At 45.8% G+C, this 230,569-nt stretch overlaps 1 protein-coding gene across 1 annotated transcript; it reads right to left on the bottom strand.

The window, feature by feature from the left end:
* Positions 1 to 2,017: 2,017 nt before the first annotated feature.
* On the bottom strand, positions 2,018 to 117,616 carry ARL6IP4 (ARF like GTPase 6 interacting protein 4). Its single transcript, XM_069214968.1, has 6 exons — positions 117,476 to 117,616; positions 93,770 to 93,975; positions 27,207 to 27,548; positions 14,720 to 14,837; positions 3,444 to 3,513; positions 2,018 to 3,292 (listed from the first exon to the last, which is right to left on the bottom strand). Exons 2-6 carry the CDS (start codon positions 93,960 to 93,962, stop codon positions 3,236 to 3,238), a joined length of 780 nt encoding a protein of 259 aa, XP_069071069.1. The 5' UTR covers positions 93,963 to 93,975; positions 117,476 to 117,616; the 3' UTR covers positions 2,018 to 3,235.
* Positions 117,617 to 230,569: the final 112,953 nt, after the last annotated feature.

Genomic DNA, 230,569 nt, shown 5'->3' with positions numbered 1-230,569 from the left:
GGAACACGTCCGAACCCGATGGCGGAAAAAAAACAATCGAAGATGGAGTCGACGCCCATGCGCAATGGAAGCAAAAGAGGAGGAGTCCCTCGGTCTCGTGACTCGAAAGACTTCTTCGAAGAAAAACAACTTGTAACACTCCGACCCAACACCAGATGGCGGGCTATGCACAACATGTGTATCTGCAGCTACACATGCCATCGAACATATAATTATGTGCCAAACAGAGTATGTGGTATATATGCTGCAAAGCCCACGTGCAAAACGATATGTTGGCAATACAAAGCTAAAAGTAAAGAGCGTACACTACAGCACAAAATGAACATACCCGGTGTCCAAACACTTTGCCCAGGAACATAACAGTGAAGCACATCAGCTAACCTTTGTAGGGACTGACACTGTACAAAGAAAACCTCAGGGGCGATAGAGCGAAAAATCTATGGAAATTGGAATATATAATTTTGCTTGAAGCAAAACAGCCATGGAGTCTTATCCAGGACAAAGGACTCTGGGTACACCTAAATGACTAAGTTGCCCAAGTGGGATCATATGGCATGAAAAACCATGGTTAATATAATTTTGCAGACACAACATACACCAGTCATTTTCAGTAATTATAATTTATTTTGCCCGTTAAGCTGGCGGAGGACAGCCATATAGCCAATAAATAAATCGGGCCAAAGTTTCTTTAAATGTTTTGAGGGGAATTTCAATGCATTCTTTTTTATAACCAAAAAGTTTTCGTCTAAGTAAAACAACTTTCCCTTTAACTTTTTGCACTGGTAGAGAAGTGTTGGAGTGCTAAAAGTGCCAGAGCCGTTTCTCGTGTTGGCAGGACAGATGAAAGTGATTTATTACTCTGGGGTTACAGATCTTACAGGTTTAGGCTTCACAGGAGACTTCCTCCTTCAGCCAACACATAATGCCAAGAATGGACAAACATGTGAACCTTATAATGAAGTGCCATTAACAATATGGGCAATTTCGATTGCTTAGTATTTGAACATCCACTGTGTTCCTTCTCTCCATACACAGCCTCTCAAGCTCGAATGCCATATCAGTGTCCACATAACAGTTTGAAATAAGTGCCCAAAGTCAGCATGAATTATTGATCAAATATCACTTTACATTTATTACAAAACACAATCAATTTGCAATAATTTTGTACCAATTCCTAAATACCATCTTTTTGTTTTAGATAAATAAACTCAATCCTCTGACGCGAAAGCTTGTATGCTTTTTAAACCATGTTCTGTCATCCAAATGACAGCTTCTTCTTGTTAGAAAATCCACAGATGCAGACCCCAACAGACCAGTCTCCAATTTTAAGCAAATGCCCACATGTGCTACTGCCCAAACTTACAAATTCTGGCTTACTCCTGCACGCACTGAAAACACCTAAGATGTAAATCATAAACTAGTGATAACCCCTAAATGTAAGGCAGCCACACCTTACCCTATAATTTTACTGGAAGCCATGGATACCCACCAAAGTATCTGGGTTGGTCTAGATAATGGCAAGGATGCTGAAGATATGTCTTGGATAGCCACCTTAGTTGAGAGACACCATTTAACTACCGTAGAACACTTCTTATTGTCTTCAATAGCTTACTGTTCATTTTCTATAACATTAGTTCTTCTTTCTGGAGTGTCTTTCTTTTGGCTTCTCCTTCTTTCTTCACACTCTGTTTCTTGGCCTTTCTTCCTTTCTATTGTTCTTGCTTCCTCCGTTTTTCTAGTTTTCTCCTTTGTTTCTTTATAGTCATTTTCGTTTCTCTTTATACAGCTCCTTTTCATAAGTCTCTCTACTTCTTTCGTTCTCGCCACAGCCTCCCTATTGTTTTCCTTTTTTCTCGCATTTTTCTTTCCCTTTTTTCATTCTCCCTTTCTTTTATTTCATCCTTCCTTACTCTTTACTTTCATCCATCCAATGGTGTTTCTCTTTTCTTCCTCTTTTTTCTTCCTTCCCTCTTTCTCCCTACATTCCTGTTTTCATGTTATCTTCTATTAATTTTTTGCATTTCCTTTCCCTTCTTCCTTTCTAGTTTGTCTTTTCTTTATACTCCCCTTCACAGTCTTTCTTCTCCTTTTCAATCTTCCTTTATCCTTTTAATTCCCTAGTTACTTTCCTTTCTTTATTTCATTCTCTAAGTCTTTCCTTCCTCGTGTCCTTGCTTCAATCCTTTCATTTTTCATCCTTCCTTGCTCCTATCCTTTTTTCACCCATCACAATTTCTTCTGTTCCTTATCTATTTTTTACCCACTTATGTTTTCGTTATTTTCTTTCTTACACCCTCTCTCTTGATGCGCCATCCAACTTTCCCTCCCATTTTCATAATTTCTCTATTGTTCTGTCACTCAACTTGCCTCCTTTGACTCTGCATTCCTCCACTCCTCTATGCTATCATACTGTTTTTGAGCTACTCAAAAAAAAGTGTGGGACACCCATGAAGAATACTCTGATGGTTTAGCATAGTACAGGCCCATGATCAAGAACAGTGTCACACCCACTAACCCAGATCTTCTGCCTCCCCAGAGAAGATGATGGAATAGGCACCAGAGAAGAGAGCGCAAACAGAAGTCCCAAACCTCCTGCTTCCACCAATTCATGGGCTGAGTGACCTAAAAGACACTCACAATGAAGTGGTAATAGAAAGTTGCATACACATTCTAAGAAGTTTTAAACCTGCAGTACCAATGTCAATACCTTAATGTTCCACACAGTAAATAGAGATAGGAGACTGCTGCGCCTCAGTGCCTGCATATCGTTTCAGACATTAAATGCACTTGCAAGTGTACTGTACCATGCCAAACAGCTATATGGCTGACTCTATGAAGACATCATTGTTTTTAGATTCAAGACATGGTATGGTTTTTTAAAGTCAACCGAGTGGACCACAGATTTACGTACTGGTTCGTCAAACTATGTTTCCAGCAGTGTTTCCGGCTCATGAATCCTGCTAAGAATATTTGTTATGATGGCAAATTCCCTACCTTTGATTTTGCCCTGGTTCCACTATGGGAGAAGTGGCTTCCCCCATAAGACCACAGAAAATGTTTTCCACAGTGAGTAGGTTCCCAATTGCGTAAACAATGACTCAACGGTGAATTGTGCTCCCAGGTATTGGAATAGGTTTAACGGTCAGTGGAGACTGGATGAAAACATTACGAACAGAACAATATCTTGATGTGAAATACTTGTGATCAGCGGATGGATGGGGTGCTTGTCAGGAGGTTACTGGAGCATCCCGGTCCTCATTTGGAAGGTCAGCCCATCTCCCTTGGTGGCTTGCTTCAAAGAGGAAAAAACGCAAGTCAGAGCCAAGAATACAAAGCTGTGTGGGTGCATTTTTATACATACACTTATTCAAGCACAAACACACACACTTAATAGTTGCCACACTTAAATGTTGGATCTTTGAAGATAAATGGTGCACAGGTACCTTGTTTATCTCTTTGTGCCTTTCTTGGCTCACAATTTCTTCTAGAACTTCACCATCTCCTTTGATAAGTCTACAGCAGAAACAAGCAATGAAAAATTACAGAAGGTCAATCTACTTTGGTGTGTTTGAGGTCATCTTGAAGTATAACTCAACCGACGGAGCTAACAAATAAGGCTCAGGTTATTAACCTGCTCAAAAGGATCATATCAAATGGAGCACCAGGTCCAAACGTCCTCCCCAACGCTATTTTGAAAGCCAACCTAAGTTGTGGTCAGAGATCTTAACTCCCCTGTTCAATGAGATCTCAATAATGAGATGTATCCCCAATCCTTGGCAGGGGAGTATAATTCAACCTATTTACAAGAATGGACCTGCTGATAATCCAGAAAATTACCGCCTCATTGCTTTAACAGACATTGAAGCAAAATTATTTGCATTCCGCCTACTTGAGGAGATTGAAGAGTGGGTCGCTACGCAAAACATAATTCCCATCTATCAAACAGACTTTAGGAAAGGCCAGTCAACAACTACTAACCTGCTCATGCTTATGTCCAAAAGTGCTGTACAAAATAAACCAGAAATTGTATATTTGTTTTATGGGTTTGAAGGCCGACTTTGACTCTGTTGCAAGAGACCAGTTACGGGCAAAACGTGCACCCTGGGGTGTGCCCCGTACTCTTCTCGGTCTAGTAATCCTGTTCTATACCAACACATTTGTTCAGGGTAAGTTGGGGGATGGCACTAGCTTGTCACAGAAATGTAACACCTTTCAAGGTCTGTAGGAGGGCTGTGATCTTGCTCCAAGCTTATTAAATCTTTTCATGGCTGATCTTCCGAAACACCTGGAAAATGTAAATGCCCATGCTCCTGCTTTCACAGGCTATAACTTTAAGTATTTAGAATATGCTGATGACACGGTATTACTTAGCAATACACCAATAGGTTTACAGCAGATAATTGGGTCCTTTAAGTAGTATATGCCAGTCAATAGTTTGGAGCTGAATACTAGAAAAACTAAAATCATCACAGTAGGTCATCCGAAGGTGAAACCTGGAGTTTGGGTTGTTAGGGGGAGACTACAGAGTATGTGAGGTCATATAAATATCTTGGAATGATTTCTGATGATAGAGTGTCATTCAAAGGTAATTTTAATTATCTGAGTGCCAAAAACACAACTTCTATCTATGCTTTTAAGACCTTGAGAAATAAGTTAATGTGCCCAAACTATGTGCATCTAATCAAAGTCATGGTGGCAAAAATTGTCCCAGCACTGGCCTATGGATTAGTCATCTTTCGTGGTTGAGATGCTCCACTCCTGAATAAGCTGCAAATAAAAGCCTATAAATCATTTTCGTAAGTTCCAAAGGATAAAAGCCATGCTGAAATATGACTTTGGTTTGGATCACAAAATCAAACACTAGTGAGACAGGCTGCCTTTTTAAAATGTCTCTACCTGTTATTTTAATCTGAACCGGACACATTAGCTAAACTGTGTTGGCAGGAAATTACTAATTCCCAGTACACATCTACTTGGAGATCTTACTTTGATAATCAAGTATCTGGATTTGGAACAATCAATAGAACAACTTTTAAGAATTTTCTTGAATCGAGCAACAAAGTAATTATCTTTCGAAATGGATACAGAGGCCCTGATAAGGAAAAAGAATGTCTGGTCTATTGTTAACAGTTACGAAAAGCTGGAGCTTAAGCCTTATCTGAAAGCTCACTTCTCAGCTCACATAAAGACCAAGCTTCTACGGTTGCAATTTGGCATGTACGTTATCAAGGATAGTATACCAAGGTGGATTCAGCAATGGGCAACAACATGCTGTAGACTGTGTGGTTATAAAAAAGAATTTTACTAAATATAACTTGTACTTGTCTAAAATTATTTCAGGCATGACAGACTCTGCTAAAATCACTATTGTTAGCTGCATAAGTGAGAACATGCCAAGAAGCAGTTAAATGCTGTCTATCAGGCAGGTCAATCTTGGCAACGTGCCGCTTGGTGAAGGTCTTGTCATTGGCTGAGAACCTGCTAAATTCTGTTTAAAAATATGGCCACACATGGATTTAATACCTACCCAAAATTATATTCAGTTTGGTAGTGCATTTTGATTATTTCGAATAACAATGATTAGTCTGTATTAGATTTTTCAAACATTGTCAAACATCAATTTGACATGACATTTAAAACAACTGTAATATTAAGCTATCATATTTCAGATCTGCTTTTAATATTTTGATCTTGAAGTATTGTGATCTGTATGGTAACTGTTACATTTTTTAATGATTTTTTCAATGGGTTTTAGAGCACATTGTAATGACTTTGAGTAATCAATCAATACATTTTTTTACAATAAATATTTTTACGAAGCAATGAAAAATGGCCAGACAGCACAATCAACCTTTGAGCGCTACATTTCAGAAAACACATGAAAAATCATGACTTTTTCCAAACGAAATGTTTTTACAGCTATTGTTCCACCAAGTGCGTATTTGAGGGATACTCTGATTTTTAATTCTCATATTTGAGAGATGCACTGATTTTCTATTTCTCACAGTGATACGGTATTTGGAGAAGCAGCTTCCTGGACCTCTTCTTCCTGATAAATCTAACACTCACGTATACTCTTGTGAAGGCTGTAATGGGAGCCCTTTACAGTGGTAGTGCTAGCCCTGCCTTAACTTTCCATGCAATTAAACACAGTGGACACCAAAAACGTTTTGGTGGTCTGCAGGAGATAAATGGTCCCATGTTCATGCAAATGGCGGAAAAATATGATTGTGAGATAATGGACACGGAGGTATGTTAATATTTGTACAGGATGCCCCTGAACACTAGGTGCAGCAGCACGTTCGCCATCTGAGACTGAAGGTATGGCAAAAAACCAAGGAAAAGTGGCTAATTGGATACACTGCTGGACACTCAGTGATTGATGGACAGATGCAAATACATAGCTGTTATTGCTGAGACACACATGGGCCCCCTCTTGGGAGCAGAGGTGTAAATAACAAGCTATCCTGGGAGATAGTGTGTTTGGAGCAAGAGAGCAATGCATGAGTTCACCAACCATTCCAAAAGCACACCATTTTATTGGTAACTCAATATTTTAGAGAAACAATTGATTCCCCCACCATTTTGAACTTGAAAGCTGCCATTCCAATGTTTCTTCATATGAGTACATTTATGTTACTGGACAACGTATCTCTTTTCATCTGAAATCGAACACCTACAATGCAAAAGATGAAACTTGCTCAAACACAATCATTTTTTTCTGCTCATCTGTCACACTTATGACAAGACTTTTTTTTCGCTTGCTGAAGCTGTAACTGTGGTTTTTAAATCACAATCTTTCCCTCTCTGGTCATGATGGTAAACTTTCCTCAACCTGTTTCCTCCTAGTGAACCTGCAAAGGAAGATACTCCCATTTCTTCCAGTCTCTACCTATCGGACAATCATCCAGGCCATTGTATTAAGTTGCTTACTGCAATTGGCTCTTCCTCAGCTCCCCTGCTTTTCTTTTTCACTGACTCAAGGTGATCCAGAGTTATGTAGCATGACTAGCTTTGCAACTTCCCTATCGATAATGTTCTGCGTTAACAAGGCTACACTGGTTACCTCTCACAAACTGCATGGCTCCTGACTGTCCCCATTTTTTGCTGCTCCTGAGTGGCCGGTGGAGACTTTTCGTCGAAGGCAGCAAAGATCTGGAACTCTCTGCATCTACGCCCACTTGACATGCTTTTTCCTTTTTTGTAAGGCCTTAAAAACTTTGCTCTACCCTAACACTGGCCTGCCTTTCACTATTTCTCCTACCTGGTAATCCTCTTTCAATCCTTCATTGTCAAGACACCATTTTGATAACCGTTGCTTTTTTCAAACATCACTTACATTACATTGCCTGCATTTTAAGAAACAAGGCCTGAGGCCAGACGGCTTGTCTGTATAATTTTATAAAGCCTACCAAGAAATCTTAATAGAACCATTATCCAGTTTAGAACTATATTTTATAATCAAACTCTGTTGCTAATTCTATGGTAGAATCCATAATCACATTGAAATTAAACCCTGATTACGCTCCCACCAAATATAGTTCATGCATACTGATAATCCTGCTAAATTTTGCGATAACATATTTACTTCTATTCTGGTCACTCAACCCCAAAAAATCTGGTCTTTCCTTATCTCTCTCTACCAAACAGTCTTTATAATCAATCAATCAAGCAGGATTTGTAAAGCGCAACTCAAATCAATCCTAAAATGATGGAGGGCTGGTTCGATGAAGAGTGTTTAAAGCTAAAAAAGACCTTATCACAAGCACTGAAGAACCGGCACTTGAATGATTCCAACGAGCAACATTTTCATGGATGTAGGCAAAAGTACAAAAAATTATTAAGATACAAAAGGAAGATATTTCCACATAAACTTTGGAAAACTTTACTGCAAGCAATAACGGCAGGGAACCCCAAAAAGTTTTGGGAGATAGTCAGGTGGGGATGCGAAGGCCCCCCGAAAAACCTAGAACTGAATATTAACCCTCAACTTTGGGTAAAGCACTTTACTGCCTTGTATCAGGAAGTGGCCAAGACAGAACCAGGGATGACCATTAACCCAAACATCCTCACTCAAGGGCTGGGAGGCAGAAATCAAAGATCAAGCAAAGTATTTCCTCTTCAAAAGACCCATGCAGCATCTTCAAATTGTCTTTTTAGATCGGTAAACGGAACCCAGAATGCACTAGTCTCTAACGAATTTTCCAGCACTAATTCCACGCAAGTAGCCCACGTCATTCCACGTGCAATGAAGTTAATACCGGAATTCAGTGAAAGAGAGATTAAACAAGTTATCCTCCTTCAAAAGCCGCATAAGGCTGCAGGCCCAGATGGCATCGCTTCAGATGCTTACCGTAACCAGCTAACGTTATGGTTACCTGCTCTAGCCCGTCTATTCAACAGTGTTTGGCATTACGAGGTAATCCCTCCTTCTTGGAAGGAATCAATAATCGTTCCAATTCACAAAAAAGGGCCTCGGGACATGGTGAGCAATTATAGACCTATCTCAATGCTTGATAGTGTTGGAAAGATTTTTGCCAAATTGATTCAGTCGCGTCTAGACCAATGGCTGCAGGACGGAGATTTAATATCAACACACCAAGCTGGTTTTAGGAGAGGCCAAAGTACAACAGACCAACTTTTTAAGCTAAACATGATCTGTGCTAAATACGCCACCCTTAAAAACTGTCCATTATACCTGGTCTTTGTGGATCTCCAAACAGCCTTCGACAGCGTAAATCGCCAAACATTATGGCAGCTATTGTCGGACATGGGCATACAGGGAAAAATCTTAAGGCTGCTAATTCTATTGCATACAGGAAACACTGCCAGGGTCAGATATTCTACGAGAAATGATTATACGGCCAAAATTCCAATTGAGCGAGGTGTAAAACAAGGCTGCGTTTTGGCCCCAACCTTATTCAATTGTTATATAAACAAAGTAAGTCAAGTTTTGAAGGAATTAAATCTGGACGTGCCAAAACTAGCCAATGAAAGTATACCTATCTTGCTCTTTGCTGATGACGCCGTATTACTGGCAAGAACAGAGATAGCAATGCATGGTCTACTTAGGGGCTTCAAATCTTTCTGTACCTCAAGGAGCATGGTAATCAATGAGGGGAAAACAAAGTTTATGATTCTCAACCAAAAACAGACGTTGCAATCGACTTTTAGGGTAAATAATAAGCCTTTGGCCCGAGTGGCCACCTATGATTACCTGGGCTGCAGATTAGATGAAAAACAGACATGGAAACCACAAATCTACAAAAGCAGAATTTCCTTGGCCCAACAAGCCGGAGCAGTACTCAGATTTGCAAAGGCTACAGGCAATCACTCCGTGAGCTCCGCACTGCTTGCATACAAAACAAAAGCAAGAGCCGCAGCACTTTACAGCGCAGAGATCTGGGGATTCAGAAAGATTCCATCAATACAAGTAACCGAGAACAAATTTTTACGCCAATTACTTTGTCTAGGTAATGCTACACCAATGAACGCAATAAGAATTGATCTACAGATGAGAAAGGTTGAGGACTACATCGCTCTGGCTCCAGTAAGATACTGGATCCGTATTTGGACAAAAGAGGCTCTTAAACCATTCAGAGACGTACTTAAGGATATCATGAAGCTGCAAAACCATCGGAAACTGCCCTGGTTCAAACATATCTCAACTATCCTGGCTGCTATCGGCCAGGATGACTTTTGGCTCCATCCAGAAAAAATCGGAAGGCCTAGTCTAGCTGTCATAAAAAAGGCATATTGGGAGCGAAAGACAGAGATTATGTGCGAGTCATTTAGCCCTTTATTCAAGCGGTATATTTTGTTTAACCAAGAGCTTAAACCAGCATTATTCATAGACAGTATTTATCCGGAGGAAAAAAGGGCTCTCTACTTTAAATTCCGTATGGGCACACTACCAGTGACAGCGGTGGTCAACAGATGGCAATCCGCTCCTCCGAGTAGTTTAGAATGTTGTCCATGCCTTCATGGTGGTCCGGAAACACTTTCCCACTTCCTTTTACTATGCCACTTTACGCTCAGACTCCGTAAATTGTACCTTCGTCCACTTTTCAGAACTTCCGGAGTTAGGAAGTGCAAGGAGGCGGAAGCGCTATGTATGCGTTCAGATGAGAAATACATTGTGACAAAGGTCTCAACCTATATCTTGGAAGCATGGAAATTACGTCTATCAATGCACCTACAGTTGGCACAGGCACAATAGCCTATGTTATCCCGTACCTATTTAGCTTGGGAAATCGGTGCAGGGTAGTGTAAACTGGGTTAGGCCTCGGGCTTTTATTAAATGGCTGGAAGGCAATGCAAGGCCCCAAATGACTCGTCCCATAATAAGACATTTTAAATATTAGACTCATAATGTTTTTCTAGAATAAGTTAAGTTTTTATGTAAATTATGGTCAAATCAGGTTTTACGATAATGCATGGTAAATTGGATACATTTTGGCACATGTTAAATCAAAAATTCAAGCATAGTTCCTTTTATTGAGATGTTTTATTTAATGTGATTTTTATTGAGTTCGAGGGATTGATATCTATTGTGTGATTATTGTTAAGGCCGGATAGGCTAATAACAATTAAATAAAATAAAAAATGGTAAAGCGCAACTAATCACCCTCAAGAGTATCCAGGCGTTTGCAGGTCTCAGCGGCTCATTGGAATAGCCAGGTCTTGAGGGAATTACAGATGAGAGGTGATGGCCCGGAGCTGTGTGGGGAGGGTGTTCCAAGTTTTTGCTGCTATGTGGGAGAAGGCACGTCCTCCACTTCTGTGGATGCGTGGAGTGTGGGAATGCGATAGAGCGTTGGAGCATTGTCTTCTTGACAGTTGGTGGAAATTCAGGCAGTGATTAATGTAAGTGGGTACTCGGTTGTGTAGAGCTTTGTGTGTGTGGGTCAGCACCTTGAATATGCACCTCTTTTGTACGGGCAACCAGTGGAGATGCCTGAGGTGTGGTGTTATTGTTGGGGAAGGTCCAGGATGAGTCTGGCTTCGGCATTCTGTATGGTCTGAAATCTTTGTAGGAGTTTTAAGGCGATTTCTATGTAGAAGGCATTGCCCTAATCTAGTAGACTGGTGATGAGGGCTTGTGTCATGGTGCGTCTAGTGTGCAGAGTGAAGAAGCAGGCAGAAAAGACAGTGTTAATCTGTGATTACATGGTGAAGCTGTTGTCAATGATGATTCGAAGGTTTCTGGCATGTTCAGAGGAGAGTGAGTGGGTGTGGGTCCTAATTCTGAAGGCCACCAGGAGTTGTTCCATGTGTTGCTGTTTGTGCCGAAGATCAGATCCTGTCATGTCTGGTGAGCAAGAGGGTGAATTGGGTGTCATCTGCATAGGAGATTATGTTGAGGCCATGGGATTTGACAATGTTAGCTAGTAAGGTGATACATGCATTAAAAAAGCGTGAGTCTGAGAGATGATCCTTTGGGACCCCGCAGGTGATGTCTTTTGAATCGGAGGTGAAAGGAGGTAGGTGAATCCTCTGGTTTCTTCCAGTGAGAAAGGAGGTGATCTATCTGAATGCGTCCCCTTGGAAGCCGATGTGGTGGAGTCCTCTGATTAGCGTGTGGTGAGATATGGTATTGAAGGCTGCAGAGAGGTCGAGAAGGATCAGGGCTGCTGTTTCTCCTCAGCCGAGGAGGGCACGAATGTCATCTGTGGCTAAGATAAGGGCAGTCTCGGTGCTACCACAGACGCAAATCACCAAATGAGAGATACTACACATTTGGATGTAGAGCTTATCGAACTTGCAGAATGTAAAAACATTTGAATAATCTTTCCCAAGCAGGATGCGGAGAAGGCGTTTGACAGAGCTGATGAGCCATATAACTCCAACGTCTAGAACAAAACTGGGTTTGGTCCAAACATGCTGTCCTATATTCTGTCCTATACTGAAGCAAATTTCAAATCGTCTTTGCCCACAATAAAAGTTGATGGGGATCTTTCGGGACAGAACCCTCTAACCGGAAGAATGAGGCAAGGGTGCCCTCTTTCTCGCCTTGCAATGAAGCCATGGATACAAAATATCATCTCCAACTCTGAAATTTCTGGTATAAAGTAAAAAAGCAGCCACTATAAATTACAACTATTTGCAGACAACAGGTTATTCTTTTTGACTGACCAAGAGCACTCAAGCCCTGACCTAATCGACGAGTTACATGCTTCTGTGGCAATGTGAGGCTTCAAAGTAAACTATTCAAAGTGACAAAGCCTGGTGGTAGTGGACCCCACTGTCAGCTGTAAGACACTATTAGTGAAAATGGGTTGAAATGCTGTGCAAAACCTATTAAGTAGTTACGGATCACTCTTACCTCAACCATAAAAAATTTAACTTGATGCAACATCTTACTTCTATTAAATATCGTATTTAAAAATCTATATAGATGGGGTAGGCTTGTGTTTTCATGGCTTAGCAAATTAGCTACCATAAAGATGAACTTCCTTCTGCACCTCCTCTGTGTGGTACAAACCTCTCAGATTTTCCAAAGCTGCAGTACAACTGATACAAAATAGGACGGTGAACTTTAAGTAGCCAGGTAGCTGGACTCTGAGAATCTCTGCGTACTCATATAAATACCTGTTTGAGGGGGACTGGGTGTCCCGAACATAGGATCTTCTATATATACCACTCAATTGCGACAGGTGTTAGACTAGACTAGAACTACACCCAAAAAACACATGATATTGATGGAGCAGAATTTGTTGACAATTCTACTAAACCTGCTATGTGCCGTCCAAAAGATACTGGTTCACCTATAGCGTGCCCTGGCTATGTCAATAATACTGGGACACGTTGGTTAGGAAGAGGGGGGGCCATAACTTACCCTTCTCCCATGGCACCAATAATTCACAATTTGTACTTCCTAACCTCCACCCCATCCCCCAGAATCATAGAACAGAGATTTCTGAATTGTCGATCTGGTGATCCACCCTGGATAAAAGAATTATTTCTTGAGGGAGAACCTTTTGACGGGCACGCACTGAAGGACTCCGTCCTTGCTGAACAAAAGGGTATCACCTTACCCAACTAATTCACTGGCTTGTTAAGCAAATTATTTTAGCGAGTGAGAAAGAGTTGTGAAAGACAATACGCGTCAGAAACAATTTCCAGCTAAGAGTGTGACAAAGAAGGAAATTCACACACTAATCAATAATTTATGTCACCAAAAAGACTCCTACAAAACTGCTTGAAAAAAGACTTGATGGCAGAGAAATCAGATATCAGAAAAAGAAAAACAGATTAGTAGATGGTCTTGGGCAGCAAAATCGTCCATGTGCTCCCAACGTAAGGAGAATTCATAGAGTCACCACTGAAGGTGAAGTCGAAAAGCTCCGACCCAAGCTGGGGCAGCTGTAGGGAAGAGGGATCCCATGCACATGTGGTGGTAATCTACTCATGTACAGAACTACTGCGCGGAAGAGCTGCTCCAGATCTAGTCGATCACTGGGTGGGATTGACCTCTCCCACAGAGGACAGCGCCAATTATAACACCCAGCAGCCAATTTCTGCGTCAAACGGAGGTGGTGAATACTTAAATACAGCAGTCCGAAAAGCTTCAGTGAGCTGCTGGTCTTCTGGACAACCTGTGTGACCTACAGTAAATGTATCGCTGTACTAAAAACCTAGAAAGTTGCTAAAAAAGTGATGAAAAAGTGAACTGCTCTCTAGCTGTGCCGTCATGTTCGCTGAGATGCAAACGTGGAACAAACAATATAAAGGTGAGAAATTACAAATGAATGGCATCAGATCGCTTTAAGTTAGAAATTATATATATTTTTTAAAGAGCACCGACAAAGGAGATCGGAATCTTGGAACTGGAGCACGTGCGTGACCTCTTCAGCACAACGAGTGCCCGGGGGTTACAATCGCCTGAAAGACTGACCCTGTGGGAACTGGACTGGTCGAGCCCTGGAAGGAAGGGAGGCTAAGACAGCAGTTTAATGATGTCTCCTTCACCTGCCTTGGGGGTTGGGGGCTTCTATTTTAAGAGCGGCCTGTCACACTTCGTTTCCCTCAGATGGACGTTTCCTACAGCCCGAGACGCGGAGAGTGAAACTGGGTCACTTTTGTTCTTTCGAACTGTAAACCGCGGTAACGTGGCTTCTCTGGGGAGCAGATGCGATCGTAAACTATGTAAGTGAGCTCCTGGTCCCCCAACTCTTGTCGGGTCTGCAGGTGCATCTATCAATTAGGGTTGGGGGAGAGGACGGGTTGTGCAGCTCCACCGTGCGCTCCTTGGCTTCCGACCCCCTCCCTCTTACGTCTTCCTCACCCTGCACCACCGCCCTCCCCTCGCACTCTGTGCTAGTAACCTCCGGCGCTTTCCGGTGCTCACCTCCGTCCCACCCCTGTAGGTTCTTGGACTGAAGTGCTGAGATGGCAAAAAAAAAAACAGCATAAAAGTACCAAATGCGCTTTATCGTCCTGGGTTATAGGGTACAGGGACTTCTCACGGGCCCTTACCAGCAACCTTCACACAGAATTATTACAAATATCATATCTGGGCCTGAAAAAAAATACAATTACCCTTATCCCTGTCGATCTACCCAACCTAGGTGTTTACGGACATAGCAGTATACCAGGGTGCCTGCTGTGGAATCATATTGTACGATTATCTGTGAAAGCTCAACATGCCCTCTTCAAAATGGTGACATTCAGTAAGCACAAACATGATAGCGTAGCATGCTATATAATGACACTGTACCTTGTTCGTCCGGTTTCGGGGTCGATCACCCGCCTTATGACGCTCTGCTTGGCCTCATATTCCTCCTTCGTCATTGGCTTCATCGCTTGTACGCGAGACTTCTGCTCATCTGTTAAAACTGAAAACAGCCAACGGGCACTTTAAGGACAAGCATTTGCAACGTAATAGGTATCGCATTTACTGGAGTTGGAGCTATTGGCACTGTAAATGCATAACTGGACTTTTTTGCCACATTAATTGGTCAACCCTGCCACATATTTTGGTCCTTTCTGCCACATAATTCCACTGCCCCTTCACATAACTTAAGGGCTAGTAGGCCTACTTGAATTTTTTTTTTTAAACAAGGCCCTTAAAACACAAACTACTCCCAGGTTTAAAACATATTTACTTGGTAGTTGGTATAGGCGGCATTGCCCGCGGGGCAATGAAAATAATTGTACCCCAAGAATGAGCGCTTACTGGATCACTGTCCCTTTACTGCAGTCTGGGGAGTCAAACACAATGCCCATGATTTTTCACATGCTTGAAGAGAGCCATCTCACATGATATTAATGATGCTCAGTCTTAAACTGAAATATTAGTTATAAAATATTGACCATTGTACAGCATAATCAACTGTAAGCTTATCTCGAGTTTAGTTTTATAAATACGTGTGCACACAGGTCAAGTTTCACAGACTCGAACGTGCAGTTCATGTAGTCAGATTTCTGCTTTGTAATCGCAGCTTGTATCACGTTCTAAAAATAAAACTACAAGTCCCAGAATGCAAAGCAGAAACAAACTAAATGAGCGGATTACGTTTTGAGCTTGAGAGCTAGACAACTCTACGGATAATACTCTAAGGGCTAGTTTCCAGCTTGTATCATGTTATAAAAATAAAACTACAAGTCCCAGAATCCAAAGCAGAAACAAACTAAATTTGCAAATCACATTTTGAGCGTGGGAGCTGGACAACACTACAAATACTATTCCAAGGGCTGGCATCTAACTACGATATTACAGGTGGAAGCCCCCCTGAATAGTAGTGTATCACTGTAAAAACACAGCAACGCTAGGATTTCTGCATCTTAACTGACTGTTTTCATCACAGACTGCAGCTACAGCTCATGAGCTGGGGTTGGCTGCCTGCACAGGGTTTGGAAGGGGGCGCAGTGCACAAATTTCAAAGGTATTTATTAACGAGTTCAGCAAAGTTGTAGTATTGCGCTCAAACAAATAACTCATTATTCCTGGAGGCCCAAAAAAACAAACATCTTCAAAGCAGAAAGTAGCTTTAAAGTGCTATGCAGTAACACAGCAGCTGCATATAAAAGTTAAAGCACTAAATACTGAGGCAACGTAATTTTAAAGCCATATCAAGCCTATATATTCCATGTCCAGTCATTCCAGGCCCTTTCAGCTCACTGTTATAGTTGTTTTGTTTTTCATTTGTGACGTTTTTATGCTTAGAGTACATCCAATGTAAAAATGTCAAAATAACTCTGGTGATTAATGTCTTTTCTGGAGAGAGAACATACTTTTATCTAGTGGAAGCTTGGACTCATTATAAGGCAGTGCAGAGGGTTAATGTGCCTGCTGCAAAGAACATGTACTAGGCAGGTCACAGAGTGCATCTAATGTAAACATATCAAAATAACTCTGATGATTTATGTTCTTTCTGGGGAGAGAACATTCTTTTCTCTAGTGGAAGCTTGGACTCATAATAAGGTAGCGCAGAGGGTTAATAGGCCTGCTGCAAAGAACGTGTGCTAGGCAAATCATATAGTGCATATAATGTAAAAATGTAAAAATAACTCTGGCGATTTATGTTTTTTCTGGAGAGAGAACATACTTTTTTCTAGTGGAAGCTTGGACTCCTCATAAGGTAGCACATAGGGTTAATATGCCTACTGTGAAGAACAAGTACTAGGATAATCACAAAGTGCATGTAATGTAAAAATGTCAAAATAACACTGGTGATTTATGTTCTTTCTGGAGAGAGAACATACTTTTGTCTAGTGAAGCTTGGAGTAATCATAAGGTAGTGCAGAGTGTTAATGTGTCTGCTGCATAGAATGTGCACTAGCCAGATCACAGAGTGCATATAAATTAAAAATGTCAAAATAGCCCTCATGATTAATGTTCTTTCTGGAGAGAGAACATAGTTTTATCTAGTGGAAGCTTGGACTCATTATAAGGTAGCGCAGAGGGTTAATGTGCCTGCTGCAAAGAACGTGTACTAGTCAGATCACAGAGTGCATATCGTGTAAAAATGTCAAAATAACTCTGGTGATTTATGTTCTTTCTGGAGAGAGAACATACTTTTGTCTAGAGGAAGCTAGGACTCATAATAAGGTAGTGCAGAGGGTTATGTGCCTGCTGCAAAGACCGTGTACTAGGTAAATCACAAGGTGCTTGTAATGTAAAAATGTCACAATAACTCTGGCGATTTATGTTCTTTCTGGAGAGAGAATGCACTTTTGTCTAGTGGAAGCTTAGATTCATCATAAAATAACGCACAGGGTTAATATGCCTGCTGCAAAGAATGTGTTTAAGCAAAGTATGGTGCATATAATGTAAAAATGTAAAAATTATTCTGGTGATTAAAGTTCTATCTGGAGAGAGAACTTACGTTTATAGTAGAAGTTTGAACTCATTATAATGTAGCGCAGAGGATTAATGCTCTTTCTGAAGAGATAACATACTTTCGTCTAGTGGAAGCTTGGAGTCATAAGGCAGCACACAGGGTTAATATGCCTGCTTCAAAGAATGTGTACTAGGCAAATCACAAAATGCATGTAATGTAAAAATGTCAAAATAACTCTAGCGATTTATGTTCTTTCTGGAGAGAGAACATACTTTGGCCTCTGTTGTGGGGTGAGATATGATAGCAAGTTGCTAACATTCCTGGCAAATTAGCATTGAGCAGTAGAAGCGAACACAAATGCAACACAGGAGCCTTCTACGGTCTGGTTTTTCAGGACACCAGGAAGATAAGCTAAATCGGGCAATTTCATTAACTGTTTTTGCAAAAAAAAAAAGCCATGCAGCATACTGGAACTGAGGCCCAGCCATGGCAGCTCCTCCAAAGGCGACTGAGAGGAACGTGGCGAGCACTCACTGACGCAGACCTGGTGCCGCGAGCCAACAACTGCCCCAACACACAGTAGAGAGGACCAGTGAAGCCAGTGTTACACACGCCTTGCTCGCATTCTCTCACAAACGCCGGACAATGGAAACGCTGCAGCTTTGGAGCACCATGGAGCGAAAAGTGAAAAGACAAAACAGTAGCTCGACCTAAAAATAAAAAACAAGTAGTCCAGAAACCATGCGTAAAACATAGACGCCGCATATGTTTACAGTAGTTGGCCGGTGCATTTGACTTTTGAAAGGCAAGCCCACGAACAAATGAAAGTGACGGGCATGAGACGGGCATGGTTAAAGCCCACAGAATACATGACAACAGGTCGGAAGCGCTTGCCCGCTGGACCTAAAAAACAGGACATGTTCTGCTGCACAGTTACTTTAGAGTAGATAGTTCACACTGGAAAATAAGTACGCCAGGTCCACAGTTACGCCAACACTCTTGCACCTTTTCAGTTTACAATATTCTAATATGTACATTTTTATCTAGAAAATACATGTGGGTGCACAATCACACATAATGCTTGTAACAAAGAACGCAATTTGACTCATGTCACAAACGAAATGCTTAACAGTGCTGTATGTTGCTTTGCATTATGGTACTTGAAATTACAGTTTTTATTTGGGAAGGGAGAATTTGAAGTATAAATGTACAATCTGAATCACAGCTGAAAAGGGATCTATCTCATAAGCTCTGGTCACAGTATTAACCTGGCAAATTCCTACTTTATGACGTATTATGTGCTCATCTGCGGGCACTTGCCTCCACAACACTTCTAATGGAACACAGAAATCATAAAAGACCGTTTGGAGTAGATTTATACACTAAATTACACTTTTAAGAACGGGCAAATTTCCTTTATTAATAAAGGAAATCAGATGTGTAACATGTCTTGGCTGTATCGACCATGAGTAGATTTTACCACGTCATCTCACTTGTCGGGTCTGCAGGTGCATCTATCAATTAGGGTTGAGGGAGAGGACGGGTTGTGCAGCTCCGCCGTGCGCTCCTTGGCTTCCGACCCCCTCCCTCTTACGTCTTCCTCACCCCGCACCACCGCCCTCCCCTCGCACTCTGTGCTAGTAACCTCCAGCGCTCTTCCGTGCTCGCCTCCGTCCCACCCCCTGTAGGTTCTTGGACTGAAGTGCTGATAGTGATATGGCCAAAAAAAACAGCATAAAAGTACCAAATGCGCTTTTCTGTCCTGGGTTATAGGGTACAGGGACTTCTCACGGGCCCTGACCAGCAACCTGCACACAGAATTATTAAAATTATCATATCTGGGCCTGAAAAAAAAATACAATTAGCCTTATCCCTGTCGATCTACCCAACCTAGGTGTTTACGGACATAGCAGTATACCAGGGTGCCTGCTGTGGAATCATATTGTACGATTATCTGTGAAAGCTCAACATGCCCTCTTCAAAATGGTGACATTCAGTAAGCACAAACATGATAGCGTAGCCTGCTATATAATGACACTGTACCTTGTTCGTCCGGTTTCGGGGTCGATCACCCGCCTTACGACGCTCTGCTTGGCCTCATATTCCTCCTTCTAACCAAGGTGCTCCAACTGCTGAAAGAGTCCTCGCAGCACCTGCAGCTGGAGACACCATTTGGGATCCAGTGGGCGTCTTTGGCTGAGTTTGTCCACCCTTGAATTCAGAGTGCCAGCCATGTGTTGAACTTCCAGAGATATGCCCTGGTATTCCAGCCATGATCAGAGACACAGAGCCTCTTGACAAAGGGTCCATCACCCCACCCTGCCCTGTTTGCTGCAGTGCCACATTGCAATGGTGTTGTCTGTGAACACCTGCACCAACCTTCGCTTCATCAAAGGAAGAACGGCTTTCAATGGCAAGAGAATTGGCAAAAGTTGCAACAGGTTGCTGTGTAGCCCGCACTCTGCCAGATATCAGAGTCCTTCGATTTCCACCTCTCCCAGATGGCCACCCCATCCCAAAAGTGATGCATGTCACCAGAGTCAGCTCTGGTTGGCAATGGGAGAGGGTTTTGACATGACCCAATTGTGTTCAATCACCCACCACTGCAGATCTTTTGCAGTTTCTGCCAAGATCTGGACCATGTCAGAGAGATTCCACCGGTTATTGTGCGCACTGGAAGTTTAGGTCCCACTGCAAAGCCTGCATATGCCAATGGGCATGAGTTTGAAGCAGAATGCAGCGGAGGAATCAACTTCGGGGAAAGCACGTCTGGCTCTATGCCACCTACTGGCGTGCAGGAGTACTGCTCAAAAACATCCAGATCCAGTCTGATGCTCTGGGATTATTCTAAGGTAAGGAATCTAAGGCATCTCTGTTTGAAAGTCTCCTACAAGATAAACAGTTTCAGACAGGTATCTGATCGATTTTTTTTTGTTTTGTTTTAAGAAGTGTGTTCCAAATGGGACACTCTGGGCTTGGCGACCAGACAGCAGACATGTTGTCAAAAACTGAATACAAGATTTACTACACAAACAAACCATTGTTCCTGTACTTGCCTATAAGGAGAGCTCAGGATTTTACTTGATTATTTTTCAGAGGTGATAAGTGTCTAAAGATGTTGGGTTGTTACTGAGGCTGCAACAAGAAAGAGATGGGCATAAACTCTTTCTATCAAAATGGAGACCATCGAGAGTCTTTACTCTGGTACAGTCAAGAAGCTATGTTACATCCCACCACACCAGAAGGATGCCTACCCTCAAGTGCCTATCTGCCAGAGTCTCTGGTATATAAGTAGGATCAACAATACTATTATGCTGGTTTTCCAATTGGCAGCAATATGGTACCAATGGTATTAAATGCGATTGCTTAGTGGATGAGGCTTCTTCTAAAGGATGTTTTTACTCTGCATATTTACCGAGATAATAAGTAGATTCATGTCACCATGGACAGCCAGTTGCCTTCTAGTTCACTGCAGATTGTGGTGCAGGTGAATTCTTTCTTGAATCACTCAGGATCAATAATGTGAGAAACAATCTACAAGGTCTTCTGCACTAAGAGAAGGCACAAATCAGAAGCTGTTTGAGAGCAAAGCAGGATCCTCAATTACGGTTTCCTACTCGTGATCCCACCCCAAAGGGTCTAGTAAGAAAATTCCTATCCCATTGGAATCAGGAAACCTCACTACTAGAAGAGGTTATCTATGGCTACCGCCAATACCTGACATTTTCACCAGGTGGTTGCGATAGCTGGAGACTTTGTAGAAGGGAGCATCATTTATTGGATCCTGACATTTCACAAGTTGGTGATGCCTGCAGTAATCATTTGGAGCTGGCATGCAGTTTTTGGTATCCTTGTGAGGGCCATTTGTAAGAAGTGGGAGGCGATTTGGCAAAGTCTGCAGGTATTTGCAGACTAGATAAGAGGCAAGACCGCATTGGTTAGGGCAGACAAAGTGAAACGGCTGTCATCAGAAAGTTAAAGAGGAGCTTATGTTTGAGCACTAGCAGATAGCTCACATTTTGTCATGACACAGCAATTTGTGTTCTCCTACAGTGGTGCATGTATGAGGAAAGAAAAATGAGGCAGTAGGCCATCTCAGCTAGGTTAGTTTATTCTTCCAGGATTTCTTCTGTTGAGAGAGATATTCAGGGGAGATTTTCAGGAGGTTTGGATCCTTCAGACTAGATGTGTTTGTGAGTAAGCACTGTTCCTGATGCCTGGTAGAGGCAGCGAAAAGTAAAGGGAGCAGATAGTCTGGACTGTTTTAGGAGATAGGGGATTTTTAATATTTTTCCTCTGTTTCTGCTGATTTCTCAAATGTTCACAAAATTGAAGGTAGAGGGGTCAGAGAAGATAATAGTTGTGACAGTTTATGTCAGGAAATACTGGGCCCACTGGGCGATTCCCTAGAAGACTCATAGGAGTGCTCAGCAGTCCCCCCCTCACTGTGCATGTATGTTTGGCCAGTCATCTCGGGCCAGCCAAACATACATGCGCAGTAGGCACTCTCCAGCCCAACAACAAAGTTAACGAGCTTGCGAGAGCCTGCACAGGCTCCGAGTCTAGCTGGGAGCCCGCTGGATAGGTGCTCTCAGCCAATCCTCACGCTGCTCACTGGCCGCAGGCTGGGAGCCTGTGCCTGCAGCGAGACGGAAGAGAGGAGCGAGGTAAGTGTTTTTTTTTTAAATTTAATTTATTTGAATGTTTATCTCCCCCCGCGCCTGCCCTGACTCAAATGGTTTCTTTTGGTATATCACAAAATGTAAGGACTGCACCAGGAACGAGCAGATGTGCTGGTATATAGACCACAGAACAATGTGCATTTTGAAGGCTCTTTTCTTCCCTTTCAAGTCAACACTTCTTTACAGTTAGCTGGGATATCATAAAGGAGGAGAAGGTGAAAAGTCATGCCCAGGGAGGTGGTGCTAAGACTGGAAGCAGGTTTGTAAAATGTCTGGAGTGTGAGTGGTAACAAACGTCCTGTCTGTAGATCAGGTAGACAGACGTATGTAGGTAAGGACTGTAAATGGGAAAAGAAGGCTACGCATTAATGAAAACTACTGAAAATAATGATGACATTGTAGGCCACTATCTCTCGGGGGAAGAAGAGAGGCAGTCCTCTTTTTTAACACTTCCTTTGGGTCGAACAGAATTATGGATTGCTAACTGTCCAGACTGGTCTTGTTTTAATTTTATTCCCTGTTCCTCACCTGTACTTCTGGATTTCTATTGTGGACAAACTGTCATACATATTTATAAGTACGTCACTGCCACCTCTGTGGTTATAATGATAAGGGCAATGGAAAAACTGCAAAACATGTTTTCGCAGTACTTGTCTCACCCACCTTGATGGAGGTGAGGTTCTGAGCAACAGCCACTCAGACCAGGAAGTGCACCTGTATAAAGCAGCATGTCCTATCAAAGGTTTAAAGACGTTTCTACACATTGTCACTATGCTAAAGGAATTACACTAGCTCCCTCGCCTGGCCCTAATTATGCTCAACACCAGCCGCATCATCTATGAAACCAAACAATACTCCAACTTCCCTGGTCAAGAAATGAACCACCTTTGGCAGAGAGTGCTATACCACGAGCAGGACATCAGAAGAATAAAGATGGAGACGAAAAAGGAAGAGACCAGAATTCAGGCCTTCTCCATCTATGCACCATAGTGTTAGAAAACTACAGTGACGCTAACATTAGAAAAATATTTCATTAACTTAATTTTGGAGAAATGTCAAAATAACTTTTCCCCCAAAAAAATATAGTGCTTGGAAAACGGCAAATGTTTATTTAAAAAAAAGAGGTGTGGTGGTCTTTCTTTTAGGTCTACCGCAGTAGTTTAAAAAGAAGGAAAGACAGCAAGAGGAAGGTAAGAAGGAGGTGGGTATAGTCGATGGGGAAGAGTCGAATGGATGAGGTAGGGAAGGCCGTTGGGATTAGAAAAAAAAGCTCAGCCCTCTTTTAAAATAAAAACAAAAGGACTGCAGGATTAAAAGGGCACAAAAGGATAACCTGAAAAATGTAATATTTTCATTTCATCCGGTTGATCTTGTCAACCTGCTGAAACCCTGCTTTGAGAGAAAAAATCACCAAGACAGGTTATATGAAAAAATTCGACAGGAGCATCTTCTTGAGGTTAATATTTCATCAAAAGCACATGCAACCCATTAGAAAAGCCCTGGCTCACCTGTGGTTCAGGAAGAAACTGAAAACATGCCTGTCCAATAAATAATATCAACCAAAGCACACTTGCCCTTGCATGCCTCTTGTAATCAGGTATCATCATACCTCAGACCTCCCATCCTTGCTTAGCCACAGTTGCTCCTAAGCTCAGTTCATGCTGCTACATACGTACTCGCTAAGCAACTGCTTAAATCTGAAGGTCACCAAGAGGATAGAGTGGTGCGCGGAAGTAATAAAAGCGTCCCATTATGATTCCACCATTTTAAATTTCAAAGTTTAATGTCGGCAGTTTGAGCGTGAGGTTTGATCCAGACTGGCTACATGGTGACAGCTAAAGACAGTAGCCCACAGTTTCTAAGCATCTTGATTTTTTAACAGTGACAATAAATTTGCGGTTTTTGGCTGCCTAACATGCAATCCTAGAACTGATTTAATTTTGATGCTCCAAAAACAGAAACAGTAGAAATGGAAATGAACAAGAGAAGACATCGGCCTTATCGTTTATGTGGTTAATATTCAGGAGGTCTGCTTGCAATATTTCTCTAATCTGTAGCCAGTGTGAACAGTCACACATAAAATGTTAAAGAAGAGTTTCTCTTCAGGCATTCTGGAAGTAAAAATATAAGGCAGAAGGACTACCGTCGACAGGGCGGTTGTTGTGATGAACTTGACTGAAGGCCTCATCCTCGGCTTCACCCCCTCCGTCTGGGACGACTCCTGGTGGCCTGCCACACTGGGAACGGCACCGACACCTACCAACCACGCACGCAACCTGGGATTTATCCTGGACTCATCGTTATCAATGACACAGCAAGTCAACGCCATCTCTTGCTCTTGCTTCAACACCCTCCGCATGCTTCGGAAGATCTACAAATGGAACCACACTGGAACCAGAAGGAATGTCACCCAAGCAGCAGACTGGACTACGGCAACGCCCCTTACATAGGAACCACGGCCAAGCTCCAGAAAAGACTGAAACGCATACAGAACGCCTCCGCACCCCTCATCCTGGTCATTCCCCTCCACAGCCACATCACAGCCCACCTAAGAAACCTGCACTGGCTCCCCATCAACAAGAGAACCACGTTCAAACTCCTCACCCACTCTCACAAGGCACTGCATAACACCGCACCAGAATACCTCAACAGACGGCTCTCCTTTTAAACCCCGACCCGACAGCTTCGCTGACTATGCCCTCGCCACCATCCCACCCATCCACAGAACAACTGTTGGTGGAGGATCGTTCTCCCACCTAGCCGCCAAGACATGGAACACTCTTCCCACCCACCTGCAACAGATACAGGACCTACTTACCTTCAGGAGACACCTCAAAACTTGGCTGTTTGAGCAGTAGCGCCCCCTCCCCCCCCTTCAGCGCCTTGAGACCCTTACGGGTGAGTAGTGTGCTTTACAAATGCCTTGATTGATTGATTGAAGGCCCTCTAGCAAATGGGTCATCAGTCAAAGACTTCTAATTGCACAGCCAATCGAATCTCTGCAGCCAGAAACCTGATGCTCTGCCCACATATAAAAAATGGCGGATGTCCCGCATACACTAAACTCTAAATGACTCCTTGAAATGTAAATTGAATGAAAGAATGAGCTGGCAAAGCATGCTTTATGCCCTTAAGGTAGTTGTAACTTCTGAGCAAGTATGTTTTCAACCTATTTGCATAATATTTCACATAAACAGTCTCAAAGCAATGCACATGTCAAAAATCACAGAAAAAACACTGACTTGAATGTATGAAATTAATACTGATTGGAATATTTCAAATTCATGTTCTCTTCAAGGAACATCTCATACATAACTGATAAGGAAGGAAGCTGTTATTCATCAGGCCACCTTTGCCTGATAACATGAGCATAAAATATTGCCCTGTCTACCGCTCCGTTGGTTTCCTGCAAGACATGTGCTTTATATTTGCATCTTTTCAAATGGTCATTGCACCACTGAATTACTAAACCACTGCAAAATGTATTTTTGTATAATTTTACACATACGCAGAACTTTGTTATTCTGCAGAGAAAATTTAGAACCCATAGTGTTCACAGAAAAAAAGCACAAAATACCTGAAAACGCCTCAATGATTTACATTGCCTTTTTCGACCTACAAAGTAATTGAACATGCTCTTGAGACTTGGTTGCAAAGGGAACTGCCTCTTAAGCTAGGTAACTCTTGCTTCACACTAATGCTGGAGCTTGGCAGGGATAGGTGGGCTCAACAATCAGCATCAACATTTCCCACTCCTCAGAAGACTCTGAATCTACCGGTTTGCTTTCTTCTGCTGCAAAGGAATTGTGGAGTAAAGGACAGTGTGGGACACGTTTCCCTTCTTTCGTCCCTAACATGGAAACACAGACATCCATCGCCTACTGCTGTCAATTCAGCAGTTGAAATTCTGGCTAACTTAAAAAACATTTTTAACAAAAAGGTGAATTCCTGAACCCTTTTTAGTGGTCATCTTTATTCAAACTGTTTTATTTGCAAGCAGACTGCTCCACACTCCAACTATGTGAGCACCAAAACATAAGCCTAAGGTTCCCACAGTACTGGTTACTGCAGGGAAAGGTTGCATGTCAGCATTGCATCTTTGCCTCTTTAGGGAGTGCGCTATAACTGCTTGAGGGCCATTTGGGAATGTCTTGCTAACAGGGCTGTAGAAAGCAGACACATAAATGTGATGTGACTCGCCTCATGTCAATCAGAAGTGTTAGCCGGTGATGGCCTCTCTCATTAGCCATGAAAGTGGTGGAACGGTCGCATAGTAGAGTGATTTGTGCTAGATAGGTATCTGAGGTCATATACCTGTCATGGAAACCTAGAAAATCTAACACCAGTGATTACACTCTAGAGGGATGGATACTAGATTCAAGGATCTGACAACACCCAAACACTGAATAAGATCTGTCATCGCTACTTCTTACCCGTGCTACAATGTGTGTTTCTTTATGACTTTTACACTCACGGAGCTGGATGCACACAATTAAATAAAAACTTGAAACACAAAAACTGTGAAACCTACCTGAACACGAGAGACAATTGATTGAATCAGGACCTACAGACATTTATGGAGAGAGGTGGCCTTTCAAACGGCAGACAGTCCGTCAGATCTGAAGTAAAAATGTGTGGAAAAATGTGCTCGTGGAAAGGAGGCTACGAGAATGGCGGGAAAGTTGCTAATGGAAATATTGAGGAACGCCCAAAATGGAAGACCGGAGAGGTTTTCTAAAACATTCACCTTTACATTTTGCACCCTACATTCACCCCCTAGATTTACTCCTAAAAAGCCTGAGTAAGTGTGTCTTTAGAGTGATTAAGTGCCCCATATGCCCACCTATTTTCAGGAGACATCGGGAAGGAGTGGTTCTGCAAGGAAAAAACATTGTAAAGTTGGGGGAAAATTGTGCAATGTGATATTTTCCTGTAACCCTAATACCCCATAGGTGAAGGGGAAAACAGTTGTATGTTCTTCATAGGTTTTGGTTTTTTAAAAAAAATTCCCCTAAATGAGCAAATTCAAGTAAATTGGAGGCATAAGGGAACAAATTGTAAACTTATTTATCTGTTTGAGAATTGGCCATGAAACAAATGAATTCAAGGGCTGTGCTGGCCTTCTAGTAAGCTCAAAGGACTCAACTGTGGTTTTATTGCTTTAATAAGCTGCACAATAATACTTTATCTGATGTGTAATATACAGTTTGTGTTATAGAAATCCCATATTGGGACTCACCTGGGCCAGAGTCCACCTGGACCTCTTTCTGCCATTGGCTGATTGAAGGTCCCGGAACATCTTCAGCAAGTTTACACTTGACTTTGCCAGTCTTTTCCTTCAACTGTGTTTTCTTTTTTACCTTCTGCTTCTTTTTCTTTTTGTTCTTCTTCTCATCATGTTTCTTTGTCTTCTTCTTTGGGTGATGCATCCTCTGTGGTGAACCAGAGTCATCGTCACTAGAATCACTTGAAGAGGAACTGGATGATGAAGAGGAAGATGATGAAGATGATGCCTCAGAAGAGGACTGTGAAGACGATGAAGAATATCTTTGTTTCTTTCTTTTCACCTTACTCTTTTTGCCTAAAAATACATAACAATCTAAATGTAAGTGAAAAGAAGCGCATCACCAGGCACTTTCACAACTGTGGTAAATTACTGCAAAAAAGCACTTACAACCAATATTAATGCTAAACCGAGAGCAACTGCCAAGATTCAAATCTACTTTCAAAACATCTTCTCCCACCCCCCTACCCCTGGAGAATCCACACATAACTTTAGAACACACACATCAAAAGTGAGACCATTACAGGTTATTCCCTTCGATCCTCAATTCCTCTACCAAGGTTATATCATAACATCCTTCATATGTGATCATTTGTTTATATGTTACACAGGATATCCACGTTCTTTTAAAGACCCACCATCCTCACTCTTGGTCATGAAACTCGTTTTCACCCTTCCTCATCCTCCTCGTGAGTAAGGACCGGGGGTGAAGGCAACTAATGTTATGTTTATTGATTTTTCAAGTTCACAGATTACTGGCAAAAATCCAGTTTCTAGGTGTCGATCAACAAATTGACATAATATACAACAAACAAAAAGCCAATACAAGTAAAAGTGACAAATTAAAGTTAAGGTTGAAAGAGAGCAACCAAGTTCCAATTAGCCAGTGTAGTCGAAGATAACAAGTTTAGTCCTCTGTCTAATGTATCTTAGTAGTTAATTCCACTTGCAACGGTTTTGCTCATGCCTGGATAGGCACCAGTTTGGAAGGTGCAGCTTCTGTTCTTACTTGGAAAATAAGAGACTAGTGGGCTAGTAACACAGGAACAGGTTGGCCAGATATACCAGTGCTTTGCCATAAAAAGCTTTCCATAGTAGTGTTAGACATTGGTATTGAATTTGATTTTCTACTGTGAGCTACCCTTGCTCAAATCTTCCTTGTTTGACATGATTATGCTTTGTGCATACACAAATGATAAGTTCTGCTGTGTTTTGGACTTTTTGCAATTTAAATGAGTACATGGTGAGTAGAGCCAAGTAAACTACCATAGAATAATACATTCTAGAAAAACGACTGGAATAAATACTTTACAGCGGTCTGCGGATAGTAGTGAACAAGCTTTAGCTACAGCATAAAGGTGATAACTGCATAAATTCACTGAGGCCTGTACTCGTGGAATGAAGGTCAAATCAACATCAAACACAACTCCAGGTTATGTGGATCAGAGAGGGAGAAGTGCCAAAGACAGGTGGCCAGCCAACTTCGAGGCAGGGTGGGGTCTTTTACTCTATTTAGGAACAATAGTTTTATTGCATTGTAAGTAAAGGCCAATAGTGTGCATCCAATATGTTAACAATAAAAGATGATTAGCTAGTCGTTGATGGCTCTAAACTCTTTGGAACACCCCTTACAAAGAGACTAGGAGTAGAAATTTCCTAGATTAAGGGATCATGCCCTCTTGTGCCCATCCCTTTCCAGATACGTTGAACCAATCTTGAAGTCTTGAGATGAGAATAGTGTGATTCACAGTACTGAAGGCCGCTGATGAGTCGTACACAATAACACTAAAGCAGTATACTGGCCTCGATACCTGGTTTGTAATGCCTTTTTCACCAATGCCTATGATTACGGTTTCTATGGCCCAAAGAGGGCAGAAGCCTAACTGGAAGTTAGCAAAAAATTTGCCTCGTTATGTACAATCTTGTAGTTCTAGGCACACTTCTGCGTAGATTATTTTGTTTAGAAATATTAACATGCAAACAGGCATATAGTTGGCTGGGCTTGATGAGTTGAAAACAATACAAGAGGCAGTACTACTGCTTGTTTTTTTTAAATCTTAATAAATGCCTCTTTGTAATGAATCATTAATTACTCAAGTGACATTGCTAGCCATTTCAGCACTGAAAGCTCATCAATTTAGGGGAGCAAGCAGCCTTTACTTAAACTAAGGCATTTTGTAAAAGAGATTTTGCATCAGGTTTAAAGGCACAGCATTGATAACCATCTGTTCTCGAGTGATATCCAAATTTCTCCCCTGCCCCTACTGGCCCAGTCGAGGGATCTCAGTGGGATATTCCCGGGTCGGCCGCTACATCCAAAGGGGAGTTATCGCATGGGCTTCCCCTGAAGGCATTCCAACTCCCCCAGATTTGTACTAATTTCTGTGGACATCCGCAACTCTCATAAGTCACCTACTCCGCTAGCATGCACCAGTCCATGTCTTTCATCCAATCCCACAACAAGGGTGTCTGGGGCACGCCCCACAGTCTTGTGATGTTTCTTTTGGCGACCATCATTCTGAGAGTCATCCACAGTATCTCAGTTCTCCGGAGAGCTGTAGTGTCCCATACATTTAATAAGCACCATTTAATCGAAGCCTATATCTCACTACTATACAACTCATTCATGCATTCGATTACAGAGTACCAGTACCCCCCCCGTATCTCTGGGCAGTCCTTATTATGTGCAGAAAGGATTCCTCTTGCCCATACACTTTAAAACAGTGAGTGGCAGATGATCTGCCCAGTTTGGCCCTGATGGACCATGTCACATACGACCTATGGAGGATTTGCAATCGCACCAAGCAGAACCTGGCTCTAAATCCCACTTCCTGGAGGGAGGCCAGGGCTGCGCACCATTCATCATAGTCAAAGCTTGCCACATCATTCTCCCATTGTGTCTCTAGGTGTACTAACGGGTCTGGGGGGTCGTTAATCAGTTTGACATGTGAGGGAAATGACTTTTTCGTGTGTAGATGTTCTTCTAATAACCTACACTTCCTTGGGGAAAATTCAGGTAGGTCTGTCCCCTTGGGAAGTGCGGACTGGAGAGCATGGCAAACGTGAAGGTAGAGGAAATACTCCGAGGGTGCCAATGCAAATTCTTCTTATAGGTCCGGGACATTGCATCCAGAGGTACCCTTTGAGATACTGATGATGTCCCATCTGTCAAACCCGGGGAGAGACCCCTAGGTTCCTAACACTGCGAAGTCCCAGAGGAGGTAGCCTGCGTTTCTTCTCTCAGCCAAACGTTCGTAGCGCAGAGTGCCAGTAACTGAGAGTCACCACCGTGGGTCCGCAAAAGAGCTGCGGCCTGGGGGATGCGTAAATTACTCTCAGGTGATCTCCTGGATGAATCTGGCCCATGTCCATACAGTAAGCTGGTTCGTGGTGAGGTGTGTGCACCCAGTAGTTGATGGTAATGAATTGTGCTACACAGTGGTATTCGGGAATGGCGATTTCCCTGTCATACCATCCGCTGGTCAGTTTGGCTAATACTATATTTGCCGGGCTACCATCCCATAGCAGAGTTCTAAACTTGTAATCTACGGCTTTGTAGTAAGCTAAGGAGAGAGGGTAGCCAATAAACATAAGGGGCCAGCCCATATAACCCTACTATATCCAGACTGGTACAAACAACGTGAACGTGCTCCAATGATATAGTAGGAACAAATATATATCTACTATGCCCAAAGTGAACAACTTAATTGATCACCGGGAATACTGCCAGTATTATTTTAACACCAATTCTTTTATTTACTTCATCTCTTTCTATCACTCATAATGTAGCCCCTTGCTGTGTCATATTGATACACCGAATTTTGCTACACGCACTCTTAAAAACACTATACATAACAATAAATCACATCTATACATAACATAAACAAAATGAACATAAAAAACACAAAAATCAACTAATTTTTCAAATTATTTACTGTGTGCCACAAATTGCACACATCGTGCTTCCTAATTGTTCCAAAACGGGCTACCAGTCCATATTAAAAAAAGCTGTCCACTTTTGAGGAAGTATAACGAATATCACAATTGATTAGTAATTCTATCACTGCGATTTAATTGTTTTATTCAGAAATTTCCTCCGCTTGAGTTCATGAATTTCTTTCTGATACTCCTCAGATCCTTGGTCCACACGTTTCGGCCCCAAATCCATATAGGCCTCATCAGGACATAGGAAGACATACAATATCTAAACATAAAAACCACACTCATATATGTATCTCTCCATTTATCAGTCCATTTCTGACAATCGTAACACAAACGGAGAGTATAGGGAGATTGGAACAAAGTATTTAGTAGGAATCAACCCATACTAGCTCCCTATATACAAAGCCAATAAACACAAAAGGGTATGGGGTTCACTAATGATAAGGAGCTGCAACCACCGGAGATTATCCAGGGGCTCCTAGACCTCAATGGGTGTCAACAATGAAGTGTGAGTGCTGTGGGATGGTGATGGATAGGGGGAGGGGGTATTTCCTTTAAGGACTAGGTGGTCTCACACACTATATAGTGTCATGCTTCATCATTTGACCACCTAGTCCCACCCAGGTAGGACATACCCTTTTGCATTTCTGACAATCCGCACCCTATTTACACCATCTCTCCTTATTCACCCTGTGTGATCATGACCACATTTGTTATATCACTATTCAAATTACCCTTTAACTTAAACTAAACCAATCCATAAGCGGTGAGGTGAGCATTCCTATGTTTGCCTAGTGTGAATCACCTACTCCCACAAACCCTATGTCGTAGAGTTATTGGAAAACCTTAACCAAAGGCTACTGGCTCCTACTAACCTTGAAAATACGTTATATGCATCACATGTATGCTGATACAAGGGGCATACGTAAAGGCCTTCCGATGTAACCATTCACAAGTGGACGTGTTCCCTGGCAAGCATAGCATGTGGTATTTATTCCATCAACGCATGAGTTCCCATACTATGAGGGGGTAAATCTGCATATTAACCCAAAGTTAAACAAAACTGCTATGTTCTGTATACACTTGTTTAGCAATAAAACACATTCACAATACCGTTACTCGAAACTAGTATGTTCCGTATAAACTTGCTTAACAAATAGCACAAATTAACAGTCATATAAAGAATTACATTTATTGGATCCAGAGTTTTTGGTCATTTTCTTTCCTTAGTGTTTCAAGGTGGTTATCTGTGTACTGCACCAGCTTTGTGGGGCTTTCTTCCTCCTAGGAGTTCTAATGTTTTTGCATGGTGCTAATGGAGCATTTGGCATGTCAGAACTAAGGATCAAGGAGCACCACCTGGAGAGAACACTGATGTTCCAGCAGGCTGATGGGGACACCTTCTGCAGTTCTTCCACATCGAGGTTCATATCGTATAGTCAAGCTTGAATCTATGATTTTCGGTCTTTGTTGGTTTGTGCTTTTGGGACATTCTCAATATCCAAGCCAGGAATAGCTCAAGGCAGGCAGATATGCGTTAGTTGTCATCAGTGCACTGATGAATCTTGATATAGTTGGTGAGTATAGAATCTAGTGGCTACATTTACAGGTTGACGATCATGGGGCAGACAAAGAACTCTAGAGCGATTCAAAGGAGGAATGTGCCTGGTATCTCACAATTTATAACTGCACATTTTTGTATTTTTAAATTTTATTTATTCATTTTTTTCACTGTTAATCATAGAGATAATCAAGATAACCTATTACCATTGCAAGCAACATGAGTCAAATTCAGCACCAGTTTAAGGCTCAATTGGCACGCACAGCCTGCAGGCCCAACCATTAGTACTACCCAGTTCATCTGGTGTGATTACGACTACCGGAGTTAGTCTCCTCATCTTCCGTGAGCAGGACCTCTCAAAAAGATGCCAATATATCTCTTTGGCAGGAAGTTGCGGGCAGCAGTTCCGATATATTTCTAGATGATCACTGCAATAGGTCAGTTTGGCTATCCATTGTTTTTTAGCTGTGGTTTGCTCTTCACCGCAGTGCCTCGCCACAAGGCAATTGGATTGCAGTAGTGCCAGCTCTGTGAACGTCCTATGTGGCACTAGGTGTAACATTTTCCCATATGTTTGGGCACAGCAGTACTGCCATGCTGAATCCAGTATAGGGGCCTGGAGGCCTTCCTCCCACTCTGCTCTAGCAAGTGCAGACTATGCCGGCCTCACCTCCTGAATCTCCCTCTAAGGTTTGGTAGTGAGTTGCTTGGAGTGTGGACGTCCATGATTTTTTAAAAACAGATTTTATAAGTATAACAAAACACTGGTCTATCTAGATGCACACCCTTGAATCATTTATCGTGTTGATAAAGGTCAATTAGCACAGCGAGAAATCAAGTCTGGACATATCGCTATAGAAAGAAGACGTGTCCGATAAAGAAACACCTTCAGTCCGGCATAGTGAAAAGTGTGGTATGGAGCCAGTCAGAGGAGAAAGGTCCTGCCCTCTTTGTAAAACAACCAAGGGGGAATAACAGAATGTACTGGCAAGGTCGATGATGAGGGCAGTAAGGAGTTCACTGTGACTCATAGCATAAATAGTGTGGATGAGGAGGGCCCGAGGAAGAACTAGTTGTTCTGGTCAGGCCTCTGATCTAAGTCCACAACAGTGGCTGAGATATTCTCTGGTGGGAAGGCAAGTGAGATAATGCTCCTTAAGAGCAGGCCAGAACCACTATCGTCAAGGGACTGCCCATAGCCATGAGTCAACTGATCAGGAGTGTAGGGTCACAGGGATTAACCTACTGATCACAAGGGCATGCTATTGTCCCTGGGCGGTTCACCCAGTCGGGGACAGAAATTATCCCAGTCATCAGAGATTCAGTATTTATGGAGGCCTTGGTTTCCTTCTCTATGTAAGAGCTTGCTCTCTGCTTTAGACCAGTAACCGATTGTCTCACCATGCCTGGGCCAGAGAGGTCACAATTGCATTCTAGCTGATTGCTTTGCAGGACTTGGGGCATCTATATAAGCCCAGAACACGCAGCTCCCAAGTAGGCTGAGTAGGTCGACAGGTCCTGAATGACCTAGGATTGAAAATCTGTCCTGACAGCCCCAGAGCATATGATGAAAGGCGGCTGGGGATCTATGGCAACGTAGGAAAGAGGCAGAGGCACCAAGGAAGATTCAGTGCAGTTGGGCCCGGTAGAGATAGGCTTGGTGGAGGATGAAAAAAGGGATCCATTGAGAACTGGCGTTTCGGAAATCAGACACAACACGGATATTCCAGTGGCATAGCGCACTCTTTTTCATGTAGTACACAATAGAATTCTGTCCGCCACGTCTCCTGGAGGGTACTCAAAGCATCACAGGTGTAGGAATTGTGTGAGCGATAGAGCCAAGTCATGAAAAGATGTGTGACTCCAAACTACAACATATGTGTAGATTGGTGTATTAGAGAGGACTCCTCCTCGAACGCCCAAACAGCTTAAAGGGTGTGTACGAGCCCACCATGCATCAAGCATTGCCCACTGTGCAACCAGTGGTTGTCTACAAGGTCCCGCAATTGGAGATGGAAATTTTCAGTTGTCTACCATCTAGGAGGGAGTTGTGGAGTTCCAACAATTACATGTTCGGGGTATATGGGTGCCTCTAACCCATTATCATGCGGTGGCACAACAGGGAACATAAAGCAAACTTAACCAGTCAGGGGGATCCATGTTGTAGTGTCTAGGGACAGTGAACATTAAGACCACGCAGCTAAGGGGCGGACTCAAGAAAAGGGATTATGCAATAAGTAATAAAGAGGATCTCACAAACTGAAACAATGTCATGCAGTCAAATTGAAGCTTTAGGAGCCACATTTTATCCGATGCCGAAAGTCGACTATGAAATGTACATTTTCAATCAAGCGGGCAACAAGTTAGTGAGACGATGGATGAGTTTGATGACCGGCTTGGTGTGCTTGTCAAACACTGTAAATTTAGTGAATTTAATGATGAGGAAGCCATGTGCCTCAAAGTCATTGATGGTTGTTTGTCAGACTCATTCTGAAGACACACATTGCGAGAGACACTTAGCTTAGAATCAGTAATAATGGCTGCCAGAGCCGAGGAACGAGCAGACCAACAAGTCACTGACATGGTAGCAGAAACAACAAGTGGCGAATCAGCGCTGGTCATGAAGAGCAGACTCAAGCGCCAAGCAGACATTCATAAGCTGACATCACAAAATAAAGGAAGACTGTTTACAATGTGGATTTTAATTTCCACATAAGGATAAATGTCCAGCCATCAAACAAATATGCAAGGGGTGTGGAAAGGAGGATAATTTCATAACAGTTTGCAAAGCAAAGGACAAACCAAGTGTGTTACAGCGAGACGAGAAAATGGACACCAGAAAATTCCAGAAGCATTCTCGCCACACCCACACAGACAAAAATCAACCTCAACTGCAACAGGTGGAAACCAAACAAAGTCGATAATCTTCAAAGTCACCCAGCACAAGTTCCTCAACGTCACCAGCGAAAAAAGACAGTAAAGAGGGTGAATGAGCAATGATCATAAGTAAAAAGGAGTGACGTGCATATGTGGGCCTTGCCACTTGCAAAGAAGACAAACATGTACAAAACACAGGCGAGTTAACAAAACAAAAGAATTCAGATGGACCTTGCCCCAAGACCAAACTCAAGGCCAGTGGCTGTCCCATAACCTTTATAACTGATATCTGTCATCGATCAACATCATGCCAGTCTAACAATTTCACAGTTTGACACCTGTACCGCGTCAAGCTGTCAAATACAAAAGTGTATACATCGGCTGCTTCCAAACTGTTATGAAGTCAAGGATCATTCACAGCGACCTTGCAGCACAAGAAGACGTCTGTGCAGGTCCCATTCCACATTCTTCAAGGTGCTCTATCTAGCGCATGCTTACTGAGTTTTACAACTGCTGCTGACATGGGACTGATATCTATCAATTACAACCAAAATACGCAAGCTAGCATTTTGCATTAGTTACCATCCCTGTTCCATGGCCTACGAAGGCTCAAGGCAATGGAGGTGCAATTCCACATTGATGAAGACATCCGTCATGTAGCACCGCAACACCACAGGATAGCATTTCATCTACAAGGAGCAGTCGGGAAGGAACTAGAAGCCCCGCTGAAACACAACATTAACGAGCACTCTACTAGTTCCACACCATGGGTAACGCTAATAGTGGTAGTGCCAAAAAAGGGCAGTGGAGGTGCAGTGTGGATGTGTGGCAGATCAACAAGTGAATTGAGAGAGAAAGGGACTCTGGTCCGCACACTGCAGATATGATCATGCAGCTCAGTGAAGCCAAAGTCTTTTCCCGTCTTGACTTGATTAAAGGGTACCATTAACTCGAACTGGAAGAAAACTCCAGGTACTTTACCACTTTTTCGACTCATGTTGGTTTGTTCAGATACAGAAAACTTAGCTTTGGTGTATCATCTATTGCAGAATTATTTCGAGATGTAATACAAAGGATTATTCAGCCTATTGCACATGTGAATTTCATAAAACGAAATTCAAATTCTTTGGCCACGTGTTTTCTGATGGAGGGATGACTCCTGATAAAGTGAGAGTATTATCTGCCGCTAGTCCTCCACAAGATGTCTTCATGGTACAGTCCTTCTTGGGCATGGCAAGCTATTTTTCACAGTACATTTGTGATTTTGCCACAGTGAGTGCCCCAAGTGAAATGTTCAGCTCCGATGTCCACTGAATGTGACTACAGTTTAAAGAATATAAAACATGCAATTGATAGTGCGACTGAGATGGCTTAGTTTGATCCTAAACTGCACAGAGGTCATTGTTAACGCGAGCCTAGTGGGGCTGGGAGCGATCCTTGCTCATCATAGTGGACATCCGAATACTTGGAGACGCATCATGGCATACACCAGTCGAAGCATATCCAACACAGAACATGCTTCTTCCCAGTCAGAAAAAGAAAGCCTAGCTGTGGTATAGGCTTGTGAACATTTTCATGTGTTTCTGTGTGGAAAGCATTTCACAGTAATTTCAGACCACTAGGCACTGCTCACAATTTTATTTTTGGAAATCTAAAGGTCAAGATACTCCTTGTATTGAAAGGTGGGGGTTGTGCCTACAAAAGTACGACTACACAATTGTGCACAAGACAGGCACGAATCAAAACCCTGCATATTATTTCCTATGAATGCCCCTGCAGCGGCATAGCTCAACGTCGAAAACTGCAGAGGACTACATCAACTTCATTGTAAGGTCTGGCATGCCTGCATCTCTGTCTATTAAGCAAATTTCTGCCACCACAAATGCTGACAAGGACATGTTGGACCTTAAAAACAATATTTCAGTACAATCATGAAGACACAGTGTTCAACCTCAAGGTGACTATGTTGAATTTGAAAAATACCGAAATGTCCAAGATGAACTGTCTGTCACCAAAGAAGGCATTGTATTAAGAGGATCCTTGATTGTCATACCTACGAGTCTGAGACAGCAAGTCATCGAACTTGCCCACAAAGGACAACGTTACATTGTAGCCACCAAGAGGGCATTGAGAGATCGAGTGTGGTTCCCTCGACTGGATGAGGAAATCAGACAGGAGTTAAAGTAGTGTCACTTTTGCAACTCCCTCTTATCCCACCGTGACCCAGCATCCACTTACCATGACCGATCTTCTTGCGCATGCTTGGGAGATAATAGCTGTCGACTTCTTTGGGCCCCTGGCAAATGGACACCATCTCAGGGTGGTCATCAATTAATATTCCCAGTTGCCTCTGGCGGAGGATATGTCATTGACAACTCACAACAAAGTTATTGAGAGGCTAGACAGCATATCTACACTGTGGAAAACATAACAAGATAATGGATCATGACTCCCTCCCAATGCAAGCAATCGGAACCCATAGAACAATTGAGCGAGGGTGGCGTCACAGTTCAGCAGGAAGAGACAGGATTTACCCATGTTAATCATCAGGCACGAGGTCCACTCAAAGTCCTCAAGGGTCCATGCAATAGGGTCCAAGCCCAGTCGATCATCTGGGACATAAAGAAGGACGTCATCTGCATATACAGAGATGGCATGAATGCCGTCATGGGGGTGAATGCCCCACAACCAGATCTCGCTTTGTATTCTCGCCGTCTAAGGCTCCATGGCTAGAATTAATAGCATAGGGGAGAGTGGGCAACCCTGTAGGCTGCCTCTACCAACTGTGATTCAGCCTGAGATATGTCTGTCCGTTTAAATCCGTACCACCGGAGCTGTGTAGAGGAGATGCCCATATGAAAGAATTTGGGGCCAACACCCTCTGAGCTCCTCAAACAGGAAGGATCTTCTAGCATATCAATCGTCTTCTCTAGGTCGAGAATTATTGCTGCCGAAAAAGGCCATTGCCCCAGGGCAACCTTCATTATCTGGAATAGGTGCCTAATATTAAGGAACATCAATCTGACTGGTGTAAACCCATTTTGGTCTAGGTGGACTAGGTAGAGGACGACTCCCTAAAGGTGGTCTGCTGAGTCCGTAATCAGAATCTTATGGTCTCTATACAATAAGGTTGGATCCAAGGGGTCCTTATGTGGCTTCAGAATGGTAACCAGGGCTGTCTCTCAGAAAGATGGGAAAGAGTGCCCCATTCTGTAACCTCATAATTCAGAGCTTTGGGGTCAATGTTGCCATGCATGTTTAGTAGAATTCAGTGGATAGACCTTCTAGGCCAAGGGTCTTCCCCAAAGCCCGATCCGTGATTGCTGCTTTTATTTTTTGGGGGTTGATAGGGCCCTCGAACATCGGGCAAATCCAAGGGAGAGTAGTCTACATCATAAAAAGCTCTAATTCTTCAATATTCGGATGGGAGAATCTCTATGCAGGCAGTCATAGAGGCACACATTTCTTGCTGGAGGCACACAGGGACCCCCTTGTTTATCCCTGATCTCTGGGATGGGGAACCCCTGACAATCCTCCGAGAGAATTCACGCTAACAATGGAACAGATTCACGGGACTCGGAGTCCTGGCCATGTACGCTCCCTGATCAATACAGCAGTTTGTCAGTCCAGTCAGAAACACCCCTTTCCTCCCTGAGCGGGATCAATAAGGTCTGCGCATGCCATAGGGCATTCTACGGCTCTAAACTCTACCCCAGCGTATGTCCTTACCACACAAAGAGGTTGCCATTCCAGAGAAGTGCATTCCACCACTTGGGCCTGGATACAGTGGCACTGGACCACCACCATCATCACCTGGAGTTCTAATTATAATCAAAGTATTCCACCAATCTAGCGGCAAGGGTTGTCATCTAGCATTGGGACATATAAATTCCAAGAGGGGAGGCCGCGTGGGGGCCTCCCATTCCAGTATGTGGGTGCTCATGATAGATTGAAATAGCTTGAACTGTGTTGGCTCGTCGGGGAAGTCTAGCGTGATCTGTTTTGCTAATGGACTTCAAACTTTCATAAAGAAATATATCTAACAGAGGGGTTGCAGCATGTGCCCTGAACATGTCTAGTGTGGTTTATTGGCCTTCCTCCTACAGGTCTCCCCACTCTGTGATGCCCAGAATGCACAGCTGGGATGTCACCTTGGCTTTCTACAGCATAGGGAATTGCAAGTGAAGTGTAAGGGGGTTGTCTGGGGTGTATACTGGGGCAGCCGGTCTAGCTTCCAAAGCCTATCTCAGGCTACACCAGTACAGCAGAGTGTACTGATCTCAGAGGATTGTCGTGCCAGATTCACCGTTGCCAGTGGGGCGAGATGTGCTGCTTCCTGTCCAACTGCTAGGTGGGCAACATACTTCTGTGGATGGATCCAACTGTGTGCAACGTGTGCCCCCACCATAACCCTCATCTTATCATTTTCGCTATATTTGTCTTAAACTACACATCTCAAATCAGTCAGACCTTTCAACTTTTCTATATTTACATCCTTCCAGCCTACCCACTCTATTTAGCAAGGGACTTGCTATCCTTTCTCTTAAAAGTACAAATGGTGACAAATTAGTGCTGGCATGTGATGTAATGCGCATTGCTCAGCTACAGATTTCTTTTTTGAATAGTTTATTGACTTTTAACATGGTACATGTTGCACAAGAGACACAAACAGATCACTGAGATATCATCTTATTTCACATATATAGCCTACTGTCAAATGCACACAATACTATCAGCTAGCATACACCAATCCATACTTTCACTCCATGTTCAAGGTAGGAGTCCAATAAATTCTCCAGTATTTAGCAATATTTCTCCTGGCTACCACTAATGCTAGCCTGCAAAACAATCCTTTATATCTTGACAATCCCCGGTCTTTCCAAATGCCAAGAACTGCTAAACATGCCTTTAATTCAAAGTTTTCCCAGTAGTACCCTATCTGATTACTAATGTTGAAGATTATGGAAGATGGTGCCTGTCTGATTACAACCCCAGGGGCATGTATCATCACTCATCCTTATAAATGTCTTCAAATGCTCTCTTGTACAGCAGGAGGTGCACTGTGGCATCTTTAATTGGACTAGCCTAGACCTGACCATGATTGTCACTTTGTGTAGGTGACTACATGCTGCTCTCCAGACTTCATCATCTAGTGTACCGCTCTCTGGTTCACATTTATTCTTGGGTCTGTGAGTGTCCCTTGGGTGATGTTTATCAGGGTCCTATATGTTTGTGATAGCACATGTTTATGAAGTGAGGCTGTCAATACTCTATATTCCAGGGGTGTTCATCCTGGGTGTCTTGTAGCAGGTCAGTATATTTTTCAAATGCATTTGAACCATATGTATTTATAGTATCTGGTGTCCGTTACTTCAATTTCTTATTGCACGTCCTCAAATATTTTAAAACCCTCAGGCCATTAAATCCACCAGGTTCCTGCTGCATAAATATTTCCCTATCCCTTAAAATATGAATTTCTACATAGCTGAAACTTGTTGTATCCAATTTCATAGGGAAGATCATTCCAATCTGTCAACAAGAACATAACTAATTTAGACCAATTAATACTGGAGCTGGAGTATTCTCCATATCTGTTCACTAAAGTCTGTACTCTGTGGATGGAGTGTTCAGACTTTGCTAAAAACAGCAAGAGGTCTTCTGCACAGAGTGAAATTATGTCCTCTCAATCAGAAGTCCATCTCATTCCTCTAATCTAGCCATCCTTCTTATAAGGTGACCCGATTTTGGCACCAAAAACTGTTATATTCCACCAATATAAAAGAAGGAGTACAATTTTGCATTGGCAATAGGGCACATAACAACTTTCGTGACTGAGCACACCAACACAGAAAATACAGACCAGGACAAACTAAGGGAATTAATGCAACTTTTACACACAGCAAGATCAGAGCAGGCTTGCTAACAAATCGTGCACTTTAACACATAAAAATGTGCCCCCCTCTGTGTTCGGTCGATCCTCACTGAAAACTGTGCTAAATATGCTGATATTTACTGGGACAGATGGTGAAAGACTCAGATTGTCTTGGCGATTCCAAGATACTCGGTCACTGTACTCCTCCTTATTCATTTTTTCAATGGATGTAGGGCAAGGGTGAACAGGAATGGTGAAAGGGGGCAATCTTGGCTTGCGCTTCACCCAAGACAAACACTTCTAACCATGTGCCATTCTCCCTAACTCTAGCTAGTGTTTGTTTTTTTAATATAGGAGGGAGTTCCATGATAGCAAAGGAGGGCCAAAGCCGTTTCACTCTAGTATTGCAAATACGAGGGAAACACACTAATAAGTTGAACGCCTTTTTGGCATCGAGCTACTGAATTGTTTCTTTGTATTCCTTTTGTTTTCAGCAGGCATCCACATATGTGCCACAGGTGGAGAAGTGTGGCACAATGGTTAGAGCGGCAGACCCTGATGCAAAGATCTGGCCAGGGACCAGGGTTCAATTCCCGCCTCAGCGGGTCTTTGGCTCAATTCCCTTGGCTCAGATAATTCTCGCCTCAGTGCCTAATCTAATTAATGGGTCTAACTCTGGGCAATAGCTTGCTTAATCTCACAACGGCCCTGACAGCGCTTGGATGCCTGGCTTCACCCTGGGGGTTGCCTAACGGGTGAGTAGTGCGCTATACAAGTGCGAAGTTTACAGTTTACAGATTATGCCTAATGGATCTCTTGGTCTAAGTGAACAAGTGATCTTTGGTAATGAATTATCTGGTAGAGACTCTATCTAGCTCCAGATTCCTTACCTTTGATTTTCCCAGACTGGATCCTGAAACTTTTGCTAGTAATACCCCTGGCGACAATGGCACCGGATGTGATGTCGCTGTCACCTATATAGGCACCCCTCAGGCATCAGTTACTTTTATCATAACTTTCCATGCCAGAAGCCTAGAGCCATGACAAGAACAGATGCAATGTGCGTCAAAACTAGGGCCCTGAGAAAGGGATCACCTTAACCCTAGTAACAAGTCAGCAGAGTGGGAAGGCATGGGTGGGTGTAAGGAATCTGCAGCTAGATAGAGTCTCTACCAGAAAAAGCATTACCGATGGTCCCTTACCTCTGATTAGATATTCAAGCCATATCCTCCTGGCAGTGGGCTGCGGACAATGTTTTAGACTAAAAAGTCCTGCAAGACTGACCAGGGTCGAAAGGCCCATCCTTTCGGACCTGACTGTCCAGACAGTAGTGTTTGGCAAACATGTGCAGTGATGCCCACTTTGCTGCCTGGCAGATATCTAGGACTGGGACTCCACTTACCCTGGTGGAATGGGCCCTTAAACCCTCGGGAGGCTGCTTCTTAGCCAGGGCATATCAGATCTTAATACAGAGAATGTTCCAGTGTGAAATGGTCTGCTTCTGTACTGCCCGTCCCTTCTTTGTTCTCATATACCCCATGAAGAGTTGGTTGTCCACCCAGAACTCTTTTGTGCAGTCAAAGTAAAACGACAACACTCTTTTTGGGTCCAGCCAGTGGAGTCGCATCTCTTCCTTAGAGGGATGTGGCGGAGCAAGCAAGGTGGGCAAGATGACAGTTTGACCCAGATGGAATGGGGTGGGATCACCAGAGGCACAAGTGTGTAGCACAACCTTTTCTGGGAACACTGTGAGATATCGTGGCTTAGATGATAATGCCTGTATCTCACTCACCTTCGGGCAGATGTATTGCTACTAAGACTGTCTTTATGGTGAGCAGCCAGGGGGGACAATTGTGCAAAGGCTCGAAAGGAGTGCACATGAGGTATGTGAGAACTAGATTGAGATCCCACTGAGGCATGACAAAGGGTGTAAGGGGAAACATATTTACAAGTCCTTTAAGAAACCTATTTACAATATGTGACTTGAAAAGAGAGGGTTGATCAGGCAGCCGCAGAAAGGCTGACAGAGCAGAGAGATAGTCCTTCAGTGTCCCCAGAGAGGAACCCTGTTGGGCAAGTGAGAATCTATAGACTTCTCTGTATGATATCTTACAAATATTTGCCAATGGAAGGCATATACCATTTTTGTGGCTGAACGCCTGGCTGCCAAGATAATGTTACAGACTTCGGGAGGAAGGTCGAAGGATGTCAACTGCCGCCGCTCAATCTCCACACATGAAGGCGCAAAGTTGACAGGTTCAGGTGGAGGACCCTCCCTGGCTTCTGCAACAGAAGATCCTCCTGAAGGGGCAGCCTGATTGGAGGATCAATGTTCATTTCCAGAAGCTCAGGATACCAGACTCTCTGTGGCCAGTCCGGAGCAACAAGGATTACTTGGGCCCTGTCGATCTTGACCTTCTTGAGAACTCTGGGCATGAGTGGTGTGGGTGGAAAGGCGCACAGGAGGCCTGAGGTCCACTCGTAACTAAAAGCATTGCTGTGCGAGTGCCGCCTTGGAAACTCCAACGCACAATACTGCTGACACAGTGCGTTCTCTTTGGAGACAAATAGATCAAACCAAGGATTTCCCCTCTGCTGAAAGGGACCTTGTACCACCTCCGAATTAAGACACCACTCGTGATCGGCTAGGCATTGATGGCTGAGTTTATCCAGCCTGGCATTCAGAGAATCTGCCAGGTGTTGAACCACCAGGACTCTGCCCTGTTGTCCTAGCCATGTCCAGAGACGCAAGGCCTCTTGACAAAGGGACTATGACCCCACCCCACCCTGCTTGTTGCAGTACCACACGGTGGTGGTGTTGTCCATGAACATCTGCACTAACCTCCCCTTGACAGAGGGAAGAAATGCATTCAACGCTAGTCATATCACCCTGAGCTCCAACATGTTTATGCGGAGTCTGGATTCTGCCATATACCAGAGTCCTCAGATCTCCACCTCTCCCAGATGGCTGCCCCATCCCAGGAGTGACGCGTCTGTCACTACTGTGAGGTCTGGTTGGGGAAAGGAGAGGAGTCTGCCTTTGACCCAATCGTGATTTTTTAACCACCACTGCAGGTCCTTCACAGTTCCCTCCGAGATCTGGACCAGGTCGGAGAGATTTCCCTGATGCTGCATCCAATGGAACTTCAGGTCCCACTGCAGAGCCCACAGATGCCATCTGGCATGTTTTCCCATGGCCCTGAGGCCCAGCAGCTTCAGAGTTAGTATCACTGAAACCCAGGAAAGAGGCTGAAACATCGGTATCATAGCCTGAATATCCCAGACTCGCTGCTTAGGAGCATAAGGCTAAAACTGCACTGTGTCCAGAACAGCTCCTATGAAAGACGGCGTCTGAGAGGGAGTCAGACGTGCCTCAGCACATTTATAGTGAGCCCCAGAGAATGCAGCAGGTTTGCGGTAGTCTGGAGTGGGGAAACAACAGCATGGGACTAGGCCACCTTCAACAGCCAGTCGTTGAGGCAGGGGAAGACTGAAACCGCTGACCTGTGCAGATAAGCTGGGACCACCGCCATCACCCTGGTGAACACCCGAGGGGCACTGGTAAGGTCAAATGGTAGTACAGTGGCCTGAAAGTGTTCGTGGGCCCACCTTCAACCACAGGTAATGCCTGTGGGCCAGCAGGATAGGAATATGAAAATATGCATCCTGCAAGTCCAGCGCTACCAACCAGTCTTCTAGGTCTAGGGCAGACAAGACCTGAGCCAACATGAGCATCTTGAACTTCTTTTTGAGGAAGAGATTTACGGTTGGTAGGTCTAGAACAGGGTGAATACCCTTTTTCTTTTTGGGTATCAGAAAGTAGCTGGAATAACAACCACTGCCTACTTCTGATATCGGGACTCTTTATATGGCTCTCTTGGCCAAGAAAGCTGTAATTTCCTATCGGTGCAGTGGAACATGATCCTCCGCCAGCCCTTTGAATGTTGCTGACATAGGAGGAAGAAAGGATTGAAAAGGCAGGGCATAGCCCTTCTTGGTGATCTGCAGTACCCATGCGTCTGAAGTTATAGACGTCCAGTGGAGCGATGATGGCGTATTCTCTATCTGTGCAAGCATGGTCCTGCAGGTCCAAACTAGGAGGGTTGTGAGGCTGCAGCTGCCAGGGGCTGAAGACACTGAACCGACATCCTCGCAAACCCTGGATTGGTTACACAGGAAGGTGGCTGGCATAGGGCTGGCATGGTGCCACGTCTCTTTTGTAGTCATGAAAGGGGCGAAAGGCAGATGGTGGACGAGGGGTCGCTGAGAGGCCCAAGGACTAGGCCGTAGCCTGAGAGCCCTTAAAGTGCTCCAGCACAGAGTCTGCTTTCTTGCCAAACAAGCAACTGCCATCAAGGGGCATGTCCATCAGATTTGCTTGGACATCCCCCCAAACACCAGATGTCCTCAGCCAGGCCTGGCACCGCAGGGCAACATTGACGCAACCACTCTGCCCAGCGAGCCAGTCATATCTAAATGTTCTAAACCACACCAATGGCGAACTTAGCTGCGTCTCTCCCATCTTTCACTGCTTGGAAGAGTATGGTTCTGGCCTCCTCTGGGACCTGAGGCAGCACTTGTAAAAGCATGTCCTAAATAGTATGGAGAAATCACCTAATAAGCACAGGGTTTCACCAACCTCAGTGCCAGGCTAGTGGAAGAAAATAATTGTTTCCCAACAAGGTCCAGCCTCCTGGATTCCCTATTCGGAGGAGCGGAAGGGAATGGGCTATGAGACATGGAGGCTTGGACTACCAAGCTCTTAGGGGTGGAGTGTTGGCTGAGAAAGCTAGGGTTGCCAGAAGCAGGGAGATGGTGGTGGGCAATCGTCCTATTTGCAGGAGCCCCTGTGCTGGGCTTGGACCAAGTGCCCAGCAGGACATCTGTAAGTGCTTCATTGAAGGGCAAAAGGGGTTCAGATGTAGAAGTCGCAGGCTGAAGCACTTCCATCAAGATATTTGTCTTGACAGTCTCTGAGGACAGTTCGAGGTCAAGGACCTTCGCTGCTATATGCACCACCATTGCACAGGATGCTCCCTCCTCCATAGTCACAGAGGGGGGAAGAGAGGACAAGCCAGTATCTGGTGAGACATCCAGACCACTGTCCTCTCCAAGCTCCTCCTACAAGTTCAAAGATCTTTCCAACTAGTTTTCTAAAGGGTCTAGTTACCCCTCCCACTCTTCACCCACACCTAACTGTGAAAAATAAGACCCAGGCAATGATCTGGCACCTGTGGGCACCGTCAGCACTGGAATCGTCGTCGTACAATGCTGTTCCCTCTTCAGATCATTGGTTATAGGAATGGGGCTGGCACTGGTCATCAGCAGTGCCGAGAGCATCTGCAGTGGAAAAGGTTGCCTGGGTATGACAGGCACCGGTCCATATCCAGATCTGGATCCACAAGACGCTGCCACAGTCGAGGCAGAAGCCGCTGATGTGGATCTGGCTCTAGTCTCATCCGAGCCCACGGGGCCTGAAGGCACGCTAGAGGGGTCGACCCACTCGAATATGCGGCCCATGGCCCCGTACAACTCTTATTTCAGCGGGTGTCGATCTGACTCCTGGAAAGGGTGGGAGGCGCGGAGTCGAACTGGCTAACAGCTCTGCAGAATCGTACTGGGAACGCCGATGTTCTCTGCTCGTCTTGTCAGCCGACAGATGAGGTGAGGACGAAGTCCACTTGGAGTTCTTCTTATGCCTCTTTCCCAAATGTCCCAAGGACCTTGAATGGGAAGAAAAGGACTTGGGGATCCGAGATCGGTCCGGCGACGACCTCCTTGACCGGGACGGAGACATTCTCAAAGTCATGCGGGCTGGTGTTGCAGACTGCCAGGCCGCAAGCAGCTTTAGGAACTGCTACCTCAAAGCCTTCGGCGCCATGGCACTGCAGCCCGAGCATGACGAGGAGTCATGGTCGCACTCAAGGCACCAGAGGCAAATGAGATGGCGTGCTGACAGGCGCAAAATGGTTTAAACTCTGCCTTCCTCAAAGACATCTCAATACACAAACAAAAAACTTGACAAAAAGTAAAAAAAAAAAGGCTTGTCAAAAGGCGACAGAGGGGTAGCTCTCTCCAGATCTGTGCTAACTAATGCAGAAAGAAAAGAATTGATGCCTGTGCGTGTGGGGGGGGGGAGCATATATAGGTGACAGCAACATCACATCTGGTGCCAACAATGCCACACGAAGCAGAATGGAGCCACCCAAGGGCGTGAGCAAGGAGTATTGCTCAGCAAAAGTTTCCGGATCCAGCCTGATGTCTTGAATAATCTTCAGCTAGAGGTCTCTATCAGATACTTTATCTATGATAGTACATAAGATCCTGTCAAGGACCTTAGTTAAGATCAGAATTTCTACCTTTATTAAGGAAATTAACCCACTGGATGCACATTCATCTGGAGGTTTACCTTATTTATGGACAAGTATTACTGTTGCCATAGGCAGATCTAGGGACATTTACCACTGTTATTGGCATTGTATAGCATACGTTTAATGGGTTCAACCAGCTTATTCCCGAGCCGTCTGAAGATTTCTATTGGAAAGCCTCTTAAGCCTGAGCATTTCAAACTCTTTAGCTGCTTTACTGCGTCTAAAATTTCATCCATTCTCAATTCTTCCTCCAGCTTTTAACGTTTTCATGAATCATGATTTTACCACAAAATCCACAGTGGTGCCTGATGCCCAAGATGTCCATTAAAAGAGGCACTAAAAATAAAATTTCCAAACAGTGTTTGCTTTTTTCTTCTTTTGCTGTGCCTTTTTTTTAATCATGCAGGGCTATTGGCACACAGCACATCATAATGTGCTTCGATGGAGCCTGCCGAAGAGCAGTTTCGTTTTTATCGCTCCTTGCAAGAGCTGGTCAACGCGCCACGGAGTCATGGCTGTAGGAATGTCAACGTTTATATGTGGCTGTCCGACTGCCTGCATAGAACAGGCTGCAGGTATGTGTGCAAACCTGACAGGTGAAACCTGGACTCACCTGTGCATGCCTGACAGGTGCATACCTGACAGGTGAGACCTGGACTCCCTCCTTCCTTCTTCTTGCTACATTTTGAGTGGGCTGAGCACGACTACTCAGGTGAAGTATATCTCAGTGATTCGTAGAGATTTGCTGCACACATGCACTGTTGCACCATACTGGTGGTGGGCCTTTTTCTCTCATCTTACGACAGATAGCTGACTCTCATCTGCCAGCAGTGAACTTTCTCTCAGCTGACAAAAGACCACGTTCAATAACTTACAGCATAGTGCGCTCACAACGTGCAAGTCGCTGCCTCCCCCCACTGAAACAGTTCCAAGGAGAGAGACAACTGCAATTATGGTGGTTCAACCATGACATAGCCTTTCATTCATGCACTCACATAGTGTCAGTGGAAAATGATAACCATAGTTAAGCAGACATTGTTATGCAAATACAGAACATAAGATCAGTGAAACGGCTCAAGGATTGCATGACTGTGTTCAACCATGGCGTAGCCATTTATTCATGTAGTCACATAGTATCAGTGGAAAATGATAACCATAGATAAGCAGACATTGTTATGCAAATACAGAACATAAGATCAGTGAAACTGCTCAAGGACTGCAGGATTGTACAAACAGCACAAACAGTTGTCTCTACTTTCCATTACAGCACAACTCTCCAGGATGCATAGTGCTAGAAGGGAAAAAACCCTTTTCACTTATCCGTCACCCATGCCCTCAACCAAGGGTATCCAAGAGATTACTAACAAACATACTTAAGTGCAACTTCCCCTCCTTCTCACAGAGGGATGGGCAATACCCACAGTTCCATACCAACACAAAACCATGGCACTGCATAGCACAACGTCCCTGCCGGGGTACCTGTATCGAGGAAAATTCCCCAAAATGTTTAGTTCCAGGAATACCGGGGTACGGCCGAAATGTCCAGGACCACCAGCAGGTGAATCCCCCCCCACTCCAGCCTGCCCAGTGCCCACACAAATCAGCATCCGTCCAAGAGGTCAGTTCAATAACTCAGTCCAGATTTTTGTGGGCAGCTCCCGGTTTCTGCTGCTCGGAATTTGCCAGGTCTGCCCTTCCTTCAGTAGTGGGTGGGTGGGTGTGTGATTTGGTATGTCGGATGATGGTTGTGTGGGTGGGGAGGAAAAGAGGCCAATCCCTTGCCTCTCGATGCCTTAAGTGCTCCAGACCCTGGTGCCTCCAGATGACATCACAGCTACCATTGCAAAACCAATGAAGGACTCTCCATCACGGCTCCTGCCCGTGGAGCGACTAATGGCGCACCTCTGCTATTTGCAGGGGGCGCCTGGCCCTAGTGCGCTCACAATGTGGAAGACGCTGCCCCTCCCCCCACTGAAACAACTCCAAGGAGAAAGACAACTGCAATTATGGTGGTTCAACCACAGCATAGTCTTTTCTTCACATAGTCACAAAGTATTAATGGAAAAAGATAACCATAGTTAATAGACATTGTTATGCAAATAGAGAACATAAGATCAGTGAAACGGCTCAAGGATTGCATGATTGTACAAACAGCACAAACAGCTGTCTCCACTTTACATTCCATCACAACTCTCCAGGATGCAAGGTGCCAGAAGGTCCCTTTTCCCTTATCCGTCGCCCATGTCCTCAACCAAGGGCACACAGGAGATTACTGACAAGCATACCTTAGTAGCACCTTCCACTCCTTCTCACAGAGGGACGGCAATACCCACAGTTCCATACCAACACAATCCAAGGGCACCGCATAGCACACCGTCCCTGCCAGGCTACCTGTCTCCAGGCACTAGCAGGTCAGTCCCCCCTCCGGCCTGCCCACACACATCAACAACCCTCCAAGAGGTCAGTTCAGTAAATCAGTCAAAAAATTTTGGGTAGCCCCATATTTCTGCTGCTCGGAATCCCACACAGGGCGAACAGGTTACTGGCGATCTCGCCCTCCCCCGCCGCTGTTAGAGGGCTTCAGATAAAATAAGAACAATAAGACCGCCAAATGAAGAGCCCACTGCTGCCGTGTGATGAAAGCACCCCCTCACTACGGGACAGCCCTCCATCCCCAAGACAATACTCTATGGGTGCTTATATATATCCCTCTGATCCAAGACTGGCTACAAAAGCTTCTTTAAAACTGTGGGTCATACTACAAACCCTAATGTATACCAACTGTTGGAAATGGCCTTTCTGCAGGGTCACCCCCAAACTTTTTACCTTCCTCCTTCTCTTTTTCTGACCTCATTTTTGCTGGCTTTAGGACGCTGCAAAATTTCCCACTGCTAATCAGTGCTAAAGTGCATATGCTCCCTCCTTAAAACATGGTGACATTGGCTCATACCCAACTGGCTTATTTCATTTACTTGTAAGTCCCTAGTCAAGTGCACTACATGTGCCCAGGGCCTGTAAATTAAATGCTACTAGTGGGCTGCAGCACTGATTGTGCCACCCACATAAGTAGCCCCTAACCATGTCTCAGGCCTGCCATTGCAGGGACTGTGTGTGCAGTTTCACTGCCACTTCGACTTGGCTTTTAAAAGTAAGTGCCAAGCCTTAAACTCCCCTTTTTCTACATATAAGTCACCCCTAAGGTAGGCCCTAGGTAGCCCATAGGGCAGGGTGCTATGTAGGTAAAAGGCAGGACATGAACATGTGTGTTCTCTATGTCCTAGTAGTGTAAAACTCCTAAATTCGTTTTACACTGCTGTGAGGCCTGCTCCTTTTATAGGATAACATTAGGGCTACCCTCATATACTGTTTGAGTGGAAGATTCTGATCTGAAAGGAGTAACAAGGTCATATTTTGTATGGCCAGAATGGTAATACAAAAGCTTGCTGACTGGTGAAGTTGGATGTAATATTACTATTTTAGAAATGCCACTTTTAGAAAGTGAGCATTTCTCTGCACTTAAATCCTTCTGTGCCTTACAATCCACGTCTGGCTGGGTTAGTTGACAGCTCCTTTGTGCATTCTACTCAGACAAACCCCAAACACAGGATGCTCAGTCACACTTGCACACATATGCATATTGAATGGGTTTTCCTGGGCTGGGAGGGTGGAGGGCCTGACACTTACATGTCAAAGGACAGTAGCCAGCCATCACACAAAGGACTGCCACACCCCCTACTGGGACCCTGGCATACAGGATGGAACTGAACGAGCCACTCTTTGAAGTCTCCCCACTTCAAAGGCACATTTGGGTATTTAAGCAGGGTCTCTGACCCTACCAACACAGACACTTCTGGACAAGATACCACTGGAGAAGAAACCCTGAAACAGAACCTGCAACCTGCCAAGAGGAACTGCCTGGCGGCCCAAAGGACTCACCTGTCTGCTTTTCTGCAAAGGACTGCTGCCCTGCTGTTGCCCTGCTGCCTTGCTGTCCTCTGGCTCTGCTGAGAAGTGCTCTCCAAGGCTTGGATAGAGCTCGCCTCCTGTTCCCTGAAGTCTCAGGACCAAAAAGACTTAATCTCTGTAAAAAGAACTCCTTGTGCAGTGAAAATCGATGCACAGCCTGCAAGAAACGACGCACAGCCTGCCTCGCGATGAGAAAATCAACGCACCCCAAACTGGAACGACACAGCCCGACTTTCCACAGAGGAGATCGACGCAGCACCAGCATTGCGACCGGAAATTAGACGCACGGCCCACTGGATCGACGCAAAGCCGAGCCAGAACGATGCAGCCCGTCTTCCTGGGAGGAATCAACGCCGCGCCTGCCGTGCGGCAGAAATTTCCACGCATCGCCCACCAGATCAACGCAGCCCCTGTGACTTCGTCCTGCACACCCAGGATTTCAACGCATAGTCGCCGGGGCGTCTGAAAACCCCGCAACCCGAAGAGGATCCAAGTCTACGCGCTGGAAATCGACGCAAAGCGTGCCCTGTGTGAAAACTCAGCGATGTGCCGTCTGTGTGCACCAGAAAAATCAACCCACACCGTCCCGTTTTCCACACAACTCCTCTTCTGCAGTCCCTTGTGGAGAATTTGACCGCAAACCAGGTACTTTGTGCTTGCAAGAGACATTTGTTGCTTTCTAAGAACTAAAGACTCTTTATATTGTTTTCTAAGTGATATTTCAACGTGTGCTTATTGAATCTTGATTGTTGTTGACCTGCATTTAACCAGATAAATATTATATATTTTCTAAACACTGTGTGGTGTATTTTTGGGGTGTTGTACTGTGTTATTGCATGATTTATTGCACAAATACTTTACACATTGCCTTCTAAGTTAAGCCTGACTGCTCAGTGTCAAGCTACCAGAGGGTGGGCACAGGATAATTTGGATTGTGTGTGACTTACCCTGACCAGAGTGAGGGTCCTTGCTTGGACAGGGGGTAACCTGACTGCCAACCAAAGACCCCATTTCTAACACCAACCAACTGCCCCTAGATGCAAGGAGATTCAACCTGGCACTGTAGGTATTCTACCACACCTCAATTTCCACCCAACTAGGAGGGTAACGTACCTTCACCTGACCATCTGCATCCATGGATGGATGTCTAGTTCCATACCCCTCTGGTAATCTCATAGCCTACTTAGGACTCAATTTCCAGAGCCCATACATAAACAGGCCATCGTAGCTCTTGCGCCTTGCCAGCTAATGGCTCCCAGTACTACACTGGGCGCTTCAAAAGCACTAGGCCCCATGCTGACAGTTTGCTGATGTACCTACTATGGCCTTCATACAATAGGCTCCCTACAGATTCTCCATAAGGTCATTCAATGGGTGTCTGGACCCCAAAACAACTGATCCTAAAAGGGAGCCTTGATTCCACTGATGATCCCAACTACATTCTGCTGGGAATCCCCTGCCTTCCAGGTGCTGCTGCATCCCCACTTCCTTCCTTATAGCTAGGTCCACTGTGTTCCAGTGGACAATTGTGAGCTAGTATGCTTGAAAGATGATGAAAACCTCTGTCACCTCATTTCTAGACCAAAGGCGGCCCTGGCTTAATATTACTGCAATGTCATCAAGTGGAGCAAACACGGAATATCCTGGGGGCCTCTAGAAGGGTCACGAAAAAGCCTTCCTACCACCATGCTTTTTAATGTGCTCTACAGGAATAACTGCACACCTGCATGAGGCGAGTAGGCTGGGGCCTTGATACACCCTTCCAGCTCTCTGGTATCGCTTGGCAGCCCCTGCTCCGCCCTTTCAGTATAGGAAGCCCCGACCTCAGCTGGAGAGAGATGAACCCGTATTGCATTCCTACACTAGATCCACTATTTGCACTGAGTGACTTGCCCTGTTTGGGGGCCACTCACTATAAGGATGTGGGAAGTATGAAACTCTCCAATGTATAAAGGGTCAATTTGATGCCAAACCATATAAAATGGAACACCTGCTGTCGTACCCACGGGTGGTCTCAAGTCAGGGTTAGCCTAATTATGTGTCAATGAGAAAGGCCTCCTTGCTCCTTTGCCTGAACAGTTTCTTCGCCGAAGGGGCCATCCTATAAAGGCGGCCCAATATGGAGCACGGATCTGTCAACTTAGAGGCTAACTCTGGGATAACATCCAACAATCTTGGAAATGGGTTGTGAACCAGGGGCAAGGAGGTGAACAAGTAGACCCCGAACAAGACCGACCCACCCGACCAACTTGCCTTGCACTTGGCCCTCAGTAATTAACTGGTATGGGGATTGGTGTTATGTACCTCCTGTGTTGGTAATACCTGCCCACAGTGACTGTGCCGCTCCCCCGTCAGACCTACCTAACATACTGATCAATCCCACTGATGAAAGCCCATGGGGGATTTGTTCAGGCCAACCTCAACTTTAGATTGCAGGACAGACCAGCACAAACACCAGTGCGGAGCCACAGCTGATGTACTGCGCAACTTCCCTAGGAGTGGCCAGGTAAAATTGCATATGCATGCTGATAAGTCTGTGGTACTATATACCAGGCCATGGAACAGCCCCCGCCACCTACTGTCCAATAAAGGATACATGGATCAGGTTGCTCCTTGAGGCTGCGTGGGGAAATAGAAAACGTCCCCTGATCATCGCCAATAGCCAGTGACAAACTTTCACCGCTGCCGAAGTGGGGGAACCATAAACTGGAGAGCCACAGACACATGGCACTATGCAATGGAATTAGAATACCGTACTGCGGTAACGAGCTGCGAGAAACCCTTAACCTGTAATGAGAACAGCTGGCGGAAGTTCTGAATAAAGGAAATGTGAAATTCCAGAACAAAGCGTTTAGCCATCACAATAATGCTATCTGGTAACGTATAAAACACGATCTTATAGCCTGTATAAATATAAAAGCAGCCGACTGACATGTCCTGACCACCATAACCAAGTTCAATTGGATGACAGAGTATGCAAGTTGTGACAAACACAACAATAAATGAATGAAAACCAACTACTGTTGCAGACCCTGAAACCATAGGGCTTCTTATGACATTGCTACCTCACCTTAAGTTTATACCAGTGCGCATTCTGTCCGAATACTCATTGTAAGGAAGGTGCACCAATGTAAACATTGAATAAATAAATTAAGAATGCCTTGTTCAGATATCGGATTAAATGCCCCGATGCTCATTTGCTGCCACCAACACCCTACTTGCATAATCAAAACGCTAACATTATTGGGATATGAATAGGTACTGCAACACTGACCCAGAGTATCTCCCTGCGCTTATTTGAGGCATTCTGCCAAGTGTTCTTATTGACTGCCAAGCCTAGATTGCAGTACTGGAGATGGTCTTGGGCACTGTTGACCTGAGACCAGAACACTGCAGATAATCCACATTGGCCCAAAAATGTTCATCATGCGTCTTTCACTATGACTGAGATTGTGAAGGACACTTACAACTGGACAAGAGGAAGTATCATTTATTGATGACTCTTCCACAGCCATGCACTTTAATATAATAATTTCAGGCAGACACTGATGAGTGCAAATTGTACTGTTGAGATTGTCTGATCTGGTGTGCCGGATGGTGGTGAGCGGGTGGGGAGAAAAAGAGGCCTCTGAATGCCTTAAATACTCCCAACCCTGGCGCCTCCAGATGACGTCACAGCCCTCCATGGCAAAACAGACGAAGGACTCTCCACCAAGGCTCCTGCCTGTGGAAAGACTAATGGCACCCCTTTGCTACTTGCATGGGGCTCCTGGCCTGTACGTGCATTTTGCCTGCGTAGATGTACACAATTGTAGAGGCATGGTATTCTCGCATAATAATGACATTATTAGAGGGAGAGCAAATTTCATAATAAAATGTGAAGTTATTATCAGTATTTGCTATTGATTTTGTCATCACTTCTGCCAGACTGTAAGATATGACTATTCTTATTTAATGTTCGAGTAGTTTACTCAGTTGAGAGCAGTGATCAAAGTGTTCAAGAAAAAAGTTCAAGAAAAAAGTTCAAGAACTGTGGTGCTGAGAACAGTGAGATAGAATCCATACACGTACCTAAAAACAAACAAAATATTCAGGAACTATTTTGTTGGCCTTTCACCAACAAGTAACTGCATATAATATGCAACGCACCCACAATTAAATGACTAAAATCGCAAGTTGCACTTATCTGTGGGAAATACATACAGACCTGGCAACCTGCTTAAAAATTTCAGTGTGAGGAGGGGGTGGTGCTTTGGAGGGGATGGGGCATCCCACCTACACCTGAGAAGCACTGTGCCCTCCACAAATCCCCTCATTCCACCTCCCCACCCAAAAAAACAAAGGGTCACTGAGGCTGTCACCAGTGCCCTAGGGCTGTGGTCCACAAAGTCTCCTAAGGGGGTCCGCGACTGCTTAGAAAAGTAAATAATATTAACAAATTAATAAAGTGCATATAAATAAAATGGCAAAATGTACAATTGCAAATTTTAAAACGTACTGTAAATGTCAAGGAATATGGAAGATGTGTGACATCAACTGGCTTTAGAAAAGCTCCAACCATCCCATTAAAATTACATTTTTAATTGTTTTATTTATATTTGTTTACATTTAAAATAACGTGTTATTGTTTGTGTATGTGCTTAATGAATGCTTGTTTCTGTATTTTTTGTGTGCTGTTTTGCGGTTCAAATCATCAACAATGTTTAGGATGGGGTCTCCAGCTTCCAGTTATGACTCAGTAGATGGGTCTTCTCCAGGTGGCCGTGTGAAGGGAGCCAAAATCGGATGACACGGTGGCACAATGTGAGTTGGCAGGTCTGTACATAGTTTTGCAAGGAATACTTAGTTAATGTAATGACCTCAGACTTGCAAGTGTAGGCAGAAGGTAACTGATTTGAATTTTGGTTGGTGCGGTAGGGAATAGTAACGTGTACATCTAATTATAGGAGGCCTCAGCATGTGACAGAAAGCACTGGGAATATGTCCTGTCAGGAGTTCAAACAGCGTACTACACGCAGGATAAGATAGGCTGCACGGTTGAAACATACATACTGCACACATTACTAGACGGAATGTATGACGCATAAGGCTAATAGGCTGCCACAAAATGTGCAAGAGTCAGTGTTTAAGAGCTTACAGTGCCAAATGAATACAACAGAGATAAAAAAGGATGGAAATGGTAAAAGATTAAGACAACCGGGAAATGAAAGTATGTGGTTGATGGCAGACGGAGGTGAGGGTATTGGGAGAGGAAAGAGAAGAGAGTGTGATGGGATCTGAGGGGTGTAGTGAAGTAACACTGTTGGAAAAGGAGGGTGGTAGAAAAGGAAGAGAATATCAGAGAAGGGTGTTAGCAGAGGATGTGCTTGGTGAGGACGATGATGGCGGGGCAAGATAATGGTAACAGACTGTGAAGCTTTGGGGGCTTTAAACAAAGATAAACCAAGGAATATCAGTAAACTAAAAATAAAAAATGCTGCAAAAAATGCAACCTTGTGCTGCAAAACTTTCATTTCGGTGGCACAAAATCCTAGGTGGGGTTCTTATTTTAACGTAATTTTGAGACAGTGTTGGGATGGAAGGTCCCCCACAAATCTTTCCAGGTTATCCTTGCGGTGGTTATTTCAAGATTCACATACTGTCTTAAGATATTGTACAAATGTATGTGCCATTTCCTCCAGGTTCCCCACCACATTCCTTACTGCTTTTAACCTGCCTGATCCACTTTTGACTCTTTTCCCTCTTAGATTTCCTGCTTTGTTGCAAACTTCCTAAAGTAGAAGTTGTTTGCTTTGAAAGTGTAATCCAGCTTCCCTTTCATCAAAAAGTGATGGGAGGATTGCTTGCAATTTGTCTAACCACTCGCAAGCACTTGGGGTAGCAGTCCAACACATTATTCTTTAGCTTACCATGCCACCTCAGATTAGACCCAGGCATGTGCAAATCAGTCCTGATCTTGCTCCGAAAGAAACAGTTCAGCCCGAAATGCCAAGGTAGGTCCCCTCTGCACCAGATGGCAAGCAAGCCAAGACCAGTTTCGGCCTGATTGGGCCTCTTCAGTCAGGTTCAGCTTGGTTCCAGTGGCACAGTGAGCAAGGGACCAAGGTCTGGGAATACAATAGGCAACTTAAGGTGTAACATCAAGCACACAAAAGGTGATGGAGGAATGCTTGCAATATATCTAACCACTGGCAATCATTTGCAGTAGCAATCCATCCTACTGTTCCTTTGCCCAACATTCCATCTCAAATTAAACTCGGCCATATACAAATAAGGTGTATTCCTGCACCATTGGTAACAGTCTAGCTTGAACTGCCGAGCTAGGTCCTCTCTGAACCAGAACACAAACAATCGAAGACCGATTTCGACCTGATTGGGCATCTTCAGATGGGTGCAACTTGGTTCCAATGGAAAAGTGAGCAGATGACCCGCACCTGTGCATATGCTTGGCCACTTAGAGCATTACATCAAACATACAAAAGGTGATGGACAATGCTTGCAATTTGTCTAACTACTGGTAAACGATGGGTTGTCTTGCTCCAATAGGAACAGGTCAGCCCCAACTGCCAGGCCAGGTCCTCTCTGAATGGAACACAAGCAACCTAAGACCGGTTTTGGCCTGGATGGGTCTCTTGAGTAGAGTGCAGATTGGTTCCAATGGCACAGTGAGTAAGGGACCCATAGTGGGACATAACCTTGGCCACTTATAGCATTACATCAAACACACAAAAAGTGATGGAAGGAATGTTTGCAATTTGGCTAACCACTCGCAAACAAACATTCGGGGTAGCATTCCAACCCATTGTTCTTTTGCCCACCATGCCACCTCAGATTAGACCCAGGCACATGCAAATGAATCTTGGTCTTACTCCAATGGAGGTCCTGACAGTATTGTCAAGCGAGGTCTTCTGTGAAACACAGCACAAGCACCTCAAGACCAGTTTCAGCTTGACTGGGCCTCTTCAGTTGTGTGCATCTTGGTACTAATGGCACAGTGAGCAAGGGACCCACATCTGGGCATAATAGCCTTGGCCACTTAGAGTGTTACATCAAAAGCACAAAAGGTGATGGCGGAATGCTTGCAATTTGTCTAACCACTTGCAATCGCTTGGGGTAGCATTCCAATCCATACTTCTTTTGCGCACCATGCCATCTCAGAATAGACCTAATTTCCCTTTCCACAAATAACCCAACTTTTCCCCTCAGACATTTGGCTTGGAACAGAATATTGTATTTAATATTTCTTTCGCGCAATTCTGTTTAGCTGCATTAAAGGCTCTACATCCAACCCTCACAATCTGGGGATGGCAGAATCTGTGTGTTCCTGTTCTCCCCCAGGTTCAAGTGTTGCTCAGGGAATAGTGTGTCCTTCCAATTGCACAAATTGTAAACAAACCGTCAGGTTTGATATGGTCACAGGCCAGAGTCAGGCTGTTCATATTTTTCTGGTACTCCTACTTATGGTATACTCTCCCTCTGCATCTTGAAATTCAGACTGCCGTCAGGATTTGTTTATGTGAAGGGTCAGGGTGTTCCAGTGCAGTATTCTCTTTTGCTTCTCTTCTGCTATTTTTTGTTCTTGGAGCTGCACCACCAAAAGAGTATGTGTGGTTTTCATTTCCTTTTCACTGCCCATCATGCCTGCTTCTGGCGGTTTCTAGATTGGATTTATGATTTCTCTTGTTGTCCGCCTACTTCCAACCTCTCTTCTGGGTGACTGCACCTCAGATTTTAGGCCCTCATTATGATCTGGGTGGGGTAACCCGCCGAGATCTGCGCTGACGGTCAACAGTCTCCCAGCGCGACAGACCCCCGCCGGCCACATAATGATCTTCCCGCCGGCCCAGCGGGAAACAGGGCATGAACATTGACGCCAGATGCAAATGGAGCCGGCGCCAATGTGGCAGTGCGGCTGCTGCAGCAGCAGCACCCGTCACGCATTTTACTGCCCATAATTCAGGCAGTGAAATGCGCGATGGGGCTGTGCATGGGGGCCCCTGCACTTCCCCTGCCCAGTGCATGGGCAGTGCAGGGGCCCCCAGGGGAGCCCGGAGTCACTCATTCCGCCAGCCTTTCCCTGACGGTGTAAACCACCAAGAACAGGCTGGAGGAATGCGACTCATTATCCGTAGAGCGCTGCCCTGGCGGATACGAAACGCCGCCACCGCCATGCTGCCCGGTGGCAGGAGCCTGGTGGTGGCGGCGTTTTCACCGTGGCGTTCCCGCCACGTTCAGAATATGGCGGTCTGGACCGCCATGCCATTGGCGGTAATGACCGTTACCGCCGGCATGGCGGTCCAGACCACAATGTTCAAAATGGGGCCTTAGTGTGTCACTTTTACGCGCACATGTGCTATGCACTTCTTATACTGCTGTGTCCAGGTTTGTTCACACTAGCATTTCTCAGAGTTTCATAAGGTTTTTCCATTTCTTTGTTTAGCCACTTTATAGTTCCCTGTTCTTTGCATATAAATATCCTTTGCCACACACCACTATTTTGGTTATAATGTTGTTCTCCCTTTACTTCCTGAATTTAACTTTCACCCCCTATTCATTCTTCTCCTTTAACCACTGTTTACTAAGTTCTTCCTGCCGCTCACCCTTGTGCAGAGGGGTGTCTTTCTTCTAGAATGGGTGTCAGTGCAGATGTTACCTGCCCTCTGTGGGCTTGGATTTGCTTCCACCGGCCACTCACCTGGTGGTCCCTCTCTCTCATCTTCAATCCGAGGCCAGGGCTGGAAGGATCTCCTGCTTCACCAGTCACTCTATGCCCATGGTGCATTTTCTCTTTTTTTGCCCCCAGGCAGGGGCCTGTGGCACACCAATGCTTCCGCTAGGCACCAGGCACAACCCCTTTTTGGTAGACAACCATCCGCCGCAGTTTTCTCTGTGCTCCCCTCCTGCACTCTGTGTTGTTCTGTCTGCAGTTTCTCCTTCCTGACCTCTCCGCTTCGGCAAGCTAGACCCCTGGCCATTACAATACCACTTTCTTCACTCACTTCTCCTCTTGACACATGGGGTAGGAGGTTCTCAGTCACCGATATCAGCTTCTAAAAGCCTCCCCTGACATTAAAAAAAAAGTGGGTTCTTAGTTGTCTGAATGTCCCACACAACCATCTCTCTCTGGGTTGCATGAGTGGTGCTTTTTTCACCAGGATTTCTTCTGGATTTCGCTGAGGTGGCTGACAGCTCTGCTTCATGTTGCCACGTTGCCCCAGCACTTGGCAATTCCCTTAAGTAACACATTTATAAACATCATTTTACAAGTCAAAAAATCATCATTACTAGCTGGAGTTGGTCTTGATTATCCTATTAAAGTGTTCAACAAGTCCTTTGCCTCTACGATGAGACAAAGAAATTCTAGTGTACTCCACTCCAACAAATTGTCAAATAATTCTCCATTTTATCTGCTATCACTTGGGTACCATAATCAGAAACTAATTCTTTTAGGAATCCCTCACAATTAATTACCTCCTTTAGGAATTGAACCACAATGTTACCATGTGTGCTGTTCAAAAATTGCACTTCACTTTGAATAATAATATAACCTAACCAGGACTAATTTAGGAGAACCACCAAAACACCTCAAAGAAGTCATACACAACTAAGGCTAATTTACTCCAAGGATGCTCAGGAACCAAAACAGGTTTAGCAGGACAGGGTACTATAACATGAGATTTGTCATTTAGTATGCACACACTGGGGTCTCTCATAAAATGTCCAATGGATATGTCAGGAGCTACTGGAACCTACTTTAATATCACCCTAGATAAGAACAAAGACCTTTCGGGCCTCTATGTCTCATCAGTCAGCGCAACATTCAATATCATACCAACTTGGCTAACAATACTGTTGTATGAATCAACATGTAGCAGCCTTCACATAGGAGTTGATAAGAAATATCTTTAACCAACCTGCCACAGTGTGACTTTCTCCTGCTAGCCTTTCTGCAACTGACCACAGGAGTTCAAATAATAATATTCCAAAAGAACCTTGGAACACTGGTTCCAATTACATCATAAATATGACACATCCTCCTCCTTACATTATAAAAAATAAAACAATACTAACAAAAATATTTACGAATAAAAAACCTAAGCATAAGAAAGAGCTACACTATAAACAATCTAAGTACAAACACATATGAAAAGCGAAGGATTCATGCAGTGAAGATTATATTTACCACACACTGAAAAACATGTCCTGCATAATAACATAGCATAGAAACAAGACATGTACATAAGGTTTTCCAAGGGATAACACTTAAAATTACTGAAAAGGATGGAAAATTTGTACCTGACACTTAAAACATAATGAACACGATTCATACAAATTCCCTCACGTAGTCCTGCAGGTAAACAGGAGGGTTTCTTTCTCTGCGCATGCAATCCTCTCTTTTCCCACTTTCCACAATGCTTACATCAACAACTTCCCTTTCACGCTCCACACCTTCAGAACTGCCACCTTCCAGACCTCATCACCTATCTCCATCCCTTATTAACATAAATCCACTACATCCCTCATCATCTGCATCTGACTCTCCACACCGTCCTCCTTTCTAATATGGTGCTACTATCAATTTATTCCACCATTTTCCAATAGCACATACCAATCAAAACCTTGTTTAACTTTAAATGGACTCCTAAACATAGACAATCCCCTTCCAACATGCACATCCTTCACCTTTACCCAATCACCAACCTAAATGTTTGACACTACTTCTTTGCAGAACCAAACACTCATGTCTATCAGCACTTCTCAACCAACTTGGCACCCAGTTTGGTTCTGGGTTTGCATCCCCTCATCAATTCAAAGGACGATTTGCCATTCACCCTATTTTCTGTGATGCAAAATACCCACACTAACTCCTTGACTTCCTCACACACTCCAGACCTACGCTGCACAGCTATATGAATAGACCCCTTCACCATGAGATTCATGGGTTCCAAAATGCCACTCATCTGAGGATTGTAAAGGGGAGTGCAATGATGTTTGATACTGTGTGCCGCCAAAAAAACCCTCATCTCACTGGACGTGAGCTAGGTGCCATTACCTGTAATCAAAGTGCGAGGAAATCCTTCCCTCCTAAATATTTCTCGCAAATTGTTGATTGTACTCCTTGTGGACACTTGTCTCATAAATTTGACCTTTAACCACTTCGAATATACATCAACCAAAACTTTTAACTCTTGTTTGACTCCTGTTAATGGACCAATAAAATCTGTACACACATTGTGCTGTGGTTACTTTGGATCCTGAATGTGACCTGTCTCCGACTGTACCTCTACCTTCAACCTTTTCTCCCTTTCCTTGCAATCCATACACCTTTCTACCCTCAAACGTTTGTACATCAATATCTGGCCACCAAAAATTCTATTTTTCATTTATTTTCGTCATTGACTACCCTAAATGGCCTCATGTGCCAACTAGGTCATTTTCTTCTCAGATTCTCTGGTGGCACAAATCAATCCCCCCGATCAAAACACTCTCCTCACTTACAGACAACTCATCTAAGATTTAGATGGACGGTCTTACAGAAGAAACAACCATACTTTCTCTCCTTCCACCTTTGACCACCATTTTACAAATTTAGTTCAATCCACAATCATTAGCCATTCCTTGCACCCCTTCTTCTTTAGTAAAAACATATACCCCACAATGCACTACCTCGTCTGCCCAAGCCACAGAACCTTCCTTCTCTTCATCCATCACTCATTCTTTGTCCACAGTCTCCTAAGTCACAGGCAAATGAGAAAGAGCATCCGCCTGAGCATTACGCCATCCAGGAATGTGTTCTATGACATACTGAAATTCCTGTAAATGTGTTGCTAATCCTGCTAAACTAGCCGACCTCTAGCCAGCACCTCCTGGAGTAAGAACTTTTATTAATGGTTTATGATCCATTCTCAATTTGAAACTCACACCCCATAAATACGTCCTGAAATACTCTGCGGCCCAAGCTGCTGCAAATCCCTCATGCGCAATAATGGAATAATGTTTTTCCGACTCCGTCAAAGAGTGCAAAGCAAACGCTACTCGCTGTTTTCTCCACCCCCTTATGAATTTGGGACAGAACCGTACCTACACCTGATGCACTCGCATCCTCAGTGAGAATGGTGCTCAACTTAACATCAAATGGCACCAATATTTCCTCTGCGCACACCTCCTGCTTAATGTAGTCAAAGTATTTTTGTTGTTCCACACCCCATTTGAATGTACATCCTTTCCTCAACAACACCTTTAAATCTCTTTTTAGCAACATTTTCTACAAATTTGACATAGTATACTATGAGCCCCATAAATTATGGTAGCTGGCCTTATCTTTCTATTGTGGTGCTAGTTTTATAGCCTCCAACATGTTTTTTTTTTTTAGGTTTACACATTCTCCAGAAATCATAAGTATTCAATTTCTTTATATAAAAACACACACTTTTCTTTCCATAGAGTAAGTCCTACATCTAACATGTTTTAAGAGCTTTCCTTAACACTTGGTTATGTTGATCCACTGTTGCTCGGTACACCAAATTGTCATCTTGAAAAAATATCACTTTTGTGAAACCTTCAAATATTTGTGACATTAACCGTGGAAAAACGCTAGCCACTGAGGACAATCCAAACAGCATTCTTGTAAAGCGAAATGTCCCTTCCACTGTAATAAAGGAAGTTAGGTCCTTGGAACTCTGATGCAAACAAACTTGATGGCACGCATTCCTCAAATCTAATTTTGAGAAGAACCTACCACCATTGAGTAAAAGTAATAACTCATTTATATTTGGTAAACGAAAATTGTCAGTAATTATATTCTAGTTAACACTGTGAAGTTCCACACAAAATCTTAGGAGTGGGTCAGATTTTTTCATTATTATCACCCCTCCTTTATCATTTCAGTCAACATCTGTTGGACCTCTTCTCCTACTACTATGGGAAAATTCCTCACTTTGTGCTGACCAGGAATTGTCCCAGGTTTCATCCTGATCTTGTGTACGTACCCTTACAATTCACCCAAACTTTCCCGAACACTTCCTTCTTCTCATCCAAAATTTCAGTAACACTTTTGTCATTAACCACCATAACCTGATCTGCAGCCTTAGGGTTTGGCTCAAAGTTCAGATCATATTGGTTCATGCAACCCAATATTGGAGGCCCAGTTTCCTTAATGTACACTTTTCCCTCAGTCTTTCGTGTTTTAAATTCAATGGTTGTTACAAAATAACTAATAATATCAATTTCTTCTACCATTAGCTCCACATCCCTCTCATGAATGTTAAACCATGATTTTGGTCTGATTTTGCTCTTCTCAAGTCCTTCATCCCCACCTAAGCTTAAAACCTGATCCTGAAAATGTTCAGTACTGTTGTCACTCACCATAACTACCTTAGATTTAGACCATTCCTTACATATACGCGTAAAATGGCCTTTACGTCCACATTTCCTGCATTCTATAGCACAACATGTTTTTAAGTCACTTCTATGGAATTTGCTGCCATGGCTGTTGCACACTTTGGTATTGTGTTTGTTCCCATTGTTTTTTTATAACTGTTTTTATTATTCCTACTGCTTCAACAAAGTTGCGTACTTGATCATCATCACTTATTTCAGCCACTTCTTTCTCACCAGTACAGATACCTCCCTGTTTATTGATTTCTCTCATACAGTACTCAGACTCTTCAAGTACCTTTGCCATTTAAATGGCATCTTCCAATGTGGGATTTTTTGCTGCCCACAAACGTTCTTGTATCTTCTGGCTTTTACACTGCACAGCGGTTGATCCCTTATTAAATCATCACACATTGCTCTAACTTGACATTTAACTGATATCTCGCTCAACCGGGACACAAATTCATCAATCGTTTCTCCGCTATGTTTTAGTTGTGTGTAAAATTTGTAGCTTCAGCAAATCTACTGCTCAATCTATATCTGATAGAGACTTCTAGCTGCAGCTTCCTTACCTTAGAATTCCCTGGCGTCAGCTTCGAATCTGGAGTTTTTTCTGAGCAGTACCCTGCGCGCGCCGTTGGGCGGCGTCGTTCGGATCCGCATGCGTCGACCAGCTCCGCGTGCGTCATCAGCGTCATTGGAGCCGTCTATGATATCACGGTTGTCTATATAGACTCTGTCTCGGCGCGCGTACGTCAGTTCTTTGCCTTCCGCACCGGTTAAGCGCAGTTCCGGAAAGAGCTACCCTGCTTCGACGGTTTGTCTACGCTTTTTTGACTGTTTGAAGTCATGTCTTCGTGTGGTGCGTGTCATCGCACCATGTCGGTGACGGATCCGCACCGTGTTTGTCTTTGGTGCCTGGAGAAGGACCACGATTCCACCTCGTGCTCCGACTGTCGGGCCATGGCGCCAAAGGCCTTGAGGGAGAGATCCCTTAAGCTTCTTGCGGCCCGACATTCGTCTTCGGTCGGCGCGACTCCGCAGGAGGTCACGGTCCCGCAGCAGGAGGAGGTCACGGCACCGCTCCCGGAGCCCCAAGTCCTCTTCCTCGCATTCAAGGTCATCCGAAGGTAAGAGGCACAAGAAGAAGAAAAAGTCCAAACGGACTTCGTCTTCGCTGCGCCCGTCGGCTGACGAGGCGTCTAGGGAATGTCGACGTTCCGAGCGTGGTTCTGCGGAGCCGTCACCTTGGTCGACTCCGCGTCTTCCCCCCTTTCCGGGGACCGGATCAACCCCCGCTCAAATAAAAGAGTTTTACGAGGCCAGGCGTCTCGTTTTTGAGCGGGCTGCACCCTCGGGTGGGTCTTCGGGCCCCGAGGGGTCAGCAGGGGCCCCTTCGGATTCGCCACCGGCAGCTTCGGCCTCGGCGCCGTTGGGGATCCCAGGAACCGATACTGGATCAGGACCGGCGCCGGTCTCTCACAGTCCACCTCCTTCGGCGCCGGGTCCGTCGTCGACGATTCAGCCACCAGCACCCACCGGTGGCAGACCCATCCTTATTCCGGACGATCCGGAGCCGGAGCGACGTCGTACAAGCCAATTCGGCCCAGATCATTGTCTTAGCATTATTTAGATCAGCCAGACGCAGGAGAGGAATGGGAGGGGTCGGAGGACCCTTTCGAATGTGGATTACAACAGGACTGGTATGAGGATCTAAGGGAGGCCAGTGGACTGGACACGTCTCCAGATACTGGTATGCTCTCTCCTCCTAATGTGGCTACGGAGGAGGGTGCTTCTTTCGCTATGGTGGTGCGTAGGGCAGCTGAGGTCTTGGACCTAGATTTGCCTACGGTGCCAGTCAGGACGAATATCCTGACAGAAGTGCTTCAGCTGGGGGGGGGGGGGGGTCACCAACAGAGCCGATGTTGCCCTTCAATGAGGCTCTTACAGACGTCCTTCTGGGTACGTGGTCCAAACCCAGCACAGGGGCTCCTGTGAATAGGACGGTCGACTGCCGCCATAGGCCCGCTCCAAGCGACCCTAGTTTTCTGACACAACACTCCACTCCTGAGAGCTTGGTTGTCCAAGCCTCTACTTCCCGTGGTGCCTTCCCTTCCGCTCCCCCGGATAGGGAAGAGACTGGATCAGCTTGGGAAGAAGATGTTTTCTTCCACAAGCCTGGCATTGAGGTCCGTAAACACCTCTTGCCTATTGGGCCGTTATTCCCATACTTTATGGGATACAGTGGCACAGGTGCTGCCCCGGGTCCCGCCGGGCGTACGGGACACTCTCACCCAGGCTGTCAAGGATGGGAGAGATGCAGCCCAGTTTACGATCCGGTGTGGTTTGGACACGACCGACTCGCTGGGCAGAGCAATTTCATCGTCAGTGGCCCTACGTCGCCACGCCTGGCTACGTCCTACTGGTTTCTCAGGGGAATGTCCAGTCCAGCTTGATGGACATGCCCTTTGATGGCTCTCGCCTTTTTGACGAAAAGGCAGACTCCGCGCTTGAGAGGTTCAAGGATTCTCGAGCCACGGCCAGATCCTTGGGCCTTTCAGCGCCAGCACGACAGCAGTCTGTCTTTCGCCCCTTTCGAGGTTTCGGAAGGGGCGTGGTACCACGCCAGCCACAGTTTAGCCACCGTCCTCAGGCTTCACAGCATCCCGGAAGAGGACATGGTTGTGGTACCATCAGACCCAGAGGGTCTGGCCAGAGGTCGGCCACCATACAGCCCCCCTCCACTGCGCCCAAGCCCTCCTAGTATGGTTCTGCAGGATCACGTCCGTCCAGTTGGAGGGAGGATTCGTTTTCATCTCCCTCACTGGCTTTCCATCACCACGGACAAGTGGGTCCTGCAGATCATACGGAAGGGCTACTCCCTTCCCTTCCAGTCTTTTCCTCCTTCTATCCCTCTGACAAAGGAATGGCTGATGGAGGACCATCTGGCTTTGCTCCGCGAGGAAGTTACGGCTCTCTTGGCCAAGGGAGCCATAGAAAGAGTCCTGATATCAGAAGTAGGCAGTGGTTGTTATTCCCGCTACTTTCTGATTCCCAAGAACAAAGGCCTTAGCCCTATCTTGGATTTAAGGGACGTCAATCTCTTCCTCAAGAAGGAGAAATTCAAGATGCTCACTCTTGCTCAGGTTTTGTCTGCCTTAGACCAAGGAGACTGGATGGTAGAGTTGGATTTGCAGGATGCGTATTTCCACATTCCTATCCTGCAGCCCACAGGCGTTACCTGCGGTTCAAGGTAGGCCACGAGCACTTTCAGTTTACCGTGCTTCCTTTCGGTCTCACTAGTGCCCCTTGGGTGTTCACAAAGGTGATGGCGGTGGTGGCAGCTCATCTGCGCAGGTCAGGGATTTCAGTCTTCCCCTACCTGGACGATTGGCTGTTGAAGGCTTCTACGCCCCAGGCTCTCGTCATTCACCTCCAGACGACGGCAGACCTCCTGCATTCGCTGGGGTTCACTATAAATGTGCCGAAGTCACACCAGACTCCCTCTCAGAAGCTCACTTTCATCGAAGCTGTTCTGGACACAGTGCAGTATCGGGCTTATCCTCCAGAACAGCGGGTCCAGGATATTCAGGTTATGATACCGATGTTTCGGCCCCTATCCTGGATTTCGGTGAGACAGACTCTGAGGCTGTTGGGACTCATGGCTTCCTGCATCCTATTGGTCAAGCATGCCAGATGGCGCATGAGGGCTCTGCAGTGGGACCTGAAGTTCCAATGGGCACAGCATCAGGGAAATCTTACGGACATGGTTCAGATCTCGGAGGGGACTGGAAAAGATCTGCAGTGGTGGTTAGTGAACTGCGATTGGTCCAAAGGCAGACTCCTCTTCCCCAACCAGATCTAACGGTAGTGACAGATGCGTCACTTCTGGGAATGGGCGGCCATCTGGGGGAGGTGGAGATCAGAGGTCACTGGTCTCTGGCGGAATCCAGGCTCCACATCAACTTGCTGGAGCTTCAGGCGATCCGGCTAGCATTAAAAGCATTTCTTCCTGTTGTGAAAGAGAAGGTGGTGCAGGTGTTCACGGACAACATTACCGCAATGTGGTACTGCAACAAGAAGGGCGGTGTGGGGTCGTGGACCCTTTGTCAAGATGCTTTACGTCTCTGGACATGGCTGGAACAGCAGGGCATGACCCTGGTGGTTCAACACCTGGCAGGTTCTCTGAACGCCAGGGCAGACGAGCTCAGCCGAAAATGCTTAGAGGATCACAAATGGTGTCTCCATCCGGAGGTGGCGCAAGGACTCTTTCAGCAGTGGGGAGAGCCTTGGTTAGATCTGTTCGCCTCCGTAGAGAACGCGCAATGTCAGCAGTTTTGCACATTGGAGTTTCCAAGGAGCCTATCGCTAGGCGACGCTTTTCGTCGCGAGTGGAGTTCAGGCCTCCTGTACGCCTTTCCGCCTATACCACTTCTGCCCAGAGTTCTCAAGAAAATCAAGAACGACCGGGCCCAAGTAATCCTAGTGGCTCCGGATTGGGCACGGAGAGTTTGGTATCCAGAGCTTCTCAAAATGAGCATCGGTCCTCCAATCAGGCTGCCTCTTCGGGAGGATCTTCTGTCGCAGCAGCAGGGGAAGGTTCTCCACCCGAACCTGTCAACTCTGTGCCTTCATGCGTGGAGATTGAGCGGCAACAGTTGATGGTTTATGGCCTCCCTCCCGAGGTCTGTGACGTCATTCTGGCAGCCAGGCGTCCCTCTACTAAGTCGATCTATGCCTGCCGTTAGAAACGCTTTGTTTCATATTGTACAGAGAGGTCTATTGATCCTCTTTCTTCTTCTCTGTCTAACATCCTTTTGTTTATATTGTCTCTTGCCCAGCACGGTTCCTCCTTGGGGACTCTCAAGGGCTATCTTGCAGCTTTATCGGCTTTTCTTCAGTTGCCCGATCAACCATCTCTGTTTAAATCACCTATAGTACAGAGGGTTTTGAAAGGGCTTGTGCATCTGTTCCCGCCTGTACCTTTCGTTATGCCCCAGTTGGATCTTAATTTGGTTCTTACCTTCCTTATGTGTGCTCCCTTCGAGCCCTTGCATAACTGTCCTCTCCAGCTGCTCACTATTAAAACAGCCTTTTTGGTGGCAATTACATCTGCCAGGAGAGTGAGCGAGCTGCAGGCTTTATCTTCAAAGCCACCTTATCTCATGATATATCCTGAAAAGGTAGTGTTAAGAACTCGTGCCTCTTTCCTCCCCAAGGTGGTGACCCCTTTCCATCTGGGTCAAAGTATCACCCTGTCCACCTTCTTTGCACCACCGCATCCCTCTAAGGAAGAGGAGCGTCTCCATCAGCTGGACCCAAAAAGAGCGTTATCGTTCTACCTTGACCGCACTAAAGAGTTCCGGGTGGACGACCAACTCTTTGTGGGGTACGTTGGTGCAAAGAAGGGTCGGGTGGTGCAGGAATGATCCATTTCGCGCTGGGTCGTTCTCTGTATAAAGATCTGCTACGCTTTGGCAAAGAAGCAGCCTCCCGAGGGCTTGAGAGCTCATTCTACTAAGGGGAAAGCTGCTACCACTGCGTTAGCACGTGGCGTACCAGTGGTGGACATCTGTCAGGCTGCAACGTGGGCTTCTTTGCACACGTTTGCAAAACACTACTGCCTGGATAGCCAGGTCAGAAGAGAGGGGCATTTTGCCCGGTCTGTTTTGCAGGACTTCCTAGTGTAAAAATCTCCTTCAGACCCACCGCCAGGGGTTATAGCTTGGGTATCTATTCTAAGGTAAGGAAGCTGCAGCTAGAAGTCTCTATCAGATGAACAAGTTACTTACCTTCGGTAACGAGGTATCTGGTAGAGACTCTATCTAGCTGCAGATTCTTAACACCCACCCAAGCCTCCCCGCTCTGCGGATATTTTTTTATACAGATATATATATATATATATATATATATACACATATGTATATATATATCATTTTGGCATTTTTGCCTTTCTTAAAGGCATGAAAGAATTTTTACTTCAAACAGTCAAAGAGGTAAAATCCATAATTGTTGGTTCTTCCATGACTCTGCACTTCTGGCGTGGGAAGTTGTGGAAAAGAACTGACGTAGGTGCGCCGAGACGGCGTCTATATCGACAACAGTGACGTCATAGACGGCTCCAACGACGCTAACGACGCATGCGGAGCTGGTCGACGCACGTGGATCCGAACGACGACGTCCGGCGGCGCGCGTGCAGGGTACTGCTCAGAAAAAACTCCGGATTCTAAGCTGACGCCAGGGAATTCTAAGGTAAGGAATCTGCAGCTAGATAGAGTCTCTACCAGATACCTCGTTACCGAAGGTAAGTAACTTGTTCTTCTAGCCTTCCTGTACACATTAGCAATTCTTGAACTATTGTCCAACGCTTCTTTCAGCACTAAAATCTTCACTGCCTAATGCCAGAAAATAATTGTCAATATCAATCCAGTACATATAACTCCAGTCTTCCCACTGGGTCACTGGCATTCTTTGTAGCTGTACAGAGGGTGGCAGTGCTGCAATCAAAACTGTGCGTATCACTGTTGAAAGGTAATTTGAAAGTAATGTGTAATCTATTTTTCTTTCAATATTTCATTTTTTTTTCTTGCAATACACACTTTATAAGATATGCGCGTAACTTTGCTTCATAGTATTTTGAAAATTAGACTGCTTTGAATGTGCACATCACCACACTTTAACCACCTGAACTGGCTATGAACTATGCCTTAGTCAGTGCCTTGGGTGCGCGCATCACTACACTATGACCACCTGGTTATTTGAATGTGCCGTTATTCAAACACAGCTCCTTTAAGAACCATGGTGTGCATGTCTCTGCACTGACATGAGAGGATCCTCCCATCCTGGCAGGAGCGCTCAAGGAAACACTTGCTGTCTTACACACACTGAATCTCGAGGTGAGGTTCCGAGGAAGCTTGCGCATGCCACATGCGTCGAATCTCAAGATGAGGATTCGAAGGTACTCGTGCAGCTGCTCACTAAATGGTAAGCGCACAACACATGTGCTTTCCTTTGCGTTATCAATATGTTTTCTAAAGTGCTGCCTCTTGGTCACGAAGGTCTGACTGATCATCTCCCAGTCATGCTGGCAACATATGGACAGATATCAATTATACCCAGCAGCCACAGTACAAATAGGCAGAAGAAATCCTAAAGGGCTCCAATAACTTGCGATAGTCAAAGAGCATCAGTTGCACACTCACAATTGGGCAAAAAAACGACAGCAGTTACCTTGGAAGGGTTGAGTCCAAACCCTTCATTCACTACTGCGGCGGTACCTCTGATGCTTGAACACACTGGCAGGCTGATACACAGTAGGCTGGCACTTTGTTGCCAAAAATTGTTGTAAAGATCTAGCAGACTTCATGAAGGAGCTGATAAAAATATCTTTAATCAACCTGCCACAGCGTAACTTTCTCCTGTCAGCCTTAATAGCAACTGACCCCAGCAAGGATGTGGAATTCCTATCGCCCGATGCCCGGGACATATTGTTTGTGGTCAAGGGCAACAAGTTTTCATGTTTATTTTGTCCTTAGGACAAGTAGTCCCATCCCCCTGCAGCACAAACCCTTTGGCTGCCAGTTTACAGAGAAGGGAATTGTCTGCAGTTGAGGTAATATGTGTGTCCACATTTTAATACTGTTCAAACTTGTATTTATGGTTCATTAATGAAAAGCCTTCCTTATTATGTGAGCACTGAAAATAAACATTTTACGGTCACACTGCTCTGTTGACAGTGGTTCCAGTAAAAAAAAAAAAAGTGTACACATGTTTGAAAAGTTTACCAATACGAGGTAAGTATAATGCTTCCAGAATGCTTTATGATTAGATGCAAATGTTTGCAGAAGCTTGTAAGCAAGAGTGCCGATTCTTTGCTTTTAAAATAAAACGTTCAGAAAAAAATGCAAGTAGTAAAAAAAAAAAGTTTCACTCCTATGAAATTTTAGGTGCTATTTCTTTGAAGCGTCATTTAGTCAAATGTGTTGATGCATGCTAGTATTTCCAAAAAATATTCCTAATGGAAAATCAGTGTGACCATTTTCAAAAAGATTATGGGAAGCATGAAAATTATCAAGCTCTGGCAAAGCCAACAGATCTGACATTTTTTGTGAGTCTTTTGGTTTCGCCAGTGCGTGTCTTGTTTTGACACGGTTTTTGTAATACTTTATTGTTGTGGGAGCTGCCATGCCCTCACCATTGTAACAAACACTGGCAAAAAGAAAAAAATGCTTTTGGTCTCAAAAAGCACACATTGCCACCTGTGGCGTACCAAAGACCCCGCAGCCCCCCTCAGCACATCACCTGCCCTGAGTGAGTCTTCGGGGGGGCGGGGTCCATGTTCTTTGCAGAGGAGCCCCCTCCATTTTTGTTATGCCACTGATTGCCACAGTAGTTCCTGGGACTTAACAAAACTACTTTGTGTGCCAATATGCTCCTTGGGGAAGAGCAGAATGCAATCACTTACAGTAAAGCCAGCCAATAGATAGAGAGAGAAATAGAAATGTAATAAAAACAAAATGTCCTTGCTAATGCCAGACCTAATTAGGGACACAATTCTTAAAGAAAGTCACAAAAGCGCACCCATGGTATATGTCTTTGAATTAGTGGCTTTCATAAACTCACAAGAACTTATAGAAGTAGACCAGGAAATCGTACTCCTAGAAAATATTTGTGAACTGTATTTTAGCACAAGCAAATATGCATGTGTAGATTTGCTCATGTGAAAATCTATTGAGCGTTTACAAGTTCACTTTCCGTCCAACCACTTTTTTCCCAACCCTGGAAAAACTTCTACTTCTGCCATTGTTGCGGGTAAATTTCCAACCTTTCTCATTATGGGAAAAGATTAGAGAAGAGCTGGTGAAAATCCTTAAAACATGCAAGTTAGTAGGTTTGCAGATTGAAAGGCATTCCAGCACTGGAACTATTGCTTATTGCTTCCTCCAGCCCCAGTATGTAGATCTGCGGAAAGGTGGCAAAATAAGAAAAATGCTATATTAAGGGCTGAAATTGCAAGTTTTCAAGCCCCACCATAGTAGTAGCCCTGGCAAAATGAGAGAGGCTGTTATCAGAGCTCTTACATAATGAGATTGCTGCCGCACTACATGGCACAAAAGGGACAAGCAGATTTAAGAAGCAACCTGTTCCATGGACAAGAAGATATTTTATTAAATTCCACACCCTGCCACAGGAGTTCAAATTATAACATTCCAAAAAACCTCGGAACACTGGTTCCAATTACATCATAAATATGACAAATACCCTCTTCCTTTTCATCAAAATGATTCACATCTCCTTCAGAAACATCTGGAACCGGTAAACAAGATGGGTATCAGCAGTGTCATTTTTTAACCTAGGTATGTATTCCATTTTGCAATAGTATTATTGAGGTCTATGTTACTATTTTGCGAGCGTCAAGGTGTCACAACCCACCCCTTTTTGCTAACTGATCAAAGTACAACATTTTGTTGATGTACGGAGTAAATTCTACACCCCACAAGTAGATCATAAAATAGTTCTCTCACCATCAACATGGTAGGGCTTTGAACTTAATCACAGAGCAGCTGCACCCCTGTGTGTCAGATGACCTCAGCGCACGATCACAAGGCTGCCCCCATCGCGCTGGAAGCTCAGCTTCCAGCACGATCAGAAGAGAAATTAAAGCATTTCTCTTCCGATCAGGGTGTGGGGGCGGGCAGAGAGACATAAAAGGAAAGGAAAAGGCCTTTCCTTTCCTTTCATGTCTTTCGGAGCATTTCTGTAGCCCGATTGTAAAGCGAGTGGGCTGCAGAAATGCCCACTGGACAACAGGGATGTTTGCTTTTTTTAATGTTTACAATGAAGGGGAGCGACGACCCCTTGGGGCAATTTATTTTAAGGCCTTTGCTCCTGGGGGGATAGAAGCCACTAGACACCAGGGATAATTAAAAAAGAAAAACATTTTTAGACATGGGGAGCGACCCCTCAGGAAAGGGGCGTTCCCCTGGGGGGCAATTTTATTTTAGGCCATTTCTGCCCACCTTGGGAGCAGATCGGCCTATTTTTCTTAGGCCAATCTGCCCCCCAGGGGAAGCAGAAGCCACTAGACAGCAGGGATTTTTTTCACCAATTTCAAGCAAGGCGAGTGACCCCTTAGGCAAGGGTCACTCCCCTGGGGGGCAAATTTATATCAGCTCATTTCTGCCTTTGGGGGCAGAGCAGCCTATTTTAATAAGGCTGATCTGCCCTCAAGGGGGGCAGAAACCACTAGGCACCAGGGACTGATTTTTTGTTTGTTTTTACAGATGGGGAGCGACCCATTAGGCAAGGGTCGCTCCCCTGGGGGGCAAATTTATTTTAGGGCATTTCTGCCCCCCCCCCCTTGGGAGCAGATCGGCCTATTTCTATTAGGCCGATCTGCCCTCAGGGGAGGCAGAAACCACTAAGGCACCGGGGACTGGTGTGTGTGTGTTTTGTGTGGGAGGGCAGCCGCTTGGGCATGGGTAGCTCCCCATGAGAGCACATCACTGTTGGCCATTTCTGCACCCCTTGGGGGCAGAGCGGACTATTTTTGTAAAGCCCAGAAAGTCCACCAGACAAGATTTTTTTTTCAAGAAAAGAGGGTGGGGGGCCATACCCCCACCCCAAATAAATGGGGACAAAGTTGTTCTGCCCACCAGTGGGCAGATGGGGCAATTACCCCCTATCCACTCCGGGGGGAGCAGAAAGCCTACAAGATGCCAGGGAATTTAAAAAAAAAAAAACAGTGGGGTGGTGGCTACCAATCAGTATGGGCATGGTTATGCCCCGACCCAAACTCAAGGGGGTAAAAGTCTTTCAGCTTTACCCCTGCACACTAAAAGATATAATCCTAATGGCAAGCAAGAAGACGTTTGATTATTTTGGGTTTTGATTTCACATTTGGACCATGAGAGCTTGTCTAACTCTCAAAATCGTCCAACTTGGAGCGTGGGGGCTGTATATTTTGGACTTTGGGACGCTGCCATGTACAAATCTCTACGAGACCTAGACACATCTGAAAACTAAACATCTGGGTGAATCCAGGGTGGTGTACTTCAAATGCACCCTGCACCATTTTCTTACCCACAATGCCCTGCAAACCTCCAACTTTGCTTAAATTCACACATTTTCCCCAAATTTTTGTGATGGAACTTTCCGGAATCTGCAGGAATCCACAAAATTCCTACCACCCAGCATTGTCACATCTATACCGATAAAAACTCTGCCCCACTTGTCAGTCTAAAAACATTTTTTTTCAAACTGGCCTTTTGGACCCACCTTGGTTTCCCCTCAATTTCGACATGTTTTTGGCTCTTCCCTGTCACAGGCACTTGGCCCACCTACACAAGTGAGGTATCATTTTTATTGGGAGACTGAGGGGAACATTGGATGGTAGGGAATTTGTCCCGATGCTGTGATACCACACAGAAATGTGGGGGAAAATGTGTTTTATTTAGCTAAATTTGAGGTTTGCTGAGGATTCTGGGTACGAAAACAACAGGGGAACCACACAAGTCACACCTCCCTGTACTCCCTCAGGTGTCTAGTTTTCAGAAATGTCTGGGTTTAGTAGGTTCCCCTTGGCTGCTGAGCCCAGGACTAAAAATGCAGGTGCCCCCTCGCAAAAACAGGTAGTTTTGTATTTGATAATCTTGATGTGTCTATGTAGTGTTTTGGGGCATTTCCGGTCATGGGCACTAGGGCCTACCCACACAAGTGAGGTACCATTTGTATCTGGAGATGTGGGCTCCCCTCAGATTCCAGAACTTTGCAGCACTGAAATGTGAGGAAAAAGTTATTTTTTTGCCACATATTGAGGTTTGCTCAGGATTCTTGGTAACAGAACCTGGTGAAAGCGCCACAAATTACCCCATCCTGGGTTCCCCTAGGTATCTAGTTTTCAGAAATGTCAAGGTTTGCTAGCTTTTCCTAGGTGCCGTATGAGCTAGAGACCAAAATCCACTGCTAGGCACTTTGCAAAAATCAGGTCAGTTTTCTTTGGGAAAATGTGTCCATGTTTTGTTTTGGGGCATTTCTTATCACGGGCATTAGGACTACCCACACAAGTGAGGTACCATTTTCATTGGGAGACTTGAGGGAATGCTGGGTGGAAGGAAAGTTGTGGCTCCTCGCAGATTCCAGAACTTCCTATCACCGAAATGTGAGGAAAAGGTGTTTTTTGGGCCAAATTTTGAGGTTTGGAAAGGATTCTGGGTAAGAGAACCTGGTGAGGGTGCCACAAGTCACCCCATTCAGAATTCCCCTGGGTGTCTAGTTTTAAAAAATGTATAGGTTTGCTAGGTTTCCCTAGGTGCCGGCTGAGCTAGAGGTCAAAATCCACAGCTAGGCACTTTGCAAAAAACAGGTCAGTTTACTTTGGGAAAATTTGATTTGTCCATATTGTGTTTTGGGGCATTTCCTGTCGCGGGCACTCAGCCTACCCCCACAAGTGAGGTACCATTTCTATCGGGAGACTTGGGGGAATGCTGGGTGGAAGGAAATTTGTGGTTCCTCTCAGATTCCTGAACTTTCTATCACCGAAATGTGAGAAAAAAGTGTTTTGTTTTGCCAAATTTTGAGGTTTGCAAAGGATTCTGGGTAACAGAACCTGGTGAGATCCCCCCACTTCACCCCATTCTGGATTCCTAGTCTAGTCTTCAGAAATACACAGGTTTGGTAGGTTTCCCTAGATGCTGCTTGAGCTAGAGGCCAAAATTCACAACTAGGCACTTTCCAAAAAACACATCAGATTTCAATGTAAAAATGTGATGTGTCCATGTTGCGTTTCCTGTCGCGGGCATTAGGCCTACCCACACAAGTGAGGAACCATTTTTATCAGTAGACTTGGGGGAACACAGAATAGAAGAATAAGTGTTATTGCCCCTTACCTTTCTCTACATTTTTTCATTCTAAATGTAAGGCAGTGTGTAAAAAAGGCGTCTATTTGAGAAATGCCCTGTAATTCACATGCTAGTATGGGGACCCCAGAATTCAGAGATGTGCAAATACCCACGGCTTCTCAACACCTTATCTTGTGCCCATTTTGGAAATACAGAGGTTTGCTTGATACCTATTTTTCACTCTTTATATTTCACCAAATTAATTGTTGTATGCCCAGTATACAATGAAAACCCATTGCAAGGTACAGCTCCTTTATCGGCTCTGGGTACCCAGGGTTCTTGATCAACCTACAAGTCCTACAGATCCCTGCAACCAGAAGAGTACAGCAGACATGAAGGTATATTGCTTTCAAAAACCTGCCATAGCTGGAAAAAGTTATAGAAGAAAACGTGGACAGAAATGGCTTTTTTCACCTCAATTTCAATAATTTTTTTTAAGTTATCTGTTACTTTCTGTAGGAAAACCTTGAACAATCTACACAAATGACCCCTTGCTGAATTCAAAACGTTGTCTACTTTTCAGAAATGTTTAGCTGTCCAGGGTCCAGCAGTGGTTTCACACCCATTTTTGTCACTAACTTGAAGGATGCTAAAAGCACAAAAAATAGTTAAAAAGGGGTATATCCCAGTAAAATGCCACAATTGTATAGAAAAATTGGGTTTTCTGATTCAAGTCTGCCTGTTACTGAAAGCTGGGAAGATGGTGATTGTAGCACCGCAAACCAATTGTTGATGCCATTTTCAGGGGGAAAAAAACACAAGCTTAATTCTGCAGCCCTTTTTTCCCATTTAAAAAAAAAAACAAAAACAAAAATGTAGCTGTTTTTTGGCTAATTTTTTGGTCTCCTCCAGGGGAACCCACAAACTCTGGGTACCTCTAGAATCCCTAGGATGTTGGAAAAAAGGATGCAAATTTGGTGTCTGTAGCTTATGTGGACAAAAAGGTATGAAGTCCTAAGCGCGGACAATCACAAATAGCCAAAAAAAGACTTGGCACAGGAGGGGGAAAAGGCCTGGCAGCGAAGGGGCTAATGGAACGGCTAGACCAGCCCTAATCCAGCACATCAGCAGCAGCCATAACACTGCTTTTAGTAGGTGTGTCAAAACCCTTCAATGATTTTATTTCTCTGTTGTGTATTTACTTGACCAAAGGCTTGTTGGTATTTTTCACTCCATACAAATTTTTCGTTCTTAGTAAGCAGAAATTGTAAGGGTGCTGGTGTTTCATAAAATGGGACACAAAGCTACAGTAAAACTCTGCAAGCCCCCAAAAATATCTCAATTAATCTTTATTAGCTGCAGTGGGAGGGTAGGGGGTCTCCTTTATAACTTGCGTTAAGATATCCTTCAGTTTCACACCCTTGTTTGAAACACTGTGACATAATCAATAGCATTCATTGAAATCCTGCAGCACTTCTCTCACACACTTTCACTCTTTTTCAAAATATTCAGTACGTTTTCTAATACATCACCATGCTGCCTCTCATCTGTTTCAAACAAAAGTATGTTGCCCAAAAATATGTTACTTCCATCACATCCATAAGCAAGATGTGACTCTAATCTGAAAAGTATCCTCTTATAACAACAGACTCCCTGTGGGGTCAGAAGAGATGTCAGGTATCATGACTTCCTGTGGAGTTCTATCCGCAGGGATAACGATGACATATCCAGTGTCATACACACACGCTTCCTTTGAAGCGAACAGCATCCCTGAAAAGTCCGAGGTGGCTGTTTGGTCCATCAATATGTAATTGTTGATGTTTTGCAAGTCCACACACATCTTCGAAATGTCATCGGGCATGCATGATAAAACCACTAGCACTAACGACTCTGAACATATTTAATGATATCTAGTCTTCATAGTTTCTTTAATTCCTTCCTGTGAGCCTCTCTCAGTTTTCCTGGCACTGTGATGGGTATTTTCTTTAACCACTATCTTATGATAACACTCTATGAACTAGCCCAACTTTTCCAGTGAATACTTCAGGAATCTTTTATCCCAGCTGACCACCCTACACATTGTCAGTTCCCAGGCACACAGACCCTTCGAGATTGGTTGAGGTCTAATATTACATTAGGATTCTTTTGCTCTCCCCATTCCAATAGACATGACCCATCCCTTGCTACATATACAATCTCTTACATTTAATTTTTCTAAAATCGTTACCTGCGATAAAATTTTCTCAATGCCTTCAGAGTTTTCCAACTTCATAAATTCCTTCTCCCCAATCAGTGTGTATGGAGACCATAAATCTGCACACATACACCTATGCAAATCTATTTATTTACATTTAAAAGTTCAATATGGCCCGTTTTCTTCAATGATCTTCTTATCCAAACCATTCACTAGGGCATTCACAGTCATCATTCCTCAACCCTACTTTGCACACTCAAGCAAAATGTCCCGTCTTATTATAAATGTAGCATACTTGCAACTATATCAGAAATATTTTAGCAATGCCTACATGGAATTGGCTCCCTCAACAAATGAACCCATTGCTTTTATTCTCAGAACTCTTCCCCTTCTCATTTTTTGTTCTCTCTGTTCTGCTGTTTGGGTTGAACATGCCCATTCACAACGTTCTGCACTTCATTTTCAGCAATACCGCTTTCCTTCATGTATAATGCTGTGCACTGTTTGCTTCTGTTTATTGCCAAAGCCTGCTCCTGGCTGGGATACTAAGATGTCAACAGTCATTCTTGTAACCTTTTTATAGCTATTTTTAGCACAATTTCATCTATAATAATTTCATCTTTAAACTGTCTTTAGTCACAGACCTTAAGGCCTTGACTTAAACGTGCACCAGTCATCTAGTTTGCCAGACATGTGTACTCTTTGGAAACAGTATGCCTTTTTAACACAACTTTTTGTCTACGATTAAATGTCTTGCTGAACACTGTGATCACAATTGTGTATTCATCTACTAAACAATCCCTTTCTTACTCGCTAATTTTTAAAGTTCCTTTTCAATGGGTGGATTCTGAAGTACATTTCTAACCTCAGGACCTAAACCATGGCTCAAAAGTGTAAACTTTCTCTTGGCAGTAAACACATCTCGAACAAAAGAAGCTAGGTATGCTTCAAATCTCTCTTTCTACTGTTCCCAGGCCAGCTGAGGGGTACCTGGCACAGACTGCAAGGGTGTTGGTGGTGTAACACTCTCTGTGACAACAGAGTTTTCTTTGTAATATTGCACTCCTGACTAACAACAGTAAGAAAATGTTGCACACGTTACAGTGAAGAAACCAATGTGAATCAGAGAAATATATATATATATATATATACACTGAAAAAAAACAAAGGTTACAGGGACGTTATAGTTAGGCTCACACTTCACTCCTACAAAACCAGTGTAATTTAGCAGTTACAGTTACCTGAGCTAACTATAACTTATGCCCCCGCAATGCACTTCTTATGACCTCACATATTACATCACTCATGACGTGGCCCTGATTTTGGCCCCCTGATACCATCTCCTGGGGCCCAGCCATGGACCCTGGGTGCCCCCCAAGGCACCCAGTAAGCATTAGGACCGTGTGAGAAGCCTCAAGGCCCCCACGGTCCCAGTCAGCTCTCCGCCCCTTGCAGGAGATAGTACTGCTATTGCACACACCGAACTGCTAAACAAGCAACACCCTATGTGCAAGAGCAATCATATCATCTTGTTCCCTGCCCACATCTCTGTGGGCAGGGAAAGAGATGAAACCTCCGCTTACAGCGGGTGAGAGCACTTTGAAAGCCAGGGCCAGGACCATTAATGGCTCCAGGAGGGACCCCACCCCTTCTTCTGTTTTCACAAGCTGGCTCCGGGGAGGTGGTGGTCCCTGGGGCCGTATATGCCCTATGTTTTTTTCCCAATATTTGGCCCGGAGAGGTGGTGGTCCCCGGGGACTGGGGTGTCAGCCCCCCCCCAATTATTTCTTACATTGTGGCCCCAGGGATGTTGTGGGCCCCAGGGACAGGTGGTCTGCGAGGCCCTGAGCATAATTAACAAAAGCACCGGGGAGGTGGTGGCCCCCAGGGCATAAAAATGGACATGGAGGGGGGCCACATGCGCCCCCTCCTTTAGTTTAGTAAAGGGGGAATGCCCCCGGGACGTGGCCGACCCTGGGGCTTAATGAAAAATAAGAGTGGGAGACCTCTCCTGTTGTCTTTTCATTTTTGCTGCACATTTCTCGAATTAGCAGATTTTTTTTTTTTTAAATGCATTTTTTCCAGGACAATGTTTGGGGGGTCAGGGTATTCCTACTCTAAAGCAGAGTCCCAAGACAGCTGTCAACAATTCCGGGTTAAAGTGCTGGCAGCTAATTAGAACTCTGCATTTCCCTGCTCAAGCTTATTATTCTTCGCAGAGTCATCTGGGAGGAACCACAGCCCTAGATATAAAAAATTGAATTTCCTTACATTTCTCAAAAACTGCTTAACAGATTTACACCAAATAACAAAAAGCACAATCTGCAGAACAAACTCTAGCTTTCTGCCAAATCTGGTGTAATTCCATCCAGCGGTTCAGGCTGTAGTCGTGTTCAAAACGCCTGTAGGAATTAACATGAGAAACACACTTTTTTTCACCCCCTCTACAGATCACCCCAAAACTTCCCAAATGCAGCAAGAATTACCGGCACACTTTTTTTGGAAACTTTTGTGAAGATCCGTCAAACGTCACCAAAGATAGAGGCAAGTCAAAAAACACTTTTCCTATAGAAACATGGTCCAAACTATAACTACCTACTGGCGACTACCAGTAGGTTATATATATATATATATATATATATATATATATATATATATATATATATATATATATGCCAGTAGGATATAGATATATATATATATATATATATATATATAATGTTACCCTGTAAGCATCTCTTCGTGGCACTTAGTGCTGTAGATTCACATGCACCCACCCTCCTCCCCGGACACCTCCAAGAGGTTGAATCACAGTATCTCGCGACTTATGAAGCATCCTTCAAAGAAAAAACAACTTGCATTCATCCGGGCTCAATTCTAGATGCCAGGAGTCTGCACAGCATGTAAATCTACAGCACTGCTTACAGGGTAAGTAAGATTTTCTGTTTGATGTATGTGTGGCTGTAGATACACAAGCTATGCATAGACTGTACAGCAGTCCTTCCCTATGCAGTGGCTAGCCTGTAGATATTTCAGAAGTCTGAAAATGGATACAGAGTAGAGCCTGACCATAATTTTCTTGTTGGTGGGCTAACACATCCACGCTGTAGTGTTTAGTTAAAGTATGTGGTGTAGATCAAGTAGCTGCTTTGCAAATGTCTGCTACTGGGATGCTCCTTACGAAGTCCATAGAGGCCCCTTTCTCTCTGATAGAGCTGGCTCTAGGAGGAACAGGCAAAACTCTATTAGCTTTCGCATAACAGGTCTGGATGCATTTAACAATCCACCTGGATATGCCTGGTTTTGACAAGGCCTTCCCCTTATGTGATTCAGAAAAAGCAACAAACAGTTTTTGAGTTTATCGAAAGGGCTTTGTCCTATGCACATAGTACATTATGGTGGTCATTCTGACCCTGGCGGTCTTTGACCGCCAGGGCGGAGGACCGCGGGAGCACCGCCGACAGGCCGGCGGTGCTCCAATGGGGATTCCGACCGCGGCGGTAAAGCCGCGGTCGGACCGGCACCACTGGCGGGGTCCCGCCAGTGTACCGCGGCCCCATTGAATCCTCCGCGGCGGCGCAGCTTGCTGCACCGCCGCGGGGATTCCGACCCCCCCCTACCGCCATCCAGATCCCGGCGGTCGGACCGCCGAGATCCGGATGGCGGTAGGGGGGGTCGCGGGGCCCCTGGGGGCCCCTGCAGTGCCCATGCCACTGGCATGGGCATTGCAGGGGCCCCCGTAAGAGGGCCCCTACATGTATTTCACTGTCTGCTGCGCAGACAGTGAAATACGCGACGGGTGCAACTGCACCCGTCGCACAGCTTCCACTCCGCCGGCTCGATTCCGAGCCGGCTTCATCGTGGAAGCCTCTTTCCCGCTGGGCTGGCTGGCGGTCTGAAGGCGACCGCCCGCCAGCCCAGCGGGAAAGTCAGAATTACCGCCGCGGTCTTTCGACCGCGGAACGGTAACCTGACGGCGGGACTTTGGCGGGCGGCCTCCGCCGCCCGCCAAGGTCAGAATGAGGGCCTATGTTTGTTTGACTTCTAAGGTATGAAAAGCCCCTTTCTGCAATGAGTCAGGTTGTGGAAAGAAAACTTGGAGTTTTATAGACTCGTTAAGGTGGAAGAGAGAGACCATCTTAGGAAGAAATTAAAGGTTGGTCGAAGGACCACCATATCTCTATGAACCTGAAAGAAAGATTCTTCTAAGGTTAAGACATGAAGCTTACTAACACGTCGCAATGATACGATAGGTACCAGGAAAGCTACTATCCAAGAGAGAAATTGTAAGGGACCTGACTGAAGGGGCTCAAACAAGGGACTCATAAGTCTTGTGAGGACAATGTTAAGATTCCACACTGGTGCCGTAGGCGTTCGGGGAGGAATGACTCTTGAGTTCGTCCATAAAAGGTTTAATGACTGGAGTCCTGAAAAAAGAGACATGTTGCCTGTTTTAGAGATGAGCAGCCTCAGACAGCAAGTAAAGCCAAATGGAGGTGAAGGTTAGTCCACATTTTGAAGACGTAGTAGGTAACAAACAATGTTTTGAATGGGGGCTGCTAAATGGTCAAGATGGCTTGAAAGGAAGTAGCAGACAAACCTTTTCCATTTGGTAGCACAGTAGGCACCAGTAGTGGAACTGCCTGCTTCTTTAAGAATGTTCTTACATTCAGGAGGTAGATTGAGGTAACCAAATTCTAAGATTTCAGAAATCAGATTGGAAGATTGAGGGTCCTTGGGTTGGGGTACCCCATTTCTCCATGGTTCTGGATGCGAAGGTCCAGCCAGTTGGGGAAAGTTTTGTGAAGAACCACCTAAAGCTCCATGAGAGTGGTGAACCAGGGCTGTCAGCCCGACGGGTTAGCCACTAGGATGAGGGGGAGAGAGGTTTGCTGTAGCCTCCAAATAATGAGTGTAATGAGGGGGAGAGGTGGAAAAGTGTAGGCAATTATCCCTGACCAATTAATCCATAGTGCATTGCCCATGGACTGTGGGAACCTCGTGGCGAAGCTTGGACATTTAGCTTTTTCCGATGTGGCAATGAGGTCCAGTTCTGGAAATCCCCAGCACTGTAAGTACAGGAGGAGGACTTTCAGACGGAGTTCCCATTCGTGGACCTGTTGCCGCATCCTGCTGAGAACATTGCCAAAGTCGTTGTCCACTCCCAGGAGGCATTCCACCAGAAGGTGGATCCTGTGGTGGAGAGTCCCATGCCAGATGGACTGAGCTTGCAGAGAAAGTTGTGGAGACCGAGTGTCTCCCCGCCTCTGAATGTAATACATGGCTGTCATGTTGTCAGTCCATATGAGGGCTAACTTGCCCACAATGTGGGGAAGGAAGCCCTTGAGGGCTGGATGGACAACTAACAGTTCCAGATGGTTGATGTGGAGATCCCTGTGAGTGGCATCCCACTGATCCTGTGGATGCGCCCCTCACCCAGTGAGAGATGTGTCTGTTATGGCGATCTGCAGAATTGAGTGGAGAAAAGGCCGCCCCTGCACCAGGTTGTTAGTGCTCCACCACTGCAGAGAGCAATCAGTGTAGTGGCATATCAACACTAGATCTTCCTAGTGACCCTCTGCTTTAGTCCACTGATGCAAAAAGCATTCCAGCAGCGGGCACATGTGCAGTCTTGAGCAGGGTACTATGGCGATGTAAGAGGCCATCATGCCTACGAGGTACATGATTGTCTGGACTGTGACCTGTTAATTTGGCTGAAAAAGATGGAGCAACACATGGAAGGACTTGACTCTTGCCGGACTGGGATAGGCTTTGGCAAATCTCTGCATTGAAGATGGCTCCCAGACAGAGTTTAATTTGAGGGCCCAGTTCGCAGAGCAAGTCTGGAGTGGCTTGAGTGTGTGCACAGCACTGCTGTTGCGTTGCGCTCTTCATCAGCCAATCATCGAGGTATAGAAATACCTGGATGCTCCATCTTAGCAGGTGCCTGACTACTATTGCAAGGTATTTTGTAAAAACCTGAGGTGTGGTAGTGACCCCAAAGGGAAGCACTTTGAATTGGTAGTGTTGACCACTTAGCTAAACTGGAGGTAACGCCGATGTGCTGGATGGATCGGGATGTGGAAGTAGGCATCTTTGAGGTCAAATGTAACTATAAAGTCATCTTGCTGTAGCAGTAGAATGACATCCTGAAAAGTGACCATGTGGAAGTGTTCTGACAGGATGTACTCATTCAGGGGCCTGAAGGACCCATCCTTCTTAGGAATGAAGAAGTAGAGGTAATGCATCCCTGAGCCCAGTAGGTGTTGTGGCACGGGCTCTATAGCCCCTTTGAGAAGGAGTGATTGGATCTTTTCACGAAGCAGGCAATGGTGTTTTGGGGAGAGGACATGTCTTCGGGCTGGTATGCTGAGTGGCGTGGAGATGAGCTCCAGCTAGTAACTGTGCTGAATGATGTCTATTTCCCACTGCTCTTAGGTAACATGTTGCAAAGCGAGGAAGAACATTTGGAGTCGTCCCCCAGCAGGTGTTGTGTGATCGGGGGCCCAAGTCATTGCTTGGCTGGGGCAGCTCCTTTGGGTGAGCTATTTCTGCCTCTACCTTTGGCACTATTACCACGGCAAGCACCCCTAAATTAGCCTCTTGTGGTAGTTTATTGAGCAGGCTGGAGCTTGAAACACAAAGAGGCTTCAGGAGAAGTTGTCTTGAAGCCTCCATTAAATGATGAGTGGCGGAAGGACCCACGCAAGGTTAGGCGTCTGTAGGGTACCCCTGGCTTCTGCCGTCTCCATATCTTTCTTTATTTTCTCCAGTATCTTGTCAGCCTAGGGCCCAAAGAGATGATCCCCGCCAAAGGGTAGGTTGAGGAAATGCTTTGAGCATCTGGCTTTAAGCCAGAGACACACACTCAGGCATGTAGACATTGGAGAACTCTGGCGTTGATGGCACTAGCAGCAGTGTCCACAGCATGTAAGGCACACCTAATGGTAGTGTTGGGAATCAGCTTGCCTTCTGAGACCAACTCATGCTTTCTTTTGTGGTGCACCTCAGGGAGTTGTTGGAGGAGCTCCTCCATATTGTCGTAGTGTACACAATCATATCTGGAGAGCAGGTCGACAGAACTGGCAATATACAAATGGTCGGCAGACTGTGCCCGACACGCTTACTAGTAGTATCTATTTGTTTGCCCTTTCAGCATGGGCAGGTGGTGCATAGAACTGTGGGCAGAAGAGATTTGAAGATAAAAATCCTCTTCAACAGGCTCCTTATGTATCTGTACATGAAAAGCAGCAGCCCTGTCTGATACCTCATGGTATGAGGTAGTGTCACCTGGGGGTGGGGAGGGGTGGGCAGGATAAAGAACAGGCTCTGTATTCCCCTGGTGGATCTAAGTCATAGGAATCCCAAGGGTCTCCCTGTGGGGGCATGTTATATGTCTCCCCCCCAACATGTGCACCCATGTCGGAGCACGGTGGCCCCTGTAGAGTATACAAAAGTGGGTCAGGCAGAAAAGGGAGTTGGGAAGGTAATAGTGGAGGTCTGCGTGGGGTGAAAAGGGGGGTGGCAGCCTTGGGTTAGGAAGAAGACTGGTGGCTTAATCATGCTCCTACCATTGCTTTGGTAGTCAAGGGAGCTCCAGAGCTTCCACAAAACGGAGGTGTCTCTTAGGCCGTTGAGTGCCCAGCAACAGAGGTTGTGTGAATATCTAGCCCATCTGGGGGTGGATGACTAGTTGCGTCTGGTGAGCGTCAAGTTTGTTCTGTAGTTTCTGGAGGACTGGTTCAACGGATTTGAGGGCTGATTTTCCAGTTGGTCTCAAATGCTTCGGCGCTGGCCTGGGTTTTGATGCCAACGGCTTCAGATCTGATGGTTGAGTTGCCACCGAGCCAGGAGCAGGCAGTGCAGAGTAAGTCTGCTTCAAATTTTTCTCTGGTGCCAAGCTGAAGCTGAGCGTGCTGTCCGAAGTTGACGTCGGTGCCTATCATAGCCCTACGGCAGTGGCAGCCCAGAAGTCTGCCTCTCTAGGTCCAGAGCGGCTGAAGACTATGTGGTGTGAAAGCTCAGAGCGATGTCAGGGGAGAGGTGCGGGAGCCATACTCACAACCTTTTGAGTTGGTGGGAGGTCTTAAATCTCAAAGTCGGAGCCGGAACTCTCTTCTGGCAGGAAAGACTCCTCATTGGCAGCCAAAGGCTTAAGACGATGTTACCCTTTGAGGTCCTGGGTGCCAAAGAGGTGTGGAGTGCCTTTGCCACTCCTGTGCGATATCTTGAGTCGACAGCCCGGCAGTCTCAAAGTGTTTTTTCCAACCACAAGGACCAGAATGCAATGCAAGTTGCCTCATTGTGCTCAGGCAAGAGACAAAGGTTACAGAACTTTCGGAGGTTGGCCCAGGGGTATTTTGTACAACAATGAGTGCAGTATTGAAACAGTGCCCAATCCATCATAGGCAAGGCATGGTGAAGGTGGACCGAATGGAAGAGAAAGAAATCAGGGAAACCCTGGATAAAATTGTAGGAGTCGACCCAAAATGAAAGACTGGAAAACGTGACTGAATACAATACAGATGGACGGAGGGAGAGTAACCGTGAAGACCAAAAAGTACACCACAATGGCATCGATCCAGAGCACCGGAGCATGATGTGCGTGCAGAGAACAGAGATATTTTTTTTTATTTCTGGGACTTGGCTGCCGAGTCCCAAGATGGCTGCCAACACTTGCTGGTTGAAATGTTAGCAGCCAATCAGATTTCAGCACAAGATCTTTGCTTACTGGATTAGGACCTACCTTACTGCCAAATTTGGTGTAATTCTGTCCAGTCGTTTAAGCGCTATCGCTGCTCAAAATCCCTATGGAAAAATGAATGGGGGGAAAAGAGTTTTGGGAGGCCCCCCACTTTTTCTCTGCCCCTCCCACCCCCAAATCCCTCACCCCCAGATGGATCAACCCAACTTTTCACACAGCAGCTAATGTCACTGGGATATGTTTTTGGAAGGTTTCATGAAGGTTCGTCAAGCGACGCCAAAGATATAGGCAAGTGAAAAAAACTCTTTATATATCGAAACTAGGTCCTAACTATAACTACCTAGTGGTGACTGCCACTAATATATATTAGTTATTAATTACACTGTTAATAATTACATATTTAGATCAGAGTTTCTATAGAAAAAGAGTTTTGTTTTGCTAATAACTTTAACGTAATTTGAAAAATCTGCGTGACACTTTCCAAAAAACTAAGTTCCTCCACCATGGCTTCTTTTTCGAAAGTTTTGCACTGATTCATCAAGCAGGGGCCAAGAAAAGTGTTGCCAGATGTTGCAGTGATGTTATCAATGATGTCACAGAACATGTCTTGAGTGATGTAATATGTGAGGTAATTAGCAGTGCGTGGTGAGGGTATGTCTTTAGGGCATGAGTTATAGTTACTTGAAATAACTATAACTGGTGAATTTAAGTGGTTGTGTGTGATTAAAAAAGGATGTTTTAACTGACATTTTTACTTAACTGTAACATCCCTTTACCCTTTAGTTACTTCAGTGAATGTCTATGTTTTTTTAACGTAAAGTATGATGTCCATCATTGTGTGCAGCGTGCAGCCCGCCAGAGTCCAACCCCACCCCTGACTTATCCCACCTGTTGCTGTGCATGGCTAGCTATGTCTTGCAACAATATACAAGGTGTAATTTTAATTAAAGCAGACCTACTGACTTTGTCAAAGACTCAAAATACCAACATAATAGTGGCAGAGCCTTTTGGTTTTATTAGGGGTCAGCACATCAACATATATAAGGCAGGCCTATTAGCTATTTTCAAAAAGTCACTACCAACTGTAATCAAATGTATATTTTATAAATTCACACATTGCAATGTTTAATAATAGTGATAAAATATTTTCAATAATGCCTTTTTAACAAACATTAAAATGTCTGAATTTTTTTCCTAACGTATTTCAGGGCACAAAGTGCAGCGATGGAACCATACACTAGTGGTCCCTCCACTCCGCCTGAGCACAAAGCTCTAGCTAGAAGTACTTTAAAAAACATATGGTAAGGACTCCTGGGGTAATTAATTCAATGACCCAGGAGACTTACTGTTTTTTCAAATGTTGTTGAAGGGATGCTGCACTCCCTGCAACCCCCTACATTTAACAAAAGTGTTGCTGAAGCCCCCGCACCTTCTAGGGGCATGACCAGCAAGAAAATATATAATTTATAAAAGTACTTGGGGCATAAAGGGGTGCTCCTTGCCAAAGCAGTGAATACTAAATGAGCAGCTACTGTGGCTCATTTATTAATCATTGTTTTAATTCATTTGTTGGGTGCCCTGGCGCCTATCCAGGACACCCACACTTTTTTTTTTTTTTAATAATGAGGGCTGCGGGGGTAGCCCGAAGGCCCCTGCTGGCCCCCCAGCCAGCATCCATAGTGGGTGCCAGCTGCAGCCGAAACTCTTTTGTTAAGTGGGTGCGCCGGTGCCCATTGAGATACCCACAACTTAAACTTCGTTGAGGGCCGAAAGGAAGCCCCAAGGTCACAATGGCCCGTGCCAGCTTCCCAGCCAGCACCCATGTTGGGTGCCTGTAGATGCTGGTTCTATTACTTTGCTCCAGCACAGGTCGGAGGAGCTTTCTTCATTACTCCATCTGGACAGGAGCAAAGTTGTGTTCCCTGCCTGGGAGAGTGTGGTCAGGGAATAGATTTATTTTCCTGCCCTCATCCTCCTGGGCAGGGAACTGAGGTCCTGGGGTATGAGGTCCATGGCACACTGAGATCGGCCTCAGAGGGATCGGGTCCTGGGAGCCTAACTTTGGAGAGTGAGACCCCACTCACGTTCTCCACCCAAAAAATTAATCTATTGGCCCCGAGGATGGGGACCTCCATGCCTCTTTGAGGTTTGGTGAGGAGGGCCATGCTTCCCATGCACCCCATCCCCATTACATAACTATCGGCCACAGAGATGGGGTCCTAAGTGCCATACTAAGGCTCAGGGAGGGGGAGGGGGTCACATGTCCTGTTTCCCAAAAAATAAAAATACTGGGGAGTTTATAAAGAAAACAAAAGACGGGAGACCTGCATATTCTTTTTTTTTTATTGGTGCCACGGATCTGCGGCACGTATTAAAAAATTCGTTGTTTTTGGCCACCAGACCTAGGGTGCAGGATGTCCCTACCCTGCTCCCAATAGGTTTGTCTTTTTACTTTTTTCTAGGATAGGGGACTGAGTCCCCGATTCCTAAAGTGGCTGCTCCCACATCTCTGTTGTTGTGTTGGCAGCCAATTAGATCTTATCTTGAGATCTGTTGAAACCACTGATCCTTTTCAGCGTGAGATCTCTATGACTTAATTTCTCAAAAACTACTGAATGTCTTTACTCTAAACCACAAAAAATACACTTTTGGGACCAGGATCTAGCTTTCTGCCAAATTTGGTGTAATTCTTTTGAGTCATTTTGGTTGTATCTGTGTCTAACTGTCCTATGAAAAATTGCATAAGGAATATGTATTTTGGAAGCCCCAAACTTTTTCTTTGCCCCCTGCTTGACAGATCATCCCAAAACCTTCCAAGAAGGAGCTGAGGTGGATGAACTTGTTTTTTGGAAAGTTTTGTGAGGATTTGTCAAAAGGTGCAAGAATTATCAGCAAACCAAAGGGAACCCCAAACTGGCAACATCTGCCAACTTGGAAATCTTCATCCGTTCAGTTTCCCCTTGAAGATTTTACAGGGAACTTAAAAGCATATGTGCTCCACAAGTAAGGATAAACAGTAAAGTATACCGAAGTTTTGCGGGAACTGTATGTAAGTTGTAGCACCCTCTCATTCAAAACCTTGGTTACTGAGTATGCTAGGTCAGTGCAAAACAAATACTTTTACATACAGTCATTTTATTCAAACCCAAAACTTTAACTGCAGCATACTTGCAATAAACAAGTATGTTATATGCTTGCAATATCCAGAAAATGTCTAATCCTCTTATAATACATCCCCATCTGAATCTCAAGCTATTGTTTTTCACACTGGCACAGAAGTTGTGATTTACTCTCTTAATTGCAAAAACACCTTGCTGAGTAACTCAAAAGGCATCTAGCAGACAGCTTGTCTAGTGCCACAGCACGAGTACAATAGAGGACATTTTCTGCCCAATTCTAATTTATGCTGAGGTTTCTCTCTGCATTCAATTTAAGCTAAGGTTTCGAAGGGTTGTATGTTTGCACCAGCAGGCAACTGTGAGGAAAGGAGTGCGACCAGCCATGCCGAAGGACCTAGAGTTTAGAATCACCCTAGTTTTCATGTCAGAGATGGCACTGATCACCTGAGAGAAGTGTGAAAGGCCAGGAACTGTATGTTGTCATTTTCAGCTTCCACCCAAACAAGAAAATGAATACTGCCTCCACTCCTGTCTCCTGAAAAAACAAAAAGCTAACAGGGTGTGATTTTGTTCTTCCTTTGACCACTGCTGCTCTGCTCCCACTCTTGTATATCCTATTATTTTCTTGGTTTGATCCACTTTGAGGGGCAGTAGTCACCTTGAATTTCTGCCAGAGCGCAAACTGTTTTTCCAGACTAGTACCATCTGATGTTTGTTCGTAATTGATGAACTAGCTTAAAACACTGGATTGATATTCCTTGCTTGAAGATTGATTCCCCCAACCGCTCTGAGAGAGGAACTTTTTACTGTGCTCATGAAGCTCCTCGAGGTATCAACGAGACCAAAAGGTTCACAATATATCTCTTAAGTAGTCAATTCAGGTGAATAAGAACGCTGGTAGGAATTGAAAGAATGAGGTGAAAGGATCTGTTCAAGTGAATTGTTTAACTCCACATTCTACCCCGGACAGCATTAATCTGAGTTACATAGAGGAAGAAAAGTCAACTCTTTTGTGTGACCAGCATTGGTCAGGCGAAATAAGGGAATGGCAGAGAGATGGGACAGAGACAGAGAAGTACAGGGTGAAAGAAATCTGAAATGAAGAAAAGAAAACCTGGGTATGATCTGTGCAAAGGGGTTGGTCATATCAAAATGGAATATTGTGACTGAGTGTGGATTAGAGGCCCTGCTGGGGAGATTGGGCGTTTTAATAAAGAAACCACGGTTTCTACCTCAATGTGATCGGGGCTTCATTACAGCTGGCAAGGCGGAAATGGAGTTCTTTAAACTCAAAGGTAAGAGACAAACTTTTTTGAGCCATGTCTTGATGTGAGAGTTTGTGGAGAAAGGAACTTGGAAGAGGAAGAAATAAAGAATAGTGATATGAAGGAAATAAGGAGATAAGCGGGTGTGTATACCTGGAGAAAAGAAATGGTGCTGTGGGATGTCTTTGTATATAAAGAAGAGAGAAAGCAACCAAATCTTAACAAGAAAGTGCATTAATGTGTACGGAACCGACTTGACAAGTCCTCTGCAATTACGACATAAATACATACTGATCACAGAGAAACATACTGACAATGTTCTGCTTGGAACGATCACCTATTCTGGTTTTTAATTTTTTTATCAGAAGCAAAATAAAACAATGAATTGAAATTCCCTGTCTGACGCCACGGCGCCTGGCCGTTGTTCTTACCTCCTTTTGTGTCAGATGCTGAGCTGTGCCTGTGTTTCGAGGGTACATGCCTGCGCTTCCTGCAAGGGCTGCTGCTCGTGTCGCTGCTGCTTGAGCTTCTCTTTCGTTTCTTCCTTTCTTTTCTCCCAGTTCGGCTTTGCGATCTATTCTTACTACTGCTTCTCGACTTTTTTTTTGAGTGGCTGCGAGCCATTGATGTTTGCAGGCTTTTAAAAGAAAACAGATGCGATTATTATATATATAATATAATAATACTATATATATTATATATACTATATATAATATAATATTATATATATATATATATATATATATATATATATATATATGTTTGTGTGTGTGTGTATGTATGTATATATATATATATATATATATATATATTTTTTTTTTTAAGTAAGGAGACAGTTGCTAAAAGAGGAATATGTAATCTATCATTCTCACTGGACTACAATTTAAAACGAACGCTATATTTTATGTTTGTGTTTTAGGTTTGTATTCAGCTCAAAGCCTGGGCTCTCCAAGCAGTAAGTGATGGCTTCACTTTCTCTCATGACCACCCCTGTCTTCCACCTCTGTAAATTGGCAAAACAGTAAAGTCTTTTTCTGAAAGATCTCTATGGAATACAGAGTGAATGATGCATGCCATGACAGGAAGTAAAATGGTCACTTCTGTTTCTGTCGGTCACGAACACTAAAATGACCTGACAAGGATCTCAAGCACACCGCAGCCTGACCTCTGTAATTCATGTAGCCTTCCCTGGTACTGTAAAGCCAGTTAATTCAACAGTACGACGCATACTATCATCTCTAACCCGCAAATGCTGCACTTTCTCTCCATTATTACCAAGTCACTCCCTTCTCTCCCCACCACCAGAGGTACTCATTTTCTACTGCTGCACCATCAGGCAGGAAGGTGACAACATCACTAGGTAGCTGGTTAGTCCGAGTAGCTGAGGTTAGGGGTGAGAAGGCTAGTGCCAGTGTCAGTTGTTTATTTTCTGTGATCTGAAAGTATATTGCACTCTGCAAGGAGGCCAGACTCGCACTGCATAAAGCAAACTCGAGTTTAACAGTCATTTGGATTTGCAGTAAAAGGGTCACACGGGCATTAAGCAGTGACTTCTGCTTTGCAGCCTGGTCAACCTCCCCCACAAAAGACGAGCTGTCCCCTTTTCCCACTACCATAAAAAAACACTCCTGACCACGATACCTCATCCCAAAATAATTATGATTATTTTCCTCTTTAAAAAGGCCTTTATAACACGCAGGCACCCCAAAGAAAAGTTTCACTGGTCTAGGCTTAACCTATACACCTCTTATTGAAGATCTTGAACGGCCTTCCAGGTCCTCTTCCCTATGATAGAATAGTGTGCTTCCTTAATACCCAACCAGCAAAATTAACAAGCACTGGCAAAGCCTATGTGACCTATGAGCTTATTGTTAAAGCTTTAGCCATGTTAAACAGCATCGCAGCTGCTGTGCAACAGGACAAAAAGCATACCTAATGGCACGAATGTCATGTCATTCTGTAGGCACACACGTGCGTTCAACACGCATGCATGCACAAACAGCACTGTTTTGTCTTTTTATTTACAGATCCAAGATGGATCGGTATTTTTTTTTTTAAAGTAGGGTGAACACACTGTTTTAAAACAGAGCTTGGAGCTCTTTTTAAGAAACTAAATAACGGATGAGCTGGTTGCAGGAGTGGGCTGCAGTGACATCATGGCGGGTAGGAGAAGCAACAAGTGGAGAGCACATGCACAACGGAGACCATGTAGAGGGAGGGGGCAGAAGCGCACAGTGAAAGACAGCAACGTCAAGTGTGATGGATAGAAGCACATGGTGAAACGGGGGCAACATGGAGTGCGGGGGGCAAAAGCTCAAGGGCGAGAGAACAACACAAGTGTAGGTGATGTGAGAGAAGCACATGGGCAGAGAGGGTAGAGGGGGATAAAAGCACATGCGGGAGATGGCTGGAAATCACATGCACTCTCATGGAGTGCTTAAACCAAAAGAAAAAAAATGGTTCCCTAAAAGCAAGCAGAGGAAGCACAGAAGCCAGCCAGTCAAAGACATGACTAAAGAGGCTGTGCATCATGGTGGTACAAAGCATGACTGACAAAAACAATCTACTAAGAAGCAGGAGTATGAGTGACAGGAAAGAAACAAATGGCAAGCAATGGGTGGGTATGTCTTTTGCAACCAGACAACATGTGTTGTCTAGAAGGCCCGACCTAAAAGGGAAACGTTACTTACCCTCTAAGCCTCTGTTTGTAGCATGTAGGCATGCAGTGCTGTAGTTTCACATGCTATGCATACTCCTGACACCTACTGTTGGGCACAGACATGTACAACTTGTTTTTCTTCGAGGAAGTATTTAGAGTCATGAGGTACAGTGACTACTCTTAAGACTGGTTGCGCATGGATATAGGGATTGTTTTCCTGCACGGACATGAAGATGGAGCTGGAACACGAAATGGATAGAGATGGAGCATTAAAATTGCACAATTGCCATGCAAGAAAAGGGTAGAAAAGAAGGAAAGCAAAAGAAAATAGGCATCTGTACCAACCAAAGGCTTCTGCGGAGGAAGGTGGCCGCACATGAATCTACAGCACTACATGCCACAAACAGATGCTTACAGGGTAACATTTCCTGTTCATGGCATATGTGGCTGTAGATACACATGCTCTGAACAGAATGTAAAGCAGTTTTCCTCTAAACAGTATCTAGCCAGTGGATGTTGTAGAAAATTGAAAAAGTGTACAGCCTAGAACACTTGAGCTTGCTGGCGTACTAGGACATCCTCACAGCAGTATTTGGTGAATGTGTGTGGTGTGGATCATTTAGCTGCCTTACAGACATCAGCTATTGGGATATTACACAGAAAGGACACAGAGGCTGCATTTTTACAGGTAGAATGTGGCCTGGGTTGAGCAGGGAGCTGTCTTTTGGCTTTGGCATAGCATGTCTGAATACATTTGACTAGCCAGTAAGCTATCCTTGCTTTGGAATTTGCAGTGCCTTTGTGTGGTTTAGGTAAACCACAAACAGTTGTTAAGTCTTATGAAAAACTTTGGTTCTATCAATATAGTACACAAGGGCCCTCTTTACATCTAGTGTGTGGAGAATTCTTTCCGCTTCCGAACTTGGATATGAAAAGAACACTGGGATTTCAATTGTTTGGTTGAGGTGGAAAGGAGAGACACCTTAGGCAGAAACTTTGGGTTACTCCTAAGGACTACCTTATCAGCGTGTACCTTGAAAAAAGGTTCTTCCAGCATGCAAGTTTGAATTTTATTCACCCGTCTGAGGGAGTAATTGCGACTAAAAATTCAAGCTTCCAAGGCAAAAAGAGCATAGGGTAAGTGTGAAGGGACTCAAAATGTGGGCCCATGGGCCTAGAAAGGACTACATTAAGGTCCCAGGAGGCGGCTAGGGTAACCAAGGTAATAACTTAATTAAGTCCTTCTATAAAGGATTTAATTACTGGGACTCTGAATAACGAAGAGTTTTCCCTATTCTGCAGGTATGCTGCTACCACAGCCAAATGTAAGAGAAAGGAAGTGTAATTCATTTGTGAGCTTTGCAAATGAAGTAGGTAGTAGACAATGCCTTGCACTCTAGGCTTGAGTGGATCTATGTGTTTGTAGAGACAACAGTGAACCTTTTCCACTTCATTGCATAGCAAGCTCGTGCAGTTTTACAGCGAGCTTCTTTGAAGATGGGCATGCACTCAACTGGTAAATTGATATACCCAAACTCTAGGATCGCAGAAACCATATCACAGGTTGAGCTGCCTGAGACTGGGATGACTGACTGTGCCCTGGTGTCGAGTGAGAAGGTCTGGCCTATTGAGGAGCTTCTTATGAGGGACTCCTGGCAAGTCGAGGAGGGTTGTGAACCAGCGCTGCCTGGCACATGTGTTAGTCACTAAGATGAGGACCAGGGAGCTCTGTCGAAGATTCAGAACCACATATGGAAGGTGTGAGAGGCAGAAAAGTGTAGGCAAATATTCCTTACCAATTATCCATAGTGTATTACCCATGGATGGTGGGTGTTGAATCCTCTGAGTGAAGCTTAGGCATTTGACATTTTTGGCTGTTGCAAACAGATTTGAGGAAACCTCCAATGCTGGAAGTACGGGAGAAGGAGTTGGGGGTGGAGTTCCAACTCATAGACTTGTTGCTGCATCCTGCTGAGTAGGTTTTCAAAGTTGTTGTCCGCCCCCAAAAGGTACTCTGCTTACAGATGTGCTCTGCGTTGGCTCGCCCAACATCAAGTGGTTTGTGCTAACAAAGAGCTGGGGAGAATGCATGCCCTCCTGTTTTTGCAGTTAATACATGGCAGTCATGTTGTCTGTTTTGAACAAGACTGTTTTGTGGCGAGCCTGGCAGAAGAGAGATTTCAAAGCCAAATGGACTGTCAACAACTCTGGATAGTTGAAGTGAAGGTCTGTTGAAGGGGTATACACAGACCATGAACAGTCATGTCCTGCAAATGCAAACCCCAGCTAATGAGACGCGTCTTTGGTGATGGTCCTGGGTCTAGGAGAACCCTGTCCTGCAAAGGATTAGTGCTGTTCCACAATTGAAGACAGAAATGGGTGCTGGCCCAAATCAATACTAGGTCCTCCTGGAGTGGACGCATGAGTAATCGGGCATAGGGGAACAATAGCGATGCAGAAAGCCATCATGAGAGCAGGCACATTACTGTTCCCACTGTTAACTGGCGATTTGGCTGATGAAAAAAAAGGCAGCAGGACCTGGAAGGCTTGGACTTGTGTGGGGCTGGAAGCTTTCCTGATAACTGAGTTTAAAACTGCCCCTAGGAAGGGGTGTATTTGTAGGGGTTGGAGGTGAGACTTGCCCATATAGATGGTGAAACCTAGATCGTGGAGGAGATCTTAAAGGATCCGAGTGTGGGCTAACCACTGCGGTTTACTTGCACTCTTTATTAACCAGTCATCGAGGTACAGGGAAAAATGGACGCCCCTCCTCCAGAGATGTGCAACTACCACTTCAAGGCATCCGGTAAAGACTCTGGGAGCCATAGTTAAACCGAAGGGCAGAAGTTTGAATTAAAAGTGAAAAAAGAAACCTGAGGTAGCGGTGATGTGCAGGGTGGATCCTGATATGAACATAGGCATCCTTTAGGACAAGGAATGTCATGAAGTCCCCTTGCTGCAATAGTGGAATGAACACCTCAAGCGTGATGGTGTGGAAATGCACCGATACAATGTACTTTTTGAGGGGCCTAAGGTCTAGTAAGGACCTGAGAGACCTGTCTTTCGTGGGGATTAGAAAGTACAGGGAGTACACCCCTTCGCCGTGTTGTTCTAGAGGCACAGGCTCCATGCCCCTTGAGTAAGAGTGCATCTACTTCTTTATGGAGGAGGCACTGGTGTTCTGGTGAGAGGGAGTGTTTTCAGGGGGGGGGGGGTGCTTGCTGGTGATGCAGTGAGTTCCAAGCAGTAACCCTGTTCTAAAATGAACAGAACCCATCAGTCTGAGGTGACTTTTTGCCATTGTATAAGGAACCCCCTGCAGATGTCTTATCACAGGTGATGTGTGGTCGGGGGGAAGGGAGAGGAAGTCACTGCTTGGCAGGTGTGGCTCCCTTAGCCGCCCCACCTTTACTCCTGCCCTTGAAAATGTTCCCCTTGGAATTGTCCCCCACCTATATGGCTCCCCCCGGGATTAGCCCCAGGAGGCTTGTGTAGCAGTTACTGTTGCCTCTGGTAGGAGGTGGAGGTCTCTGGTGACGTGGCTTTGGCACCGCCACAGAACTGTAAGCGACAAAAGTCGCAGAGGGTGTTGGAGACTGGAGAGCTCCTATTCCTTCGGATGTCCTTCGACCATCTGATCAATATGAGGCCCAAAGGGGTGTTCCCCATCAAAAGGCATGTTGATCAGCTGCTGGATTTCTGGCTTGAAGCCAGAGACATGGAGCCAAGCATGTCTGCAGAAGACCTAGCATATGTGATGTACAAAAGATATGAATTGGAAAGCGTCCATAGCACCAGATTTGAAAACCTGGCACAACATGACATTGCGGTGGGCCCGTATAGAAACTCTGGTATTACGAAAACTAGCAAGGGGGGGCCAACAACACACAGGATGTGAAGCCTCGGAAACATTAGTAAGCAGACTAGAGGCCAAGAATGATGAGAGACCGCTATGAACTCGACTAGGTGTCAGCCTCGAGATAGACAGGCTTGCACCCGTTCATCTCCAATATTACTAAGCAAGCCAGGCGAGATAAACTATAAAAGTAGAGAACACTCCCATTCCCACACCCTCAACCTGCTGCAACCTACAGCGACTAACAAGTGAGGTGTTAACAATTAGAATATGAATAGTAAGTACCACTGCACCACATGCCACAAATGAGCACTAGACCGGAATCCCCCACCAACACAAACAAATTATACACTAGGAGGAAAGAGCATAACCAAGCTGTTGATTACACGGCTACTAATACCACACTGCAAGACTTATCACCCAGGCACAGCAGACAAATACTCTCTGAGCATTATAACAAGACCTAAGTTAAGTTTTATTGTTTGCTTTGTATGTTTATTTTACATCAGATCAACCAAATCCTGATATTGTAAATGCAAATTGATGGAAAGCAGATCTGGACTGAAAATTCAATACAAATATTTTTTTTAAAAAGCATGTCTGCAGAACAAGACACTCGAGCCAATGCCTCGTCAGAGCACAACTGATAGTGGTATTGGAGATTGTTTGACCTTCTGCTACAATCTCCTATGCACGTTGTTTGTACTGATCAGGGAATTGCTGGATCAGATCTCCCATCTCATCCCATTGAGCTCGGTCGGTACCTGGTTAATAACCCCACAGATTTGCCGATCCGCCAATGAGTGGCAGATTGTGTGGCAGCTTGCTTCCCCGTCAGCTAGATTTTCTTACTTTCTTTATCTGGCAGTAGGGCATGCTAAAGTACCCTCTGCGTTTGCCAGTGTGGTAGCTGAGCCATTATGTAAGGTGGGTCTGAAGGGGCAGGCTTGTATTTTCTGTTAACCCCCAGAGTAAATAAACTAGCCTTGACCGGGTCTTCGAAAACATCCTGCCTAGGCTGAAGAATCCTCTTAAGCAAGGGCAAAAACTGTGTAGAACGCTGAGTGGGTGAAAGCAATTATACCAGAAAGTCATCCTCCTTTAAAATGGTGTGCAGGCCTAACTTGTGGAAGGTGGCCGCTATGTGAATAAACTCAGGATAAGAGGTGGTATCGTCCGGGGGAAGACTTGGCAGGGAACAGGTCGGAGTCATTGTCACCTGTAGGAACAACCCCATATTCGCTCCATGGATCATTCCGGAACTCCAGGATATATAGGGCATTATAGGGGTCTATGTTTTGAAGACTCCCCTTCCCACAGGGTGAATGTGTTGAGCCCTCTGGGAAGGAGGCAGAGGTCCATGTGCTGTGGAGGTGGAATTGGAAGAGGAGGAGGTTAAGCAGGTCCAGAGGGCAGTGGAGGGGTGCCCCTATCTTGATGCTGCTTGGGTGGTGTAGAAGGCTCCAATGTCATCTGATCCTCAAAGTTAAGCTTCCTCTTGCGAGGAAGGCTCTCCTGCATCCTTGGTGGTGGTTTGCTGTAGTTTTCCCTGTGTGAGGCTGAATAAACAGTCTGACTGGGAGCTGAATGCTGCTTTGGCTTTGAGGCAGATAATGAGGTTGAGTGCTGTTTCGGCTCCTATGCCTTAGGGTTGGGCCAATCAAGGCTGGGATGCAGTGGTGGATGGGAAGGTTGTATTCCTGATTGAGGGCTTGACACCCGACCCCTGGAGAGGCAGTAAGAGACATGATGGTGGGACCTGGTACTCTCTGTTGCCATCTTCTGGCATTGGCCAGGTGTCGGCTAGAGGTCTGTTGCCTCGGGTTCAGAGGGCAAATAAGATTCCAGGCTGAAGGTTCAACACCTGCCTCTCCTTGTGCTTCATCTTCAACGTCTTCCCTGAAGTTGTCGGGGGCATCATCGTCTTGTTGGTGCTCCATGGCATGTTGAGCAAGCCCACAATCTTGACGGTTCTGGGCAGTCTTTTTGGACTGGAAGGCAAGGCAGGTGGAGCAGGTCTCATTATTCTCTAGCGAAAAGTAGAGGTTGCAAATGAGTACTTAGAGTGGCACTGTGGATAGTAAATAAAGGGGGTTTTTCCCATCATGGTGCTTGCATTATTGAGCCTGAAACCGGATAGAACAGGCCGAGAGGGGAGAGGCCCTGAAAGGGGTGTCAAACCCAAAGATGCGTATCCCATGAAAGGACCATGACACAAGCAAAAAAAACGTGATGCAGAAATGATTGAAGGTATCAGGAGCAGAAGACTCGAGAGGCTCTGAAAAAAGAGCGCTATGCAGCAGCGCCCCAGGGACCCACGTCCGGACCCGATGGCGGAAGAATACAATCTAACAAGTATGAGCCGAAGCCCATGTGAATTATCAGTCATAGGAGGAGTCACTGTGCCTCGTGGCGCAAAAGAGTTACTAGAAAATAAAAAATTGCACACGTCCAAGCCCAACACTAGATAGCAGAAGTATGCAGAGCTTGAGTATCTACAGCTACACGTCACAAACAAACTTTTCAGGGGGATAACAAAACACACAAAAAGAGCAGATCTAGCCACATTTTAGCTCAAGAAGTGTAAAAAGTAAGAAGATAAGGTTTGATAAAAGTAGAAACTAAAACTTGTCTCTGGCCAAGTTAGTACTCACATTGACCAACATAAAACAGTCACTGGCTGTTTCAATAAAAACAAGTACAGTCCCAGGGGCCCCGCGGCCTCAGTATGCTACCTACATGCTGCGGGAACCAGCATTACTCTAGCCTGAAGGAAGCAGCTATTTATGCTTGATCCCTTCGGGTGGGAACAATATGTGCACTGTTTCCCTGCCTGCATCAGTGCAGGCAGGAAAACTGAACACAAGTCAGCTTCCAGCCGGTGGAAGCATCTTAAATATCCTGCTAGCTGAGAGCAGACTTGCGTGATTGCTCCCATTTGGCGAGAGGTTTAAAAATGCTCCTGCCAGATGGAAGCAAACATATGTTTCCCTGTGTCCTGGGGGTGGGCTCCCCCAGGACACAGTCACTTAGCCAGTCCTGGGGAACGGAGTCCCCAGGGTCTTTAAAGGCTATGGGAAGGGACCACATTGCCCCTTCTTCCTTTTCATTTATTTATGGCCCCAGGGACTGGGGTCTCTGGGACCTTCAGCGGCTCAGGGAGGAGGGGGCCTCATGGCCCTCCTCCTTTTTTTTTGTTTTTAAAGAAACTGACCCTGGAGAATAGGGATTTCCCCAGGGCCTATAAAGCCTCAGTGCCACCTCATGTTAAATATTCTGCCTGGTCCTGGGGGAAGGGGTCCCCAGAGTCCAAAATGGGCTAAGGGAAGGGGTCCCTACTCACACCCACATCCCCATATATAGTTAGGGAATTAGCGGCCTACCATTTTCTTTTTTTTTGTTGCCGGGATCCAGCAGGAGTCTGCAAATTCTTTTGTTTATTTTGCCCCTCGGCTTGTCCTCTGGGTCCCCTCCACAGGGTTGGGGGAGGGGGGACAGGGTATCCCTATCCGGCCTTGTTATAATGTTTTTTTTAAACTTCATGACAGAGGACTAAGGGCCATATGTACGAACACATTTTCCCATAGACACAGAATAGATAAAACCCCTTGCTACATCTGGCCCCAAGTCCCTGAATTGGCTGCCAGCAACATTTTTCAGTGCTCGCTTCCATAGGAGTCTGACTTGTCAATCGCCAACATGTTTCGACCTCCCTAAGATCCCTCAAACAGAGAGTCTAGGGACTTCATCAAGGCAGTCAAAGGTACCTATACTGCCTGTCCTTAAGTACTAATTTGTACATGCAGGTAAGAGTTAGCCTTACCTGCCCATCCTGCAGTTTTTTATCCATAATATTGTCAGGTTCTAACGCTAGCCGTCACACTGGGGAGGAACCACTTATTTAGTCACACATTTGTCAAGGGTCAGGTTCCATTTGTTTACATAAATTCGCCGCCGGTGCACTTCCTCTCCTACTGAGATAGAAAAGTAAAGAGGATGTTCGAGACATAGGCTCCCGGTAACATCCCCTGTATTGTGTTCTGATGATGACAGTCTTACTTATGGTTTACATACAAGGAGGAAGAAAGTTGTGTTATATTTCTCCACCTACCCTCAGGCTGGGATCCTTGTCTATTGCCTCCAGCCTACTCAAAAAAATAGATGCAAAACATTCTAAAATCAGACAGACCAATACAATGGTGAGCAGTAACAACTCAGTGAAGATGGAAGTGACAGCAATTGGAGTAACAGTAAAGTGTCACATTGCAGCACAAAAAATAGGTAGAAATCTACAACCTAGTGGTGAGCTAGGGCACAACATTTATACATTCTTCTTTATTCTAACTTTCTGAGGCGAGAAAACTGTACCAAATGAATAAATCTATAGTTTAGTATCCATGTTACCCAAACCTCAATCGTCTTTAGTACTGAAGGGGTATAATGCAAATGCCTCTTTATTGAACACTCCTATTTTGATGCAGAAGTAACTGGCACTCAAATATCTTCAGCTTGAGTCTGCACTATATAAATAAAAAAGAAAAATTGTTCTCACTTTTCGTCACCTGTAATATGTTATTGAGTATTTTACAAGCAGAACGCATCTCCTATAAATATATAAGCTAGGAATAACTGAGGTGCCTGCCAATTATCTGCTGAAACACAACACATCTCGATGTAGAGATTGTATTAACTGTTGAATGCATGTCTATTTAATGATGGTTGTGGTGCAGGAGTTGGGCTTCAGCCTTGATGCTATTTCTCCCTAATGATATACAGTCATTATAAAGTGCTCCATCAATTTCCAATTGGCATTGCTGGCACTTCAGTACCTTTGAGTCGAGTCAATTCTAAAAACAGAAAAAATCTCTAAATTTGAGGACAATTTTGTAAAAATCATGTTATTTTTTTTAAATGTGTCGATTTCACAGTTATTTTTTGAAAATCATTGTATCCGTGATATACAGTTCCCAGGTGTTTAGTAAGACTGTGTATATGTCAGCAAGAACTTCACATTATAGAGTATTAGTAAACATATATCATAAGTAAATGTTGGTTTGATTTGGCTAGCTGACAGTACCACATCTAACCCCTAATCTTACTAGAGTAATAGATGTTATTGGTAACCTTAAACATAACCACTCTGATACCCATGCAATTCATGGAAACATATATAACCCTTTTGTTTTGTTACTCCTGCATGCCCAATGTATACACAATAAAAATATGAAAATGCATTTCCAAAGCATTTACTGAAATGATCGTATTCTTGCAAAGAAAGTGTGAGCTGCAAATATTAGACAGAGAAGACGTTACTGTAATCAGCGCTATTAAAATGGCGAACAATTCACACAATTCAACCATGTAAATTGTTACCAATGTTACCTTATTCCTATCTGTTCCTAATATTATACTAAAGAGAGCATAGCAGGAGTACTGCCTGCCAGATCAGTTGGGGTAGCCTAACCCCATACATTTGTCTTGGGTATGTTCTTAGGTATCAGGAAGCATGTCTAAGTGTACAGGCTATCTTCCTTCACAGGATGAATTTCGGAGTCAGTAGGGTTAAAGTCAAAGTTCACAGCAGTTCCATGACAATCCCAACATGAAGCTCCACTCCCCAAGTCTCCACTGTCCTTTTTTTATTTTATTTTTATTTATTTATTCAGTTTAATAACCATACAACAACAAGCCCAGGAGCAGGGCATAGACAAACAAAGACAATCCCAGAAATGCCCAAGCATCAATTTATAGCCAGCCAATAATAAATGTAATAAGGGACAGAGTCCCATTATACTCAGTACAGCAGGGTCCAACCATCATACCACATTCTGGCCATAGGGCTTAACATTAATAACATGCCTCAAAGAAGGGGCTAAATGTTACCACACTCCCAGGGGAAAAAAGTACAGGAAATGAACCAACAAAAGAAGTTAAGTGCGGCAGGGAGGAACACGAGCAGCAGTCATCCATCCCAGCAAACCAACAAGGCACAGACAAGCGGTAACGCAGAGCGGGTTTTCCATGTGCATGGCCAACCAAGAAAGCACACAACATTTCATTTATGAGACTCCAGATAGGAGTGCAAGGGTGCCCAAATGTCCCTCGGGCGGGAGCCCTCAGGGACCAGTTCCCAAAAAATCGTTAACTGCTCCTGACAAAACGCTGCATCTCGCAGCTAGTCGGCCCCGCGAGGAGCCCGGCCCCTCCCCCAGCACATCGCCACTCTTCGCTTAGCCAACAGCAGCAATAGTCCCACCAGCCTCTGCGAATCCGTTGGCACCCAATCCACTAGTCCAAGCAGCACCAACACAGGGGAAAGAGGCAGATCCAGACCAGTCATTTCCACAATCACATGCATCACTTCCAGCCAAAAGGCGCGCACCTCCCCACAATTCCACGCCAAGCAGACACAGCAATATCCCTCTGCTGTTCCTGCAAACTACCATACAGCCTAGTAATGAGTTTGCACGGCGACTGTACACACCACAACATCTCCAGGGCCCGACAGGTCCTCGGAATCGCCGGGAGACCTGCAAAACGCACGCAGAGCATCGCATAAACTCGCAAAACATATAACCGATGCATAGCGTTATCGGCTCCCTCTGCAAGTGCTGCCTCTTGGTAAGATCAACCGCCCCCTCCCCCGTCAAACCAATCTCCCAAAGTAGGTAGACCCAAGCCATCAAGGAAATCCTGCAGCCGCATGTCCCAGGACATCCTCTCGTCAGCGACATCCAGCACCGGCATTGCAGGAGCAAAGGGCTCACATGTCTCAGACCGTCACAACAAAGCCCCCCAGGCCCTCGAGGTGCACACCACTGTATCCACTCCACCGGACCGGGGTCGAGACGAACACCCAAGAACCTGTGGCAGCCTATCCGGCCACACCGCATCGCTCTCAGGCGCAAGATGTGGTAGGTAGCGCATAGGGCGTATCCAATAATACGCAAAGTGGGCCTGCGCACAATAATAATAGAGCTCCAAATCAGGGGCAGCCAGACCGCCCAGTTCAAACGGCAACATCAGCTTTTCCCAAGCAATCCTGGGCTGCTTACCTGCCCAGACCAGATGTATCAGGGCCGAGTGGAGGCGCCGCAGGAAACCAGCAGTAAGTGCCAGTGGGAAGTTCACAAATAAGTACAGAAATTTTGGGCACGACCATTTTAGCAATAGCTATGCGCCCTATGAGCGACCATGGCAGCGAGCGCCACACCTCGATCCTGTCTTCCAGCCAAGCTACCAACCTGTCGTAATTAGCCATCCAAAGCGTTTCAACATCACAGCTCAGCCAGATTCCCAAGTATCTGACTGGACCTCTCGCCCACTCGATAGGATATCCGGAGAGGAAGCGCGGCGGCCCCGCGGTAAGAGGCAGCACAACCGATTTAGACCAGTTGATCGTATGCCAGAAAAGGCACCGAATCGAACAATCTCATTAAGCAGAACATCTAGGTTCTTACTCGGTTCACGAACATACAGCGCGATATCATCCACGTACATCAAGATTAATATAGACCGGTACGGCATCCCTCTGTTATTATGGTGTTGTCGCAAAAAGGCTGCAAGCGGCTCCATTGCCATTGCAAAAAGGAGCGGGGACAGGGGGCAACCCTGGCGGGTCCCCCGGGCCACCAGGAAGGGGTCAGAGATACTGCCGTTCAGCTGCAATCGAGCAACAGGGTCCATGTACAGCAACCGAATCAATGTAACGAATCGCGCACCCAGGCCCACTCTGCCAAGCAGTGCAAATAAATACTTCCACGTCAGCGAGTCAAACGCCTTCGTGGCATCTAAAAACACCGCTGCAGCCTCCTCCTCCGCCTCAAGCGTGCCCATCACCGCAAAGAACGTTCGCAGATTGTGCGTCGTCGACCACCCCGGAACAAACCCAGACTGGTCAGGTAGCACCAGCCGCGACATCAACAGCTGCAGCTAACACTCTCGCCATATTGCCTGGCCCTGGCATACTTCCCCAAAAAAACAAACTTCCCGCAAAGAGGCCTCCTCATAGAGAGACACCGCGCCTTGCAGGGCTGCTAGCGTTTCACCAGACCAATCTAACACCAATTTGGCCTCCAGATCAGCAATTTGAGCCTCCAAATCGGACAACTCCCGCCACAGTGATCTTAACACCCCATGCTGCTTCGACAGGCACACTCCACTGATAACCACCTTAAAGGCCTCCCAAAGCGTCCCAGCAGAGTCCACCGATCCACTATTCTCGTCAAAATATTGAGTGATAGCCTGGCGAACCTCCTTGCGGAACGCCACATCTCGAAGCGCCCCCTGTGGCAGACGCCAAGCAAAGGCGCGCCCGGCCCCCACGGCATCTCCAGCTCCAACTTGACCGGAGAGTGATCCGACAGAGTCCGGGCCAGATGCTCCACTGATCGTGTCCAAAGTTCCACATCACGAGTGCCCAGCCAGCGATCCAGGCGGGACCAACTATTGTGCACATAATTGACACATGTGCCCTCCTCTTATCCCCATGCCTCGCCCTCCATATGTCAATCAAGGCACCATCACTCATAACTGTCAACAAAGCATTAGCAGCGGCAGAGTGTTGTGCTCTGGATGAGCTTTTCCGATCCCTCTCTGAGTCAAGAACTACGTTGAAGTCTCCTCCCCAAATCACAGCGCCACCCCCCAACGATTCAACCAGGCTCCAGACCTCGCAGAAAAATTCAGGGTCGTCAACATTAGGGCCATAGACCGAGACAAGCCTGCAAGGCCTGTCTAGTAGCGTTCCACTCATCAAAACATAGCGCCCATTTGGATCCACTATTAAGTCTCCACTGTCCTTATCACCCTGTGACAGAGGTGCAGAACAGCTACTTTGGTTTGTCTAGCATATACAGGTTGTCTCCTAACAAGCACAGAAGGAGAAATTAAGGACATCTCGTTTTGATTGTACAGCCCTGGACTAAATGTGTAGACTACAGAGTGATAATGCCTACAAAGAATAAATGCGTAGTCAGCACATTCTTGTGTTAGTGGAAAAATATGTAAAAAGTCACAATCAGAAAAAGATGTCAAGCTAAAACTGAATTCTAAAAAGGAGACTAAGCGCGGGTCCTGCAATACCCTACCCTTGGTCAAAAAGGACACAACACAAAAAAATATAACAGCACTAAAGAAATACAAAAAAATATCTAAAACTACACAATAAGATACCCTAACAATCAAAGCAGACACTGAAAGCTATAAAAAATGCCAAATTAAAAATCACACAAGCTATTAAAAAATGAATAAAACAAGTTTAAAAACAAGGAGCCGAATGAAAATCTTTGAGGCACTGGAAGTACAGCATGGTACCATTGAAACATTTACCATTTCCTTAGAGTCATTGAGGTCCAGAAAGGAACCCGCATCCTCTGAAGTCCGATCCGCAAGGCCTTAAGAGCAAGTTCCAAGAAAAGAACATGGTCAATACCAGCCCATTCAGGAGAAGCCGAAGGTATTGGTGCCAGGACCGCAGCCTCAGAAGAGGAGACAGCTGCCAACCTGGTGCGGAAGCATCCATCCAAAGTGACAAAGGCAACTCATCATAAGCATCCTGCAGCAACGGAAGCAGCATAGGACAACACTGTTGGTGCACCCACAAAGGACGCACAAGCAGATTTATATCCGTAGTTTGCAGCAATTGCATAGCAAGGCATAAGTCTAGTGCAGACTCGAAAGAGCACCACAGACAATTAAACACAAGCTGTACACTCTGAAATCACACAGGCGAGAAAGGCAAATACCAGTTCTCGTTCAGTTTCTGTAACAAGGACACTCCAAATTACTATACTATGCGTTCACGCCACAGAAGGAAGTGTGACAATCCCATCACCATTTGGCCTTGTTTTTGACCACTTTTTGTGGAGCAACAAAAATAAAACCAAAATAGCAATTAACAGGACTAACACAAGCAGAACGCCTCTAAAAACCCTTGAAACCAAGGAATGTAAAAAGGCAGAATCACTCCACCTACAGTCTGAAACATGGATACTAATCCAGACCCAATCACTTTAAAAAAGTGTGCCACTCCAGCAGTATTGGAAGCATTTAAAATGCAGTGCACAATTTTGCCAAAATGCAACGGCAAGTTAGTGTGCAAGAGCGACTGCAATTCTGAGTAAGATCAGGCAATTTAGAGATCAGAAGTTTCTCTGGCCGATGTTAATGCCACATCTTGTTGAAACAATAAGGCTTTCAGAAGGCTTCACTTATGAAAGTCAATTTTAGATATAGGGACTGTTGGCCACAAATTAAGTTATCCAGTCCTGTGTGTAGGAGAACAGAAAATATTCATACAGCAAGTCACAACCGTGGAAACAGTAACTACATATGGGACACCTGGTTTCATTCCACAGCAACCATGGTTGTTCAGAATCAAGTAACTTCCATTAGAAAGTAACAGAAATGCTGGCTTAATCAAGGATACATGAACTCCCTTCAAATAACACGCTAAATTAGACACAGATGCATTACAAGCTCCATGAAGTGTTATCTTTTTATAGATAAATGATTGCCCCAAGGAAATTCCACATTTGTTTCCACTAATAAAAACCTCTTTGTCCCAACTCATACATCTGCAATCGAAGGGAAGCAACCAAGCTTCATGAAAAACATTTCCACCCATCTGCTCGTATCTGCCTACTTGAAAATGTTTCAGACATGATGTGAATTGAAACATAGAGACTGGTAAGGAAATTAAACCATGAATAAGCCAGATATTTGAAGGTGTTTCAGCTACAATGAAGGGCAGTGTCTCTAAATGTTCTACGTTAAGCATAGTGTAGGCTGTATCTTTTTTCGCCATCACCTGTTGCATATGTGACAAGTTATAAGGCAAAAATAATTCTGTTGCATTAAAATATTTTCATGGCACTTTGTTTGATTTTAAAACCTGCAATATCGAGCTCAACTCCAAAATCGATCTCAGCTGACTTTATGTTGAAGCATAGATATTTTGTATGATATCGAATGCAGATGAAACAATATTGTTCAGTAAATGAATACGAATAGACAATGCAGTCATGGTATTATGGACGACAGCCAATGCTTTTTACAGATTTTCTTTATCAATTTGTCGCAACAGTTCAGCAGTTTCCTATTGAGAAATGTTCTAAATTTTCTAAATTTCGTTGTAAGTAGCACAATCTTGTAAATCCATGTTGTCTGAAAGAAGAGAAAAATGCTGTTTAACCTTGGACACGGTGGAATGTTCTAACCATTTCAGGCATAACTTTCTGACACTACAGGTAGTAACTACATCCAAGTGTTGTGACTGAATATAACGGGGTCTGGTCGGCTGGCTTTAAAACCCCTGGAAGAGTTTTAAAAAACATGAATTGTAGCCATTAGTGTCAACGGGCCTACCGACCACCCATCTGAACGAGAAAGTGGAGTTACACCATTCTGCACAATTTCATTAAGATGTTCTTCTGCATTATTAATGTACTGTTGCCAATTGTCAAACTGTGCACCTGTTTTATTTAAACATATTATTTGTGGAGGGATCATACAAGCCCTTAATAAAGCATCAATGCCCTGCACCTGCCAATTTTGCGTACCCCAAATTGATTTGAAATCAATATTATATTTCCAATATTCATAACCTCTTTAATGCCAATCAAGAAATAAAGGAATCATTATAAATCAACTTTGTTTGTGTCAGCATGTGTGTCTTCGCTTGGGAAGGTGTAAGCCTATACTAAAACAAAACTGGGTCTGTGTGGAGGTTACTAGAAAATAAGTAAACTTTTTAAAATATTGATGAAGACTCCCTACAGGTGGTGTTAGGCAGTGTTCCTACTGTGTATAATTAAGAAGAGCATGTGGACTACTAGCTCTGTGTAAATAGTGATGTGCATAATGACCGTAACAAAACACTTCAACATAGTTTGCAGAATTCAAATACAAATCTTCATTTTCGAACACTGTATAGGATTCTAATTGAGACTGCATATTAGAAAAAGTTGCAATATCCCATTCATCAGAGGTGGAACCTGGGGTTACAATGTCATTCCCAGCAATCTTAAAATCATATGGAATTTGCAACATTTCTGTGGGACCTTCTCCCAAACAATACAACTCTGGACAGGAAATACAGTAATGTTCACAAGGGACAAGTCTCTTCAAACCTTCTGTGAGGAAGATTGGGGCTTAAACATTACAGCTACCACTTTTGGAAAACAACGATCAGGAAGATAATGTCCATTCAAAAGCTGGAAAACCTGTAACACATCCAATCCAGATGAGGAGGAAAAAAACCAGTGAAAGAAAAATCCAAAGTTGGGACCATGGAGGAATCAAATAAGTCTTTTTCAATCAAAAGAACAGTGCATGTGCACCATGCAAAGAAGTATGTAAAGAATTTGACGAAAAATCATCAATTTCTGCAAAGTAACCAGATGCAGTCTATGCAAAAACAGGAAACTCATTAGGCAAAGGAGAGCAAATAGGTACCTCCAAAGGTAGTTGATAATCTATTTCATTGCCATGGGCAGCAGTAGAGAACTGTAAACTCATATCAGAAGTGTATCCTGTACTGGCGGCAGTAATCGACACTAGAGAAAGTTCAGCATCAGAAGAAGAGTTAAAATATTAGGACTGCTTAATGCATATAGAAGGATCTCTTGTAGGGTAGCAAGGGGAAATAAGGAACCATCCAGATACCTTAGTTGCCTACTTTGGGGAACTGACCACATGGTGTAACTTGATCAAATCAACAGAAACTTGTCATTTCTATTTACAACTAGCAAGTGGTGACAAAATCACAGATCAAGTACCCTTAACAGTAAGGACTGCCACCAAAGCTCAATAGGATGGGCCAAACTCTTTCTTGTCTGCAAACTTTTCCTGTACTAGATCCCCAACTTTAGAAATCCAGCCAGAAGTCGCTGGTTGCTCCTTCATTTCATCAGCGGCAGAACATTTAGAAGTTACAGTTGCGTACTCATCTCTGAAGTCTTGTAATTCCTGTAAGACAGCAAAACGTTCATTGATGTCAAAGGACACGTCTGCCACCACTGTGCCAGGGTTATCAATATCTGGGAAATACATTTTGACCCCGGAAAGGTCTTCATAGGGGGTCCAACCACCCAAAGATCTTCTAGGCAGATTATTAAAAGTACTCTAGACTTCATACAGGTGATGGGTCCAACTATGACCTGAACTTAATGCTCTAGCTGTTAAGGACTTCTTTAAGTCCTGGTTCTTCCGTTCCACTATTGAATTTCCCTCAGGATGATGGGGTGGAATAAAGCGCACCACCACCCAGGGTGGCCAAGGCATCCTGGAAAGCCTTAGAGGCAAACGCAGGTGTCTGGTCCGAGTGGAATGCCACCACTGCATATGTACCGATAAAGACCTGCAAATCTTTAATAACAGTTTGATCGTCAGCCTATCACTGTGGCCACACCCATAGAAAGCGAGAACATGAATCAACAGCCAATGAAATACATTTAAATGTACCATCCATATGAAGAGGTCTGCAATGATCTAAATAGACACGTTGTAATAGCTTATTTGAAACTAGAAAGGGTGTCTGCGTTGGGCGTGCGACCGTGGAACTTTTCATTTGTTGACAAATGTCACAACGAATGCCGTTTTTTTTTTTTTTATAAAGACCCTGCCACCAGTAGCGTTTCTGTAACAAAGAATCCTGAGCACAACCAACACATAGCTTCTGCTGCAAGGGTTCTCTGGACTCTGCATCGACCTCACAGCCTGCATTAGAACTGCTGGTGTGCAAAGCATCACTGGCACAGACCCTTGCATTGCAAATCTCTCATCTACAGCAGCTTCGATGGCGAAGCAGGTTCTCTCATTGCAGCCACTCTGAACCAACGCATCACCTTGACTGCCCGATGCATCCTCGACGATCACAAACCCTCATCACTGGGATCCTTGACTACAGCAGGACCTCGCATCGCAGCTCCTTGGAATCAACGCAACGCCTCAGCTGCGCAATGCACTCTTGACGTGGGACCTCACAATGATCAGCAACCAGGATTTAAGGTACTCTTGTTCAGCTGACCTAACTGGGTCCCTGAAGCCAGCCTGCAGTTCATCACAGTCAACCTGAACTTGTGGATTTGTCCTGGTCCCGTGCAACCAGATATCCACAGTTAGCGCATTAGGCTTTTCGGCGCTATTTTCACTGAAATTTTTACACTTGCATATCTCTGGTTCTACTGATTTTATCATTTTAGTTTTGATTTATTTATGAACATTTGTTGTATTTGTCATATTTGGTGTGGGAATTTTATTGTGTTGTTTTCATGTTATTACTGTTTCAAATGCTGCATTAACACTTTACACATTCCTGCTAAGTTAAGCCTGATTGCTCTGTGGCAAGGTACATAAGGGTTCAGCACAAATTAATTTGGGGTTTGCTTGTGCCTCACACAGGCAAGGATTGCGGATGAAGCTTGAGTAGGGTTTCACTCCCCTCAATCATTAACAAAATTTCTCACATTCATGTAGCTGGTCAAGGCCACCATATCAACATTAGATATCTTGAAGCTACAGCAGTGTTCCCCAAACTGTGGGTTGCGACCCACTGGTGGGTCTCATGCATATTTTTGGTGGGTCGTGAAAGTCCAATAATTAAATAAAGATACATTTAAATTCTGTATTTATTTTGGCACATTTGTTGTACTTCCAAGATAAAGGTCAAATGTAAACCTATCTTTTGACAAAATGTTGCTAATTGGTTAACATGGTAATTGGTGTTTACAAACTCCACTTACTTTGCAGTCAGAGAAAGAAAAGTAAACCAAATTTTGTGACAACTTTGCTGGGACACAGGGAGAGTGAGAGGAAAAGCTGTAGGATGTCATTTTTGTTACACAAAACAAAATGTAAATACCTTTAAGTGAACTGAACACATGCAGCAGTTACGAAAGCACAAATGAAGCATTTTTGTTGTAATTTTGAAGAGTGATTGGAAAAAAAGATTTTAATAGGATCAAAACAAATCAAGACACTTTATTGGTGATGCACCAATGATAAGTATTCACTGAAGCCCAATTTCCACTCATTATCATGTGTGTGCAATAGATATTTTTTTTTATCAGTAAACTATACAACTGCGCAAATTTAGTGGCCATTTTAATGAAAGATGTACTGTCTAAAAATTACAGTGCACTACACCATGATGCTTCAGTTACATTAAAAAAAAATCACTGCCTCATGTCCATTCAGGTTAGGTGGGTCGCAAAAGTTTTTCGTTCTAAAAATTGGGAAGTGGTTCTAAAACATTTGGGAAGCAGTGGTCTGGAGTAATTCTTGTGGATTAGCAGAATGACTAAAACATAAGAGGGCGTCTTACTGACAGTGGGACATCAGTTTCTATGGAGGGCAGAAACAAAACAAAGAGTGTCTAACTGCATTGCCACCGCCTATTCTGTTCAAACAGTCAATATAGTGCTGGACCAGGAAATTGAGTATGCGGGAGGTGGTTGGAGAGATCTCAGCCATGAAAATGGCACTGAGGACATGAGGAATGATTTGTTCAGATACCTGATGTGTGCAGAGAAGTGAGTATTTATGGGCATGAGATGGGTGTTCATTCAGTGTGTCTACTAGGTCACATTGTCTGGAATGGTGATCAGTTTGCTTGGTCTAAAAGTGTGTAGATGGAGAGAGTTAAGTTGTTCGTGTGATACAGCAGAAATGGTGTATGGTGAAGTGGACAGCATGAACGTGATGTTATTAGGTGGGGAGTAGTGCCACTAAACTATGCTACATACAAAATGCACAGGTTTTGCCCCTTCACCAAACCCTCACAAAAACAGGAGACTCCCTTCTATCTGTTGATTTTCTCACATGGATGCACATGCAATGGGAACTTTGAGGTTGAAGCTGGCAGTGATTTCTTCCTCTTCAACTGATTTGTCTGTTTCTTCTGATTTTCCTACTAACTTACTTTCTCTTTCATTCATTTGTTGTGTTCTCTTTATTTTATCACCCCAGTTCTTGCTGTTTCCTTACATTTCTCTCCCGTCCCTCATCTTCAGCCTCATCATTATTTTTCTTTGCTTTCTAAGGTTTTTTTTTCACCTGTCATGACACTGTTTCTCTAATCAAACTTCTTGTGTCTTTTCTAGGCAGGCACTCACATACCCTTGTCACAAACGATCAGTTCCCACACTCCCCCCCCCCCCCCAAGGTATTTAGATTTATGTCTGCAGCCAGATATCTGCATAGGCTGAGGATGTAGATGAAGTTAAGCGTTACCACAATCAGAAATTGAAAACTTAAGCACAATACAGATGTCTCCCTATCCAACTTCAATCACCTTCATCAACTTCTTCCTAGGAGTGGGCGAGGCAATGAAAGAACTAGCCAGGCTAGAGCCTAAATTCTGGCTCTGGCTCATCTCAAGGTCCTGTTGGAACCTCAAGCCAATAACAAGCTGTGCTTTCATGTGACTTCGGCTTGCTACCCTTCCTCTACCCAGGACGTGGCGTTGCGGCCAGAGCTACAGACTATGAAACTGGGAAACCAGGTTTGAATCTTGGTAACAGCTCAACACCCCGGGATTTTGAGACAAATCAATTAACCTCCAAGTGCCTATAAACAATGAATGTGACCTTGTCTAACTGGTGTTCATGTAAAATGATCCAATACTTTCCACTCAAGTTGGCACTATATAAAAACTGCAGAAAAATGCACAAAGAGGTAAAGCAAAGCGTTACCACGTGGAAAGACAAATAGAGACCCATTTAGTGGCTGATTTGTACAAAGGGAAACCAGAAAACCTTCAGAAACCGAGGCTTTCCTGCTTAAATTGAGTGATCTTGGCAAAATATGTTATTTCACCAAAACTCCTTCTCCTTCATTATCGCATATAAAAGCGCTTTCAAATATGTGAGTTTAGAATACCAGATGTACAAAACCTATTGTGTTTACTTTAATATACTACAGTGTTGCTCTAATATAACTATCTGGGCCACGTACAGGGCTTACATGACAACTGTCTTACCTCAGCTCACTACTGATTCATGTTTTAAAGCTATCACTTTTCATAAGTACTTCTCAGCGCAGTGGTATAACATGACTTAATAATGTCAAAGAAATACACTTTTTTGAAGAGACGTCATCATATTTTACATGATGTTTTTGCATTATTTACATAGCAAATATGTTCATGGCTTGGCTCGTGCATGAGTCATAAGAGCCGAGCCAGACCCTCGCTCGGCTCTCCCTCTTAAATTGTTGGCTCACCCATCCCTATTTCTCCCTGCGCTATGCATTAGAGCTTCACTGCTGGGTGGAAAATAATAGTGAGTCCAGACACTGGTATATACATCGGCGCTAGCATAATTGCCCTAATTATGGGGAGAATCAAGACTTAAACCCAGAAAAATACAGGATAAATCGGCACAGGTGGACATGCCAACTCTTTAAGATTAGAACGTGGGAAACAAAAAATAATGGGGATGCATTTTTACTATTGACTTACTTAGAAGTATAGGCTATTTTAGGCTGGAGACAGGAAAAATAAAGCCATTTTTGCTTCAAAAATAGAGACACTCCAGCCTTAGTCAGGTCTGTTGACATGTATGGGTGGAAAGCATAGAGAGCAAGAATGAGGACGTTTGAGTTCTCCGGCAGGCAACTGACCGTGTGAGCAGTACTGTGCGGGAGCCTTTGGTCCGGTACAGCGGCCGGTACGGTGATGTGTTTGAATAAACTCCGTTTCAGATGCCTTACGTAGTAGCCAGCAGCTCCTTCTCACCGGTTAAGCAGAGCATTTAACTCAATAGAAGTACGCATGCGCGACAGTACGTGTGCGTAAGGTTTTGCTTTCGGTTTGCCTGCACATGCGCAATGTGGATTCTAGTAGGAGAATGTTTCATAGGGAAGTTTATTGCTAACGAAGGTAGTCTGTTAACGTAATACGGGCGATTTAAAAATTTACAATTGGAGAGAATTCACCTTAAGGAAAAACCATTAAAATAAAGATTTTTAGTGAGTCAATACATCAGTTAGGGGTAATTTGGTTTTTCCTTGTAATTAAAGTAAAGTACAGCGTTAGATTAGGGTTGGATTAGGATTAGTTTGGGTTGGGTTAGGAATTTGTTAAAGGTTAGTTAAACCGTAAAGTGTGGCCTGGAGCCAAGGTTTGTGGCACAACTCCAATCTATGCGAGGAGTGCGCACTCTTGCACCTAAATGCGATCTGGAATTTTGAAGAAACGCTATACATTGTCGAATATCGGAAAAAAGAAACTGCTTAATTCCTGCTCGAAGTTGAGAGGGCAGACCTATTGCTGTTCTTGAGACCATTCTTGTGGCAGGTCCTCTTCATGGTCAAAGTACTCGGGTAAATGCAAGTGAAAGCAGAAGCACAAGAAGGTCAAGTGGGATTCATTCCTATTCTGTCACTCTCCATCAAGGAATTCGTGAGGGCGTCAAGGTGCCACTCAGTCTCGCTCCTGAACGCCCTCCAAAGAGCCAATCCACAATTCATCCTGATGTATCCGAGATCCCTGGAGGTCACCGGCAACACCACAGCGGATCAAGACTTTTGAAGAGGCTACGTTGCAAATGTTTGTCACTCTCCCACTCCCTCTGAAATCCCTTTGGGCCTCAAAGATCCTCAACAGCCTCCAGTCAGATTAGCGCCAGTGGATCAGTCCTTGGCACCACCTGTGCCTTCCAAAGCCATCTCTGGTTCCACCCCGGCTTTGGCTCTCACTTCCACTTCGGTGCCAAAATCCATGTTTTACTCTGATTCTAGTGTCTGGCTCGAGCTGAACTCATCTCTGCCTTGACTGATGTCAGTCACATCCTGAATTCACACTGACAAACTCAGTCCCTGTACATTCAGATTCAGAAAAGACACTACCTCTACCATGGAGCCGCCTCCAGTGCTCCATCACCTTTTCAGCTCTGGCTGATCAAAGTCAGCCAGCCTTCAAAGAACATGGAGATGACGGGATGATATCCTTCCACAGTATGATGACGACAATATGAAGCAGACATCATGCAGGTCATCAGCTGCAGTGACCTTTCAAGTTCCCTTTCCCTGTGGAAAACATTTAATTTGTCCCTAATGAAACACCACCATCCTATGGGAGGCACAATCAGACATTTCCTCCAAGGGTAGCAAAATGTAGCATCAAACAGCAGTTTCCTTCAGAGAGTTTAACCAGGCTATGCGCTGCCATTCTTTTCTACACCTTCACATAACCAGCCTACGTCACAGCAGCTGTCAGAGGTGCACATCTTGATGCAAGAAATGCAGACTCTCCTGTCCAAACAGATAATGGAAAATGTACTGGTCTTGGAAATAGGGTCTGGTTGTTACTCCTGAAATTTCCTGGAACCAAAAAGGGACAGAAGCCTTCCCCCTAGTTTAGATCTCCTTTCTCTATATGCCTTTCTGCGGAAGGCAAGATTTAAGATGCTCACACTAGCCCGGGTTCTATCTGCCCTGTATCCAGGCAACTGGATGGTGGCCTTGGACTTGCAGGATGCCTACTTTCATGCGCCCAATCTGCAGTCCCACAGGCATTACCTGAAGTTCAGAATGGGCTATTCAGTGTGTTGTTCTTTCCTTTGGCTTTACCAAGGTCCCTTAGGTGTTCACAAAAGTGCTTGTGGTGGTCGTGATACACCTTCAAAGGTTGCGGATACCAGATTTGCCCTGTCTCAATGATTGGCTGTTTGCAGGTAGACTTGTCAAAGTCAGTCGTAGACCACCTTCACAAGAAGCCGAACCCCGTAACATCACTGGGGTTGACTATCAAGGTGCAGAAGTCACACTTCACTCCAGAGGCTCCCTTTTACTGGAGCTATCTTGGATAAGATGCAATTCAGGGCTTTCCCTCTGACTTAAGGCATTGGTGCTATGATCCTGATGTTCCTGCCTCGGTCCTGGGTCTCAGTGTGAGTGGCTCTGAGGCTTCTTGGCCTAATGCCCTCCTGCATTATGCTTTTTGTTTTTCCCAGGTGGCATGTGCAGGCTCTGCAGTGTGATTGAAAGTCTAAGTGGGCCTAGCACCAAAGGAACTTGTTAGATTCTATCTAGGTTTCAAAGGAGACAACAAAGCTCTGCAGTGGTGGCTGCTCAACTGCAATTGGATTAGCAACAGACCCCTCTCCCTACCCACCCAAAGCTGACGGCGATGACAGGTGCATCGCTGCTTGGTTGGGTAGATCATCTGGTTGGGGTGGAAATCAGAGGACTCTGGTATCTAGGGACAACCCCACTACTCATCATTTTTTTGAGTCGCTGGCCATTCAACTGGTGTTGAAGGCCTACCTACCGACCATTAAAGGTGGCTGATAAAGGTCCTCACAGACCACATCACTGCCACATAGTACTGCAACAAATAGGGCGGTGTGGGGTCGTGAGACATATGTCAGAAGGCTGTTCACCTCTGGAGTTCACTGTGGCATTAGGTTATTTCCCTGATAGTGAACCACCTGGCTGGATCTTTGAATGTCAGGCAGACAAACTCAGACAGTGGCGGCTGGTAGTTCACAAATGGCGATTAGACCATAATGTGGCACAGTGCATCTTCCAGTAAAGGGGAGAACCCTGGCAGGATCTTTTCTCTGCCGTCAACAACACAGTTTCAACACTTTTGTGCTTTCGAATTTCCAAAAAGCTCTCTTTCGGACAGAGACTCTAGATAGAATAGAATGTGTTACCATAACTGCAGTGATGAAAGTAAGTTTAGAAGGAACACACCATTACTTAACATGTATATGGCACAATGCTTTTGCTCCAACTTGAATTCAAATGCATTGAAAACAAAAGTTTGGCTCCAAACCTCTTATTCTCCCTTTGTCCTAGCCTCAACTGAACTTCTTTTGGTAGAAAAACTGTACTCATGACCCCTCAGTCTCCTCTTGGAAAGCTGTGCCTAAGCACCTATACAAATACATTGGACACTGCTCCGAATGCACTTGAAAGCCTCTCTTCAAACCCACTTTCAGATTCCTTTAAGTGCAAGGGTTACACTCAAACTCGTAGTCTAATGGATTAATTCAAGGATACAGGTCCAATGCACCTTCAAAAGCTTTGGTGACAAGTGCTATGACCCATGCCCATTCGACAATCAAGGAATAACCATCTAAAGACTCTAGCCGCTGTGTGGAACACATTTTGTAGAAGATTATACCATTTTCGAAAATGTGGGCAGGTCGGTGTTTTCCTACATTAAAAAGGCTGTCTGGTGAATAATGTCACAGTGCATATCAAAATCCAAGCAGATATTATCAAGCAAAAAAACATTCTAGAATACCTATTGTTGGTTATTGTTAGAGACGCAGGACTGGGGGAAGGGAGCTGATTCTCTTACTGTATTATAGAACATTGGAATATTGAGAGCTCCAATGAAAACAATGGAGTGGCTCTGTACTTTTAATGGCTGGTATAAACCTTTTTCACAAGCATTCCAATGTTTGTCTGTCTACTCTTAGTGGGTGCAATGTTCTAATAATCTTATAGTCATGTTTCCATTGGTTGTGATCATCAGGAATGGCTTAGGATCAAAATGGAAAGTGGGCTAATTGGATGCTGGTCTTTTTAGTAGAGCTGTGTCTCCCTCTTGTTAAACAGTAACACAACTCTACCTCTTCTAGCAGCATACCTCTTCCCTTTGGGCCTCCATTGACTATTTCACTATCAGATACCTTTATGGTGTGGTGGTGGAGTAACAAGCGTTTGAAGTAGATACTTTGCGATTATATGATCAGGTATCAACTCTGAGGGACACTTGTCAGTGCTGCCAAGGGAATGTTTTATAATTACTATGATTCTGCCAGTGACGTCTGTGAGAGTTGAGTAATTTATGAGGCCCTCTTAACAGTGCCTATGAAGCACTTATTTATTCCTTTGACTTGAGATCCAGGAAGGCAGGATCCATTGGTGGTGAAACTGTAGACACAAAACATCTGAAAGTCTTTACTGCCTCCAAAGAGTTGCCCATTGTCTGAGAACTTTCTCAGGGATGCTACACATGCAGAACGTTTTGTCAAGTGCTGGAATTACAGCTAGCCACTGTTGTTGTTGGAATCATCTGCTTCTCTGGGTACCAGAAGTACTCATCACTAACCACTCGCAAGTATTGACTGAAAGGTAGTGGTCCAATAAAAATCAGCATTTTCACATATTATAGGGTAATGGATAGATCTAGAGTGATGTCTCTGTCCCCTGTGGAGCATCATATTTCTGAATTATGGCAATTCTGAATGCATCTTCCACTTGCTTATATTGGGAAAAGATCCACATGTTCCGTCTCGTAATTCTTGTCTTTGTCCTTGCCACCAACTTCTTTTCCCCTTTGTGCGCAATCTCCACCAAGGACAAGTTTAACCTCTTGAACATCAGTGTTGGAGGTCCTTGTTGGACCGCTCCTCTCAAAGGGAGAGACTGTTCCTGATTAATATAAATGAAAGATCTGAACTCCCTGCTATCAGGCATTCAGTTGGGCAATATTGCCTGATCCTGCTGTCTCCATCTTGAGATTGGATTAAATGGCTTACGGCCTTCAGAGTGGGGTCGTCTTTTGTGACAGAAGATTCCTCGATGGCTCTGTAGGGTTGACTTGGCATTGTCAGTGATGTGTATTCTTCAGCAGTGTAATGCATTTCATCTGGAAAGCGGTGTTGAGAGAAAAGACGCTCGGGTCTGGTGCTTTTCCTGGCCCTTGTGCTATCTTAAACATATTGCCTACAACTCCTATTATCCGCAAACTCCTGCCAATGCAGACATGCATCGGGAGGCATCACTACCAATTTTTTGTTGAACCTGAAATGTGCTTGGTCACACTGGGCTTTTGTCAGCATTCACAGACACTGATCAATAGTATGCATTTGCTAGTGGGTCCTAGTTATCATTTAACCAGGAAAACCCCTGTTCTTAACATGATAACATGAAGGCTATTGCATAGACCCTGCTCTCTTAACAATGTCCAACATGTAAAAAAACACAGTATCTTCAAAAGTCAAGAAAATATTTCAAAGATGCAACATTGTATCTTAATAAGCCAAGAAATGATCCCAAAGATGCTACATTTGATGGACCTGTCATGGACCTCAAGGTCTCAGTTTTGCTTGAATTGGTCTGCATGCCATTTGCAATAAGATATCCCTATATAGTTTGATTTGTTTTACTGCATGATTAATAGATCCCCCCATATTATTGAACTACAGTATTTCCTCATTATTCACTTTCTGCACAAGGTGTACAGTTATTTGTCTATCCTTTCATTTTCCTAAGTCCTGGAAGAGCTTCTTTGTGTTGCAGCCTGCCCAAAGTGAGGCTGTTTATAGTGAGTAGTATTGCACTGTATTGTATTGCATCTTTTATATAGCACTTATTACCCCTATGTTCACAGGCTGGGAAGCAGGCCCATCTGTAGGTGAGCAGGTAGCCCCCGTACACACTCAGCAATAATATTTTCCTTATCTTGGAGATTAGCATTGGAAAATCTTTTGTGTGGTAGAGGGTGGCTCAGCCATAAGGAAAGATTCTAGTGTTTGATATTTTCAGGGGAATCAATCTAGGAAGAATGAGATAAAAAAATATCAGGTCCTTTGCAAGTTTTGGGTCTGTTTCTTGAAATTACATGTGATAATTTCACCCTTGATGGAGAAAATATATTTGTTTGAAGACCCACTGGTTACAGAGAAGGGGACTGACTTATTAACAGTTTCACTAGTTTTTGCTGAATTTGGTGAGTAGTATTAGTCTACGTGGGATAGGGCCTGCCACGGCAAGACCTTGGTGAAATAAAAAAGTAAAGTAAAGCACATCTCCATGTGGCCCTCTATTTTTGTCATTCATCGGGTGAAGAAAAAAAACCCTACCTTCATGCTGGTCACAAGCTAGTGCAGCAAGGCAATGTCACCACAAGTCCTTTTGAGACACAATAACTAAGTGACAGGTGGCTAGTGCTGTTTACCAATGGTGATTCAAGGCCTAAAGCATTCTTTAATTTCAACTAAATAACTACTATATTGCTGGTTTTTAACTGACCTTGTCAAGTGTGTTTTTATTGCTTTTGGCCCTGGATAAAGGCACTATATAGATTGCTAAATACAATATCCTGCTGATTTTCGATTATGATTTGTCCAGTGACACCACATTTTTAAATTTGTCAAACACACTATGCTATTTCACATTACACGAATTACACAGGTCAAGCCTCATGTAAAGGCTTCTGAAGTCACACCCATCTTAGAACCTTGCACCTTTTTCATCTCACTTAAGGCACTAAAGGGTGCTTTTCCTCCCGTAATGGTGACAACCTGTTTTTCACAATTGCAAGTTCAGATGCATATAGTATAGTTGTCTGGAGGATTTACAAACATTGTGGAAGTGATTTTTACAGCCACCATTTGCATTGCTGGCTCACAGTTGAGCTTTCACCTTCAAATAAGGGAACTCAGATCTGCATTAATAGCACCCATGACAAGCTGCATCTTTTGATTTAGTCTCATCGATGATGTGGTAGACCTCCTCTGCAGCATCTGTTACGTAGCCTTTGATCGGACAATGACTTTAGACTTCATGTATAAATTCAGTGACTTCAGACTTCATGTGTGACTAAATGAACATGGGAAAGGGAGCCTTCTTTGAGAAGCTCCTTCTCAGCTTTCTGCTAATCTTCCTGACTCTACTTTCCATCCATCCTTTCCCTCCTAGGGACCGACCTTCATGGACATAACATAGTTACAGATGAACATGAGTGCAATAAATCAACATAATTAACTTTTCAATAGACTAAGTTTGACACATTCACCATTTCATATTGATATATGCTTGCCAAAGCCCTTTGACCTACAAATTTGAATAGAAAGGTATTTGTCCCAAAAATGCTTTGGGATAATAAGGCCGTACACCTAGTACTAGGCTGTTTCAAAGAGAGGGAGCACAATGCCTGCACTCCAGCAACAAAGTATAACCCCAAAGCATCATGGTAAATGCAGTCGATTTGTTTTCCGTTCAGAAAGTAAAAAGAGTCTTTCACCTCCGTAGGTAAAGCAAGTGCTGTATATCCCTGTACACGTGTTTCTGAGTTTTGCCTGTCATCAGCAGGGAGCAGCATGGACCAGGGGCTTGCTTGGAATGCCGCCAAATGTTTTCTCAGGTTTAAGTACCGCTGATGGGGCACAGGTGCTTCGCAAGGCTCGTCAGCCGTGGCTCAAGGGAGCCGTCAAAAGACAGTTCCAAAGAGAGGGAGCACACTGCCTGCACTCCAGCAACAAAGTATAACCCCAAAGCATCATGGTAAATGAAGTCGATTCATTTTCCGTTCAAAAGTAAAGAGAGTCTTTCACCTCTGTAGGTGCAGCAAGTGCTGTATATCCATGTACACGTGTTTCTGGGTTTAGCCTGTCATCAGCAGGGAGCAGCGTGGACTACGGGCTTGCTTGGAATGCCACCAAATGTCTTCTCAGGTTTAAGTACCGCTCATGGCGCACAGGTGCCTCCCAAGGCTCATCAGCCGTGGCTCAAGGGAGCCGTCAAAAGACAGTTTCAAAGAGAGGGAGCATACTGCCTGCACTCCAGCAACAAAGTATAACCCCAAAGCATCATGGTAAATGCAGTCGATTCATTTTCCATTCAAAAAGTAAAAAGAGTCTTTCACCTCCGTAGGTGCAGCAAGTGCTGTATATCCCCGTACACGTGTTTCTGGGTTTAGCCCGTCATTAGCAGGGAGCAGCGTGGACTAGGTGCTTGCTTGGAATGCCGCCAAATGTCTTCTCAGGTTTAAGTACCGCTCATGGAGTGTAGGCAGTGTGCTCCCTTTCTTTGTAATTTTGTCTTTAGACGGCTCCCTTGAGCCACGGCTGACGAGCCTTGGGAGGCACCTGTGCGCCATGAGTGGTACATAAACCCGAGAAGACATTTGGCAGCATTTCAAGCAAGCCCCTATACCATGCTGCTCCCTGCTAATGACGGACTAAACCCAGAAACACGTGTACAGGGATATACAGCACTTTCTGTGCCCACAGTGGTGAAAGACTTTATTACTTTCTGAATGGACTACGAATTCGACTGCATTTACCATGATGCATTGGGGTTGGACTCTGTTGCTGGAGTGTAGGCAGTGTGCTCCCTTTCTTTGTAATTTTACCTAGTACTAGGCTTTCCACATTCAGCATTTGATTAAAGTAATATGATTACATCAAACATCTTTATAACTCCGCTATTACCACAAATAATTAGGGAATGGCTGTTGGTACCCTAAAACATCTGTATATAGGGGGCCATTGGAAAAGAGAAGAATTTGGGGTTTAACTGAGTATTTACTGTCTCTTCAAATATATCATTTGTTAAACCTGAGTCGTCTACAATGGGCACAGCACCTCTACTCCAGGCCCTCATATGAATTCATTGGTCTACCCTGCACTTCTCCACCGGGCCATTGAAATTAGTTGGGCACACTACCTCCGCTACAGATACCCCATTAGAATGTACTGGACAAAAACAGCCATAGACAAAGACAGCCATTCTCTAACGTTTTAATCAGATACATGGGCCACAAGACCTCTGGTCCAGTTCCTGATTTAAATCCATGAGTTACACTTGCGTCCTCCAGCTGCCCATTGAAATGTATCTGGCATGAGTCGTCTACTCAGACTAGTCTCCCATTTGAATGTTCGGGCCAAATAAGGTCTGTTCTCACTCCTAATGTAGATTTTCCTAGTAATTTATGACGGAAAGTCTTAATTTTATTAAAGACACGGAGGTGAATATTATGCGTTCTTTTCTTACTTTATTTCCGATAGCAGCAGTCAAGAAACTACAGCTCCCAACAGGGTTAGCAACAGGCTAACCAATGGGAGTAAAACAAGAACTAATGATGGACCAATCAGCTGAGGCCATAACCATAGAGTGTACACTTGACTGTAAACAGCCCTCTTTTCTTGAACGAGCAAGTCAGAAAGAATCATAAAACAAAGGGTAAATAAGTCCCACAATCGCCAAAGCCAAGGAAACAGAACAAACTTCTTGAACCACAGCAATAAACCGAGAGTACGATGGAATAGGAAGATGATCTTGAGAAGGTTGTGATGACACATCTCGTGGGTTCTTCTTGAAAGAGGCGAGGATGGAGCCAGCAGGGTTATCCGGAAGCTGGAGGCAATGCAGGAGTCGCTGGGAGGGAAAGAGAAAGTACATATTAAAAAGTACAGTGGTGGGATAATATTCGCCTCCGTGTCTTTAATAAAATTAAGACTTTCCGTCATAAATTACTAGGAAAATCTACATTTTATGACAAGACCGGAGGCTCTATTATGTGAGTTTAAAGCTTATCAATAACTACTGAAGAAGCAGTTCTAACAGGTTTACAATAGAAAGTTTTGAAAACATTATCATTAGACCAATCTGCCGACCTGAGAATGTCCTCCAAACTAGATCCCAAAGCGAACGCTTTAGAGGCCATGGCCTCCCTGGAGGAGTGGGCTCCAAAAGTAGAAGTGTTAAATCCCGCTAGGGACATAATCAATTTGACCCAACGAGCCAGGGTTGCGGAAGTCACTGGATTGTGAGGTTTGCAAAAGGAAATCAACAGTTGATTAGAGGAGGACGTTCTCAGGTTAACAGTTCTTTTTTCGTATTCTTTTAAACAAAGACCCACACATAATTTTGGTTTATCAGGGAAAAAAGGATAGAATACCGAATGTAAATTAGTTTTGGTGCGTTTAGCGATGTGAAATAAAACACCTGAAGGTAGAAACTGACGAGCAGACACATCTAGGGACTTAACATCAGAAACTCTTTTGATAGAAATTAGGCATAGAAGCATAGTGAGTTTGGCAGAAAGCATTTTCAAGGAAAGACTTGGATTGTCTGGCCAAGAAAGTAGTAGATTCAGAACCAATGAAACATCCCAAACATGGGAGTATTTGGCAGTAGGAGGTTTCGAGAGCTTGACTCCTTTTAAAAGGCGACAAATTAAGGGGTGGATCCCAATAGGTTTGCCATCGATATTAGAATGGTTCATAGAAATAGTGGATCTGTAAAGATTTATTGTACGATATGATTTACCCAGACCCGCCTGGGCAGCTAGAAAATTAATAATTAGGTTTAGATCTGCTGAAAAGGGATCGGCACATTTTCCCACACACCAGCTTGACCAAAGAGACCAAGCTGATCTGTAGGCTCGCCTTGTGCCAGGCGCCCATGCATTGTTGATGAGCTCTGAAGCTTCTGACGAAATAGGGAAGGACCGTTGGGTAGACCGGAAATGTACCAGGCTGATAGGATTAACGATTTGTTGAGAACCAGATTGTGGGGCCGTCCGAGAGGGTCTAGGAGGAGAGACGGAAATGAGGGGAGTAAGATTGGAAAATCTACCGTAAGTTCGAGGAGGGGTGGAAACCAAACTTGAGATTGCCAGAAGGGGACTAGCAGGACAAGGGACGTCTTTTGACGTCTGACTTGATTTAATACTCTGTTGATTAGAATAAAAGGAGGGAAAGCGTAATTGAGGGTTCTGGACCAATCCTGGAGAAAGGCGTCTGTAGCTAAGGCCAACGGATCCGGGCGCCAACTGAAGAAACGAGGAAGTTGAGAGTTGAGTCTGGACGCAAAGAGATCTACCTGAAAAGGGCCCCATTTTCTTTCTATTTGGCGAAAGACAGAGTGGTGTAATTTCCAATCGCTCGAATCGGAGATATGGCGGGAATGCCAGTCTGCATTGGAGTTCAAAGAACCTGGGAGATATTCGGCAAGAAGAGAAAATTTGTGGGACAGACAAAACTCCCAGAGGCTCTTGGCCGGAAGAGCAAGGGGTCTGGACCTGGTGCCTCCCAGATGGTTTATGTAACGAACCGCGGATATGTTGTCCATGCGGAGCAGAATGGAGCAACTTGCTCTGTTTTTCGTAAAACTTCTGATCGCAAAGGAGCCTGCAAGAAGCTCTAAACAATTTATGTGCAATCTGGACTCCTCTGCGGACCATATACCGCCAGTCGATATCGAGCCACAACGGGCGCCCCAACCCGTGAGACTTGCATCTGATTCTAACACAAGATCTGGCACAGAGGGGAAGATGGATCTGCCGTTCCAAGCCTCTAAATGGGATATCCACCATTGGATTTCGATTTGGGATTCTTGGTCTAGAGACACGAGGTCGGAGAAGGCCAAACCTCGACGAAGATGTAGAATCTTGAGACGCTGGAGGGCACGGTAATGAAGGGGACCTGGGAAGATGGCCTGGATGGAAGAGGAAAGAAGGCCGACGACTCTTGCTAGAGTTCTGAGGGAGATAGAGTCTTTTTGGAGAGTTAAAACCAACTCTTTTTTGATTGCGGAAACCTTGGCACGGGGAAGGAGCAGAGATGCCGAAACCGAATCTATTTGGAAGCCTAGAAACTCTATTTGTTGCGAAGGAACCACCACAGATTTTTCGTGATTTATGAGGAAACCGAGCTCTGCAAGGAGAGTAGATGTTATCTGCAGTTGAGTCAGAAGAGAGGATTTGCTTTGATGCATAATTAGTATATCGTCGAGGTAGATAATGAGTCTGAAGCCCATAGAACGAAGGTAGGTTACAACCGGTTTTAAGAGTTTCGTGAAACACCACGGAGCCGACGATAGGCCGAAAGGAAGGGAGGAAAATTGATACGTTTTTGAATTCCAAAGAAATTGCAAATATTTTCTGTGAGAAGGATGGATCGGAATGGTCAGATATGCATCTTGTAGATCCAGTCTGACTAGCCAATCGCCTTGGAGTAAAATATCCCTGAGATGGATAATAGTCTCCATCTTGAAGTGTCGATAGACGACGAACTGATTGAAGGATTTTAGATTGATTACTGGTCTTAGTTTTTTGTTCTTTTTGTGGACGAGAAAGATAGAGCTGATGAAACCGGAAGAGTCCGGGATGCAATATTGGATGGCATCTTTTTCTAATAGGGATTGGATTTCCGAAACAATTAGAGATGACATTTCGAGAGAGAACCTTGGAAGAGGAGGGGGACCTGATTGGTAAGGAGGAGAAAGAAGTTCGATGCGATAACCCTGGATAGTGGAAAGCACCCATGGATCTGAAGAAATTGACTTCCATTTTTGAAGGAAGAATCGAAGGCGACCTCCCACGGGAGGGCCAGAACGTTGGCTTACCTTGGGTATTGGACGATCTGGAGAGGCGCTGGCCGCGATTGCGGAAACCCCTTGATCTTTGAGGATAGAAGTGGGGTTTGAACTCTTGGTTGTAGTAATTGGGGGGGTTGGAATATCCTCTGGAGCCTTGATTTCTATATGGGCGGCCGGTAAAGTGACTCCTACCTCTACCGGCCCGGGAAAAAACACGCTGGTTGAAAACCTTCTTTAGGGATTGTTGAGCTTTGTCTATAGACGAAAAAGTCGAAACGAAACGACTAAGATCCTTGATGAACGAGTCTCCGAAGAGTTTACCATCGGCCTGAATGCCGGGATCTCTGGTAGCCAGGTTAGCCAGTTTAGGGTCCATTCTGAGAAGGAGACCCTTACGTCTCTCGTGGATGATAGCTGAGTTAGCATTGCCCAAAAGGCAAAAGGCTCTTTGGGTCCAAAAGGAAAGGTCCAAAGGGTCGATAGGGGAGTCCTCCAATCTGGCCGATTCGGCTAAGTCAAATATTCTTGCTAGAGGACTGACCACGTCCAAGAGTTTATCTTGGCACGTAGTCCAGGCTTTGTCTAGCCCTTTACGGGGATCTTTGCCGTATTTCGTAAAAAATGTGATGAGGGACTCATCAATGTCTGGGGTTACAGTAATGTTAGAGTCCAAAGATGGTCTAGGACACTCGGATTTTAGTTTGGAGCGTGTCTGTTTGTCCAAAGGAAGACGCAGACGAGAAGAACTATATTCAGCTACGTGGTCCAAAGGGAGCCACTCCGTGGAATTAGGATGGTGAATGAGGGACGGGTCGAACATGGGAACACCCTCTGAGTCAACGACACTGGTCGAGGGGTCACTAGAAGCAAATTTGATACGTTTGGGGGGAGGCGAGGAAGGGGAAAACGTATCATCGGGATTATCTGACAGAGATAATTCGGCCATGTCCTCATCATCTGTGTCAAAAATGTTTGAAATAACAATCTTTTTAGGCGCTGGAATATGTTTCGTTTTTGATTTACATTTTAGTTGTGAGGTCGGCTTTTTGGCAGAATTCCCCTCCTTAGAAGGAGGCCTGGGAGGAACCAAGTCCTCAGTCTGGTGTGAGGCAAGCTCACTCTCTGTCTGTGCGCCTTTTGTTATTTTAAAAGTTGAATTTATTTTCCGTTTTCTGCCTTTCCCCGCAGAATGGGCCATAAAATTGGACACCATGGACATTACTGAACTCTCAATGTTTTTAGACATTGTAACCATAGATGCCTTTAAAGCATTTTTCACTGAGGATTGTATAAATTTGTTTAAATCCTGTTTGAAGGAATCCTCGTTCTCCTCAGAGTCAGAACTTAAAGGTGAAGTATCAGGATTCATAATGTTCTGTAAACAGGGACGATGAATGGTGGAATAAGGCAGCAAAAAGCAGTTGAAAATACTTGGTTAAAGTCCTGGGAAGCTAGGGGTTAAGTAGAGAGCAACACGCTCTCTGGTGTATGCCAAGGCTCCTCCCTTAGGGCGGGAACGTGAGGGAGGGTCAGAGGTGCCAAGCAACGCGTCGGGAGAAGGCGGCCGGACCGACAGGAATTTGTGAAGAGCCGGTGCTCTGAGACAGCTGCTTCCGAAGCCACTGAGCGCGCAGGTACAGAAATGCCTCGTCTGTCAGACGCGCGAGTTTGAAAGCGCGCTGACAGAACGAGGCGAACACGGGGCTTGTAGAACGCGCGGCGGTTAACGCGCGCGCCGGGGGAAACGGCAGGCTGAAGAAGGGAGGGGGAGGGGGGAAAGGGAATAAAAAATGACGCGAAGCGGCAAAGAAGGCGACCACCTAATACATAGACAGAACAATACTTTCGAAAAACGTTATTCTTAATGAAACATTTAAATAAGCAAATAAGTAGACGGAAGACCAAAAGAGTGTACTTATCTTGACTGCGAGCAGCAAGAAAAGAGGGCTGTTTGCAGTCAAGTGTACACTCTATGGTTATGGCCTCAGCTGATTGGTCCATCATTAGTTCTTGTTTTACTCCCATTGGTTAGCCTGTTGCTAACCCTGTTGGGAGCTGTAGTTTCTTGACTGCTGCTATCGGAAATAAAGTAAGAAAAGAACGCATAATAGAGCCTCCGGTCTTGTCATAAAATTCAAGTATATTGGGCATGAAACCTGCGCTTCAGCCTCCCAGTTAAATACATATACACACACACACAGAACCAGTGGTGTTGGAACCATTTTCAGAATGGGGTTCTGCCATCAGTTATGGATTGTGAAAAATCCAAGTGTTTCAAAAGAACAAATATAGCAAATGAGCCACACCCATTCAGCAGTAGAGTAGTAAAGGTGTGGTATGTATTTTGGAGTAAACTGTTTCAAAACATGAAGTGGTAGCGCACTGTCATTAACAGACACTGCGTTTTCCATTGAAATGGCCACAAAATTCGACCTGGCATGCAGTTTTGCTGATACAGTTATATAGCACACAAACGACAATGTGCGGAAATCAAGTTTCTGTAAATATTGATCATTTCCATATCACTAATTATTGTGTCTTGATTTGTTTTCATCCTTCTAAAATATTCGCTTCCCCTCACACTTCAGAATTTTCACTTGCACTTTTTAAACTACTGATATGTTCTGAAATGTTTGTGAAGGTAATTTACTGATATTCAAATACTGTGTTAGAAAAAATCTGACAGCCTTTCCTTTCACACTATCTGTACCACAGCAAGACTGTCATATGGTTCACTTTACAAAATCCTCTCAGTTGGTAGTCAGAGAAAGAAAAGTAAACACCAATCCCCATGCTAAAAGAATATGAGAGCAATTTAGGCAGAAGACATAGCATGTCATTTGATATCTGTCTTTGAACACACAGCAATTGTGACAAGATAAAAACGCATTTTAAAGGCAGTTTTATTGCTCATTAGGCCTGAACTATAGCATGGCTATTGTGGGGGTGCTGCAGCACCCTCAGAATGCCTACTTCCAGCACCCACACACAGAACTCTAAAAAACTTCCCACATACATGTACAGATTACCAGTGGAGGCTTAACTTGGGTCTGGGAGGACCAGATCTGTTCCATATTTTAAAGAATTCCACACAAGATAAATATACTTACAGAGATCCAGAATGAAACTAATTTACATGATAAGTAGCTATCCTAAAAATATGGCTTAGCTGCAGCCCCCCAGTCTTACATTAGATACTGCTTCTTTTACACCATACCACAGCTCAAGTCCACTATTTAAATGCTTAAAACACATTCACATGTGTAGAGCATGAGACCTCAGCTCCGGCTCTAGTTTAAACGATTGATCTCTCCCAGTTTCCCCATTCAAATGAGTCAGCAGGAGAGCTCTATTCCAACCACTTCCCCTTCATTGAGATACATTTGTGCCAATAACATTGATCTGTGCCCCTCCCCTCCCACAGAACTGCTTCCCGCGTAGGAGTTCTGCTCCAACCCTCTATTGAAATTACTTGGCACTCACTTCCTCCTTCAGATGCAATGAATACATTGGATCCACTTTACCTAAATGCATTACTCACAGTGAAGTCACTCCAACTCGCCATTAAAGCGTAATGGGCACAATGGACACGATCCAACTCGCCATTTAAATGTAATGGCCACATTGGAGATGTTCCAAAACTTAATTGAAATTTACTTGGAGCAAGCACAGTGTTACAGTCACCCTAGTCCCACTGCACACAAGCACTATTTCAAAAACCCATCAAAATGTATTATCTAAAATGGATATGATTCAAGCAAATGCGCAGGGGAATAACCAAGCAAATCCGGTTTCTAAATAAACTTATATCTATGCAAATGCTTCCTGATGAGTGCCTTAGCATCCAAGAATCACTCTTTCTGATACATTACAAGGAGTGCTTTAAAAGAATACTAAGCATAGGTCTTCGATTTATCACAGCGCCGGCCTGAGATGACCTCATGTTGTAGAATTAAAACTATGGTAGACCAGGTGGATGATGTTGACACCATTAATCTGACAACACCTTCCCAATAAAGGCAATCATTGTCCGTCTGTGTCCATCTAAAAAATGCATTTTGCTAAATTCATGTCAATGGGCAGCGCATACCACCCAATAATCAAGAAATTAAACAAATGAGACAAGATACCTTGTAGAGAAACTACAAATCACTAAGAAATATATCTTAAGCTGCTCACAGGTGTATGTATATCCTTCTGCAAAATGTGTAGAAACGTTATGGTTATGATGCAAAACATAAAAAACACTAACTCTTGTCCTGCATGGTGAGCAGCACAGTCATAACCACCGTCCAATGCACTGCTCTTTAAATTACAAGTTATGTCACAGATGACATCACAGGTTAAATCCTGAAGATGCTCTTCTGGCTGTGGCAGACAGCACAGGGTCTAGCCACATGCCAAATCGTGTATCCCAAATGTGCTTGGCATGGCCAAAGGATGGGTAAAATAAGCTGCCTAGAGGGGGTGCTGCACACTGGGATTCAATCTATGACCTGAACACAGAGCTCAGTGGGAATGATCAGAGATTGTGCCCTGAAGGTTATACCAGAGGAGCACATTTACCAGTAGGGCCACACCGACGGCCAGACAATGAACTACTGGGGTACTGGGTGCAGACCAACATGCAGGCCTAACCAAAGTCAAGCCTCGATCTCACAGCATACTGACCATGACTTTGACCTATAAGCATAGACGTTTTGAGCACCTGCCACTTGTGACATCATGTGTCATGCCATCTGTGTGGTCATGAACAGTACATTGATAGGTAACTAGCAAAAAAAAAATGAGCTTCTTCCATACCATTTTTTTTCTTTTAGCTTGTATGTACCGTTGCTAATGAGTCTCTATGGCACAGCGAGCAAGGGATCCATGTCTGGTCATACCAGCACGCAGTGCGACTCACTTGGACAGCAATAAGTGATAAATGGAAACGCTTGAATTATTCTCAATCACATGTAATTTCTCAGAGATCATTATATACTACAGTGTTTTTAACTTATCTGTAGCCTCACGTAGAGAGTTTTAAATATTGTGCTACAAAACTGTCCTAGACAGAATACCAAGTAAAACAATATTGTGAGGGGATGTATCAGTGCTTCATTTGAGCCAGTGGATGCTGGTGGGGGCCACCGGCACTCATTTGTGGGGACCAGGACTTACTTTTCCACCTTAGGCATTTAGGAGAGTGTCATAAAGGAAGAAAGCAGGAACCTGCTAGAGTGAAATAAAGGGGCAGGGAGTGTCTGGTAATGGATTAAAGAGGCCTGGAGTGGCTTTAGGATTATGCATCCTTGGTAGTTGTTGCACCAACATTTTATTGCACCGGCTGCAGGCTTCTGAGCAGAGCTCTCGGCATTGGCACTCATTCTTTTCCAGGGTAAGCACTGCTATGGATATATAGGTAAGTATAGATTTATTATTAGCAACCTAGTGTGGTAAATACCTCCAATACTAAGTTTATGATCAGTAAGAGAAGCATAACATGCAGTATTGGTATGTAGCTCAACAAATTCTGCATGTTTTACCTTTTTTCCTGGTATTTTCACTTGATACATTTTGCAATGCTTGGTCTGTCGGAGTCTGAAAGAAATAAAACTGTCAGGGTGTGATAATTATCACATAATCAGGAATTCTGGTCCCTGGGCAAGCTTATGTTTGCTTAGTCATCAGAATTTATCTCTGAACCTGTAATTAGGACCTTAGATGTTGTGCTGCTGGTTCATATAACACATTCAACTTTTGTTTATTTGACAAATAGTGGCAAGTGCTGACCTTTGAGGTGGGACTTGGAGAACATGAATTTCGAGGAGTAGGTATTAAAATGAGGTGTGGTCAGACTCAGCTCATCCAAGCCTGCCAAGCCTTCATTTCTCCTGCTGCAGCAGCTCTGGTGCAGGATTCTGGAGGAATGGCCTTACCCTGCTGTGTTAATGGAAATATCACTAGTAAAAACTGTTTCTCAAAACAGCTTGTATTCTTCTTGTTATGAGATAAAAAATAAAATAATTTGCTTTCATACAACCATCAATACTCTTATTTTGGAATCTTTGTAATACACAGCTGACCTAAGGATTGAATCGTCTCTTATGAAAATCCAGACTCTCAACTAGAAAATGTGCAGATAGTCAGCGTTTGTAGGGCCCAACCAGTAAATTACATTAAAATAGGTCTCAGGACCCAAGCAGACATCATCAAACAAAGGGACATTCTAGAATGCTTTTTGTTGGTGATTGTGAGAGATACAGGACTGTGAGGAGGGATCCTTTTCTCTACACTGTGGCCCATTTAAAGGTCAACAGGAGTTTATTTAAAGCACACATCACACACCCAACTTTGAAATTCGGTAACCTAGTTGAGCGAGGTAACTCATGTGTAGACCTGAGTGGTCTCTGCTCACCAGGTCTTGTAGAACCCCTCAATAAAAGATATTGTTTAAACCTTTGCTTCACCTGCATGAGTTGGGGAGGGTAATGGGACTTGTAAAGTTGGTTGTTTGGAACCGACTGGGGAAAACATTGAAAGGCAGTGTGTATGTTTCAAGGTCAAGTCATAGGGCAGGAGAAAAACAGTTTTCCTCTTGCACTTAAGGGTTGTTGCTGAGGTTACTGTTGTATGCTATTGGGGGCTCTTAGTGTGTGTGGGCATTTATCCTTGCAATTCACAATTACACTAACAAAACTGCAAGCAGATTGAACAGAGATGGAGATTTCAGTGTAATGTAATTGACAAACTGACCTACCTTAGGGCCCTTTGTGAATACTAAAAGCTCATGTAGTGTACTAGAAATAATTTCTACAGAAACTATGATTTACAGGCCACAAATATTGTCAACAATGTTTTTAACATCTATAATGGCTTTACCTCACAGAACACAGTGCATCCCAAGTGTGCCCAAGCAAGCACTTTGTAATGACCTGTCTAATATCTTCTGTGATAAAAACATAGACATTTTACAAACACTCAGATCTACTTATGTCCCCATAATGAATATAACGGCAGTTTCCGTCCACCTCCGTACCACTAGTGCTGGATCGAACCCTCTGGAGGCCCCTATGCAGTAGACATTTCGAGCCCCCCTCGCAAATTATCTCCTAATACGTTTTTATTTTTTACCAATCAACAATTTTAGTAAACCAATGTTATTACACAAAACTAAACATTACACATACATAGTTTGCACCATTTTCTTTTTTACAAACTGACAGCTGACAGAAGATAAGCTTTTAAGAGACAAACTGGTATGTGAATCTGATGTCTATGGTCAATGTACTTTAAGTTGTTAATGGGTACATTACATTAATACAGTATTTTCTCTATAGAGTCTTTAATGTAATGTTTTTGTTTCTTTGAGTTGATTCATTTCTTTCTATCTTTTGGAAACAATTTAAGAAAGCTTGATTGTAATTTTCTTTCAAGATCAAATCAATATATTTTTATCAATTGTTGCGGGACCCACAAAAGGAGTGGGGCCCATAGGCCGGTGCCTACTTGGCCTATTTGGTAATCCGGCACTGTTTTGCACCCACTCATGATAACAGGGTTACAGCAAAAATTAAGTCTATGACTTATGGGTAGCCCCAGGACTTATGCCTAGCTATATACCTAAGACTATGGGCACCCTTGATAACCTTTCAACCTACTGCACTTTTTAACCTCTCGCTTGACTCTAGCCTAGTCCCTAAGTAGTAAAAACAACCCCTCTCATCCCACTTCTGAAAAAACATTTGACAGATCCTGAAATATTATCTGATTGTAGACAAATTGCTCTATCATCAGTTCCCACTTCAATTCTCGAATGCCATGTGAATTTACAACACTCAGCTTTTCTGGAAGACTCAGACTATCTTGACATTCATTAGTCTGGATTCCAATCAGCTGTAGAATTCCAAAATCACAGGATACAGGAGCAAGGAGCACAATCGAAACTAAAGTGTTTGCAACGCAAGGAACAGAATACCAACTGTGCTTATATACTGACAAACAGGAAGTGACATGCAGGAAGTAATGAAGACATCATCTTGGATTGGGAAAAGCCACAATAAAGTAAATGGAAAAATAGCCGTAGTATAAAAAGTAGGGAAGGAAACACAGACTCCTGGGAAAGAGAAAATATAGCCAAGAAGAAACAAAAAAGAAAAAGGGAAAAAATAAGAAAAACAGTAAAAAACAGGTAAGTAAAACTATGGTGGTAAAAGGTGGGCACAGCGTGAAACAGAGCCCAAAGGGAAAGTTTCAGGTCGCGCTGTGGCCCAAAAAACAGGTTGCGACCCGAAAAGTGGCCCACGACAGAAACGACTGTCCGAGACACGGACCGCCGATCTGACAGTAGCCCCCAGGTCGGACACCGCCGGTCTTTGCGGCATCACAGTAGGTCCCCTCCCCGAAGCCCCAGGCTTGACCGGAAAAAGCTGAAAAAATGTGCGGACCAAGCGAAGACCATGGACTGAGGAAGCATCCTCCCAAGAACAATCACTGATGGGGTATCCCTTCCAACAAATCAAGAATTGGAGACGATTCCGAAAAAGGCGAGAATCGCATATCTCTTGTACTTTGTACTAAGGTTGGCCATCAACCAAAAGAAGAGGAGGACAATGGGCATTTCTCTTGTAGGGATCAGGAATAAAAGGTTTGAGTTGAGATACATGAAAAACAGGATGAACCTTCCAAGACAATGGTAGACGAAGTCGAACTGAGACTGGGTTTAATACCTGCAGGATTCTAAAAGGGTCATAGTAACGGGGTTCAAATTTATTCTGGGACAGGCGAAAAGGCAAAAACTTAGAACAAAGCCAGACCTTATTCCCAGGCTGGTAGGATGGTGCAGGACTATGCTGAGTATCAGCTACCTTCTTCATGTAACGTTTTGTAGCTAAGAGATTGGTACATAGCAGGTCCTGAACCTGACGGAGATTTCGAACAACTGAGGTAACTGCAGGAACAGAGGAATCCTTATTAGTGACGGTAGGAAAAGCAGTCGGGTGGAAACCATAAGTACAAAAAAAGGTGTGGACTTTTTTGCACTATGGACTGTATTATTATAGGAAAATTCCGCCAATGGTAGATATGAAGACCAATTACTTTGAGTTGCATTACAAGCATAGATATTGTTCTAATCCTTGATTTAGGCGTTCAGTTTGACCATTGGTCTGAGGATGGAACCCAGATGATAGAGCCACCTCAATATGTAAAAACCTACAAAATGTTCTCCAAAAACGGGACATATATTGATGTCCTCGATCGGAAATGATTACTTGAGAGAGGCCATGCAATCGAAATATATCTCATAGAAAGACTTGGCTCATTTCCTTAGCGGTTGGTAATTTCTTAAGGGCAGAAAAATGAGCCATCTTAGTAAAAGAGTCAACCGTTACCATTATGACCTGGTAGCCCGCAGAGGATGGCAATAAACATATAAAATCTGTGGTCAACGTATGCCATGGAACGGATGGCACAGGCAAGGGCATCAATAAACCTGCTGGCTTAGTCCGAGGTGTCTTAGTTTGAGCACATATTGGGCAAGATCTTACATATGTTTCAGCATCAGATTTCAACGTTGGCCACCAAAAGGAGCGTAGGAGCAGTTCCTGTGTGTTCCTAATTCCACGATGTCCAGCAATAGGGGAGTCGTGACACATTTGCATGGCTTCAGTTTGCACCTTCTTATTAGGCATAAATAAGGTGTTTTTATGATAGTAATATTCCTGATGCTTCTGTGAGTGGGAACTTACAGTGTTCCATTCTTCCATGTGTAAATTTTGATACTCTGCTTTCACACGGTTGAGAAAGGATTGAACGACTCCCACTATTTGACGTGGCTCTACGATGTGTGGATAAGTAGTATTTGTGCTCTCTGGATATCGATGGGATAAGGCATCTGCTACAACATTTTGTGATCCAAGTATGTATGTTAAAACAAAATCGTATTGGCTTAAAAAGAAAGCCCATCTGGCTTGCCAACTATTCCGGCATTGAAAACTGCAGAGGCATTGTAGATTGCGCTGATCTGTTCTAACTTCAAACGTCTCCTGTGAACCTATTAGAAAATGTCTCCATTCCTTGCAGGCAGCTTTTAATACTAGTAATTCCCTTTCCAACACGGAATAGTTTTGTTATGCATCTGACAACACATGGGATAGGTAAAAGACCTGATGTTCAAGGCCATCGTCATCTTGTCTTTGTAGTAACACGGCTCCAATAGCTCTATCTGATGCATCAGTGACCACTATAAATTTCTTTGTAGTGTCAGGATGGCGTAATATTGGAGATTGTGTAAAGGCACGTTTTAGACTCTGAAAGGTTCTTTCTGCTTCTTCTGTGCAAATTAAACCCTTCTTTAGACTTTCTTTTTTGATGGTCTGGGTTATCTGACCTTGTTGTTGGGCAAAATCCTTTATAAATCGTTTGTAAAAATTGGATAGCCCTAGAAAACACTATGGGCCTCATTACAACCCTGGCGGTCAAAGACCGCCAGGTCTGTTTTGGAGCTTGTACCGCCAACAGGTTGGCGGTACAAACTTGCACAGTTCGACCGCGGCGGTCGCACTGCCGGGACCAGCGGTTTCCTGCCACGGTCGTCCCGGCGGTTTCCTGCCACGGTCGTCCCAGCGGTTTTAATCTGCCAGGGCAGCGCTGCTTGCAGCGCTGCCCAGGGGATTACGACGCCCCTTCCCGCCAGCTTGTCCATGGAGGTAGGAACCGCCATGATAAGGCTGGTGGGAAGGGGTGTCGCGGGGCCCCCTGGCACAGCCCCACACTGCATTCCACTGTCTGCAAAGCAGACAGTGAAAAGTGCGATGGGGGCAATTGCACCCGTCGCATAGCCGCAACACCGCCGGCTCCATCAGGAGCCGGCTCCCATGTTGCGGCAGACATCCCCGCTGGCCCAGCGGGATGTCATAATGGGCACCTCGGGAGTGTGGCCGCATTGGCAGCCGCACAACAGTTAAACCTTGGTGGGCGGCAGTGGCCGCCCGCCAAGGTTGTAATGAGGCCCTGTGTCTCCTGAACAGAAGCAGGAGAAGGCCAATCTAATATAGCTTGTATCTGTTCTGGGTCCAGGGCGATGCCTACTTGGTTGATACGGAAACCAAGATATTGAACCTCGGTCTTGTTGAACTCACACTTTTCAGGCTTACAGTGCAGATTGTTTTATCAGAGTCTTTCCAGAACCTGAAGAACATGCTTAGTATGGTGTTCAGGACAATGAGAATATACCAGAATGTCATATAGATAGATGACAACACTTTGGTTCAAAAGATCAGAGAAAACCGAATCCATAAATCTTTGGAATATGTAAGGTGCATTAGTCAGACCAAAAGGCATGACGCGGTATTCAAAATGGCCTAAGGGAGTACGAAAAGTGGTCAACCATTCATCACCTTCCTTAATCCGTAATAGATGATAGGCACCTCGTAGATCTAACTTGGTGAATATCTTGGCTCCTTGAACTGCTTCCAAAATATCCTTAATGAGAGGTAGGGGATACCTATCCTTGATAGTAATCTTATTCAACTCTCGAAAGTCAATACAGGGGCGGAGATATTTAAGGGGGTTATTACAACTTTGGAGGAGGTGTTAATCCGTCCCAAAAGTGACGGTAAAGTGACGGATATACCACCAGCCGTATTACGAGTTCCATAGGATATAATGGACTCGTAATAAGGCTGGTGGTATATCCGTCACTTTACCGTCATTTTTGGGACGGATTAACACCACCTCCAAAGTTGTAATTACCCCCTTAGTCTTCTTTGGTACAAAGAAAAGAGGAGCCCCGGCAGGTGATGAAGAGGGAACAATCAATCCGCTTTGCATGATTTCTTCTATGAATTCCTTAAGTACTTTTCTTTCCTGCTCTGATAAGGAATACATTCTTCTGAATGGAACTACTTCCCCAGGTATCAAAGGAATAGCACAGTCATAATCTCGATGAGGAGGCAAAATGGGTTTTTGAGGTTTCTGGAACACGTCTGAGTATCCCTGATTGCATCTGGATATTCCTTGAATCATATTAATGGTACTGCTTGCTTCATTGGAAGAGAAAATGGACCCTTTCAGAGACCAATAGGAATCTGTTGAATAGCAATGTAATTGACAAAAGTGGGATGAGAGTGATATAGTCCGTGGTTCCCAATTTATATATGGATTATGGCGTGTTAGCCAAGGAATGCCCAGAATCATAGTATGGTTAGAAGAAATTCTCAAGTCAAAGGCAACGTATTCCTTATGTCTTCCAAATTGCAGGCAAAGGGTAGGAGTAGTATCCACCACTGGTCCGTAAGTTAAAGGAGAGCCATCTACTGTTTGAACATATTCAGGGATCTCTTTAGGAACGCAAGGTATTCCTTTTTCCTTAGCCCATTTCTCGTCTAGGAACATCCTGCTGGCTGCAAAATCTAATAACACAAATACTTGTTCTGCCTGGTTAGGGCACTGCAGAATTACTGAAAACTTAAAAAGAGCTGTGATATCTTCTCTGGAGGAGCAGATGGAAGGTATCTCAATGCCTCCCGTCCCCTTCCTTCTCACAGGGGACAGGAGTTGGTGTTTCCCGACGGTCTGGTGGGACGGACTGGACTCATTCGAATTAGATGACCCAAACTCCCACAATAAAGACACAAGCCTTTGCGTCGTCTGTTTTCTTGTTCTGCTTCAGATAACAGTCCACGAGCAACATCAATTTGCATGGGTTCTTCTTCTGTGGTGGCTGGTTTCTCTGGTTGGCTTTCTTCAGGGCGCGTGCAGAAGAGCGCATTGCTACTGATTGGGACTAAGGCCTGGATCTTCGTTTCTCCAATCTACGTTCTCATAAACGGTACTCAATGTTAAGTGCCCGGTCCATTAGTTCTTTCAATGATTCTACCTGGGTGGAATGCATTAGTTCATCCTTTATTTGGTCTCGTAACCCTCGATGGAAGAGTGTCACAAAAGTGCGTTCAACCCATGTGATTTCAGCCACTAGTTGTTTGAAACAGGTTATGTAAGTCAGAACATCCTGATTCCCTTGTTGTATCTCACATAATGCCTCTTCTGCAGCGGCTTCCAGTCCAGGTTGTTTGAACATCTGTTTAAAGGCTTGAAGAAAATCGGAATAATTTGATAATACAGAGTCATTGGCAGCTACTATGGTGTTGCCCAGGCTAAGGCTGGGCCAGATAGGGAACTTATCAAATAACCAACCTTGGTCTTATCCTGGGTAAACTGAGAGGGTCGAATTGCAAAATACACTGTTAAAGAGTCCAGAAATTCCTTTAACTTGTTAGGTTCTCCAGAATAACGTGTTGTTGAGGCGGAGATGGTAGGTACATCAATGGATCAAGACACCAGAGTTTGTCTCAGAGTAGTATTTTCAGCATGCAGATGTTGTAACTCCTGTGCCTGTTGCTGTACGGTATGAAAAATAGACTGTGCAGTCTCCAGAACATCTTCAGGTGGTCCTTCCATGGTTCCAGAGCAACGCAGAAGTGTTTGGTGTTGCAATCTGTCACAACCTGAACGCTTCATACCGCTGTAATCTGCCAGTCTCTGGGCACCACCAGGTTTCTTGCTAGTTCTGATTGACCCAGGTAGGGGCGACATTAAAGTAAATGGAAAAATAGCCGTAGTATAAAAAGTAGGGAGCAAAGCATGCAGGGAGGGAAACACAGACTCCTGGGAAAGAGAAAATATGGCCAAGAAGAAACAAAAAAGAAACAGAGAAAAAAGAAGAAAAACAGTAAAAAACAGGTAAGTAAAACTAGAGGGGTAAAAGGTGGGTGCATCGTGAAACAAAGCCCAAAGGGAAAGTTTCAGGTTGTGCTGCGGCCCAAAAAACAGGTTGCAACCCGAAAAGTGGCCCGTGGCAGAAACAGCTGTCCGAGACACAGACTGCCTATCTGACAGCAGCCCGCAAGTGGGACGCCGCCGGTCTTCGCGGCATCACATATTCTTCTTGACCCGTATACCACTTTCCACACAGTCTCCCACCCAGCTTTGTCGATCTGCCTCGCCGAAGCTTGGGTGAGAGTCAGTGCCCTGGCAGACAGTGCTTAATTTGTAAAAGAATAAGTGCCAGGGCCCAAAATGTTTCTCAGTAGCCCCCCCACGGGTGTTGCTGAATGTTGGGGTTGCTGTATTCAAAGGCTGACTATTCTTGTTTCAATGTCATGCCTCTTTCATCCAATCCCCCCACACTGCTTGATTTTTCTCTCACTCTTCCATGTTTTTTTTTCAGCTCTTCTTTCTCTCTTTTAAAATCTGAAAATTAAAGGTCACAGTGCCAGAAAGAAAAAATATTGGTGGACCTCACCTGCAACCACCTACTCAAATTTAGCACTGGTAACCATTTTTGCCAAGTGCTAGGGCTTTTCTCGGGAGCCCCTGCTGCTTGCACCAACCATTGCGATGTCAGCACTGCCAATGACAGTACCAACATAACTAATAAGATCTCACGTCTAGAAGTATGACAATTTTGACTACTTCTGGCCAATCAAAGCTATAAGAATGACATTGGTAGCAAATATTGAATTATTGAACACTTTTTTTTAAACATCTCAAAATTTGATAGACAGCACTGCCATGTGGTAGGCATCACCATGTGGTAGACTGTCATTAGAGCCTGTGTTGAGAATAAAGTGCCAGTGCTCAGCACCCGGAAACCACCAGTTCAAATTAAACACTGCTGGCAGCTCAATTTCAGGCAGTACTTATCCCTCCTTTTCAATCAGAATTTGAAGGCATTTGTTGCAGTGTTCACCAAGGTTTGTCTCCGAGTCAGAATCTTTTTATTCTTTAGGTTTTCCCACTTGCTTCCTCGATCCGCTCCTTTGGCTTCTCTTACTTCTCATACATGGATGATACGCAGCATCTTCTTAAACTGTTTGGGATTTTATACCTATGTTTCTGATTTAGTGCATTTGGCACCTCTGATGTTTTGGGTATCTATCTGGTCCTCGCAGGAAGCAGGCCTGAATAGGGAAATTATGAAGTACTGCATAGCTTGTAAGCACGGTTTAGACTACTGTGGCTTGCCAATCTAAAGGATTTCTTATGTAAGATCAGACTCCCACATTTTTTTGATATGCCAGGTCTCTTTCTAAGAACAACAAGAGAATTTTCAAGCTTACATTTTTGGAGTTTAGTCTGACAGAGTAGTAAAAAGATAAATCAGTGAAGAACTCTGTTAAATCAAGTTTAGGGGAATAGGTGCCACTATTCTGTATTTAGATCTCCCTTTAACTTCATGGGAAAGGTCCCTCTTAGCTTGCTTTAGGGCTGGGACTGTTTGGTAATTACTAAGCTTTCTGCTTGGGCCTGCTATGTTTAGTAAGTAACAGCCAGCGGGTTTGTTTGTGTGATGCTGCACTTCCCCAGCCCTTACTACATTTTTTTTACATTTTTTAGGATGTGTTTTGACCTATTTTAAAGCCTTTTTAAGGCACTTAGCATTCAGACAGTATAGAATTTCATTGCTCTACATGCAACTTCTAGATAACTCTGAGGTGTACTTTAGAGTTAGTTCTTTCTTGAAGCTAAAGCATGTACATCTGTGGAAGGGTTTTTGGCCTTTAGTTTTGTGTTCTAATGTTCTTTGTCTGTCTGCACAGGTCTCTTAAAAATTCTGTCCATAGCTGACCCGTAGAGGATTTTGATGTTAGAATTGTTGGTTGTTGGCAGGATATCTTTTCTTTTCTTTATCTGTTATCTACTCCAATGTATTCCACACTTTAGAACTGTAAATTCTGTAAACATTTTATTATGTTCCCTGAAGCATTATTTTATTGTTTTATGAATGATGCATTTTGTAACTGCACTTTATGATTTTATTCAAAATTGAATAAAGGTTTTCAAATTTATATTGTACCTATTTCAACCAAGGTTAAAAAAAATATACGACCTTTATAGCCAGCTTGATGGCTTGTAACTACTTAAGAATGAACTCTGCAAAAAATAAAATCCTTGTATTCTGGAGCCCATCTGCCTGGGACTCTCACTGGTGGCCAAATGGGCTTGCTCATGTGCCCCACCCCTCTCAGTCAGCAAAAAAACAGAAAACGTATGCATTATCGTTGATATCTACTTATCCTTTCAAAAGCACACTTATAAAACTTCAGCAAACTGTGTTTTTTCTTTTGAAAGGACTGAAAAAGCTATTCCTTTATGCTGATAATCCACAAGAATACCATTGTTCCAGGCCACTATTTTGGCCAGATTGGATTATTGTAACTCTTTCTTTCTTGGTCTTCCCAAAAAGCAGATTAATTGGCTGCAGATTTTTTCAAAATATAGCAGCTCGACTGCTTCTTGGAATCAGGAAGCATGAACCCATGTCCTCCCACTTGCCTTGTTGATGTCTTTTTGAAAAAATAAATATTCAAAGCTTTGTGTTTCTGCTATCGGGCAACACATTCACATGGACTCTCGTACATGAAAAGACATCTTCAAGAAATGTAATTCTGCTTGAAGACTCTGTCTACATGCTTATTTTCCATATGAGGAAATCCAGGTTAGGCAGCCATTCGTTTGGTGACCTTGCAGGGACTACCTTGAGTGCACTTCTAATTTCTTTGCACTATAGTGTCTCTCACAGGGAGGTCAGAACGCAACTGAAAACCTATTTATTTACTCGATTATTTGTGACGCTCACTTACATTGCACCAGTGGTCTTAGCACTGAGATACCCAGGGCATGATTTAGATCTCGGCGGACGGGTTACTCTATCACAACGGTGACGGATATTCTGTCTGCTGAAATATAAATCCCATAGGAAATAATAGGATTTATATTTCAGCTGACAGGATATACGTCATCTTTGTGATGGAGTAATCCTTCCGCCAAGATCCAAGTCAGGCCCTCAGTTGCTCATATAAAAGCAGAGGTGGTGAGCCACTGAAAGCTCAAGCCAGGTTGGAGGCAGAAGCCTGGTTCTGGCTCATTTTTAGTTTCTATTGGATCCTCGAGCCATAAACGAGCTGGGTTTTTGTGTGGCTTCTGCCTGCCATCCACGTATTAATGTCATGGACCAAGAATTAAACACAAGACAGTGACCTCTGATATAAAATGGATGATAGACAACGATACCTGTTTAGAAACTGAACTGCACAATGTGGAACCATGAAAACCTGGGATCAATCCTGGCTTCCTTGCTTCACCAAATTGTGTGATCCTTGACAAATATTTTATTTCACCAACCCTCCATGTTTTTCTTTTGTCATTTATGAGTACACCTTCAAATACGTGAATTTGTAGTCTACAAAAAAATCTTGTGTTTGATTTAATACACTATACTGTTGCTCCATGATAATAAGAATCTAGGCCATATACAGGGTGAAAATGACAAGTGACGCGCTTCTTAATGCACTAGTGTCATTGTCGTCAGGATGGGCGACATTAACATATCTACGAACATTTTCAAAAACTGTCAATTTTAATAAACGCCTCTCAATGTAATGATGTAGTCTGATGTAATAAGGCGAAACGCTTCCTGGGCTAATGAAATGCAGCGGTTTGAATTTTGAAGTGGCTTTACCATATTTTTATATGGTGTTAGTTGCACAGTTTACGTACCAAGCAATTTTAGGGCTTGGCTTGGCTCTCCCTGTTGGCTTCTTGGCTCACCCACCCCTATATAAAAGCTACAATCAATCGTGATAAAAATGGAAAGTTGAGTTAATTTTGTGTACTGGTGCATAACAAAATTTAAGAGTGGAAGAGGGTGAATTAAAAGTGTGAAAAAAGGCAATATGGTTGAATGAATGTGGTCATGCAACATTTGGGTAAAACTCTTAAAGCAGACATAAGGTGACGCCACTTGGCCTAGCCTAAGCAGCGAGCAGTTTCGCTTCTTTCCGGTGCCTGCTTTGAAATTAAGTTAATAACTTCTCGGTGCCTTGCAAGTTGCACAAGAAGCAACCAATGAAAACCGTGTGTGGACCTCAAAAAAATAAGAGCTGGTCTTGCCCACATGCAAACACGGGTACAAATTAAGCACTTGGTTGAAAAACACCACCACGCCAAGTTGTCCTTTAAAGAAAAACTTTTCTGCACCCTTGATGCCTATAATGTTTGCCGTTGGGGATGAACCCCATTTGAGAGCATAGACACGTAGAGTTTGTTACACGTGGTACCCGGATTGCTTGAGTTTCGCTACTTTTCCAATATATTACTTAAATATTTAGGACTTTGCGATTTTTGGAAAAATGCCCCTTTTACTTTGTGCTCTAACTCACTATTTCTTCTCTGAAAATGTTCAGCGAACAGATCCGTACCAACAATCTGGTTTGTTTCGAACTGCTAACAAAGAATTGGAATTCTAAAAAAGCTAACATCCAGTCTCAATTTTTATTTAGCAACCGGGGAAGATGACTTTACATCTGCAGGAAGCAGAGTTTATATAGACTGAGAATAACTGTAATTACCCAAAGTTAATAAACATATTTCTAAATGAATCCAGCTGTAGTTTGCTTTATATTATTCCTATTTCTTAAAAAAGAAGGTGTTTTGCATCATGTCTTGGCTGAAGTAATTTGCGCTGCCTGCTCTCCAGTCAAAAACAGGTGTGGATTAAATAGATTGCGCTCTGGCGCCACCTAACTGTCGGCGATTTCCATTCAAATGTTTTTTTTTAATCTAGCTAACTTGAGTTACGTGGTAAAACTTTCATGGAATGATGTTTCCAGTTTAGCAACATCAGATACATTTGTGCCCACGGCTGTTTTTTTTTTAGAAAGTTGTACATTATTATGTTATTAACCCCTTAGCTGCTGGGCTCTCCCCACCCCCAGTGCTGAACCCTTTTTTTTTGGTTATTTCAGGTAGTTCGCGCTTAGGCTCCCATAGCTTTTTGTCCACATAAGCTATCCACGCCAAATGTGTGTCCTTTTTTCCCAACATTCTGGGGATTGTAAAGGTACCCAGAGTTTGTGGGTTCCACTGGTGGAGACCAAGAAATTAGCCAAAATACAGCAAAAATGTGTTTTGTTTTGGAACAAAGTGTTGTAGAAGAAGGCATCTGTTTTTTCCCTGCAAATGGCATCAACAAAGGGTTTGTGGTGCTAAAATCACCATCTTCCCAGCTTTCAAGAGCAGGCAGACTTGAATCAGAAAACCATTTTTTTTATTTTTTCAACACAGTTCTGGCATTTTACTGGGATAGACCCCATTTTTACTATTTTTTGTGCTTGTAGCCTCCTTCCATTTAGTGACAGGAATGGGTGTTTAAACATTTCTGAAAAATAGACAAAACTTTGAATTCCGCAAGTGGTCATTTGTGTACATCCTTCAATATTTTCCTGGAGAAAGTAAGAGTTGAAATTAAAAAATGTTTAAACTGAGCTGAAAAAAACAGCCATTTCTGTCTACGTTTTCTTCCGTAACTTTTTCCAGCTTTGGTAGGTTTTTAAAAGCTACATAATGTTACGTCTGCTGGACCCTTCTGGTTGCGGGGATATATAGATTTTGTAGGTTCATCAAAAACCCAAGGTACCCAGACCCAATAAATGAGCTGCACCTTGCAATGAGTTTTCATTGTATACCGGGTATACAACAATTCATTTAGTAAAATATAAAGGGTGAAAAATAGGTACCAAGGAAACCTATGTATTTCCAAAATGGGCACAAGATAAGGAGTTTAGGAGCAGTGGTTATTTGCACATCTTTGAATTTGGGGGTCCCCATACTAGCATATGAATTACAGGTCATTTCTCAAAATGACTTCTTTCTTACACACTGTCCTACATTTGGAAGGACAAAATGTAGAGAAAGACAATTGGCAATAACATTTGTTCTTCTATTCTATGTTCCCTCAGTCTCCTGATATAAATGGTACCTCACTTGTGTGGATAGCACTAGTGCCCACAACAGGAAACACTCCAAAACGCAACATGGACACATCACATTTTTCCATTGAAAACTGATGTGTTTTTTTAAAAGGGCCTAGCTGTGGGCTGTAGCTCAGCCGGCACCTAGGGTAACCTAGCAAACCTGTACATTTTTGGAAAGTAGACACCTAGGAAAATCCAGGATGGAGTGCATTGTGGCACTCTCACTGGGTTCTGTCACCCAGAATCCTTTGCAAACCTCAAAACTGAGCTAAAAATACTTTTTCCTCACATTTCAGTGCTGCAAAGTTCTGGAATCTGAGGGGAGTCACAAACTTCCTTCTACTGAGCATTCCACCATGTCTCTTGATAAAAAAATGGTACTTCACATGTGTGGACAGGCCTAGTGCCCGCGACAGGAAATGCCCCAAAACACAACATGGACACATCACATTTTTCCAATGAAGATGGATGTGTGTTTTTGCAAAGTGCCCTGATGTAGGTTTTGGCCTCTAGATCAGCCGGCACCTGGGGAAACCTACCAAACCTGTACATTTTAGGAAAGTAGACACCAAGGGGAATCCAGGATGGGGTGACTTGTGGGGCTCTCACTGGGTTGTGTCACCCAGAATCCTTTGCAAACCTCAACATTGGGCTAAAAACACTTTTTCCTCATATTTCGGTGCTGCAAAGTTCTGGAATCTGAGGGGAGCCACAAAGTTCCTTCCACCCACCATTCCCTGAAGTCTCCTGATACAAATGATACCTCACTTGTGTGGGTAGGCCTAGTGCCAGCGACAGGAAATGCCCAAAACGTACTGTGGCGATAATGATAACTGAGGTGAGTACTAATTAGTCCTGGAATCTGGAACCATTTAGGGAAACCTACCAACCCAGACATTTCTAAAACAAATCCACGAAGGTGTTGCTTGTGTGAATTCCCCAAAGTTTTTTTTACCCCAAATACGCTGCAAAGGTGAAACGTTGAATAAAAGCAATATTTTTCCTTGCATTTACGTGAAGTAAACTACAGGAATATGCATGGACCCACAAACATCTTACCACCTAGCATTCCCCAACCTGTCTTGATACAAACGGTACCCCACTGGTGTGCCTGGGCTTAGTGCCAATGACAGGAATAGATTACACAAGGGTCAATGGTAGTCCTTGCATAAGGGCTACTGTTGACTCTGGAGTGATCCATTCCAGACCCGAGCACTAGGCACATAAGTGGTGTTGTGTTTTCATCAGGACCAGTTGGGAAACACTGGGTGGTAGGAATTTTGTGGATCCCTGCACATTCCTGTAGTTTACATGATGAAAAAGGAAGGAAAAATAGTGTTTTTAATAATGTTTCACCTTTGCAGGGTATTCTGGGTAAGAAAACTTTGTGGAATCCACACACGCCACACTTCCTTGGACTGCCCCGGGCGTTTAGTTATAAGAAATGTCTGGGTTTGGAAAGTTTCCTTATATGGCCGCCGAGCCCAGGACCAAATACATAGATGACTGTCCACAATCCATTTTGGGCACTTCCCTGTCGTGGTCACTTGCCCACCCACACAAATGAGGCAACGTTTTTCTTTGGAGACTTAGTGGAAAGCGGGGTGGTAGAAAATTTGTGGCTGCCTGCAGATTCCAGGATTTTCCCTCACTGAAATGCAAGGCAAATGTGTTTTTTAAGCAAAGTTTGTGATTTCAAGAGGATTCTGGGCAAAGCAAAACTGGTGAAAGCCACGCAAGTCCTGCACCCTTGGTCTCTCCTGGTAGTAATATGTTAAAGTTAATCCACCACTCACACTGGTTGGTTTTAACACCTCCAGAAATTATGGTTTCAAAGCATGAATACTTATCAAAGTATCTGACTATTGAAACCAAGCTTCTGAAGCTGAGCCATGAAGCTACTTCAAGGCACCAACCAGTTCATGGTCCATTCACATGCCATTCACACACAACACACAACACTTTCATACCACCAGCCACAAGCCAACTCCAACCAATCACTGCACTCACATCAATTTACCGCTGCCAGACAAGGGCCCATCACATTCATACGCCACAGGATGGTACAAGTTTGACTACATTTTACCACCTGTCACGCAATCGCCTCCTTCTTCCTGAACATCACCGAAGGCATGCGTAAGGAACCTTAACTAATGGCTCTTATGGCAGCCACATGAGGCTCAGGAAAGCATGTTTTTCATGTGTCTTTGGCACACTCATTGTGCTAAATCCAACTCCTTCCAGTTTGTGGATGGAAGTTGGGGGTGTCCGAGTATGTCTTGGGAGGCCTATTCCTCGAACTGAGCAAGCATATCTACCTTTGAAACTAAGGCAGACACACTTGAGAATTTTCATGAAGTTCCCTAAAGAGAACTCCATAAACTATGAAGAAGGGTAGTGTTTGGCACACAGGGTAGTCCGTGAGAAAGTAGCATATGTCCCAGCCACCATTAGATGCAGTACTGTGGCTGTAATAAACTTATCAGACAGCAAATTGAACATCTACGAAGTTCTGATGGATGATGAATATGGAAAGCAGGTCAAACACTGACCCATACGTGTCATTGTCCTTCAGTGCCAGGGTGGCACCAATGGGTTTGAATCCATAGGTGTAAATGATGTGCATCTGTACTACCTTTACTATTTGCCTTCTACCTGTGGAATATCCCTGTGAAAGTACACCTACCATAAGCTTTTCCTACACGTTCATGTCTCTGTCCTCATCAGAGTCCTGACTAATCCTGTTAATTGCCAAGTGAACCTACACTAATGCCTTCCGCCATTAGCTACTTGAAGCTCACAAAAACATGTCTTATATGCGCCATCAGCACACTTAGGGGGTCATTCCTACCCTGGCGGTCCGAGACCGCCAGGGTAGGGGACCGCGGATGCACCGCCAACAGGCTGGCGGTGCATCCAGGCCCATTCTGACCGCGGCGGTAAAGCCGCGGTCAGAAAAGGGAAACCGGCGGTTTCCCGCCGGTTTTCCCCTGGCCTGCAGAATCCCCCATGGCCGGGGATTCTGACCCCCTTCCCGCCAGCCTGGTTCTGGCGGTTTTGACCGCCAGAACCGGGCTGGCGGGAACGGGTGTCGTGGGGCCCCTGGGGGCCCCTGCAGTGCCCATGCCAATGGCATGGGCACTGCAGGGACCCCCTAACAGGGCCCCACATTGATTTCCAGTGTCTGCATAGCAGACACTGGAAATCGCGACGGGTGCAACTGCACCCGTCGCACAAAAGCAACTCCGCCGGCTCCATTCGGAGCCGGCTTCATCGTTGCTGTGGGTTTCCCGCTGGGCGGGCGGGCGGCCTTTTGGCGGTCGCCCGCCCGCCCAGCGGGAAAGCCAGAATGACCGCCGCGGTCTTTTGACCGCGGTACGGTCTTCTGGCGGTTCCCGCTTGGCGTGCGGCGACCGCCGCCCGCCTAACTAGGAATCACCCCCTTATTGTGCTAAATCCTACTCCTTCCAATTTGTGGATGCAAGTTGGGGGTGTCCGAGTATGCCTTGGGAGGCCTATTCCTCGAATTGAGTGAGCATATCTACCATTGAAACTAAGACAGACATGATGGTGAAGACATCCTAAGGTCTCTAAAGTAAAAAGTCAAACAAATATCCTGTGGGACTCATTCACCAACACTTTTACTATTGCTTTGAAGGTGAAGCTACAAATTGAGTTTGCACACTTTCAAACAAGTAGAAATGTTGGTGAATATGTCCCAGAGGACATTTGTTTGACTTATTACACTTACTCTGGTTCTAGTTGGCAATCATGGTGGTCCTTGTATAGCATACATATGTTCCCTAACAAGCACTTAAAAATTCAGTCACGCCTTTAACATTTTGCCACATAGGGTACTCCAGGACAATGTGGCATATTTTCTGTCCACTAGTATGTGCAGTGTGGGGACTATAATGCACGTTGATTGAACAGAACACTTACCACGTCCTGACGGTGGATAAAGGTGTCAAGCAGGCCATAAGGAATTCCATGATTTCCTGAAGTAGATTAAGTAAAATTCTGTGGCTGCTTGCCTAACAAAGCAGTGGCCCATGGACGTTCGGTATCCAGGCACAGTTACTGAAAGGTTTACCCAATGGCAGCTCCACCTCAATCAATTTTCCATAACTTTGCTTTAGTATGATACAACATAAAGCAAGTAGGGACACAGAGGCCTGGCTGAGATGGGCACTGCGGATAGTAAGAACAACTCGCCTGCCTCTTTCCATGCTTCAAGCACACTTTACAGCAACAACTTGGCCAATCCTTTTTGGATGTCTTAGGAATGTGATCAGCAAAGTGTCGCTCCTGCAGCCTTGCCACATCCTACAGAACATATGAAGTGGGAGCTGCTGCTTCTGTAACAGCAGTGAGGCTTTTGATTACGGACAACTGGAAGTCAAGGAAAGTAATGAGTCTTCCTGTGGTTGTCTGATGGTAAACAACATATGCATTGTATGTTGCCATCTGGATCAGGTGGGTAAACAGTTTCTTGTACCAAGTGAGAGTTTTACGACACGCATCGCATGGTTAAAGAACCTGGTCATTCTTGTCCACTTCACCCATGTACTTATTGTAATCAAGTATACAGGTGGGCTTGTGGACTTCGGCCATCTAACCCCAAACCGTGATGGGGGAAGTACTCTCATCATGAATTGTAGTGAGCACGTATACATCACGCCTATCCGAGAACTTGACTGCGAGCAGTTGGTTGGAACGCAACGCAGTACTCTGGGATTTCTGAAAGTTCTTGCAAACAAGCTCCTGCGGGAATCCTTTGCAGTTACAACAAACTGTACTGCAGGCCACAGTGCCAGCTTTGTAGAGCTCACTGAACAGCTCTACTCCTGTATAAAAATTGTCCACATAGAGGTTATAACCTTTGTGAAGGAGTGGCTGGACAAGCTCCCATGCAATCTTCCCTGTGACCCCTAATGTGGGAGGGTAAACTACTGGGTTTAGCATGGAGCCCTTCCCTGTATACACTATCAAGCTGTACACATAGCCAAAAGAGCTCTCACACAGCATGTACAGCTTGCTACCATAGCAATCTCTTTTGCTCGCAATGTACTGTCTGAACAGCAGCCACTTTGTACAGGATCAAGGACTCATCAACTGCTTCTTTCCAGAAGTATAGATCTCTGGAAACCTGGCAGACAAATGTTTTACGACAGGCTGCATTTTGAACAACCTGTCATGGTTGGATGGTCCAGGGGCAATGCAGCAGAAATGTCACTGAAATGCAACATGCGCTGCAATAGCAAATAACAATCTTTGCTCATGTACGGGGCGAAGATGGGGGTTACCCAAACCATGCAAGTCGTCCTGTAGGACTGCAAGGTGGGTTTCTGCACTAACCCCATTTTGAGCATAGGGCCCAAAAATATCTTCAACTCCGCCAGCGAAGAGGAAGTCCACTGGCTTGCCCTAGAACGAGGCCCTAGAGTGCCTCCATGCTCCCTCTGAAATTGTTCTGCATGCAAATTTGTTTGCTGCACAAGTTGCTGAAGGAAGTCAACATCCAAAAAGAGCTGGATGTAGTCGACTGGCAAAAAGTTGGCAGTATCGACTTTACATCCAGCCTCACCAGTAAAAGGTGGAATTTGGGGCTGAACTAAATCGGGAGCTGCCAAGAGAGCACTCTGTCTTTGTTTTGCCGCCGCATGCACCTGCTCTCTGGGTTGAGCTAACCCACTGTTGTCCCACTGCACAGACTGTGCTTGCGAAGGGACAGCACGACTGTCCTCATCATCTCCCTCAGAATCACTGGAAGAGGTGTCATCCGATGGGACTCCGCCGACTGAAAAATCACTCCCAGATTCTGCCCCATTGTCCTCTCCCTCAGATTCTGTCTCAGTATCTGCTGTCTCAATCTCTGATCCTGCCTCAGAGGTGTTCACCATAACCCAAGTTACAGCTTCAGCAGCAGTCATCCAATGAGACGCCATCTCTGCTACTGGCTAAACTGTCCCTCTAAAGCACTAGCATATGTAGAAGGCAGACAGGGTCACAAAATTGTTGGTGGATGTGTGTGGGTGATGTGTGCAACAGTAAATGTCAGTCACCTTACCTTTGCTTCTTCTCTCAATCAGCAGGTTCTCTGAAGACACTGAAAAAAACAAAAAAGACACACTCTTACTTTACCTTGCCACATACCCATCATAACATCCTTTAGCACTGGTGGCGCCCAGTGCAACAATCATTTTTGGCGCTCCCGTCCCATGACCTCCTCCTTGTATTCCCCCACTACCGCCCAGCAAAAGTGCCCTTCTCTCCATAGCCCCTCGCACATACATTTCATTTGTTTTAAAGCGCAGGCAACGGCTGGCTTTACTAATCCACTCAACTACTCCTATATAGTACAGATCAGTTACTTGCAGCAGACATAGAAACCTTCAGCGCTAATTTGTGGTGTCAAAACTGCCACTAGACAAATGTTTGATCTCTTTCTCTAGCAGGAACATAATCAGTAGAGTTATCTGGACATGTTTATTGCTGCCTGAAAGCTATCTATGCCTGATAGATCTACAGCTATATATAAATATAGATATATATCTCTCATTACAAAATCCCTCTCTCTATATATATATATATATTTACATATTATATATATAGATAGAGAGAGAGAGAGACTCTCTCTCACACTCTCTCTCTCTATTTATATATATATGTATATATATATCTTTTTTTAGCGTCTCACCTGCGAGTGCATGCGCTAGCACATAAGTCTCGCCAGCGAGACTCTGTTGTGTTCAGTAAAGAGCTTGGAGCTCACCTGTCGCTCTGCATTTGTTGGTTTGCGTGGCACTTTTCTTGACACCCTGGAGCTTGTGACTGGCAAAAATGTGCCCAGAAGGACACACAAAATGGCAAAGTTTTATTTTTTAAGGCTAACTTTCTTTCATTTTGCTAAAAAGGACAATAATTTGCAATAGGTCCTGCATATTTCAAACAAGTTATTGCCCTCTTTTGCCAACAGTGCCCATAAGCGAAAACATGAGTGGAAACTGAGAAAAGACGACTTGGCAAAATAAAAGAAAGTTAGCTTAAAAAACATGAAATGCTGCCATTTTGCTGCGTCCTGGGGGGGGGGGGGGGGGGGGGGGAGAGAGAGAGAGAGAGAGAGAGAGAGAGAGAGAGAGAGAGAGAGAGAGAGAGACACAATCTCTGTTTTTTTAATATGTGTGGTTTCCCTGGGGGCCGATCGCGGCCCCAGGAAAACCACACACATAAAAAAAAAATTATGCCCCCATATGGGTCGGCCTGTGTTGACAGGACCGAACCGCCATTTTTAAAGATTTTTTTAAAATACATTTTTATCCCCTTGGGGGGCGTGATCGCCATTGCACACACCCCACCCTCACCCCCACCCCCGGCGGAAAGCCTTCTTTTTTATTTTTAATATTGCCCCCATGGGGGGCGTCCCACTTACATGGGGGCCGACCCCCCCAAAGCAATCCCGGGGGGCCTAATTCAGTTTCGTGGCTGTGGATCGTAGCTGTGCTGCGATCCACAGCCATGGAACGGTGCCAAGAAGGCATCGATGGAAAGGGGAGACTCTCTGGCATCTGGGGAGGCCGTCTTGGCCTTTTTGCCCCCACTGGAGTGGGGAGAGGACGCTCACCTGCTCCTCGATCCTCCGGTGGGGGAAAACTGTGACGTCTGCGCGCCTCGCGGCGCGCTGACATCACGGAGTAAATGCGGAAGCTCTTCCGCATCTCCAAAGGGGTTAAAAAAAATTACAATCCTCCGGTGCAATGTACAGGAGGATTTTTAAAACCCGTCCCTGGCATCGCCAACTGATTGTGACCCGCACCAGGGAGGGTGTGCATGTGTTGGCCATTGGCCGACACATGCACCAATGGGGTTAAATCATTGTGTTCATAACTGCTGTCTGTGATTAATTTGTAAAAATCATAAATGCAGTGCCCAATGTTTTGCTGAATACAGTGCTTAGTTTGTAAATAAAAACAAGCCGGTGCCCAAAGCTCTCCTCTGAAAGACACGGCTGCTGCAATTAAATGTGCAAGCACGGAATACTGAGGCAGCATAATCATGAAGCCATTTCGGGCCTCTAATCCATTCACACCCACTCCCTGCCATTCAGCTCACTCTTGCAGCTTTCTGCTTTCTCCCTGTGACGCATTTCGCTTTTCTCTTCCTCCGTCTTTCCCATATGTGTTTTTTTGCAAGCAGTAAATGCTTGAGGTAGAAAAATAAGTGCAGGCCCTCAAATATAAATGCCTGTGCCCCGCACCGGTTCAAATTAAGCACTGGCTGAATACCAAGATAGTCTATTCTTGACTCCGACACTTGCTTCCTTCTTCCACTACATTATGCTTCCTGTCTCTTTATCTCAATTTTACAGGCTCTTTGTCACCTCTGCTCTCTCCCTGTGTTATAGTTTTTCCAATTTTGATTCTCCTCCATTGTGGTCACTTTTATGCCTTTCTCACTTTGGGTCAAAGTGCAATGATGAACAACAAGCCCAGGTGCCCAAAGGTAAGTGCTGGTGGTGATCACCTGTGTACACTGGCACACATTAAACACTGCCTCCCCTACCCTTGTAGGGTGCTGGTGTGTGGATGGAAGAGTATGTGTGAGCAGTGGATGGAAGAGTATGTGTGAGCACAGTGAAGTCTATGTAGGAAATGCTTGCACACCCCACCCAACAGGATGACCTGTGAATCTGCATTCCAAGGCAGGGGGCTTCAAAGAAGCCCATCACCCTTGGTATGCAGATCTGGCTTCATTCAAAGGAGAGTTGCCAACAGGCCGCCCCAGGGCCCTTTGGCACCTGGGAAAATTAGGCCCATATTTATGGAACCTTAGCTTCGCCTTAGTGCCATTTATTTTGGCGCTAACATAACTCCATATTTATATTTTGACGCTAGACCTGTTTAGAGTCAAAATATTGGAGTTAGTGCCATTTATAGGATGCGCAAAACCACCTTGCGTCAATGAGATGCAAGGTAGGCGTTTCCGTCCTAAAAATTACGCTAGCCCGCTTCGGAGGTGCGGAGATTGAAATGGGGAAGGGGACATGGAGGATTGCTCTAACCAAGCTACAGAGGGGACCATACGAGGGGGGATTGGCAATACCAGACATTTAGAAATACTACTAGGTGTTGCACCTTCTGGTGGTCAATGACTGGATGTTTGGGGACCAACAGGACCCGGCATACAGGTTAGAAAGACATCTGATGATGTGGGGGGGTCCGAGGCCCTGCTTCTTGACACCCAACGGGAGCGGGCCCTGCCGCATCACACAAGGGCAGTGACCCAGGCCTGAAAAGAGGCAACTAAACACCTGGGATGGGTGGGGATGCTCACTGACCTTACCCCGCTGTGGCACAGTGATGAGTTATCAGAGGTCTGAGGCTTATTGTGATTTCGGAGATGGGAGATATTGGCATAGAGCGCCTCGGTGATGTGTGGAGGAGACAGGCATTCGTTAGCTTCAAGACACTTAGAGAGGAGTACACACTAGCACCCAGTGAAAACTTTCGGTACATGCAGCTCGGACACGCGTTGAGGAGAATCATTAGGGAGGGGGATAACCTGCCGGACGCTTCTCCACTGGAAGATCGAGTCCTACGGGAGCCAATTCATAGGCGGGGTACTTCTGTCATCTATAAAAAACAAATCAACAACTCCCCTGACCCGTTGCGCAACTTGAAAGAGAAATGGGAGACTGATTTGGGACCATTAGTGGAAGAGGAGTGGGGGAAGCCATTGGCAGCGCCAAGGACATAGCCATCAGGGCTAGATTCAGACTGGTACAATTAAAAATCCTACACAGAGTATACTACTCGCGTACTCTGCTATTTAAGATTGGCAGGGCGGAGAATCCACGATGTCTGAGGCATTGTGGAGAAGATGGCACATTCCTGCATATAATATGGGAATGTCCTCACATAAAGGAATATTGGGCAGGAGTGGTCCGTGAGATGTCACGTATCACTGCACTTGAAATTCCGTTAGATCCTAAATGGTTAACCCTAGGAATATCAGGGGAATGCACCTGGCCCAGATATACAGAAATGTGGTTGAGACTAGTAGCCGGAGTGGTGAAACGTAACATTGCACGAGCCTGGGGGAGCGCAGTTACCCCTTAAATATCAGATTGGCAATGTGCCCTGGATTGGTGCCAACGGATTGAGAAGGTCATTTATGAGGGTAGAGACTGCCCCAAGAAATGGGAAAAAGTATGAGGGGCTTGGGCAACCGTTCGGGGCTCAAGCAGAGACCATGGCATGTGGGAGAGTGGACAATGAGGTGGGGAATCATTCCTTTGTCTAGATAACGAGAGGTCTGGTGAAGGGCCACGAAAGACTGGATGATATGTTCTTTAATATTGAGGTATGATGCTAGGCAACTCATGTATGTACTCTCTTTACATTGCTTGATGCGACAATGTGAACCCTGTTTATGGTCTGAAAAACAATAAAAATAATTTTTGTAAAAATAAGAAAATAAAAATGACGCTAGCCTCCCAACACCATATTTAACTCCAAGCGCAGAAACAACGCACGGGTGGGCCTACATAATGGTGCTAAGCCCGCTTAGCACCATTATTTAACGCCTGGGTCAGACCAGGCGTTAGAGTGCAGGTAGGCCCATTTCCATGGCTAAATACCATGGAATGGGCACAAAGATGCCCACCCGAGCCCCAGCAACACCACTACCCACACCACAGGGACACTACAGGAGGAGGGAGCCCATCCCAGGTAATTGGAGGTAAGTGTTTGTGTATGTGTGTGGTGTGCCACTTGGGGCCCCTTACATGGGGCCCTCTGCCTGGCACTAGGTATGTAGCGCTTGCCCAGTGGACACTGGTCCCCTGTGGTGGGCATTGGGGTGGTGGACATGAATCAGGTTTATACTTAGACAGGTGTCATGTTTTGGCTGCTTGTGCGTCAAAAAATGACGCTGGGCGATTAGCGGCAGAAATTATGCCGCTAACCAGCCTAATGTCATTTCAGACCCACTAGCGCCATTCCCCCTAACGCTCCCCGTCTAGCGTCTTTTTTTTAGAAGCTAGCCATTCCTTAGCACCATAGTGCATCATTTCATAAATATGGCACATGGATGGCTTTAAGGAATGACGTTTAAAAAAAATGACGCACAACTTTGTTAGTGCAGTTGTGCGCAATTTTCCATAAATATGGGCCTTAGTATTCAGAGAGGTGTGTCCCCCTCCTAGGTCAGTCCCACTCCTAAGGTGTGTTGCCTGATGTGGACACAGCATTAAGGAATCTGCCAACTTGGTGTTGTGAGATTTAGGAACTCTGGGACAGAGTTATGCCCTGTGGCCATATGGGTGTATAGTGACCCCAGATGTAAGTATCCTATTGACTACTAGCGCACAGTCTCCAAAACGCCTCTAAATGCATTATTAAGGGGAGCCCCTGGCACCAGGAAATCAGATTCCTGCTGACCTACGAAGAAGGAAATTGAACAGCTGTAAAAGCAAAGGAAGAAGCACCTGACCTGGACCCAGCCCTGCCGGCCTGTCTGCTGCTCCCTCCGAATTGCGCCAAAGTCATATCGTCCTGCAGCTGTTGTGCCTCCAAAGCCTGGCAGAACTGCCTGCCTTCAACAAAGACTCAGGAACTCCCGTGGAGCAGCAGAGCTGCTTCCCTGCATCTTGCAGGCACCACAAGACAAAATGCGAGAACATTGGACCACCAAAAACCCAACACCTGAAAGCACCACTGCAATCATGTTGCACAGCCTGGGTTGAAGTGGACCAACAGTGCCAGTATGGTTTCCCAGCCCTCCAGAGACAAAGCCCACCATGGACTTGCCCACTGTGGACCCTCTGACATCGCCTGCAGCCTCTAAACGCAGGCCCCCCTCAACCGCGAGTGCTCCGGTTGAGAAAATCCATTGCCTCAAGACACCTTGGCACTCGTCCCATCTGACCCGTGGAGAAGAGGACCCCAGACATCTCAAGATTGGAACCCACTTGTTGGTTCCTCCCTACTGAATCCCCAGTCCTCACTTACAGCATCTTTTGGACTGGGCCGATACCCACTGAGTAACATTGGGCACCAGACGCCATACTACACCTCTGGACCCGGCTCCCCCAGGACCGCCCAGTGTGACCTGTTGGTGTGGTTCTGAACCTTGCCCAATACTTACCTAAAGTCCAGGAGATTGGCCTTGTAAGTCGATGTATCATACCTGAATGCAGTACTTGTTACTCTCTTCATAGGATAACATTGGTGCACCTGAAAATTGCACTGTCGACTTTAGAAATCTACAAATATTTTTCTTGCAAAACGTACTTACCTGATTGTAGTGCCTAAACATATATATATATAGATATTTGTTATTATTGTAAATTGGTGTGGATCTCCTTCTTGAGTCATTTGTCCCATTTATTGACTGTAGTTAAGTGTCTAACACTCCTACCTGATAAGCCTAAGGCTGCTCGACCACACTACCCCTAAGAGAGCACCTTGGAACTGCTAGAACAAGCCCTTGTCCACTAGTAAGGGAACCCCTGGACTCTTTGCAAGATATATCCCATTTTGATATATCATATAAAGAGCCAGCTTCCTACAGTTGTGGTAACAGCAACTCAATGTGATTGTTTCAGAAGTTTCAGAAGTATCTCTAACAGCATCTTGAGTAAATAAATGTGCCTACACAACTACTGTCAAAATGCCACCGCAGTGAGAGGGGCGGTAGCACTCACACTTTCACCAATATACCCATTTCAAAGGATGTCCCACCAACTCCAAAGAACTGTTCTGTCAGCGATAAAAGTTTGCACTACATCTATCATGTGTGTCTGTTCTAAATAGATGTTGAGATCGCACAGCTGCTATCTACTGCGATCAAGGGAAGCGTAATAGTGCTGTCAAGAAGTACCTGTTCTGTGAGGAAATAAAGCTGGCACTGTAGGGGCCGATATGTTGTAAAGCTTGCAATGCTGCTGTCCAGGGCATACATGTTCTGTAAAAAAGGGAAGCTTGCATTGCTGTCACCTCAGTTGCACCTGTTCTATAAGCAGGCAAAGCTGTTTATTGTTTTTGTTATCTGAGAGGGAGGTATGTTACTACTGATGCTTGTCTTCTACCTGTTCTGCAGGGAAGCTCTCACAATTGCTGTCCTTTTTGTACCTCCTGTGTTTGGCAGCACCTTCTGCTGCCACATACATAGTACCTATCTTTGTGCTAGGGATGCTACCAATGTCATGATGTGCCTGTGGTATGTATTAGTGATCCTTCTAATAAATAGTGTACCTTTGCAGAAGCCTAACAAATTGGTTTGTCAGTGTTTATTTGTATATGTTAATAAAAGACTGAGCTCACCAAAATATGCAAAAGGTTACTGCTTCATGTCCCATGTGAAACAGAGATTCAAAAGTGATTATGCTACCTTCTACTACCTTCTACAATTCTAAAACATTGCTGCCAAGTGACTATGTATGGGTGCAACACCTTCACTCCTGCCCAGTGTTTAGTTTGTAACAAAAAACATAAGCGGCATCGCCCACACACACAGTTACAGTCAGATATCTGGTGAAAAACAGGGCAAATGTAATAGTCAAAATGTGCAGTAAAGTTTGGCTTAATATCACTGCTAACTGCTTGTTCACAGGTCACTCATTCTGCCATCTCCCATTTCACACACGTTCTCTCCTCTTTCCCATCTCAGCCACATTCTCCTATAATTTATTTTCCCTCCCTTTGTTTCCTGCATATTCTCTCACACATTCTCACTCTTGTCTCTCTTTCTACACAATATCTTTTGTCGATCTCTCATCCGCTCTCCAACCTTTTCCTCCGGACTCCCTATCAGAGACAGGCCATGTCATACTAACCTGGGTGAGAGGCCAGATTAGAAGCTGGTCACTGGTATCTCATTCCCCTACAGAAGTTCAGATTTTACATTGTATTAATGAATATTGAAAGAGCTGAACTCTGCCTGTGAACTGTCTCAACACAATCTATGCATCAACACGACTCATGGTGTGCAGAGGCTGAGCTCTGTGTAAACAGGGACTCTGCTCTGGGTCAGTGAAAGAAATTAACTGTTTGTAAAGGAACTCAACACAATGTCTGTAGGAGCTCAGTTCCATATGTGCATAAACTCTGTTCTATATATGCAGGAGTTCAGCACTATGTATGCAGGGACTCAGCTGTGGTGTTGCGACCAGAGATGCTGACTTTGGAACTGGGGAAGAAGTTCGAGTCTCAGTGTAAGATCAACCTCCTCTGATGCTGGGAAAATCACTTAATCTCCCAGTGCCTAAAAAACATCGGTGACCTTGTGTAATGTAACTGGTGCTCGTGTAAAGCACCCCATTACCTTCAGGTCAAGTTTGTGCTACATAAAACTGCAAAAAAAAAAAAAACTCTATCTGTGAATGAGCGTTGCTCTTCAAGAGGATAGGGCCTGTTTATGACAGAGTCCCACTCTCTCTGCATGCACAGGAACTAATTTACACTGTGCAGGAACTCATTTATGCCTTCTAGGTATTCAGCTGCATATCTAGAAGTGCAACTGACTTCAGTTTTGGGTTCCTCTACTTAATCATGCAAGCACTGAAATGTGGTTCTCGATCGCAGGCAGTCTTGACACTCTGATTTCTACGTTATGCAGCAACCCTCTAGATATATCATGCTCTGGCTGAGTTCACCTTGTCACGTTCTAAGTAGTGGCCCTAGTTTTAATCGGGAGGGGGCAAATCACATTTTCATGGGGATAGTGCTTGAAGTGCCAGGCCAGTGGGTAACCATGATTTTGAGAAACTTAAGACAGAACATTTTATTTATGTGTGTTTTGGAAAAATAAATACTGTCTGGCAATGTTTAATTCTCAAAACTAACTTTCGTGGTTTCAGGTTACTTCATTGCTTTGATGCTGGATGTGGAGTGTGGTTGTTTTAGTAAATTCACCCAGATGGCATCCTTACTCAACCTCTCTGATTCCCTCGCCTATGTAAAATGTGAACTCTTGTCTCTGGCACTAAGTGTGAGCTTTAAAATCTCCTCTTCAGGCAGACATTCAAAAGAGAGGAGAAATTTGGAGTGTGTATCAGAAGAGGGTGCATTAGCGCACAAAAATTCAGTTGTCAGTTTGAAGTCGACATAGAATAGTAGAAGGCAGGGGCAGCACCAGCTGACTGCAAAAGTGAGTTCGCTTTAGAGACAGAAAGGCCCAGAAGATGCATACCCAAGGTGTGTTCCAAATGAGGCTTTGAAATGTGTCTGTGTGTTGGATTTGGAGCTGGGCACCCTTTTCACCATGGTTTCCAACCATCAACTACCACTTGCAGAGATGGTAAGGACGCCCAATAGCTAACTCACAAAAGCACAGTGCGGTTTGGGGCACACCATGCTGCTGCAACAGAAAGCTTTGGTGGGTGCAGTGCCAGGTGCTGGCCATGTACAGTGACATGCTGATCCTCTCCGTCAGCCTATTACACGTTCAGCTATCAAATACCCAGGGCCAGAGGCACCCACAGCGTTTTGCAAGATGGACCGTGAGAGGTCAGCACCCAGCAGCCTGCAACTAGGTGCAGTGGAATATTGCAGAACATGTATGTTTCTAATGTGGTGTACATGCCACACTACCCACCTGAGCTCCATAGCAATCATGAGGTAGAGGAGCACAATGACAGATGGCTCTTTTCCGCTGCTGGTGTATGGACTGTTAGAGTAAAATGCACGACTGCTAAAGTAACTGTGTGACATAACGTTATTGTTAAGCCATCACTCTGACACAAATACTGCCTGATAGACCATAGCTAGCCTTCCTTCTGGGACAGAACTGGCAGCTAGGCCTGAGGAAGCATCTCTTTTAAAAGTTCCTGCCCCTACTGATAAGTGCTGGTGCCACCTATCATCAATCACCAAAACAAACTAACTGCTTCCCCAACCCCTATTTCACAATATCACTTTGCACACTCTTAGGACCACATTTACTAAGGACTAAGGACACAAGCCAACGCATTTCCTTTAGTGGTATGTAGTAAGCCAGGCAAAGTCACCTTGCGTGACTCTGTGTGGTTTAGTAAATCCAAAGTGATGTGTTCAATGGGTCGAATATGGGCATTCCCATGCATCCATCCATGGATTTTGACAGAATCCCAGATTTACAAAGTCTGTAAACCAGCATTGTGCTCAAATGGGTGCCTCCCTGATCCAGGCTTAGTGAGAAGAAATATCTTTATTTTTCCCTGTTACTTCTTCTTTGTTTGTGTTTTCCATTCTGCAGCACAAATACAAAGAGGAAAATGCTTTTAAGGATTGTTTTTATACAGGAAAGTGTTTCCCTTCCAGCACAAACACAATCCAGCCGATAACACAGGAACTCTGCACAAAGGCACAAGTGTGATTTGTTGGTGCCAGGCAGCCACAAGGGCTTCAGCACTAGGAGACAGGAGAAATGCACCATAGCTTTGTAAATGTGGCACATTTCTGCTCTCTCCTTTTCACGCAACGCAAAGCAGCAAGTTATCTTGCTGCATTTCATGAAAGAGTAATAAACCTGCCCCTTAGTGTTGGAATCTTTAGAAGCAAGACCACAAGCACTTTAATCCTGCCTCCACCCCCCCACACACACACACTCAAATACACAATTTGTTGGAACAAAAATTCTGGACTGCCTAATGGGCACAAGTAATTTCAATGCAATAATATTTTTAAAAAAAACAAAGAAAACAACATTCTTCCCTTTGTATGCATTCACATAGCACTTGCTACCCCTCGACATGCATAGTAAGAGCTAAATGAATGCAATTACATATAGTATAATTTGTGATGTGTGCCTCTTTAGTTTGACTGTACTCAGGCTAACTGTTAGGAAGGGGCCATTGATTTCCTTCAATTGTAGATACTGCCTCAATCATTGCAATGTTAATGAGCAATCATTGTGCTGCTTTCAGAACAATGAGGAATGCTAAAGCATATGGCCTTGCACAGCGAGAGCCCCCACCATGAGGTCCATGACTCAGAATCATTGGTGACCTTCGCCTCTTCTTTAACCGCTTGGGTGCCTTGGACGAGATGATCTCGTCCAAGGCTACAGTTCCCCTGTGCCTTGGACGAGATCATCTCGTCCTAGGCACAGGGGAACTTGGGGGCGTGCTAGCGCGCCCCCCGTGCTCCCCCCCTCCCCCCGCAGGCGGGGATGGAAGGGGAAGACCTTCCCCTTCCACCCCCGCCCCCCCCACGGCAATCCGATGACGTCAGCGCGCGCACAGCGCGCTGACGTCATCTAGTGTTGCCGGGCGCGCTGGAAGCCATTTGCATCCAGCGCGTCTACCGAGGAGGACACAAAAAGTAAGTCCTCTTCGTTTTTGGGGGTCGGGGGGTGGTGGAAACAGACAAGGGGGAAAGGAAAGGGTTTTTCCTTTCCCCCGGTGCCTGTTTTCATTAGATTCCTGCTCCACGATCGCGGGCAGAGCACACGATCGTGGAGCAGGAATCTCCACTAGCCACCAGGGATTTACTGTGTTCAATATTTTGGGGGCGACCCCTTGGGCAAGGGTTGCCGCCCCGGGGGCAATTATTTTTAGTATTTCGCCCCCCCCTGGGGGCAGATCCGCCGTTTTTTCGGCGGATCTGCCCCCAGGGGGGTGCGAAAACCACTAGACACCAGGGATAGTGTTATTTTGGCATTATTTTGGGGGCGACCCCTTGGGCAAGGGTCGCCCCCCCCCCGGGGGCAATTTTTTTTTTTATTTCGCCCCCCCCTGGGGGCAGATCCGCCGATTTTTCGGCGGATCTGCCCCCAGGAGGGGGGCGAAAACCACTAGACACCAGGGAAAATGTATTATATTGATTATTTTGGGGGCGACCCCTTGGGCAAGGGTCGCCCTCCCCCGGGGGCATTTTTTTATTGTATTTGGCCCCCCCCTGGGGGCAGATCTGCCGATTTTTCGGCGGATCTGCCCCCGGGGGGGCGAAAACCACTAGACACCAGGGATATAGTATTTTATGTTTATTTTGGGGACGACCCCCTTGGGCAAGGGTCGCCCCACCCCGGGGGCAATTTTTTTTTGTATTTCTCCCCCCCCTGGGGCAGATCCGCCGAATTTTCGGCGGATCTGCCCCCGGGGGGGGCGAAAACCACTAGACACCAGGGATTTTATATTTTGTGTATATTTTGGGGGCGACCCCTTGGGCCAGGGTGGCCCCCCCGGGGAATTTTTTTTTGTATTTAGCCCCCCCCCCCGGGGGGCAGATCCGCTGATTTTTTGGCGGATCTGCCCCCGAGGGGGGTTGAAAACCACTAGACACCAGGGATTTATTTTTATTGTAAAGTTTTTTTTGGGGGGTGACCCTTTGGGCAAGGGGCGTCCCACTGGGGGACAATTTTTTTAGTATTTGCCCCCCCCTTCCCCCCCCCGGGGGCAGATTGCCAATTTTTGGGCCGATCTGCCGCCGGGGGGGGCAAAATCCACTAGACACCAGGGATTTTGTTTTTGTTGTTTATTTTGGGGGCAACCCCTTGGGCAAGGGTCTCTCCCCTGGGGATTTTTTTTTTTTCTGTTTCGGCCCCCCGATGGCAGACCAGTCATTTGTTGGACGATCTGGCCCCGGGGGGGTGGAAGCACACTAGGTGCCAGGGATTGTGTGGTGTGTGTGTAATTTTGTAGGCCCATCTGCCCCCAAGGAGGGCAGAAACCACCAATATGGCAGGGATTTTTTTGTTTTGTGCTGGGGGTGCCCCCTTTGGGAAGGGTCGCCCCCTAAAAGGGGGCACAGAGGTGTTGCCCATTTTGGCTAATTTTTTTACGCCCATCTACCCCCGAGGGGGGGCAGGATCCACTTAGGTACCAGGGACAACTTCTAAGTTCTTGGTGGTGGGGTGTTTGTCAACTGGCAAAGTATTTGTATTTGTGATTATAACAATTTATTTCTTCTTTTTCTTCTAGTTCAACGCTTTTGCTTCCTTTGCTGTGGATCTTAGCGGTTTTGACAGTAGTTGTCTAGTGGTTTGCATAGCTGCATGTTTTAGGTAAGTGAAAGCAATTTACTGCAAAGGAGTATTGTTGACATGCATGAATGACATGTTTGTAGGTGGTGTACTAAATGCAGTATTGTGTGTTTGACATTGTCCTTAGATTTGAGCACAGTAATGTTTGTGTTGTCATATGTCTAATTTGCTTTTTTCTTTTTTCTTTTTAGTGGGATATCATTGGTGATTGCTGTGTCTGTGCAGAGTAGTTGCTTGGTGAGTAGCTATTTCAGGCAACTGAGTGGTATAGTTTTTTGTAGTACATAACTCTTTGTGATAAAGCTACACTTTGTTTATTACTTATTTTAGTGCTAGTTGTTGTTGGCAATCCATTTGTTGTTAGGATCATGGCTAGCCGCAAAGTGACCGCTCAGCAGGTTGTTTGCATGCTCTTTGAGTCGTCTTCAGACCATGATTACGACACTGACTCTGCATCTGAGGCAGAGGAGGAAGCAGGAGATTCTGGAAGTGAGTTTTCTGTCCAAGAGTATTCTTCTGATGAGGAAGCTACTCTCAGTGCAGATGAAGGGCCTGAGTTAGAGGAGGACATTGATGTGCCAAGAGTGCAGCAGCCTGGGGCTGAAGGGTTTCCCATTAGAAGACCTGACACCTGGATTGCCCCAAACATGGAGCAGCCACAGTTACCTGCATTTACTAGTCTCCCAGGGTGTAGAGTTAATACGGAAAACTTTCTGCCTGTCCATTTCTTTCACTTGTTTATGGACAATGTATTTTTGGAAGAGATTGTGGAGCAGACAAATGTGTATGCAGAGCAATATTTGCGGGACAACGCTGCCAGACTTAAGCCTCAGTCTAGAGCTACTCATTGGGTTCCCACATATCTGGAAGAGATGAAAAGGTTTTTAGGTTTGTCTTTTTTGATGGGGTTGATCAGGAAGCCGTCACTGGCTTCTTATTGGTCTACTAGTCCCTTGATGGCAACTGCTATATTTCCTGCAACTATGACACGTAATCGGTATTTGCTTCTTCTTCGTATGCTGCATTTTGTAGACAATGCTTTAGCCTTGCCACGAGATCACCCTGATTGTGACCGCCTTTTTAAGATTAGGCCTGTCCTTGATCATTTTGTGGATCGGTTTTCAGAGGTCTATGTTCCAGGCAAAGAGATAAGTGTGGACGAGTCTTTGGTCCTTTTCAAGGGGTGTTTAGTTTTTAAGCAGTACATTCCTAGTAAGAGGGCACGGTATGGGATTAAATTATATCTGCTGTCAGAAAGCAGTACAGGATATGTTTATAATTTCCGGGTCTACACTGGTAGGGATTCCAGTATTGACCCTCCTGGTTGTCCGGCCACTTTTGGAGTTAGCGAAAAAATTGTGTGGGAACTTGCTAGACGGCTGTTTAACAAAGGTCACCATTTGTACGTAGATAATTTCTACACTGGAGTGCAGTTGTTCAAGGAGTTGTTTAGGTGGACACTGTTGCTTGTGGCACAATCCGTTCTAACCGCAAAGGCTATCCAAGGGAGCTTGTCTGTAAAAAACTTGAGAGGGGACAGTGCAGTGCCTTGCGGAATAATGAGCTGTTAGCTATGAAATTTTCAGACAGGAGGGATGTGTACATGCTATCGACCATCCATGATGAGAGTACTTCCCCTGTGGCTGTTTGGAGTCAGGTTGCGGAAGGGCGCAAACCTGCGTGCATTTTGGACTACAATAGGCACATGGGTGGTGTTGATAGAGTTGATCAGAGGTTGGAACCTTACACTGCTCTTCGTAAGTCGTATGTGTGGTATAAAAAGTTGGCCCTACATTTATTTCATTTGGCAACTTTTAATGCCTTTATTGTATACAAGGATTGTTCACCTGAGTCAAGGATGACTTTTGTTAAATTTCAGGAGTCGGTGATAGAAAGCCTTATTGTGGTGGAACCGGCAAGAGTTCCTAGAGTAGAAGTGGTGGAGGATGTGGCTAGATTGAAAGATCGGCACTTTCCAGATCACATTCCTCCCACTCCCAAAAAAGACATGCCCACAAAGAAATGTAGAGTATGTGCCCGGAGATCAATCCGGAGGGAGAGCCGGATGTACTGCCCCGAATGCCCTTCAAAGCCTGGGCTGTGTGTGCCCAGCTGTTTTAGAAGTTACCACACAAGGAAAAACTTTTGGGAAATACCGTGAGCGTAAGCTGTCTGTTTTATATTTTCATATGTTTCACGGTTGGCATCTGTCGTGTATTTAGTTTGAGGTTTTGTGTTTGTAGTTTTGTGACTATTTTATAATTAGTAGTTTATTTGTTGTTTATAAATAAAAAAAAGTGATTGCGGTGTGCGTGGGGTGGCGCTTGGCTGGCGGTGTGCGTGGGGTGGCGCTTGGCTGGCAGTGTGCGTGGGGTGGCGCTTGGCTGGCGGTGTGCATGGGGTGGCGCTTGGCTGGCGGTGTGCGTGGGGTGGCGCTTGGCTGGCGGTGTGCATGGGGTGGCGCTTGGCTGGCGGTGTGCGTGGGGTGGCGCTTGGCTGGCGGTGTGCATGGGGTGGCGCTTGGCTGGCGGTGTGCGTGGGGTGGCGCTTGGCTGGCGGTGTGCGTGGGGTGGCGCTTGGCTGGTGGTGTGCGTGGGGTGGCGCTTGGCTGGTGGTGCCAGCCAAACGGCAGTCCACACTCCCATCAGCTGGTGTGATTCTTGTATCAGGCATGTGGGCGTATGTAAGTGATGGGCCCTTGAGTGGCGCGGTCTGTCGATGTGAGTGTTGTAATGTGCTGGGCCCGTGGCTGGCGGTGTGAATGGTCTTGTGCGTGTCATGTATGAAAGGTGTGTGAATGGACTGTAAAGCGGTTGGTGCCTTGTCGCGGCTTTACAGCTCACGAGCTGTGAGTCATTGGTTCACTTTTTTGCCTTTCAGTTATTAGCAGTGCATTTCATTTTTGTGAAATCTCTTGTTAATAAAATTTTATCCACTGAACCATCACTCACCCTCGTGCCAAATCCAACCAGTATGTGTTGTAAAAAATGACAAAACCTGCTCCGCTGTAATCAGGCGTCGTAGCACACCTGTGACACGCTAGGTGCCTCGGGTGGGACCCCGATGATGAAGCATGCCACCAACTTGGTTGGTGGGTGAGGGGTCTTCTTCACATAACCTAAGTGTGTTTCTTTTCACAATTTTAGTGTTTGGCACATCACGGACGTATGTGCACACATCAAAATGATATATTGCAAAAATACCTATCCCTTCTATCTCTTCAGCTTTTGGGCCTTATTCTGTTGCAGGCACCTGGCCCACCCACACAAGTGAGGTATCATTTTTATCGGGAGACTTGGGGGAATGCTGGGTGGAAGGAAATTTGTGGCTCCTCTCAGATTCCAGAACTTTCTGCCACAGAAATGAGAGGAAAAAGTGTTTTTTTGGCCAAATTTTGAGGTTTGCAAAGGATTCTGGGTAACAGAACCTGGTCCGAGCCCCGCAAGTCACCCCTCCTTGGATTCCCCTAGGTCTCTAGTTTTCAGAAATGCACAGGTTTGGTAGGTTTCCCTAGGTGCCGGCTGAGCTACAGGCCAAAATCCACAAGTAGGCACTGTTTTCTTCCAAAATTTTGGTTGTGTCCACGTTGCGCTTTGGGGTGTTTCCTGTCGCGGGCGCTAGGCCTACCCACACAAGTGAGGTATCATTTTTATCGGGAGACGTGGGGGAACGCTGGGTGGAAGGAAATTTGTGGCTCCTCTCAGATTCCAGAACTTTCTGCCACAGAAATGTGAGGAACATGTGTTTTTTTAGCCAAATTTTGAGGTTTGCAAAGGATTCTGGGTAACAGAACCTGGTCCGAGCCACACAAGTCACCCCTCCTTGGATTCCCCTAAGTCTCTAGTTTTCAGAAATGCACAGGTTTGGTAGGTTTCCCTAGGTGGCGGCTGAGCTAGAGGCCAAAATCTACAGGTAGTCACTTTGCTAAAAACAGCTCTGTTTTCTGTGATATGTCCACGTTGTGTTTTGGGGCATATCCTGTCGCGGGCTCTAGGCCTACCCACACAAGTGAGGTATCATTTTTATCGGGAGACGTGGGGGAACGCTGGGTGGAAGGAAATTTGTGGCTCCTCTCAGATTCCAGAACTTTCTGCCACAGAAATGTGAGGAACATGTGTTTTTTTAGCCAAATTTTGAGGTTTGCAAAGGATTCTGGGTAACAGAACCTGGTCCGAGCCCCGCAAGTCACCCCTCCTTGGATTCCCCTAGGTCTCTAGTTGTCAGAAATGCACAGGTTTGGTAGGTTTCCCTAGGTGGCGGCTGAGCTAGAGGCCAAAATCTACAGGTAGTCACTTTGCTAAAAACAGCTCTGTTTTCTGTGATATGTCCACGTTGTGTTTTGGGGCATATCCTGTCGCGGGCGCTAGGCCTACCCACACAAGTGAGGTATCATTTTTATCGGGAGTCGTGGGGGAACGCTGGGTGGAAGGAAATTTGTGGCTCCTCTCAGATTCCAGAACTTTCTGCCACAGAAATGTGAGGAACATGTGTTTTTTTAGCCAAATTTTGAGGTTTGCAAAGGATTCTGGGTAACAGAACCTGGTCCGAGCCACACAAGTCACCCCTCCTTGGATTCCCCTAGGTCTCTAGTTTTCAGAAATGCACAGGTTTGGTAGGTTTCCCTAGGTGGCGGCTGAGCTAGAGGCCAAAACCTACAGGTAGTCACTTTGCTAAAAACAGCTCTGTTTTCTGTGATATGTCCACGTTGTGTTTTGGGGCATATCCTGTCGCGGGCGCTAGGCCTACCCACACAAGTGAGGTATCATTTTTATCGGGAGACGTGGGGGAACGCTGGGTGGAAGGAAATTTGTGGCTCCTCTCAGATTCCAGAACTTTCTGCCACAGAAATGTGAGGAACATGTGTTTTTTTAGCCAAATTTTGAGGTTTGCAAAGGATTCTGGGTAACAGAACCTGGTCCGAGCCACACAAGTCACCCCTCCTTGGATTCCCCTAAGTCTCTAGTTTTCAGAAATGCACAGGTTTGGTAGGTTTCCCTAGGTGGCGGCTGAGCTAGAGGCCAAAATCTACAGGTAGTCACTTTGCTAAAAACAGCTCTGTTTTCTGTGATATGTCCACGTTGTGTTTTGGGGCATATCCTGTCGCGGGCGCTAGGCCTACCCACACAAGTGAGGTATCATTTTTATCGGGAGACGTGGGGGAACGCTGGGTGGAAGGAAATTTGTGGCTCCTCTCAGATTCCAGAACTTTCTGCCACAGAAATGTGAGGAACATGTGTTTTTTTAGCCAAATTTTGAGGTTTGCAAAGGATTCTGGGTAACAGAACCTGGTCCGAGCCCCGCAAGTCACCCCTCCTTGGATTCCCCTAGGTCTCTAGTTGTCAGAAATGCACAGGTTTGGTAGGTTTCCCTAGGTGGCGGCTGAGCTAGAGGCCAAAATCTACAGGTAGTCACTTTGCTAAAAACAGCTCTGTTTTCTGTGATATGTCCACGTTGTGTTTTGGGGCATATCCTGTCGCGGGCGCTAGGCCTACCCACACAAGTGAGGTATCATTTTTATCGGGAGTCGTGGGGGAACGCTGGGTGGAAGGAAATTTGTGGCTCCTCTCAGATTCCAGAACTTTCTGCCACAGAAATGTGAGGAACATGTGTTTTTTTAGCCAAATTTTGAGGTTTGCAAAGGATTCTGGGTAACAGAACCTGGTCCGAGCCACACAAGTCACCCCTCCTTGGATTCCCCTAGGTCTCTAGTTTTCAGAAATGCACAGGTTTGGTAGGTTTCCCTAGGTGGCGGCTGAGCTAGAGGCCAAAACCTACAGGTAGTCACTTTGCTAAAAACAGCTCTGTTTTCTGTGATATGTCCACGTTGTGTTTTGGGGCATATCCTGTCGCGGGCGCTAGGCCTACCCACACAAGTGAGGTATCATTTTTATCGGGAGACGTGGGGGAACGCTGGGTGGAAGGAAATTTGTGGCTCCTCTCAGATTCCAGAACTTTCTGCCACAGAAATGTGAGGAACATGTGTTTTTTTAGCCAAATTTTGAGGTTTGCAAAGGATTCTGGGTAACAGAACCTGGTCCGAGCCCTGCAAGTCACCCCTCCTTGGATTCCCCTAGGCCTCTAGTTTTCAGAAATGCACAGCTTTGGTAGGTTTCCCTAGGTGGCGGCTGAGCTAGAGGCCAAAATCTACAGGTAGTCACTTTGCTAAAAACAGCTCTGTTTTCTGTGATATGTCCACGTTGTGTTTTGGGGCATATCCTGTCGCGGGCGCTAGGCCTACCCACACAAGTGAGGTATCATTTTTATCGGGAGACGTGGGGGAACGCTGGGTGGAAGGAAATTTGTGGCTCCTCTCAGATTCCAGAACTTTCTGCCACAGAAATGTGAGGAACATGTGTTTTTTTAGCCAAATTTTGAGGTTTGCAAAGGATGCTGGGTAACAGAACCTGGTCCGAGCCACACAAGTCACCCCTCCTTGGATTCCCCTAGGTCTCTAGTTTTCAGAAATGCACAGGTTTGGTAGGTTACCTTAGGTGGCGGCTGAGCTAGATGCCAAAATCTACAGGTAGTCACTTTGCTAAAAACAGCTCTGTTTTCTGTGATATGTCCACGTTGTGTTTTGGGGCATATCCTGTCGCGGGCGCTAGGCCTACCCACACAAGTGAGGTATCATTTTTATCGGGAGACGTGGGGGAACGCTGGGTGGAAGGAAATTTGTGGCTCCTCTCAGATTCCAGAACTTTCTGCCACAGAAATGTGAGGAACATGTGTTTTTTTAGCCAAATTTTGAGGTTTGCAAAGGATTCTGGGTAACAGAACCTGGTCCGAGCCCCGCAAGTCACCCCTCCTTGGATTCCCCTAGGTCTCTAGTTTTCAGAAATGCACAGGTTTGGTAGGTTTCCCTAGGTGGCGGCTGAGCTAGAGGCCAAAATCTACAGGTAGTCACTTTGCTAAAAACAGCTCTGTTTTCTGTGATGTGTCCACGTTGTGTTTTGGGGCATATCCTGTCGCGGGCGCTAGGCCTACCCACACAAGTGAGGTATCATTTTTATCGGGAGACGTGGGGGAACGCTGGGTGGAAGGAAATTTGTGGCTCCTCTCAGATTCCAGAACTTTCTGCCACAGAAATGTGAGGAACATGTGTTTTTTTAGCCAAATTCTGAGGTTTGCAAAGGATTCTGGGTAACAGAACCTGGTCCGAGCCACACAAGTCACCCCTCCTTGGATTCCCCTAGGTCTCTAGTTTTCAGAAATGCACAGGTTTGGTAGGTTTCCCTAGGTGGCGGCTGAGCTAGAGGCCAAAATCTACAGGTAGTCACTTTGCTAAAAACAGCTCTGTTTTCTGTGATATGTCCATGTTGTGTTTTGGGGCATATCCTGTCGCGGGCGCTAGGCCTACCCACACAAGTGAGGTATCATTTTTATCGGGAGACGTGGGGGAACGCTGGGTGGAAGGAAATTTGTGGCTCCTCTCAGATTCCAGAACTTTCTGCCACAGAAATGTGAGGAACATGTGTTTTTTTAGCCAAATTTTGAGGTTTGCAAAGGATTCTGGGTAACAGAACCTGGTCCGAGCCACACAAGTCACCCCTCCTTGGATTCCCCTAGGTCTCTAGTTTTCAGAAATGCACAGGTTTGGTAGGTTTCCCTAGGTGGCGGCTGAGCTAGAGGCCAAAACCTACAGGTAGTCACTTTGCTAAAAACAGCTCTGTTTTCTGTGATATGTCCACGTTGTGTTTTGGGGCATATCCTGTCGCGGGCGCTAGGCCTACCCACACAAGTGAGGTATCATTTTTATCGGGAGACGTGGGGGAACGCTGGGTGGAAGGAAATTTGTGGCTCCTCTCAGATTCCAGAACTTTCTGCCACAGAAATGTGAGGAACATGTGTTTTTTTAGCCAAATTTTGAGGTTTGCAAAGGATTCTGGGTAACAGAACCTGGTCCGAGCCCCGCAAGTCACCCCTCCTTGGATTCCCCTAGGTCTCTAGTTTTCAGAAATGCACAGGTTTGGTAGGTTTCCCTAGGTGGCGGCTGAGCTAGAGGCCAAAATCTACAGGTAGTCACTTTGCTAAAAACAGCTCTGTTTTCTGTGATATGTCCACGTTGTGTTTTGGGGCATATCCTGTCGCGGGCGCTAGGCCTACCCACACAAGTGAGGTATCATTTTTATCGGGAGTCGTGGGGGAACCCTGGGTGTAAGGAAATTTGTGGCTCCTCTCAGATTCCAGAACTTTCTGCCACAGAAATGTGAGGAACATGTGTTTTTTTAGCCAAATTTTGAGGTTTGCAAAGGATTCTGGGTAACAGAACCTGGTCCGAGCCACACAAGTCACCCCTCCTTGGATTCCCCTAGGTCTCTACTTTTCAGAAATGCACAGGTTTGGTAGGTTTCCCTAGGTGGCGGCTGAGCTAGAGGCCAAAATCTACAGGTAGTCACTTTGCTAAAAACAGCTCTGTTTTCTGTGATATGTCCACGTTGTGTTTTGGGGCATATCCTGTCGCGGGCGCTAGGCCTACCCACACAAGTGAGGTATCATTTTTATCGGGAGTCGTGGGGGAACGCTGGGTGGAAGGAAATTTGTGGCTCCTCTCAGATTCCAGAACTTTCTGCCACAGAAATGTGAGGAACATGTGTTTTTTTAGCCAAATTTTGAGGTTTGCAAAGGATTCTGGGTAACAGAACCTGGTCCGAGCCACACAAGTCACCCCTCCTTGGATTCCCCTAGGTCTCTAGTTTTCAGAAATGCACAGGTTTGGTAGGTTTCCCTAGGTGGCGGCTGAGCTAGAGGCCAAAATCTACAGGTAGTCACTTTGCTAAAAACAGCTCTGTTTTCTGTGATATGTCCACGTTGTGTTTTGGGGCATATCCTGTCGCGGGCGCTAGGCCTACCCACACAAGTGAGGTATCATTTTTATCGGGAGACGTGGGGGAACGCTGGGTGGAAGGAAATTTGTGGCTCCTCTCAGATTCCAGAACTTTCTGCCACAGAAATGTGAGGAACATGTGTTTTTTTAGCCAAATTTTGAGGTTTGCAAAGGATTCTGGGTAACAGAACCTGGTCCGAGCCCTGCAAGTCACCCCTCCTTGGATTCCCCTAGGTCTCTAGTTTTCAGAAATGCACAGCTTTGGTAGGTTTCCCTAGGTGGCGGCTGAGCTAGAGGCCAAAATCTACAGGTAGTCACTTTGCTAAAAACAGCTCTGTTTTCTGTGATGTGTCCACGTTGTGTTTTGGGGCATATCCTGTCGCGGGCGCTAGGCCTACCCACACAAGTGAGGTATCATTTTTATCGGGAGACGTGGGGGAACGCTGGGTGGAAGGAAATTTGTGGCTCCTCTCAGATTCCAGAACTTTCTGCCACAGAAATGTGAGGAACATGTGTTTTTTTAGCCAAATTCTGAGGTTTGCAAAGGATTCTGGGTAACAGAACCTGGTCCGAGCCACACAAGTCACCCCTCCTTGGATTCCCCTAGGTCTCTAGTTTTCAGAAATGCACAGGTGTGGTAGATTTCCCTAGGTGGCGGCTGAGCTAGAGGCCAAAATCTACAGGTAGTCACTTTGCTAAAAACAGCTCTGTTTTCTGTGATATGTCCATGTTGTGTTTTGGGGCATATCCTGTCGCGGGCGCTAGGCCTACCCACACAAGTGAGGTATCATTTTTATCGGGAGACGTGGGGGAACGCTGGGTGGAAGGAAATTTGTGGCTCCTCTCAGATTCCAGAACTTTCTGCCACAGAAATGTGAGGAACATGTGTTTTTTTAGCCAAATTTTGAGGTTTGCAAAGGATTCTGGGTAACAGAACCTGGTCCGAGCCACACAAGTCACCCCTCCTTGGATTCCCCTAGGTCTCTAGTTTTCAGAAATGCACAGGTTTGGTAGGTTTCCCTAGGTGGCGGCTGAGCTAGAGGCCAAAACCTACAGGTAGTCACTTTGCTAAAAACAGCTCTGTTTTCTGTGATATGTCCACGTTGTGTTTTGGGGCATATCCTGTCGCGGGCGCTAGGCCTACCCACACAAGTGAGGTATCATTTTTATCGGGAGACGTGGGGGAACGCTGGGTGGAAGGAAATTTGTGGCTCCTCTCAGATTCCAGAACTTTCTGCCACAGAAATGTGAGGAACATGTGTTTTTTAGCCAAATTTTGAGGTTTGCAAAGGATTCTGGGTAACAGAACCTGGTCCGAGCCCCGCAAGTCACCCCTCCTTGGATTCCCCTAGGTCTCTAGTTTTCAGAAATGCACAGGTTTGGTAGGTTTCCCTAGGTGGCGGCTGAGCTAGAGGCCAAAATCTACAGGTAGTCACTTTGCTAAAAACAGCTCTGTTTTCTGTGATATGTCCACGTTGTGTTTTGGGGCATATCCTGTCGCGGGCGCTAGGCCTACCCACACAAGTGAGGTATCATTTTTATCGGGAGTCGTGGGGGAACGCTGGGTGGAAGGAAATTTGTGGCTCCTCTCAGATTCCAGAACTTTCTGCCACAGAAATGTGAGGAACATGTGTTTTTTTAGCCAAATTTTGAGGTTTGCAAAGGATTCTGGGTAACAGAACCTGGTCCGAGCCACACAAGTCACCCCTCCTTGGATTCCCCTAGGTCTCTAGTTTTCAGAAATGCACAGGTTTGGTAGGTTTCCCTAGGTGGCGGCTGAGCTAGAGGCCAAAATCTACAGGTAGTCACTTTGCTAAAAACAGCTCTGTTTTCTGTGATATGTCCACGTTGTGTTTTGGGGCATATCCTGTCGCGGGCGCTAGGCCTACCCACACAAGTGAGGTATCATTTTTATCGGGAGACGTGGGGGAACGCTGGGTGGAAGGAAATTTGTGGCTCCTCTCAGATTCCAGAACTTTCTGCCACAGAAATGTGAGGAACATGTGTTTTTTTAGCCAAATTTTGAGGTTTGCAAAGGATTCTGGGTAACAGAACCTGGTCCGAGCCCCGCAAGTCACCCCTCCTTGGATTCCCCTAGGTCTCTAGTTTTCAGAAATGCACAGGTTTGGTAGGTTTCCCTAGGTGGCGGCTGAGCTAGAGGTCAAAATCTACAGGTAGTCACTTTGCTAAAAACAGCTCTGTTTTCTGTGATATGTCCACGTTGTGTTTTGGGGCATATCCTGTCGCGGGCGCTAGGCCTACCCACACAAGTGAGGTATCATTTTTATCGGGAGTCGTGGGGGAACGCTGGGTGTAAGGAAATTCGTGGCTCCTCTCAGATTCCAGAACTTTCTGCCACAGAAATATGAGGAACATGTGTTTTTTTAGCCAAATTTTGAGGTTTGCAAAGGATTCTGGGTAACAGAACCTGGTCCGAGCCACACAAGTCACCCCCTCCTTGGATTCCCCTAGGTCTCTACTTTTCAGAAATGCACAGGTTTGGTAGGTTTCCCTAGGTGGCGGCTGAGCTAGAGGCCAAAATCTACAGGTAGTCACTTTGCTAAAAACAGCTCTGTTTTCTGTGATATGTCCACGTTGTGTTTTGGGGCATATCCTGTTGCGGGCGCTAGGCCTACCCACACAAGTGAGGTATCATTTTTATCGGGAGACGTGGGGGAACGCTGGGTGGAAGGAAATTTGTGGCTCCTCTCAGATTCCAGAACTTTCTGCCACAGAAATGTGAGGAACATGTGTTTTTTTAGCCAAATTTTGAGGTTTGCAAAGGATTCTGGGTAACAGAACCTGGTCCGAGCCCCGCAAGTCACCCCTCCTTGGATTCCCCTAGGTCTCTAGTTTTCAGAAATGCACAGGTTTGGTAGGTTTCCCTAGGTGGCGGCTGAGCTAGAGGCCAAAATCTACAGGTAGTCACTTTGCTAAAAACAGCTCTGTTTTCTGTGATATGTCCACGTTGTGTTTTGGGGCATATCCTGTCGCGGGCGCTAGGCCTACCCACACAAGTGAGGTATCATTTTTATCGGGAGACGTGGGGGAACGCTGGGTGGAAGGAAATTTGTGGCTCCTCTCAGATTCCAGAACTTTCTGCCACAGAAATGTGAGGAACATGTGTTTTTTTAGCCAAATTTTGAGGTTTGCAAAGGATTCTGGGTAACAGAACCTGGTCCGAGCCACACAAGTCACCCCTCCTTGGATTCCCCTAGGTCTCTAGTTTTCAGAAATGCACAGGTTTGGTAGGTTTCCCTAGGTGGCGGCTGAGCTAGAGGCCAAAATCTACAGGTAGTCACTTTGCTAAAAACAGCTCTGTTTTCTGTGATATGTCCACGTTGTGTTTTGGGGCATATCCTGTCGCGGGCGCTAGGCCTACCCACACAAGTGAGGTATCATTTTTATCGGGAGACGTGGGGGAACGCTGGGTGGAAGGAAATTTGTGGCTCCTCTCAGATTCCAGAACTTTCTGCCACAGAAATGTGAGGAACATGTGTTTTTTTAGCCAAATTTTGAGGTTTGCAAAGGATTCTGGGTAACAGAACCTGGTCCGAGCCCCGCAAGTCACCCCTCCTTGGATTCCCCTAGGTCTCTAGTTTTCAGAAATGCACAGGTTTGGTAGGTTTCCCTAGGTGGCGGCTGAGCTAGAGGCCAAAATCTACAGGTAGTCACTTTGCTAAAAACAGCTCTGTTTTCTGTGATGTGTCCACGTTGTGTTTTGGGGCATATCCTGTCGCGGGCGCTAGGCCTACCCACACAAGTGAGGTATCATTTTTATCGGGAGACGTGGGGGAACGCTGGGTGGAAGGAAATTTGTGGCTCCTCTCAGATTCCAGAACTTTCTGCCACAGAAATGTGAGGAACATGTGTTTTTTTAGCCAAATTTTGAGGTTTGCAAAGGATTCTGGGTAACAGAACCTGGTCCGAGCCACACAAGTCACCCCTCCTTGGATTCCCCTAGGTCTCTAGTTTTCAGAAATGCACAGGTTTGGTAGGTTTCCCTAGGTGGCGGCTGAGCTAGAGGCCAAAATCTACAGGTAGTCACTTTGCTAAAAACAGCTCTGTTTTCTGTGATATGTCCATGTTGTGTTTTGGGGCATATCCCGTCGCGGGCGCTAGGCCTACCCACACAAGTGAGGTATCATTTTTATCGGGAGACGTGGGGGAACGCTGGGTGGAAGGAAATTTGTGGCTCCTCTCAGATTCCAGAACTTTCTGCCACAGAAATGTGAGGAACATGTGTTTTTTTAGCCAAATTTTGAGGTTTGCAAAGGATTCTGGGTAACAGAACCTGGTCCGAGCCACACAAGTCACCCCTCCTTGGATTCCCCTAGGTCTCTAGTTTTCAGAAATGCACAGGTTTGGTAGGTTTCCCTAGGTGGCGGCTGAGCTAGAGGCCAAAATCTACAGGTAGTCACTTTGCTAAAAACAGCTCTGTTTTCTGTGATATGTCCACGTTGTGTTTTGGGGCATATCCTGTCGCGGGCGCTAGGCCTACCCACACAAGTGAGGTATCATTTTTATCGGGAGACGTGGGGGAACGCTGGGTGGAAGGAAATTTGTGGCTCCTCTCAGATTCCAGAACTTTCTGCCACAGAAATGTGAGGAACATGTGTTTTTTTAGCCAAATTTTGAGGTTTGCAAAGGATTCTGGGTAACAGAACCTGGTCCGAGCCCCGCAAGTCACCCCTCCTTGGATTCCCCTAGGTCTCTAGTTTTCAGAAATGCACAGGTTTGGTAGGATTCCCTAGGTGGCGGCTGAGCTAGAGGTCAAAATCTACAGGTAGTCACTTTGCTAAAAACAGCTCTGTTTTCTGTGATATGTCCACGTTGTGTTTTGGGGCATATCCTGTCGCGGGCGCTAGGCCTACCCACACAAGTGAGGTATCATTTTTATCGGGAGTCGTGGGGGAACGCTGGGTGTAAGGAAATTTGTGGCTCCTCTCAGATTCCAGAACTTTCTGCCACAGAAATATGAGGAACATGTGTTTTTTTAGCCAAATTTTGAGGTTTGCAAAGGATTCTGGGTAACAGAACCTGGTCCGAGCCACACAAGTCACCCCCTCCTTGGATTCCCCTAGGTCTCTACTTTTCAGAAATGCACAGGTTTGGTAGGTTTCCCTAGGTGGCGGCTGAGCTAGAGGCCAAAATCTACAGGTAGTCACTTTGCTAAAAACAGCTCTGTTTTCTGTGATATGTCCACGTTGTGTTTTGGGGCATATCCTGTTGCGGGCGCTAGGCCTACCCACACAAGTGAGGTATCATTTTTATCGGGAGACGTGGGGGAACGCTGGGTGGAAGGAAATTTGTGGCTCCTCTCAGATTCCAGAACTTTCTGCCACAGAAATGTGAGGAACATGTGTTTTTTTAGCCAAATTTTGAGGTTTGCAAAGGATTCTGGGTAACAGAACCTGGTCCGAGCCCCGCAAGTCACCCCTCCTTGGATTCCCCTAGGTCTCTAGTTTTCAGAAATGCACAGGTTTGGTAGGTTTCCCTAGGTGGCGGCTGAGCTAGAGGCCAAAATCTACAGGTAGTCACTTTGCTAAAAACAGCTCTGTTTTCTGTGATATGTCCACGTTGTGTTTTGGGGCATATCCTGTCGCGGGCGCTAGGCCTACCCACACAAGTGAGGTATCATTTTTATCGGGAGACGTGGGGGAACGCTGGGTGGAAGGAAATTTGTGGCTCCTCTCAGATTCCAGAACTTTCTGCCACAGAAATGTGAGGAACATGTGTTTTTTTAGCCAAATTTTGAGGTTTGCAAAGGATTCTGGGTAACAGAACCTGGTCCGAGCCACACAAGTCACCCCTCCTTGGATTCCCCTAGGTCTCTAGTTTTCAGAAATGCACAGGTTTGGTAGGTTTCCCTAGGTGGCGGCTGAGCTAGAGGCCAAAATCTACAGGTAGTCACTTTGCTAAAAACAGCTCTGTTTTCTGTGATATGTCCACGTTGTGTTTTGGGGCATATCCTGTCGCGGGCGCTAGGCCTACCCACACAAGTGAGGTATCATTTTTATCGGGAGACGTGGGGGAACGCTGGGTGGAAGGAAATTTGTGGCTCCTCTCAGATTCCAGAACTTTCTGCCACAGAAATGTGAGGAACATGTGTTTTTTTAGCCAAATTTTGAGGTTTGCAAAGGATTCTGGGTAACAGAACCTGGTCCGAGCCCCGCAAGTCACCCCTCCTTGGATTCCCCTAGGTCTCTAGTTTTCAGAAATGCACAGGTTTGGTAGGTTTCCCTAGGTGGCGGCTGAGCTAGAGGCCAAAATCTACAGGTAGTCACTTTGCTAAAAACAGCTCTGTTTTCTGTGATGTGTCCACGTTGTGTTTTGGGGCATATCCTGTCGCGGGCGCTAGGCCTACCCACACAAGTGAGGTATCATTTTTATCGGGAGACGTGGGGGAACGCTGGGTGGAAGGAAATTTGTGGCTCCTCTCAGATTCCAGAACTTTCTGCCACAGAAATGTGAGGAACATGTGTTTTTTTAGCCAAATTTTGAGGTTTGCAAAGGATTCTGGGTAACAGAACCTGGTCCGAGCCACGCAAGTCACCCCTCCTTGGATTCCCCTAGGTCTCTAGTTTTCAGAAATGCACAGGTTTGGTAGGTTTCCCTAGGTGGCGGCTGAGCTAGAGGCCAAAATCTACAGGTAGTCACTTTGCTAAAAACAGCTCTGTTTTCTGTGATATGTCCATGTTGTGTTTTGGGGCATATCCCGTCGCGGGCGCTAGGCCTACCCACACAAGTGAGGTATCATTTTTATCGGGAGACGTGGGGGAACGCTGGGTGGAAGGAAATTTGTGGCTCCTCTCAGATTCCAGAACTTTCTGCCACAGAAATGTGAGGAACATGTGTTTTTTTAGCCAAATTTTGAGGTTTGCAAAGGATTCTGGGTAACAGAACCTGGTCCGAGCCACACAAGTCACCCCTCCTTGGATTCCCCTAGGTCTCTAGATTTCAGAAATGCACAGGTTTGGTAGGTTTCCCTAGGTGGCGGCTGAGCTAGAGGCCAAAATCTACAGGTAGTCACTTTGCTAAAAACAGCTCTGTTTTCTGTGTTATGTCCACGTTGTGTTTTGGGGCATATCCTGTCGCGGGCGCTAGGCCTACCCACAAAAGTGAGGTATCATTTTTATCGGGAGACGTGGGGGAACGCTGGGTGGAAGGAAATTTGTGGCTCCTCTCAGATTCCAGAACTTTCTGCCACAGAAATGTGAGGAACATGTGTTTTTTTAGCCAAATTTTGAGGTTTGCAAAGGATTCTGGGTAACAGAACCTGGTCCGAGCCCCGCAAGTCACCCCTCCTTGGATTCCCCTAGGTCTCTAGTTTTCAGAAATGCACAGGTTTGGTAGGTTTCCCTAGGTGGCGGCTGAGCTAGAGGCCAAAATCTACAGGTAGTCACTTTGCTAAAAACAGCTCTGTTTTCTGTGATGTGTCCACGTTGTGTTTTGGGGCATATCCTGTCGCGGGCGCTAGGCCTACCCACACAAGTGAGGTATCATTTTTATCGGGAGACGTGGGGGAACGCTGGGTGGAAGGAAATTTGTGGCTCCTCTCAGATTCCAGAACTTTCTGCCACAGAAATGTGAGGAACATGTGTTTTTTTAGCCAAATTTTGAGGTTTGCAAAGGATTCTGGGTAACAGAACCTGGTCCGAGCCACACAAGTCACCCCTCCTTGGATTCCCCTAGGTCTCTAGTTTTCAGAAATGCACAGGTTTGGTAGGTTTCCCTAGGTGGCGGCTGAGCTAGAGGCCAAAATCTACAGGTAGTCACTTTGCTAAAAACAGCTCTGTTTTCTGTGATATGTCCATGTTGTGTTTTGGGGCATATCCCGTCGCGGGCGCTAGGCCTACCCACACAAGTGAGGTATCATTTTTATCGGGAGACGTGGGGGAACGCTGGGTGGAAGGAAATTTGTGGCTCCTCTCAGATTCCAGAACTTTCTGCCACAGAAATGTGAGGAACATGTGTTTTTTTAGCCAAATTTTGAGGTTTGCAAAGGATTCTGGGTAACAGAACCTGGTCCGAGCCACACAAGTCACCCCTCCTTGGATTCCCCTAGGTCTCTAGATTTCAGAAATGCACAGGTTTGGTAGGTTTCCCTAGGTGGCGGCTGAGCTAGAGGCCAAAATCTACAGGTAGTCACTTTGCTAAAAACAGCTCTGTTTTCTGTGTTATGTCCACGTTGTGTTTTGGGGCATATCCTGTCGCGGGCGCTAGGCCTACCCACACAAGTGAGGTATCATTTTTATCGGGAGACGTGGGGGAACGCTGGGTGGAAGGAAATTTGTGGCTCCTCTCAGATTCCAGAACTTTCTGCCACAGAAATGTGAGGAACATGTGTTTTTTTAGCCAAATTTTGAGGTTTGCAAAGGATTCTGGGTAACAGAACCTGGTCCGAGCCCCGCAAGTCACCCCTCCTTGGATTCCCCTAGGTCTCTAGTTTTCAGAAATGCACAGGTTTGGTAGGTTTCCCTAGGTGGCGGCTGAGCTAGAGGCCAAAATCTACAGGTAGTCACTTTGCTAAAAACAGCTCTGTTTTCTGTGATATGTCCACGTTGTGTTTTGGGGCATATCCTGTCGCGGGCGCTAGGCCTACTCACACAAGTGAGGTATCATTTTTATCGGGAGTCGTAGGGGAACGCTGGGTGGAAGGAAATTTGTGGCTCCTCTCAGATTCCAGAACTTTCTGCCACAGAAATGTGAGGAACATGTGTTTTTTTAGCCAAATTTTGAGGTTTGCAAAGGATTCTGGGTAACAGAACCTGGTCCGAGCCACACAAGTCACCCCTCCTTGGATTCCCCTAGGTCTCTACTTTTCAGAAATGCACAGGTTTGGTAGGTTTCCCTAGGTGGCGGCTGAGCTAGAGGCCAAAATCTACAGGTAGTCACTTTGCTAAAAACAGCTCTGTTTTCTGTGATATGTCCACGTTGTGTTTTGGGGCATATCCTGTCGCGGGCGCTAGGCCTACCCACACAAGTGAGGTATCATTTTTATCGGGAGACGTGGGGGAACGCTGGGTGGAAGGAAATTTGTGGCTACTCTCAGATTCCAGAACTTTCTGCCACAGAAATGTGAGGAACATGTGTTTTTTTAGCCAAATTTTGAGGTTTGCAAAGGATTCTGGGTAACAGAACCTGGTCCGAGCCCCGCAAGTCACCCCTCCTTGGATTCCCCTAGGTCTCTAGTTTTCAGAAATGCACAGGTTTGGTAGGTTTCCCTAGGTGGCGGCTGAGCTAGAGGCCAAAATCTACAGGTAGTCACTTTGCTAAAAACAGCTCTGTTTTCTGTGATGTGTCCACGTTGTGTTTTGGGGCATATCCTGTCGCGGGTGCTAGGCCTACCCACACAAGTGAGGTATCATTTTTATCGGGAGACGTGGGGGAACGCTGGGTGGAAGGAAATTTGTGGCTCCTCTCAGATTCCAGAACTTTCTGCCACAGAAATGTGAGGAACATGTGTTTTTTTAGCCAAATTTTGAGGTTTGCAAAGGATTCTGGGTAACAGAACCTGGTCCGAGCCACACAAGTCACCCCTCCTTGGATTCCCCTAGGTCTCTAGTTTTCAGAAATGCACAGGTTTGGTAGGTTTCCCTAGGTGGCGGCTGAGCTAGAGGCCAAAATCTACAGGTAGTCACTTTGCTAAAAACAGCTCTGTTTTCTGTGATATGTCCATGTTGTGTTTTGGGGCATATCCCGTCGCGGGCGCTAGGCCTACCCACACAAGTGAGGTATCATTTTTATCGGGAGACGTGGGGGAACGCTGGGTGGAAGGAAATTTGTGGCTCCTCTCAGATTCCAGAACTTTCTGCCACAGAAATGTGAGGAACATGTGTTTTTTTAGCCAAATTTTGAGGTTTGCAAAGGATTCTGGGTAACAGAACCTGGTCCGAGCCACACAAGTCACCCCTCCTTGGATTCCCCTAGGTCTCTAGATTTCAGAAATGCACAGGTTTGGTAGGTTTCCCTAGGTGGCGGCTGAGCTAGAGGCCAAAATCTACAGGTAGTCACTTTGCTAAAAACAGCTCTGTTTTCTGTGTTATGTCCACGTTGTGTTTTGGGGCATATCCTGTCGCGGGCGCTAGGCCTACCCACACAAGTGAGGTATCATTTTTATCGGGAGACGTGGGGGAACGCTGGGTGGAAGGAAATTTGTGGCTCCTCTCAGATTCCAGAACTTTCTGCCACAGAAATGTGAGGAACATGTGTTTTTTTAGCCAAATTTTGAGGTTTGCAAAGGATTCTGGGTAACAGAACCTGGTCCGAGCCCCGCAAGTCACCCCTCCTTGGATTCCCCTAGGTCTCTAGTTTTCAGAAATGCACAGGTTTGGTAGGTTTCCCTAGGTGGCGGCTGAGCTAGAGGCCAAAATCTACAGGTAGTCACTTTGCTAAAAACAGCTCTGTTTTCTGTGATATGTCCACGTTGTGTTTTGGGGCATATCCTGTCGCGGGCGCTAGGCCTACCCACACAAGTGAGGTATCATTTTTATCGGGAGTCGTAGGGGAACGCTGGGTGGAAGGAAATTTGTGGCTCCTCTCAGATTCCAGAACTTTCTGCCACAGAAATGTGAGGAACATGTGTTTTTTTAGCCAAATTTTGAGGTTTGCAAAGGATTCTGGGTAACAGAACCTGGTCCGAGCCACACAAGTCACCCCTCCTTGGATTCCCCTAGGTCTCTAGTTTTCAGAAATGCACAGGTTTGGTAGGTTTCCCTAGGTGGCGGCTGAGCTAGAGGCCAAAATCTACAGGTAGTCACTTTGCTAAAAACAGCTCTGTTTTCTGTGATATGTCCACGTTGTGTTTTGGGGCATATCCTGTCGCGGGCGCTAGGCCTACCCACACAAGTGAGGTATCATTTTTATCGGGAGACGTGGGGGAACGCTGGGTGGAAGGAAATTTGTGGCTCCTCTCAGATTCCAGAACTTTCTGCCACAGAAATGTGAGGAACATGTGTTTTTTTAGCCAAATTTAGAGGTTTGCAAAGGATTCTGGGTAACAGAACCTGGTCCGAGCCCCGCAAGTCACCCCTCCTTGGATTCCCCTAGGTCTCTAGTTTTCAGAAATGCACAGGTTTGGTAGGTTTCCCTAGGTGGCGGCTGAGCTAGAGGCCAAAATCTACAGGTAGTCACTTTGCTAAAAACAGCTCTGTTTTCTGTGATATGTCCACGTTGTGTTTTGGGGCATATCCTGTCGCGGGCGCTAGGCCTACCCACACAAGTGAGGTATCATTTTTATCGGGAGACGTGGGGGAACGCTGGGTGGAAGGAAATTTGTGGCTCCTCTCAGATTCCAGAACTTTCTGCCACAGAAATGTGAGGAACATGTGTTTTTTTAGCCAAATTTTGAGGTTTGCAAAGGATTCTGGGTAACAGAACCTGGTCCGAGCCCCGCAAGTCACCCCTCCTTGGATTCCCCTAGGTCTCTAGTTTTCAGAAATGCACAGGTTTGGTAGGTTTCCCTAGGTGGCGGCTGAGCTAGAGGCCAAAATCTACAGGTAGTCACTTTGCTAAAAACAGCTCTGTTTTCTGTGATATGTCCACGTTGTGTTTTGGGGCATATCCTGTTGCGGGCGCTAGGCCTACCCACACAAGTGAGGTATCATTTTTATCGGGAGACGTGGGGGAACGCTGGGTGGAAGGAAATTTGTGGCTCCTCTCAGATTCCAGAACTTTCTGCCACAGAAATGTGAGGAACATGTGTTTTTTTAGCCAAATTTTGAGGTTTGCAAAGGATTCTGGGTAACAGAACCTGGTCCGAGCCACACAAGTCACCCCTCCTTGGATTCCCCTAGGTCTCTAGTTTTCAGAAATGCACAGGTTTGGTAGGTTTCCCTAGGTGGCGGCTGAGCTAGAGGCCAAAATCTACAGGTAGTCACTTTGCTAAAAACAGCTCTGTTTTCTGTGATATGTCCACGTTGTGTTTTGGGGCATATCCTGTCGCGGGCGCTAGGCCTACCCACAAAAGTGAGGTATCATTTTTATCGGGAGACGTGGGGGAACGCTGGGTGGAAGGAAATTTGTGGCTCCTCTCAGATTCCAGAACTTTCTGCCACAGAAATGTGAGGAACATGTGTTTTTTTAGCCAAATTTTTAGGTTTGCAAAGGATTCTGGGTAACAGAACCTGGTCCGAGCCCCGCAAGTCACCCCTCCTTGGATTCCCCTAGGTCTCTAGTTTTCAGAAATCCACAGGTTTGGTAGGGTTCCCTAGGTGGCGGCTGAGCTAGAGGCCAAAACCTACAGGTAGTCACTTTGCTAAAAACAGCTCTGTTTTCTGTGATATGTCCACGTTGTGTTTTGGGGCATATCCTGTCGCAGGCGCTAGGCCTACCCACACAAGTGAGGTATCATTTTTATCGGGAGACGTGGGGGAACGCTGGGTGGAAGGAAATTTGTGGCTCCTCTCAGATTCCAGAACTTTCTGCCACAGAAATGTGAGGAACATGTGTTTTTTTAGCCAAATTTTGAGGTTTGCAAAGGATTCTGGGTAACAGAACCTGGTCCGAGCCACACAAGTCACCCCTCCTTGGATTCCCCTAGGTCTCTAGTTTTCAGAAATGCACAGGTTTGGTAGGTTTCCCTAGGTGGCGGCTGAGCTAGAGGCCAAAATCTACAGGTAGTCACTTTGCTAAAAACAGCTCTGTTTTCTGTGATATGTCCACGTTGTGTTTTGGGGCATATCCTGTCGCGGGCGCTAGGCCTACCCACAAAAGTGAGGTATCATTTTTATCGGGAGACGTGGGGGAACGCTGGGTGGAAGGAAATTTGTGGCTCCTCTCAGATTCCAGAACTTTCTGCCACAGAAATGTGAGGAACATGTGTTTTTTAGCCAAATTTTTAGGTTTGCAAAGGATTCTGGGTAACAGAACCTGGTCCGAGCCCCGCAAGTCACCCCTCCTTGGATTCCCCTAGGTCTCTAGTTTTCAGAAATCCACAGGTTTGGTAGGTTTCCCTAGGTGGCGGCTGAGCTAGAGGCCAAAACCTACAGGTAGTCACTTTGCTAAAAACAGCTCTGTTTTCTGTGATATGTCCACGTTGTGTTTTGGGGCATATCCTGTCGCAGGCGCTAGGCCTACCCACACAAGTGAGGTATCATTTTTATCGGGAGACGTGGGGGAACGCTGGGTGGAAGGAAATTTGTGGCTCCTCTCAGATTCCAGAACTTTCTGCCACAGAAATGTGAGGAACATGTGTTTTTTTAGCCAAATTTTGAGGTTTGCAAAGGATTCTGGGTAACAGAACCTGGTCCGAGCCTCGCAAGTCACCCCTCCTTGGATTCCCCTAGGTCTCTAGTTTTCAGAAATGCACAGGTTTGGTAGGTTTCCCTAGGTGGCGGCTGAGCTAGAGGCCAAAATCTACAGGTAGTCACTTTGCTAAAAACAGCTCTGTTTTCTGTGATATGTCCACGTTGTGTTTTGGGGCATATCCTGTCGCGGGCGCTAGGCCTACCCACACAAGTGAGGTATCATTTTTATCGGGAGACGTGGGGGAACGCTGGGTGGAAGGAAATTTGTGGCTCCTCTCAGATTCCAGAACTTTCTGCCACAGAAATGTGAGGAACATGTGTTTTTTTAGCCAAATTTTGAGGTTTGCAAAGGATTCTGGGTAACAGAACCTGGTCCGAGCCACACAAGTCACCCCTCCTTGGATTCCCCTAGGTCTCTAGTTTTCAGAAATGCACAGGTTTGGTAGGTTTCCCTAGGTGGCGGCTGAGCTACAGGCCAAAATCTACAGGTAGTCACTTTGCTAAAAACAGCTCTGTTTTCTGTGATATGTCCACGTTGTGTTTTGGGGCATATCCTGTCGCGGCGCTAGGCCTACCCACACAAGTGAGGTATCATTTTTATCGGGAGACGTGGGGGAACGCTGGGTGGAAGGAAATTTGTGGCTCCTCTCAGATTCCAGAACTTTCTGCCACAGAAATGTGAGGAACATGTGTTTTTTTAGCCAAATTTTGAGGTTTGCAAAGGATTCTGGGTAACAGAACCTGGTCCGAGCCACACAAGTCACCCCTCCTTGGATTCCCCTAGGTCTCTAGTTTTCAGAAATGCACAGGTTTGGTAGGTTTCCCTAGGTGGCGGCTGAGCTAGAGGCCAAAATCTACAGGTAGTCACTTTGCTAAAAACAGCTCTGTTTTCTGTGATGTGTCCACGTTGTGTTTTGGGGCATATCCTGTCGCGGGCGCTAGGCCTACCCACACAAGTGAGGTATCATTTTTATCGGGAGACGTGGGGGAACGCTGTGTGGAAGGAAATTTGTGGCTCCTCTCAGATTCCAGAACTTTCTGCCACAGAAATGTGAGGAACATGTGTTTTTTTAGCCAAATTTTGAGGTTTGCAAAGGATTCTGGGTAACAGAACCTGGTCCGAGCCACACAAGTCACCCCTCCTTGGATTCCCCTAGGTCTCTAGTTTTCAGAAATGCACGGGTTTGGTAGGTTTCCCTAGGTGGCAGCTGAGCTAGAGGCCAAAATCTACAGGTAGTCACTTTGCTAAAAACAGCTCTGTTTTTTGTGATGTGTCCACGTTATGTTTTGGGGCATATCCTGTCGCGGGCGCTAGGCCTACCCACACAAGTGAGGTATCATTTTTATCGGGAGACTTGGGGGAACATAGAATAGCAAAACAAGTGTTATTGCCCCTTGTCTTTCTCTACATTTATTCCTTCCAAATATAGGAGTGTGTGTAAAAAAGACATCTATTTGAGAAATTCCCAGTAATTCACGTGCTACTATGGTCACCCCGGAATTCAGAGATGTGCAAATAACCACTGCTCCTCAACACCTTATCTTGTGCCCTTTTTGGAAATGCAAAGGTTTTCTTGATAGCTATTTTTTACTCCTTATATTTCAGCAAATGAATTACTGTATACCCGGTATAGAATGAAAACGCACTGCAGGGTGCAGCTCATTTATTGGCTCTGGGTTCCTCGGGTTCTTGATGAACCTACAAACCCTATATATCCCCGCAACCAAAGGAGTCCAGCAGACGGAACGGTATATTGCTTTCGATAATCTGACATTGCAGGGAAAAGTTACAGAGTAAAAAGTAGAGAAAAATTGATGTTTTTTTCACCTCAATTTCAATATCTTTCTTTTTCAGCTGTTATTTTCTGTAGGAAACCCTTGTAGGATCTACACAAATGACCCCTTGCTGAATTCAGAATTCTGTCTACTTTTCAGAAATGTTTAGGTTTCTGGGATCCAGCATTGGTTTCATGACCATTCCTGTCACTGACTGGAAGGAGGCTGAAAGCACAAAAAATTGCACAAATGGGGTATGCCCCAGTAAAATGCCAAAATTGTGTTGAAAAATTGGGTTTTCTGATTCAAGTCTGCCTGTTCCTGAAAGCTGGGAAGCTGCTGAGTTTAGCCCCGCAAACCCTTTGTTGATGCCATTTTCAGGGGAAAAACCACAAGCCTCCTTCTGCAGCCACTTTTTCCAATTTTTTTGAAAAAAACGAAATTTTCACTGTATTTTGGCCAATTTCTTGGCCTCCTTCAGGGGAACCCACAAAGTCTGGGTACCTTTAGAATCCCTAGGATGTTGGAAAAAAAGGACGCAAATTTGGCTTGGTTAGCTTATGTGGACAAAAAGTTATGAGGGCCTAAGCGCGAACTGCCCCAAATAGGCAAAAAAAGGCCTGGCAGCGAAGGGGTTAAAGACACTTTGCAGCAGCACCAAACCAATGTTTGTCTTTCAAAAGAAAAGAAAATGTTTCTTAAGCAGTGCTCTGGCCAGGCACCATCTGAGGCAAGCGCCCAGGAGCCACAGCCCGGGCTACGGCACATGACGTGGGTGGGGGGGGGGGGGGGGGGGGGGTCTAGCCCCTTTAGCCGAATGGGGGTTGCACCTGGCCATTGGCGTTGGGGAGGCTCAATGTACTTTGCAGGGGGGCCCCTCGAGTTTCGTTACCCCACTGCGTAGACTGGGCAACCAAAAGCAAAAATGCTCAAACCAGCACCGCTCTCTTTATCTCCTCACGCAATCTCTCACTCCTGTTCTCCTCTCTCTCCGTCTCTGATCACTTTCTCTCCAGCTTCGCCTCCCTCCCTCTCTTGAAGCCTCCCATTCCTGCTGAAGTTAACTTCTTGGATGGGGGGAATGACAGGGGCACCAGGGATCGCAAAGGGCTTTAAAAACCGGCCTTCAAGGGCTCCAGGCCTTCGGGGAATTCCCCGGTGGAATACAAGGCCCGTCCGTCCCTGGGGACAGACAGACTTCCCGCGTTCTGCTGCCCTTGTGGAGAAAGAAGTTCCACCGATGCGTGTCTTTTTTTATTTTTTTATTTACAGAGCAGTGGTCAGCGGAGGTACTAGTCAAGAGCAGAAGGTTATCTTCTGTGATTATCTTTGCACCTTTACTCGGATGTAGAGTGGGCCCTTGCCAGTCAGGCCCTGTTGGTGCTGAAGAGAGCTTTGCCGAGTCTGGCCGGGGGTATAGAGTGACGGGCTCGGGATGTAGGTCAGACATGGTCCTATAGATGAAGGTGCAGTAGTTCTTGCTGCCCAGGTTTAGTACTTACGTCTAGAGGCTCTAAGCCACCTGGCCAGATCTTCGTTCCATTTACAGTGCATCGCACGCTGTAAACTACTTATAAATAGATACATTTCTGCACCGCAGCACATTGAATCCATGATTTACGCGCAAGACAGAGATGTTTGGTACTCTGCTGCCCTCCTGTGGGGCAATAGGGTACATACATATTAGAGTGTGTATGCAAACACGAGTCAGCGGTCTAGGCGGCGCCTTTTCTCTCTGACCTTTTAATTATGAGGGACTTCCGTCAGCATAGACCTGTTCAGCACAATTGTCTTTTTTGTTTTGTTTTTGCTCCGGTGCCATTTGTACTCAAAATATTTCCTTAGATGTCTGAACTCTATAAACCGATCTGGGCAGTAGGTGGTGCGGAAACATTCTGGCAACACTAAGCGATATGTTGCACTTTGGATTTATTCCCTGATTTAACGCTAATATTTTATTTAGTTTGGCATGTCTTCTAATTACAGCAACTGCAACACCAATATATTTTTCATCGCTGGGATTTCACAGCCATGAACGTCAGATATGAGCGGACCCCTGCCTGGTCCTTTGCTTTCCCTGGCACTGCCATTGCGATCTGCGACTTGGCGATAGTAACACCGGTGACTTCGGGGACCTCTAGCTCAGAGACTGAAGCATCAGCGCAATGTGGAAGGAACTAGTGTGGCCACCTTTCTTAGAAGAAAAATACCTGCCATTTGTTTAGTTTTTCTTATTCTAAACCAGCAGCAGCTGGTTGGTGGAAAAGGATTTGTGTAAAATTGTCAGGAATCTTTAGTAACATGGCAATTATCCCTCTGCTTGCTCTCATAATCACTCTGTAACAATTTAGACACCGCTCAAACACTTTTTAAGTGTTTTTTTAATGTGTTTGTTGTTTTAGATTTATGTTTCAAAAAAGAAAAAATATTGGATTTTACTGCTTTCCCAATATTTTTACCAAGAGGGCTTTAAAAATATGAGCCAGGCTGGTAAAAAAATGCCCAGGTGGCAACCCAGGAAGGAACATAAACACAGATCTTTAAGAACCAAGCTAAATTTCTAAAGTTCCTGTCCCTTGTTCCTCCCACCACCTGCAACACATAAAAGGCTGTTGAGGGGGGCAAGGATGAGAAAAAGTGCGGAAACCTCCATTGCAGGCCCATTCCGTAGCCCTCCAGAGCCCTCTAATTGCTGTAATTTGAATATCGGAGGACCTAGGGATAGGAATATTTTCACAGCATTAGGGTGGGACATATGAGAGGAATAACCACCAAGTCACCCATCTCTGCCTGCACCACTACAAGCAAGGGTATGCCAGTGTGCCTATTCTAAACAAGGGGTTCCAAAACTGGCGTCTTGGAGTTCTGTCAGAGCAGTGCACAATGCTTGATTTGAGACGGTGGTTTCCGGTGCTGGGCACCACCACTTAACTGTCAAAACCAGCACTTATGACAGTCTGCCACATTGTGGCACTGTTTGTCTAATTCAGACATGAGCACAACAAGAGTTGTTAATTAATTCAATATACATTACCAAATGACTAATACCCGACTGCCCATGCTATTACCTCTGGAATAGTCTGAACTGTCACACCTTTGGAGTGTGACGGTTAGTAGTTGTGTTGGTACTGTCATTGTCAGCGCAGGCAGGGGCAATGGATGGTACAAGCAGCAGTGACCTCCTGATAAGGGCCCTGGCACTTATTTTTCTACAAATTAAGTACTGGTAGTGAGTCACTGAAGACACAATGAACAAGTTACTTACCTTTGGTAACGTCTTATCTGGTAGAGACTCTATTTAGCCGCAGATCCCTTACCTTAGAATTATCTCCAGGCGTCAGACTGGATCCAGAAATTTGTCGTGAGCAGCACCCCTGCGCGCTGGTAGTTGGCATGAATATGTGATGGAACACTAATAAACCATTAAAAAAAGAGAAAAACTTACCTTAAAATTAGTTGTTCAGACAATTGGTATTCAGGCAAAATCGTTGTTTAGACAGTAGTTGTTTAATACATCGTTGTAGAGACTTTTTAGTTGTTTAGCAATAGTGGTTTAGGCAAGTAGTTGTTTAGGACCTAGTTGTTCAGGACGTCTCCCAGTTGGCATTGTTCAGCTCCGCATGGTCATCAGTATCATCTGCGCCAGAAGTGATGTGCGCGGTGCCTATATAGGCACCACTTTAGCACGCTCAGGTCAGTTTCTTTTTGCAAACTTTCATGCCAGGAGTGTGGAGCCACAAAGAACACTGACCACTGGTTTGTGGAACTAGGGCCCTGTAAAGGAAAGAGCCCTGTACCTAGAAATCTGTTTGCAGAGTGGGGCGGATGGGTGGGTTTGTAAAGAATCGGTGTCTCTATCAGGTAAGGAATTACCGAAGGTGAGTAACTTGTTCATCTAATGGAGACATCTAGCCGCAGATTCCTTACCTTAGACTAGATACCCAAGCAATACCTCTCCAGTGAAGGGTCTGAAAACCGAATTTGAACCAGAAAGCCCTGCAGGACCGAACGGGCCTGATTGTCCAGCCAGTAGTACTTGGTAAACGTGTGAAGTGAGGCCCATGTTGCTGCCTGGTAGATGTCGAGGACCGGAACTCCAAGTGTTATAGCAGAAGTCGCAGTCTTTCCATGGTGGAATGAGCAAGCAAATCCTCTGGGAGTTGCTTCTTGGCCAGTGCATAGCAGCTCTTAATGGTAAGTACTGTCCATTGGGAGATGGGTCATTTTTGCACGGCCTTCCCTTTCTTGGTTCCGACATACCCCACAAAGAGTTGATCGTCCACCCGGAATGGTTTTGTGCGGTCAAGGTAGAACAACGCTCTTTTTGGGTCCAGCCAGTGGAGTCTCTCCTCTTCCTTAGAGGGATGAGGCGGAGCGTAAAAGGTAGGCAAAGTGATGGACTAGCCTATGTGGAACGGGGTGACTACCTTCCCCAAGAAGGATGCTTGAGTCAGAAGGACCAGTTTGTCTGGGAAAAAAGAGATGTATTAAGGCTGGGATGACAGCGCCTGCAAGTTACTGACCCTCTAGGCAGATGTAATTGCCACCAAAAAGTCCGTCTTGATGGTGAGGAGCCTAAGAGGGTACTAGAAAGGTAAGATCCAAGTTAAGATCCTATTGAGGCATAACTAAGGGAGCTGTAGGAAATGTTTTGCAGACCTTTAGGGAATCTATTTACAATAGAGGACTTGAAGAGGAAGGGCTTCTCTGGCAGCAGCAGCAAGGTGGAGACAGCAGACAAATAACCCTTCAATGTGCCTAAGGCTGAGCCCTTCTTGGCCTGGGTAAGTATAAACAAAAGAAGATGGGCAAAGGGTGCGGATAAGGGGTCAACCTGCTTTTCTGTACACCATGCCACAAATGTTTTCCAATGGCCGGCATATACCGTCTTGGAGGAGGGACGCCGAGCTGCCATGAAAACATTGCAGACTTTGGGCGAAAGGTCAAAAGTTGTCAACTGTTGCAGTTCCATCTCCACGCATTAAGGTGGAATACTGACAGTTTTGGGTGTAGAACCCTCCCTGGCTTATGCGGCAGGAGATCCTCTGAAGGGGCAGCCTGATAGGAGGACTGATGGACATGCTGAATAACTGGGAATACCAGACTTTCCGAGCCACAAGGATGACCTGGGCCCGGTCATTCCTGATTTTCTTGAGAACTTTGGACAGGAGTGCTATTGGCGGAAAGACGTACAGAAGGCCGGAGCTCCACTTGAGACAAAAAGCATCTCTAAGCGAGAGCCACCATTGGAAATTCCAACGCACAGAACTGCTGACATTGCACGTTCTCAGCGGTGGCGAACAGATCTAACCAAGGCTGCCCCACTTTTGAAAGAGACCTTGCACCACCTTTGCTTGAAGATGCCATTTGTGGTTCGCTAGGCATCTTCAACTGAGTTTGTCCACTCTACTGTTCAGAGGGCCCACCAGGTGCTGAAGCACCAGGGAAATGTCCTGACATTCCAGCCATATCCAGAGGAGTGGGGCCTCTTGACATAGGGTCAATGGCCCCACCCTTCCTGATTGTTGCAGGACCACATGGTGGTGTCTGTCAACACCTACCCTTGCAGTCCCTTGATGATGGGTAGAAAGGCTTTCAATGCCAATTCGATCACATGGAGCTCCAACAGGTTGATGTGGAGTCCAGATTGCACGGGAGACCAGAGTCCTTTGATCTCCAACTCTCCCACGTGGCCACTCCATCCAAGGAGAGACGTGTCTGTCACTACCGTCAAAACTGGTTCGGGAAGGAGAAGAGTCTGCCACTGACTCAATCATGGTCCTTTAGCCACCACTGCAGAGCTTTTGCAGTACCCTCTGAGATCTGGACCATGTTGGAGAGAATCCACTGATGTTGCACCCACTGGAACGTCAGGTCCCTCTTCAGAGCCAGCATATGCCAACTGGCATGCGTCACTAGCAGGATGCCATGAGGCCCAGCAGCCTCAGAGTCAGTCTCACCAAAACTCAGGATAGAGGCTGAAATATTCAAATCAAATCAAATCATTAACATTTATAAAGCGCGCTACTCACCTGTGCGGGTCTCAAGGCGCTAGGGGAAAGAGGGGGTTACTGCTGCTCGAAAAGCCAGGTTTTTAGGAGTCTCCGGAAAGCGGAGTGGTCCTGGGTGGTCCTGAGGCTGGTGGGGAGGGAGTTCCAGGTTTTGGCCGCCAGGAAGGAGAAAGATCTCGCACCCGCCGTGGAGCGGCGGATGCGAGGGACGGCAGCGAGTGCGAGGCCAGAGGAACGTAGGAGGCGGGTGGGGACGTAGAAGCTGAGGCGTCGGTTGAGGTATTCCGGTCCCTTGTTGTGGAGGGCTTTGTGTGCGTGGGTGAGAAGTCGAAAGGTGATCCTTTTCCTGTCTGGGAGCCAATGCAGGTGTCTCAGGTGTGCGGAGATGTGGCTGTTGCGGGGTACGTCGAGGATGAGGCGGGCCGAGGCGTTTTGAGTGCGTTGCAGGCGATTTTGGAGTTTGGCTGTGGTCCCAGCGTAGAGGGTGTTGCCGTAGTCCAGGCGGCTCGTGACAAGGGCGTGGGTCACGGATTTTCTAGTGTCGGCGGGGATCCAGCGGAAGATCTTGCGGAGCATGCGGAGGGTGAGGAAGCAGGCGGAGGACACGGCGTTGACTTGCTTGGTCATGGTGAGAAGAGGGTCCAAGATGAAGCCGAGGTTGCGGGCGTGGTCTGTGGGGGTCGGTGCGGTGCCGAGGGCCGTGGGCCACCAGGAGTCGTCCCAGGCGGACGGGGTGTTGCCGAGGATGAGGACTTCCGTTTTTCAGAGTTCAGCTTTAGGCGGCTGAGCCTCATCCAATCTGCGACGTCCTTCATACCCTCTTGTAGGTTGGTCTTGGCGCTGGCGGGGTCCTTGGTGAGGGAGAGTATAAGTTGGGTGTCGTCGGCGTAGGAGGTGATGATGATGTCGTGCTTGCGTACGATGTTGGCGAGGGGGCTCACGTAGACATTGAAGAGTGTCGGGCTGAGTGATGAGCCTTGAGGTACGCCGCAGATGATCTCGGTGGGTTCTGAGGGAAACGGAGGGAGGTAAACTCTTTGGGAACGGTTTGAGAGGAAGGAGGCGATCCAGTCCAGGGCCTGGCCTTGGATCCCGGTGGAGCGGAGGCGGGTGATTAGGGTGCGGTGACAGACGGTGTCGAAGGCAGCCGAGAGATCGAGGAGAATGAGGGCGACTGTTTCACCATTGTCCATCAGGGTTCTGATGTCGTCTGTGACTGAGATGAGGGCGGTTTCCGTGCTGTGGTTGGTTCGGAATCTGGTTTGTGAAGGGTCGAGCAGGTTGTTGTTTTCCAGGAAGGTGGTCAGCTGTTTGTTGACGGTCTTCTCTATTACCTTGGCTGGGAAAGGCAGGAGAGAGATGGGGCGGAAGTTTTTCAGGTCGCTCGGGTCAGCCGTAGGTTTCTTTAGTAGGGCGTTGACTTCGGCGTGTTTCCAGCATTCGGGGAAGGTAGCAGAAGAAAAAGAAGAGTTGATGACGGCCTGGAGGTGCGGGGCGATGATGTCGTCGGCTTTGTTAAAGATGAAGTGAGGGCAGGGGTCCGAAGGGGCGCCGGAGTGGATAGAGTTCATGGTGGATTTGGTTTCTTCAGTGTTGATGTGGGTCCAGTTGTTGAGGGTGATGGCCGGGGGTGCGGGTTCGGTGGTGTTTGGTTGGGTCTGGTGTCCGAAGCTGTTGTGGAGGTCGCTGATCTTGCGATGGAAGAAGGTGGCGAGGGATTCGCACAAATCCTGTGAGGGCGTGACGGCGTTGGCGTTGGGGTTGGAGAACTCCTTGACGATGCTGAAGAGTTCTCTGCTGTTGTGGCTGTTTTTGTCCAGTCTGTCGGTGAAAAAGTTCCTTTTAGCAGCGCGGATCAGGTGGTGGTGTTCGCGGGTAGCGTTCTTGAGGGCGGTCATGTTGTCAGCGGTGTGGTCCTTGCGCCAGGCCTTCTCGAGGGCGCGACAAGTTTTCTTTGATTCCTTGAGGGTGTCAGAGAACCAGAGAGGTTTTTTGGTGTTGGTCTGTCGATGCGTGCGTTTGAGGGGAGCAAGGTTGTCTGCGCAGTTGGAGATCCAGTTTGTGAGGCTGAGAGCTGCGTCGTTGGGGTCGGTGGCGAGGGTGGGTTGGTTGGCGGCGAGTGCGGAGAAGAGTTGCTCTTCGGGGATCTGGTTCCACTGTCGATGAGGGATGGGTTGAGTGCGGAGGTGGCGGGTCTCGCGTCAGAATGTGAAGTGGACACAGCTGTGGTCTGTCCAGTGTAGAGCGGAGGTGTGGCTGAAGAAGATGTGTTTGCTGGCGGAGAAGATAGGATCGAGCATGTGTCCGGCGATGTGGGTGGCGGTGTTCACCAGTTGTTTGAGGCCGAGGTTGGCGAGGTTGTCGAGCAGGGTGGTGGTGTTGACATTGATATTGACATCATAGCCTGAATATCCTTGTCTTACTGTTCGGGAGGATATGCCCAAAACTGCACTGTGTCCAGAGCCGCTCTGATGAAAGGGAGCATCTGAGAAGGGACCAACTGTGACTTTGGCACATTTATAGTGAACCCCAGCGAGTGCAGGAGGTCCGCCGTAGTCTGGAAGTGGGAGATGACTGCATGGGGCATGCTCGCCTTCAACAGCCAGTCATTGAGATAGGGGAAAACTGGTACCCCTAATCTCCGCAAATAAACTGCAACAACTGCCATCACCTTGGTGAACACCTGAGGGGCGCTAGTAAAGCCAAAGGGGAAAAGGGCATACTAAAAGTGCTTGTGGCCTACCGTGAGCCTCAGGTAACGTTTGTGGACAGGCATGTTGGGGATGTGGAAGTATGCATCCTGGAAGTTCAATGCTACATCTAGTCTTCTGGGTCCAGGATAGACAGGATTTGAGCATGTGCAACCATTTCAAATTTCTCTTTTTTCAGGAAGAAATTAGGAGGGCTCAGGTCTACGATAGGATGTAGGCATCCACCCTTCTTGGATACCAGAAAGTAGTGAGAATAACAACCTACTTCTGATGCCAGCTCCCTCTCTATGGCTCCCTTGGCCAAGAGAGCTGCCACTTATTGGTGTAGTCCTCCGTCAGCCTGTCGCAAGAGGGTGGCATGGGTGGAGGGGTAGTCACAAAGGGGAGGGAGTAGCCCCTTTGGACTATCTGGAGAACCCGGTAGTCAGATGTTATCAGCCTCCAGTGGTGCAGTTGATGGCCTCCCACATGATGCCTATGATGGTCAGAGGGCAAACTAAAGATGCTTGGAGGCTTTGGCTGCCTGGGGGTGTGGGTGGCAGAGTGATTGGCCCATTCTCTAGCTATCTGACCCATGAGGTCTGTGGGTACCAGGTCCTAGGCCGCGCAAGGGCTCAGAAGCCTGTGGGCTGTGGTGGCTGAGAGGGTAGAGACGTGGCTGGAAGCCGCTTCTGTGGCCACAAAAGGAGCGAAAGGTGGATTCTGGTTGGCAAGGGGCCATGGAACGGCCCAAGGACCTGGCCGTAGACCTGTTGTCCTTGAAGCTCTCCAGAGTTGAACCCGCCTTGTCTCTGAAGAGACAGGATCCATCAAAGAGCAGGTCCATGAGCGAGGCCTTGACATTCCCCAAAAAGCCAGAGGTTCTCAACCAGGCATGGCATCTAAGGGCCACCAACTATGCAATTGCTCTGCTTAGTTAGTTGGTCGTATCCAGCCCTGAGTGTATGACAAACATAGCTCTGTGCCTTCCATCAGCAAAAGCTTGGGAGAGTATGGCTCAGGCCTCCTCCGAGACCATAGGCAGCACCTGCACAATCGAGTCCCAGAGCAAATGAGAGTATCGGCCCAAAAGGCATGCAGTGTTCACCGACCGCAGTGGCAGGCTGGTGGAAGGTCTTCTTTTCCAAGGTATCCAGCCTCTTGGATTCCCTTTCTGGTGGAGTAGTAGGGAATGTGCCAGGATTTACTCTGGAAGTGAAGGCTTGGACCACCAAACTCCTTGGGGTGGGGTGCTGTGGGAGGAAATTGGAGTCCCATGGGGTGGAAGACCAGTAAGGGCCCCTCCGAGTCCATCTGGCCCAAAGGCAATCAAGCAGTGATGGGCCACCCAAATATGAGGTGCATGGTCTCATAAAATTAATGGAATTGGGCGGGGTCATTCCGACTTCCTGAAACTCAGGAACGCACAGGGCCAGGCCTCAAATGCCGATGCTCCCTCGTCTAATCAGATGACTTCGGCGGACGGGGCGCAGTCAAAGACCTCTTCAACTTCTTGTTTGTTTTGCGCTTGTGGGACTTGCCCAAACGACTTTGAGTGTGCCGACAAGCACTTGGAGTGGGTCCGCGACCTATCCTGGGAACTTCCTCTCAGCTGGGACCGAGACTGTTACAGTGTCATATTTCAAGCAGCAAGAAGCTTGAGGGACTGCTCCCTCGAGGTCATTCCGGTGCATGGCTTAACACTCAACACATGTCTTGGTGTCATGGTCAAGGCACCAGAGGCAGACGAGGAGTGGGACTGTCACTGACATTTGCCTGTAACAGGCACCACAGGGCTTAAAACCACCCTAGCTCATGGACATCCCTGCTCATCTTTGACAAAAGGGTAGTTCTCTTCAGGTCTGAGCTGACTGGCATGGAAAGGAAAAAACTAACGTCAGCGCACTGGGGTGGCACTAATATAAGGATCACACGTCTCTTCTGGCTCGCAGGGGTACTGCTCAAGAAAAATTTCCAGATCGAGTCTGACACCTGGGCAGCTGACAAGTTGTGTTATCGAGTGATAAAGTTATGCTTTGACGTCTAACCTTAGACAATGTAATACTTCTGCCAGGACAGAAAGTCAAGAAGCTTAAAGCCGGGTATGTGCATTGATGTTAAGTGTTATTTTGTCTAGTAGAGGCAGTGGGCCCTAACCTTTCAAGTGCATGTCTTTGGCAGTTTGCATAAGGTTGGTCTCTGTGGAATGAGATTGTGTCAAAAAGATGTGCTAAACTGCAGTCAATGGCTAAGATGTTTGTAAGCATTCCTCTCATCACTTTTCTGTTTTAGTATAAGATGCCTCAAGAGTGGTGAGTATGCCCAGGCGTGGGTCCTATACTTACTGTACTTCACTGATAAGCCCCAGCAATGCTGAAACTGGGCTGGGGTTGCTTTTTTTCATCCAAAGGGGACCTGGCCAGTCTGCACTGTTCTTCCTAGAGCAGGACCAAGACTTGTGTGTTAGTGGTTGGCCTCTGTCTAGAGGGACATACTGGGCAAAAAAGATGGGTTAGAATCCTGTGGCCTGAATGATTGCAAGCGGATGTAACTTTTGCAAGCATTCCCCCCATCACTACCAAGACTGGGATCAAGAGCAGGTTTGGGAGCTTGGGCTGTTTAGGCTATTTGCCAGTTTCTAATATCTTACTAAAAATGCAAAAAAGACACAGGAGGTCCAGATACCAATCCCAATGGTACTCTCAGCCTTCGTAATGTTAAAAAGTGTTACACAGAGATGGATGATTTTTCCAGATGCAATAAACATGTTTTTGAGGGTACTAGGCCACTCAAGAATCTGTTACTAGCCCGTCCAAGAGTCACTCATCAGGGGTTAGCCTCATGCAATGGTCTACTTTTACTGTGTTAGTGTATATAAATATTCTGTCAACCACTAGACGGCATCTCTACTGTACAGTCTACCGCTTGTGCGAATTACCGTGCATCCCTAATAAATAATGACTAGTCAACAATCACCACTGTTTTTGATGAAAGGCTACAGTATTTAGTTCTAATGTGGCTGACGTCATGGCAGAGGGGTGGGAGAAGGTGGGTTGGTAGGGGAAGTGAGGTTGTCGGGGTAATGTGGCACACTTGCACCTGTGGCTCATGGACAGCGATGCATCATGATATAGGTGCAGTGTTGCAAGTTCTGCTTCCAGCTGGTCCACCCACTGAGCTCACCCTGGGGTTTGTGTCCTGTGTGGGAAATCCAGGAACTAGAGGCAGGGAGCTTGGCTACCCCACAACAGATGTTTGTTTCAGGTGTTAGACAGAGGCTGACTTGCTCCTTCCCTCAGAACACACCAAAGCAATCCACTCTCGACACCCACCATCTATAGCCTGCGACCTGAAAACACTAAACACTGAGGCAGAGTTTTCAGACTGGCCAGATGCAGTCTCACCTTAAAGTGACATTATTGGGCAGCGCAACTTTGTAGTAGACATTTTCATAAAAAAAAGAAGGGTCATGCACCAAATTCAGGTTTTGAGATACATGAAAAGGTGAGAGGGTGGAGAAGAAGAAAGGGCCAGATGAAAGAAGGTGCAGGGTGACAAATGGGATAGAGAGAGAAAGGGAGAGCAGAGGAGCAGTGATGAGAGAGAGATAAAAGTACAAGAGTGAGGTTGGAGAAAGAAAAACAAAAAAGGAGAAGAGGGCGGGAGAGGAAGAGACCAAAGGAGAAGAGACACTGGGAGAGCAGAGGAGATAGACAAAAGAACAAGTTACTTACCTTTGGTAACGCCTTTTCTGGTGGATACACTAGCTACCTGTGGATTCCTCACTCATTGATTTTACCCCAAGCGCCAGCATTCGACGGAAATTTTCTCGTAGCTTCTGCACGTCGACGAGGACATCACAATTGCCCAGCTCCCACGCGACACCGTCTGACGTCATACAGGCAATAAGAGGTCCTCGCCGGCGTGCTGACGTCAGTTATCAACATTTTTACGTGCCTTTGAGGCGAACAGGTAAATATCAACAAAACATATCTGATACGAACACATCAAATAAAATCTTATACCATAATATTTAATTAAATTAAATAGAAAAACATTCGTATAAATATGCATATATACAAAAATATATACATATAAAATAATATACAAATATACAATAATAAATATATACATATACATATATATATATATATATATATATATATATATATATATATATATATAAACACAAGCATGTATAACATCTGCATCAGTATAAACAAATCAATGACTTACAGGTGCTCACCCAAGGAAATCTTGGTAAGACCAGACAGACAACGGGGAGGCGGGTGGGACTGTGAGGAATCCACAGGTAGCTAGTGTATCCACCAGAAAAGGCGTTACCGAAGGTAAGTAACTTGTTCTTCTGATGGACACAACTACCTGCGGATTCCTCACTCATTGAATAGAGTCCCAAAGCAGTACCGCACTCGGTGGAGGGTGCCTGAATGGTCAGACCAAGAAATCCTGCAGCACCGACCATGCAAAATGGCCATCCCTCCTCACCTCCGAATCCAAGCAATAATGCTTCGCAAAAGTGTGGAGGGATGACCAAGTCGCGGCTTTGCAGATGTCAACCACAGGAACACCTCTAGCTAGGGCCGAAGAGGCCGACTTAGCTCTGGTGGAATGAGCTCTTTTTCCATCAGGGGGTTCCTTCTTTGCCAGAGAGTAACACAGCTTAATGCAAAGAATGACCCACCTGGAAAGTGTTCTCTTGTGGACTGCCTTTCCTTTCCTCTTTCCCACGTACCCGAAGAAGAGCTGATCTTCCAATCTGAACTCCTTCGTTCTGTCGACGAAGAAGCTCAGTGCTCTTCTCAGGTCCAGACGATGCAGTCTTTCTTCCTCTTTCGAAGGATGAGGTGGAGGATAAAAAGAGGAGAGTGTAATAGACTGACCCATATGGAAGGGTGAAACAACCTTCGGCAAGAAAGCAGCCTTGGTCCTCAACACCACCTTATCCCCATAAAAGGATGTGTACGGGGGCTTAACAGAAAGAGCCTGTAGCTCACTCACCCTTCTAGCCGAAGTAATGGCAACAAGGAAAACAGTTTTTAGAACCAATAACCTTAAGGGGCAAGAATGCATCGGCTCAAACGGTGAGCCCATAAGAAATGATAAAACTAGGTTCAAATCCCACTGAGGCATAATGAAAGGAGTGGGAGGATATCTATTAGTCAGGCCCTTTATGAACCTCAAAACTAATGGGGATTTAAATAAAGAGGGTTGATCAGGCAGACACAGAAAGGCTGACAGAGCCGACAAGTAGCCCTTAACTGTCGCAACTGCACAACCCCTCTGTGCCAAGGATAACGCAAAAGACAAAATGTCCGATAAGTGGGCAAGTAAAGGATCAATTTGCTTCTCTCCACACCAATTCACAAATTTAGCCCACCTGCTAGCGTAGATAGATTTAGTGGAGTTTCGCCTGGCCGATAAAATAACATCAACCACCTCGGATGGGAGAGAAAAGGAACTCAGGTTGCCCCGTTCAATCTCCAGGCATGAAGGTGCAGGCTCTGGAGGTGGGGGTGTAAAACCTGCCCCTGTGATTGTGAGAGGAGGTCTGCCCTGTGAGGGAGACGGAGCGGGGGGAGCACAATGAAAGTTGGAGAAGATCTGAATACCACACCCTTCTTGGCCAATCCGGAGCTATTAAGATGACTTGGGCCCGGTCTTGGCGAATTTTCCTCAGAACCCGAGGAATCAAGGGTATGGGGGGGAAACGCGTAAAGCAACTGGCCGTACCAGGACATCTGAAACGCGTCCCCCAACGTTCCTTGAACCGGATACTGGAGGCTGCAGAACAACGGACAGTGCGCGTTCTCCCGAGTGGCAAAAAGATCTACCCGAGGGAATCCCCACATCTGGTAGATGTACAGGGTTAGATCTGGATGAAGACCCCACTCGTGATCAGTCGAGATGTGCCGACTGAGACTGTCCGCACGCACGTTCAAGACTCCGGCCAGATGGTTTGCTACAAAGCAAATCCGATGGTCCCTTGTCCAGGACCATAGCCGAAGAGCTTCTCTGAAGAGAAGGTACGACCCTACTCCTCCCTGCCTGTTGATGTACCACATAGCGGTAGTGTTGTCCGTCAGGACCTGGACTGACTGACCGCGAAGGGAAGGGAGGAAGGCCTTGAGAGCCAGATGTATCGCCCGCAATTCCAACAGATTTATGTGAAACATCTGTTCCACTGGAGACCAATGACCTTTGACCTCCAGGTCCCCCAGATGAGCTCCCCACCCTAGAGTTGAAGCATCCGTTATCACTGTGGCCACTGGAGGAGGCAGCGAGAACGGCCTTCCTTGAGAAAGGTTGCCGTCCGCAGCCCACCATCGAAGATCCGCTGCAGCGTCTCTGGAAATCTTTACCGATCCCTCGAGATCCCCTTTGTGTTGAGACCACTGCTTTCGGAGGCACCACTGAAGAGCCCTCATGTGCATGAGTGACCAACAGAATGCAAGAAGCAAACAGACCGAGCAGATGAAGGACCTTGAGGACTGGAATGACCGCTCCACTTTGAAACATTGGAACCAACGCCTGAATGTCCTGAATCCGCTTGGGCGGAGGAAAGGCCCGATTCAATGTTGTGTCCAGTACCGCCCCTATGAACAGGTGACTTTGAGAGGGCTCCAGGTGTGACTTGGGCACGTTCACCGAAAAGCCCAGATCGAACAACAACTGGGTTGTCGACTGCAGGTGACGCAGCACGAGCTCCGGAGACTTGGCCTTGATCAGCCAATCGTCTAGGTAAGGAAATACCGCTATCCCCTTCCTCCTGAGCTCTGCTGCAACCACCGCCATCACCTTCGTGAAGACTCGAGGTACTGAAGTAAGACCAAACAGAAGGACCGCAAACTGATAGTGTTGCGATCCCACCACAAACCGGAGATACTTCCTGTGCGACTTGAGTATCCATCCTGCAAGTCGACAGACACCATCCAATCTCCTTCGTTCAACGTCAAAAGCACCTGTGCTAGGGTCAGCATCTTGAACTTTTCCTGTTTGAGGAACCAATTCAAAATCCTCAGGTCCAGGATTGGTCTCAACCGACCATCCTTCTTGGGGATCAGGAACTATCTTGAATAACAACCCTGACCCCTCTCCTGCTCTGGAACCAACTCCACTGCACCCTTTGAAAGGAGGACTAGAACCTCCTGTTCTAGCAACAGGAGATGTTTTTCCGAACAGAAGGATGGACGGGGCGGGATGGGTGGTGGAAACTCCCGAAAGGGAAGGGCATAGCCTTTCCCCACAATACTGGTGACCCAGGAGTCCGATGTTATTGCCTCCCACATGTGGAGAAAGTACATTAACCTCCTCCCTACAGGAGTAGTATGTAAAGGAATTGGTGGATGACTAAGGCTGCTTTCCGTGCTGCACCCCTCCAGAGGAAGAGGAAGAGGCAGAGTGCTGCTGGGTGGCCCCTCTGGTTCGAACCCTACCCCTTCCCCTGTATGATCTATAGGGGAGGGCAGTGGTGGCTTGCTGTTGAAACCTCCCCCAAAAGGAGGAGCCACAACCAAACCCCCTAAACCTTCTGAACGATCGTGAAGAAACAGAGGAGGAGGCCTGCAAGCCCAAAGATTTTGCTGTGGCTCTACTTTCTTTAAACCTTTCAAGGGCCGAGTCCGCCTTTGACCCAAAAAGTTTATCCCCATCAAAGGGTAGATCAAGCAGGGCCGACTGAACATCTGGTGAAAAACCTGAAGAACAAAGCCAGGCCTGTCTTCTCGTAGCGACAATGGTGCCCATAGCCCTGGCCACAGAATCAGTTGTGTCCAGCCCTGACTGGATTACTTGGGTCGCCGCAGCCTGAGCATCCGACACAAGGCCCAACACCTACTGAGGTAATCCAGAATGAGATGACTTGACCTCTTCCATAAGGGCCTAGATGTATCTGCCCAAGATACATGTGGCATTCGTGGACTTAAGGGCCATACTACAAGAAGAGAAAGTCTTTTTTGAAGAATGGTCCATCTTTTTAGAATCTCTGTCCGAAGGAACACCCGGAAAGGAACCTGGAGCAGTACGTGAGGAACATGAAGCTTGCACAACCAAGCTTTCTGGAGTAGAGTGCCTCGACAAAAAGCCTGGATCCGCAGGAGCCACACGATATCTGCACGCTACTGTCCTGTTAACAGCCGTAGATGTCACTGGCTTTTTCCAAATCTCCATAATTGGATCAAGGAAAGCCTCATTAAAAGGCAAAAGAGGTTCTGCAAAAGCCGAGGCCGGATGTAGTACTTCCGTCAAAATGTTGGGTTTCGCCTCAGCCACTGGGAGGGGAAGGCCTAAAAAGTCAGCTGCTTTCCTTAAAACAGAGTGGAAAGAAGCAGCCTCCTCTGTATATTCCCCAGGAGATGTCATGTCCCACTCCGGGGAAGTGTCCAAGCCACTAGCAGTGTCCAAACCATGAAGATCTGTCAGAGGCTCCTCAATCTCACCCTCCTCCAAGGCCTGCCTGTTATACTCCTGTTCCTCAAGGAGGCGAAGAGCTAGCCTCCTAGAATGAAGCCTGGCCTCGATCCTTGGCGTCGACAAGGCGTCCGCCGACGTCGAAGACCTCGCCTGACGCCGAACCTCTGATCCATCCGACGCCGGATCCATCGGCGCCGTGGGCTTTTTCGGCGCCGACTGAGGCAGAGGACGAGATGGTGAAGAACCCTCCGGTGCCGAGACAGCAGTCTTCATCGGAGTCGCAGGTCTTGTAGGCGATGCCAAAGGAACCGGCGCCGAGCCAGCACCTCCCATTGAAAGGAAGGGCATGAAAGGTGCCGGTCGGAAAGGAGCCAGAGCACCCATATTAAAAGCCAATGGCCCGAAGGACCTGCTGGACCACCACCCGGAACCATCTGTTGAAAAATGGCAAACATCGCATTAAGAAATGCGGAACTATCAGCACCTGGCGCGGGGAATGATGGATATTGCGGAGCCTGCGCCTGAGGTGATAACGGCGCCGGCCCAGGCATCTCTGATTGTGCAGGTGAAAACTCAGGATCCTGTTGAGGTACGACCTCAAAGACAGACGGTGGAGACGGCGGAGAAGTCAGAGAAGTGGGAGGCGTCTGCGGCTGAGGAGTGATGGTGGGACTAACCTCCCATGTCTTACGGTGCCGAACCGAAGGCGACCTCGAGCGTGAACGCTCTCTACTCGAACGGCGTCGAGAATCACGGTGACGTCGATGAGATTTCGGTGATGACAATCTGCGCCGGTGCCGCTTTTCCTTCTTTTTGGACTTCGCCAAAAACAGCTTAGCCTCCCGTTACTTCAACGCCTTAGGATTCATGCGTTGACAGGATTCACATTTCTCCACTTCATGGTCGGAGCTCAGACACCACAAGCAATCCACATGTGGGTCTGTCACCAACATCTTGCCTCCGCACTCTCTACAAGGCTTAAAGCCCGACTTTCGCTGTGACATTTTGGTAGAAACAGTAACTGTAACTACGCAGCAGAAACAGTTGCTCCCTCGAACAATAACCGTCGCTCGAAGGCACGGAAAAAAGGGAACTGACGCCAGCACGCCGGCGAGGACCTCTTATTGCCTGTATGACGTCAGACGTCGTCGCGTGGGAGCCGGGCAATTGTGACGTCCTCGTCGACGTGCAGAAGCCAGGAGAAAAATTCTGTCGGATGCTGGCGCATGGGGAAAATTCAATGAGTGAGGAATCCACAGGTAGTTGTATCCATCAGAAAGGGCAATGTATGGAGTTAAGAAGCAGAGATCAAGGGAGAAGGGATAGAGAAGGAGAGAAAGAAGGTAGTAGGGGAGAAAGGTGAGAGGTAGAAAATAGGAGAGAAGAACAGACAAAGCGATGAAGAACAGACAAAGCGATGGGCAGTGCTGTTGCAGGGTTTGCAATGGCCCTAATGCAAGCAAGGAAGAGGGGTCCTTATCATTTATATTTCCTCTTATTTTTGCAAATAGTTATTTAGTCATTCTAAAAAGAAATAGCTGTCTTCTCATGTCTCTATTTCTGAAGCGTGTACCTGTAGAGTGGCTAATGAAACTGTCCCAATTTCGATTCCTTCCCCGCCTGGCACTATTGTTCTTGTAGTCTCACAGTTTTCATGGGGGTGTCCAGGACCAGTAGCAGAAGCCCCGCTGTGTGAACCTTGAGTCATTTTTTACCAGTCGACTAGATAATCATTCGTGTAACTGAGCTTCGGAGGCGGGGGAGGGATTCTCCAAATGAAGTCTCTGATTCACGAGGCGGAAATCTTATCTAGTACATAACAACTTCTGATGATGAAGCAAGAAAAATCCTAAAGAACTTCTCCCCATCTGGGATGTTTGTATTGCCAGAGTTGTTGATATGCCCTACCCACACTGGAAGCACTCATCAACAGGCTAATCAATGCTTTGTTTATCACTGGTTGCATCCCTCAGCCTCTCAATCACACCATCACCACCAATATCCTCACATAAACTTAAATGGATCCTGATAATCTCTTTAACTGCAGATCTTCTGTATTTTTCCTACTTCTTGTTACCAAGCCTCTTAAAACAGTAGTTTCCTACTCCCCTCTAGAAGTATAGGGCTTCAGTGACTTTTATTCAGGCTTCAAACGCCAAAAGCATACAGAATCAATGCTACTGAGTATCAGGGAAGGACTATTCAACTCCTGGGAGCAAGGCATATGTGGAAGAGAGTACACCTGGGCCCAGAGATGGTCTAGTTTGAATGAATAATGCATTCTAGTGTGGTGATGCAGGCACCAGCACTAATCTAACACCTAATAAAAGGTACTTGACAGGACTGCAAAAGTAGAAGATGCATGTGATTCAAAATTCCAAAAGTGTATTTCTGTTACTCGTAGAAGCTTTGACATTATCACATCACAATATAGCACGGCACTGAGAAACATTCATTAAAAATGATAGTGTTTAAACACGAATTTAGAATCATTCTTCCCCTGCCCCCCACCCTGATGACAGTGCAATTAGTGTACTAAGTAGCAAGACATTTGTGGTGAACTCTGTATGGGGGCTAGATTCCTATACGCAGAGCAACATTACAGTCTATTAAATGAAACACACTATGGGGGTCATTCCAACATTGGCGGTAAAAGGTGCATACCGCTGTCATAAGACCGCCAACATACCGCCGCGGCCGCGGTAAACCGCCACGGTCATTCTGACCCACAACACGCAACCCGCCAAAATACAGACACCCACAAAAGTCCGCCACACCAAAGGCCAGCGAGAAACTGGCGATAACCAAACCGACACCGTCACGCCAACAGAAATACGCCCACACTATCACGACACACGAATCCACGCAGCGGTCTTTCAACGCGGTATTCCATTGGCAGTACACACCGCCGCGCTCAAAATACACACACTTACAAAACACAGCCACATTGGACAATTCAAAATACACACACCTGATATACATATCCACACCACTCCCACACACACAATTAAATATAAAACACACACCCACATCACCCACAAACCCCCACTCCTAAAAAATCGGGACCACGCACAGAGAAATAGAGAACCGAGCACCCAGACGCGCATATTACCATCACCCAGCAATATTACCACGCACTTCACACAACACACCAATACACATCACCACACTTAGCATCACACAATCCACCCCACACATCACCTACACCACCCCATGGCACTGCAAAGACACCCCAGGTTTTCTGAGGATGAACTCAGGGTCATGGTGGAGGAAATCGTACGGGTAGAGCCACAGCTATTTGGAACACAGGTGCAGCAGACGTCCATTGCCAGGAAGATGGAGCTATGGAGCAGAATAGTCGACAGGGTCAACGCTGTGGGACAGCACCCAAGAAATAGGGATGACATCAGGAAGCGGTGGAACGACCTACGGGGGAAGGTGCGTTCCGTGGTATCCAGACACCACCTTGCAGTGCAGAGGACTGGCGGCGGACCCCCACCTCCTCCCCCAGAATTTACAACATGGGAGGAGCAGGTCTTGGCGATCCTGCATCCTGAGGGCCTCGGCGGAGTATCTGGAGGAATGGACTCTGGTAAGTCTCATCTTCACTACTTCATCCCCCCCATCCCACCAGCATGCCAACTCATACCCCCACCCTCACCCCATCACTCCTACTCCTTGCAAATGTCTCACCATCACAACCCACCCATCCCAACACCAAGCCCTGCATGCGACCACAAAGCATGGACACCCATCACCAAAGCATGCCCACTGCACATACCCATCCCCCCCCCCCCAAACCACCGTCACAAAAGCCCCCACACAGGAATGCAAGCACTGGGGTACACGGGCACCCACCCATTGCACACCATGGCACACACAGATGCAATAATCATGGTTTTATACCCCTGCAGGACCCGAACGCCACGTCACCGCGCAGGAGGGTCCACAAATGTCCACTCCACCCCCAGAAGAGGCCCACAGTGATGACAGCAGCTCTGTCGACCTGGATCTAGATGACCAGCCCGGCCCATCGGGGACCTCTGGACAGTCGGTTCCCCTCAGACAGCCACAGGCCACAGCAGACCTTCCCCCCTCTGGGAACACCAGCACAGCACCCACCCAGCGGGCCCATACCTCTGTCCCCAGGACACGTCAATCAGCGGTGTGTCCACCACTACAGGGCACCCAGGTTAACCCACCACCCCAACAACAACAGGGACCTGGGGGCAGTGGGCACACGGTCCAGGGGACAGAGGCCCAGGGAAACAGGGGAACTGGGAGGGCTGTTGTGCGACAGGGGGGGGACAGGCCCAGGGAACCCACTCTCCATGAGGCCCTCTCCAACATCATGGGAGCGTACCATCATTCCCAGGAGACGATGGCGACGGTACTGGCCAGGTTTCAGGAGACCCAGCTCCTGCAGGAGGACCAGTATTTGGGGTTCAGGGAGGAACTACGAACCATCAGTTCCACCCTGGGCACCATCGTAGGGGTTCTGAATCTGGTAGTCACCACATTGCGGGACACTGTGGCACCACAAAGGGACCCTGACACTAGCATGGACCAGGAACTGCCTACCACCTCCGCCGGCGCTAGTGGACAGGAGGCCCCGCCACAGGACCAACAGGCCACCAGCACCCCACCCCCTGCAGAAGGAGAACCACCCCGCAAGCGGTCCCTGAAATCCAGGAAGAAGACAGAGTAAGATGCCAAGACCCCCGCCAGGAAAGGATACCTCCCTGATTGTCATCCCACTGTCCCACATTGTCACCCTGTCCATCCTTAAACTGCCCCAGCTCCACTTTCCACAGGCATTTGGACAATGCACCTGTGATACTAATAGTCTGGACTCTGCCATGGACATTCCTCCACCATCACCCCTCACCAATTTGCAACCACCCACCAATATAGAGCACTGTAATAAACACAGTTATTGCACAAAACAATCAGGAGTCTGGCTGTGATTTTGAACAAATGTATTAGACATTACCGTGCCAAAATGCTTATTTACATTGTGATGCCAACATACCAATGTCACGCAGCTGTAGTCCATGGGGAAACAAAGCAGATGTCACACAGTGGGGCCCACATCTCTGAAATCGGAAGGGAAAGTCACAACTCAGTTACCATACACTGGGTGAAAAGGACAGACAGTAGAGAGGTAGTAGTGTTTAAGTACATGTAGTATGCCGGTGTGTATTCTTACCTGTGTGTCATTGGAAATATTGCTGTATTACTGTGTTCCTGTTGTCTATGTTGTCTTCTTCGGCTTCTTTGTCTTCACTCTCCACAGGCTCCACAGCTGCTACACCACCACCATCTGGACCATCCTCCTGCAGAAAAGGCACCTGTCATCGCAAAGCCAGGTTGTGAAGCATACAGCAGGCCACGATGATCTGGCACACCTTCTTTGGTGAGTAGAATAGGGATCTACCTGTCATATGGAGGCAGCGGAACCTGGCCTTCAGGAGGCCGAAGGTCCGCTCGATCACCCTCCTAGTTCGCCCATGGGCCTCATTGTAGCGTTCCTCTGCCCTTGTCCTGGGATTCCTCACTGGGGTCAGTAGCCATGACAGGTTGGGGTAACCAGAGTCACCAATTAGCCACACACGGTGCCTCTGGAGTTGCCCCATCACTTAAGGGATGCTGCTATTCCACATGATGTACGCGTCATGCACTGAGCCAGGGAACTTGGCATTAACATGGGAGATGTACTGGTCTGCCAAACATACCATCTGCACATTCATGGAATGATAACTCTTCCTGTTTCTGTACACCTGTTCACTCCTGTGGGGGGGGGACCAAAGCCACATGGGTCCCATCAATGGCACCTATGATGTTGGGGATATGTCCAAGGGCATAGAAATCACCCTTCACTGTAGGCAAATCCCCCACCTCAGGGAAAACGATGTAGCTCCGCATGTGTTTCAGCAGGGCAGACAACACTCTGGACAACACCTTGGAAAACATAGGCTGGGACATCCCTGATGATATGGCCACTGTTGTTTGAAATGACCCACTTGCTAGGAAATGGAGCACTGACAGCACCTGCACTTGAGGGGGGATTCCTGTGGGTTGGCGGATAGCTGACATCAGGTCTGGCTCCAGCTGGGCACACAGTTCCTGGATAGTGGCACGGTCAAGCCTGTATGTCAGTATGACATGTCTCTCCTCCATTGTCGACAGGTCCACCAGCGGTCTGTACACCGGAGGATGCCTCCATCTCCTCGCATGTCCCAGCGGACGGTGCCTATGAAGGACAACAGCGAGCACAGAGTCAATCAACCCACAGGTACGTAACCACAGCTTGCACAGAACACGATTCTCAATCCATAGAATGGCTTGTATGAGTGTTGATGCAAGGCCTAGGTATGTGTGACGCAGTAAAAAGTAAGCCATGTGGGCCCCTGAAATGGTGGCTGCCTGACCTGTAAAGTGCGACAATGGGATGTGAGGTAACTGCGCTGGCGTTGCACACCGTGGCGGTAGGCGGTTGAAGACCGCAGCGCAATGCAGCATTGGTTAACATTGAACCCTATGGGTCTCAGGAGCCAATGACGATGTGCGCCGGCGGTCGCGGTACGCACCGCTGCGGCCGTGACCGCCATTTTCTATCTGCTTAATCACTCGATACCTGATCTTCGACAGGAGAGGACCTACACTGCAAGTGCTGCTGTGACCTCGGTCTGGAAGAGACAATGGCTCATGCGACTGGGGAAAGGGCCCCTGCCTTCACTGCGGAGGAGTTGGATAAACTTGTGGATTGGGTCCTCCCCCAGTACGCGCTACTCTACGGTCCTCCAGACAAACAGGTAAATACACTGGGAGCATGCTTTATGGGCTATGCCTGTGTTGAGTGGGGTGGATGAAAGATGGGGGGGGAGGGGAGCGATTGAGGCTTGCATCAAACAACGGTGAGAGCATGTGCCACATGGCAAGGGTAGGGATGGGGGGCCACTCACATTGAGGATGCAGAAGGTAATGACTATTCTTCTCCCCCTGTACATTTCATATAGGTCAGCGCCCACCAGAAGATCGATATTTGGCGTGCCATCGCCAAGGACGTCCGGACCCTGGGGGTCCACCACAGACGGGGCACCCACTGCCGGAAGAGATGGGAGGACATCCGCCGCTGGAGCAGGAAGACGGCGGAGGCTCAGCTGGGGATGGCCTCCCAACGTGGGAGGGGTGCCAGTCGGACTTTGACCCCCCTGATGTCCAGGATCCTGGCGGTGGCCTACCCCGATTTGGATGGGCGCGTGAGTGCATCACAGCAGACACAAGGGGGTGAGTACACTCTCATTCTGCTGACTTTGCACGCAGTGGAGGTGTCTGGGTGGTGGAGGAGGGCTGTGGGTATCCCTAGGCCAGGGCGATTTCTGTAGGCTAGGCCCCTCCGTAAGGCATGGCCCTGTGCCCCCGCCCCCCAACTCTGTAGGGTGCCAAGTACAGCTATTCATGGCCCTGTGTCATCTATGTGTGCAGATGTCATCCATAGGCTTGTAGGCCATGTCCCAGGGATTGAGTAGTCGACCCCAAGTGCGCGGCGTAGTGCAGGGGGCTTCTGTGTCTGTCCTGTCCTGTCCGCCAATGGTGTCGCCAATGCATGCACTCAACATGTCTATATTCTGTTCCCCCCCCCCTTTTTGTGGTCTTCCTGTTCATGTGTGTATTAGCATCATCAGGCGGAGGAGAAGTGGCATCGGAGCACAAGGGAGCTGCATCCCACATGGCCATGGAGCGCCACGCAACGGACTCCGAATTCACCAGTGGGACGGAGGGCGAGGGGACTCGGGCAGACGTCAGTGACACCGACTCGTCCTCTGAAGGGAGCTCCCTTGTGGTGGAGGCAACATCTGTTCCCCCCGCAACAACAGGTACAGCCGCCACCCACCGCACCAGCACCGCCCTCCCAGCAGCCCCTCAGCGTTTGGCCCGTGCCCGCTCACCCAGGAAGGTGGGCATCTCCTTCGTCCCAGGCACCTCAGGCCCTGCCCCAGTCACCCCTGCTGCCCTCAGTGAGGAGGTCATTGACCTCCTGAGGACGATCACTGTTGGGCAGTCTCGCATTTTGAATGCCATCCAGGGTGTAGAAAGGGAGGTGCGCCAGAGTAATGCATACCTGGAGGGCATTCATTCTGGTCAGGCGGCCCTTAAGCGATCAGTCCAGACTCTGGCCTCTGCACTGATGGCAGCCATTGTCCCGGTCTCTAGCCTCCCCCTCCAACTTCCTCCACCCATACCCTATCACCTGTACCTCTGCCTATCCCAGACACACCATCAGACCAGCCTGCACACACCTCAACACCCAAGGGAAGCTCAGCCAGACATAAGCACCACACATCCCACAGGCAGTCACACAAGCAACATCCACATACAGACATACCAACACCCACTGCCTCCACTGTGTCCCCCTCCTCCACGTCTCCCTCCTCCCTCCCTGTCACCTCTCCCTTCACACCTGCATGCACAACATCTTCAGCCACTACGTCCCTCAGCAGCACACACACCAGAACCCCCCGCACACGTGCAGTCACCACCCCCACTGCCATTTACACGTCCCGTGTGTCCTCTCCCAGTGTGTCTGTGACCCCCTCTTCCAAGATACACAAACGCAGGCAGTCACCCACCCAACAGCCCTCCACCTCACGACAGCCTCCAGCCCAAGCACCTGCACCCAAAGCCACCAGACTTACAACTCCTACAACCACAACCTCTTCCTTCACTCCCATACCCACTACACCTACCCGTCCCACTGCTCCCAAAAAGTTTTGCCTGTCTAAACTCAACCTCTTTCCACCAACTCCCCCACCCCGTCCATGTCATAGGACTACAGTCAGCACCTCAGCCACGACAAAATCGGCCCCTGTCATCACAGTCTGCCATGGACAGTGGAGTGCCCCACCCACCAGGGCAGCCAGTTTGGTGCGAAGCCAAGGCACGGGCAGCCCACCCCCGGAGAAACATCCCAAGATAGGCAGTGGCCGGCGGGAGAGGGTGAAAACACCAGGGACTAAAACCCCTACCAGGGCTCCGGCAGGGAGTGTGGAGACAGCTGGCACACCGCCCAAGGTGGGGAAGGGCCACAGGCGATCAGGGAAGGCTGGGAAGGGCAGCACGCCCGACAACATCGCCATCAGCCCAGCTGGCCAGGAGGGCCCCGCCAGCCCCATCCCAGGTGGGCAGGACGCCACCAACAGCCCGGCACAGCTGCCCAGGAGGGCCTCGCCAGCCACAGGACAGATGGGCAGGAGGGCCCCACCAGCCACAGGACAGGTGGCAAATGACCTCCCCGCCATGGCCGGAACCGCTGAACTGGGCACCGCCGTCTCAAGCACCGCTGAACAGGGCACCGCCGTCTCAAGCACCGCTGCACTGGGCCCTTCATCTCAAGCAACGCTACACTGGGCACCGCCGTCTCAAGCACCGCTGAACAGGGCACCGCCGTCTCAAGCACCGCTGCACTGGGCCCTTCATCTCAAGCACCGCTACACTGGGCACCGCCGTCTCAAGCACCGCTGAACAGGGCACCGCCGTCTCAAGCACCGCTGCACTGGGCCCTTCATCTCAAGCACAGCTAAACAGGGCACCGCCGTCTCAATCACCGCTGAACTGGGCCCTTCATCTCAAGCACTGCTGAACTGGGCACCGCCGTCTCAATCACCGCTGAACTGGGCCCTTCATCTCAAGCACCGCTGAACTGGGCACCGCCGTCTCAAGCACCGCTGAGCAGGGCACCGCCGTCTCAATCACCGCTGAACTGGGCCCTTCATCTCAAGCACCGCTACACTGGGCACCGCCGTCTCAAGCACCGCTGAACAGGGCACCGCCGTCTCAAGCACCGCTGAACTGGGCCCTTCATCTCAAGCACCGCTACACTGGGCACCGCCGTCTCAAGCACCGCTGAACAGGGCACCGCCGTCTCAAGCACCGCTGCACTGGGCCCTTCATCTCAAGCACCGCTACACTGGGCACCGCCGTCTCAAGCACCGCTGAACAGGGCACCGCCGTCTCAAGCACCGCTGCACTGGCCACTCCATCGCATGCTCCGCTGGCTCATGAGCGGCAGGGGCTGGGCCGCATCTGTGTCGGGCAGGGCTGCACGAGGCACTCTGGGCACCAGGCCCCCTCCAGAACCAGTGGAGACTGTTATCCACTTGTGAGACTGTGGCTTTGCACTCCCCAGGATTGAGCAGTGGGCAGCCCACCCACTGTATAGACTTGTGAGACTGTGGCTTTGCACTCCCCAGGATTGAGCAGTGGGCATGGAGGCCCCTCGTGGATCTGGCGTTGTGCACTCATCTGGCTGAGGTGCCCCCCCTTCCCTTCCCCCTGAGGTGCCTGTAGTTTTGCTATCTGATGCCCCTGCAGTGTTCTCTCCATTAGAGTCAGGTATCCTGTGTGGGCTTTGCCCATGTGATTTGGGCCCAGTGGTCCACGGACAATGCCTGCTACAATGCTCGGACTTGTAAATTTCTGTATATAAGAGTTTTTGATGTGTATATATATTTTTTGGGCAGTATTGCAATATATTTCAATGTTTAGAATCATTTCCTTTTGTCTTTGCATTCTTCTGGGGGGTTTGGGGGGTGTAACTGTGATGTATTGCTATGCATTGATGCGTGTGTTGTAGTGGGTGAGGGTGGGGGTGGGTGTGTCGCGTATGTGTGTCCCCGTAATTTTTTCCCTCCCCTGTGTCGTAGGTGCAGTACTCACCGTTGTCTTCTGCGCCGGCGTTCGTGCTCCTGGTAGAGGAGCAGGAAGACTATCGCTGGGAGTATGTGGAGTTCGGGTTCCATGCTGTCCTGATTCCTCGTGGGGTGTATGGAGGTGAGCGTTTTCCCTTCGAAATGGCTGTTTCCGCCGTGTTTTTATCGGCGGGGCTACCGCCCCGGAAAAGGTGGCGGATTGGTAGGTTGTGATACTGTGGGCGGTACATTGACTCCCGCCTGTCTGTTGGCGGGGACCGCCGCGCTGTTTGTTTGTACCGCCGTGGCGGGCGGTGTGTTAATGTGGCGGTCTCTGTTGGCGGTTACCGCATCGGTCGGAATTCCATTTTTTTTACCGCCAGCCTGTTGGCGGTTTTGCCGCCGCTTTAACACCGACCGCCAAGGTTGGAATGACCCCCTATGTTTTTGTACAGCTTGCATTCTGAACGTGTATTGTGCTTAAAACTGAAAGAAAAGAAAGATCGGTAAAATAAAATATATACAGATTTAAACTTACCTTGCCAGGCAGTCCTGCGGGTTGCGGAGATGAGGCCAGGGTTGGTGTGCTGCCTGTCGCTGCAGAGTGGTGTCTGATGATGATTCCTAGCCACAGTTCACAGAGGAGCTGAAAGTGAAAGTTCCGGCTGAAATGCTAAAAAACAAAATACACTGAGCGGAAGCATGTGCAGTGTATTCTGTTTACAGCATGCTGTCTGTGGCTCTACGTCACAGGGCCATGAGTTGAGTCTCATTACTGTAATGTCACTTCATAGTATTTAAAATGCTTTTTTAACAAAATGCAGCATTACTACTGCAATCACAACACAATACAATGTGCTGTGATTATTGTAGAAAGTTTCTTAGGATGTTAATAAAAGATAAATAAATAACCCCTCCCTTTCCCACATTGTCACAGGAATGGGTGGGTCAGTTTTGCTTGATGACCCCACCTCATCCAGTGACGACTCGGGAAAGGGCTGGTCGTCATGACTGCAGCAGATTAAGATATATGCAGCCTCAGGAGGTACATGCAGTGCTTAATTTGTGCTTATTGTTTCCGGTGCTGAGCACTGGCACATTTTTTTGATGGCTGGGGCTTATTCTTCGGACTCAAGCATTTGCTGCGAGCAAAAGACACATATGGGAAAGACGGATGAAGGGAAAAATTTAAAAGTGTCACAAAGGAAGAAAGCAGAAAGCTGCAAGAGTGAGCTGAAGGGGCAGGGAGTGGCTTTAAATGGATCGAAAAGGCCCGAGATGGCTTCAGGAATACGCTGCCTCAGTATTCCGTGTTCACACATTTAATTTCAGCAGCCGCGTGTTTAAGAGGAGGGCTTTGGGCACTGGCACCATTTTAATTACAAATTAAGCACTGGGTACATGGCTTGTACTGTACCTGCCCAGGGCTGCTACAAAAATGCTGCTGCCTTGCTTCATTTGTAGGCGGTCTCCACATCAGCCCGTATTTCCCTCAGCAATTACATGACACATGCACACTAGCACGTGTCATAAGAAACCTGCCAGACTGCCTGCTCTGATTCTATGGCAGGACTGGAGGCTCTGATTATGCTTTCTCCATCCTTACTACTCCAAATAGCAGCCAATAGTAACAGAAAAAAAAAAACACTAAACCACATTTCCTAGGAGACTTTAAACCAAACCTCATCCACAGTCCACCAATCATATATAGTCCACAAATACAAAACAGAGAGACACTATCTTGACTGCCTCTTTCTTTGCAGCTCCGCAGTCAAGATAAGTGCATCTACACGTTTCGTACATTTAGTGTGCTTATCATTGATGTTTATGGCTTTGTGCGGTATACACTATAGGTTTGTGTGACGCGCACTGTGTTAGCTTTGTGGTTTGCCATTTGTTTTTCTTCAGGTATTCTTAGGGCTCTGCGCTTTCCATAATCTCATTGCTACCACCTTCCGGTTCGCATATTCACCACTTAGTTTCCCATTGTGGCATGGGCTGTGCCATTCTTGTTTATTCGTTTTCTTTTCCCTTTGGCCTTCTCAGCCTTGAGTCTCTTTGTCCTCAACGCTAAATGGCAGCCATTTGGGTGGCGGCCCCTCCCGGGAGCGAGGACGTGTGTATAGCCCAAGTGGGCTATTCGAGAGTAGCCTCTTATGATTTTGCTGACATTCCTCACTCGGCAAACTCAGAGACTCAACATTCTGGATGGTGACCCCTTCCCCAGGCTTCAAAAACATGGTGAACTCCTTGAATACCAGACATGTTACTGAAATTCTGATTTATCAGAGTTAATTTTAGTGGGCAGCCTGCCAAATAATGTTTGGACCTGTATGTGCTATCCCTTTCTGCACCCATTGATGGCCTGTTTGGCAGAGTCTTCCTGGGCTGCAATAATCCTGTCTCATTATCCCTTTATCCACTGTTTCGACCTTTTGCTTCCCTCTGTGGGCTTTAAGAATTTAAGGCTCTGCTCAGGATGTCAGACTATGAGCCTCTTGAACAAGCTTATGAGACCAACAGGCCTGCAGAAGATGAAAACTACTTTTATGATAATAGCCCAGTGGAAGTGATTGATCATTCAGTCCAATGCTCTTTAGATAAAGCACTTTCCTCAGCATTGCAGCCTATTTCCAAGCGCCTTGAAGAACCTCGGGTCCCTCTTAGCCCTTCCATGACCGAAATCCTAATGGCCAGTGGCCCCATTCTGACACCGTCCCCAAATTGCCACAAGGCATTCATGGGGAGCATTTCTTCTCAGACTCATCTCCGCAAGAGTTTTGAGAAGGAGGCACAATCCAGACTGAGGGCAGAATGTCCCAGAAGAGACCTTCCCCATATAACAGATTAAACCCCGACATTAATCCAAGTATGCTTACTTTTTGAAAATATATGCCATAGAGCCCAAAAAAGGCATAGATACGGCCTACAGGGTGTGTCAAGAAAAATTGCTGGACATATCTGAGCTCTTGGCAAAAATCTTAGAGTTGGACCTCAAAGCACAAGATTGTGGTACTCCTATAAATCCTGATGTCTTGGCGGGGTGGGCCCAATGTGCAGTTTGTTTACTTGGCAATGCCAACTGTGCTTTTGCTTCGGAGAGGCGTAAGTGTGTGCTCATGGGGACAGATCCTAAGTTAGCGGATTTGGCCACCTCTGAAGCTGACCCGCTTTTGGAAGGGGAATAGTTCAGAGACCGGTTTGTCAAGGACTTTGGCAAGTATGTCAACACCTTCGCCTCATTGGATAAGGCCCAAACTTATTTAAAGAAAGTATTTAATCCCATTTTTTGAAAGGTAGCTGCAGCCAAGGGCGACCAGTCAGCTGCTTCAACCCTCAAGGTCCTCAACAAGGTTTTGGCCTTCACCGCAGAGGAAACTGGCAACACAACTCTTGGGCAGGCTTCTTCCCCTCCAGATCCAGGGGTTTCTGAGACTACCACAATAAGAGGCTGCCAGGCCTTCAACTCCCCGTTTGCAGGTAATTCCTCTTCATTTTTCTGGCATTCCTTTGGAGGGCAGACTGCGTCCATCTGTTAATAACTGGGCCCAAATTTCATCAGATTCTCGAGTTTTAGACACTGGTCAAGGTTATTGCGTAGAACTTACCCAAGTCCCAATTTAACCTGCCCCTCCCCCCCTCCATTTTTTCCCTACAAGACATGAATTTTATAGATGCAGAAATTCACTAAATCCTGACCAAACAAGCTATTGCCCCTACTCGACCCCACCCCAAGGGTTTTTGCAGCAATGTTTTTCTGGTACAAAAGAAGGGTGGAGGTCAGAGGCTTGTACTCAATCTGAGACACTTCAACCAGCAGGTGGTTTACCGCTATTTAAAAATGGAAAGTATTCACCTCCTTAGAGATTTACTCCAGGAGAAAGACTGGATGGTGCGTCTGGATCTCAAAGACGCTTATCTCACAGTTTCTATCTTCCTTCCTCACTGGCGGTTTCTTCAATTTCAGTGACAGAAACAATTGTTCAAATAGCTGTCCCTCCCTTTCAGGCTTTCTTCAGCTTCTTGGGCGTTCACAAAACCTTTGAAACCAGTAGTCAAACGACTCAGGGAAATGGGTGTTCAAATGACTGTATATCTAGACAATATGATTCTGATGGTGCAAGAGAAGGACTTGCTTCTTACACATCTGTCGTGGGCAACAACCTTACTCCAGCAGTTGGGATCTGTCATTAATACCAAAATGTCAGTGATGATTCTGACCCAACAACTGGACTTCCTAGGATTTCAGGTTGATTTGATCAAGGCCCAGTTGCTTCTCCCAACCTCAAAGATAATATTCATCAAGCGGGAGTTGAAGAAAGCGTTATGCAAACAGACGGTATCTTTAAGATCCTTAGCTTGGATTGTGGTTCTCTTCTATTCAGGCGATTTTCCATGGGATGCTACATTACAGGGCCCTGCAGAGAATGAAAATTAATTATCTCCAAAAACGTTTGACTTATGGAAGCACAAGACAAACTCAACTTGTTGCTACATCATATGGAAGCGTGGAATGGCAGAGCCATTTTCGGGGCCGTTCTGTTGAGGTTGGGGAGCAAAGCACAGGGACTTTTCTACCGCGTGATGACAGGTGGTCATCAGAAGAACTCGGCCTCCACATAAATTGCTTAAGGTTTCTTTGAGGATCCTTTGCAAAAAAGTCACTCTCCCCAAGAAGAGCAAATGCTGTATCCTCCTTTGGATGGACAATGTGGCTGCAGTCAGGTACATCAACAGATTGGGGGGCACAAGATCTTGTCTTCTGGCAAACATCGCGAGGGAATTTTGGCATTTCTGTCTTCGTCAGAAGATCACAGTAATGACAGAATATCTTCCAGTGGCAGATTGGAATTTCAGGTTTCAGGTGGATTACAGCGACTGGAAACTCCATGTTTGAGTCTTTCAGATGAGCTTTCGATCCCTAGGCCCTTGTTAAGCCCATCTCTTTGCATCCAGCCTGAATTTTCAGTTGAGAGATGTGAGAAATTTGGTTGCTGGTTGACAGGGGTGTGAGCCCTGGTCAAGGAACAGCCACAATCCCTTGCAGGGGGGTGTTAAGTATTTATGCAGTACACAAGCAACACAACACAATACCAAACCAATTTAGAAAAATAGAGAACATTGTAATACATTATTTGACACCAAAACCATGAAGATCTAATCGATAGAACCAGAGTTCTGAATCTGTAAAGTTTAATGTTCAAAGTTCCACCGTTTTGGAAAATGGCCATCTGGGAACTTTTAGCACCACAACCAAGGGTCCAGGAATGGATGTTGACCTCTTGGGGGTTCCAGACTCACTCAGGCTGGGTCCAGGTGCAGGTTTAAGATGGTAGGAGCCTGTTATGTCCTGTGGCGCAAAACAGGAGACCAGCTAAATAGGTCCTTGGAGTCACTCAGCAGTCCTGGGTGCAGATGGTGATGCAGGGCTCTACAGCAGGGCTGACCTCCGAAAGTTCCAAGCCAGTTCCAGGCAGCAAAGCAGTCCTTCCAGGTACAGCAGCAGTCTGACAGAGAGCACAGCAGTTCACAGCAGTAGGCAGCCACCTGAGAGTCCTTTCGCAAGTCCAGTAATGAACTGAGGAGTAGGTCTGAGAGCCCTATTTATATACCCTGGTGCCCTGCTCCTAGAAGTTAGGTGAAGTTTCCAAAAAGGTTCTCTGAAGTTCCAGGAATTTCCTGCCTCCCCTGCCCTGGCTCTAAGTTGGCTGCACTGACAATATAGGGTTGTTAAGCCCATTTTATGGTGGCAGAGCCCAGCCTATTCAGTTGCAAGTGGGGCTGTGCTTAGCTCCTCCTACACATCAAGTCAGTTAATTGCCCATTCAGGCTCTGCTAATCCCTCTACTGTCTGACTGTCTGGGTGAATTCACAAAGTCCCAACTGTCAGTTACACCCAGTCATGTGAACTAGGCAGGCTGCAGGCACAGAGGGCTAAGGGCAGGAAATTGCTAACTTTCTAAAAGTGGCATTTTCAAACTTGTAACAATAAATCCGACCATTAAAGATGGTTTATCATTACAATTTCATAGATACCGAACATGAAATACCTACCACCTCTGGTTTGGGAATTACACCTTATTCATTTTAAAAAGGAATCCTTCAATGTTACCCTTTCGGAGGGGTAGGCCTTTCAGTAATGAGAAAACAAATGTAGGAGTTTTTGACTACTAGGACATGTAAAACTGAAGCGTACATGTCCTACCTTTTAATTATACAGCACCCTGCAGCCCTCTCAGCTACCTAGGGCCTACCATAGGGGTGACATGTGTAATAAAAGGGGAGTTTAGGCTTGGCAAGATGTTTTTATTGCCAAGTCAACATGGCAGTAGGACCCTGCCTTCAGGCTGCAATGGCAGGCCTGGGACAAGTTTTAAGGTACTACTTAAGTTTGTGGCACAATAAGTGCTGCAGGCCCACTGGTAGTATTTAATTTACAGACTCTGGGTATACTATATACCACTCTCCAAGGGACTTAAATAGAAATTAAATACGCAAATTAGGTATATGCCAATCAAACCATGTTTAGGGAAGTGAGCACATGCACTTTAGCACTGGTTAACAGTAGTAAAGTGCACAGACGGCCAACATCAAAAATCCAGCAAAAAGGTGGAGGAAGAAGGCCAAACGTTTGAGGGTGACCCTGTAGAGAGGGCCATTTTCAAAAAGAAACTTTTACAGCTGGAGACCGCATCCGGCGGCGCTGGCCACAGATGCATTTCTTTAGAATTGGTCCACTCAGGTGAATTATGCGTTCCCACCTTTTGTAATGATTTCCAGGTTTGCAGCCCAGGTCCGGCGACAACTTGCAACGTTGGGCTTTGTGACTCCTGCCTGGAAGACCCAGCCTTGGTTCCCAGCCCTCCTAGAGATGTCTATATCCCCTCCTCTTCTTCTTACCATCTTCCCAAAGCTTCTGTCGGATCCGGTGGCTTGTCGCACCATCTTTTTCTTCAAGGCTAATTGGTTCTCATGGCTTGAAAAATATTGGGAGACACGGACAAATCAAAGACACTTCAGTGGCAGCTACTGATTTTATATGACAGACTTGGACTCCATTCATCCACAAACGCCACTCTTCCGCATGGAAGAAGTGGGTGGGTTTGTGCCATCAACGAGATGTGAATCCCATGGGCTCAGATCTGAAGGATGTTCTGAATTTCCTCTCCAAGTGTGCTGCTTTTGGATTATGTTACAGGTCAGTAAATAATTTCAGATAACCTTTGTCAGCAGGTCATGATTATACTGATAGCAAACCAGTTGGTATGCATCCTCTCATATTCAAATTGCTCAAAGGCATTAGAGTTGCTAATCCTCCAAGACCTAGGTGTGCTCAGTTATGGGATGTGAATTGTGTTCTATCCCTTTTTGAAAATTGCCTGAATAATGCAAATTTATCTATGAAACAAATCTCTGCTAAACTGACCAGGCTCTTTTGCTTAGTTTCCTGCCTGAGAGTGTCGGATGTGAAGGCACTAGACTTAGCAGATATGTTATTTTCTCCTGAAGGTGTTTCTTTTATCATATCGAGAAGGACAACGACTATGTCTAGGTCTAATGATTACCTTTTTCTCATAATGAGAAATTATGTGTTGTCAAATGTTTTAAAATGTATGAAGAACGTATGGCACCTTGTCGGCAGATTCATTTGGTCCTCTGTTTTTAGCACTTAAAAATCCTTTCAAACCAGTATCGGCTAAGACCTTGGCTCATTGGGTCCATAGGGTCATGGCTGAAACCGGCATTGATGTAACTATTTATGTAGCTCACTCTGCCTGGGGGGCTATGGCCTCTATAGCTTTGTGCTAGGCTTCAGATTGGATGATATCTTACGAGCAGATGACTGGTGTTCTGATTCTGTGTTTAAAGCATTTTACTATAAACCTATTGTACATGCTACTTCGGTTGTGGTAAGTCAGCTTTAAACCAGCATAATTGGAGCCTCCAGTCCTGCCATAGAATAGAACATTTTCGAGCATTGCAACTAGAATTTTAGATTCTATTAAGGACACAGAGGCGAGGATTATCACACCCGTTGGGACAAGTAAGCTGTTGTAACAACGATGTTGATGTTATGAATCATTATTTTTTATATATAAAGTTTATTGCCCACCCTTATCAATTTGCCTTGTTTTTGAAACTGGGTTCATATTTCCTATTTTGTTTTCAGGCTCGATCCGAAACAGGAATAAGATGTTTTGAAACAAGTTTCCTGATGATGCCAGTTGGCCTCCACAGTTATAAGAAGTTTTGTTGATCCGAAATCATGGTCTACTTTGTTCGGTTCCTGTTTATTGACTTTTCATTTCAACATTAGGTTTGGACTGTTTACCATGCAAAGAAAGAGGCAGTCAAGATGGTGTCTCTCTGTCTTGTATATGTGGACTATATATGATTAGTGGACTGTGAATGATGTGTGGTTCAAAGCCTCTTGGGAAATGTAGTTTATTGTTTGAGTTTTTCTATGTTACTATTGGCTGCTATTTGGAGTAGTAAAGATGGAGAAAGCATAATCCTCGCCTCTGCATCCTTAATATAATCTAAAAGTCTTGTTGCAAATGTTTGAAAATGTACTAGTGTCATCTGTCACAATCAGGCAAGGAGCAGCGCAGGAATCAGATCACTTCCCGCATTTCTTTTAGAAAGCTAAGTAATATTGCCACTTAGCATTCTAAAAGAAATGTAGGTGCTGGTAATTGCTATTTGCAATTACCATGATGGTAACTGCAAATAGCAATTACCGGCATGATCCAAGTGCATGCAGATAGGCTAGGCGGAGCCCCAGTGCCCTATCATAGAAACCACTGCTGAAGTACTCCTCAATGATCTGTAACACACCTATTTTGGTGAATCAGCACATCACATTCTCCATAATTTCTCTATCACTTTCAAAGCTAGAGAATTATACCCTCACATCACTCAGTCAAGTAACATGAAACCATCATATGCCTACAGTTACAAAGATGTCAATGTAGAACAATGATGTGGTCTATCTGTTCTTTTCTTGTCAATAACCCTTCTTCATTTTACAATGACCACCTTGAAAGTTCTCTTTCTTCCATCTCTCTAGCGCTCTTTCTGTTCCCCGGAAATAAGGATCCCCTTTCTCTTTCCACACCCTATTGTGCTTGGTATGCACAGTGTTCTTTCACATATGTTCTTTTGCATATCGTTGACTTTCATAGGATCTTTAAAACCCGACAACCTTTTCTTGACACCTGAGGACTTGATCTGGACTCTGCATCCCACATTTCACTTTCAACTTAAGTACTCTTATGCTCATTATAACTCTTTTGTTGTCTTGTCTTTCTAACACTCTTCGTTCCATACTCCTTTCACTAATTCTTTTTGCCAGTTCCATCCGAGGACACACTCCGGCATTTGGATGTTATCCCTCAGTAGCTGAACAAGCACCTGTCCTAAGGTGGCCTGTGTAACCACCTTGTCAGCATTTATTCTCTCCTGAATCATGTTCTTACAGATCTTCCCAGCCACTAGAAGGATGCACTATTTGAATAACTACATTTTAGACCTTTTTGTAGCATGTATGCATGAAGAAAAAGGAAGTCCTTTGAGGAATAACACTTAGTGTGTGTTGGAATAATTGCAAAACAATGTGCACATTTTGGGATTGTGTTGAAAAAAGTGCATACATTTCAGCATTTTTTGCCTTTCTTTCAGTGTTTGTAAAACAAAAACGCATCCACAATGACAGTGCTGCTGCTAGACCATTATTCAGCATACCTGATAAGCTGACCCCTGGAGGCCGACCCTTGATACAATAATCTACCAATGAATCCTCCCTGGTCTGTAAAAATAAACATTGTAAATGCAAAACCCTGTCACCAAAAAGTTACAGTGTCCCACATTGCATTTTTTTTTTTAGTATTTCTTACTAAATCTCCGATATAATGTCAATGCATTACAAAAAAAAGCACATTTTAAGATTCATGCCATACTATATAAATACTCAAATGCTCCACATCTTTCTAAAGAGTACGAGCATCAATTAATATATCAAGCAATACAAAAACACAGAGTAATAAAATTAATTAATAAATCATGTAATATAAAAAAATATATAATGAGTAATTTGTGGTATGTTCCTATATTGCCATCTCAGGGTTCAGGTCACATTGTGACACTTATAAACCAATCAGCCTTTAAATTTGTATTTTGTAAATCTCACCAGAAATATAAAGATAAATATAAA

The sequence above is a fragment of the Pleurodeles waltl genome, chromosome 11, assembly GCF_031143425.1.
Source record: "Pleurodeles waltl isolate 20211129_DDA chromosome 11, aPleWal1.hap1.20221129, whole genome shotgun sequence".
Taxonomy (NCBI): Eukaryota; Metazoa; Chordata; class Amphibia; order Caudata; family Salamandridae; genus Pleurodeles; species Pleurodeles waltl.
This window is presented reverse-complemented; position numbering and strand designations above follow the sequence as displayed.

Excerpts from the sequence above, each read along its gene's own strand:
- ARL6IP4 (XM_069214968.1), bottom strand. The coding sequence starts at position 93,962 with ATGGCTCGCAGCCACTCAAAAAAAAAGTCGAGAAGCAGTAGTAAGAAT. Across the intron at positions 14,838-27,206 it reads CCAGGTGGACTCTGGCCCAG|TTTTAACAGATGAGCAGAAG; the intron begins GTGAGTCCCAAT and ends GGCTGTTTTCAG. Across the intron at positions 3,293-3,443 it reads GGCACAAAGAGATAAACAAG|CAAGCCACCAAGGGAGATGG; the intron begins GTACCTGTGCAC and ends TCCTCTTTGAAG.